The sequence below is a fragment of the Muscardinus avellanarius genome (assembly GCF_963383645.1).
Source record: "Muscardinus avellanarius genome assembly, chromosome: 9".
Taxonomy (NCBI): Eukaryota; Metazoa; Chordata; class Mammalia; order Rodentia; family Gliridae; genus Muscardinus; species Muscardinus avellanarius.
In genome coordinates this window covers 98796582-98998729 of record NC_137795.1, presented here as the reverse complement: position 1 = coordinate 98998729, position 202148 = coordinate 98796582, and the positions used below count along the sequence as shown (strand labels likewise).

Below are 202148 nucleotides of genomic sequence, written 5' to 3'. Positions count from 1 at the left end.
CAGTCTAAGTGAAGACAGCACTTTACTCCACTTAATCCTACAGAATTCTTTTAAGATGACCAAGATGTCAGGCAGTCATTGTGTCTCATCCAGAATCCAAAAGATCCTGAGTGGCCCCACAGTGGATCCTGGGTGGGGAGACAACAGCAGTGAACCTGGCTTATTGGGGTTTGTTTACAAGGCTGAGGAGCCTGCGTGGAGAAACCAAGCCCCCGGCAGCTACCCGGGCCATTTGATATAGTCCTGTTTTAGGGGGATGCAAACCCGAGAGAACTGAGGGGGAAGTCGTTCCTGTCACGAGTAATATCAGAAACTCCTGATGAGCTGGGTCTTGATGTCCTGCTGTGTCTGGGTCTTGACTGTCCCGGGCTCTGCTTTCTGAGTCGCCTACTGGCAGGCAGAATGCCAGAACCACTCAGCCCCACAAACTGGGACACCAGAATGTGCTTCTGGGTGGAAAAGATTGGCTTTCCAAGTTTATTTTGAAGTGGGAGGTAAAGATCCTCCATGACTCAAGCCACCGATCAGAACCCGAACGCATCTGTTGAGTCTGCTCAGGCAAGGGTGACTCAAGCACGTATTTTCCCTCTCTTCCAGGTATGGCCTCACATGTGCAAGCTTTCTCCCCTCACACCCTTCAATCAAGTGCCTTCTGTAGCGTGAAGAAACTGAAAGTAGAGCCGAGTTCCACCTGGGACATGACTGGGTACGGCTCCCACAGCAAAGTATACAGCCAGAGCAAGAACATCCCCCCTTCTCAGCCAGCCACCACAACCGTCAGCACCTCCTTGCCGGTCCCAAACCCAAGCCTACCTTACGAGCAGACCATCATCTTCCCAGGAAGCACCGGGCACATCGTCGTAACATCAGCAAGTAGCACTTCTGTCGCGGGGCAAGTCCTCGGCGGACCACATAACCTGATGCGTCGAAGCACCGTGAGCCTTCTGGATACCTACCAAAAATGCGGACTCAAGCGTAAGAGCGAGGAGATCGAGCACACGAGCAGCGTGCAGATCATCGAAGAGCATCCACCCATGATCCAGAACAACGCCAGCGGGGCCACCGCTGCCACTGCCACCACGTCCACTGCCACCTCCAAGAACAGCGGCTCCAACAGCGAGGGCGACTATCAGCTGGTGCAGCACGAGGTGCTGTGCTCCATGACCAACACCTACGAGGTGCTGGAGTTCCTGGGCCGAGGGACGTTCGGGCAAGTGGTCAAGTGCTGGAAGCGGGGCACCAATGAGATTGTGGCCATCAAGATCCTAAAGAACCACCCGTCGTATGCTCGGCAGGGTCAGATTGAGGTGAGCATCCTGGCCCGGCTGAGCACTGAGAGCGCCGATGACTACAACTTCGTGCGGGCCTATGAGTGCTTCCAGCACAAAAACCACACGTGCTTGGTCTTCGAGATGTTGGAGCAGAACCTCTATGACTTCCTGAAGCAGAACAAGTTCAGCCCCTTGCCCCTCAAATACATCCGCCCGGTCCTCCAGCAGGTTGCCACGGCCCTGATGAAACTCAAAAGCCTAGGTCTTATCCACGCAGACCTCAAACCGGAAAACATAATGCTGGTGGACCCATCCAGACAGCCATACAGGGTAAAGGTCATCGACTTTGGGTCAGCCAGTCACGTGTCCAAGGCCGTGTGCTCCACCTACTTGCAATCCCGATATTACAGGTAAGATCACCTGCACCGAGACAGTGGGGTGCAGAAGGCCCGGCGGCCCATGACGAGCTGTGGTGCTGGGCACTGTGGGGGGGATAGAGGGATACACCAGCCATCGCTGTCCTCAAAAGACTTTGATGCATTTGGGAAATTAGGACCTGTGCACCCTGCGGTGAGAAAGAAAAACCATCTAAGAATGAAGCCAAGTAAGATTGTTGGTCCTGATGTTCAGAGTCAGAAGAACCCCTGGGGGCTGGGATAAAGAGCAGAGAAGAGGGGTTCAGTCCTCACGGTGGGGAGGGTCCAGGCAGCCGGAGAAGAGAGCAGGCTGTACCAGCCAGAGCCACACCGATAGCAATGTGCCAACTGGCCAGATCAGAGGATTCGTGAGTACTGGGAGCTGCGAGTGAAAAGGCAGGCGGGAACCAGGTGTCGGAGTCTTAAATGCCAAACTAAGGCATCACAGCTATCGCCCTAACCTGAACCAAGCCTTGTAAACTTTGAACAAGAAAGGGTAACAGGTTGAGAGTGATGTTCTGAAAAGACTTCTTTTATATCTGTGTAGAAGAGGGCTGTAGGGAGGGGGAGACTGTAGACCAGGGGCCAGTTGGCTCGCTCCTGTAATGGAGTAATTTCAGGCTTTGAGCCTCCAGATAATGGAAGCATTATGGTACCCTTTTTGTAAGTGTAACAAAATGCATGAGGCTGGGGACGTTATAAAGAAAAGAGGTTTACTTAGCTCACAGTTCTGAAGGTTCAGGGGCACAATGCCAACATCGGTTTGACCCTGGCGAAGGTCACGTGTCAGATGGCACCACAATGGTGGGAGTGCAAGCCGGCGCAAGAGATCACGTGGCCACATAGGAAGCCAGGTTTTCAGGGCTGGCTCAGGCTTTTACAACATCTTGCTTCGAGAGCACCAACTCAGGGGTCCCTAACCTGAATCCCTCCCAACAGCAGCACCACCAGCGACCTTCCCCTCTGCCCCACCCCCTAAAGGTTCACACTTCCCAAGGTCATCACACCGAGGACCAGGCCTCCAACATACAAACCCTTGGAGACAAACTAGTCTATACCCTCAAGCATCAACTTCCCTTCTAACATGGGCCAGGCATGGTCCAGGTCCAGGGTGTAGACAGCACCCTATCACCCAGTCTCCAGTGTGCTGCTCCCACCCACTGCACATCAGTCACCTGGGGGCGTTTAAAGAGAACTGGGCTCAGATCCCAGTCCTCTCACAATGAATCCACACCCCCAGGGTGGGGCCCAGCACGAGGGGTTTTTTTTATCATCTTTCTTGGGAACCCTGGGGTGCAGCCAGGGCAGAGTCACAGCCCCAGTGCAACGGAGAAGAGAGCGCTGCTGGCTTTGGAGTCAGGAAGACAGCATTGGAGCCGGTTGGTCCCTCTGCTCACTAGGCCGTGGGACTTTGGCCGACTGCCTGACTTCTGTCGTGGACGGGGGGGAGGGCTCCTGTCCGCAGCCTCGTGGGCCTGTTGGGCCATCGTGTGCTGGACGTGGCCCAGTGCTGAGGCGGTGGCGAGCCGTGGGAGGCACGCAGCAAGGAGGTGATGGAGATGAAAGCCAGGGTCAGGTTTGTGGTGTAGGGTGGGCGGAGCCTGAGATGACGTCCAACAGTCCTGTGAAGATACAGGTTGGCGAGGACCGAAAGGCGAGCCCCATGAGGAGAAAGGACCGACGAGAGGCTGGCGCATGCACAGTGACAGCAGAGTGCTCCCCATGCGTCACGCAAGGCCACAAGGAGCCTTAGTGCCATAGCGCGCCCGTACCCGGGTCCTGGGGTGACCGTTCCCCACCCCGTGCACCCTCCTCTCTGGCTGGCACGCAAGACCCCATCCTGGCTCAGCTCCTCCACGTCCTCACCTGCGCCGGCACCTCCCTCCCTGCTCCTGGTGTGTGTGTGTGTGTGTGTGTGTGTGTGTGTGTGTGTGTGTGTGTGTGTAGGTGGAACCCAGGCTCCTGGTGTGTGTGTGTGTGTGTGTGTGTGTGTGTGTGTGTGTGTGTGTGTAGGTGGAACCCAGGCTCCTGGTGTGTGTGTGTGTGTGTGTGTGGTGTGTGTGTGTGTGTGTGTGTGTGTGTGTGTGGAACCCAGGCTCCTGGTGTGTGTGTGTGTGTGTGTGTGTGTGTGTGTGTGTGGAACCCAGGGGTGTTCTACTTCTGAGCTACTTGCCAGCCCTTTCTATTCATTTATTTTAAACAGGATCGCTCCAAATTGCCGAGGGTCTTACCAAGTTTCTGAGGCCGGCCTCGAATCTTCCATGCTCCTGTCTCAGCCTTCCAAGCACTGGGATTACAAGTGTGCACCACCAGCCCTGCCTCCTCTTACCTTGATACCGACCCAAAGGGCCAGTCTCTGCACTTGGCGCTGCTCACTCTCCTGTCCTCTAGGAGGGATTCCCCTAGTAACTGCAGCTCCTCCCGGCCTCTCCATCCGCCCTTCTCCAGTGGTTGTTCTCTTGCCGAGTTTAGATGTGTGCGCTGCTCCCTCGTCTTGGGAGTCTCCGTGGGCCTCTGCGTGCTCCTGAGGGACCCTCGGCACCCACCTCTTCACCCTCTGCTCCTGCCTCCCCTCCTGGAGCCACCTGGGCAGGTGGGCCTGGAGCTGAGGAACTGTAGCCACTGCCTTGTGTCCAGAGGGAGGGGTGGGCACAGGGTGGGTGGTCGTCTGGCCAAGCACTACTAGGCACAGATAAGCGCCTGGTCTCTCTGGACAGCGCCCTCAGGCCCTTCTTTGAGAGCCAGCTCTGTGCCCTCTGTCCTGGGCCACCAGCCCGCCGGAAGAGTGGCCACAACTGGGGCTAACTCTCCTCGCAAAACAGAGGCTACTGTGATCACTTATATTTAGGCGTGCGGACTCGGCATGCCAAGGGCTTTCTTCCCAGATCTTGGCTTGAATTTGGGGGTCACTGCAGCTGAGTCAGGGGCTACTCAGGCTTTATTATTTAGTTATCTGCATTGTTATCAGTGAAGAGAAACAAGCTCCACTGATGTTTGCAAAAAATTGAGCATGGTAAACCAGGCGTGAGAGCTCACACTTGCGTTCCCAGCACTCGGGAAGCTGAGACAGGAACGATCGCGGTTTGCCGACAGCCTCAGCTACTACTTAGTGAGGCCCTTTGCAACTCAGTGAGACCCTGTTTCAAAATGAAGAATAAAAAATAGGGCTGGGGGTATTGCTCAGAGACAGAATGCCCCTGGGTTCCATCCCCAGTACTGCCCCCCCCCCAAAAAAAATTGAGTATGGTGGCTTTTAAAAGACTTTTGAAACTACTTAACAGGGCGTGTTAAGTACATTTTGCCTCCTTAGAGCAAAACTTGATAAATCAAGAAAGCTGAATTTGAGGGGTTTTTGTTTGTTTTGTTTTTGTTTTTGACAGTACTGGAGATTGAACCCAGTGCATTCTAACATTGAGCTGTACTCCCAGCTCTTTTATATATATATATATATATATATATATATATATATATATATATATATATATATATATATATATTTTAAAATAGGTTTTTGCTAAATAGCCCCAGCAGGCCTCAAACTTGCAATCCTCCTGTCTTAGCCTCCAAGTTGCTGAGATTAGAGGTGAGCTCCACTGCATCCAGTTTGAATTAGGAATGTCTAAACATTCACCTTCTCAGGCTCCAGTGACACCCCTCTCCTGCTCCCCACCCTCCCGCCACAGACCCTGCAGGTTTCCTATGCTCAGGAAGCCTATGGGTGGCAGTGGAAGCCATTGTGAGAAGGGGGGGAGTCTGAATTCTTTTCCTGCCTCCCCCACCAGTTTCAGGCCGAAGCGGCCTTTTCACAGTGCTCCTGGAGGGTGATGAGCCTGTTTGCTGACAGGCCTGGGCCCGGCCAGCTCTCCTCCCAGCGGTCACCCCATGCCAGGCACAGGCACATCTGGGCCCTGGTCCAGTTTCCCTCCGAGGGGCCCTGCCTTTGGGAGTGATAGCACACCCCGTCCCTGAGTGGAAAGTGACCAATGCCTAAAACCTGGGTGGGTGACCTCTTTCTCTTTGTGGTCACCACGGCCTTGGGGTCCTCAGGTCTGCCTCCCCGTGCCCACAGTCAGCGTGAGGGGCGGTCATGTTTTCTGCCAGAAGCCATGTTTCATTTCCAAGTTGGTCACGAGGCTCCATTTCTCCCCACAGTCTCGCCCCTGCCCTGGAGTAGTTTGCAGCCACATAGATCATTATGAGCTTTTGAGGACAGTCTTCAGCTCTTTGTTCTCTGTTTGCCCTGGCTGTGGGGACAGCCGAGTCTAGGCCACATTTCTCAGGTTGATTTTCCTGGTTGCTTTGCCTCTGGCCAGGGGAGAGGGCTGGGAAGCTCCTTGATTGCCTGTGGTGAGGCCCACATCTGAGAAGCAGCACTTCCGTCCATCCCGAGAATGTCTGTGTGTTTAAGCTGCCTGGACAGATGTCCTCACACGCCGCAGAGCCTGTTGGCAGGGCCTGTCAGGTTGGCCTGTGTCCTACAAGGCCCATTTACCCCCAGCCGTCCCCCGCATTGAGCCTGGCAGTTAGGCACTGGGCACATCTCACTTTCCAAGGATGAACATTTACCTGCCCTTTATCATTTTAAGTGGGACTGTCTGAAGTGTTCACCCACCATCGTCCCTGCCTGGTGATGCAAAAACAACAGATAGAGGTGGCTTGCTGGGTGTGTGGCGCGTGCCTGTAACCCCACGCAGGAAGCTGAGGCAGAAGGATTGCAGATCTGAGGACGGCCTCGGCAAGGTCACGTGCCTCAGCAACTTAGTGAGACCCTGTTTCAAAGTAAGACCTGAAAAAGCCTCGGGTGTAGCTCAGACGTAGAACACCCCTGAGTTCAACCCTGAGGGCCACAAAAAATAGAAAGAAAGAACAAAAAGAAAAAGGTGGCTGGGAAAGGAGGCTGTGGCCCATAAGCAGCTCCTCCTGCTGTAGGCACCTGCCTGGCTGCGCTCAGGGCCGTGTCTCTGTTGGTGTCCACGAGGCGAGCCTGGTAGTGTGTCCTTCAGGAAACAGGGCTGCTTTTTCAATTTTGTTTTTGTGTTTGAGTCTGCTGCATGGTGTTTCCCTTCCAACTTGACCTTCAACTTGAAGGTCAGCCACAGGGTTAACCGTCAACCTCAGGGCTCCTTCAGCTTTATTGAGCAGTCACCTGGAGAGCTTGTTAGGAACAGGGCTGCTGCAGCCTCCTCCAGGGGAGGCCCCTCCTGCTCCCTCCAAGGTCCCCTCCACCCCAGGGAGAGGGGACTCAGGTCAATGCAGCTGCTGCAGGTGGCTTTGGATGCTGAGGAAGGCAGCTGCAGAGAGGGTTTCCTTAGGGGTGTCACCTTTCAGGTGTTCAACCGAGAGGAAAGGCAGGCAGTGATCCTGTTTGCTAATATTACCTCACTTCGGAGGCCCTGCCATTTCCTCAGTTAACGCCGCAGCAGTGCCATTTTTTCTCTTGTTTTTGTTGCTGCTGTTGTTTCCAGCAAGCACTAAGTTGGTGCTGGGGTATTTCCACTCTCAACAAGACTAGAAAACGAAAAACAAGACCACATATTTAACTCAGGAAAACACACAGACATGCACACGTGCGCGCGCACACACACACACACACACATAATAATTTAGCCTTTTTTGCTTCATTCTTTTGGGTAGAGACTCTTCAAGTTGGTGGACTGTAGAGAAACAGAAGTGAGCAAAACTAGTTCATGAAATCCAAAGTCAATGAAAGATTTTGCAAGATGTGTTAATAGGAATAACTAGAGAAGGAAATGGGCGGGGGAGGGGAAGTTGAGCCATGGAGATTGGAATAAAAAGGGAAGATGGGAGGTGCAGTGGGGGTGCCTGGAAGGGGCTGAAGCCCTGTTGGAAGGTAATGGTGAGGCGAGGGGGTCTGACAGTGGAGAGTTTGGGGTACAAACTTCAGGGGCTTGTGGCAGTGTTGGGAACCTTTGTAATTCCTGAGCAAATGAGTAATCTGATGATGGTAAAGATAATGTAATCAAATGGATTGCCCAAACAGATAAACAAAATAACTTGTGGGGAAACCCAGAGGCTGGGAGATAATTGTAGTTACTGAGGGATAAATAAGGGAAAAGGCCCTGGACTGTGAAGGGGAATCCCTCTCCCCTGGAGTCTGAACGTGAACACCTTCCGTGCATTGAACTTTTCCGGTACTTTGTAGAATTGACTTACAAGGAATAGTTTTATGTTTGCTCTTTCTAAGACACAGTTCTCTGGTCTTCCAGGACCTGGTTTTAAATCACCCCACTGCTATAAAGTAATAGCAGTGTAAGGAGATATGTATGCATGTATGCATATATTTATTGTGGTGCTGGAGATTGAACAGAGAGGCATTCTACTTCTGAGCTACACCCCCAGTGCTATTTTAGTTTTTACTTTGAAACAGGATCTCAATAAGTTCCTGAGGGGCCTGCTAAATTGCTGAGGCTAGCCTTGAATTTGCAATTCTCCTGTCTTAGCCTCTTAAATAATGGGATTATAGGTATGCCCAACCAAGCCCAGAGATTGACACCTTCGCTCCAGGCCTGGGCCTGCTCCAGCTACCTGTTCCACCCAGTCAACATCAGTAGAAGGTCTGCTGTGACCCGGCCATACTCTGCTCCCACTGTGACCAGGGTCTTGTCGGGGAGCAGTTCCCTCTCCTGTGCCTTGACTTGGGCCTCATGACTGCACTGGGAACCTTCACTGATCTCCCCATCAACACAGAACAGAGCGTATTCCAAAATGTCCCACTCGAGACTGGAAATATAAGTCATTCCAGGAAGAGGATTAGCTTCAAACAAGTAGCTGCAAACAAGAAGTCATTTCAAAAACTTCATAGCTGTGCAGATCACATACAAAAGTTGACTGGCTGCAAGTATGCTTGAGGAAGAGGAGTTCCAAATGCAGTTGTATCACAGGCATTAAGTTTTTAAAATTAATTTGCCTTCTGTTGCTAATAGAAACAAGAAGCGGTACTAGTTCATGCTCAGAGATGACAAGTGAAAAATACGCATTGCACTGACGACCTCGTCTGCCCAGTTATGTTTACAGGAAAGATTTTGGGGTCACAGCTCTCCTGCAGAGAAGTAATCAGTAAGTTGTTGGGGCCAGTAGGTTGTCTTCACACTTCCCTTGATCATCTCTGGGACCTTCAACTCTACAGTGAAATATTTTGAAATTAGAACTTTCTTTCAATAATGATTAATCAGTCCATACTTACCTACTGATTATTAATAAGGAGGGAATAACTGAGGTGGGACTCTGTACATGTGTTTGAGTAGATCCTGCCCGGGTGCTGCCCGAGGCACACGTGGAAGCCCAGGCATGATGCTCCTCAGGTGAGCTGAGAACTTCTGTGACAGGCGCTGACGCCTGGCTGTTGGCACAGAGATGTGGATGTGGGTTGAAAGCTACCACGTGGAGAGGGACGCACGGATGCGGGCACAGTACAGATACGCATGCGCACAAAGACAGTGGACTGGGCCTCTCCTCCGATCAAGTGAGCTGACCCAAGTGTCCTTGCAGACCGAGGGCCCGGTGCACACGTGGTGTCAGTGCCCTGGAAACTTGGCCCAGCTCTCTGCCAGTACATGTCTGTGAACCTAAAGACCCAGGGCTGCAGCCACTCTTGGGCCCAAAGGGTAGACCAGTCTTTTTCAAAGCAGGCTCTGAGGAGCCTCCCAGCCCAGAACCACCTGCACTGTGCACCACCCGGAGGAGCAGACGCTGTGGGGCGGGCGGCACAGGCCCCACACAGGCCCCGCAACACATTCTCTTTCTCTCTCTCTTCTTCCTTCCTCCCTTCTCCCTTCCCTCCTTCCTTCCCTCCCTCTCTTTCTTTTTTTTCTTCCTTTCGTCTTGTGATGCTGGAGATTGAACGACCTGGCACATGCTAGGCAAGTGGTCTCCCACTGAGCTATATCTCCAGCCCTAAGCAAATTCTTTTCTTCTTAAATCTATTTAGTTATGATTGACATACAGACAACTGTTTACATTTAACATCTGCGATTTGTCACGTTTGTAGATAAGTGGAAACGACTGCAGCCCATGCCACAAACATCCCCGTTGCCTTCAGATCCCCCTTCGTTTATAATTCTCATGGTTACTATCACCATGATCCTTTGGGAACTGCTGCTGTAGAAGGCTTGGGCTTCGGAGCCCCTCACCCCGAGTGTCCTGTGCACACCCTCAAGAGCAGAATGGGGCCTGGCCCCGTGCGGCTGACCTTCCATCTGAGAGGTCGATGCCTCTCCCAGGGTGCATTTGTTAGATGACTTGTGGTCACACCCCTTAGGCCCCAGTGGTGGTGACAGTCGAGGTACAAAAATAGTTGGTGACGAGGGGTGGGAGAGGTCACGTGACTGGCGAATTGGCAAGAAGTGGGTGATCCAGAGGAGGCCTGGGCCTGGGTGGGATGAGAAAGCAGATGCTCGGTGGAGGAGACGGTCCTGTCGGTGACTTTTGCATAATTTACAAGAGCAAAAGCACTTACAGCCAAGTAGCTCCAGTCTCTGTCACCCAGCTGGGTTTGGAGCCGTAGTCCTCCTTTGTGCATTGCACAAGTAATCTTTTGAGTTCCAAAGATGTGCCAGACACTGTATTTTGTGTGAGGTCTCAAAATACGAGTGGGAGTGCCCACAGCTATGCAGGGCCTGCCCAGCCTGTAAGTGGAGTGTGCGATTCTGGGGAGGCAGGGTGTCACCTCAGGTCGTTTTGCCGTTCTCCCCCACCTTTTGGGCCGCTGCACGCTCCGAGTCCTCAGTGCCCTTGCCTGGCAGTGGGTCTCTGCACTGCTGCCAGTGCCGACTGTGCTGCCGAGCAGGTGCCAGGCCGGCCTGGTGCTCCTTTCCGCTCTGCCCACAGGCTGCCAGGTCCAGTGTGTCTTAAGGAAGAGACTGAGGCAGGCAAACCCACGGTTTGGGGGCCATCAGATGTGTAGCCCTTGTTCCTGGACCAAGATGGAGATGGCAGTGTTATTCCTAGCTTAGATTTCCCCCAAAGCAGAGCCAGGGGCAGCAGCCTGGGCACGGGTGGTCTGCTTGGGAGGTGATACTAGGAAGAGAGATGGGGGAGTAACCGTGAGCAGTAAGTGCCTTATCAGGCTGCTGGACGCCCCGGAGTCCCATCACTCCTGAGGAGCCTGAGGAAAGCCTCCTGGAGCTGGGCGTGGGGTGGGCAGGAGCTGGGCGCTGTCTCTCGGGCCAAGGCCACCCTTGCGGGCCTTAACTCACCTGTACCCTTTGTTGGCTGAGCTCATGTGAAGACTAATCTGGTTCCGAGGCATCTCTGCAGCAGGAAAAACAGGCGAGGCTGAGCAGAGCTATTGCCGCAGGACCATGGAGTCAGGGTGGGCTGGGTCCTTGCTCCCCCCAATCCCATGAAGCTCCGGAAATGGAAAGGGGATGGGGGAATGCCCTCACTCAGGCTAAGAATTCCAGCCGAGCTCTACACTCTGGTGTTGTACCTCAGGAGTCAGCCTTGCCTCCGCTGCCCCCCGCCCCTCTAGCTGGCTAGCCTGCCTGCCAGGCGGGGGTGGGGCTGGGCTCGCAGATGGAACAGGCGCCTGAGGCCGGAAGTGCAGGTTGGTCAGAGAAGTAGAGACAGGCAGAGGACAGTTGCTTTTCTACCATGTTTTCTATATCTGTGCCAAAGAGATGTTGTAGCTCCTGCTCCCCAGGGCTCATTTGTGGAAAGAGCACAGGACTGGCCGGCTGAGCGAGCGGTGCCAGTGGCCCCACGCGACTAACTCACACGCCATGCACCGGGAACCCTCGTGTGCCCAGTCTCCTGTCCCCAAACAAGTCTTTCACGGTTGGCTAAATCTTAAGTCCATGGCGTCCCCAAGCCCTGGACTGGAGGGGCCCCAACATCCGCCTCTCGGGGAGCACCGCGCCTCGCCAGAAGTTCTCCCTCCCGGCTTTGCTTTCGCGTCGGAGATTCCAGTTTAAAACCTGAAGATAACTGACTCCGCTTCTCACGGGCCGGTACCCTGAAGTCAGCCGAGTGTCTCTTGTCCATCGTTTGCTCCTGCACAGAAAATTAGAAGTGGCGGCCCCCGCACACAGCAAGGCCCCGGCAGCTGAGGTTCACTGGAGAAGGCGCTGCTCCACGTCTGCTCTGGGCTGAAAAGTTGAACGAGTAGAGCTTTCTTAGAACAAAGCTCATCATAAAGCGCTCGCCAGTACACACCAGACACGGTAGCTGTCCTGTTTTCAGTGCCGCCGCCATTGCTGTCATTGTCATTAATTTTATCCTCAGACAGATCTGAGTGTGAATTTCCAATCGGCTTCCTATTGCTGTGTGACTAAGCAAGTTCCCTCACCTCTCTGAGGCCTATTGTTGATTTCTCTTAAGAGGGAACCATTAAAGCAGCTCACTAGGTTGTCACAGGACTGGATGAGACCAGGGCAGAAGTGCGTGTTGCCCGCCATGCCTGGCAACGCGGATGGCGGCTGTGTCAGGGTGGCGTGTCTTTTAGGTCGTGCGCCTCTGTTCACCACAGCACGTGACCTGGTCTAGCATCCTCCCTCGCTCTGTGCACGCTGCATTCCCACCATCCCCAGGCTTCATTTCCCTTCGTCTCAGTGGACACGTGGGGGCCTGGCACCATAGGGCACACGGTGGACGTGCCCCGGAATGAGCTTGTGCATGTCAGGAGCATGGGTGGCAGTGGCTTCATCCAGCATCAGGAAGGAACGAAGTTTAGCACCACAAGGCAGCACCACACGGACGGCCATCTCCAGTGACAGCCGTACTACTTATGTAGATGCTGACCAGGAAAATAAAAGTCCTGTGGCCCGAGCTTGAGGGCCAAACTGTCGGTGCCACCTCTTTGTCTTATGCTGATCCCCAGTGAAGGATTCCTAGGCCTCTTTTTGTAAATTAGAACTTACATTGGCAAATTAAAAGGCAGCAAGTGTGAACCCCAGGGTATAAATAGACCTGGCACCCAGAGAGTCAGATGATGTCGCACTTGTGAAAGTCAGGCGTCCACCCTGAGCAGCAGCGGGACGAAGGGGATGGAGCCGTCTGCGCTCCAACTGGGTGGTGGCAACCCAAGGCCACATGTGTGCTCAAACTCAACCAAGTAGCACTTAATTGAAAAATATTTTTAGAATTAAAATTTCAAATCTATTTTCCCCTAAAGACTTCGCAGAAAACTGTTGACAGTTTGCACCATAAGTCTTACCGTGCCTGGTTTCTCTCCCTGTTTTTGTTGTGTTGTGCTGTTTGGGTAGAAGATATCTCGTCCATCCTGTCACAGGATGGTCAGGAGGAGGGAGCCACCATTTCTGGAGGCTGACTGGGGACCCATGGGAACACTCTGGGGACAGTACTGAAGGCACACAGCTTCTTTCTTTCTTTTACTTTTTTATTGGTGCTTTATAGACTCACGCCATAATATGGATCATGTGGACAGTGGCATATATTCACACAGTACTTGGTGCCTTCCCTTCCCCTTTCCCTCCCTCTCAATACTGAGTGTCCAGGTTAACAATGCTGAAGGGTAGGGGAAGAGGAAGGCTGAGATTTATTAATAGAAAAGCTACTGTTTCAAAATAAAGAATAAAACAAATAGGGCTGAGCGTGGTGTAGCTAGGAGATAGAATGCCCCTGGGTTCCATCCCAAGTACTGCAAAAAGAAAACAAAAAGAAAAGAAAAAGAAAAGAAAGCTGCCTGCGACTTTGTGAATATAACACAGAGCTGCTTTACACAGATGCGCACTAGGTCAGGGGTTCTCTTGGCACTGTTAGGACAGTGACCCCTAGAGGCAGAGAAGGGTCGAACTTCCCGCTCAAGGGCCAAGACTGGAAGCCCAGAAAGAAGAGCAAGCCTGGCTGCGGCCAGGCCCCTGCCCTTGTTCTCTGTTCGGTCATACGTGGCCAGCACACTCATGTACACAGCAGTGGCGGTTTCCCCACGATGCGTTCCCGCCTGTGGCAAGCTTTCCATCTAGAGGGGACTTTCATACTTACTATGAGAAGTAACCGGGGAGAGCCCTGCTGGCCTTCTTGGGGGGCAGGGGGGGTCCACGTTCTCAGCACTAGGCCTGAGACCACACTGGGCACAGAGCCAGCTTCCTTCCTAGGCTTCCCCTCTGGCGGGGGCTTTTACTCATTTCCTTGAAAGAAACCAGAGGGCCCACAGCGTGGAGGTCATGCCCTGGTGTCCTCTGCAGCTCAGATCAGCTAAGAGGCAGGCCTTCCATGGCCTCCCCGCAGCGGAGGCTCTGTGTCTGCCTGCGGCCCTCAGCCACGCGCCCACTCGCGGCGCCCCTGCAGCAGCCCCGCTGGAGCCTGAGCCTGAGGCTTGTGCTGCGATTCTCCTCATCCCTCTGCCCACCCCACGCGGCCTGTCTACCAGCCATGCCCCGCAGGCATGCTCCCTGCCCACCCCGCATTAAACTCAGGTGCCAGATTCTCCACGGCCAGAGGAGACCTCTCCCTCCTCTCAGTATTTGGCCGACGATGCTGGACACTGGTGGGGCCGGGCTCTGCCTTCTAGGCCTGTGGGGGAGCAGGTTGATCGTATCCACCATTTACAGTGAACGTAAACGGCTTGCCGCTGCTGACCTTAGTCTAAGGAAGGGAGACGGAGACTTGGGGTGGTCTCCCAGCCTCTCACAGGCCCACATCTGGCTGGTGTGAGAGACGCTGCTCCCCGTAACACCTGGGGAGCTGCAGGGACCCATGTGACCTCCTAGCTTCATGGTCCCCCATGTCACGCATGCAGCAGAAACAAATGTATTGCTTCCAGCCATGACCTCTCTCTCCCTGGTTCTTTCTTCTCCTCTACCTCTTGTGTTCCCAAGGTTTTCCCAACCTGATCCAGGTGGGCACATCTGTAGCAGGTGTGCCAGCAAGGCTTGGACACTGGAAACACAGAAGTCTTGGCTTCCAGAACGTTGCTGGCTACTTGCTGTACTGTCACCTGGCAGGGCTTCCCCTCCAAGACATGTCCCCATGAGTCTCTCAAGTCGAGGTTGTCAGGTCCATGTTGGGTTGCTGCTGCCTCTGACAGGAGCAGAAGCTTGCAAATAGATGAGAAATGTGCCATTTTCTCCTTGTCCTAACTTTATCTTTTCCCATTCCACATCAGAGCCCTGGGTTTTGCCCCATTGCTTTGCTTTATAAGCCTGTTAGCAAATGATTTTGTACACCTACTGTGTGCATGGCTCCGCCTCAGTGGACACGAAGAAGAAGGCTGTCCTGGGCTGGGAAATGTGCTGCAGCTTCTTGGGGGCCAGGACGTTTCTTCTGAGCATACCCCATTTGCTAAGAGCTTCAGAACCCTGCAGGCCCCAAACCAACCTCCTGAGTCCTGAGCCAACCGTGCTTCTGTAGGGAAGCCTCAGGAGAGACGGGAGCTGAGGAGGAGGTCATTCATGGGCTGGTGGGGTGGGGTTGGTGACTTACCAAGGCCGGCTTCAGGGAGTAGAGTGCACCCGCACGCACAGGAAGTACCGTCCCAGAGTCGGGTGTAGCTCTGTTTGAACTAAACATAGCTTGTATTTGACCAGGCTGCGGTTATGGTGGTGACTCACAGTTTGCTGCGTGCTTCCAAGAACAGGCTCTGTATGAGCATCATCTTAACTCTGAGAGCATCTCACGCAGCCTACCGCCCCTGTTGCTCAGGGCACAGGGCCTGGCCAGGCCACCCATGTGCTAGCAGCCTTTGGAGCTGGGGGTGTAGCCTGGTGGTGGACCACTTTTCTAACACGCACAGGCCCTGGGTTTGCAAAAAAAAAAAAAAAAAAAGGAAACAAAAACAACCTCCCCCAAAACCCCACAAAAGCGCACAGCCTTCATATCCCGCTCTGTCCAGAAAGAGGGGCTTGGAGGAGCCTTGGCCACAGGGTGCAGAGCAGACAGCCTGAGCCTGGACTCACACAGCTTGGAGAGTGCGTTTCTAGGGTCCTCCCCTCCCCCACCGCGCACACGTGGGCGCCTGTCCTCTAGAGAACACCACTGTGGATTGTACTCTTGTCACGCCGGGAAGTACATGCTTCGCCTGCACGGACTCCGTGTGCGTCTCAGCACCGTCGCTCAGTTCTGTCCGTGGCCATGATGCTGTCGTCGTCGACGCCACTGGACAGAGCACCCCGCCCATGACATATACTGGTCTGTACCAGAGGCCGAGGTCTTTGTGCACTTCCTCCACAAGCATGCTGCGTACAGGGACTGCTGCTCGGAGCTGTGGCGGCCTGGGACCTGGGGCGGCCTGGCCTGGCGGCTCCCTTAGAGAGCGCAGGCCAGAGAAGCAGACGGCAGCATTCCCTAAGATCGCCCGATTGATGCCGCGCGCCATGGGCTCGGCCGTGGGAGCCGTCACCTGGTGCCCGATGCAGAGGGCCCAGCGGGGTGAGCCTGACGTGCTCACACCAACCCGCTCTTCGGTGCATCTTCCTCTGGACGAGATTCATAAATTCTGTTTAAAATAGAATTCTTGCTGTTGCCGGAGCCTGGTCACAGTCCCTGGGTAGTAAGAGGAAGTTGGCAAGGACCTCGTACATATTCGTGTTACCCCTCTCCCCAACTAGCAAGCAAAACTCATCACACTTAAATACTTTCAATTTCGTCTGCACAGCATGAGAATTGCTGGGTTTGTTTTGCTACCAAAATTGAACATTTCTAAGGAAACATGACAACATCCCCTTTCCTGACAGGTCGGAGGGGAGTTCTTATGCAGGAAATGTGCTCCCCGCAGCCCCTGGGAAATGGGACACGCAGGAAATGTGCTCCCCGCAGCCCCTGGGAAATGGGACACTGCCCTGTGCTGGCCTGGAGATTGAGGGTCCTGCTCCCAGTGTCCCCCGCTCCTGTGCGTGGACGGAGCTGCTGGGGGAGCAGCTCTGTGGTGCTCAGTGCTCTGCTGGGTCGTCGTGTTTCTTGTTTATCATACCCATTCTTCCCGGTCTTACTCTGGGTTCAGTTCTCCGTCTTCCTTCAGCCACTCCACCCCCCACACATCTCTCCCTACTTTGCTAGAAATCCTTGCTTCATTAAATCCGTATTAGATGCCTCCTTGCATCTGATGGAACCTGTGAATGTGAACCTGTTTGATAATTGTGACCTGCGTGTTAGTCATGGCAGCCAGCTAGATTGTGAACGTCCTGAGTGTCTGTTCTGTTCTGGCGATAATCATATTCTCTGTACTTGATGAAGGGGAGGGTGTTGGTGATTAGAGATTTCACCGAAGCCTGTTAAAGGAAAGTTCTCAAATCAATCCCTTAAGTCTTTTATGAGTTGCAAAGGTCAGCACTATTGAAAATCATTTCAGGAATTTTTTCATAAATTATGTTTAAAATAACTTTTTAAGGAACCCTTGTATATTGTTGGTAGACGTGTAAAATGGCATAGCCACTATGGAAAACAGCTGGCAGTTCTTCAAAAAGATTAAGCAGAGTTACCATATGATCCCCCAAATTCCATTTCTGTGTCTGTACCCCAAAGAACTGAAAACAGGTATTGTATTCTAGTACTTACAAGTGCATGTTCATAGCAACACTGTTCTCAGTTCCCGAGAAGTAAAAACGGCCCAGATATCCTTCCATGGTGACTGTATAAATAGACTGTGGGATTTTCACATCCATACACTGGAATATGATTCGTCCACAAGAAGGAGTGATGTCCTGCCCCGGGCCAAAACATCACGCTCAGTGGAGGAGGCAGGCACGGAAGGTCACATACGACAGGACATCTGAAGTGTACAGGATGGACAAGTCCACAGAGACCCGACGCAGCCTGCTGGAGGAGAGAGCGCGCTTCTGCTTACTGCCAAAGGGTCTTACTTCCAAGAGCTGAACTAAATAAAAAAGAACCAGGGTGTAGTGGTGCACACCTGCAACCCCAGTACGTGTGAGGCAGAGACTGGAGGATCACAGGTTCAAGAACAGTCTCAGCAAGTAGCGAGACTCAGCAACTTAGTGAGACTGTTGCAAAACAAAAAAAGTAAAATAGGGCTGGAGGTAGAATGCCCCTGGGTTTGATCCCCAGTATCAAAAAAAAAAAAAAAGACTAGATATAGGGGGTGATTTGCACAACACTGAATATCGGTGAACACAGTTGTTCACCTTAAAGTGGCTAATTTTACAGAAAATTAATTTTACCTCTATAAGTTAATTTTTAAGCAGAAAAAGAAAAAAAAAGTACCTTTTCAGGCTGAGAAGTTGGAGTGGGATGAGACGATGTCAGGAACTGAGATTTCGGCTCTGGGGCTTATTTGTACGTAGGGCCTAGAATGGGCAGAAATGCCAGGTCGGATGTGAGTATTGTTTAGGAGCTGATTTTTGTAATCCTCACAGAAGCAAATTACAAAGATGATGTGTACTTCTTCTGGTGCTGGGCAGAAACACGGAGGTCAGCGTCTCTGTTTCTCCTTGGCCTGAGGAGCAGAGGCACGGCTTCCTGCTGGCTGTGTTCGCAGCCAGCACCTGTGTGAAGGCCGGGGCTGGTGTCCCAGGCAGCAAGCGCCACCTGAGGAAATGGGGCCTCCGCTCAGCCAGCTGGAGTCCCGGGCCGGTCCCCTGCTCTGTGCTGCGCCCCCTGTCTTGTAAGGAGACTGGTCTCTGGCCGAGGGTTGCTGATGATATTTTAGTATCCCACCCTCCTTCCACTCATGTTCCTTTCTGTGTGCTCCCTTTAGAGGACACACAAAGTGCCTGGGTTCTCTTTGTTTTGCACCAACTGTTCCATAATCAAAAGGAACTATAGGAACTATACTTTTTTCTTCCCACCTCTGCATTGCCACATAAATAATTGTATTTCATTCTCATTGGCCTTTAGATAAGAAAAACGCATGCGTATCACCACTGTGTATTTAGACAGGCCCCCCATCAGCAAGCCAGCCAAGTTCAGGGTTCCCCATGGCTGCCCAGAACCTCCCGTGGCTCGTGTGTCCTTCCTTGGCCTGCACCCTCTGCCCCTTCGGCTCGTTCTCCCAAGTCCAAAGCATGCAGACTATGCCATCTTTCCCCCAAATCCCTAAAATATATATATGTTTTTTGCCTTTTACATTTTTTTCCTAAAATATTTCTTGCTCTTCTCAGATTCTGATTTGTCACTACTTTTTCTAGCTCATCATCCAGGAGACATTTTTGGACACGATTATAAACAAGGCCGAGCGCCATGATGGATCAGAACTAGGCTCTCCCTCAAGGAGAGTTAGACAGAAATCACTATGATCACAGTTGAGCTGTGTTCAGTGGAACAAGATTTCATTAAACCGTGTCATTGTGGCCATTTTATTCCCCAGGCATGCCTCTTCCATAATTTGGGGGTAATTTGTCTAAAATGTCTTCTGCAGGGTGTATTTTGAGACTGTTTGTAAACCTCCCTGCCCTGTGTTTTCCTCTTGAGTGTATTTTTTTTCCTCCTGGAAGTTTGTCTTGGTTTTAGCAACAAACTTCTTGTCCTGTAAATCATTCCGTAGAACAGCTCTGATTTATTTCGATTCTTGACTTTCCTCTAGCCTCTTGAAAACCTTTTTAACTACCCTTAAGTTCAAGTATACCCATCTCTGCATCATGAATACAGATTTTATTTTTCCCATGGAGCACCGATGTCAGGTAATTGGTCTGGCATTCTCGACCCGCTTCCTAATTGTGGTGCCTCCAGGAGATGGGGTGGCGAGGCCCCCAAGGCCGCCCAGCTTGCCGGTGATGAAAGGTGGCTCCGGGCAGTTCTATCTAGGCCTTCCCCTCCACTCCCAACTGCCCGCTGTGATGGTCACTTTGATGACGAAGGTGGCGGCTTCCTGAGAACCGGGCTGCAGAGAGCCTCCTCATCTAATGATAGAACACATACAGCTGCTGGCAGTGGGAGACAGTATGAATATTAATAAACTATATTTCACTTTTATTACTTTTTCATTAGGTTTGCATGGAGATGGTGTTTGTGAGTGAAGTCTATGCACAGAGCTATTGACGGGCATTTTGTTTTCTTAACAAAATGGCCAGCCTCACAGTGAGAGGCGAGGGGCGTCTGGGAGGGAGCGCTGGGAGAAACGCTGGCGGGCATCAGCCGGCCTCTCAGGTGGGGACAGCCTGCTGTCTGAGGCAGGTTCACCACGGGTTCATCGGTGTTGCAGGGCCGTTCTCGAGTGACAGCTCCTTTTTCATTGAACATCTGGTGTGACTGTTCAGCTGTAAGTGGTTCCTAGTCACGCCCATCCTGGGGTTGGCATGCCCAGCCTGGTCCTCACACTCATTCTCTCACCTGACATCTTTGCACCTAGCCGCAGCCGACGCTGCCTCCCCCATCTCTCCCGCCATAGTGTGTGTCTATTTTTGTGTGACCATGGACCCTGCTAGGTGGATGGGAATGACAGGTCCACCACGGAATGGTAGGCTCGTCCAGATCCTGGACTTGGTTCAGGGCAAGGACACGTGAGACCACCTAGACCTGTAGGGGCTTGCCATGTGGCTCCAGCGACCAGCGATGGCCACAGGCTGGGGCACGGGGGAATGGCCTGCACCTTTGCCTGCCCCAGCAGAGGACGCCCTGCTGGGATGTGTCACGATTAGTCCAAGAGACCCTTGTGGGGTGACAGGAGATATCCGCCACTGGGCTCGGTGACGGAACCCCCTCTCTTACTATATATTTGATGTCTGGGGGAACATGTGAGGACACGCATGTCTCCGACAGAGCAGAGAATGACAGAGTGTGGGAGAGTTGTGGGGATGGATTGAACTTAATACATCTATTTCATGAGCCAGGAAGATCAAATGAATTTTTGCTAACTTGAAATGTGCCTATTTCAGCCAGGTCAAAAGAGAAACCCGAGAACCTGTAAGTACTAAGTGACGGCCCACACCAACCTAGTCATTCTTGATTATTTATTGATTTGGAAAAAAAGTATTTTCCTGCTTTTTCGATTCCAGGGTTTTTCTCAGTTTAGAATTAATTACCCCAAGGAAAGGCTTTATACACGCAGAACTGGCGTGTCTTCAGGACTGGAATATCACTCCTGTGTATTCAGTTTGAGGCAAGCATTTATTGGGTGCCTACTGTATGCTGGACACTGTTCTTTTGTCCTCTAATGAATGCAAATGTATTCACCTGTGTTTACATGAGTCATGCACTATAGGAAAATAAAGATATTCTATGTGGATATGTCTTTCAAGTGACTGAAATTTATCCACCTCACACTTAAAATATTCTCAGCTGGGCACTGTAGCACACATCTGTAATCCTAGTACCTGAGAGGCTGAGGCAGGAGGATTGCATGTGTGAGGCCAGCCTCAGCAATATAGCTAGACACTGTTTTAAAATTAAAAAGGCTGTGGGGCTGTAGCTCAGTGGTAGAGCGTCCCTATGTTCAGTCCCATACCACACACACACATAAAGTTCTCGTTTTTTCTGGACAGAAATTTAGTGAGAGAGCAGCAGAGCATCCTTAGTCTTCTGCTACAAAGGAGAGGACAAAGGGAATGTCTGGGACACCTAATAAACACCTGCTAAAGGTTTTCTTTATTCCTCAAGACAGCCCTTATTATCCCATTTAGTAGAGGAGAAAATTGAGTCCCAGAAAAGCAACTCCAGTGCACCAGGACAGTGCACAGTGCTCTGGGATCGGAGCCAGAGCGGGCTCCCCCAGCTGGGCCTTTCCTCAGCCTGAGTTGTCATCAGTGAGGACATGTGATGTCTGTTGCTCTGCGCAGAAACTAAAAGGCTCCTGTGGTCTGCATTCACTGCGCTCACGAGATTCGAGCTAGCTGCCGCTCGCAAGGTGCTGTGTATGTGCCGGGAGCCTCACGCACGCTCCCTCTGCTCTTCGCTCCTTCGCTCATCTTCGTTTTGTAGATGAGATAAGCTCAAAGAGGTTTAGTAAACAGCCGCCATCCTGTGACCTTAATTGGAGAGCTGGGACTGTGCCAGAGCCGTCCAGCACCTCACAGCGGTTGGTCCCCGTTCCTCTTGGGGTCTGGGCCTCTCCCCCTTCAGTGTCGGGTCCTCATTTCTTCACGACTGCAGAATCAAGTCACCAGACTCGTTGAAGGTGTTGAAGAGAATCCTGGTGTAGGAGCCACAGGACCTGGATCCCAGCCTCAAGCAGGCACGCGGCCTCGAGCAAGCCGGGACTGCTGGATTTAAAACTGCAAGTTCCTGGCCCGCCCTCCCTTTCCTGCTGGGCTGAGCAGTTACTACGAATGTGTAAGGATCTAGATATCCTCCACATAATGTGTAGCCAAGTCATGCTAAATACATGTGCCCATAACATTTCTATGATGCAGATAGATGCTGTTGTGATTAATATCGGGGAAACATTACTTGACTACTGGGACTGGGGCATTCTGTATTTTCTCAGTTGAAAGATAATAATAGTACCGTCACTGTCATTCAGTTAACTACCCCGCACGGGTGAGGAGAGAGTCCCAGTTCCTGCTCAGAGCTGCAGGCTCCTCAGTCTGCGTTTCAGGAAAAGCACCCTGCGTGGGGTCACCGTGCAAGTCCAGGGCATGGATCACGATGCCCAGCGTGCAGAACTGGCCCACAGATCTGTCCTTCATCTTTGACCTGCAGTCAGCTCCCGGTGCCCCTCTGGAGGCAGCATGTATGAGCTTAGCCCATGAATCTAATGACACCCTTTTTTGACTTTTAGTAGTCAGAGGCCTTTTTACTGGATTTACAAGGCAGTCATTGTGCCAAATAAAAATGGGCTCCAAATGTGTGTGTGTGTGTGTGTGTGTGTGTGTGTGTGTGTGTGTGTGTATATGTATGTATATATATATATTCCTTCAAAAAAGACAGGACTGAGCTGGGCATGGTGGTGCACGCTTGTAATCCCAGTACTTGGAAGGCTGAGACAGGAGGATCGAAGGTTCATGGCCAGTCTCAGCTACTTAGTGAGGCCCTCCGCAACTTAGTGAGACTCTGTTTTAAAATAGGGCTGGGAAGCCTGGCATGGTGGCGCATGCTTATAATCCCAGCATTTGGGAGGCTGAGACCAGAGGATCACGGTTCAAGGACAGCCTCAGCTACTTAGTGAGGCCCTTTGCAACTCAGTGAGACATGGTTTCAAAATAAAGAGTTAAAAAATAGGGCTGGAGGTGTAGCTCAGAGGTAGATTGCCCCTTGGTTCCATCCCAGAGCTCAGAGGTAGAAGGAATGCCCCTGGGTTCCATCCCTAGTACCCCCCCCCAAAAAAAAATAGGGCTGGGAGTATCTTGGAGGTAGAATACCCCTGGGTTCCATCCCAAGTGCCGGAAAAAACCCAAAAAAACAAAAAAAAAAAAAAACAAGACTGTTCATAATTAGAAATTGTACCAGGTTGGCCAAATTTCTTACAGCATTGGTCCAAAACCAAACTGCGTATCTACTGTTCATGTATAGATATGCATGTTGTATCAAAAACCTCAACTTTCTTCAATTTTATTTTTAAATACATAAATTTTTAAAAATCCACTTTTTAAATATATCCTCACTTGGTAGATTTAAACCTTCCTCAACGGAGACATACATGTACCATATAGAGTATTTTATTCCCCCCCAAAAAAACAAATCTGGATATTTTCCCCAGTCGGACACAGTTCTTAACTCATTAATGTATTAATATAATTTTGTGCTTGACAGAGTACCCCCATGTATACTATTTCATTTAATCACCAGAACAGCGCCAGTTCTTTACCACTTACGCAGGTGGAAATTGAGAAGTCGACTCGTCCAGGGCCTTGAGCCAGCCGGTCCCAGCCAGCTCTCCTGACAGGCTCGCAGCCTCGTCCTCTGGTGTCTTCCCTGCTAGGCAACCCCGGGTCCGACACATCCCACGAGGTTGGCGAGGCGAAGGGTCGAGCTTTCCTTTGGCCCAGCCTCTCCTTCACGAATGGTAGCTCCCTACTGCAGCGTCAGAGCAGGGTTTAAACATCTGGGCGACGTTTCCTGCCCAGGGGCACGGGACTCAAAAGAGCAAGCCTCAGTCACATCGCGTGTCTGGTGTTGTTACCTTGTTATATTGAAAGAGAGCAGAAGTCTGTTGTCACTCTCTCCACAGACGTGCGCACTGAAATTTATTAATTATAGTGGCAAAGGGATCATCAGAGGGCTAAATTGCCAGCAACTGCCATGTTATTTGATGCTCGGCTTTGTCCGCAGCCACGCCAGATGTTTGCACAATGGAAAGGATGGCGCTGTAGGGACGTGTAAACCAGCTCTGCAGCTAACCACGAGCACAGCCAGTACCAGACTGCTAACGAGGAGGGCGGCTCTCCTTTTGTCTAAAGTGAAGGAGTTTCCCCACAGCCCCAGCACTGGGGGCCGCAAAGAGATCCAGGCAATTATCTAATCCCATTTCTTCATTACAGATGCCTGTTCAACCAATTTACATTGAATCCATACTAGGCTTCCGGCGCTTGGCCAGGTGCTGGAGACCAGCAGTTTGCAGGCCTGGGAGGCAGAGCTCGGTAGGTCAGACACCTGGCTGGTAGGGAGGCCCGCATGGTCAGGGCCTGCAGTGCTCTTGGCCCTTTGCCCTCCCCTGACTCCACGTTCAGTGCTCTTACCACTAAAGGCGGGCAGGCGCTCTCCTGTGTAGATGCGGTGTGATTCCATTTGAGACCACACGTTATGCTTGGACCGGTGGGGAGTTGTGTCCAGCAGGGATGGGCGTGCTTGACTCAGGGAGAGATCTAGTCGGGACTTGATGAGTCTGAGCTCTGAGCCCCTCCTCTGCAGCAGACAAGTATTAGGCTCCACACCAAACATAGGTAATTAGGACAGAACGATTCTACCGTCGAGGGACTTGCCATTTAGCTAATATATATCAATAATGTTGTGTGAAGATAATTCTGGGCTATTTCACAAGAAATATTTATTTTCATTCCAGATTGGATAGCAGGCAGGTTCTTTCTCATAAGCACAGTGCTGCACACCAATAATCCCAGTACCTGGGAGGCTGAGACAGGAGATTGCAGATTCCAGGCCCAGCTCAGCAACCTAGCGAGACCCTGTTTCAAAATAAAAAATCTAATAGGGCTGGGGTGTAGCTCGAGGTAGAATGACCCTGGGCCCAATTCCCAATACCACAAGAGGAAAAATAAATCAATAAAAATAAAATAGGGCTGGAGTGTACCTCAGAGGTAGAAAGTCCTGGGTTCAATCCCAAGGAACAAACACACACAGCGTAGAACACACGTGACTTCAAATGATGCCCTTGCGCTTGGCCACACCTGGCTCCCGAGCGCTTCAGGATTCTCCTGGGCACATGGACTTCTTTGTGGTGATTGAATTGGGCAGCACCATTAATACCAACAAAACGCCACTGCCTCCCTCTGATGGCACGCTGGCTTGTGCAGGTTTCCCCAGGACGGAGTGGATGCCCGCTGAAGCATTTCCCGGCCCTTGGAGGGAGCTCCGCGGCTGGACCACGCCCAGCGTTCTCTGCTCACCTCCGGGATGCAACAAGATTAACCTTTAGTGTTGGCTCTGGATCCCCAACTGGCAACTAGGAAAGCTGGATTCTGAGAGTTGCTCTCCATTGCCTTTTTAATACTGAGGATTGACTTGGAAGGTATGAACCCTTGAGAGGACTGGAAATAAGATTGTGGTGTATTTCATATGCATAAAGCCCCTGGGCGTACCCAGCACGCTTATGGGTTGATGGTCACTCTGACTCAAGTTATTCCAGGTTCTGTCCTGATGACGTTAATGTGAATGTAGGAGAATTCTTAAAATGAACATTAATATTTTTAAGTCTGCTGTTTGGATGTTGGGTGGGTGGGAGGTGGGAAGAGGGAAAGTGATTTTACGTGGGCGCTCATCTCTGGAGTTAAAAATAGTAGAGGCATATGATTGATACCCCAATACTATCCTATACCACGGTATTCAGGGAAGGATTTGATGCTAAAATTGTAGGCTGTGGATGAAAACAAAAAGGTGCTCGCCCTCTCAGACACTGACCTGTAGCTGGGATCCCACCCCCAACATACCCGTGAAAGAGAACGGACAGTAGCCGCTACTGTCCACCGGCCTCTCCTCAGGCCTTGACCTTGACCCTGACTCTAGAGGTGAGGGTGGGAAGCCAGCTCTTCCAGTCCTTCCTCTGCGCTCCAGTCTCAGGCTGCCCTCGTCTGGTTCCACTGAGCAGAGGTCAAGCTGTCCTCCACAGTCACCCCACTTAGGGGCTGCAGGAGGAGAGCGAGCGCTGGAAAGCCTAGATGTAGAAAGCGCAAGGAGATGGCAGTGGTGGGGGGCGGGGAGGAGGGAAGGTCACAGCTCCAAGCCACGAGGTCAATGAGAGCAAGGGGTGACCCGGCTGGACCCGCCAGGCCTCGTGGGGCCGTGAGAGGGACGGGCGCAAGGGCTGGCCTCCAGGCCCAGGGCCCTGGTGTATTTGCCGACCGTGGTGGCATCTTACGGTGGGTTGAGGGTGAATGAGGGTGAACTTGCCCTGCATGTACTTGGAGTCACAGCTTTGCAGAGCTTGGCTAAGAAGGACCCTAGAATCTGGTCCTCCCAGTGACTCACCCTCTCGCTGAGAAGCTATTTAATCTCATCTGGATTCCTCTTCCACCTACCTCTCCACCCATCAGCCCCCAGACTAGCTGTTTTAACATTTGTATTTATTAGACACAAATCTAAACTGTTTAAGCTGGGCTTTTGCTTAGCATAGGGCAGAAGGGCTGGTTAGCAGATCCTATACTGCTTGGAGTTTGCACATTTGGGGACCAGGCGACAGCATCCCCTCCTAGGTGCTTGCCACGTTGAACCTAGTGAGGGTTTCTGGTGGAGGACTTCGAGCACAGATAAGGTAGACTGAGGCAAAGGTTAGGGGCAGCTCACACCCTACCCTTTTTAAAAATAAAACCCCAATTATTTATAGCGGGGCACTGGGGATTGAATCCAGGGGCACTCTGCCTCTAAGTTACACCCCTGGCCCTTTTTATTTTGAAACAGGGTTTCACTAAGCTACCATTCACTGGCTTTAGACCTGCAGTCCTCCTGTCTCGGCCTCCCAAGTACTGGGATTACCGGCATGTACCACCATACCTAGCAATATTTAAATTCTCTTTTTTTTTTTTTTTTTTTTTTTTGGTGGTGCTGGGAATTGAACCTTCAGCCCAGTGTTATTTTTTATTTGGAAATAAAGCCTCTCTAAATTGCTGAGAGCATCACGATGTTCCTAAGGCTGACTTTGGAATTATAGGCATGCCTACCACGCCCAGCTCCCCCAAAAATTATTAACCTTAGATGATCTGTTTTCAGTATACATGTCTGTTTTCTTCAACAGTGTTTCCTGGATCCTAAACTCCTAGTGATGCCTGGCATAATATAGATACTCAGTAAATGTTTTATTGAAGGTAGTAAATTGGTTTACACAGTGGCAGGCGTATAGAGTTTGGGAACACTTATAAAATGTACATGATCACCCACTGCTCGATTGATTTCCAGACGGTTGGGATGCTTCTAGAAGCCCACCTCAGCTCCCGTGGCATGGCCCCAGGCCTGGGATGGTTTGGCCACAGAAGCTCTTTGGGGTGGCCAGCCCTGGCTCTCGGGGGAGGCTGTGAGGGTCACCTCCGTGGGGGGAGTACGGCCTCCATTAGTCAGGGAGAATTCCCGTAGGTGAGATGGCAGCATTTTGCCCCTCTGCTCGAGGAGGGAAAAACTTCCATTTTTACATACTCGCCATTTATGTTATAATTTTGAACTTCTCAACCCTGCTTAGAATCATTAACTGAGCTTTATAAGAGCCAATGTTCAGTTATAATTTCCTTTGTAGTAACTTTAACTCACGATCTGTTACACACTTATTTCAATAAGACTATTTGTTTAGAGTTTGAAAAACATATATATTTTACTATAGACCATTAGTTTGGAAAGGGTTAAACCAAAACTGTAGTAATACTTAAGTAGAGTTGAACCTGCCTGTCTTTGAGGTCATCGTCAACCCTCACTAAGCTGCCGTGTCCAGCCTGAGCCAGCGGGGCTGCCCAGCCCCGTGGAGCAGGAGGAATGTCTCCCCTTTCCACACTGCCAGCCCCGAGTAGCCCAAAGCAAGAGCGTTGTCGCGAAGAGCTTGAGTGACGCTGTATCCATGACATGAGTTGTTGAAAATGTTTAAAACATGGGCAGCGTGTTTAAAATATGTTTGCATATTTAGCCTTTTTAAAATATTTGTAAATGCCAGGCATGGTTTGTAAAAGCACATGCCTATAGTCTTAGCACTTAGGAGGTTGAGGCAGGAGGATTACTTGAGCCTAGGAGTCAGGAATTTGAGTCCAGCCTGGGCAATATAGTGAGACTGTCTAAAAGAAGAAGGAGAAGAAGGCAAAGACGACCCATGTTCATGGTGGCAGCATTATTCACAACAGCCAAAAGGCTGAGACCACCCACATGTCCATGGACAGATGAATGGATAAACAACACGTGACACAGGCCTGCAATGGAATACCATTCAGCTTTTAAAAAGGAGGGAATTCTGATACATGATAGCATATGGATGAACCTAGAGGACATTTTGCTAACAAAATGGCAAATAGCAGTCACAAAGGGCCAGTAGTATACAGTTCTGCTTCTGTGAGGTTTCTAGAGCAGTCTGATTCATTGAGACAAAAAGTAGAGAGCCAGGCGTGGTGACGCATGCCTATCATCCCAGTACTTGGGAGGCTGAGAAAGGAGGACCACAGGTTCCTGGCCAGCCTCAGCTACTTAGGCCCTGTTTCAAAATAAAGAATAAAAAATATATAGGGCTGGGGGTGTAGCTCAGAGGTACACTGCCCCTGAGTTCAATTCCCAGTACCCACCCCCCACCACCACACACACACCCACACCCACAAAAGTAGAGTGGTGGCTGCCCAGGGCCGGGTTAGAGGAGAATGAGGAGTTATTGTTTGCTAGGTAGCTTCCGTTTTACCAAAAATAGAGTGCATGTGAGTTCTGGAGACGGATGGTGGAGATGATTGCATGACAGTATAAATATACTTAATGCCACTGAACCATATACTTAAAAATGGTTAAAATAACAAATTTTATGTTAGATATATTTTCCCACAATAAAAAAGTGTGTGTGTGTGTGTGTGTCTTCCTCCCAAAGTTCTGAACCCGTTAAATATTCACACCTATTTTCTAAAGCATCTGCAGCCCTTTCAAACCACAGGTACCTGTTGGCATCTCTGAAATGCAGGATGATGAATCTATCTACCTATTTCATTCTGGAGAGGAAGCGGCCAGGCAGAACGGGGTGCCAAGAAGCCATTGCCAGTATATGACCCTGGTACACGGCCTCCAAGGTGGGCTAATGAGCCTCACCTCCTGGAATTCAGAGTTGGTTGTAGAACCAATGGAATCTGGCAGAAATGATGTGCATTGCTTCCATGGTTAGACCATAGAGGAGGCTGTGTCTTGGTGCGAGTGTGTGTCTTATCGGTCTCTCCATCTCTCCATCATTCTCTCAGCCCTCTGGCTCTGGCAGCCACATTGTGAACAGCCTTGTGGAGGCCCACATCGGGAGGAACTGAGGCCTCCAGCCAACAGCCTCCATCAGTGGGCTTGGAGGCTGTCTTGATTACATCTTCAAGAGATAAGTTGGCCAGACCACCCAGTCTGGCCCCTGCTGAGTCCCGGCCTACAGGTGGGGGATAATGGCTTATGTGAAGGCTTTGGTTCTGTGGCCACTGGTTATGCAGCAGGAAACAGTTACCACGGGACCGCACCGCACTATCCTCACTCACAGCACGAAGTGGCCAAAGTCCAGAGTCTGAGTTTGAAAGCCAGGCCCTTTGGGCATTGCTGAATGCTACACAAAGAGCGAGGTTTTATTCGCCAACTGGAGACTGTCCTCTTCAGTGCGTGGTGTCGCTGGCCACGCTGCTGTGTCCCCAGGAGTGAAAGCACATTCTCTTTTCCTGCAGCTGGTCTGCTTTGTCACTTCCATGAAAGGGACCGCTGCTCTGCCCCGCGCTCCTGTGAAGCTGGGGCCTCCGCTGTCCCGGAGATGCAGGGACAGGGCGGGTGAGAAGAGGCTTTGTAGAGGGTCCTGCTCACACGTGGCAGGGTCCAGCAGCCAGATGTCCTGGCCAGAGTCTTCCAGCACACTTCTGTCCCCCTCAGAGGAAAGGGGGACATGGACTCTTAGTACAGTACTTTGTTTTAGAAGGTTGCTACTGACTCTGAGACTTGGACACATTTGAAACAACCATAAACACGCACGGCACGCTCACTACATACAAGCCACAGTGCTGGGTGCTCGGAGAAGAGGAATGCTAATTCTTAGGGGAACAGGAGACACACACATTCATTACTGCCCTGCTCAGCAAAGGGCCGGGTGGGGGGCGGGCACAGCTGGGTGACTGGGGAGCTCCCACAGGAGGTGACATCCCGGCTGGGCCCCGGGAGGCAGAACTGAATCTCCCTCCTCATGCCCAACAGGACCCTTACCTCTGTTGCTTTATTGCACGCGTACATCATAGGTCTGGCTACCCTTTTCTGGGTTGGAATGGAGTTTATCTAGTTTCTGGTGCCCACGCCATGCTTGACTTATCCTAGGGCCTCCGTGATGTTTTATAAGGGAGGGAGATGGAGAGGGAGGGGTTGAGGCAGGTGACGAAACCGCAGAGGTCTAGAGTTTAAGGGCCTCGCATACCATGGGGATTGCACTAACGACAGGGAAGGGGGTCTCCTTCTAGGAGAGGAAACGGTGTGCTCTCAAATCTGCACCAGCAACGGGCAGCATTGTCTGGGCCCCAAACCCAAAGTGGCGGCAGCTGTGTGCCAGGAGCAGTGGCATCGGCGTGAGGGACAGGACCAGACCTTAAGGCCCGCTGAGCGCCCAGGCTGGGAAGGAGGGGCTCAGCCAGGCCAGTGCGGTTCCAGGAGAGGCTGCCCTGGACGCAGGCCCCGGCACTGCCGGTTCTGGACAAAGAAACCCGGAAGCTCCGGCTCGGGGAACCCGGGCCGCCTGTACCCTGCAGGGCCTGCGCTGGCCTCAGCTCCCCAGTGGGATCCCGGCTGTGCCCCGTGACTGGCCTTAGAGAGGACTCTTTCTCCCAGGGGTGCAAGGGCCTTTGTTGTGAGGCTCTTTGGCTCTCTGGCCGTATCCATGGCACCCTTATTTTTCACGGAAAGCCAGCCAGCTTGGTTTGGGCTCTCAGAGAGTGAGATGCTTTTCTTACATGGTGTTTAGTAGTCAGGGCAGGCTGTCTGCCACGGTCACCTCTTGATGGCACGCACAGATGGGGGAGGGACGGGGCGCAGCCTTTGGGCTCACCATCGCAACAGCGAGTAAGTCAGCAATCTTTCAGCTTTGCAAGGGGATTTGTGCTTCAGTTTAAATGTGGAGGTGCCTGGTGTTCTGAAAACACACCATAAAATTGCAAAATCGAGCTGGGCGTGGTGGCGCACACTTGTAATCCCAGCACTTGGGAGGCTGAAACAGGAGGATTGCGCAGGTTCAAAGCCAGCCTCAGCTACTGAGTGAGGCTCTCAGCAACTCAGTGAGACCCTGTTTCCAAATAAAGTATAAATAGGTCTGGGAATATGGCCCGGAGGTAGAAAAGCCCCTGGGTTCCACCCCCAGTACCACAAAAAAACATTTTTAAGAATTGCAAAATCGACTAATGAAAACGACGCAGGACCTGAAAAGCGGAACCACTTCCTCTGTCCTCCCCACACCTCCCACCTGTCCGGCCCCGGGCCTGACCCGGGCGGCATCATGCTTCCATACCAAAACAGGCCAAGGTGGAGAAAAAAGCTTAAGAGTGTAAAAGCCAGGTGACGTGGCAGTATGGGCCGGACTGAAGCTCCCAGGCCCTGTGGGGAGCTGCGCTGCTATCAGGACAGGTGTGTGACGAGCTCCCCAAGTGTAAGGGGAGCCCAGAATAGAGACGGGAGCATGGCTGTGTCACGTGGTGCTCGGCAGCTCCGGCCCACAGGGAGTCAGCAGCCTGCGCGCCCATCGCAGGAAGCAAACTCAGGCAGGGTGCCAGGGACCGGTGGCTGGTGGTCCCTCGCCCCATCCCTGGCAGGGGGATGGGCCTGAAACAACACACCCAGGAGGTCCTGCAGAGCCTCCTTCACCGCCTGTCACATTCCCAGAAGGCCCCAGCAAAGCCACGCAGCAGACTTCAGGGTGGGAGCACAGGCAGCGCATCTAAAGGTACACACTCCCCCAGAGCGAAAGGGTCCACCCTCTGTTGGCCAGTCTTCTCATGGGCTTTTAAAGATGACGTGCCTCCTTTGAGGCCTTTCCTCAAGCCATTTTGGACACAACCCCTAACTCCTCTGTTCCTGGAAATATTTAGGGACATACCCATGTCTGTCAAGCTCTGTGTTTTTCAAAACATCTCTGGCCCCCACAAAAGCCCTCATAGAGACTGAGACAAGAGGATCGCAGGTTTGAGGCCAGCCTTCCTAACTCAGGGAGACCCTCGGCAACTTAGTGAGACCCTGATTGTCAGTGAGCATTCTCACCGCTGTGCCCAACAGGAACAACTTGGAGAGGAAAGGTGTATTGGGGCTCATGGCTTCAGTCCGCAGGGCTGGTTCCAAAGCATCCAGGGTGGCAGTGACAGCGGGCTGTGCAGAGGGACACAGCTTTCCATCATGGGAACCGGAAGCAGAGAGAGGTGCACCCAGGGGCCCGAGGAGATAGTAGTGTCCAGTGACCCACCCATCAGATCCACTCCAGTGACTAATCCGTCAGCAGATTTGTTCTCTGATGAGATTAGACTCCTCATGATCAGTTATTTCACCTCTGAACATTTGCTAGGGGTCATTCTATATCCAAACCATAACAGCCTATTTCAAATTAAAAAAAAAAATTAGAAGGCCTGGGGATGGCCGGGCGTGGTGGCGCACGCTTGTTATCCCTGTTCTTGGGAGGCAGAGACAGGAGGATCGCGCAGGTTCGAAGCCGGCCGTGCTGGCTTAAGAGACCCTGTTTCCAAAAATAAAAAAAGTATAAAATAGGTCTGGGAGTGTAGCCCGGAGGTAGAAAGGCTTCCAGGAAGCCCAGTACCACCAAAAAAAACAAAACCAAAAACCAAACCAAAAAAAAAAAAAAAAAAAAAACAGAAGGGCTGGGGATGTAGCACAGAAGTAGAGTGGCCCGGGGCTTAATCCCCAGCACCAAAAAGGAAAAAAAATCCCAGCATTTGGGAGGCCGAGACCGGAGGATCATGGTTCATGGACAGCCTCAAGCTATGTAGTGAGGCCCTTTGCAACTCAGTGAGACCCTGTTTCAAAATAAAGAATAAAAAATAGCACTGGGAGTGGAGCTTGGAGGTAGAATGCCCCTGGGTTCAATCCCTAGTGCTGCAAAAATAAATAAATATCTCATAAATACCATTCCCTCGAAACCAAGGCGCCTTGTAAGGAAGGAGCCGAGGTCGGCAACATAAACCACATACTCGGTGCTCCCCAGGGCCACCCCGACCTCTCCTCTAGCACCTCCATGTGCCATGGCCCGCCCTGCTGGGTGCGTGGCCAGGCTGTGCGCACGGCGTGAGCCGGGGTCAGCGTGGGAAGCGGCTCACGGCAGGGTCAGGGCAGCAGCCAGGCACGCAGCCCAACACAAACAGTCCAGGGTCAGAGGCACCAGCGCCTGGGACCTGTGTCCCTGGGGTACCTTGAAACACTAAACTAATTTCTGATTAATGATTCTCGGGGAAGGGGGAGGGGAAAGTTCCTAGAGGTGGTTCTGCCCTGGAAAATTCTGGATTCTCCTTGCCTCTCCAGCCTTTGCATCCGCTCACACCAAACTCTGCTCCCCGGGGCCCTGGCTTTGGGGTGGAGAGAGCCTAATGCCCGTGTCAGAATGATTCTTGATAGAAGCACCCGAGACCTTAAATATTTATTTAAGCTAACCGTTCTCTTCTGAGAGGTTAAAACACAAATGTATTTTCGTGCAGAGCCTTCTGCTAGTCGACCTTTGAGCCTCTCCAGGTTTTTACCCCCCTGGCTCTGCAGCAGCCGGCTAGCAAACTGCCTTCTTGAGCCGAGCTGACACGGGTGCAGAAATGAAGAAATAAACAAAAAGCCATGTTAATTTCAAGCTTCAGTAAGAATACCAAAAGAAATATTAACATTTGCTGAATGACAAATAATGAAATGCCTTGGAATTTTTAATGCGCCCAGGAAGCTTTCATAAGCTCTCATGGAATGTTCTCCCCGTCAGGTACATAGCACATTTATAATCAGCAGCGTGCCGTGAAGGTGGCTTGATAGGCTGTTTAATTTGAAGATTGATACTTCCAAATGCATGGTGTTCCCAATCAATTCCTTAATCTCAATTACACTTCTCTATTTACTTGGAGTAGCCACATCTCCTTAGCCTAATCTTAATTTTCTTTTTTGGGGGGACGGGGAGGAATAGCACTGGGGATTAAACCAAAGTGTGCTCTACCACTGAGCTACATCCTCATCCCTTTTTATTATTATTATTATTATTATTATTATTATTATTATTATTATTATTTGGAGATGATAGTAGGGATTGAACCCAAGGATATTCTACCTTTGAGCCACAACCCCAATCCTATTTTTTAATTTCTATTTTGAAACAGGGTCTCACTAGATTGATGATAGTCTCACTACTTGCTGAGGCTGTCCTTGAACCTGTGATCCTCTTGTCTAAGCCTCTCAAGTACTGGCCGCCACCTCACCTGGCTTAATTTTTATTTTGAAGCAGGGTTTCACTAAGTTCCTATGAGCTGGCCTCAAATCTGCAGTCCTCCTGTCCCAGGCTCTCAAATACTGGGATTACCTGGTCTAGCCTAATCTTTGCAAGCGCTTATCCACCAAATAAAAGTCGCTTCACACCTAGGCTGGTGGCACACGCCTGTAATCCCAGTACTTGGGAGGCTAAGACAGAAGGATCACAGGCTCAAGGCCAGCCATCCTGTCTGCTTTCAAATTAAAAAAGCTAAAATCAGGCTGGGGATGTACCTCGGATAGAATGCACTGGGTTCAATCCCCAGCACCACAAAAGAAAAGTTGTTTCACCAAGCTAGAAGGACGGGCACAGGATTGTTATGTTGCTATTGTTGTTTAATGTTTGAATATGTGTATATATACACACATACTATATACACATGTGTAATGTATATGCATATGTAATATACACGTGTGTAAGTGAATATAAAGTATGTATCTCAGACTCTAGCTCCTGTTTAGTTCCAGTTTCTTATGTGCTCATTGTCTTTAGAAGTCTGTCCTTGTTCCTTAAAGTAGTATTTTCCACACTGAGAAAAATTAAAGTTCTGGAGTTTGTGGTCATGTGTCAATTAATAAGGCACCATTGATTTACACTGAATTCAGCTCAATTTAGCACGTGCCGTTTGAGTGTGTAGCACGTGCAGGGAGCTGTGGAGTATCTTCTGGCACTCCGCCTGCTCACCGGGGCCCTTGCTTCCAGGGTTTCTTTGTATTCTCTACTTTGTATTCTCTTTGTATTCTAAGGTGTCGCAGTGAAGAAGGAGAACTCGGATCTGGCTCAGTCTGCAGGGCCACTTAGGTCTTCTGCTTGGCTGGTCACCCCTCCTAGACTGTGATGGTCACACAAGATGATCATCATTCACTTTGTATGCCCAGCACTTAGTGAGTGCTTGGCTCACAGTGGGCCCTGACAAGTGCCTGGAAGAGCCGGCTGGGTAAACAGGAAGCTGGAGAGGTCAGTGAGGACTGTGAGGGGCCCGGGAATGGCAGCCAGGGACAGCCGAGCCTCAGGATTCTGGGGGCGCCGTCAGCAAACCAGGGCTTGAGGGCTCGCCACTTCCATTCCTTTTCCTATGGTCAGGGGCAACTTCCAGCATTTGTTGGCAGACATGAGTAGTTGCAACAGAAAGGAGTTGCAATAATACGACCTGCTGAGCCAAAAATATGCACCATCTATCCCTACTGAAAGGGTGTTGGACTCTGCTGTAGAGGATTGTAGCTTTTACCTTAGGGCCACGTTGTAAAGTGCCAGTGCGTCTGGGTTTTCTAATGATCAGGGACTGGCCTGATCAGATGTTTATATGAATTAGGAAAGTTAATAGGGAGCAATTCAGTGGGCTGAAGCTATGAGGAAGACCTAGGTGCAGAAAGCCATGCAGGCCATGATCGCCATCAGTTCAAAGAGCGTTGCTTTGAGTCGTATCTGAGAGTTGGCTTGGCACACTGTCCCCTGGGGTAGAAGCCCTTGCCCTTCTCCCACTTCCATCTCAGAGTTCCTCCTAGCTACTTGAAGCCCACCACCCTCTTGGATACCTTTACTTCCTCTTGTCGGTCTGTGCACACACTTGTGTAACTCACAGCATGTCGTCTGAATCTCTTTGACACTGATTTTGTAATTGTTCTCAGATCATTCATTTCTTCTTTCTCCACCATAATTCAGGCTCTGGGAGGTCAGAAGCTGGGTGCCTTCTTTTTCTGTCCCGCCTACCACTAGCCTCCGCCTAGTGATTTGTTGAGTCTCTACACATCAAAAGGAATCTTAAATGCTTACATAGATCTCCCAAAGTCATGGAGAAGCTGAGTCATGAGTTTTAATATGGAAGCCGGTCTGGATCTGGGTTCCAAGTACTCAGTGCCTGAGCCCTGGCTCCCCATTTTTCTCCTGTCGTCTGTGTGCTGATCTGTGGTCCGCCTCACTGTCAGTGCCCGAAGGCCTGGGCCCACACCCACACCTCTATGTGTTCTCAGGGTAATATTTTTAACATAACTCCCCCTTTTGGGGTGTTTGGTGATGATACAGTCACTGAGCAGGATGTGTTGTAGGAGAAAACAGACCCTATCTCATTCCATAAATTAGTCAGAATACATCAGGCTAATAGCGGTAAGCACGAGCATCTGTTGGTCCCATGCACCAACATCTCTCAACAAAGCAATTAAACCCATGTCAGTCATTTTGGTACAATAAAACTAAAATTAGACACAGCAAGACAAGAGCATTTATCCCAACATTAGTCTCAAGACTGATGGAAGTGGATGCTGAAGCATCTCAGTTCTTAGGTGGGTCAGTAGAGAGCCCAAGTGGGCGTCTGGAAGTGGAAGGAAGTGGGGCAGGAGCTCGAGCAGCAGCCTCAGGGTCACGTGTGGACCTCGTCCTCATCTTCACCGACCCCTATCAAGGGTTTGAAACGCAGAAGTTTTGGAAAGACCAATCAGGTTTTATTTAGTAATATTCATTAATGACCTAAATCAAGAGAGAATCCCCTACTTAATGGAGCGATTAATTAGCTCTGGGAATTGGAGCTGAAAACAGAAGACTAATTGATTAATATGATCACTGTGTTCATTTTTCTTCCTAACGTGGAAAGGAGCCAATAGCCGTTCCATGCCGGTTTGCTTCTTGGGGTCAGGCCCGTTCTGCCTGGAATCAGTTCCTGTCTTCCCACCTCGCTCGTCAAGTTCCCCTTTGTGCCTTCGCTCCTACCACAAAGGCAAGGCTCTCCTCTAGCACTTTCTCTTCACCACCGTGCTGCTTCAGGCTCACGCAGCCGGGTAGGTCGGGTGGAAAGGGCTCTCCTTTTTCTAAGTCACCGCTTTACTGATCAACGTTGTGCGGATTTGTGCAGATAAGCATTTAATTTTTCTTATTGCTTTATGTGTGGGATAATGAAAAAGACTTAAGACTGAAAAACAAAGAAACCTACCCTTGCTCTGCATTAGTTGTCTGAAAGCCAGCCTTGCTGAGCTAGTGAGAGGACTCCTCCAGCGCAGCTCTGAGGGCCAAGGAAGCAACCCAGGGACACCCTTGAAGCCACGCCGTGCCCCGTGCGTTGCAGTTGCTGGGGTCTTCATTATTATCGACATCATTTTTTTAGAGAGAGCTCAGTCTTCTCACATTTATATTTAGGACCTGCAAAGCAAAAATCAAGTGTTTTGGAACATCCTTTATGAATGGGCTTTGCTCTGTGTTAGACAATTTGCTGGAAATTTAAAAGTAAAATGAATGGCGGACTCCTTCAAGCTGCCTGCCACCAGTGGAGTTCGAAGGGTGGGGAAGATCCCGGGTGAAACAGTTCAGAGACTTTCAAGATAATGGGTGGGCCCCTGGCCGGCCCCGCCCCAGGAACTCTCTCTCACACAGATGGCTGTGCGGGGCCTCAGCCTCCAGGGGCCTCCCACCCCATCTTCCTCCACTCGGCCTTAAAGAAGCAGGTGCCAAGCCTGCTGCTCCGAGGAGTTGGGGGGTTGGCGGTGTGCCAGAGGCCTGGGCCTCGCTGACTTTCCCCAGAAAGCCTGGCTCCCCCACAGGGGAGAGAAAATCGGCGGACTATGAATAAGAGCAACCCAGCACTGTCAGGTCAGAGCCTGCCCCGTGAGCCTCACTCGCTGCCAGCCAGCTGCCCCTTGACTTCCCCTCCAGCTCTGCCTTCATCCTCAGTCGTGGTTGGCACCCTCCCCTCTGCGTGGGCCCCAGAGCAGGTGGGTTTCAAGTGGAATTTAGTGGCCATCTCTGCCACCCCACTTGATCATATAAAAATGTTCCAACTACTGCTTTTTAAGTCACCACAGTTCTAACCACTGGGACTTTCTGTTCTGCACAAACTTATTGCTATTAAAATGTTTGCTTTAATTGTTGCAGATGGTAAATTTTGCCTTATGGGCTTTGTTCCAACTTGCATCACTTTTTGCAAAGGAGGATACTGAATAAGTTATAAAACATTTAATCACACTGTGACAAAGAACAGTAAAAGACTAAATTCGTTATAAATATAACAGGAGTTAAAGATGAATAGTCATGCAGAAGACAACCCGTGGTGGGTAAATAAATTGTGATCTGGTTGAATGATCTTAAGTAATCACCAGAGTTACTTTTAATTATTTTTGAAGTCCTCACGTTCCGAAGTTGGCTTAAACTGACCTTTTTTTTTTTTATAGTTGTTAATGGTTAGTTGATATGATATATTTGGAACTTTTCTAGTTTTTATCATCTTAACTGGTCTTCTGTATCAAAGATTTTTTATAATTCCTTGCCAAGTTAAACAAAGGTAGCATTCAATTTTAAAATCACCAAGTCAGCAATCAGTTCTATTAATGTTCAAGCGTTGGAAAGTGGAATGTAGATTCCACGAGGGCAGGGAAATACGCAGCGGAGCGCACCTGTCTTACTCGCTGTATTACCTCCAGCATCTAAACCAGTACCCGGCACATTGTATTCACTAGATAAAAACAATGTGTGAATGAATGGATGGTAGGCATAAACCATAAGAAAGTAAGAAAACTCCAGGACAATATATTATAAAGTTAAACTTCAAGTGTATCTTTTTAAACCAGAACCATAAGCAAATGGGAGTAATTTAGAATTCTTCATGCTGCCCATCTGAACTAGAGAGCTTTCAATGCCTAGATTTTAGTCACGCCTGTTTGCAATAAATGCACTGAAATCGTGTCATTAAAACTTTATTCTCGACTGAAGTACAAGAGAGTCTAATCCATTCTGGCACACAGATCATATAAGTAGTTCCTTAATCGGCTTCAGTCTTCTGATCTACAGTCGTCACTGTTTACAGAGCCTGGCATAAAGAGCGGCACAGGGCAGTCACCATGTTAGAGAAAATGTCATGTTAGCGGTTCTTTTAAAATAAGTCTATAAAGACAAAGTTCTCTAGTGACATTTTCTATAAACCTGTCTTTGGCATAACTACTTTTTCTCTTAATTTTCCTACTTCTTGCCTTTTTCATCTTCTATTAGTGTTTGCGTTGGCATGGCGTGGCAATTTCCATTCACTGAATTCCAGTTGTAGTACTTTGTTTTCAAGTATTATAAAAATATTTTAATGTTCTCTCTATGGCAAATCATTCTTTGGGTTTGTTGTTTCAAATTAGGGGGTTTTAAAGTGTTTTTCAAATTATAATCAGAACTAGAAGATGTTTAAACTTGGCCTAAACAAATCTGTTTTGAATATTGGGACCTCAGAGGTGGCAGCCAGACTCTTTTTTTGCTGCAGTCAACAGGAATGATCAACAATTACATGATGTCTCTCTTGCCACATAGAGCTGGGCAGGGGCGTCCAGAGTCTTAATAAGGAGTGCAGATCTGGGGGACCTTCCCAACTCGGCACCCCTCCACCAGCCTTGTGAAGTGTCCACTGTCTGGAACAGCAGTCTTTTGTGAGGCTCGAGCCTTCTCCGGCTGACCTCTCAAACCAACAGAGTTGAGAATGTTGGGCTTTCATTGTATCAGTTCTCATTTGCCAAGTGTCTGAAAGCAATCCGAGAGTCATTCCAGCCAAATCCTTCCGTAGGCCTAGTGAAAAATAAATTTAATCTGCTAATCATGCTCCATTTTACTCTGTCTTGGCATCTCAGTAAACAAAAGGTTAAAATGATCGGCGGCGCAGGAAGGAAATAAAGCTCAGCCATTCCGGCTCAGGACCCAGCTGTGGGTGCTCTGGTCCTGGCTGCCCGTTAGCCCCGCGGCCCCGTGCCTGGCATCGGTCGGCCTTTTTATTTAATCAGTTCCTCTAGCACATCTGTGATGTTTGCAGACTTTTCTTCCCATTATGGTTGATATGGCTTAGCATTGTCGTAGGGTTTCGTGTGTGCACGAGTTGTAATCTGTTTGATTATTCTAGGCTTTAGTACTTTTTATTTCATCACTTCTTTTTTTCCCCTGACTGTGAATATATTATTGCTAATGAAACAATTCGGCGAGACCCAGGAATTTCCCGTGGTATTTATGTGGTCTCCTGGTCATCTCTCCGCGGGCCAGATTTCACCCCCGGAAGAACCACACTCGACAGATACATTTTTGGAGAACTTGTTTCAGTCTCATTTTCTCATTCTCAGATGAATCTGGGAAGGCTAAATTTAAAAGACTGTTTTTAAAGCTCTTTCTCAGTCTACAAGAGAACGGGCTTATTAATGTCACCTCTGTCTTTAATTATGTGCAATCACAATACAGTTATCTCCTTTCTTGGGTGTTATCTCCCCTGCCAGATCACCAGCATCTCAGAGCGAGAGATCGTGGCTTCTGTTTATTGTCCTACCTTTGAGATGACTTAGAAGCAGGCTGTGTACACAGGAACCCCCTAAACCAAGAGGATCGAGTGTGGTCCCCGGATGGAAGGAGGGCTCTGTGATCCTTCAGGAAAGGTCAATCCCTATCCACAGCGATAAGCCCTCAGTTTTTAGCTTGTAGTTGTTAGCTAAGGGGATTAACTCAAAGGAAGAGATTTTAAGACCCGCGTCATTGGTCTTGTTGTTTTTGACATGAAATTTGAATTGGTCTTTCTGTAAATTGACTACATTATATAAGGCACAGGTTAAAGTGATCCTGCCACTTGGATTCTTCCATGGTTATTTGATTATTTTCAAAACATCTTGACATTTGAAAGGCACATAGACAAAGGCCAATCATGTAAATAATTACATTTACAGGAATAAAATATAGTCATAGTCATTGACCTTTTTTTAACTTAACCATTTGGATTCAAAGCTGGATTTTGTCCTAACTAAACAGAAGAGCTAATATCGGGTTTAATATACAATTTTAACATTAACCTGTCAATTCTAGAAACTTTGAATAGCAGTTGTAACCTTTAATTAAAAAAAAGAATGACATTGAGCTCAAATAGAACTGGTTTTATTTGTTAATTTCTTCTAATCAATCTTAAAATATTTTACAGTGCTTCGGGTGAAAGATGCCCCACCAGACACTCAATTAAGTGAGAAGTAAATCATATCTCTTTTCTATAACACATCACACTAATCAGACTTACTTGGCTATTATTGAGATTATCTGACTATAATTGCACAGGATACTGTTGATTTTAATTGATGTGTATCATATGCTAGTAAGTGTTCTCTTTTCTATCACCTCAAAGATAATCCCAAGTAAAGTAGAATATATTCACTATTTATTACACATGGATTCACATTGGTCTAATGTATAAGAAAATTAACCAAAAGTATAAATGTTTTCCTGGAAATCTGGCTTTTTAAAGCAGGTCATAATTTGTTTTTTGTTTTTTTTTTATGACTATAAAAGCCATCCAGTCAGTGCTACTTTGGAGACAACAGTCACTACTTCAGGGTCCTGCAGCGGAGCTCAGGATTAGTGGCACTCTGCAGTGCTGCTAGCTGTCAAAAGGAATGGATCAGTACTTAGGAAGTTGTAGCCGGGCGTGGTGGCGCACGCTTGTAATCCCCGCGCTTTGGAGGCTGAGACAGGAGGATCGCACAGGTTTGAAGCCAGCCTCAGCTACTTAGTGAGGCTCTCAGCAACTTAATAAGACCTTGTTTCCAAATAAAGTATAAAATATAGGGCTGGGGGTGTAGCCTGGAGGTAGAAAAGCCCCTGGGTTCCACTCCCCCCAGTACCACACACACACACACACACACACACACACACACACACACACAATTAGGAAGTTGAATTTATTTATTTATTTATTTATTTATTTATTTATTTATTTATTTATTTATTTTGGTGGTACTAGGGTTCCTGGAAACCCTTCTACTTCCAGGCTACACTCCCAGACCTATTTTTATACTTTTCTATTTGGAAACAGGGTCTCTTAAGCCAGCATGGCTGGCTTTGAATCTGCACGATCCTCCTGTCTCTGCCTCCCAAGTGCGAGGATTACAAGCGTGCACCACCATGCCCAGCACTAGGAAGTTGAATTTAAAACTCTACAGTTCTTCTAAGAATCAATTTAGAAAATTATGCCCAGCGGTCATAAATATATCCTTTTACCTGATAATCTCATCCCTCAATTTATTTTTATTTTTTTGTGAATTGGGTATTGAACCCAGGGCCATTCTATCTTTGAGCTATGCCCCCAGTTCTATTTTTTGGAAATAGGGTCTTACTAAGTTGCGGAACACCTCAGTAAAGTAGCTGAGTAGCTGAGGCTGGCCTCAAACCTGCGATCTTCCAATCCTCCCGTCTCAGCCTCCCAAGTACTGGGAGCATGCCACCGCGCCCAGCTCATTCCTTAACCTTATAAATAGTTAATGTTTTAAAACTATATTATGTATATGATTATCCAACTATTGGTTCTAAAAATTGCTAAAGATAATCAGAAAAATTAGCAGTATTAATATAAATTATGAAAACAAGATAATAATAACTGATAACCTGAATTATAGATATAAAGACCAGCAAGAATAATTTTAGACTATCAAGTGACCAAAAAAAATTACAAAATTGTATTTAAAGGAAAGACTATCGGGTCAGAGTTGGAATATAGATTTTAACTTTAGTTTTTAAATATCATTTTTAAATTGTTTAACACATTTTCTGACATGTTTCTATTACATGAGTGCTTTAAAGATGGATAGAAAGATTAGTCAAGCATTGTATCTGATAGCACCAAAATAGCGTGTGTCGTGGTATCTTGGTGTCATTTCCCAAATGGCTGTGTCCATTTGCAGCGTCCTAGAAGAGTGACTGCTTTTTAAGGGTCCCCAACTTACTCCCACAAAGTCATTTACTCAGTTTGTCCTGTGGCATCTTATCTGTTTGGTTAAAATCTCAAGGAAGACAGTGTTTGCCAGGACATAAGCTGACATTTTGCCACCTGACCTTTGACTTTTAAGAGGAGCCTGCCTGGTTCCAGCGAGCCTGGGGTTTTCTGTGTTCTCATAGTGACCGCACCCGTTGTCACCGTCCCCTCCTCCTCGGGTCTCAGTGGGCCCATGCGAGCTGGGTTGCAAGTTAAGGAACAGCTTGACGTCCTAGCTCCATTTAAACAGTTTCTTTCTTTTCTTTTTAACCTGTACTCCTTTAACCTTTTCACTGAAGGAGGGAGGGCCAACACAGGTAGAGCATTGTTCTTCAAATGTGCCTGTAAAGTATTTTGAAAATGGCAGTCTCTAGAAATGTGCTTGCCGTGCCTGCTCTCCCCTCTTCTCTGATGTGCTTGTGACTGAGTGCGATCGCTAGCCCCCACAGAAATTGGCTTTGGGCCGCCAACAGTCACTGCCCAGCGCAGGCTGATTGCGTAATTGCTACGTTGGAAGCACCATCTGGATGGCTGAGTGTTCAAAAAAAAAAAAGCACTCCTCCTTACTGATCTTGAAGAGCTATTAGAAGCACACGCCTCTTAGCGACTGAACGTTCAGAAAGCTCCAGGTGAACAGGACACGTCACAGGCATCGCACTGAACGGAATGCTGGGGGGCTTGACCAAGTGAGCAGCCAGGTCAGGTTAGATGAGAGATGGCACTGGCCCCCAGGTGGGTGAGCCCGCCTGGAGGAATTAAGCACCAGGTACTTATTTAAAGGGGCGAGTTTGGTAATGTGACCAGTCTTAAAGGAAGATCCACAAATTTCTGGTAAGTGTGTAATGGAATAAAAACTTATGACTGATGCCAGGCGTGGTGGCGCACGCTTGTAATCCCCGTGCTTGGGAGGCGGAGACAGGAGGATCACACAGGTTCAAAGCCAGCCGCGCTGGCTTAAGAGACCCTGTTTCCAAATAAAAAAAATATAAAATAGGTCTGGGAGTGTAGCCCGGAAGTACAAGGGCTTCCAGGAACCCCAGTACCATCCCCCCTCAAAAAAAAAAAAAAAAAAAACTTGTGACCGAGGGATGCTATGGAGAGGTGAGTAGGTAGATGGAGGGATGGATGGACAGATGGATACAGACAGGTATGGCCAGGAGGCTAAAGGCAGGACTCCAGCCCGGAGAAGCGGGTCAGAAAATGTATAGCTGGGGCATCAGCTGAGAAAGTGGGGAAAGACACAGCAAATTCCAGGTCCTCTGCGGAAAAGGAATCTGCTGGGCTTTGTTTTAGAAAGTGTCGAGTGTAGATAAGAAGGGTAGCTAAGGGAAAGAGGCGGAAGGAATGTGAAGCCCTTGGAAGCGCCGTTGGTAGTGACAAGCAGGGGCCAAGGTGCCTAGAACAAGGTCGGCGGAAGACCGCAGAGCCGCTCACTTAGTGTGCTGTGAATACTTTATGTATGTCTGTGCAAAGTATAGAATTAGGGAGCAGCTAGGAGCAGAGATTATATTTTTGTCAACCATTTGAGCTTGGGATAAAGGCAAAAAATCAGCCCAAAGGTGGGGGAGGGGGGCCTGAATAGAAAAGGGAGAAAGAGGACCGCAGAGGAATTTAGGGCCACTCGCCCCCGGAGCAGAGGCCAACAGCGGCAGCCCCCCTTCCTCTAGGAGGGAGGTTGCCCGTGCAGTAAGAACGGAAGCCCTGTTGAGGGTTTGGGGAAGAAAAGCTATTGGAGCAGCAGAGAAGGACGGGGGCCGGCGACAACGCAGCAGTGGCTCGAGGTGAGGTTTATTCTAATGGAGGGGAAATCTGAATCTGCCTCGCCGTGCCGAGGGGCAGGCGCCATAGCAGAGTGACCAGCGCGAGGGCGAGGCCCCTGAGACCGGCTGCCCCAGGGTGCAGGCGGCCCACCTGGTTCTCACAGCAGCCTGGCTGCGGGCTCTGGCTTTGCCGGAGACCTCGGGAGGAACGAGTTTCTGAGAGCACCTGAGACTACGGGGGCAAGGATTAGGGGCTGGGCTTGAGGGGAAAGCTACCTAGAATCTGGGAAGCTTCTGGGCTGGTTCCTTCTTGTCAAATACTCCGTCTGTCTCTGGGCTGCAAAGGTTGAGAATGAGGGAAATACAAATCTCTCAAGGTTAAATTTTACCCCAGAATCTCATTGAATTTAACTTACACGTTTGTTCTGATGTCGCAGGGAACCAGTTTTTCCCCCAAGCTAGTCAGTGTGTTGTTTGGTTGGTCCCTGATGCACATAAATAGCATTCAGAGTGGCCTTACCCGCAGCTCCAGTCCACCCATCTTAAGTCTATGGTTGACACCTTCGGTTTCAAGGAATCAGCAATAGCACAATGGCCAACTGCCGCGTGGCCCATCTCAATTTCAAAAAAAAAAAAACTTTCAACATAGTTTCATATTGAGCCTCGAGTCAGTTGAGAAAGCCCGTGAGGTCTCCTAGCTAACAAATGGCAGAGCTGTCGTTCAGACCCAGGCCGTCTCCTCTGTGGGTGTAAACTCCCTCCGTAGCTGGAGAGCAGAATTTGATCTCCAGTCCAGACGTCCAACTTGTGTGGGTCCATGACTGTAAACACTGACTGTGTGAAGAAGGCCAAGGTCAGTCAAGACCAGAATTGAGAGGTAAAACACCATGGGGGAGGGCACTTGAGTGTACCTGGAAGGGTCAGTGGGAAGTTAGAACAAAAGAAAGCAAGCTTGTGGGTTGAGAAAAGTATATAGAGGACTTGGTGTGGGTTAGTAGTAGATAGAAAGGGTGCTACCCAGACCAGAGCCAGAGGCCAAGATGGCCAGTAGAAAGGTGGGATCCAGTAACAGAGAGCCCTGAAAGTCACGGAGGAACTTAAGACCCCAGGAACTAGAACCGCAGGCCGGCTTAAAGAAAGCAGTGTTTCAAGTAGCTGCAGAGAGAACAGCTGGTGTAAAGACTTGAGTGGTAAATGTGTCCTTGGTTCCCAGGGAGATTCAAATAAGGATTATTTGACAACTACAATAGCAACTGCAGAAAGATGACCAGGTTCTTACCTGGCTGTGTTGAGAAAAAGTCATGCCAGATGAATCCCATTTATTTTCTTTACAACATTCTGGAAAGAATCGATCTGGCAGGGGAGTGATAGGCAAACCCTTACCTTTGTATGGCACTTGCCTGCTAAAAGTATTCTAAATTTCAGTCAAGCACCGATAAGTACCTGGAATTTTCTAAGCAGGATGGAGAAATGCAGAGTGGAGAGCAGTGCGGTGGACTTGAGCTGAGAACCATATTCAAAGAGCATTAGAAAATTGTTGGTTCTGGAGCCAGGTTTCTTGAAGCAGGCGGCAGGCTATCTTAAGTGAGTGAACTGAATGTAGACCTAAAAGGCTTGTTTGTCAGGTTTGGGAGTTACACAACCTTTGGAAGGGTAACTAAGATCTGGATGATACAGTCAAGATTTAAAACAATCTCCGTGGAACAGAAGCATGAGCCCAGCTAACCATTATAACATTTGGTGAGAATAATACAGTCTTTGCATTTTCTGAAAATCAATTGATGAGAGAAACCTGAATTAGTTGTGGAGCATGTTAGAAGACTGGAGGAGGAAAAGCCTTTGGGGGAGGCAGTTATGTAAGGATGAGTTGTCGGTATCGGAGAGCTGTCAAAAAGATTAATATAATCTTAGGACAGAATAAGGAAAACAGAGTACAGCCTTGTGTCACTGAATGACAGGGATACTTTCTGAGAAGTGAGTCTTTAGGCAATTTCATCAGTGTGCAAACATCAGAGTGCACCTGTACAAACTCAGAAGGCTACAACACCACTAGGCTATATAATCTTATGGGACCAGCATTGTGTCTGTGGTCCATCCTTCCTGAAAGTGCACGACTATGTTTAGAGTAAGGAGGTAATACCCCATTGTATCGTGCTTGTTTACATTACTGAGGGAGCATTTTATATTCACTTTATTGTGGTGGACAGGCATACTTTGTGGTTGAGAAATCTGGGGAAGTTTGTCTACATAAAGAAGGAACTCCACAAATACGTAGCGGTTGAAGATGCCCTAGATGGTAAGTTTATCATTCATTTCTTCAGTGAATGTGCTTAGAGCCTTCTAAGATAGGCAGACTTGGACTCGGTAAACAGTTTTGTGGAGTTGCAACAGGTTTAAAAACAATTATCAGGGATTCTGAAGGAGGCATTCTTGAATGGGGTCTAGGGTGGTTGTACAGGATTTCTCCTGCCTAAGAATTATCCAGGGTGTGCTGGACCTGGCTTATACCACCTTGTAGGAGCTGGGTGTTGAATAATCTGGAATTTTACAAGCTAGAAGTTGTTATTGGTGGCTTGCAATCAACAATGGAAGTGGTATTTATACCAAGGAGGTTGGCAGACAGTATAGAAAGCCCCACCCCGCCCGGTGTCGGCCTCCCAGCATACTATCAGTAGGTCCTTACTAAAGCATGACTGTTGGAGCTGGGATTCTCTGGAATGTGGAAGGGCAGACCAGGGAAGGGAATGTCCATGTTACCTTCTTCTGTTTCCCTTCTTCAAGAGGCGTAGCTCCCCTGCTGGGGCACATAGCACTTCCTATCTCCTGCCAAGATCTGAGGCCGGTGAGTTTTTCTGTCACTGGATCTGCCAGGGAAACTCAGATATCTTCTGTTTCTTGGAATAATTCTTTCCTTGTTGTGTATCTAGATTGGCTAGCCCTCTGCCAGAGGTGCCTCCCACCCCATTCTCAGCACTAGGCTAAAAAACTGTGAATAGTGAATGAATTCTGCCATTGAGATGGGATTTGGAAATGCCTGGGCTGCTAAGAACAAGTGATTACAGGTGCAAGTTCCAACCCACAGATATAAGAAGCTCTGCAGGGCAGATGGCAATAACAGCCCAGTGGGTGGGGTCTTTGGGTTGACCTCAGAACGGCTTCTGTCCCCCTGCCACCTGGGCCCAGAACAAACAATGATTCTGCCTCAATTGTTTATCTCCTTTGTTTCTTTTTAAAGAGAGAACTTAAATGAAGTCTGAGTCATGATCACATGCAATATGCAAATGTCCTGCAGCAGACATCCAAGGCAGATTTGCTTTGACCACTCAAATTCTATTGGAGTTGGTTCTGAGACTCAGAGTAAAGGCGGGGGGGGGGGGGGCTGATTTTACTTTTTCTGAGATGCCCACTACTGTGTCCCATCTGAAATCCCAAAGGCTTTTCCATCTTCCCCAACAATGCCTTCTTCCCACTCCCTGCCCTTTTTGGTTTCCCAAGAGATAGACAATGCACTTATGACTGGTTGGTCCACAACCACATCTGAGCTTCTAAAACTGGGAAGCCCTTGCAGTGAAGTGTGTATAGCTAGTCAGTAAACTGCTTTTATTTGAAAAAAAAAAAATGATTTTTTTTTCCAAAATAGCCTGCCCAAAGGTGATTTTTGAACCGTGGAGCAACTCTGAATCTCAATATCCAAATTATAAACGAGGGAGTTGGAGTCTAGGTGTTGCGTTAGACATGTAGTTACATACGGTGACGCTGTAAACAGGCCTATTTTAGGAGATTAAACCTAAGAAAGGTTTAGTCCGCTTTTCATCACCTTGACCAAAATGCTGACAAGAACAACGTAGAGGAGGAAGGATTTATTTTGACTCAGGGTTTCAGAGGCCTCAGCCCCCGGTGGGCTGCTCCAGCGCCCTGGGCCTGGGGGGAGGCAGAGCATCACAGTGGCGGGCATGGTGCTGGAGAGCTGCCCAGGTCCTGGCAGCAGGGATGCAGAGGGTAGGAAGGGGCTGAGGAGATGAGCCCTCCAGGTGGAGTGGCCCCCTCCCGGTAGGCCACTCAGCCATCAGTTGATTGATCCACTGATGAGACCTCCTGATCCAGTCACTTCCCCATGGTGAACCTTGCTGTCCTGGGGACTGTGGGGGGAGCATCCCAAATCCAACCGATACAGTAGGCCAGATCCCCGTAAGATGGTGGAATAAGAGGGGTCGGGGAGAGGGGAGAAAGGAATGAAGGCAAACAGAAAGAGACCAAGGCATCTCAAGCCCATTTGCAAGCTGGAGGCACACCCTTTGAAGGATGGTGGGTATTATAGGCCAAGGACAGAGAACAAAGACAAAGTAGGATTGCTGCTGGGGAGGCTGTCATTGAACCACCAGAGGCCAGTCCTGGGAGCCCAGGGAAGAGTCTCTCTCTTAGATGTACAGAGCTGCCACGGTAGCCAGGGGTCACAACTGGGTCTACCAACCAGAGTGCTGACACTGGAGAATCTGCCAGAGGGATGGGTCTAAAAAGACTGCCAGGCAGGCCTGGTGGGCACGCTTGTAATCCCAGCTTTTGGGAAGGTGAAACCTAGGATCACAGTTCAAGGACAGCCTCAGCTATTTAGTGAGGCCCTCTGCAACTCAGTGAGACCCTGTTGCAAAATAAAGAATAAAAAATAGGGCTGGGGGTGTAGCTCCGAGGTAGAATGCCCCTGAGTTCCATCCACAGTACCGCAAAAATAAATAAATAAAATTAAAAATACAAATAAAAAGACTAGCCGGGCATTGGTGGCGCACACTTGTAATCCCCGCACTTGGGAGGCTGAGACAGGAGGATCGCATGGGTTCGAAGCCAACCTCAGCTACTTAGTGAGGCTCTCAGCAACTTAGTGAGGCCCTGTTTCCAAATAAAATAGAAAATAGGTCTTGGAGTATAGCCCCAAGGTAGAAAAGCCCCTGGGTTCCACCCCCAGTAACCACCAAAATAAATAAATTAATTAATTGCAAAATAAAAAGACTGCTTATGACTTGCAAGAGAAAGAATCCAACACATGGAATCGGGCCTGCTAGATCTTCAGCCGTGTGACCTGCATACCTGTGCATGCTTCCAGAGGAGAAGGTTGGATCTGAATGGCCTGGTTGTGATGCACAGTAAGGAAAAGGTTAAAGGACACTCCCGAGAAAGAAGTAGGGCAGAGAAAGAACCAGACCCAGGGGCATGCCCACAAAAGCAGCTGAGTTCATCAAGGTGGTGTGCTCTTTGGCTCAGAAAACCCCTGCAGCCCCCTTGCAGCAGAGACAGGGCCCCATTGTTTTTCATCAGCCAGTACCATCACCGCACGCGGTTGGCCTTCGTGAGAAATATGTCCGTCAGTCAACATCTGGCCTGCCCCGTCCAGGGTTCCGGGAGAGAGCTGAGCCCTACCGCCCAAGACAGCCGTTGTGTGTAACATTTGACTTTGCTCCTGGCGGCTGAGGGTTTCCAGGTCGTTTTCTATGTTCAGTGGCTTAGGTGGAGAACCCTGATGGAGGGTGGTGCAGTGACCTGGAACTGGCTTTCCAGGGCAAAATCAGCAAGCATTTCAGCAACTCCTGGGTTCTGCCTGAAGGCGACCACGGAAAGCAGCTGTAATAATGGGCACTCAGAAGTAGGAATGTACAAAACAAGGCCCCATCTCCCCCGGGAAGCTCCTCACAGCTCTGCTCTCCCCCTCAGAGCTCCATTGTTTCCTGTGTCCTCCCAGATTAAAGCCTTTATTAATAAGCCAAATGTATTCTTCCAGAAACTTTCCCCTGCCAAAACTCCTAACACTTGGCTTACAAAATAGATATATTCCAGTAGTGCTGGCATTAACATTGGTTTCTTTGAAGAAAATTTTGTTTTCACTTTTCCACTTCTCTTGGAAATTGTTCCATGAAAATAATTCCCTGGAATTGAGAATACTTGGCTCGTCATCATTTAATAGCCTGGTTGTTCTTATGTATACATCGAATGAGTGAAAGAACTAAACTTATGAATCCAGCTGGGCGTGGCGGCACACGCTTGTCCTAGCATTCGGGAGGCTGAGACCGGAGGATCGCGGTCCGCAGTCAGCCTCAGCTACTTAGTGAGGCCCTCTGCAACTCAGTGAGACCATATTTCAAAATAAAGAATAAAGCCAGACATGATGATGCACACTTGTAATCCCCGCGCTTGGGAGGCGGAGACAGGAGGATGTCTCTTAAGCCTCGCTGGCTTAAGAGACCCTGTTTCCAAATAAAAATATAAAATAGGTCTGGGAGTATAGCCCGGAGGTAGAAGGGTTCCATCCCCAGCACCACCAAAAAAACAAAAAATAAAGAAAAAATAAAAAGTAGGGCTGGGGTGTCGCTCGGAGGTCCAACACCCTTGGGTTCCATCCCCAGTACTAATATATATATATATATATATATATATATATATATATATATATATATATATATATATATATATATAACCAGTGTTTCACATATTGCTGACATACACTCGTTCTTCTCGCCCTAATATAATGCATAAGGGGATCAGGTAGGAATGGTCCTTACATATTACAGCAAACAAAACTCAGGCTGATAACATTTAGGAGTCAACCAGGAACATAAAGTAGGTTAAGTGGCAAAGTCGAACTGAGAATCCAGCTCTGTGATCCTGGTGCAGACCTCTCAAAGGGCGTCTAGAAGAATGCTGGCCAGTCCGCAGTGTGAAACAGTAAATGGACCCATCGTGTTTTGCAAGCACCTGTGTGTTGTAATGCTGCGCTCAGAGGTGGGGTGCCCCAGAGAGAGCGCCATGTTTTCTTAATCCAGAAGCTTACAACTTAATTGGAGAGACCAGATCGCTCCACCTAGTAACAGTGGCGTGCCTAGCATAACTCTTAAATCTAAAGGAAGGTGGGCCCAGGGAGAGAAGGGGCTTCTGGAATGCACCAGAAGGTTCCTAGTGGACGCATTGAAACAGACTCTTGGGCAGAGATAGGACTGGGTGAGTCCAGATGCCGGCAGGAGTGGGGGTCCATGCAAGCAGGGGAGCGTGCCAGGGGATGCAAGGTTGAAGGCAGAGTGTGTGAGTCCGTCCATACCTACCCCAAAGAAGCTGAAAGTGAGGTCTGAGAGCTCAGTGTGGGCTCTACACTGAGGACCTGGCACCAATAAAGTGAAAAATTGAACAGACAAGGTCTGAGGGGACACTTGGGCCAACACAAGCCACTCTAATAGCACAACCGTGACCTACGGTACTGAAGCCAACACAGTCTACAGGAAGCTCTGGACTGAGCTCAAAGCTGCAGGCGTCTGTCCACAGGCAGAATACAGCCTGGGGCAGCCTACAGGAGGCTGTGGGGCCACTGCTGGTGGAAGCAGGCGTCCAGCTGAGCTCGGAGGGAGTTAGAATTTGAGGAGGAAACAGAAAAGGCTTCTGGAATTAAAAAAAAAAAAAAAGCCACATGCACAGAAGGATGGAGTCAAAAGGGTGTCGCCACAGTGCACACAACTAACAGTGAAGATTCTGACCCGAGAAGAGAATGGGTTAACCTAGAGAGATGCGGCGGAATAAGGGAAGCCTGCCGTGGGGCCTCGGAAGCCACTAGAACTTGGATTGCATGTGATAGGCAAACTGGTTCTTGCGGAAGAAAGTGTCACAGTGAACGTGGTTTAAGGAACTCAAGTGTAGCGGCAAGCTGGGACTGGATGGGGAGGGGCACCTGGAGGTGGGGAAGTGAGCCAGGGAACTGGCTCAGTGATCAGTGGGGAGGAGCTAGAGACTGAGGTCCATCTCCCCAAGAACACACAAGTCCAGAGATAAGTGAAGATGTGATAGGCAGAGTATTGAGCACCTTGAGTTTAGGGCTGAAAAAAGTCACGTTCTCCTGGGAGCAGTGGAGTAGGTGAGAGGGAGAGTTCACTTCCCAGCATCTGAATAGAGGCTTGTGCTATGGTCGGTGGGGGCCAACGTACAGCCAGCCATGGTGGGTGCCTGGCAGGAACCATGTTCACTGTGGCAGGTGGGATGGGGCCCAGAGTAAGGAGCTAGCAGACAGGAGTGATGGGGGCCCTAGGGGGGAGCCAGCAAAACACTTGAAAACCCTAAGGGCTTTGGAAAAGGAGTTGAGCCTGAGAGGTGAGGGTGAGAGCCAGGGAAGGCCGGGGCCTCAACAGAAGTGGCCAGCGGGGACCTGACGTGCAGCCCCTCCGGCCTCCTCAGCTCGGGTCTCCTGGCCGTCGAACATTGTTCTGCCTTATCCTCCCCACCTCCTTCCTGGTCTCCCCGCGCAGCCTTCTCCATTCTCCTCCTCCTCCCCGCACCATCAGGAGAGGACCCTTTCTCTAAGATCACAACTCTAATACCTGGGAGTTATGTTCCTTAAAGACAAACCTGGTCACATGTCTTGAGTTGTGTTTGTGGGCTCTTTTGGAAATACGGGAGGGCTGCAAAGACGGTGTGCTGGAGCAGGGTAGAGGCGGAGCGAGCGCGAGCCAGACGGAGTGCTGTGCACACAGGAAGGATGGAGACGGGGAGAGGAGGAAGAGCAAACAAAGTAAGCGTGTTCTGAGCTAGAGCAGGGAGGCCGTGCGCAGGGGGCTGGAGTGGCTTTGGGGAGACGGCCCTTCTCGGGTTCCCACCTGCCCACACCTATAGCCACCTATAGCACAGGGAAGCCTCTTTCCTGGGGGTCCCTGTGAGGCCCCTGCTGGCATGCTCGGCACTGTGGCTTACGTCTCTGACCCAAGGAGGACGGATGTTGGCTCCATCGGCCGACTCACTCGGGTGCCTTCAGGGTCCTTGCCCCGTGCTGGTCCCTGCTCTGCATTTGTTGTAGATGCTGCCCTCCACTAGGCACAGCCATTGCCATTAACTCCGTAGCTTAACTGACTTGCTCATCGGGTCCTCCGTTCCGGGCGTAGGGCCCTAATTCCTACAGACACTTGCTAACCCAAGTGCATTCCTCCAGAGTCACAGCAGCCCTTCAGGTGGATGACCTGTTTTCCATAGCACTTTGTTGCCTGGCAACATGCAGCTGTGTGTGCTGGGAAGGTGTGTTAGTCGCCTTTTCGTTGCTGGAACAAAATACCCGCGAAAACGCCATTTACAGGAGGGAAGCTTTTCAGAGGCTGAGACAGGAAGATTGCAGGTTCCAGGCCAGTGCGTGGTAATTCAGCAAGACCCTACTTCAAAATAAAAAATAAAAAGGCTGGGGATGTAGCTAGAGGTAAAACACCCCTGAGTTCAATCCCCAAGAAGGAGGGAGGGGGAGAGAGGAAAGAAGGAAGGGTGGGTTATTTGGGCCACCGTTTCAGAGGTTTCAGTCCTCGGTTGGTCGGCTCTGTTCCTCTGGGCCTGAGGAAGGGCGGAGCACCTTGGCGGGAGGTGTGGCAGAGGAGAGCTGCTCAGCTCATGGCCGAGAGGAAGGGGCAGGGAACAAGATAGAGTCCCTAAAGCAGGACCCTCAACGACCCATTCCCTTCGCTGGGTCCCACTTCTTGCATTTTCCATCACCTCCCAATAATCTCCTAAGCTACGACTCCATGGGTTAACCAGTGGACTCACTGATGGTTGGAGGCAGAGTCCTCGTGATCCAGTCATCTCTGGGAAGCCCACCTTTCAACACTGCTGCATCGGGCACCAGGCCTTACACATGAGCCTTTGGGGACAGTCAGCTCCAAATCACAACACAGGTGTCAAGAGGCCCTGGAATCGCGGTGTTGGCAAGGACTGTAGAAATCACCCTGTTAACCTCTACTCACCAGAATCCCTTCAACAGCTTTTATTTAACATACTAATAACTTTTGTCTCAATTTAAACTATTCCCTTAAGTTAATATCAGGTGGGTGGTCCAAGAAGTTGAGAGTTAATAATACCAGGGATGTCAGGACAAACATGCTTTTTGAAACAGAATTTTGCTGGAAGTGTCAGTGTGTTGCTGCACTCTGTCCCTCCTGCCTGAGCTTTGGCTCTCGCCGAACTTGCCCTCCCATAGAGAGCTTTCTGGTGCTTTAATAGGGGAGGCCCAGTGGGACCAGATGACAAACTCCAGAAAGCCCCGAGTCCATAACAGAGCCTCCCCTCAGGAATCCATCCTTCCTAAATGCATGAGCGGGTCCAAGATGTGTTTGTAATCATGTTTAAGAACCACATTTGTGTCGCAGCAACTTTCATGTGTAGCTCGTGCTGTTAAATCTATGGGAGCATGTGCCCAATGGTCTCTGTGCCATCAGGGTCCTGGTTTCTTCAACTCCGCCCTTCAACAAGCTAGGCTCATGTACAGAGCACCGTCCCCGCGGTAACAAGTCCTGAGACAAGGCCAGGGCGTGTATCCTGCTCCCCCTTCCATTCCACCACCAGCTGAAGAAAGGAAAGAGGCTCGTCCTCGTACGAGTGGCAAAGCTTTGCTAATGCAACATAAAACGTGCAGATCGTGCCTAGTGCACGTAATCCAGGCTGCGCCTCCTGAAGCAGTAGGAGCTTATTTTCCTTGCCTTTATCACCTGTGCCTCTTGGTGGCAAAGCCTCCCCATCTGTACGTCTGCCACGGCAGACCTTGCCCGTGTGTGCAGGAAGTACGAGAGGTGTGATTTGGCCCATAAAATCTTAAACCCACCGTCCCTGTTATAGCATTTAAGTATCCTCAGCACCATGTTTTCCAGTTACTCGTGTTGAGACAAAGGCCCTTGTGTCTACACTTCCTGAGGAAACCGACCACAGGGACTGAGCCTAGGAGGCGCCGTCAGCAGCGGCGTCCTGGCCCTGGCGCCCACTGCCTCGGCCCGCCCGCTCCATTCCTCGTTTCTTGCCCATTCTCCATGTCTCCTGCCCCTGCACCTCTGCCTAGGCAGCTCGCTCCCCTGCAGGGCCCTCCTCCTCTCAGCCCTCAGGTCCACTGGGTCCTCCTGCCTCCTCCAATTCTCCTCTGTTCTCCCCAGCCCCGGAGCAGAGTGCACTGAAGTCCGCTGGGGATTGGACTCCACAAGGACAGAGACTGTCTTCCTTCTCGAAGGCCAAATAGTGCCCTGCATATAGTAGATGTTTAGTAAATACTTGCTGAGCGAAGAAAGGAACTGCCCCCCTCCTAGCAGGCATCTGACCCCCATGACACCTGCTGTTCTTTCTTTGCACCCGCATCAGAGGACGAGCTTCGTGAGGACAGAAGCCATGACTTCGTACCCCTCTCGAGCAGAATCTTGAACATACTGAAGCTCGATCCGAATCGGCAGTTGAGCTTACTCCATAGTCACTCAATACTGCAGTCAGGTTCACGGAGCCCAAGGGAAGGGGAGGGTGAGCAGATTTCTGCTCTCAGTTTTAAGAAAACCCAAGGCCCCCTCTACCCCTCAGCCCTCGCCCACTTGGGCAGGACATCCTGGAGGGCGTGATGCTGCTAACCTCATATCCCTCTTCCAGGAATCTGCAAAGGACTGTAGAGAATTATTCAAGAATCAGTTATCCAGTGGCTGTCTAGTTAATTCCTGAGTAAGCCACTCTGAAAACTGATTATTTATTTAATCCTCCTTCAAATGCAGAATTGGGAGAAGGCCAGAAGAGGAGGGTCTATTGTATCTTGTGAGGGAAGAATCCGGCAGATCTTCTTCCCTGAGTTATGGCGCCAGAGCCTTCCTTTCTTCAGCTATTATAAATTATTGTTAAAGTGCAGAGCCAAATCACAGAGTGAAAGTGAGCATTGCGCTTCCTCTGTACCGAGGTCTCACGTAAGGGAAACCTTCATAAACAAACATTGCAGGGCGCAGCATGGGATCCTCCCAGGAAAGCTCGCGCTCCAGCGTAAGAGAGTGGCCCGCGTGCCTCCCAGGTCTACGGTGCCCCTCACCTCTGGGGCAGCTGTTGGATGAACACAAGAACAGTAGGCAAAATACCCTGCCATAGAACTAAAAGCAGTTATTCTTTTAGATACTACATCTCCCCCCTACAAGTCACAACTCAAGCGCCTGCAGGGCCAGGTGGAACAGTTGGCGAGCCGGCGAGGCCAGCAGCATGCGGCACACGTGGACACCACTTGAGAGGGTAGTGCCGCTCCGCCCAAATTCACTGTTGCCATGAACAAACGGGTGCCCCCAGATCGCCTGATATTTTAATTTTCAAGAAACAGCGGAAATCCAAACATTCAGGAAGAATTACCCGAGTTGCCAATGTTAATAACTAATTCAAAAAGATGGTTTACATATTTGCAAGCCACGCCCATACTGTCTGTGCGCTGGATTCTTCTTGAGGCCTGATACTCGCAGCCTTCAGTCTCCCTTGCTGGGGTGTTTGGAAGTCCTCTCCGTGCACCGTTGTAATCGTGCCACCCAGCATGTAAAGGAGGCGTTTGAGTAACCCCCATCGGGGCAGGGAACAGCACAGGTCAGGTGTCAGGCCACTGCTCAGCTGAGGCTGGTCAGAAGAATAAGTCCTGAGCCTGCGTGGCACTGCCCTTCTCTCCACAAGGCACGCAGTTGGCCATAAGTTGTCACTGCATGACAGGTTAACTCAAAACTTAGCAGTTTACATGATGGATGTTTATTATCTCACAGTTCTGTGAGCCAGGAACATGTGAGCGGCCTGACAGGACAGCTCCAGCTCAAGGTCTTTCAGGAGGCTGCATGAGCCCTCAGCAAGGCTGCACTCACCTGAGTGCCTGACGGGGGCTGGAGCCCAGGGTTCCTCGCCCTGTGATCTCTCCAAAAGGCTACTTGAGTATCCTCACAACATGGCAGCTAGCCTCTCCTGTGGTGAATAATTCAAGACAGAGAAAGGCAGAAGATGTTTGTGTTTTATGACCTCATCTCAGAAGCCACACATCACCATTTCTGCAATCTCTTACTGGTTACACGGGCTTGTGGGAGGGGCCAACAATACCAGCAGGCTTGGATCCTGAGGCCATCTCGGAGGCTTGCCGTCAGTGCCTCGTCCACAGTAGACGCTCAGGAAACCCTCCATAAACGCAGGATCCAACACAGAGTAGTTGTTCAAAGAAACCTAAGAGAATAACACTTATGTCATAGTGATTTGTATCCCATTTACTATTATGTCCCTGAGATCAACCTCAGGAATTAAATATCCTGTTTTTATAGCCCATCTTAGAAATGTCTTCCCTGAAAGCATCTAAAATCATTTTTTACAATAAATTTTAAAGTCCTCCCCACACACCGCTTAGAGTGATGGATTCAGATGTACCATCTGCTCTAGGGGACTCGGCTACCACTCACCTGTCTGCTCCGTGGAGTGCTCGCCCATTGCTGGGATGATATTGCTTCACTAAACCTACAGTTTCTCAAAGAAAATCTTCTTGAACAAAGAACAGTAGCCCCCTTCATCATGCTAATAGCACTTGTGAAGACAAATAGCCCCAGAGCTTCCCCCGCCCCTCTGCATTGGTAGGCAAGGAGTACCAGTTAATCCGAGGAGTGGGGTTACCCTAGTTCCTGCCATGGTATCCACCCATTCATGATGCTCCCTTTCTGACCCCCAACTCAAGCAGCAGGACTAAGTGGGCGCTGCATCCATGCCTCCAAACACCCCACTTCTCAGGCTCCATGCTGCCTTGACCCCTTCCAAGCTCACTTTTAATAACCTTTTAACCAGATTTCACCTGAATAAAAACGTTTAGGGGAAGGAAAGGTGCCCCTAGGAAAACCCCTGCTGGTGGCCAATTCTTGTTTGTTTAATAAACAAAACCATAGTCTAAGAACTGAAGGTCACCGCCAGCAGCGTGCGGGGGGTCCGCTGCACCCAGGACACCTGTGCACTTACCTGGGGGGCGGGCCCTGCTCCGCCCACCGTGACAGTGGCCATGGAGCTGGGTGTGGGTAAATGGAAATGAAATGCATATTTCATAAGGCCTCGGTGGCGTGCGATCCGTGGCAGGGGGTGGTGATTACAGAATTGAGAAAGGAGGCTGCAGCGTGTAAGGAACCTTTCTAGGTTAGAGGCTGCGGTGATGGATGGCCTGCATTGTTCTCTTTCTGACCTTTTTCTGAACTTCCTTTAGAAGAACAGAGGAAATAGTTCTGCCTTTTCCCATATTGTTTTCAAATAAAGCCTTGAGATGCCAGCCCCGAGTGTTCCTGGCCTTCCACTTGGGCTGGGCTTTCTCCCGTGTGATTTGCTGCTTCCCAAAGAAAAACCCAGGCACTGATGCCTGCATTAATGGTAAACACAGAGGCTACACAAATATTTGTCCATAATGAACACAGTTCATCCGGGGAAAGAAAAAACACCCTGCGGCATCCTGCCGCTGCCCCTGCTCCACCCTCCCACTCTGCAAGGAGGCGTCCCAAAGCGGTCAGTGGTGATGCACGGGGGCTGGTAGGAGGCGGGTGCCCGTTAACTGGAGGATGGGCCATCACGGCTTCGGAGGAAAGAGAAGGGCCCTGGAGCTCAAACTTGCAGAACAGAGGCATTTTAAGCAGATGTGCGAGCACAGGCAGGGCGATGCCCACTCCCACTTAAGCTCTTGAGGCAGTCCCGGGGGCGGGGACGAGGCTGGGGCCCCTGAGCTGTGCACCATGCAGCCCTGAAGTCTCCATGGTGCCCCCTCCCCCTTGCACACCACAAATACACTTCTCTGCACTGTTGATTTCCTCTCTGAACTGTGACTCCCCAGAGAGGGCCCGTAACTGTGGGCTTTGTGATCATCCTAAGTCTGCAGGCCTCTGTGAAGTCAGGGAGCCCCATGAGGGGAGAAGGCAGGCTCTTACTGGGTCTTTCCACAGCATGAATTGCTAATGAGTCAGGCAAAACGGTTCGCTTGCCCCAAAAGTTTCTCTCGAATTGAATCTTGGGGGTATTTGGGGTTTAGGGTTTTTGTTTTTTTTTTAAAACACACTGTTTTTGAGGTTGAATAAAAGGAAACTAGACAGTCTGTGTCAGAGCCTCCGACTGGGGGCCTGGGAGCTTGCTTAGCTCCATTTACTTGATGCTGATTGAGCACCTGCTGTGTGCAGCCCAACCACTGAGCAGCACTCTGCCAAGTACCTCCTTAGGAAGCAAATGTAGGTTCTCTCTCCTGAAGGAACTTTGATCTCAGGGCATCCAGGACAGACCTAAGCGCACGCATGCGCAGCCCTACTTCACGCGACAGCCCGCCACTCCTTTCAGATGCTATCATGTAACTTTTGTTCTTTGGCAAAAAAGAAAATGGGCTCTTTACACCCATGATCACTGTCATTGTTTCAAGCATCCATTTCATTGCTTATGGGGTGTTTTTAGATGAATTTTAAAAACCTTCCTAGCTGCCTCTGCCCTCCCCAATCTCCACCTATTATTTCTTTCTTCATCTGCAGGTGCAGGCTTTCTCTTTTTACCCACCACTTCTCAGCTTATATATTTTTTTCAAAGCTACAAACTCTGTATGTCAAGTTTCTCCTATTAAAAACGGGGCCTCGTGCTGAGCGTGGCGGCGCACGCTTGTAATCCCAGCATTCGGGAGGCTGAGACAGGAGGATCGCAGTTCGTAGCCAGCCTCAACTACTTAGTGAGGGCCCTTTGCAACTCAGTGAGACCCTGTTTCAAAATAAAGAACAAAAAATAGGGCTGGGGTGTCGCTCCAAAGTAGAATACCCCTGGGCTCTATCCTCAGTTCCTCAAAAAAATAAAAATGGGGCCTCGTAGGTTTTTCTTTGGATTCCCCCACTGAAGTGTCCATCATTTGTACTTTTTCTTTCCTTAAAATTAAACAGTAAGAAAGACCACTGTTCTTCCTCAGAGTCAGCCATGCACTTTGACTTCGCGGATACCCACATACTGAGCGTTTACTGTCTTTCTGGCATAGTCCTTGGTGGTGAGAAAAAGGCAAGGAGCCGTGGCTTCTTGTGGCTCCGAGTGTGAGCGCTGGCAAGCAGTGTCCTTGCACACCCCCTCCCCATGCATGGTGCACCGAGTCTGAGCTGGACGCTGCGAGGCACCCAGAGGCCAGAACTGCAAGCTTTGTGCCCCGGGACGCTTCCCGCTGACTGTCCCCAGTGCAGACAGAACGAGGGAGAGAGCGGAACCGACAGCGACACAGTTAATGCTTAGGAACGTAGACTTGGAGGGTGCCCGTCAGGGAAGGGTTCTGCAGGAGTGAGCTTTGGGTGGAAAGCCCGCTGGCTTCAGACAGGCAGCCCAGGAGAAGCGCCTTGCCAGAGACAGCTGTGGCGGAGGCGGTGGAGGGGGCTTGGGAGTCTCCAGCTCTGGGCTCTGCCTCTCTCCCTTCCTCTTGCTCTCCACCGCTGGATTCCCAGCTGATGTGCGCCACTCCCTGACCCCACGCCCCTTAACTCACTTGGCTGGAGTCGTGCTCCGTACTCATGAGAACAAAATGAGCAGTCTAATCTCTCCTGCTGACTGTTGTTCTATTCCAAAGACCCAGAGTCCCAGCTCTTGGATTACAAAGAGGCCCTATTGTTAGGATGAAACAAATCAGTTTATGAGAAGATGGGGCAATGGCATACTTGTCTGGAGGAACAGCTTACCCCCTTGCACAGACAGAAGTGTCTTCTGTGTTCTGCTCAGTGGCTGTGGATTTCCTGGTGAGGTGTCACCTAGTGGGTTCCACCCTTCTGTCCCCATAGGGGTTGAAGGTTCAGATGGCCTCTGGATCCTGCATTTGCTACACTTCAGCGCCCCCTAGTGGGAGATGTAGACGCCAACTGGTCTTTTCTTCCATGGCCCAAACACATGAGCAAACTTGGGTTTGGTTTGGTTTGGTTTGGTTCAGTTCTGTTCTATTCTGTTCCTTTGGGACAACATAAGTGTTGGCAAGTTTTCCCTGAATAAGCCGCCCTTTGCTGGAGACCTGGGGTTTATGCCCATTTGGTTTGGCAAAATTCTCCTGTTCCTAACTCACACTGGACCAACCCACTGCGACCAGAGCGCCTGCCCATCCTGACTGTGGCGTGGCAGGGCCTAACTGGTCATGCTTAAGTCCATCCTGAGGGTGAGGACATTCACCCGAGGGTCTCCTTGCTGGTCTAGTCTTTGGGCAAAGTCAGAACACGCACTTCCTCACCTGTCTCAGCCAGCGCGCCTGCCTGCTTGGAGACAATACAGCTCCTGTTCCTGCTGGTTCACACCACACTCCATGGGCCAGGATGGCTTCTGGCTTTATTTGCAAACTTGCTTATGTAGGGTGTTCGCAGGTTTGGGCCCTTCTTTCTCAGTAATTCTCCACCCAAAGCACAGTGCAGGGAGGGAGGCCTCCCCCAGTGATGCCTGTCCTGTGGGAATATCCCCGAGGCTGCAGTGGAAACTCAGCTCTAACATGGGTTTGGCATCTTTACTCACTGGGTTCTTTTTCACAGCTCGGGTTTCTGGCTTCTGCTCTCTTAATTAGTCTAGCTCTAGTTGGTAACGCTGAGTGAGTCTGCCTTTCAAAGAAAGAGCAAGTTTCTATCGTCGGAGTCCTGTCCTTTATCCCCAACCGTCAGCCACAAAGAATGGCGTATGAGCTGGGTGTAGTGGTGCACGCCTGTAATCCCAGTGTTGGGAGGGTGAAATAGGAGTATTGCTGGTTCCAAGCCGGCTTCAGCAACTTAGCAAGAGCCTCAGCAACTTACAAGACACTGTTACAAAATTAGAAAAGGCTCAGAGGTAGAATGCCACTGGGTTCAAACTCCAGTACCAAAAAAAAAAAAGGCCAGGCGTGGTGGCGCACGCTTGTAATCCCAGCATTTGGGAGGCTGAGACAGGAGGACCACGGTTCACAGACAGCCTCAGCTACTTAGTGAGGCCCTTTGCAACTCAGTGAGACCATGTTTCAAAGTAAAGAATACAAAATTGGGCAGGGGCTGTAGCTCGGAGGTCAAATGCCTCTGGGTTCCATCCCCAGACCCGCAAAAAAAAAAAAAAAAAAAAAAAAAAAAGGGCTATGACTTAGCCTCATACCCATTTGGCCAGATATTGCTAAAAGAGGAATGGGAGTACCCCGGAGTGAACCTTCGTCTTTGGTGGAGTCGCCCACCTAAGAGTCAGGGCCCGGGGCCTGGGCGTGGAGACCCGATGCTTGTGCCTGTCCACTTACCCTGCATTGGTTGTTGAGGGCTTGCTATGAGCCAGTCGGGGCAACTGTGAAAGCCGTGGGAACGGTAACCGCTCGATCAGTCAGTTGCATGTTAGTATATTTCCTTCTTAGTATGCTTTTATCTGGGGTGGAGGGTAAACCTTGAGTCGCAGGTTCGTGTGGACGAGGCCGGCCCCTTGCCCAGCCGGACACCTCATTTTTCACCCTGTTGGTGGATCACATGTCACAGGCCCGATGGAGTGAAGCTGCTGCGTGTGCCGTTGATGCTCAGGAACTGAAGTGCCACGCCCCCTGCAAACCAGTCACAGCTGCAGCAGCTGAGGCCGGCGCGAGGTGGGGCGGGCCTTCCCAGAGCCAGCAGGCTTCCCTGGGGCTCCAAGTGCACAATTGCAACCCTCGGCTTCAGTCACAGGCCAACAACAAAGCAGGAGAGAAGCAACTGGCAAAAGGAACCATGAGGATGGCTATGGCTAAGAATGTCCGGAGCACTGGCTACTCTCGCAGCCAGCTGTCTGGTTTTTCTGGTGTTGGCCTTTGCGATCACCTGTTGGAGGTGCGTCAGGGCACAGCGCAGCTGAAGCTCAGGGTGCCCAGCAACTCAGCCCGCAGGTGTCTCGCTGTGTGTTGACTGCATGTCACCACCCACAGAGAGACGTCACGACTCATCCCTGGGCGACAGGCAGCATAACACCTGGCCAGGGACACTGCAGCCCTGGGAGGTGCTGGGGGCCCACACCAGGCTCTCTGCAGCCTCACCCCTGACATCAGGGTAAAGGAACCAAAGACCAGACTGGGAGACCAAGGCTGGGGACAGGCGAAGGGAGCACAGCACGAGTCAGCGGTGAGGATTCCGGGAATGCTGGGCAGGGTGAGTGCCTCGGAAATGAGCGACTGTGGCCTTCCTAGAAATGGCCCAAGCTGGCACTTCCTGGGAACGTTTCTCCTTGTTCCTCCTTGCTTTTTGTACTTCACCAAGCCAAGTCAGTATGGTTTAGCTGGGCCCACACCTCTGCTGTGCCTTTTTCACTTGGTTTTACATACATTGGCACATAAACGGAAGGTTTGGCATCAGACGCAGTGGTGCATATCTGAAATCCCAGTGACCTGGGAGGCTGAGGTGGGAAGATTTCAAGTTCGAGGCCAGCCTTGGCAACTTAGCAAGACCCTGTCTCAAAATGAAAAGGGCTGAGGACGTAGCTCAGTGGTAGGGCACCCTAAGTTTAATCTCCAGTAGTGAAAAAAAAAAAAATGAATGTGCTCTGGACATCTGAGAAATGGCTTCTAGTCTACACCAACACCCAGAAACCCTCAGAGATTATACTCAGATTAAGTTCCAGGAACCAATCCTTTCCTCTGGTATGTAAGCAAGAAAAGTGAGTTTTAATTTTAGCACTGCACTTACAGAGGTGGAGCAGTGCTAGCAAACAAGGAACAGCCTTAAAAATACACGTGTGTGAGCATAAATTCATAAATTTAGTACACACGCAGAATCTCTTATTCAGAGCCAAGATGTTCACTGCCAACACACATCAAGAAGACTACCACTCCCACCCTGGCATCATACTGGAAAGGGCCAGTTGAATCAAGGAAGCCAGCTTCCTCTGGGACCGTATCCAAGGGCGGCATGAGCATGACGGCAAGATCCAGACCAAACTGCGATTGTATGGCCGTCCCGTGCAGACGTGAGAAGGTGTTCCAGTGTCTTGAGCCATTCTGTTGCTGAGAGCCAGATACTCAATTACAACAGAATCACCCACCACAAGGTCCCTTTTTTTTTTTTTTTTTTTTTTTTAACGGTACTGGAGAGTGAACCCAGGGGCATTCTACCTCCCACCCCCATTCTATTCTACACCCCTAGCCTTAACTTTCTTTTTATTCTTTATTTTGAAACAAGATCTCACTAAGTTGCGGAGGGCCTCACTGAGTAGCTGAGGCTGGCCACGAACCTGCAGTCCTTCTGTCTCAACCTCCCAAGTACTGGGACCACACGCATGGGCTCCACAAGGGTCTTCAAATGATCCCCGTCAGCACAGTTTTATGGGCTGACCCTAACGGTGGCCCCAGGTAGAGCTTCGAGAACATCTCTGCCCCAGTTTGCCATGCAACCGTGAGTGTCCCTCCTGCCTCTCCTTCTGGAATCGAGGCCTGCTCTTTGCAGCGCCCTCCGCTGTGGTGTCTCTTCAGCTCGTCCCCAGGTAGAGTGCTCCGCTACAGAGTGTGGCCGAGACCTCGGGGCCCCTGCAGTTGGCTGTTCCCAGGCCAGGCCAGCTCCACACAGCTGGCACAGTGTGGCCAACTTCACCCTGTGTCTGGTTCCTGGAACCCACCCCTAGCTCTGCTTCCTCCTGCTCCTCCACCTAGCTTCCTTGCCAGAGACAAAATGACCCTTCTGAGATCTCCTGTCGGCTGTGGTGTCCTTTTCAAATCCAAGCCCCTGGTGGCCTGGGGCCTAGTGAGGCCCCTGCTGCTGTGGCAAGCTGCACTTGGCCTCTCTGGACTGCCGGGCCTGCTCTGATCCCAGCTTGTGCAGGTGCTCTGCTTGTTTTCTTGGCGGGCTGCTCTGTGGTCAGAGTATATTCTGTCCCTGAGCGGCCACCCAAGGTGCTCGCCGGCCCTTCCCCTTTGAGCTGTCTTCTGTGCAGACCTCTCTTGCTTCTGGCTCCAACTTCTCCAAACCTGCCTCCCCCTCCTCTCTACGCCTCAGACTTTTGCTGCTGTTTCTCAGGTCCGGTGTTGCTTTGATGTAATCCCCTGCCTCCACTCCAGGTCACCGGCTCAAACGGCGGCCCAGGGCTCGTGACAGCACTGCCAAGACTCCTTATTTTTGCAGTGGAAACATAAGATTTAACAACCCATCTGAAATACAATTTTACATTTTGATTGCTTCTGCCCTAGCCATACCGAGGTTACTTTCAATCTACATATATTTGTGGGAACTGGCTTTTTCACTGCAGTTCAATTCAAGTACACCTTATAATATCAGTGATTATAAAATACCACGGACAAATAGAGTATCCTGCTTCCGAGGAGTTCACGCTGCTTTATAATTCTGCTGACCATAATTTATCTTCATAAACTGCCGTAGAGACAAGAGAAAAAACGAGATTAATAATCACATCTTATAGATGATGAAATAAAAACCCAGAGAAATTGAGTAACATTTTTCCAGAAATGCTCTGCTCTCTGATTAGTGTTGCGGCTTAATTGCCCAAGCTGGGAGAGCTGTGAACCTTGCCCTTGTTCTCTAGGGGTCCCGTGGGTGTGAGTGAGCCACGGGCTCTGGGCTTCTGCCCGCCGAGGGGGTTGGGGTGGGCAAATGCCTACACCCGAATCCTGCAGCCGGGCCATGGTTGCCTCTGATGCTGTGAGCAAACAAAGGGCTGGTTCTGCCACCTGGGTCCTTGGGCCCATGGGAGCACCCTCCCGGAACTGTCCCTGGGCTGCATTCCCTAGGCATCACTAGGCATCACTCTGACCTCAAGACCCCAATCCTAGTAGGAGAGGGGCAGCACACCCCGTGGTACACGCAGCCAGCATTACTGTGGGGCCAACAGGAGGAGGAAGGAGAAGCGTTTGGAGAGGGAGTTTTTCTGAAGCCAGATGGAAGGTACGTAGTTGTTGCTTAAACAATTTGCCTAGTGTCTCAATATCTACAAAGGGAAGGAGGGTTAAAAGTGAGGAAAGGGGCTGAGAGTGTAGCTCAGTGGTGGGGCGTGTGCTTAGCATGCGAAAGGCCCTGGGAAAGGGAAAGGAATGTTCTCTATTTGATTGCCATCATATGGACTTAGACAGATGATAGGTGATTTAATATTTGTTGATGGCCTACTCAATGCCAGGCCCTGGGCAAGGTGCTTCCTATGATTCTCTGTTTAATTTCATCCTCATTCTGGTGCAAGGAGGTAGGCGTGCAGCCAGGGCCGACAGCACTCGAAAGGACCCGTGGGCACCGGGCTCCCATCTGTAGTCTCCACGCCTCTGCTGGAGGTCATCCCCCAGGTCACATGACCCCGGCTGATCTAGGAATAGCCTTTCAGTATATGCACTGTCAAGAGAGCTAGCGGAGTTAAATATCAAAGCTTGAATAATTGATGTGCTGGAAATGACAGTTGTTTTTTTCTGTTCCTATAGAAAAATAGAATTTTCAGCATCTTGTTATGGAAATGTTGGAAAGGAACAATCCCTCTCTCAGGTGCAAATTTTGTCTGACACCTCATGTACATTTAAAGGCTTTTTGATGTCCTTAAGTAGCAACCAGGAGATTCTCTAAGGCGGCTGCTCGGGAAGGCGAGGAGCAGTGGGTGGTGGATCGCTGTCAGCAGAGCCTGGGAGATCTCATGCCAGGGCTTGGGTGCCGGCAGCCCTCGCTGCTCTGCAGCCAGACAGGTGCAGCCACATGGGAGCCCAAACGTGCCGCTCAACCCCAGACCACAAAGACTGAACAGAAAGGCCGAGCAGCCTGCCTCTTGTTAGAGGGGGTGCTGCCAAGGCGATGCTGCCAGCCGGGTCGGGGGGAGACCAGGAGCTGCGCGGGGGGGGGGGGGCTGCCCTGGCACAGTCATTCCTTCTAGAAATGTGTATTGGGCACCGGCCATGCCCCCAAGCAGCGTGCTAGGCAACGGAGGACACACACCCAACTCTCCTGTACCCGGAGGCCATGCCGCCTTGCCATCCGTCAGGACATTCAGTGTGTTGTGATGGGAGCGTTGGAAAGGAACCATCCCTCTTCCTAAGTGCAGATTTTGTCTGACACTTTGTGCATGTTTAAAGTACTGTCAGTGTCCCAAAATAGTAGTGAGATTCTTTAAGATGGCTCTGTGGGGCCAGCAGGTGCTCAGGTATTAGTTATTGGCCCGATCTGGCCTTTGCATCTTCCTCACATGGTGGAGCAGCCAGAGGAAGGGGACGTATATGTTTGAGTAAAGAAGACCGGAAGGACGAAAGGAGGGAGGGCAAGACGGCTCTATCAGAAACGCATCTCATGCCTGCAGAGAAAAGGATGCACCCTTGGGGACAGGAGAAGGGCTGGGGGGCCAAAGGCAACGGGAGGGGCGGTTGCAGGAGAGGTCTGGGATGAGGACTTGACTTAGAAGCAGCCTTGGGAACGGAGCAGGATGGTGCTCCAAGAGAGAGAAGAGAGGGGCTCCAGAGGGCGTAATGACCACAGCCACAAAACAGGCCTGCACTGTCTGAGGCCTCCTCCTGACGCTGCAAGGTCGCGGCGTCACTTTCAGCTCACTGCTGCTCCTTCTTGCTATAATTCTTTTGTGAACCACCCCCAAATCAGTCTCACTCAATCCCCCGCTGCCCGCCCACCCTGCGCAGGTGCGGCGTGCGCAGGTGAGCGGGGCTGGCACACGGTGCCCTCCGTGCCTCCTCCTCCCCGGCCCGGCCCTGCCTAGGGCCCAGCCTGGGTCCTTCCAGGAAGATTTATCCTCCTCCCTGCCTTGCAACTTCATCTGAGTCACAAAATATAGCACTTATATTTAATCAAGATTAACTCAATTGACCAATAAGTACTGATGAGTGGCTGCCAAGTGCCAGGCACTACGCTGCCCTCATGGACTTGGTCAGGGAGGCAGGCAGTGAGCCGGTTATTGGGAAAGGGCCATAAAGTGCCGTTTATGGCACCGTAGATGGAGACTAACTGGTACCAGGGGACGCCTGTCTGCGGTGGTGATGACTAGGCTGGGATGTGAGGGTGGGGGAGGGGCATTTGAGAGCCACGCGAGAGAGCATCTGGGGCAGAAGCAGCAAAGTCATATGAAGACCCAGGTCCAGAGGAAACCGCAGGGACCAGAGCCTGTTGAGCCAAAAGAGGGGTTTTAATGATGAGGGAGGCCCCTGGGCCAGGGCAGGGATTGGATTTCATTCTGAGTGCACGGGACCCTCTGAAAGCTGGAACCCCATGGCCACGGAGAAGGTGGGTTGGGAAAACCTGGGCAGACTGCCCAGCTCAAGGCCCTGGGTTCAACTCCAGGGAGGGGTGGAAGGAAGAAAAAAGAGCGAGCGCACGTATGGGATAGGAAGCTTTGAGTGGGAGGGGCGGGGGCCAGAGCTGTGCCAGGAGGGGGGAGAACCCAGAGCAGGCTTGAGGTTGACCCTGGAGCTGGCCTTGTGGATGGGCTGGGTGGCAGGTGCGAAGGGAGAAAGAAGCAAAAGATCATCCCCAGGTTTCTTGCTAAGTATCTGGGGCTTATTTCCATTTAGAGAAATAAGGAGGACAGAGAAGGAATTGGTTTGGGGACAAGGGACAGAAAAGAGCCCCTTTTAAACATGTGGACTCTGCGATAACTGTGAGACATAACTCGGGAGATGCCAGGCTGTCAGACAGAAGTCTGAAGCTGAGAAAAGGATTCCAAGATGGAGACAGGAAATTGGAAATGTGAGAGGAATTGAAACCTGCGGGCGGGGTGAGGCTGCTATATCAGCTTCCTGGGGCTCCTGTAACGAGGGCCACACAGTGCCTGCCTTGAGACAGCAGGTACTCAGCTCCCATAGCTTTGAAGGACAGAAGACCAGAATCAAGGTGTTGTCAGGGACAAGCTCCCTCTGAAGGTGCCAGCGGAGGATTCTTCTTTTCCCCTTCTAACTTACAGTAGCTCCGGGCATTCTTGGCTGTGGCAGCCTGAATCCAGTCTCTGCCTCTGTCCTATCATGGTGATCTTGCTGCCATATCTGTGTCCACATTTCCCACTGATAAGAACATCAGTCCCATCGGATTAGGGTTCATTTACTCCAGTACGACCATATCTCAACTAATTAGGCCTGCCACAACCCGTTCCCACAAGAGGTCCCCTTCTGAGGTCCCAGGATTATGACTTCAGCACATCTTTTGAGGGCATTTTTCAACACTGACGGTGTTGAAAGGCAAGAACGGCAAGAGAAGAGCAGGCGGCCAGGTCTTAGCCCGCACGTAGCGGTTGGATAGAGAAGAAAAGCCAACTAAGGAAATGGACAGGCCAGCAGAGGGGCTGCAAGGACAGACCTGGCAGAGTGCAGTACCTAGGAACCAAGAGATGTTGCAGAAAGGCAGGGATGGTCACTGTGCGAAAGAAAGGTGGCTCTCGGGTCAGGAGGCCAGCCATCGAGCCAGGCAGCGCTGAGGAGGTGAGCGGTGGGGCAGAGGTCAGGGTTTGGAGTGTGAGCCTTTGCTTTTTGTTGTCGTTGGATTTTTCCTGCGTTGTGCTTTGTTTTCTAAAACAAGAACTGCTGGAGTGTGTTGTGTGCTTCTGCTAGTCATGGCTCCATGTCTGTTTAGATTTTGCATTTTTTTTATTCAGTGGTGTCGTCCCCTGCTCGAGGCTTGCCTTCCTAGCTTGAAAGGCCCTTCAGAGGCAGCATTGTGCTTGTTTCTTTTGTCCCCCAAACATCTAGCTCAGTGCTTGCACATTAGTCCTTTATGACCAAAGCAAGAAAAATATACTGCATGTCCATATCGTGGTACCATGGATGGCTGCCATTTCAGTTTCTTAGTGGACTGAGGAATTCTCACAGACCTGTTTATGTCCATTGTCAAAACCTATGTTATGTGTTTCTTGCCGAAGAACATCACCGAAGTGCCCAGGCGATAGTCCCAGTTGTTGGATTCTACCATGTACAGCACCAAGGAACAGACTAGAAAGTGAGGTGTCCGTGGGTTAGATGCAGCCTGTCTGGGGGCCGTGAGAACCGAGTAGTTAACTGGACAGGAAGGGCTGGGCAAGGGCAGGGAAGACCCTAGAGAAGCAGCCTACCTGTTCCAGAGACCCAGGCCAGAGACTGAATGTCACATACCCAACCATCAGAGCCGCGGCTGAACCCTACCATGAAGAGTTGGCGTGCTACAGCAGGCAGGGCAAACTTGACTAGAATGGGGAGCGTCTTCAGACAGCACCGCTGTCCCTGTGATTATCTCCAGATATTCCTCTCTCTTCTCAGGGATGTGGCCTTTAAATAAACGGTATCCATCTCTAGAGGCACAGCTAGAGGTGATCGGGCTATAATCGCATCCATACCTGCTGTTAGAAGTGACTCTGGGAGTCCTGGTGCTGGGCCCACTGGACTCGGGTGACCTGGGCAGGTGGTAGGATCCAGGCGGCAGGAAACAGGAGGGTGCGGCAGGGATCCCCAGCTCTTGGATGCCAGAGGGCTGCCGAGAGCAGCTTCTGTGCATTGCAGGCACCGTGAGCAACTGGACTGAAGAAGATAAGGGCCCCAGAGAGGGTGAGGAGCCGGGAGAGCGCCGGCGCCACCCCCAGTGCTGAGGTGACAGGACAACAAAAGACCCTTTAAATAGCACCAAGGCAACGTGCTCACCACTCCCAGCAGTCACGCCCCTTCTGTGTCAGTCAGTTTTCTGTCACTTTAATGAAATACCCGAGATAATTAGCTTACAAGGGAAGGGCTATTTTTGCTCATGCTTTGGAGGCTCCAGTCCTTGGTTGATCGGCCTCAGTGCCCTGGGCCCTGGTGAGGAGCACAGTACAGTGGGAGCACGTGGCCGGGCAAAATCACTTGTACCATGAGCCCGGGGACGGGGGGTAAAAAGAACGAGGAAGGGGCCAGGACCCCACAATCCCCTTCGAGGGCACGCCCCAGTAACCCAGGGCCTCCTGCTATGCCCCCGCCTCCCGAGAGCGCCACCCTAAGGACCAGGCCTTCAACACATGGGTCACTGCAGACCTCCCGATGCCAGCCCGCAGCGCTCCCTCTGCTGCCCAGGCCAACCGTGAGGTGCTGCAGAAGCCGCATCTACAGCTCCTCTGTGCATCTGGAACATCCAAACTTTGTACCAAGATATTTTAGGGGTTTGTTTGGTTTTTTAGGATACTAATTGTAAAAAAAAAAAAAAAAAAGATTACAGACCAGAGATTAGCCATAAGAGTGAAGTCAAATGGGAGAGGTGGGGTGGGGAAAATTCACTCTGAGTGTCCGAGGCTAGCAGAGGTGGCCCACACAGCACCCTTCCTTTCCCTTGTGCCAGCCAGGTGATGGGAGACCCAGGTGAAGGCAAGCCTGGCCTTTGGCTCCCTCTCCTAGCTACAGAAAGAGCAGCAGAGACGCCTCCTCCAGCATCTCTTTATCAAGTAGGAAACTTACAGAGAAGCAAAGGTTTTGCTAATGCATTTCATATCCATACAGTGCCTTGAGCCAAGGCTTCAAAAACAGGAGCTACGCTCCTGTCTCAAACTTCGAGCCTCCAAGACATACCCCTGCTGAGTCATAAAAGGCACACTCTGTGGTCTCTGGCTTTGATCACCAATTACATGTACGGTTTCCTGCATTTAGTGATATCCTTTGAAATCTCCAGCATGTGACCTTGTCTGTTGTATGAAGGGATAGTAGCTGCGACAGTGAGGAATGGGTTGTTTATAATGGAATTCCTGTTAATTCCCAGATGATGTCTTCATTAACAGGGTTCTCTGATTGATTAACTTTGTAAAAGTTAATGAAAATAAAATAATAGTGTTTCATTAGGATAGAGTGACGCAAATCCCAAGAAAAAGATCCTGGACATGGATAATGGATTAAATCCCATTATTTTGGGTGGGGGCAACTTGTTTTACATATTTCTAAAAGTAGATGTACATTTCAGAACTCCCTTTTAAAAAGCAAGCATTCTATAAGGATGTCCAGGTCTCCAGCTACAAGAGCTCACCGACCTCGTCCCTCTACGGCAGTTATCAGCTCATCTGGTTGGAGGATCACAGTGGCCCCCGGTGGCCTTCCACGGCCTCATCTGCAAGCTGTCCGCGTCCTCTAACAGAGGATCAAGCCAAAGAGCGGAAGGGCCATGGCCTCACCCGCGTCTCCTGAGAGCCCGGGCCCTCGCAGGCAGTCAGTAGTGGTAGCTCTGGCTGGGAAGACAGAATCAGAAGGAAATCAGCAGCTGCCTGCATTTCCATGCTGCTAACAGGACCTTCCTTCCACTCTTTCTCTCCAGGGCCCCCGAGATCATCCTTGGTTTACCATTTTGTGAAGCGATCGACATGTGGTCCCTAGGCTGTGTCATTGCGGAACTGTTCCTGGGGTGGCCATTATATCCAGGAGCTTCTGAGTATGATCAGGTAGGTCCAAACGACACCTGTGTTCACAGACCTCGTCCCTGTCCAGAAAGTATCCTGGATTAGCATTTTATTTATAACCCAACCTGTGGATGCCACTACAGGAGGTCTCGTCGTCTCCCAAATATTATTTCCCTATTTTTTTCTTTATTCCTCTTTCTTTCCCTATAAAACTGTCATTTCCATTTTTCTCAAAGCCACTAGCGCTCTGAGTATGCCGTATGCACAGTGACAGGAAAAGCCCTGACCTCCTTCTCGCTTTTTTCTTGCAGATTCGGTATATTTCACAAACACAGGGTTTGCCCGCTGAATATTTATTAAGTGCAGGGACAAAGACAACTAGGTTTTTCAACCGTGACACAGACTCGCCGTATCCTTTGTGGAGGCTGAAGGTAGGAGGAGCGCCCCTCCCTTCCTCAACAGGGCCCAGCGCTCCGGAAGGGGGCGCTGTCCATGACATGACAGCTTGATCCTGGGTCCCACTTTAATCTGGTCAGCAAAATGGAGGTGTGGGAGCCTTTCAAACCATCTGTGAGAGAGTCAGGGAGAGGTGTTTGAGCTGGGCCCTGCAGGACAAGGGGTTTGCATGGTGCAAAAGCCAGGGGAGGGCTCTGCAGGCGAGAGCAAAAGCCTTAGCAACCTTGTGTCATAGGCCTGAGGCCATCCGATTCCTCCTGGGCGGCAGTGGGGTGTTCCCTGCTGTACTCTGCAAGCTCTTGGGCAGTTTTACCTTAACTGAAACATATTTCCCTTTCACTTTGATCTGTGCCTAGTAATTAAAATGAATGCATTTTCCTGGGGAGGATAAAATAATAAAAGTCTTAAGTATTTTTTATCTCCATTGTAGGTGTCTCTTGCTTTGCAGGAAGGTGGGTGGTGTTGTTTTGGCAGAAGCTACAGCCAGTTCTAATACAGTTTAAAGATCATGTGCGGTCAATAGTCAGAAAAGATTGAGTGGGGAGGTTTGGGAGCTAAGCAGGGACTTTTGGGCTCCAGATGCCAGAGCTGGCATTTTGGTGCTGGTGAGGTGAGCATGGAGGTTAGGTTCAGGAGGAAGTCCTGGGGTGGAAGAGGCGAGCACAGCTTGTTCTATGTTTTATCAAGAGTCTTGTCCCAGCCAGGCAACAGTGGTGCACACCTGTAAACCCAGTACTTGGGAGGCTGAGACAGGAGGATCATAGGTTTGCAGCCAGCCTCAGCAACTCAGCCAGGCCCTCCACAATGCAGTGAGACCCTGTTTCAAAGTAAAATAGGGATATTGGTGTAGCTCAGAGGTGGGCTGTCCCTGGGTTCAATCCCCAGTACTACACAAAGAGTCTTGTCCTGCATACCCAGCTGTACCCAGGAGTTCAAACATTCCAGGTGGGCTCTTGGAGGGAGATTCTGAAGATTAATTACGTCTGATCCATAGATGAGTCCCTTGGCACCTGAAAACAGCAGTTTCCAGCCAAGCAAAAGGGCAGCGTAGCACACGGGCTCCGGTGCCACCCGCCACCTTGGCAGGTTTCTTAAGCTTTCTATTCCTCCTAAAATGGGGATAGCAGTCAGCCACTTAGCGTGCTTGTGAAGAGCATTTAATGTGCTAATGTGCTTTGAAACAGTGTCTAGCACAAAGTAAGAGCTGTGTCTAGGGGTGTATTAAATAAAATTAAATTTTAAATGTCTCAAAAAGGGTTCCGGCTTTTCCACAGTAGCACCTTTCCTTGAACTTAGAGAAGGCTGTGGGGTGCTCAGAGATGTAGCATATCTTACTCATCTTGGAATCCTCCGTGACCAATTTGGAGCAGGCCGGGCATCCCGGTGCTTATGGGGAGGAAGAAGGATGAGTTAGTGAAGGATGAGTGGGTGGGTAGCGAAAGGAATGAGTGTGCAGGTGACTTTAAGAAGAATCAGCTTCCTTCCCTACAAGATGGGAAAGAGACCCCGTCAAGGAGCTGGAGCTCAAGAGTTTGAGACTCAGTGACCAGGAGCTAAGTCACGTTACCAATCGGCTTGTGCCTCTCTTGATAGACACCAGATGACCATGAAGCAGAGACGGGCATTAAGTCAAAAGAAGCAAGAAAGTACATTTTCAACTGTCTGGATGATATGGCCCAGGTAAGCTCGGTGGTGGGTGTACTGTAAGCCTTTAAAAGCCAAGCATGGCAAGACTCTGTGTAGAGTCCACATTGCCAACTGCAGCCGCGACTTTGATCTTGAATAGTTCTGTCCCAGCTTCAACTAGAATGCCGTTTGGTTTGGGGAACATTTTTAAAACCTTACACCAGCTCCCTAAAAATAGCTCCAGTTGATTGGCTCCTGTTTGTGAAGTAGTACTGGCCACTCTCGCTGTTACTGTCACAAGAGGAATTCCAGCCCATGAATACACCTGAATTTAACATCCGTGACTCACCATCTTAGTTCCCTAGGGCTGCCGCGACGGGTAGCACAAACTGGCTGGCTTGAGACAACAGCTATTTATTTTGTCACAGCTCCTTCCGATGCTCAGAGGGCGTAATGATGGTACCTGCAGGGCCACGCTCCTTCTGGAGCCCTGAGGACCCTCTGCCACCTTCCTGCGGCTCCTGGCAGTGTTCAGCATTCTCTGCCTCTATTCTGTGTAATCCCTGCCTCCTCCACCTCCTCATGTCTCCCAGTGTCTTCTCTGTGTCTTAGTGTCCAGATCTCTTCTCTCGTGAAGACGCTCATCACTGGATTTAGGGCCCACCCCAATCCAGCATGACATCATGTTAACTTGACTGTATCTGCAAAGACCCCATTTCCAAGTAAGGCCATATTCAGCCACCAGGGAATAGGGCTCGAACATATATTTTAGGGGAGCACAGTTCAACCTACTCTACCCAATCTTTCTAGCTCACTAGCAGGAACCACAGACGCTCACCTTTGTGCCCCAGAGAAAATTCTGGAACTTCTGCTATTTTTAGCATCAAGGCTAATCTAAAATCAGGGCAACCCAAAGTGAGTTTTTCTTTAAAGCAATGAGAAATAAAGATAAGGCCCAATAAACACTTAGCACACCTCTTACTGTGGATGAGTGGAACCGAAAGTCCAGATTCTGCGTAAAGTACACTTGTCAGTTGATTAGTAGCTTAGATTGTCTGAGAAAACTGAAATTACTTTCCAGAGCATGTCTCCCAAAAAATAGAAAGTACCACAAGCCTTTTAAAGGCTATCCTAGTATAGACTTGCTCTTGGAAGAGGCAACCTGTGTTTAGATACCCTGCCTGCGTTGGCCAGAGGCGTCCACAAAGAAAGCACAGGGACGCACGTAATGCAGACCCGGCTCATGGAGCCAAGGGGGTCTGCTGCAGTGGGGGACGCTCAGCCCTCCCTTTCCCTCGAGAGGTTAAATAAGCCATTTTTCCATCTTTTTTTCTACTACTTCATTGTGATTCTTTTTTTTTTCTTTTTTAATTGTAAAACACATAGAGCATAAATTTTACCATCTTAGCCTTTTTTAAATGTACAGTTCAGTAGAATTAAGTACATTCATACTGTTATGCAACCAGTCTCCAGAACTCTTTCATCTTGTGGTTATTTTTAATGAGGTGTGATTAGAGCTGCATTTCAACATAGCCGATTAAAGCTGGAGCCGCTTACGTCCTGTCACCGAGATGCGTTTGCCACCACCGGCCACGGCAGCCCCCGCCCCCTTCCCGGAGCCTGGCCGCCTCTGCGGAGAGAGGAGCCACAGCCTGTGGGCACCAGTGGCTCGTGGGGACGCCCTCCACAGGGGGCAGAGCGCAGGCACCAGGGCCGGGAGGCAGGCTCGCAGGATCAGGGACAGGCGCAGGACGGAGAATAAGGAGAGTCAGGAGAGGCACGCCGGGACCCTTGGTCACTGCCCTCCTTGCTTGCAGGTGAACATGACAACGGATTTGGAAGGCAGTGACATGCTGGTGGAGAAGGCGGACCGGCGGGAGTTCATTGACCTGTTGAAGAAGATGCTGACCATCGATGCTGATAAGAGAATCACTCCGATCGAAACCCTGAACCACCCCTTTGTCACCATGACACACTTACTCGATTTTCCCCACAGCACACAGTAGGTGTCCTGCTTGATGCATTGCCGGGGGGGTGGGGGGGAACATGTCCTTTAAGATGCCTCTGGTAAATATCCTAGGCTCTCTGATTTCTGTTGCAGCCACCCAGCTCTGTCCTTATAGCTAAAAGCAACCACAGGTACAATATATAAACACATGCATAAGGCTGCATCCCAATAAAACATTTGTTAAAAAATATGCAGGGGCCAGGCATGGTGGCGCACGCTTGTAATCCCCGCGCTTGGGAGGCAGAGACAGGAGGATCATGCAGGTTCGAAGCCAGCCGTGCTGGCTTAAGAGACCCTGTTTCCAAATTTTAAAAAAAATATAAAAAATAGGTCTGGGAGTGTAGCCCAGAGGTAAAAGGGCTTCCAGGAACCCCAGTACCACACACACACACAAAAAAAAAAATGCAGGGACTGGCTTGGGACCCCAGGCTATGGTTTGCTCCACACCAGAAAGGAGGGTGCAGAGGAGCAGGGGCAGGGTGAATAGACTGGGGCTCTGTGCCTGAAGGGAGGTGCCCAAAGTGGGGGCACCCTGGAGGAAACCTGGATTCGGCACCAAAGGCTCCTCCCAGAACCATCCCGCAGTGGACTTAGTCCACTTCATATTTGCCTTTGTTTATCTCTGAGCAGCTGTGTGCTGGGCCAGAAGTGGGGTACAGCGGGGAGCAAGGCAGATGGGGCCCGTGCCCCTGAAGGAGAGAGGGAAGTGTTGGACGGAGATGCCCAGATCACCAGGCTGCCTCAGGAAAGGAGGGGTCTGGGCAAGGCTAGCAGAGCCTCGGGTTACAGGCCAGGAAGACCCAGAGGAAGAGGGTGGCCGAGAGCCGGCCCAGCATGGCCTGTATGGATGTCTCGGCAGGGGCAGGGAGTGAGGTGCCAGGCACAAGCCCCACACACAGAGGATTTGGGTCATTATCAGAGCAAGAGAACACTAAAGGACTTTTAGGCAGTGTGTTGGTTGGTTAGATGTGTCAAACACAGTGGTCATTATCAGAGCAAGAGAACATAAAGGACTTTTAGGCAGCAGGTTGGCTGGTTAGATGTGTCAAACACAGGTCGGTCTGCTGACACACAAGGTGTCTGGAAAAAGTGTCCACCGGGTCTCGTGGCTCAGAGGCTCTTGGTAACGTAGTGACAGCCGTTTCACTGTCACTACGGTGCAGTGGCAGAAGCAGAAAGCTGTTCAGCAGGCTGAACAAGCAAGTGCAGGGTGGAGAAACAGATCTCAGCTTTTCAAGAGGGGAGGCTGTAGCTGGGCGTGATGGCGCACCCTTGTAATCCCAGCATTCGGGAGGCTGAGACCAGAGGATCACGGTTCGAGGACAGCCTCAGCTACTTAGTGAGGCCCTCCGTAACTTAGTGAGACTCTGTTTCAAAATAAAGAATAAAAAATAGGGCTGGGGGGGGGTGTAGCTTGGAGGTCGAATGCCCCTGGGTTCCATCCCCAGACCCACATACACAAAAAAGTGGGAGGCTGTGAAAGGGAGGAGTGCAAGGGTGGACAGGGGGGTCTTTTTTAAGACCAAGGTGAGCTGAGCAAGCTTAAATACTGATGGCACCTGGTAGCAAATGCAGATTGAAAAGATGCCCCGGGTCAGGTCACTGAGACAGTAGGGGCAGGATTAGAACACAGGGAGAAGGGCCGGTGTGAGGAAAGGGCAGGGGGCACGGGGGCGCGGGTGTCGGGTGTGCTGGTTTTGTGGAGGAAAGCTGAGAGCTCCTGTCAGGCTGCTTCTGTCTCCGAAGTAGGCGGTGAGGTTCTCTGTTGAGCACGAGGCGGCTGGTGGCCTAAGGAGGATGAAAGGTTTAGGGGGCTGAGAAGATGATGTGGAAGCAAATTGTGGGACAGATACAGTAAAATTGTGGAGCGTGAGGTCAGACCTGAAGCTTGGCGGTGTCATTGGCCTCCCCAGATGAGGGCAGAGAGGGACTGGACAGTGGCTGTCACCCAAAGGGGTGGCTGCTAGAGGCTCAGCTAAAGAGCAAGGGAGTGAAGGGGAGGGGCCCACACGAACCAGGTGCCCGTCAACTCCAAGAACGGCTATCAGAACCGCCCAAAGAGCCCCACGGGAAGAGAATGTAGCCACGACCACGGTGCTTGAGTTTGTGATCGAGGAAGTGGAACAGCAAGTCCGAAGGCCCAAGGAATGGGTGGCAGGATCGAGTCAAGGTCACTGGGATGAGAAGCAGCTGAGAAGCCAGGGCGTTTGAAGAGTCAACAGTAGGGGGATGGCCTGGGAAGGAAGGCTGGGCCAGCGGCAAAGAACTCAGTGAATGAGGAAGGAAGTCTTTGGTGGGAAACGGGGATCGCTTCAGCCCTCAGCCCTCAGGTATTTGGGATATAAAAACATAAAGACACACATCCCTGAACCTCTACAGGGGAAGTAGTGTGTCCGAGAGAGCAAGAGAATCTCTAAGATCTGAAGGGAAAAAGAATGCTACGAGAAGAACCTGGAGATAAGAGAGATTTGCAAGCCAGGATTGGCCCGGCCATGACCAGAGTCAGGCTGGGCTGAGTCTCTAGCCTGGATACCTTACCCAGCCTACGAGCAGTGAGTAGGTGGTACCCATCACGGAGGCCTTCTCGATTTCAGTTCTGTTCTTAGCAGTCAGTGAAGCACGTCAAGCCGTACTGCAACCACCCAATGGCACCTCCTGAATTCAGAACCATGTCAAGCTCCAGGACAAAGGAGGAGTCTGGACCTATCCCTTCCAAGCTCTTGTGTTTTGTCTGCTCTGTTGCTGAGTGCGGCATGATTCAGTCTAGGAGGTGTTGGTCTGGACCGCCAAGAAGGGAAAGCTTGGTGATCTACTGGATAGGGCTCCCGTGGGACCAGTCTTTCTGTATTCAGGGGTAGAGAGGAATGATGGAGAAACACAGTGGATGAGAGACCAGGTAGACTGGGATGCTCTTTAGAAAGCTCCGGTTGGCCATCTTAGTAAGCTGGTGAGGCCGATGCATGGCGGCTGGTCCTTGTCCAGCTTCTGTAAGCATCAGCAGAATGCTTCACTGAGGAAAATGGGTCTAAGAAGGAAGGTCAGGTCTTTCGGCATACCTGGGCTTACCTGAGAGTACGCTGGATCCCTGAGGGTCCCCGGAACTTGACGGGAAGACCTTGGTAAACTCTGAGGTAAAAGTAAACCCTGCTGTGGACTCCCACTCTTGGAGCTGAGCCATAGATGCCTCAACATCTGGATTACTAGATGGAAGAGACCCCGACTCATTTCTCTCTACCAGGATTCTAGAGTGCAAAATCCTTTAAAGCCCAATCTTCTTATACACTAACCCAGAGTGAAAGTAGTTGCCTTGTTGTGACCATCAAAGCGCAAACCATTTCAGTTAGAAAATTCTGAAGGAGCCCGACAACCTAGCGTTGAATCATCGCAAAGCCATCAAATACTTTATGTTACAAAAAGAATACAGAGAGTGTTTATGCCATCAGCCTCCACATGAAAACACTCAGCAGTATGCTTGGGACCTGGAAGCTCTGAATCCATTGGCATCGCCAGCATTACTAGTGGTATTTTTAGCTGTTGGTAACCATGGGATATGTCTTCTTTTCTCTCTGGGGTCATCAGTCAGTGAGTGTTTATTTAGCATGCATTATGTGGCCAGTAAACATAGTCATTAGCTGAGAAAGCAGTAGGACTCTCTGAGTCATGTCTAGGTTAATTCTATGAAACTTGGAATGCATGTTTCATGGGAAGGATATGTGGGGATAGCCCACAAACACCTGCTGAGCCCAAACTATAGTATGCAGAAAGAGGAGACATTTATAATCTCAAAATAACAGAAAACTGTTATCTTATATTCCTAAATAGACATTTAAAAGTTAAATGGACTTTATCTTGAATATTAGCATTTAAAGAAAAATGAGTTTAGTGAAGACACGGAAGCGAATGAGCAGCCGTGTGCAGCCGCTAGGACACTTTCTGAAGGATGAGGGATTTTCGGGTGCTGGAATGGGGGAGGCCATCGGCGGCTTTCCTTTTCCTGGCTGCTTGTGTCTGCACCTCTCTTATACCTTTGTGATTAGGGTTTTGTTTTGATTCACCGATGCAGTAGAGGGAGAGAACGAGGGAGACAATTCTACTTCCAGTAACTGGGCAAGAGTTGGAAAAGATAACAAGAATGAAGCTAAATAGGATGTGTATGTGTGATGGCTGCCAGTATTAAAATAACCCATCTGGGGCAAATTACTTCTCTTCTCTAAACTTAACTTCACTGTAAAATAGTAACAACAATCCTACTGCTGTCTTATGGATGTCATAGGAACAAGTGAGAGATTACAAACACGTACCACTGCTCTCAACAAGTGTTAGCATTGCTATTAATTATTGGTATCATTATTGTTTAGATACTCAGTTCTGTTGAGGAGAAAGAGTAGCCCTATGGTCTTGGCTCTGGGTTTGGGGGGCTCCTTGGCCATCCCCTAGGTGGTGCAGGTGGCCATGGGCAGCTGAGAAAGGGGAGCAGGCATTGTCTCTGGGGAAGGTGCAGGCAGGTTCTCAGCTGCTATTTAATGTTCCACTCAGATTTTTCTAGTTGGTTGGTTGATTGGCTGATTGATTAGTTTGTTTGTTTTGGTGTGCCGGGGATGGAACCCAGGGGCATCCTACCTTCAAGCCACATTCCCCGGACTTATTCTTTATTCTTTATTTTGAAATAGGGTCTCACTGAGTGGCAAAGGGCCTCACTAGGTAGCAGCTGAGGCTGGCCACAAACCATGATCCTCCTGTCTTAGCCTCCCAAATGCTGGGATTACAAGCATGCTCCACCACGCCTGGCTAGTTTTTATGTTTTTGTTGTGTTTTGTCTTTTATGGGCCAGAAACCACACTGAGCGCTGAGACTGAGCAGTAAGGCGGGCAGGTCCATGGCGCGAGGGAGCCGCAGTGGGAGCGGTGGGGCTGGTGGTGAGGAACAGAGCCTCTGCCCATCCAGGACGGGGCGTGGGGGGCAGGGCATGGGAGCGTCATCCAAATACCTTGACAGTCCAGTCATACTGCACACACTACCTGGGAAGCCCGGGAGACTTGGGTCTCGCTGGTTGTCCCGGTTACTGAATTAACCGCTCTTTCCATTTCCCACCTTTCCTCCGTCACCCACTGCCCTTTCCCTTATGTCTGTCCTCTTCTGCCTCTTACATGAACAGCGTCAAATCATGCTTCCAAAACATGGAGATCTGCAAGCGTCGGGTGAACATGTATGACACGGTGAACCAGAGCAAAACCCCTTTCATCACACATGTGGCCCCCAGCACGTCCACCAACCTGACCATGACCTTTAACAACCAGCTGACCACTGTCCACAACCAGGTGAGTGGGGGCCCGCGCCCACAGGCGGGGCTGGCAGTGTGGCAGCAGGACTTGGATTTACCCCCACACCGGGTCAGGAGGCAGAGTCCCTTTGTCGTCATGTTCGACTCTCTAAGAAAGTATTTGCTCTCATGGTTATTTCTTCTGAGAAACCCAGGCACTTCTACATTGACTCCTGGCACCCTGACAGCTCCCAGGAGGGAGTCCTGAAGGGACTCCTGAGATGGCGCCCTTCCCACTTTCCTCTGCCCTGCTGTGGGGATGCAGAGGACAGAGAGCATGATCCTCTTATGCCTGACCTCCGCCAGATAAGGAATTTTAGACCTAGAAGGAACTCAGGTCCCTCCCTTCATCTTCATCTTCATCCCCCTGGGTCTACATGATCTCCTTTCCAGACAGATCAAACCTGTCCTTTCTCCAAGTGAAAGGAAAAACAGAATCCCAGCAGCTAGAACTAAAAGGGACCAGAAAAACTATGGTATTCTTCCCATAGACTCCCAACCTTTTGCAGAAAATTGACAGAATCCAACAGCTTGGTACAATGCTTGAAACACAGATGACATTCTGGAAATCATTCTTGAATGAATAATCTCCAGGTCCTCCCTCCCACTGCCCCTCGGGCCTAAGACCCTGACTCTCACGCTCAGCTCCAGCCTTACCAGTTCTTTCTACAAGAGCTAAGGCACTTATATCTGTCCCAACATCAATCTGTAATAACAATGCTTCTATGTGTATATACACACACACACACCTCCAGAGGAGAAGACTGTGTGCTACACCTCAAGTGTGGCTCCCTGCACCAGGCTGTCCACTCTGCTGAAATGTCCCCTCCTGTGCCTGAGGAGTCACTGGCCGCTGCTTTTCAGCTGCTGGCCCTATCTGTCCTGTCTTCCTGGGGCCACCTATACAGTGTATCGGTGCACTAAGGCCTAGTTTTACCCCAGCAGGTCATCTCTCCCTCTGCCCAGACTCCAGGAGGAGCCTGGAATCTGCTGCCCCCTGGGGGCCATGAGTGTTCATGGCTGTCCTTAGGGTGAAGAGCCAGTGCTCCTTCATGCTCAGAGTCAAGGAAAGGGACATTCCTGCCTTCCCCTAGCCCAGCCCTGAGGCTAAGGCATCCACAGCCAGACAGGAGCTTCCCGACGAAATGCCACCTTGTCCATTACCCCTTGAGCTTTTCCCTTCAGGCCTCATGAGACACTGATTTTAATTCCATAATCCTAAACTTGCTGTCCCCATCTGCCATTGTCCACCCCATCTGGTCCCAAAGGATCTGAGAGAGAGCGCAGGGAGGTCCCTTCTCAGATGTGAGTCAGGTCAAGGGAGTCTCCCTGGGTGTAGAGTGCAGGCCTCCATGGTCTCGGCCCTGCTATAGAGCTGTGCTTCTGGGGCTCCTGGCCACACCAGGGGAGGCTACCCCCATCTTACCTGTCACATGACAGCCAGGACGTCCACCCCAAAGAGTGTCACAAAGACTGCACACACAAAGGGCTTCTCACCAAAAAGGGAAGTTACGGAACAAGAGTAGCTCTCTTCTCCCCAGTACTGAGATATCCCAGATCTGGCTGAGAACTGAGGTCAAGCAGAAGCAGCTGGTAACTTAGTACCACACACAGGCCAGCACGCCAGTGAGGGAAAGCGTCATCCCACAAGCGAGCAGTCTGAGAACCAGGTCTCAGGTCTCCATTCTCTGGCACTGGATTCTCCTATGCCCTACTTTTGAATATATCAGGGGAAAACGTTACTCAGGATATATCTAGCTTAAGCATTAGGGCCTGCTTTCCCTTCTCTGCTAATGCTATGAGCAATAACATTACTAACGGTGACCATTTCTTATGTGCCAGACTCTCCTAAGTGTGTTATACCTCTAATCCTCCAGCAATAGTGTAAGATAAGCATTATTAATTAATATCATTCCCACTTTTTTTTTTTTTGTACTGGGGATTGAACCCAGGGGCATTCTACCTCCAAGCTACACTCTCAGCCCAATTTTATTTTTATTTGGAAACCGGGCCTCACTAGGTTGAAGAGTCTTGCTACTTGCTGAGGCTGTCCTTGAGCCTCCAATCCTTCTGTCTCAGCCTCGTAGGTGATGGAATTACAGAAGTGTGCCACCACACCCAGCTTTTGTTGCCATTTTAGAGGAGGAAACCCAGGCACAAAGCAGTTAATCTTCTTACCCAAGCCCACTTTCTCAGTTCATGCAAGACGACCTGGCCTTGGAACCCAGCAGTCTGGCATCAGTGTCTGCACTCTTGGAATACTTGCACACGCACAGCACCGTGGGGGTCCTCAAATGCCTTTGCAAGGTCTTTCTAAGTATCTGAGTTCAACAAGACCCCTCTGACCATTAGTATTTGAAGTAGCTTTCCCCATGAACTCCTTGGAGTTTCTGCCCATTTAGTTACTCAGAAGCAATAAAGTAATTTCTTGATTTTATGTTAGAAGTGGAAGGGTATTACACAGTTCCTTGCTCCCCCTAACATATATCCAGTAGACTAACCAAAGGACCTTCTCCCAAATTATCACTAATCTATAACCCATAATCCTTTGTCTCAAGAAAGCTGTCTCAATAACCAATCATCTTTCCTGTCTCAGAGAAGCTGATGCTCTCGAAACCAAAAAGGCTTCTTGACTAACTACTGTGTAAAGCTGTTCAGTTCCCCTGTTAGAAGCACAGTGGACACGGAGTCCTCACCTAGGTTCCTGGTGTGACCCCATGGATCAGCCACTTCTCTGACATTTCCATGGTATCCTACCATTTGGACCTGTTCTTTGACCAAGAATTGTAATTCGGGTCTATAGAACAGGCTCAGGCCCCTTCCTTGTGGATGTCAAATCATTTAAACATGTACTGCAGTTGCTTCCAAGAATCACGTCTCCCATTTGGAAAGCCCAGTCAGTCTCCAGAAAACCTGTTTGTGTTGTTGTTGTTGTTGTTGTTGTTGTTGTTGTTGTGGTTGTGGTTGGTTGGTTTTCTTTTTCCTCATGGTGGCCCTCTCTGTCCCCCTGGAACAGGTGATAGGCTAGTTCCCTTTCTCAGAACCAAGGAGTTTCTAACAGGGTTAGAAACTGTGTGCCTAATGCTCACACTGGGAACTGGGAACTGGGCCCATGTCAGGACACAGTGCTGTTTGTCCTTGAATCTACAAAGAGCTGGAAAATTCAACCTCTCAAGGAGCTCATGGTCTCCATGGCAAGACAGGCTGTAAGCAAAACAGATAAATCCAAGAGCAGACTAGACACACAAAGGGCCAGGGAAACCAGACTGCTCCTGGGTCAGAGGAGGGAGGGACAGCTGCAGGCAGAGAGTGCCAGCACTGGGACCAGCCCCTCTGGACACTGACTCTGCCATCAGGCAGGCTGACCAGCCCTCTGGACACTGACTGTGCCATCACGCAGGCTGACCAGCCCTCTGGACACTGACTGTGCTGTCACACAGACTGACCAGCCCCTCTGGACACTGACTGTGCCATCAGGCAGACTGACCAGCCCTCTGGACACTGACTGCCGTCACACAGACTGACCAGCGCCTCTGGACACTGACTGTGCCATCACGCAGGCTGACCAGCCCTCTGGACACTGACTGTGCCGTCACACAGACTGACCAGCCCCTCTGGACACTGACTGTGCCATCACACAGACTGACCAGCCCCTCTGGACACTGACTGTGCCATCAGGCAGACTGACCAGCCCTCTGGACACTGACTGTGCCGTCACACAGACTGACCAGCCCTCTGGACACTGACTGTGCCGTCACGCAGACTTACCAGCCCCTCTGGACACTGACTGTGCCATCAGGCAGACTGACCAGCCCCTCTGGATACTGACTGTGCCGTCAGGTAGACTGGCCAGGCCTCGGCCCGACAGCTGCACCATTTCCAGCACACATCTTCTTGCAGTAGCTGTGCTCTGCAACCATCTGAGGCCTCTGTGAACAGTACTGCCCGAGACCTGAGCAAGAGGACTCCAAGCAGGAGCCTCTGGCTGCCTGGGACCCAGGGTCCTTACGGTCCATGGAGCCGCCTCTGGATTTGTCCTCCCAAGCGTGAACTGCACCACCAGGCCCAAGGGGAGGGCTGTGAGCAGAGCTTGGGCATGTGGGCTAGAGGACTCTGTGCACCAAAGCCCCTCAAGTTTGGGCGACAGAGCTGGGGAGGAGAAAGCAGCCAGGCTGCAGCTCCCAACAGCCCCACTCCTTCACCATGTTCTTGTGCAAAAACCAAGGAATCCCAAACCCTCAACTCAGACCTGGCCCTCCTTGTTGTTAGAAGGTGTACTTGTCAAAGGTGAAACAGTCTCCTAGCTCTACTTTTAACTGCTCATTGTTTAGACATCTGGTGTGCAGGCACTCTTGTCCTCTTATCAGGAGCCCATAAATGTGGGGAATGGGCCCAAGTGTGACTGTCCCAGTGGCTCTGTGTCTCCTGTGGCTTCAGGTGTCTGCCTTTCTCTGAGACTTTCAACCGGGTTTCTGTTCCTCTCTAGTTTTGCTTTTTTTTTTTTTTTTTTTTGCTTTTTTTTATTTGCTCTTCTCTGAGTTCATTTGAGTTCATTTATTTGATTTATATCTATTTCTCCCAACACACCACCTCCCTCATTTTTTATTTTTGTTTATTTTTGTTTAATCCCCATCATTCCTTTAGGCTCCCACCTCCACCAGTGCCACTATTTCCTTAGCCAATCCCGAAGTCTCCATACTAAACTACCAATCTACACTCTACCAGCCCTCAGCGGCGTCCATGGCCGCGGTGGCCCAGCGGAGCATGCCCCTGCAGACAGGAACAGCCCAGATTTGCGCCCGGCCTGACCCCTTCCAGCAAGCTCTCATCGTGTGTCCCCCCGGCTTCCAAGGTGAGGACCTCTGGCCTGCTCCCCGCAGGGCGCCCCTCGGCTCCGGAACCTGCTGCCTTCAGGCAGGCTCTCCTGGAAGAAAGCCCTCTTGGTTGCTTTCAGTGAGAGCTCTGGTATCACTGAACTTGGCCCTATCCTACTGTGACCAACCTAGAGATAATAGGACTTGCGCTTCAGCACCAAGTCGATTTGTTGGTATTCTCCCCACCTGCCAGGGATTGGCCCTGGCAGCTGCCTCTAAGTAAGCAGGCTGTCTCAGCTCCACTGTGATGCTGATGGCTCTTGCTCTCCTCACAGGAGATATCCTCTGTGTGCTTTATCTAGAGTGAATTGCCAGTCTCTGGCAGCCAACATAGTCCCAGTTCACGTGGAGAATAAAAATCTGTCTGAAGAGAATCTCCCAGAGCCTCTTCCCCAAAATGATTTTTTTGGCCATGATCCTAGCCCTCTTCTCTTGTAGACTCTTAAGAAGCTACAGGTGACTGTGTACCTTGTCATGATTTACCTAGCTGCAAAATATATTTTTGCAAACCACACTTGTAAGCACGAGAGTGGTTGCTTCGGTTCTGTCAGTGAACTTCCAAACGGACTGAGCCATTCTCTCCCCAAGCCCTTACTGTGACGCTCAGATATAGCTCAATAATCAGAAGCCCTAGTTTTCCTGTTTTGTCAACCTAACTGTCCCACTCAGCATCACACAGACTTCTTCACTGACCTTCCAGCCTTTGAAAGCATTCAAGGTTTTGGGGGAATTTAAGTTGGAAACTGAGGGGGACACTTACCCATGTGATACCTGGCTATTGGGTACTGAGAGATGAAAGATAATTCAGCTGCCTAAGAAGGTTCTCTTTACCTAGATGTTTTATCACTCAACTAACTCCTCTCTCCCTCACCTTGTCTGGAATAGGCTTGCAGGCCTCTCCCTCGAAGCATGCTGGCTACTCGGTGAGAATGGAAAATGCCGTTCCCATTGTCACTCAAGCCCCAGGAGCTCAGCCTCTCCAGATCCAGCCCGGTCTGCTTGCCCAGGTAATTCTCCTGTGCTATTACTCATACCGCCATTGCCCGTGTTAACGTTCACAAAAGAGATCTCCACTGACACCCTTCCTGGTAATGAGTTAGGTGCTTCCAGTCGTCAGGATATATCTGTAACTTTCTAAATGATCCCCAAGTGAATTACCTTCCTAAGTATCTGCTTACAATTCCAAGAAGAAATTTAGATACAGAGAGTCTGGGGAAATTATTATTGTATCTTTGAAATGCAAATTAATCTGGGAGACCTAGGTTTTAATCCTAAATCTGCTAGTAACTCTCAATGACCTAAGGCAAGTCAGTTAACATCTCTTCGCCTCAAATTTCTTCCTTATAAAACAGAAATTATTTCTTAGAGCCAAAAGGAGCCCTGGAGATTATTCCCTCATTTTATAGTTGGAAAAAAAGACTCGCAGAAGCTGTGAGCTGGAACCTTCCTCATCTATCTAGATAGGGACTCTAATGAAGGAGAGCCCAGAGGTGAAAAATGGTTGAAAATGTTTAGAGTGCTATATAAATTTAAGGTAACAGGAGTGATGCAGTTAGAACAGTAACTAAGCCTTAGTGACACTTGAACCCTAATAGCAAACATATCAACATCACGCCAGGCACTTTACGGCTGCTAGTTTGTTTAATCCCGACAACCATAAAGTAAAATGTTTGTCTCCGTTTGGCAAATAGGAAAGCTGTCTACACCATAACTAGGCAGTGACTTCCTCAACGTCCCACAACAGTGAGGTGGCAGAACCAAGAAGCCTCATGCAAGCACCTGCCCTTTACCCACTGTGCTAATAAGTAATACTCATTTTCACTGTTGGGCATCAAGGACAGCTTGACCTAAATGCTGTTTAGAAGCAACTTTATTTTTAAGTAAAGTCGTTCCCAAAGGCTTTCCCAAAGACACTCTGGTAACTTGTTAACCAGAAGTCATTGTTTGGGTTTTCTGTTGCTTTCATTTTTATGTGCTCAAGTTACATACTTCTTTTCTGGGCTCTCTTGTCCACTGGCTTCTCCTAATATCCCATTTCTTTTGAACATCATAAAGAAAGCCTTGTTCTCATACGGCTCTTCAAAATTGTCTATTCTTGTCCCTTTCCATATACATTCTATTTCTCTTCCATAGACTTTAGCTTCAAAAACAAACAAAACACTTGGTTTATATTTATTGGACTTGCATTGAATTAATATTTACTTATATTTAAAGTCACTTTATCCATGAACATGGTATAATTTTATATTACTTTCAATAAGATTTTCTCTCATTGGAATAATTCCTAAGTATTTTACAATTTTTGTTATTAATTTTGTTTTCTAAGTTTTAATCATGGTGTTATAGGGCTATAAATGATTTTGGTCTGTTGAGCAGGCTACCTAACAGTCCTGTTTCAGTTAACGTTTTTGGATTTGCTCAGCAGATAAGCTTTTTATTTGCAAAACATAGTTTTGTTTCCTGCTTTCCAATTCTTACATCTTTTATTTATTATTCTTATATCATTGGGCTGACTAGGACCTCTAAAGCAGTGTTTAATAACAGTGGCCATATTAGACATCCAGGACGTTTACCTGACTTTAAAGAAAATTCTTCTAGCTCTTTCCCCTTAAATATTTTATTCAACTGTAAGTATTTGATAGACACTCTATCATGTTTAAATTATTTAATGAATATTGAATTGTATCAAATGATCTTTTGCCTTAATGGAATACTTGTGGTATTTGTTTCCTTAACAACAAAAAAAAACAGTTTGTAATGCTAAACTATCCTTGTATTCATAAGATAAACTTTATTTAATAATGTTGTACTTGATATGATGGTATCTTTTCTTTTTGGTGGTACTGGGGGTGGAACCCAGGGGCTTTTCTACTTCCGGGCTATACTCCCAGACCTATTTTATACTTTATTGGAAACAGGGTCTCACTAAGTTGCTGAGAGCCTCACTAAGTAACTGAGGCTGGCTTCGAACCTGTGCCATCCTCCTGTCTCAGCCTCCCAAGCTCAGGGATTACAAGCGTGCGCCACCACGCCCGGCCAATGGTATCCTTTTAATACTGGGCTCATTTTGTATATATTGTAGTTAGTATTTTTCTATCTGTATTCATAAGTTAGAAATCACATATACTTTTCTTATTTCATAGAATCTTTATCTGATATGTTTTGTTGTTGTTATTTTTTACTTTATGGGGATTGAAACCGGGGCATTCTACCTTCAAACTCTCTTCCCAGTCCATTTTTTCTAAACAGAATCTCCATAGGTTGCTGAGGTCGAGGCTGGTCTCAAACCTGCAGTCCTCCTGTCTCAGCCTCCCAAGTACTGAGATTATATGCACGCCCTCTACACCTATCAAATCTTTATCTGATCTGAGTATGAGGTTACATCAGCCTCACACAATAGGCGGGATATTGTTACCTCTTCTGTTTTCTGGAACAGTTAAGAATGATGTTAAACATTCTCTGTGTCCTCGTCCTTATGTCCAAGTTGACACTGTGCAAACGAGCACTAATATCAGCGCCTGGTGGCACACACTTGTTCTTGTTGGAAGGTGTCAATGGAGAGCCTTCTGTGTTTAAAGCTGGCCTACACCTTCCTCTCTCACCAGTCCTGTAGTTTCCTTTTGTTTGCAGAGGTCGGTAGTGGGGAGTTCAGAAAAGGCTAAGATGTGTCAAGGGAAAGAACAATAGCTTATTCCAGGGGCAAAGAGGCTTGTCCATACTCTGAGTGGAAAAATCCACACCAGTCTCCCAGTACTCCTCTTCTGTGAGTCAAAATCTATAGATTTCACGCACACTTTAAAGGGTAATGACAGACCCTTTGTTGTGTTTGCACTTAACCTGAGTAAACCAGGAACCATCTCTGAAAGAAATGATAAGAGCATCTCTTCTTAGCTAGAATAGACATTCTTCGCTGTATTTGGTAGAACCAATGGGCTCAGCACTTTGTTTCAGTCCTTTAATCCTAGCAGGGAGAGCTCTACCTTTTGCTTACTTGGAAAAAAAGTCTCTGGAGTATTGTAAATCTCCAAGTTGATTTAACCTAAATCTGTAATTGGGAAAGTGAACATAAATGTGTGTACAAGGATTTTAATTACTACAGCATTTCTAACAGGGAACTGTTGGAAGCAAGCTGAACATTCATCAGTAGGGGATTTGTTAAATCAATAGATGAGTGCCTAAAATGGAACACCATGTAGCCACTAAAAAGGACATGGGAGGCATATGTTTAGACACCCAAAGACTTCTAAGATATACTAAGTTTTTTAAATCCTGCTGTATCCAGTATCACGCTGTCTCTTGTTTGTTGATTGATTTTTCAATTTCACTCTGCTTGTAACTTACTCCATGCCAATGCATTTGCCTGTTAAGATAGAGTTCTCTCCTACATATTTTTAAATAATCCTTTCAAAAGAAAAGTTAACTTACAAAACCAGTATAGTAGACGGGTTTCTTTTTAAGCAATAATTAAACATTTAAAGTGAAACCTTCATTTTTTTCTATGAGTAAATTTGTAGGTGTCAGGCAGAAGCATTCCAAACACAATTACTTGTTTTAAATGTTTCCGAAAAGTTGGCAGCATTCTTTTCTTCTATTGAGAACCTCTTTAAAGATTTTATCTGTGGAGGTGTAGAGATGGGATCTCTGAATCCATGACTTGTGTTGATTTCATTTGCTTTGCCCTTCTCCTCGTAACATCCCTTCCTGGGAAGCGAGCCTCTGCGGGACACCCGAGGATATATGCCCGGCAGGAGGGCGTGGGAATCACATCTCTCATGTCAGTGGCCTGCACCTCTCTGGATCACCTTACAAAGAAAACATGTTTGATACTCCCTAAAGGGGGCTGTCATCCCCACCCACCCAAGCCACAATTAGCATCTTGGCCACCAAAAGAAACTGTGAACAGGTAAAGGCAGAAAGGTGAGAAGTACCTTTATCTCCTTTGTCAAGGGGCAAGATTTAAAACCCACTTTGGAGCCGGGCGTGGTGGCGCACGCTTGTAATCCCAGCGCTTGGGAGGCTGAGACAGGAGGATCGCAGGTTCACAGCCAGCCTCGGCAACTTAGTGAAGCTCTCTGCAACTTAATGAGACACTATTTCAAAATAAGGAATAAAAAATAGGACTGGGGGTAGAGCTCAGAGATAGAATGCCCCTGGGCTCAATCCTCGGCACCACAGGGAAAAAAAATTTTTTTTGACTAGCAAGGTTGTATCAGAAATTCAGAAATGCCAGATCCTTGCAGACTCCATTATCGCATTCTTCCGATTGAATCATATCCCCAGAACCTGTTGTTAGCTGGAGCTTTTTAAACCGTCAGTGCTTCTCATTCAAAACCTCCACTGCTCCACTTCAGCCACCAGTCCGTCCAACCACTGTCTTGCTGTCTGCATCAGCAATGCCGAATCCCAAATAGGGGCCACCATTTTTGTTCTCTCTCACAAAGAGAGACAGGATATGGACTAAGAATTAAATTGCCCACATCCACATACCAGCCCTGACACACACTGGCTGCGTGACTTTGGCAAAGTTCTCGTTTTCCCGAGGGCGTGTGTGTGTGGTGCTGGAGATTTAACCTTGTGCACGCTAGGCAAGTGCTCTACCACTGAACATCTCCAGCCTGAGGATGTTATTTCTGAAATTTAAATTTTATTCTCTTTAGAAGCAATACAGGTATATAATTTTTAAAAGCTAAATAAGACCACACACTTTTAATATAGTCCTCGCCTATCCCATTCTTAATTTCTATTTCCCAAAACAATAATTTTTAATTTGGCCATTCGGTCTTACTTAGTTCCATGTTCTAAATAGCATTGTGGACCGTTTATTGATTTTTTTTCCATATTTAGACTTGCCAATTGTCCTCCTATTATGAAAGATGACGACTTGGCTCTTACCCACTCCCGCCCCCAGAGCACACGGCCTCTCACCCCTGTCTCTCCCTCATTCACATGTCCTTTCTCCTAGTCCTCCATTTAATCCTGGACTTAACCACTTGGTAGTATTTACATAGTTATTATCAATATAATATAACATTATCTTTGCTTGCGCTTCATAACATTATTGTGTGTCCTTTCTTGTACAACTCCTTGTTTTCCCGGAGTTGAAGGTGGCTTCCTTTTTTCACTGCATTAGTTTTCCATGTATCTTTTATGTAGCAACAAATCCTTCTTGTGCTGTCAAATGTTTGTGTGTTTGATATGCTGGGTTTAAGCATGAGCTCAGTGTCTCTTGTTTTTCAAATTTTATGACTTCTTGATTTCTCCTTGGTCTTTTTTCCCCTGAGTGCTGGAAATGGAACCCAGGGCCTCGCTTAAGACACACTAGGCATGCATTCTACCACCTACCTACTGCCCAGCCACCTATTTGCCCTTTTAATCTGGATTTTTTTTTCTTGATAATTTCTTCTGTTTTCTCTTTCTTTGGTATAGAAATGTTATGATTCGGGTACTAATGCCCCTAAATTGGCCTTCCAATTTTCTTATTTTTTTTCCCCTTCTATTTTCTGTATATCTTCTGGCTAGGCTACCTGAGAGATTTCTAACCTTTTTTAAAACCTTCTTTTGAAGTGTTCATTTCTTTTTTCTTAGTTCTTATTCCTGAGAGTTCTTTCACTGAATATAAATATTGATATATGATCTTATTTCATGGGTATATATTTAAGTTTACATGGACATTCACTGTAGATCTTTGGAAATTGGCCTGATTTCTCTGTTGCTTTTGTTTCTCCTGAATTTCTTCTTTGTTTATTTTAGACTCTTTTATGTTGGAACCTTCCTTTAATGTCTGGTTATCCTTGGCTGTTTGTGCATATTTAAGACTGAAGCTCTAAAAAACTACTTAAAAGGGGGGATGACGCCGGGCGTGGTGGCGCACGCTTGTAATCCCCGCGCTTGGGAGGTGGAGACAGGAGGATGGCGCAGGTTCGAAGCCAGCCGCGCTGGCTTAAGAGACCCTGTTTCCAAAAATAAAAATAAGTCTGGGAGTGTAGCCCGGAGGTAAAAAGGGCTTCCAGGAACCCCAGTACCACAAAAAAAAAAAAAAAAGGTGTATGAGGGGAGGGACTATGAATGTAGGCTTCTCTGGAGACAGACAAGAGCTGTCCAAAACGCTCCCCAGAGACCCCGAACCCTCAAATGCCCATCCTCAACTGTTTTCTCTTGCAGTTCCTTCCCATTTCCCTAGGGAGGAGTACCCAGGCCCTGCTCTGGGGAGGTGTAAGCCTGTACACCGAGATCTGGGAGGTGAAGGGTTTAATAAGTCAACTTACCTGAGAATCCATCAGTCTGCTAACTCACTTGCTGACTGGCCATCTGTTAACACCTTCAAAATTTGGTACTGTTATTGTCTCTCCCCTGTTATCTTTGCCCTTATGAATCTCTATTTTTTTTATTCCTTCACTATCATTTTAATTGGGATTAGAAAGAGCAACAAAAGGATGTATCTAATTTACCATGTTTCTGGGCAAACTGTTTAACCTCTCTGTGTCTCGGTTTATTCATCTCAGAAATGGGAGGACATAATAACCCCTAACTCACAGGGCTGGTGTTAAGAAGTCAGAAGTCCATTTATGACTTAACTCTGTGCTTGGCACAGAACATGCATCAAGAAATATTAGCTCTATTCTTAGCAGTAGAAAATTATAGAATGAGGAAGTATAAAATGAAACGAGTGTGTCAATCAGTGAAAGGAGTAAAAAAAAAAAAGTAGCCTTTTATGCCATCTCTTTGAGATAAAATGTCAGTATCTATTTCAGAAAAATTTTTTTAAAAATGATGATCTTAGCTTGTTATAAAGATTTGTTTTAATGACATTAGTCAAAACTCATGCTTTTCATGAGACCTGAAATGAGTTCTAGATGACTAAGCAATAAAAATCTTACTGCCAATTAAATTGTTATTCATTGAATATTTTGAATTGACAACTTTTTAATCAGTTTATTTTTCTGCTTACCATGAATTCAGTAAACCTAAAGTACAATTAACTGTAGTTAATTGACTTGATAGAGTTGCTTCTTTCATTTTGTAAACAGATATTTATTAAGTGCTTAAGGTGTAATCCATGGTCTCTGAGCTTTCTGCCTATGTCAAGACAAATCAATAAACAAGCTTTATCAAAAAAGTATAACCGTTGGGTGTGGTGGCACACACTTGTAATCCCAGCATTCAGGAGGCTGAGACAGGAAGATCACAGTTCGCAGATAGCCTCAGCTACTTAGTGAGGCCCTTTGCAACTTAGTGAGACCCTGTTTCAAATAATGAATAAAAAATAGGGCTGTGGGTGTAGCTCGGAGGCTGATTGCCCCTGGGTGCCATCCCCAGACCTGAAAAAAAAAAAAAAAAAAAAAAAAAACTGGGCTTCATTTGTAACACAAGAATGATGGAACAGGGAGGAACAGGCTAGATCTAAAATGTGGTTATATTATTTCTATAAGCATCACTGATTTTTAAGCCATGACTCAAAACACTCTCCATTTCTAAAAGTGCTTGTTTGTATACATGAGTCCAAACACAAATGTTAAACACATGCCCAGTTTGTGGAATACCACATTAGATAAATTACCCAATGTTACTCATGCCTAGCCCGATGAGAAAAGAAAATATAACTAAGTTATCAGAAACTTAAATTCTGGACCTTCCCAAAAAGTTTTCTTTTCTTTTTTGGAACTGGAGATGGAACCCAGAGGCATTCTATCTCCAAGATATACTCCCAGTCCCCTTTTTTTATTATTTATTTTGAAACAAGGTAGGTCTCACTAAGTTTCAGAGGGCCTCACTAAGTAGCTGAGGCTGGCCATGAACCACTATCCTCCTGTGTCAACCTCCCAAGTACTGAGATTATAATCATGGACCACTAGGCCCGGCTTCCAAAAAGTATTTTAGCTTAGTGGTAGACCCTTTGGTGTCCACCTCTAGAGAGTTGTGTTCAAGCTGGAGCATTTAGTGACCAAAGGTAGGCAGAATAGTGATGGAGGCTATGAAGATACTAAAAAACAACATTCAAGGAAGAATCACAAAAGTTCATTTTAGATTTCAGCAGTACCTTCCTAACGAACCCTTATTTTTGCTTTGAGAAGTTGAGGGAATTCTCCATCAATGGAAGGTACAAGCTAAGAAGGTCACTTCATAGTCCGCTCTCATCTGTAGGGCAGCACCAAATACTTGCTGATAGTCAGAGTTGTGTAAACTTCAGATTCAGACGATAACACAAATTGAGTTGGGCATGGTTGTGTACACCTGTGAGTACAGGTTCAAGGCTAGCCTCAGCAACTTAGCGAGACCCTGTATCAAAATAAAAAGGACCAGCGGCTTAGCTCAAAGGTAGAATGCCCCTGAGTTCAGTCCCCAGTACAAAAAAGAAAGAGAGAGAGAGAGAGAGAGAGAGAGAGAGAGAGAGAGAGAGAGAGAAGTTTGCCTTTAAATGCTAATTGATACTTCAAGGTGCAGTATCAAATCAAGGTCACTAGATTGGTTGGCAGCGTCACCCCCATCAGGCCTAACTCAACTCCTTCAATTCCTGGCATGTAGTCATGTATAGAACTAGTCGACAAGCAAACGTTTAGAAACTCCAAGCATTATTCAGTAGAACAAATTCATAAATCATCAACAGGAATGAATCGCTTCCATACAGCTCGATGGTGCTGTACTTAATTCCCGTTTAGTTCGTGTACGTGAATGTCCTCGCTTAGTTTTTGAGGCCAGAGACCAGGTCTCCACATTCGCACCCATCACAGGGTCTAGCACAACCCAGGACACATCCTGCAAATCACTTGTGTGATAGACAAACGTGGTGATGGCAAGCGTCCTCTGTCCTACAGCAGGCCTGGCCCAGTGGGACCCAGCAGATCCTGCTTCCCCCGGCGTGGCAGCAGCTGACCGGAGTGGCCACCCACACGTCAGTGCAGCACGCGACTGTGATTCCCGAGACCATGGCAGGCACCCAGCAGCTGGCCGACTGGAGGTACGTGCGTGCGCAGGAGAGCTTTGGGAGGGAGCGGGTGTGCGGGAGGGAGGTCGCCACCACTGCCGCAGAGGCTCTTGCGTGGACTGTGACTACCTCGTAATGAGAGGTTGTTTCTAAATACTGTTCCAGGATTCAAGACAATCAGCTTTATTAATCTATGATCAGCTGTCATTTTCGATCCCAAACTCACCTGCATCCATTAATCACCAGCGCAATTCACCAGACTTGCCTTTGGATGACTTGGGGATTTTCTCAGAATTAAATTTCCACTCTCAGAAAACAAAGGTTTGTCACCAGTGAAAGAATGCAGAAGAGAGTCCCCAAAGCCCTAAGCAATTCTACAAAGTATTCTCAGGGTGTTTTGAGACATAGGCACCCGGAGTCTATCTGACCTCCCCAGGGAAGGCGAGACAGAATGGGGCTTATTTGAAATGGCAAACTCTGGTGTGCCTGTTGAGTGTGCCTCCTCAGTTAACAGTCACGTCTTAGAGATGACAGTCACCTCACAGACCCTAGAGGCACCCGCCGACCGCCTGGGAGCACGCTGCACCCCGGGTGTTTCCAGAACTCCTCCCATGCAACTCTCTGGCTTCCTCGCAGCCGCAGCCGGCGCTATGTCTCTTCTTGGCTATTTGTCACTTCTTCCCAACACCACCCAGTGCCCCTCTTTACCGCAGTAGAGCCCCATGGAACCCCCAAGTTGGCCCAAACTCCCTATGTCCCTATTGGGTTATTGCTCTTGTAGCACAAATATGAAGACAGGTCACTCCACCTCTACCCTCTGACAGTCTCCGCATCACCCTGGGAGCCTCCCCGTCCTCCCTCTTCTATCTAAAGGCTACTGGGAGGACAGGGCTCTCTGGAAAAGGCGGATGCTGAGGTATCAGCCCCAGCCAAGCCCCGAGTGCAGCATCCTCTGGCTTCCATCTGGCCCTGGTGAGCCTGCTAGCCATTTAGCCTTCGGGAGCCTCTGTTTCTTCTTCAGTAAAGTGGGGATGCCGAGGCTTCCCCTCGGAGGACTGGGGGATGGTTTAAATTAAGATAAAATGCAAAGCACTTGGCCTGTATTTAACATGCACCATAGCAGCGCCTGGACACGACAGGCAATAAATAAGCCTGTCATCTTCGCGTTGCCCGCTCACAGCGGTTCATGCCTTTCTTCCTTTCCCTCATTAGGAGTAGCAACCAAGTGGAAAGCTGTCTGGCCAGTTGTTGTCTTTCCCCTCCTCCCCTTTTTCTTGTGAAAGACCACATGCATGGCGTCCTTCCTTTGTCTCGCAGTATTTGTAACTCATCTAATTTCAGCAGTACTCACACACCTATTTCTGCAGATGGCCTCATTTCTCCTCCGTCTCTTCCCGTTCCTGTCTCTTACCTTGCAGTCACAAACGACATCTAAAGCCGGCACCCTTTCTTTCCCATCTCTCTCCATTCCACATGTGAGCAATAAAAAAAATTCCGTAATTGTGGCTAATAAACAAAAAAGAAGTGCCAGCACTGTTTCAAAGGAAAAGGAAAGCCACATTTCTGTAGGAAGATAACAACAACAAAAATAAAGAAGCTGAAGGCAGGCGTGGTGGTGAACATTTATAATCCCAGGACTGGGGAGGCTAAGACAGGAGGATCACACAGGTTCGCAGCCAGCCTCGGTAACCTAGTTAGGCCCTCTGCAACTTAGTGAGACCCTGTTTCAAAATAAAGATTAAAAAATAGGCTGGGTGTAGCTCAGAGGAGAATGCCCCTGGGTGCAATCCCCATTCTGGAGGAAGAGGAAGAGGAGGAGGAGGTGTATGTGGTTTTTTTTTTTTTTTTTTGGTACTGGGGGTAGAACCTAGGGGCTTTCTACCCGCCCCCCCGGCTCCCAGACCTATTTTATACTTTATTTAGAAACAAGGTCTCACTAAGTTACTGAGAGCCTCACTAAGTAGCTGAGGCTGGCTTCGAACCTGTGCGGTCCTCCTGTCTCAGCCTCCCAAGCGCTGGGATTGCAAGCGTGCGCCACCACGCCCGGCCTGAACATCAGTTTCTAAAGTCTATGTAAATGCCTAAAAGACTCTATCAAAACCTCTGCAAGTGTTCATCTGCTACTTTTTCTCCTACTCAATCTTTTCTCCATTTCTCCAGGTTGTAAAGATAAAATCTGATTACCTAAAACATCCGATTAGCCAGGCATGGTGGCACACACCTGTAATCCCAGTATCTGGGAATATGAGACAAAAAGATTATATGTTTGAAGACAGCCTCAGAAACCTAGTGAGACCTTGTTTCCAAACAAAAAATAAAATGAGCTGGGGTGGGTAGAATGCCCCTGGGTTCAATCTCTAGTAAAACACAAATACACATTCGTACCCATTCTCCCTTTCCTTTTAACTCTATTATGTGTTAAATGGGCTTTTATGGGCGAATCTCTGGATTAATCACCACTTTAGCATTTCTGTAGGGAAGCAAAACATTGGACTCCAAACGACCCCCATTATAAGAACGTTGGAATGCACCCGTTCTCAGGACGCAGGCTGCCGGTATTTCTACCAACATGTGTCTGGCTAGTATTAATTTTATTTAATACCAAACCCTATACATGTCTGGTCAACCTTCGTTAATCTAATTGTTCAGTCAGCAAGCATGTAATTAACTGATCAGCTGTTACATGCCTGCGCGTCATGCCGGCCACCAAGGGAATTCAAAAGAACATTAACACTTCCTAACGCCAGAAACACATGGCTCCCAGCGTTCAAAGTTTGTTTTTCACATTAACCACAATTTCCTCATTAATAAAACGACTACTAAAATATCCTGTCTCCCTCACAGAGCGGAAAGAACCAACTAAAGGTGCTTTGTAAATTCTAAAATTAAAATACACACATTACTTGTTCGCATAATCACCTGTTCGAGGACTTTAAAAGTTGGAAGGAACACTTCCCCCCTGTCTTAAACTTAAACTTAAACTTAAAGCCCTGAGCCTGTGTACTGGATTCCCACCCCGCAGGGCTGACAGGGCTGCAGGTGGACGAGGCTCGGCCCTCGGTGACCTCACGGCCTAGCGAGACACCAACGCGGTCAGCTTTGCGTTGGGAGGAAGCTTCGTCTTCCGTCTACGCAAAACCACTAAAGAGCTTGGTCTTCCCACCGCCCTTTCAGGAACACGCATGCCCACGGCAGCCATTACAATCCCATCATGCAGCAGCCGGCGCTATTGACTGGTCACGTGACCCTCCCAGCAGCCCAGCCCTTAAATGTGGGTGTGGCCCACGTGATGCGGCAGCAGCCAACCAGCACCACCTCCTCCCGGAAGAGTAAGCAGCATCAGTCATCCGTGAGGTAGGTGGCGTCCTAGGGGAGGGGTGCTGAAGGATGGCTGCTCGGGACTCTGGGAGTGTCCTGGAGCTGGCCCCAGGCAGCAGCGCTGGCCCTGCTCCCTGCAAGTGCAGCCCTGCCTCCTGGCGCACGCTGGTGACCGCGTGCTGGCAGTCTAAGGACCACAGCATGTTCACTGTCGAGGGTGCGTCGGCCCCTTTCCTAAGGAAAAAAATTATTCAATGATACTTACTTGTTAAAGCACAGTGAGATAATTTTATTCAAGACCATAGAATTAAGTACAAGGATGCCAAACTGGGAACTTGGCGTGGGGGGAGATTGGGCTCCGCTCTGAATACAGCGTGGGCAAGTGGGAATTTATAGTCAAGGGGCCTCGTGAGGTCAGAGGATGGAGAATGGCCAAATCAGGAGTAAGGAAGATTCTGGTTGAACAACACAACAGGATTCTTGCTGGAAGCAGGACAGGGTGATCAGCCATCCCTGGAGGATGCTGAAGGGTGGAGAACCTTGATCACATAACAGGGATCAAGGGCTCTGGTGAAACTGACCTATCAGGGCTCTTTGCTAAGACTAGATTTTACAGGGAAGTGCACAGATGGGCCTAAGAGAAGTTTCCGAGCCTGACTGGTTTGGCTGGACAAAGAATCTTTGTCATTTTCTGTTCTAGAAAGCAGCCTGCCGGGCGTGGTGGCGCACGCTTGTAATCCCCGCGCTTGGGAGGCAGAGACAGGAGGATCGCGCAGGTTCGAAGCCAGCCGCGCGCGCTGGCTTAGGAGACCCTGTTTCCAAAATGAAAATGTAAAAATAGGTCTGGAAGTGTAGCCCGGAGGTAGAAGGGCTTCCAGGAACCCCAGTACCACCAAAAAAAAAAAAAAAAAAAAAAAAAAAAAGAAAGCAGCCTTGCCTCTGAAGTTCCACTTTGGAAACTACCATTTGCCATAATAGCTTTTTCAAAGATAGTAGAGTTCAGTCCCTAGCACTGCAAAAAAGCAAAAATCAGCTTAGAGAAATGTACTTCCTTTGAAATTTGAGATCAGAAATTTATCTCATTTAGCTTCTTACCTAAATGCATAATAAGTACCATTGATTAATCCAGACACTCAGCAGTAGGACTCTAATCTTTCCCTTACTTTTTGACTTCAGTCTCAACTCATGAACATCTAAACAGTGACTACGCACTCTCTGATCACGGGTTGCCAGGGACCCTGGGAAGGAGCGTGAGGAAACTTGGGATAGCGAAAAGTTCTGTGATCTCTGGGTCATGATTGGGGTCTGTGTACATTTGACAAAACCCAGGAAGCGCTTCAGAAGGGGGTGGAGTTTGCATCAATTACACCTCAGTAAACTGACCTTTAAAAATCGAATTTCCAAAGTCAGGCATGGTGGCACACGATTGTAATCCCAGCATTCGGGAGGCTGAGACAGGAAGATCATGGTTAGCAGCCAGCCTCAACTACTTAGTGAGGCCCTCTGCAACTCAGTGAGACCCTGTTCCAAAATAAAGAATAAAAAATAGGGCAGGGGGTGTAGCTTGGAGGTAGAATGCCCCCTCGGTTCCATCCCTAGTACCCAAAAAAAAAAAAAAAAAAAAAAAAAAAAACAGATTTCCAGGCTCAACTTAAAAAAACCTAGCCAGATAGATCCAAATCGTGCCATGCAGAATTGCTCCTATACCTCTCCCCAGTGGCACTGACTTGGCAGTTGCCTATTCAGGACAAGTTGATCAAAAGAAGTCCAATATACAGAATGTCTAGCGAATTATTGTTCTGCTTTTTCACTAGATGAACACCAGAAATTGGGCCTGCCCTTTTTTTTTTTTTTTTTTTTTTTTTCCAGCACTGGGGATGGAACCCAGAACCCAGGGGCACTTTACCTCTGAGCTACACCCCCCCACACCCCTATTTTTTATTCTTTATATTTGAAACAAAGTCTCACTGAGTTGCAAAGGGCCTAAGTAGCTGAGGCTGTCTACCAACCCGATCCTCCTGTCTCCACCTTCCAAAGGCTGGGATTAAAAGTGTGCACCACCAGGCCCGGCTCCTCCTTTTTTTTTTTTTTTTTTTCTCCTAAAAAATTAATCCAGGCATGGTGGTACATGCCTATTATCCCAGTAACTCAGGAGGCTGAGGCAGGAGGATCACAAATTTGAGTCTAGCCTGGGCAACTTAGTCTCTGTTAAAAAAAAAAGAAACAAGCAAACTAGTGATGTAGCTGTGTGGTATAGCTCTTGCCTGCCATGAGCAAGGCCCTGAGTTCAACCCACAGTACCAGAAAAAAAGCAAAGAATCCAAGAGCTGATTTCCACCATGTTACCTTCAAATAAGATTCCTTATTTGGGTGGGTTTTTTTTTTTTTGTTTTGTTTTGTTTTGTTTGTTTGAGGTACTGGGGATAGAACCCAGGGGCATTCTACCTCTGAGCTACACCCCCAGGCCTATTTTTTATTCTTTATTTTTGAAACAGAGTCTCACTAAGTTGCCCAGGGCCTCACTAAGTAGCTGAGGCTGTCCGCGAACTGTGATCCTCCAGTCCCAGCCTCCCGAATGCTGGGATGCCACCGGCATTTATTTGGGTGTGTCTGACACCTCCGGGAAATGCATGTCAGACCAGGGGCAGCCCTCCAGGGTGCGTTCCTTTGCCAGCTCTGTGGCCGCGCACACATGCCATTACTAGACTGGGCAGCAATGAAAGCCACCAACTTGACCCTCCTGAGCTGTCATTCCCAGCCAGCTGGGCAGTCCCAGGGATGCTGATGGAACCCAGCCCTGAACTCAGCATCTTTGTGGCCCAGCCTGACAAGCAGGAACAGTAAGAAACCTTGCCCTGACTGGGCTGGGGAGGTGGCTCAGTAGTAGAGCGCTTGCCTACAAATCTTAGCCTGAGCTGGGCACAGTGGCGCATGTCTATAATTCTAGTACTTGGGAGGCTGAGACAGGAGGAGTGCAGGTTCAAGGCCAGCCTCAGCAACTTAGGGAAGCCCTGTTTCAAAATAAAAAAATAAAAAAAGGGCTGAAGGTGTAGCTCGGAGATAGAATGCCACAGGGTTCATTACCCAGTACCCCCCTGCAAAAGGAAAGAACTCTCGGCCTGTCCCCTGTTCAGTAAGTCCTCCCTGTCTCCTTGCCGCCCAGCTGGCCTCATGAAGGCGCCCCGCCTGTGTAGCTCAAGATCAGTACAAGTAGATTGCACGTTATGTATTTGCCCATTTTCAAGACCAGTGCCTTAGGCCAAACAAATCCAAGAGAGGAGACAGAAGGCTGTCCCTTATCAGAAGGCTGTCCCTTATCAGAAGGCTGTCCCTTCTCAGGTGGTACTACTGGGCCTGCTTTTCTTCAGCAGTGCCAAGGTAACAATGCTTTCTTTGAGAAACCCAAAAAAAGCATTCTGCATGCTGCAACCGCTGGAATAGTAAAACATAATATCATAATGTATTAGCAATAACAAATACATAGGCTTTTGAAAATTCAAACAATGGGAAAGTCTTATCAGTGAAACTTATTTCTAGTCCCCCAAAAGGAATAAGTGATGTGTCTGAAACCAGCTAGACAGAAAATTAAAGAAATCTACCTTGACTGAGTTATTTTCATTTTACTGTCATCCCTTTAGCAAGAAGCAACTCTCAGGCCGTATTGGAGCCCAAGATTTATTATCCATAGGCTTTGGTCTGTCACTGCACAGATCCTACCAAGATCGGCCCGGGTTTGATGGAGAGGGAAGAAGGTATTTTTTTCCCCTAAAGTTACCAGAAACAGCAGTGGCTAACTGAATAAGGGATTTCAGTTCAATCCAAACCAAATTAAAGGCCTCTTTTTAAACATGCCTGCACCTCTCACACGCTTCCCAATGTTTCATTACAATTCACGTAGACTGGTGAGCCTCCCAGGAGGGCTCAGGGGTCAAAATTCAGATAAATCGTTTTGTTGGGTTTTTTGTTTTTTTTTTTCCATTATCTATACACTGATACTTTAATGGCCATATCCTTTTCCCAGAGGAGGAAGGAAGGGAGGCTGGCCTTTGAGGTCACCAAGGTTAGGTCCTGTAGATGCAGAAACTCTTCAATAAATAAGCATTTTAGTTTAATAAACGGCACACAGTCATTTACGAGGAAACCAAACCTTTATGTGGCAAGCACCACCTCTCTCACCGCCCCAAAGTAGACACAAGTACCATTATGGGGTGATAAGATGAAGCCCAGGTCCTAAAGATAAGGGCCACACAGGGCCAGAGAGATAGACAGACATCCCAGCCAGGACAGCCGGCCCTACAAGCCCAGCCTTCAAGGAGCGTGTACAGGAAACCAGAGCAGAGTGCAGGCGCTGGTGCTCACTGGAGTTACCTGCGAGGTCTCTAGGAATGGCCGCTCCTGTGGTTATCGACAGCATCTAACAGGACCCGCCCTTGGACTTTCTCTGCATTGAGATTTGGCAAAGCTGGTGTCTCTCAACAGCTGTGCGCCTTGGCGGGAGTTGCCAGCCCCGACCTTCCTGAGTTTGTATGCTTTTGTTGTTGCAGAAATGTCTCCACCTGTGAGGTGTCCTCCTCCCAGGCCGTAAGCTCCCCTCAGCGGTCCAAACGCGTCAAGGAAAACACACCCCCGCGCTGCGCCATGGTGCATAGCAGCCCGGCCTGCAGCGCCTCGGTCACGTGCGGCTGGGGCGATGTGGCTTCCAGCACCACCAAGGAGCGGCAGCGGCAGACGATTGTCATCCCCGACACCCCCAGCCCCACGGTCAGCGTCATCACCATCAGCAGTGACACGGACGAGGAGGAAGAACAGAAACACGCCCCCACCAGGTGAGACAGTACAGCCTCACACCCTCAGGAAGGAGCCCGGGAGCCTCCTGTGTCCCCGCCCACGGGCAAATAGACCAGGGCCGCTGACACCTTCAGACGCGGCCACCCTGCCCTGCTGACCTCTACTTTTGATTTCGCCATGTCTTTGGGTTCTTAACTTATTTGAAGAGAATGTCAAACAGATTTGCCATAATCGCTCAAAACAAAAATAATTTTGAATCACTTTGGTCTTAAAATATAGTTGCAGGCCCTATACATTTGGGGAACGTGAGACCGTAAGCGTCAGGCTCGCAACGCCAGTGCATTTCAACCCCAGAAGCTGCAAAAGCTCTGCCTCGAGCTATTGAATCTACTCCCAGTTGGTCGGATATTTCTCTAACACTGCCTTGGCTCACTCAGAAATCGAAGTAATTGTCCAATTAATCAGAAATTTCCCTGTGTCTGATTAACCCAATCTTTCAAACTGCCAGTTGGCTCCTCACCCAGAGAGTATTACTGTTTATTCCAAAGTAGTAATAATTCATTTTACTCTCTGTGTGCTTCCTGGGGAGAGGAAAGAAATATTTATTATATTTACAAGATATTAACCCTGGCATCAGAGCCTCTTTTTCTACACTTTGTAGGTAGATTCCAACAAAGCCTCGTTTCTGCTTGGGTGCTTGGCTCAGGTGCTGCTGCCTGGTGAGCCGTGGCCTTCTGCTCCCCCAGCGACCACAGAGAACCCCAGATCCCACACCCCACCCTGCTGGCGCCTTTGCTCTGGGACTGGGGCGAGGCTGCCCGCCACTCCCAAGCCCGGCACTGTCAGTCAGTTCGCATCCCACAACTGGGTGCAGAGTCAACATTTGCAATTAGGCCCCGATGATTAATTCCTGATTGGATACAATGTAACTAATTAGTAATCACAAATCCTTTTGATTAGATAATAAATTCTCATGCTTGAAATCATTGCAAAATGTACCGATAGACTGATTAAACCATTCTCATTACAGCTGTTCCTGCTTGGGCATTCTTTCCCATCTTCTTTTGTTTTTTTCAGTACTGGGCATGGAACCTAGAGGCATGCTATACCCCCAGCCCTATATTTTTAAACAGGGCCTCACTAAGTAGCTGAGCCTAGCCATGAACCTGCGATCCTCCTGTCTCAGCCTCCCGAGTACTGGGATTGCAAGCGTGCACCATGATGCCTGGCTCCTATCTTTATAAGTTCAGTAGTTTGGGGCTTTTCATGATAGGGCTAGTGTATTTCTCATTCAGTTGTCCTCTTCCCAGTGAGTGGCTCAGAGAACATAGGGAAGCATTTCTGGTCCCATCATTTGCCAGGGACCAGAGGGAACACGGGGCAGTGAGACCAGGCACACGTGTCCAGACCATTTTTGCTATACTCCCTATGCAGTGATTCCAGGACTGGCCCTGTTTCCTTTTTAATTACATCCCCAGATTGTGTCAGCGGTCCATCCTTCCCAGGGCCTCATCCTCCCACCCAGGAACACTGCGGGCTCAGAGGCTTCTTCACCAGGAGAGGGGCTCTTCCCAGCCCCAGACACTGGCCAGGGCAGCCTGTCCACCCAGTTGTAGGGTCAGTCTTAAGAAGGGCCGAAGCTGAACAGAGTGGCGCACACTTGTAATCCTAGTACCTGGGATGCTGAGACGGGAAGATCAGAGGTTTGTGGCCAGCCCTAGCTGCTTAGTGAGGCCCTCTGTAACTTAGTGAGCCCCTGCTTCAAAATAAAGAATAAAATTAGGGCTTGGAGTGCAGCTCAGAGATAGAATGTCCTGGGGATCTATCCCCAGTACTACAAAAAAAAAAAAAGAAGAAGAAGAAGAAGAAGGAGGAGGAGGAGGAGGAGGAGGGCCAAACAACCTTGCACACATCTGGAAAAAAGCAAAAGTAATTTAAAAACCTAGCAGTCCACTAGATAAGAGAATCATCTTTTAAGTGTGTCATTCGAGCTGACCCAGACATAAGTGCTCAGAAAAGAATTAAATAGTGTGTCTGGGGATCAGGAAAAGGAGGGTGCTGTCTCCCCATCATTTGGAAAGCTGACAGTGCTGAGAGTGGACAGCCAAGCTGAAGCCCTCTCCTGCTTCCATAGCAGCCCCAGGCCACGAAAAAGAAATGAAACTGAACCGCGTGGCATCTTCTGAGGACCTTGGTGTAAATGACTGCGTGGGACTCCGGAGGGGCGGGGAGTACGGAGCAGCTGACAGGCAGGTGACCTGTGAGGACCTACCGGGGGTGGCAATAGGTTTCCTACAGTACAAAGACTGTCTGCCTACCCAAGATAATGAAGACGTTCCAGAGATACTCTAGCAAATGGGCAAGCTGCAGACCAGAGCAAACAACGAGGGTCTCAGCTGCCCACCATTGTGACGGGAAGCTTTCCGGAGATGTGATAGTAATGTTCTCCAGAGGGATAAATGGCTGCTGCCTTCGAAAATGGCTTAGAACCCAAGAAGATAGGAGAGTATATTTGAGTCTGCAGGGGATAAAAAAGAAGCCAGTAGCTGTGTTATTTATAGAGAAAGCTCTGTGTAATTGTGATCACGTTATTGTGGCTACATTTAGGAATGAGGAAAAAAGTGGGGGGAAATGTGATTACTCATTCTTAGAAATCAGAATTATCATAAAATTTAACACAGCAAATATTTATTGGCCCCACCAGTGTAAGATATTATTCTGGGAACTGCAGTTGTTACATAAATAAGGGAGACAGTCTGTCCTCGTGAGGGACGCAAGGTAATAAGCAAGGTAAGACACATACAAATCATTTTACACCAAGCAGTGTTCTCTAAGAACTAGCAAAGTACCAAGGGGATCCGGAGGGATCCTGGCCTAGGAAGCAGCAGGGAGAGGGGCTTCCTAAGGCCACCCTAAGCAGGGCAGAGTCACAGTAGAGGAGGCGGGATTGCAGATCAAGCCAAGAAGCTGATGGGCAAAGCCTCCAGGGTGGGCAGGTGGGAGGGAGCCTGTCTACGAGAAAGCAGGACACACATTAAAAAGGCTTGGGGTGGGAAGGGGGTGGTTCAGGGTCCCCCCTTAGATGAGATGTTGTGCTTTGTCAGGAGGTACTGGGGGCTGGAGGGAAAATACCAGTCCTGGGAAAACAAGCGTGCACCCCAAGTGCAGCCATACGGGGGCCACTTTGCTGCACTCCAGCTGGACAGCGTCCCACGCCCTCTGGGTTTCCATTTGAACAACAGAAACCTTCCCTCCTTAACCCTGGTCATCCTTGTCCCCAAACCAGGTTTATTCTGGGCCATGAGCATCTGGATTCTGATTTCCTAACTTCCCAGTGTCACATCATTTTTGCTACTTGGACCAATCCTAGCGTGTCTGCTCGTCCTATAACCATCCAGGCTCCTGTTTCCAGTTTCTCTATAGTCATATGAAGAATGGCCTTAATGGTGCTGCCCGTGTGAGTGTATACACACAGATAAAGAATATGTGGAGAGCCGGGCGTGGTGGGGCACGCTTGTAATCCCAGCATTTGGGAGGCTGAGACAGGAGGATCAAAGGTTGCGGCCAGCCTCAGCTACTTAGTGAGGCCCTCTGCAACTCAGTGAGATCCTGTTTCAAAGTAAAGAATAAAAAACAGGGCTGGAGGTGGAGCTCAGAGGTAGAATGCCCCTGGGTTCCATCCTAGTACTACAAAAACATAAGAAAGAAAGGAAGAATGAAAAAAAACATGGGGTTGGTGGTGTGGCTCAGAGGTAGAATGCCCCCTGGGTTCCATCCCCGGTACCACCACACACACACACACACACACACACACACACACACAAATATGTGTGTGTGTGTGTGTGTGTGTGTGTGTGTGTGTGTAATATTTGAGTGGAATATATACCCCATATTAAAACAAAAGTGTTTTCCCTCACTAATAACTTTAACTCAAGAGCTACATAATACATCAGAAAGAGACTTGCCTGGAGTCACTGGTGATCTCTTCTCACATGAAGGGCAGATTAAAAGTAATCAGAGCCACACGGGGCAGGCGTGGTGGCGCACGCTTGTAATCCCCGCGCTTGGAAGGCAGAGACAGGAGGATCGCGCAGAAGCCAGCCTCTCTGGCTTAAGAGACCCTGTTTCCAAATAAAAAATATAAAATAGGTCTGGGAGTGCAGCCCGGAGGTAGAAGGGTTCCATCCCCAGTACCACCAAAAAACAAAAAAAAAAGGTAATCAGAGCCAGATGTGGTGGCCCGTGCCTGTGACCCCAGTATCAATGTCTGAGAGGCTGAGGAGAATCGCGGGTTCGAGAACCCCAGCGACTTAGTGAGACTCCGCAACCTCGTGAGACCCTGTTTCAAAACAAAAACTTTTTTTTTTTTTTTTGGTGGTACTGGGGTTCCTGGAAGCCTTTCTACCTCCGGGCTACACTCCCAGGCCTATTTTTTTTATATTTTTTTATTTGGAAACAGGGTCTCTTAAGCCAGCACGGCTGGCTTCAAACCTGCGCGATCCTCCTGTCTCCGCCTCCCAAGCGCGGGGATTACAAGCGTGCACCACCACGCCCAGCTAAAACAAAAACTTTTAAAAAGGGACTGGGGGTATAGCTCAGAAGTAGAATGCCCCTGGTTTCAATCCCCAGTAATATACACAAACACACACATGCACACACATGCACTAATCAGATAGCTGGACACGGTGGTGCACATCTATAATTTCAGTTCTTGGGAGGCTGAGACAGGAGGATCACAGGTTCAAGGTCAGCCTCAGGAACTTAGACCCTATTTCAAACTTAAAAAAAAAAAATAGGGGTATAGCTCAGAAGTAGAGTACCCTTGGGTCCAATCCTCAGTACTGCTAAAAGAAAATAAATAAATAAAAGTCATTAGCTATATATTCTGGTTTGGGGGACTTGGAGTAGAGGGAGCCTGGTGAGAACGGCACAGTCCACCCCGTGCCCAGAGAAGACCACCATCGCCAGTCTGGCCCCAGAGTAGCCTGACCCGGGCCCTCCGTACGCACAGTGTGTTTTCCTTAAAATGAGAGTAATCGTCTTCTCTACCACATGGCCCCAGCCTGAGGACTAAAGGAGATCATATATATACATCACTTTGGACGGTAGTTGGTGTGCATCCAATAAACGTTGCCTATACGTGGTAATAGAAGAGGATTTTTTTTTTCATATATAGCATTGACTGAAGTCAGAGGAGGGAAAGAAGTCATGGAGAGTTTATTGGAGGAGATGAGTTTTGACCCTGGTCTTGAAGGATGAAATTGACTGAGATTAGCAAATAGAAATCAGAAACACATTCCGGCCCAGGACCCTGCGGGGACGGGTCGTGGGTTGCATCTGGTCCTCTGGCAGTGTTGTCTCCACTGGGGCTGATTTCTTTACTTCTTAGCTCCTTATTCCTCTCCATCATTTTAAAATGATGAAAGTCATCTATTGCCATGACAACACAATGCAGTCGTGAGCTCTTACAGCTTCGCTTCTCATTCAGAACTGATGTCTGTCAAGGCCATTTGAGCAAATAGTCCATTTCTCATTCGGCTCCTATCAGCCTCTCTCACTTCCATTAACCAGCTCGTAATGGGATTGATAAGCTATCAATAATAATTAGACACAATAGTGGAATGAGTCCCAGTAGTATCGGCACAGTATGAGCCTAAAGAATCCACCGCAGCGATCTCAAATGTGTGCGCGCTCTCAACGTGACTCATCTACCGGCTTCCCGTGGCTCTCTCATCTGCATAGTGTATTTAGGTAGAGCGAGGCGATTTCCAACAGTAACAGAGATCGGAAACAGAGCTATCACATTATGTCACCTTTCCTCCACCGGTCACATATAAGTCCAAAAAGATAGAGGTCAGCATTGAGCCATGTGGTGCCTATGTAGCTCACTAGGCAGAAGGCTACATTAAACAAAGCAATGGGGCCCAGGAAGAGGTTTTTCTGTTTTGTGCTTTGTTTCCTTTTGTGGTGCTAGAGATGGAACTCAGGGGCGTTCTACCTCCGAGCCAAACCCCCAGTCCGATTTTTTTATTCTTTATTTTGAAACAGGGTCTCACCGAGTTGCGGAGGGCCTCACTAAGCAAGTGAGGTTGGCTGCAAACCGTGATCCTCCTGTCTCAGCCTCTCAAGTGCTGGGATTAGAAGCGTGCGCCACCACACCTGGCTCCAGGAAGAGTTTATGGAGGCTGAGTGGTGCAGGCCTATAATCCCAGCTTCTTAGGAGGTTGAGACAGGAGGTTTTCGGGTTCGAAGCCAACCTGGACAACTTAGCAAGACCTGGTCTCAAAAAATAAAAAGGGCTGGGGCCTCGCTCAGTGGTAGAGGCCTTGAGTTCAAACCCTAGTACTACGATAAATAAGTAAATAAATAAGTAAGAATTGAGGGAGGTTTTGTTCCTCTGCCTTGGAGGATAACCAGCCGCGGGCAGGTGTCCTCGGCTCGTGGCAGGAGCTCTCACACCTGTCAGGTTTCCATAGAGGAGTGGCTCTGAAGCCTCGCAGGTCACCGAGGCCAGGCTGCAGCCCGCGACTCTTCAGGAGGCCCTTCAGTGAAGCTGCGCAGCTCGTGAGCTGACCCCTGTCCCTCCGGGAAGTGCCAGTTGTGAGGAAACTGTTAATCATGCTAAGCTGAGGCTTCTCTGCAATTTCCAAATTTGAGTAAACAAATGTGCCCAATTTGAGTTTTATCTGAGACCACATTACAGTTTGGCCAAAATTGGTGTTATATGCGTGTTTTGCTTATTGCTTTGTTTTTGGTGTGTGTGTGTGTGTGTGTGTGTGTGTGTGTGTGCGCGCGTGCGTGCGTGCGTGTGTGTGTGTCACTAGGGATTGAACCTAGGAGCATTCTACCTCCGAGCTACACCCTTAGACCAATTTTATTTTTTACTTGGAAACAACCCTGCTAAATTGCTGAGGCTGGCTAAAACCTCTGATCCCCCTGTCTCAGCCTCCCAAGTACTGGGATTACAGGCATTCGCTACGACGCTGGCTTGTTTTGCTTTTTTTTTTTTTTTTGTAGTATTGGGGTTCCTGGAAGCCCTTCTACCTCCGGGCTACACTCCCAGACCCATTTTTACATTTTTATTTGGAAACAGGGTCTCCTAAGCCAGCACGATGGCACTTCGAACCTGCGCAATCCTCCTGTCTCTGCCTCCCAAGCGCAGGGATTACAAGCGTGTACCACCACGCCTGGCTATATATGTATATTTTTATTTTTTTATTTATTTTTTATTTTTTAAATTTGGAAACAGGGACTCTTAAGCCAGCAAGGCTGGCTTTGAACCTGCGCGATCCTCCTGTCTCTGCCTCCCAAGCGCGGGGATTGCAGGCATCGCCACCATGCCTGGCTATATATGTATATTTTTATTTTTTATTTTTTATTTATTTTTTAAATTTGGAAACAGGGACTCTTAAGCCAGCAAGGCTGGCTTCGCACCTGCGCGATCCTCCTGTCTCCGCCTCCCAAGCGCGGGGATGACGAGCGTGCCCACCGCGCCTGGCTTGAGTTAACGCTCACTGTTCTGAACTGCTTAGGACTAAGGACGATCACATCAGCAGGAGCTGGTCTGGTCTGGGTCCACGTGCGAGGTACACTTACTACAGGAACTTGTTCTCTCTCCAAATGGCTAGTAGGCCAGACCCTATTTTAAATGTCTTTCATAATAAATCTTTAAGGGACCTCATGATGATCTTTCAGGGCTGTGAGTGATCTCCCACCCTCCCTAATAGATTTCAAAGTGGGTTGGAGCTGACTGGCTGTCACAGGTTACCCAGGCCACTGTCCAGGGTCCCCCAGTAGAGGGACAGAAGAACGAGGACTAGAACAGCAGCCCCTAGGACCCATCTGGGAGCTAGCCTCTGATTTCACATGGTCCCTTCCCACTGAGTGCACCTGCAGCAGAGCACACCCGCATCGCGTGAGATGGCCCAGAGCCCCCGTGCTCCTTAATCACACAGAAGTGGCTGGGGCCAGCGTCCTAAGTTGGGGCAGGGCCACACGGCTCCCGGCACCCCCTGGGGAACTGGAAGCTGCATGGAATGATGGCCTGGCTCCTCCCTGGACCTGGGAGCACTTTGTGACCGTGCAGGGGGAGGGGGGCTCCCTCGGTGACACGGTGTCACCATGTCTACTCCCAGGGCAGTGTTTTTCTGTGCCCCACCACCACATAAAACAGCTGCCCCAACAGGTATGGTGATGCACACCTGTAATCCCAGGACACGGAGCAGGTGCACGGCAGCCTCAGCAGCTTAGCCAGGTCCTCAGCTCCTATTGCCAAACAAAGAATACAGTAGGACTGGGGTGGGGCTTGGAGATAGCATGTCCCTGGATTTAATTCCCAGCAGAGAGAGAAGAAAGGGAAGAGGAAGCAACAGCCACAGGATTGGCTGGCCTCTTTTTAAGGCAGCTCTCCCTCCTTCCCTCTGTGTCCCCCCTACATCCCTCGGCGCTCCACCAGCCAGCCTGACTCCTCTACAATTCCTTCTCCTTGAGCTCAGGGGCCTTGTCCTGAAGGCCCACTCTCTAATTCCTGCACCAGCTCCTCCTCCTCCTCCTGGTGTCTACAGCAGGCACTGCCATCATGTGAAACCCATTGGCTTTTGTTGTTGTTGTTTCTGAATGAGCCTTGAAACTTCTTAAATCCAGATCTGATTCACCACTTTACAGTTCACCCACTTAATGTGTACAATACAGTGCGTATATTCAGGGCATATATTAATTTTTTAATTATGGCAAAATACAGAACATAAACTTTGCCACTTAACCACTTTAAGTGTACAATTCAGTAACATTATATTTGTAATGCTCTGCAACCATACGATTATCTACTTCTAAAGCATTTCTCTTACACTACCCCCAAAATTCTGTTCCCATTAGGCAATAACTCGTTTCTCTCTGCCTCCCCCCGAGCCTCTGGTCCTGTCTGGATGAATGTGACTATTCTAGATATCTCATACATGTAGACTCAGACAGTGTTTGTTCTGGTCTGTTCCACTGTTCTCAAGGTGACTTCGTATCATGGCATGTCTCAGGGCTCCATTTCACCTGTGACTGACTAGTGCTGCATGGATTTGCCCCATTCCGCTCGGCCGTTCATCTGTGGCTCTTAGGACTAACACCTCCGTGGGTATTGGCATACAAGACCTGTTTGAATTCCTGTGTTGAGTTCCTTCAAATACATGCCCAGGGATGGAATTGCTGGTCACATGGAAACTCTGTTTAGGTTTTTGAGGAGCCACGAGCATGGGCTTTCTGTCTTTAAATTGCTACAAGTGAGAGACGTGGGTCTTTATTAATTAAAATTTATCTATTTTATCGAAGTTAATGGCAAGTGCTGTAAGTATATGCAGCCGATTCATTGCTCACCTTCTCTTGAGTTCTCCACAATTATCATCGGTACGACTCATTTGACAGTTAATCAAGGAAGCCTCGGTGACATCCATTATTCTCTTTAACTGGTTATTTTAAAGCTTTTACTGTTTAACTTGTCATGTTGTTATACAGTCTCCCACTGAGATCTTCATCTTCTCGAGGGCAGAGACGTGTGCTGTCTCTTTGTTCGGGTATTCCCTGTAGCACCCAGCCCAGATCTCCAGGCTCCTGACTGATGACTTGTCGCGTCTTTCATATCAATCTCTGGCTTATGCAGAGAAGAGAAAAGAAGGGACTTTTCCAGCAAGTCCTCAGCCCAGTGGAATTCTCTTTACAAACTTATTGTCACGTAGCAAATAAGGTAGCACAGCTGATTATACAAGCTGAGCACCCCTTATCCAAAGTGCTTGGGACCAGAAATGTTTGGGATTTCAGATCTTTCTGGACTTTGAAATATTTGCATCTATATAATGAGATTTCTTGGAGATGGGAGGCAAGTGTAAACACACAATGCATCTGCGTATCCTATATACCTCTGCGCATGACCTAAAGGTATTTCATACGGTTTTTAGAGTTTTGACTGTGACCTGTGATGTGCAGTGAGCTGTGGAAGTTTCCACCTGTGGCCTGCGGCACTTTGGGCTGGGTGGGTTGTTCTTTAAATTTTCAGAGGAGCATTGTGATCGTGTGTAACAGTGAGGCTCCGCGCGGGGCCTTCATACGTTCACATAGCGTGGTTTGTCTCTTTCCTCCCCCTTACCTTCCTCTCCCGGTTCCCTTGGACTACTCGATTGGTTCTCCTATGTTCATGGGCTCGCTTTTTCTTCCATTTTTTTTCTCTCTGGCTTCCAAATACGAGAGAAAAACATGGCCCTTGACTCTCCGTGTCTGATATTTCACTTGGCATGATGTTCACCAGTTCCATCCATCTTTCTACAAATGACAGAATTTTGTTCTTTATGGCTGGGTAAGATGCCACTGTGTCTATGATCACATGTGAATTAGGGCTTCTCAGCCTGTAGTAATAAAGTAATAATGGTTGCTGTGTGTGTGTGTGTGTGTGTTACTTGGGATTGAGCCAGGGGCGTTCTAATTTTGGGCTACACCTTCAGCCCTATTTTATTTTTTATTTTGAATCAGGATCTCACTAAGTTGCTAAGGACCTCACTAAGTTGCTGAGGCTGGCCTAGAACCTGTGTTCCTCCTATCTCGGCCTCCCAAGTCCTGGGATTACAGATGCGTGCCACCACGCCCAGCTAATAGCTGCTAATATTTAAGGGATCCTTAGCACATGCACTAGTCAAAGTGCTGGTGTATTCTCCTGGGATTAGACGTGTGCCACCACGCCCAGCTAATAGCTGCTAATTTTTATGGGATCCTTAGCACGTGCACTAGTCAAAGTGCTGGTGTATTCTCACTTAGTTCTCAGAAAAAACCTGTGACGTTGGTACCATTGTTACCCACATTTTACTGACAAATCGACTGAATCTCTGAGAGGTTGAATAGCTCCAAAGCTCTGTCACCAGCACATGCTAAAGTTAGACATCTGGCCGGGCATTGTTCTCACTCACAGACCCAGTTAGGAACCTTCTGTCCTGAGCCGGAGGACAGCATGTCCAGCCTCTGCAGCAGTTGTCTAGGGCGATGTCAGTAGTGCTGGGCATTGGTAGCAGGGTTCAAGCCCTCCATGGTCTTATGCCACCAGCCCCTCCAGCTTCTAGTCATCACTTAGCTTCTGCCTGGTTGCCCCAGGCCCTTGAGCATGCCCACTTCTCCATCCACCAGTGGCAGACATCCCTCTTGGAAAGAGCCTGGCCTGGCCTGGTACTATGGCACTGGGCAAGACCTCTTGCGGGGGTCATGATAAACTTATGAAACTCTTTATATAAATACCAACTTCTTTTATCAAATTAGTTGGAAATTGACCAGCTTGCTTCAGCAGTTGTTATTTCTGAAAAATAAAAGATCAATATACCAAATTAGAATTTCCATTTTTAAAACTCTGCACAGTAAGCAATAAATCCCATATCCGTCATCCCAGCAGCCTCTACCTAAGCTGGAAGGCAGACAGGATTGATTCCCAAGTAACCACACTCACGTAAATATCTCTAAAGAAGCAGGTGCTGGCCGTAAGCCATCCCCAGCACTCCTCCCTGTCATCAGAGGAAGTTGCAGAGAGAAGACGGCAGCAGGGCTCCTGCGTGTAGCATCAGCCCTTCCACAAGGCCCAAAATGATCCCGCCACCTCCCTGACCTTGACCGGGACCGTGGGCAAGCTGCAGGGCCGCTCCCCTCAGAGCCAGCTCCCAGAGGTCCTGGGTGGCCTGGGCACAGTCGCCTCCCAGGGCAAAGAGCTGGCGGAGGGCATCAGGTTGTCCCGATCTCTCTTCTCAGCGTGTCTGATCGTGGTATTGGGTGATGTGGGGCTGGCCTCCTCAAAGCCTCACTTGGCTTCCGTCCTCCAGAGGCACCCCCGTTGTGTGGATGTTCCGGCCCCGCGCTGCTCTGCTCTGCTCAGCAGCGTCTCACGGGCCGAGCCTCAGCTGATAACCCTTTCCTCCCGACACCCTCGGCAGCTCCTTGGTTGCCTAGTTCTTGCATTCTGGTGATCCAGAGAGGGCTGCCCCCGAGGGAGCCCAGCAGCAGCCCCCTCCCCAGCCTCAGGAGCACCAGCGAGCCCAGTAGCGGCCCGCCCTCCCGTCCTCACCCTGGTTAGCCGGGTGGCACTTGGTACCCAGCCACCCTCCACTGGCCCAGGCGTGGCGGGCTCTCACCTCCCAGCCTTCCCCCAGCCCTCACGTGCCCCTTCTCCTTCACAGCACTGTCTCCAAGCAAAGGAAGAACGTCATCAGCTGCGTCACGGTCCACGACTCCCCCTACTCCGACTCCTCCAGCAACACCAGCCCCTACTCTGTGCAGCAGCGCGCCGGGCCCAACAGCACCAACACCTTTGACACCAAGGGCGGCCTGGACAGTCACTGCTCCGCCAACCCCCGGACCATCATCGTGCCCCCCCTGAAGACCCAGGCCAGCGAGGTGCTGGTGGAATGTGACAGCCTGGGGCCAGGTAAGCCGGGGCTGGGCAGGCCAGGGACATCTCTCTGGCGGGTGCTTTTTCTGTTTTCTGCTGCTAGGAGTGTGAGCACTGTGAAATTGAACGTGCCCAATGACTGCGGGTGATCCTCACCAGGGAATTTGTCCAGGCAGCCACCATGGGCGTCTGTGACATCACATCGTATGAGTAGTGTTTTCCCTTTTTATTTGGTGGCGGGACCTTGCTGCCTGCATGGTGGCTCTGCCTCAGCGAGGTTGATAAAGAGGAAGTTAAAGCCCCCGTCCCTGTCCACTGTTGGAATGGTCTTGGCTGGGAGTGTCTGGTGGTGTCCAGCACCACCCCTGCCAGGCCCTGCTGGCAGGCCCTGCGGGAAGCTCCTCCAAGTCTCGCTAGGTAAGGAGCAGGTGGGCTCCTCTGAGCCCTCCTCAGGACTCCCCTGGGGGAGAGACCAGAATAGGGTGTCTTCTTTTGGTTTTATTAAAAGAACCCCTAACCCAGCCAGGCATGGTAGCACATACCTGTAATTCCAACACTGAGACAGGAAGATCGCAGGGTTGAGGCCAGCTTTGGCAACTTAGTGACACCCTGTTTCAGAATAAAATAAAAAATGAAGCCAGGCATCATGGCTCATTCCTGTAATCTCTGAACTTGGGAGTGTGAAACAGGAGGATCACAGGTTCCAAGCCTCAGAAACTTAGTGAGACCCTGTTTGAAAAGTAGCTTGGCCAGGCATGGTGGTACACACTTGGAATCCCAGCATTCAGGAGGCTGAGATGGTAGGTTTCGCAGCTCGAGGACAGCCTCAGCTACTTAGTGAGGCCTTTCACAACTCAGTGAGACCCTGTTTCAAAAATAAAAAAGACAGCCGGGCATGGTGGTGCACGCTTGTAATCCATCCCTACATTTGGGAGGCAAAGACAGGAGGATCGCGCAGGTTCAAAGCCAGCCTCTCTGGCTTAAGAGACCCTGTTTCCAAATAAAATATAAAATAGGTCTGGGGGTATAGCCCGGAGGTAAAAGGGTTCCATCCCCAGTACCACCAAATAATAATAATAATAATAATAATAATAATAATAATAATAATAATAAATAAGACAAAAAATAGGGCTGGGGATGTAGCTCAGAGGTACAATGTCCCTGGGTTCCATCCCCGGTACCTCAAAAAAAGAAAGAGGGAGGGAGGGAAGGAAGAGGGGAAGAAAGAGGGAGAGGAAGGAAATGAAAAATGAAAATAAAAAGAACAAGGAAGGAAAGGGGAGAGGAGGGGAGGGAGGGAGGGAGGGAGGGAAGGGAGAGAGAGAACTACCATGGCACTAAGCTCTTCCTAAAGGCTGGGCTGACATGGCCGCGAGCCTGACTCCTCGACCGTTAGCCGCTCCCCCTGGTTCCTGTAGCGGCATCCACTCAGCGTCTCCCATGCCATGGCAGAGTTTGGGGACTGAGCCAGGAGAAATGTCCTGCCCGGCATCGGCCAGGCAGCGCCTCCACGAGGGCACTGTTTGGAGGAGGGGTGCAGCTGCGTGGCTCCTTTAGCTGGGAGAAGCTGGCATTCCCCAGAGGGTCCTCCTGTCTGCCACCTGAGGTTGCTGCCAGAGATGGGGGCACCCCGGTGGCCGCCCGCGTGAGACCTGGGTGCTGACGTTCAGGGTTCAGCGTGGGGTCCGTGTTGTGGTCTCGAGGGTGCCTCGAGACCTAGGTGCCCTAGGACGCCCTCCCAGAGTGCCCAGCAAAGCCCTTTGCACAGAGAGGCTCTGCTCGGAGGTTGCAGAGCCAGGAGGTGGGCAGTCACTTGGCTGAGTCAAGGGAAAAGGGAGCCCTGCTGGTGGCTCACAGGGGCAGCTTTCGGTTTCTGACTGTACCCTGGGTCCACCAGAACCTCTCCCTGCCCCCTGGCTTGGGAAGCTTTTAGAGGCAACTGGGTTTGGCGTCAGCACGGCATTGGGTCTCAGGGCCTGCTCCCCAGACGCAGGGAAGCATAATATACTAATCCCCAGGCATCCTCCCGAAGACTGGCCCCGGGGTGGCTGGGAGGGCCTGAGTGGCAGCCACCCAGCTCTGGCAGGGCTCCCCCTGCCGCGGCGGCGCTCCTTTTACTCAGGTGGGAAGGGGGCTCCCTCTGCCTTCGGGGTGGGTCCTCCTTCACCTGTCCCCAGTTCCCAGTTCCCCTCCTTTCGAGGCTGAGCCCTCGGAAGGCTCACTTCCTTCACCAGCGGTTAATCAGCTTTCCCTGGCCTGGTCTGCAAGCTTCTTAGCTCCAACTTCAGTTCTGTCGACCCTGGGTTGTCATAGAATCCATCCAATCTGGTTCAGTCAAGGGCCTGCTCTATATTTTGCGTGTTATAGTATGTACCCTCCACCCCAAGAATGACCAGATTTTACACCAGCTAACACGGGATTCCTCCCTGAGACAGGGGTAGGATTTTGGCTTGGCCCAAGATGCTCAGGCGCCCACAGAGAAAGTCTGAACGCTTGCTGCCAAGCAGCATGAGAAGCGGAGCTGACTGCACGCCTGCAGCAATCCTGGCCTCTTCGCCCTGGAGACACTTCACACGGTCCTCTTGAGCGCCCCAGCCTTGGGCGCCTTCCCGATGCGGCCGTCTAGAGCAGGGGGGTGTTTTGGCGGCTCTCTGGACCCCTGCACCGAGGCCTTTCAGTTAGCTGGCACTTATTCCATCTGGGTTTTCGCTCCTCTGTGCTAGACAAAGCTTCTGGGGAGGGCTGCTCGGCCTCTAGAGGGGCTCGCGCTCCACCCTGCCCGACCTTGCCTGCGCCTCCTGCAAGCCCGTCTGCCTGGAGCTGACGTTCACTGATGGCACAGCCGCCCAAACTGATAAAAACAGCCGCCACGGAGCTCTCCCGGCGTGCTCATCTCACGTGGCTCTTCCCTTTAGGACTCGCAGCCCATCTTGTGAGGCCTGCTGTGCTCTCCCTGCCTGTCCCTGTGTCTGTCTCATCTGAAACCCGCGCTGCCCCGCCACAGGACATGGGCCCGCCGAGGTCCCTCCCTCGCTCCGCTCTCAGCCGCCCTCTGGCCCGTTCTGTGTCGTAGTAATTCTGAGGGCAGCAAGGTTTACGGAAAATAGAAATCACAGAAACACCCCTGGCCTCCACAGAAAGGAGGCAGAGTGGCGAAAGTACTCCAGTCCCATTCCAGAAACTTAAGGAAGACAGACAGATCACTGAATACAAGACAGAGCACGTGAGGTGTTGGACCACATGCAGGACGGCGTGGCCAGGGAGTGCAGGTCCCTAGGGATTCCACGGCCTCTGCCCACCCCTGACGCCCACCCCACCCAGTGGGACAAGTGTCCGGGAGCCACGCAGCCCAGACCAGGGCTCCCCTGCTTGGTGGCCCGCCCTTCCTGGCCATTGCCTGTTTGTATCTGGAAGATGTTTTCTTCGGCCCTTAAAGAATAGAAGCCATACCTGTCCCTGATTTCTAAGCTACATAGCACAAACAACACAGTCCGCGGGATTTTTCTGCTCCTGCTGGTGTGGAAGAGCACAGAGTGTCTAGAACCTTCTCCCTCCCGCACGGCCTCGGAGCCACCTGGGAAGGCACATGGTCTGCTCCTGGGCACAGGGCTGCTGTTCCACACGGGTGTTACTGAGACTGTGGGCATGTCAGGCCAGTCCATCCCGGGGCAGAGCTGAGGTGTCGCGCCCTCGGGTGGCCACAGAGCATCTCTCTTGCTCTAATCAGGATGTGGAAGGCCCCATGGGCACCGGCCCACACTGTCCGGCAGGGCCCCCAGGCTGAGATGAGGGCAGATTGCCCCCTGAACCCTTGGGCTCCTGCCCTCGCTGGCTGGACAGTGAAGGCCTACCCAGTCCTGCACCACCCCTGCCAGCCATTAGCTCATCCCAGCAAGGCACATAGTCATGATGGCTGACGTATCACAGGAGCTCATGAATACCTGTTGGCTGGGTTCCGAAGAGGCTCCCTGGCTCCTTCTGTTTAAGCATCTAGAACTATCCTGCCTGGGCTATAGCTGCCTCACTCCTAGAGCCCCTGGCTGCTCGGGGAGTTGGCCAACAGCATCAGCACCCCCAGAGTTTGACAGAATGCAGTTTCTCTACCCCCCCACCCCCAAAGCTGCTGGGCCAGGATTGCATTTGCCAGCGTGTGGCGCCGCCTGCTGGCCAGGCGGAGTCCTTGCGCCTTTGCACAGCCTCCTTGCCCAGATGGGAGAGGGCAGCTCCCAGGGCGTTCCCTGAGTGAAGGGGTCTCATCCTGACTCCTGAGAGTTGTTCTGGCTTCTGCTGTTCATTAGGTCCCACCACAGGCATGATCGGGTCTGACCCTCACAGCCACGCAGGAGGGGCCAGGCAGGAACTCCCATACCCACCACCTCCCAGGGTACCAGGCCTGGGCCTTCAGCTCGCCCTGCCTCCCCCACACCCCTTCTCTTTGCCTGATTCCCCTGGTTTAAGGCCCTGCCCCCCCCTGCCCAGCTGCCACTCCAAAGTCAGCCCCAGACCCTGCCTGGCTCAGGGCCGGAGGCGATTGTGCCGGGCCAGCCCGACCTGGGGTGTGAGCATCTCCAGGATGCTCGAGGGCTGCTGCTGACCTCTGTCCCTCCTCCCGCCACAGTCAGTACCAGTCACCATTCATCCTCGTACAAGTCCAAGTCCTCCAGCAACGTGACCTCCACCAGCGGCCACTCTTCAGGGAGCTCGTCAGGAGCCATTGCCTACCGGCAGCAGCGGCCAGGCCCCCATTTCCAGCAACAACAGCCCCTCAACCTCAGTCAGGTAAGCCCCACCCAGGGATCACCTCCACCCCTCGTTCCTCAGTTGCAGAGGATCCTGGGGCTGACCCTCGCCCACTGGCCAGCCTGTAGGAACGCCCGCGCGACCCTCCCATGGAGAAGCCAGCACCGGTGTCCACAGAGAGCCAGCCTGCAGCGGTGGCTTATCTCATGTGACACGGTGCCCTGCCCATCAGCCAGGGTCACCAGGGTCCACCCACCGAGACCCAGCGAAGGCACGTCCTGCGGTGTAGGTGTGCCGCGGAGGCTCCGGTTCTCCATATGAAAGAGGGTGATTTGCTTAGACTAATAGGATTTCAGAGCGCACTGTTGTTGACAGTCTGTGTCTTCAGAGAACAGGCTTTGCTGGCAAGTAAGAAAGCAGTTGCCTCTCAAAAAGGGTCCTTGGGATGCTTTACGGATGTGCTGCCTCCTTTATGCATGTGTTAGCTCAGCCAGAGGAAGGCAGAGCAGGCAGCTTTTCTCAGGCCACGCTAACTTCCTCAGCATCTGAAGGGACGCGTGTTCTGTAGCTCCTGTTTCCCCTCCCCTCCTCCCCTCGAAGGGGCCTCTCTCTCACGCTGCCTCTCCACAGGCCCAGCAACACATGGCCACGGACCGCTCCGGGAGCCACCGACGGCAGCAGGCCTACATCACCCCCACTATGGCTCAGGCTCCGTACACCTTCCCGCACAACAGCCCCAGCCACGGCGCTGTCCACCCTCACCTGGCCGCCGCAGCCCACCTGCCCGCCCAGCCCCACCTCTACACCTACACAGCACCGGCTGCCCTGGGCTCCACCGGCACCGTGGCCCACCTGGTGGCCTCCCAAGGCTCGGCCCGCCACGCCGTGCAGCACACTGCCTACCCGGCCAGCATCGTCCACCAGGTCCCCGTGAGCATGGGCCCCCGGGTCCTGCCCTCACCCACCATCCACCCAAGTCAGTACCCAGCCCAGTTCGCCCACCAGACCTACATCAGCGCCTCGCCAGCCTCCACGGTCTACACTGGATACCCTCTGAGCCCTGCCAAGGTCAACCAGTACCCTTACATATAACCACTGGGGCGGGAGGAGGGCGCGGCTCTGGGCCCTGGGACAGGAGCCGGCTTTTTATACTGAAGGTGCCGCACACAAACAATGCAAATGGGGTAGGGAAGGGGGCAGGGGACGGGATGGGACGGGAGGAAGCTTGAACCAGGAAGTGGGAGGACATGGAGCCGAGAACGTTTTAAAAGGAATGGATTGAGGTGGGGGAAATCTATGCTTTTTATTTTAAAAAAGAAAAAAAAAAAAGAAAACGTCAGGAACAAAAAGAAGAGGAAAAAAAAAAAAACCACCACAGCTCACGAACCCATTCTGCACCAAACTGGAAAGGAGGAGACAGCCGCAGGAAGATTCCAGACGTGAAGGGCCCCGGTTTTTGAAGAACTTTATCTATGAACTTTTCAAAGATTATTTTCATACGGCAGCAAGTGACGCTGAAGAATTTGCTGTCAGGGACACCTGATACGGAAATCCAATAGATTTTTAATTAATTAAATGTAAGGATTAGGGATTTTTCCAGAACTCCGCAGGGTCAGCGCCCCTCCGCAGTGTCAGGCCGCAGCCTGAGGAGTCTGACGTTTGGGGCCAGGCTGGGGTTGGGGAAGCCCAGCTCCGGCTCTGTGGTCGGGAAAGATGGGGACGGCCAGGCTGTGACGACCCCCAGGAGAGGGCCGCGTTTCCTCTCTCTGAGTACTCTGGACAAATCCCTAAGCCATGATAGTCCTCAGATGTCATTAATAATGTGTGTTGCAGACTTCAGTTTTTTTTTTTTTTTCTTTTCTGAAGATTCCTTTTCTCTTTGAACCCACGCCCCCGTCACACAGCGTAGGGCTAGCGGTCGTCGAGGACACCCTGGTAGAATGTAGCACCCTGCACCCGTGTCCTACCTTGTGTTCAACTCCAGTGATACCAAGAGACTATTCCTATGTCATTGCACAAAGTGATAGAGCTTAGGCTTGTAACCAATGTGGTCCAGGCGCGTGCGCGGGCACGGGCGGCTTGCGCGCGGACTCCGCCTCCCTGCATCCCTGGGCGCCGCCTGCACAGCCCCGCAGTCTCCATTTTACATCCTTCCCTCCTAGTGCCTTACCGAACGACAGACAGACAGACGCGGTGTGAGGGCCTACTCCACTGGTACTCCAGGAAGCCCGCTGAGGCTGCCCAGACTGCGTCCCAGGCTCAGCTTTCGGTTGTAACATTCTCCTCGGGTCTTTCCCTTTTCTTTAACTGTAAAAAAAAAAAAAAATTATTTGTCATGCCCACCGTCCTTCTTGGGCTGTCTGAGAGTAGAAGGATGCCAGGGAAGCCAGCAGGGCTGCAGAGAGGGAGGCAGAGCTCGCACCGGCAGCATGGCCGGCTGCAGGCTGCTTCTACTGCGTGTTACCTGGGAGCAGTCCCCACCCCTCACTCTGCTCTGCCCCAGCTCTGCCCTGGGTGGGACTAGAGGTTTAAGGAACGTGGGCTTTGCCGGCAGCAGCCTCCAGGCCTATCTGTGGGCGGCCACCCACCTCGGCCCTCGCTCCCGCTCCCAGGAGAAGCCTGGTGTTCTCGGGCCACCCCCGCTCCTCTCTGCAGGCGCCAGGGGCTCTGCTCTGCTCCGCTCCCCCAGTGCACGGGGTCCCCGCCACTGTAGACAGCTGCCAAGCTTTGCGGCATGCTTTCCTTGGGTTGCCCAGGTCTGCCCAAGACACAGTCTTGGTCTCGGTGTGTGAGGGGCCCGGTGAGCAGAAGCTGGAGGGACACGGTGCGGGGTCCCGCACTGCACTTGCAAGTTCACTCACAGACAGTTAAGTCTCCAAAGAAATCTGCCCTGTGCCCTCTTTGCACCTTTGATCCATTCTGGAAGTTTTCTCAGGCTTTGATCGCTGCAGCGGGCCGGAGTTCTCTATTCCTAGGGAACAGCTCTGAAGCAAGTGGACACTGGAGAAGCTGCCTGGTCACAACGGGGCATGAAAGGGCAGCTCTGAGGGGCGATCCTGACACGCAGTCCTCGACCAAGCCCTCAGCGCGCTCCCAGGTGCAAAGAGCCCTTGCGGGTCAGCAGCCAGGCCTCCTCCTCACCGGACCTCCTCCCCGAAGGCCTGAGCCACCTACTGTGAAAGGGGTCTCCTAGTCAAATCCACCCTGGCTCAGTAACCAAGCCGGCACTTAGCTCTTAGCTGTGAAAGAACTCTGGAAACTTCCCTTCCCCAACCAGAAATTCTTATAAAGGAAATAGGTCCCCAACTGGAGAAGGCGCAGTGCAGGCTTTGGGACACGGCCCTGCGGGGGGCCAGGCGCCCGCTGGAGGCAGAGCGGGCAGAAGGGCTGCCGCAGGGGGCCGCGGGGAGGTCCCTGTCTTGAGACAAGGAAAAGGGTCAGTTGAGAGAGGGTGAGTGGAGCGAAGCCTTCTAAGGACACCTGAGCCAGCGCCTCGCAGCCGCGCCAGCCTGGAGAACCCGTCTGTCACGGACGTTTTGGCAGCCAGATGGCAGCAACACCCATCAGATCTTCTACCGGGTGACGCGGTATCTAGTCTTAGCTGCAAATGAGCCTCAGTTTGCCTTACTGGGTAGAACCCTGGACTCCCCAGCACAGCCCAGCTCCAGCCCTTCCTCCGTCTGGTCTTTTAAGAGAAGAAAAGACGACTCCAAACGTTCTCTCCATTTCTTTTTGTCTGCTGACGTCAAAGCCTCTCGCTCTCACTAGACCATTTCCTTTTCTCTTTCCACATCAGGAATGGAAGTTCCATGCTGCTCATAAAGTTAATATTATTATGCTGATTATTTTTGTTACTGCCATTGTAATTATGATCGTTATCATCGTGTTGGTCTTTTAGTCAGGGTTTTAAATGCACATTTATTCCAAGTATCTTTGTGTTTTCTCTTTAATATTTAAACTTATTATATCTGTGAGTATGAGTAGACTGGAGGGACAGAGAGATGTCCAGTTAATTTTGTCAGACATAAAAAAGAAAGACCCAGGAATTAGGAAAACCATTTCTGTCATCTCTATTCCACGAAGAGCCGTCAGGAAAGATGCGCCGTAGGACAGAGTGAAGAAGAATCCAGGCCGTTCTCTCCGCACAGCCCAGCGGGAACCCTGGACAACAAGGCCGCCATCCATGCTGTACTTTCCTAGGTTCCTGGTGGCTGCCTTTGGAGGCAGTTCCCGGGCTCAGGGCACAGACCCCAGGCATAGCCAGCCCTTAGACAGCTTCTCCCCTCTGCTAGCTGTGTGCACCTGTGCATCTGAACTCTAACTACACTCACATCTAACATTTAAAGCAAATAAAAGCCCTCTTCCCAGAGTTGACCCAGCACCTTTGCAAAGCACCTGCCCTTTTCCCACTGGCACCCCAGAGTGTGGCTTACATCCTCCACACAGACAGTGGTCCCCTCTCAAAGGCCATGGGGTACGCTGAAGTAAGCGTGATGGGCAGCTGGCACCTCCCCAGGACACGTCAGCCCCACTTCTCTGCCTTCCACTCGATAACCACTCTCTGTCTCTTCTATCAGCCCCTTCCCCCAGATATGCCCTCCCGAAACAGTTCTAGAGAGCGAAGGGAAGATGGCAGGTAACGCAGGCCACGTCCCCTCCAAAGTCATTGGCAAGTGGAGGGACCCAGTGGGACCTCAGAGCCACCCCGCTGGGCTCTTACTGTGCCCAGGGCCCTGTGCTGTGGGTGACAGGTACCCACACCCTGCCCACCAAACCAGAAACTCTCAGGCCCCGGATGAAGAAAGCGGTGGAGTGGCCAGCCTCCCTGAAGGGAAGCCTGCTGTGGGCAGAGGATGGACACTCAGCAAGTATCCGTGTCTGCCCCTCATCCCCACCTGACACCCCCAGCATGCCCGTTAGCATCCTTGCCAGGCCCGCCCTCCCAGCACTGAGCCCCCAACCCCTGGAGAGTCTGAACCAAAGGCTGCTGCTGTCCCCAGGACAGAGGGCAGAGCAGGTGTGTCTGGTGCATCATCTGGCCCTGGCTTGGCGCCATCCTTCCTTAGTGCAGGAAATGGCTTGGAGGGAGGGCAGGACCGAGAAGGACAGGTACAGAGAAACGTCCAATCAGAGCCTCCCGGACCTCAGCCAGCCAGCTTCTCGCCGAATTCTTACTGACCATCCAGGTGACAGTAGCCACATCTCTGCGGAGTGCCTCTAGCGATGTTTGGGCTGTTTGCACGGCAAGGGTGAGTGGCCCAGTAGCTGTGTGAGTTGGTGTTGGTGCCACGTGACCCTGTGAAGCTGGGCGGGTGGTCAGGAAACTCAGAGGAAGAGGATGGGCATGAGAGCCGTTTGTCTTCGTCCCCCTCGCCCTGGGGACTCAACCTGCCCCTGCGCCATGGTGTGAGAGGAGGTTGGGGAGCCCGGCTGCAGGGATGAGTTCCTGGACAAGGTCTTGGGAGACACTCTTGAACAAGCTCTTGGAGGATTCAGGTGGTGTGAGTGCGTGCGAGTGGGTGAGCAGAGCTAACGTTCTTGGAAACCGGAGTGAGGAGGTGAGGAGGCTTAAGGAAGTCTTACTGATGGTTCATGGTAGCAAAAGGGACGTGGGTCACACGCTCCCCAGCTCTTGCCCCGGGTTCTCGTGGCCTGGCTGAGGGCAGGGTGGGCATGTGGCATTTGCTCCCACAGGCCTGCCAAGGAGCTGCTAGGATAGAAAACTGGAAGAAGAAAATAGCTGGGGGCCCTCAACTAGCAGACTTCAACAGCAAGGTGCGGGCTCCATCCGCAGGCCCGAGCGGCGGCGCCTCTTGCCAGGACATTGTCCCACCCAGGGACTGACAGGCTTCTCTCTTCCATTTGTGTCTTTCCTTTCTGATGTGTTTTGCAGAGGTCTGAAGGGGAAGCCTCAAAATGGAGCAGGCTAGAGATGCCCTTACCAAATTGGAAAGGAAGATGAAACTGTTTTTTTCTGTAGCCAAAGAACCCTTCTCAAAGACACCTCCCCAGATGGACAAAATGGCACTCCTCTCTTTGCTTTCTGGGCAATAATGACATCACGAGTGATGTATATCCTGCTTTTTTTTTTCCCCTAATTTCATTTATTTCAAAACTGCACTCATCTTCTAAGAGAAGTAGAGTCGGATCCCTAAGCTCTGCTGCTGGGGAGCCGGAGGTCTGGCGCCCGTGTGTGGGCTCAGCTCCTGCCACCATAGGGACACAGCAAGCAGAGCTGGGGCAGTCCTCCTGTATCACGGGCTCCGGGGCACTGGACTGGCCACAGGACGGCGCCACTTGCCCACTTCAGGATCCTCACTTCTAATCTTCATAGACTGGGCACAGTCAAATCTCAGGCCACGAGAGAGGTGAAGACGGCAGAATGGGGTTTCAATGCAAAAGAAACCTAAAGGCCGGTGGGACTGTGGCTCCGTGGAATGACCCACTCAGGGGAGGTGTCTCACGTCCTGGTGGCAGCTTCTGAAAGTTCAAGGAAGAGCTAGCTCCAGGCCGGCACCACCCTTGAGACTGGGTCAGAGTTTACAGAGAAGTGACCCCCGGAGGCACCCTGCCGCAGAAGCCCAGCACAGAGGGGCTTCCTGATGCCCCCTGCTGGACTCCTTCAACTCAGACCCCTGCAGTAAAACATACTGAAGGCCTCTCTGTTCAAACTAGCAATATCCCTCAAGTAAAGACTAGCCTAGCCAGTGTCTGCTGGGCGTTTTCAGTACTCCAGCCCCCTGCCAAGCCCCTCCTGAGCGCCATCTTGTGCGTGCATCCCGGCTACTCCCCAAGGGAAGGAGAGTGCCTCCCCTTGAGGAAGTCAGAGCATGGGGCATGTGTTCAAGGAAAGAAAATAGCAGTGAGGGTCCGGAATCCCCAGGTTTCCAGTCGACTTTTTGTTAATGGGCCTTTCTTGACATATGATTTTGGTTCACTGTTTTAATTAATGGCGATTGATTGGCCTCCTGTTTCTGATTATCTATTTAATGGCGCTCGCTGTGTGCCGAACACTGTGCTAAGACTTGCTCACTCCGGGCTCACAGAGCCTCCCATGGTGGTCATGACAACCCACTGAGATTGGCAGGATTTGTCACTTCACTTATGACCCACCCGCAGCAGGGGGCGCCCGTCTAGTAAGAGGGAGGAGCCAGGGCTGGAACCTGGGTCTGCCCAGCTCAGAACTGAGTCCCCAGCCACCTGCGGTGACTGTTACCCTGCACCGTCCCCACCATGGGACTCAGCAGGTCTGTGCAGAGACGGAGTTCCCAGTGGCAGGCAGGCAGAAGGGCAGAATTAGACTGACTTTTAAGAAAAATCTCTGGGGAGTTTCTTTGGATTCCTAGAATTCCTGTCAAGCTTTCTTTTCCGCGTACCAACTAGCTTTAGTAATGCTGCTGTAACAAGCTCTTATGAGTGAAGAGGGAAAAAGAAGTGTTCTTTTCTTCTTTAAAAAAAAAATAATTTTCCTTGCTTATAGTTAATTCTAGAAAGGCAATACTAAAGGTATATATTTTTTTCAAAATGCTATTTTTTACTGCACTTGATAAATATCACAACAGCTCTGATCTCTGTAATAGATCCACTCTTCAGCTCTGGGCAGAACCAGATGCAGGATTCACACACCAAATTTGTAAATACCATGTTGTGGGTCTGGTGTCCGGGAACTTTTTTTTTTTCTTTCTGTAGAAAATGAAGAAGAAGAAGGAAAACAAGGTGACTTTTAGAAAGAGGAACAAAATTCAGTTTTCTTTCAAGAGAGACACCCTGCTCGCAATGGAAAGCAATGTTTGTACAAACTGAAGGAAAGTAAACAGCCTTGAGGAGTTGAGGAAGAAGCGTCTCTGGGCCTGGCGGGAGACTCACGGCAGTACGCACGTGCAAGAACCCAGAGAAGCTGTAGGGCCGGCTTTTGACTTTGTAAAGGAAAGTAACGCGCTATAAGGTATCTGCTGGATTGTGTGGGGTGGGCTTCTCCTTTCTTTTTTGTTTGTTTCTTTTAAAAACTTTGTTGACTGGCTCCAGGCTTGTTTGCCTAAATTCTTAGGTAGTTTACACAAGTTCTAAAACCTTTTGGAACTTTAACGCCATTGGAAGCAAACCCGACTAGTCAGAATCTGCGACCCTGGTTGGTGTCGATAGGTGTTCTAGAATTCTGACCGAGCACCTAGCACCTAAAGACTTTTTTAGAAGGTTTTAGATACATTATCTTACACAAACTGTGATCTACTGGCAATAATTACCTCAAATGTGGGCATTCATCCTGGTTTTAGCCTTTTTTGAAATCATGTAGCCAGCTCGATCTTGGGATTTCAATGCCTATGAATAATTCTATGTGGGTTGAAAATAATGAATAATGCACCCCCCCCCCGTCATGGTCACTTAAGTAAATTCTGAAAATATTCATCTTCACAACAAAAACTAAACCGAGGAAGAGATGATTCTTTGTTATGATCAAACCTGTTCAAAATGCGCGTGTGGGGCGTATTTTTAGCTACTGTAAAATGCTCTTAGCTTTCTGAGATATCAAGAGTCTCATTTTAAACCAGGAAATTAATCACTGACTGTGGATACTTAAGCATATCTCTGGCTACGTTTTATAGTTCAAGTGTTTTATAGTTTACATTTAAACTGGTACTTTTTAAAGTCAGTTTCTGTTTATAACCACCATCTTCAAACCCCAGCGATGGATCGCTTCTGTGGTTGAAGGCCGTGTCTCCAAAGGCAGGTGTGTTCTACCCCCGCGGTTGTATCGCCCAATCCGTGCGTTTCCCTCCGTGTTGTTGGTTTCCGAGTGAACTTGAGAGAATGCGAGAGGAAGTCCAGAAGGAGTGGGAGGGGGTGAGACCCAGGCCTGGACCGGAGGCGGGGCACCATGCCCTGGATCAAAGCACTCAAGTTCAAGGCCTTCTCTTTGACATCTTAGAAGAGGCAGCGAGAACTGATCCCCGTTTGCTGATTTTTGTCCTGATTTGATATTTAACTCTTATTGGATGCGCACGTACTTCCGCTCACTAGGCACTGGAAGACACTGGGATTCGGGGGTCCCTGAAGGTACAGCTGCTATTTCTGGGCCTCCAGGGATATCTCTATCAATATTTTGTAAAGGAGAACCATATGCCCCTAGGCCCACGTTCATTGGCTGGGTTTTCCATTGTATCTGCTGTCTTTTATTCACTTTCTCCTTTAAAACAAAGTCGTTGTAGAAGGACATGTGCACTTTTGACCGCTGTCAAACTGAGATGTGAAGACCGGCTGGTGGAAGGGGACTTTCGGTTCTGTTCAGAGACTGGACCGCGGAGCCCAAGGTCCTGGGGAGCAAGGGGCAGCTCGGGATGTCTGTTGAGATCGGTGTGCATGGAGAGGGACCAGTAAGGACGTGAGAAAGACTGCAGAGAGGCAGGAGCGGGGCGGGAGGGGCCCGTCCCCCGAGTCTTCTGTGGTTTGTTTTCTCTTGGGCCACCACCAACCTGTGAGGACGTCACCTGAGCAGCGATCGCGCCTCTCGCAGAGGAGACTGCAAAACCACAGAACGCCGGGCAGGGACTCCGCACAGCGGGTATCTGTAGCTTCCCAAGACCCTCATCCACAGTGCGTTCTTGTTGCTGTCTCTTGTTAGAATTGTCAATGTAGAATATTTTTCATCTCACCCCTCTTCATCACGCTCCCCCGTTCCTGTGTGTGTGTGTTTCCTTTGCACTAATTAACCAAATGAATTTTGTGTCATTGTCTTTGGGGCTTTACCCACCTTTTAAAAAACTAGAGGTATAGAAATTGCCTTTTTTTTTTTTTTTTTGAAAAGCACGTTGTATTTGAAAAAGGGCTCCGCCACTGCTCTGTGGTTTCTGCCAGTGTCTAACCTCCCCTGCACTCCCTTCCCCGCTCCCTTCGGTCAAGTCAGTGTCCCCACCTCTGCCTCTGCCCTCCCATCCCGCAGCCTCGTGCCCAGGCACCCAGGGGCCCCAGGAAGCCCAAGAGCCAGGAGGTGGCCCCAAGGCCGCCGCCTGGCCTCCAGGTCAGCCGCCATCGGGCTGAAAGGCAACGGATTTCTTACTGTTGCTTAATGCGATCGGTTCAGGTTATAAGGAAGAACTTGGTTAAGAGGAAAGGGGCCTGACTGCACCATCCTTGCCAGCTTTCTGTGACTTCAGATGGGGCAAAAGCGTACCCCCACCTTGAGAGCCGACCTCCACCTCCCTCTCCCTCCTTTCGCCCACGTGTACGCTGTTCCTTTAAAGCTTTCTTTCTCCCGCGGGTTTCCCAGGGCACAATCATCTCTGGCCTCCAAAGCATCTTTTTACCCTCTTTGCCCGAATTTTTTTTAACCAAATGAAGTAGACAAGAAAGGCATCCTTTGGGGCAGCGGAATTCCTAGTTTAGTAGAATCACTGTATAGATAGAGATGTTGATATATATGTCTGTGTATATATATCAAACCAAATTTCTGATAGGAAAAGTATAGCTTTACGAAGGAGGAGGAGGAGGAGGAGGAGGAGGAGGAGGAGGAGCCCTGTAGAGGTTGGAGCCAGCCTCGAGGTGTCCCGGCGCGTCCCTGCTCCTTCACGGGGGGCCGCTGCGTCACCCATCCGGCCCTGTCCTCCACCTCGCCAGAGCGGAGCCAGGGACCCTAAGGGTCCCGGGCATCGAGGGCGGGGATGGGTGAGGGGTGGCAGATCAGAATGACTGGAATTTTCCATCCTGTTTCGCTCTGACCACATGGATTGGGCTGCAGCCTGACACTATCACAGTTTCCAAAAATGGTATCCATTAGGATGGAAAGAGAAGAGATCCCTAGAAATGTTTACCTTCCAACTGCCCGTGAATTCAGGACACTTTGGACAGAAAGACACACTCCCCAGAATGAGGACAAGGGAGACCTGACGCCGCCCAGCCCCAGCCCGGGAGCGCGGCTCCTTCCCAGGTCTCTCTCGGGTCATCTCAGCTCAGCCTCCATAACCCTAGAGCAGCCCTGGCCCCTTGTGTTCCTTCACTGTACGGTTTCTGTAATAAAAAGTGTTAATCCATGTTAATCTGTGTGCAAATGATTGCGTGCAACAGTATTTTCTCGTGTACCTCTTTTTCCTCTGTGAACTGTCCCTCTTTTCTTCTTTTATTTATAAATGTCTACTTTTTTAAAAAAAAACAACCAGCTGTGTTGTAGACCTATATGTAACCTATTTCTTAGTCTCATATTATAGGTGTGTTATAAGAATGGATATTTTACTTGGCTTTAGAATGTTTTACAAGGAAACTAATTCTTAACTGATCGAGTCCTTGCTACTAAGATGCTTGTGTTTTTCATCATGATGTCGTGTGCTTCTAAATTAATAATCATTTTCGTTGTAGAAAAATGGAGTGAATTTATATTAGTCTTGGAAACTAATAATAGCATTGTAAATTTATGAGATGATTTTAACAGAAAAAATTATAGAAGAATATAGTTATTTTAATTGTAATATTACTAACTGTAGGGTGAGAAGGGGGGGTCCCGTCGTGGTGAACTATGTCATAGCTTGTTACTCACAGTTTCTTTTTGATCATTTTTTCGGTCTCTGAGGTGAAACGAGTTATTAATTAAAATTTGTAAACTCACATATGCATATTGTATATGTGTAGAAATGTAATCACACTTTGTCTTGGAATTACATTAAACTGTTTGGAATCACTGTACACTCTGCCTGGCATACTTATTCATCCTGGAACCACACCAGTTACAAGACCAGAGAGGTTATTGGGGTTTTTTTGGTTTTTTTTTTTTTTTTTTTTTTGGTGGTACTGGGGTTCCTGGAAGCCCTTCTACCTCTGGGCTACACTCCCAGACCTATTTTTATACTTTTTAATTTGGAAACAGGGTCTCTTAAGCCAGCCCGGCTGGCTTTGAACCTGCGCGATCCTCCTGTCTCCGCCTCCCAAGCGCGGGGATTACAAGCGTGCGCCACCACGCCCGGCTGACCAGAGAAGTTATTGTTGAAAGCAACATCTTTCTGAGGTCATTTAGCCCTTGAAAAATTATTGAATATCTTTGAAAATGTTTATAGCACAGCAACACATTTAAAATTCGCAGAGATGAGCTGGATGTGATGGCACATGCCTGTTATCCCAGTACCCTGGAGGCTGAGACTAGAAGATGACAGGTTTCAATCCAGCCTGCCCAATTTAGTGAGACCCTTAGCAAGTGAGCAAGATCCTGTTTCAAAATAAAAAATTAGCCAGGCGTGGTGACGCACGCTTGTAATCTCCGCGCTTGGGACGCAGAGACAGGAGGACCATGCGGGTTCGAAGCCAGCCGTGTTGGCTAAAGAGACCCTGTTTCCAAATAAAACAGATCTGGGAGTGTAGCCCGGAGGTAGAAGGGTTTCCAGGAACCCCAGTACCACCAAATAATAATAAATAAATAAATAATAAATAAAAATTTAAAAAATTAAAAGGAAGAGGGAACTGCCAGGCATGGTGGCACACGTTTGTAATCCCTGTGCTTGGGAGGCTGAGACAGGAGGATCACACAGGTTCAAAGCCAGCCTCAGCTACTTAGTGAGGCCCTCAGCTGTTATGGTTTCAGGGAAGATGTTATGGTTTGGGAAACTGTCCCCGGGGACTCCTGTTAGGCTCCTGGACACAATTTCCCTCAAAACACAAAAAAAGAACAAGCGTGGGTTCTTGTCCTGAGCTAAGGATAGATATGCAATAGCCCGGACTCTTGCTGAAGATTTAAAGGAGTTATATTAAAAATATAGAAATACAGAAGACAGTCACAGCCCCATGCCATTCAGGAGTGGCATGGGGGGGTTGGTTCGAACAAATTCACCGAATTCACCAAAATACAAAACATGGAACAGACTTTTTACACACATGACCTCCATCTTGTTCATACAATTCTGACGTAGTAAACCTCCCCCGACCAGGTGTCTCCTTTCACGAAGGTCAGAGGTTGACCCCCTCCTCCCATCCTAGCTAAATTATCCAATTATGTAAACCTGTTTTTAGAATGAGGATGAGGAAGTCCTAGTTCCCCTCTCCTATAGACTTGCTAATTACCTTTGCTAGGTTAATTTAATAGTTGCCTGCTTTTTTTGGCAGATACCAAGTCCTTTCATCAATTTTTGAAATATATTAATAATCAGAGCTTTCTCAAATCTTCCTAGGCCATTCCCAATACTGGTACATCAGCAACTTAGTGAGACCCTGTTTCCAAATAAAATATAAAATAGGTCTGGGAGTATAGCCCAGAGGTAGAAAGTCCCTGGGTTCTACCCCCATTACCACCAAAAAGAAAAAGAAAAAAAGAAAAAAGAAAAAGAAAAGAGCCGGGCGTGGTGGCGCACGCTTGTAATCCCCGCACTTGGGAGGCTGAGACAGGAGGATCGCGCAGGTTCGAAGCTAGCCCCGCGCGCTGGCTTAGGAGACCCTGTTTCCAAATAAAAATGCAAAAATAGGTTTGGGAGTGTAGCCCGGATGTAGAAGGGCTTCCAGGAACCCCAGTACCACCAAAAAAAAAAAAAAGAAAAAGAAAAAGAAAAGAAAGTAGGGGCTGCCAGGTGTGGTAGCGCACGCTTGTAATCCCCGCACTTGGGAGGCTGAGACAGGAGGATCGCAAGGTTCAAAGCCAGCCTCAGCTACTTAGTGAGGCTCTCAGCAATTTAGTGAGACCCTGTTTCAAAATAAAGTATAAAATAGGTCTGGGAATATAGCATGGAGGTAGAAAAGCCCCTGGGCTCCACCCCCAGTACCCCCCCCCCACACACACACACAAAAGGAAATGGGGGCTGGGAGTACTACTGGAAGGCAGAAAGCCCCTGGGTTACCTCCCCAGGAACAAACAAAAAAATAAATAAACCAATTGCAGAGATGACTGTGTAGCTGAAGAGAAGTGGCCTTGAGGGTATTTACTACCAATTTCTGTGCATCTGGGGAAGGGTCTCCTTGTGCCCCTTGGCCCCTGAAGCCCAAGTCACGGCCATCACTGCTGGGATCTGTGCCGCCCTGCCCTCCCCATAGAGCATCTCATGTTGGCCTTCTCCCCATGGGTGCCGGAGACCCCAGGCCCTCCCTCCAGCTCCCGGCTCCAGATGACCTTTTTTTTTTTTTCTTTTTTCTTTTTTTTTCTTTTTTTTTTTTTTTTGCGGCCCTGGAATGGAACCCAGAGGCATTTGACCCCTGAGCTATACCCCCTGCCCTATTTTTTATTCTTTATTGGGGGGGGGGGAGGTTGTTACTGGTGTTTTTTTTTTTTTTTATCAAAAGCTATCGCTTTAATCAGAAACCCGGCACACTGGGGGAGTGGCTGGCCGTGGGGGAAGGGATTTCTTTTATTCTTCATTTTGAAACAGAGTCTCACTAAGTTGCCTAGGGCCTCACTAAGTAGCTGTGGCTTTCTGCGAACCGTGATCCTCCGGTGTCAGCCTCCCAAATGCTGAGATTACAAGCATGCGCCACCACACCCGGCCTCTTTTTGGCTTTAATTATGCTAAAATACACATTGTATAAGATTTACCATCTTATACTTTTTTTTTTTTTTTTTTTGGCAGTATTAGGGATGGAACCCAGGGGCATTCAACCTCCGAGCTACATTCCCTATTTTTGTTAGTCTTTTTTTTTTGAAACAGGGTCTCACTGAGTTGCGAAGGGCCTCGCTAAGTAGCTGAGGCTGTCTGCGAACCGCAATCTTCTGGTCTCTGACTCCCGGATGCTGGGATTCCAAGAGTGCGCCACTCTGCCCAGCCATCTTAGCCAGTTTTCAGTGTTCAGTTTGTGACATTCATTACATTCCCACTGTGGCACAACCATCAGCACTGTTACGGCTTAAATGGTGCTGGGGGCTCTTATTCAACTAAAGTTTGGTGAACAAAAACATTAAACTAATAGGCAGCTCGGAGCAGCTTTAACAAATCTTTATTACAAAATTAGTACGAAACAGAAGAAAAAGCAGTGTGCTGGCACACAAGCTGGAGAGCCTAAAAATGGACCTCTGACCTCCCTCCTCATCCCTAGCCTTTAAATAGATTTTGTATTGGTATCTTTCTTATCAGCATTACTAAGGCAATGGGCTAGTAACTTATTTCTTAGGCAGGTGGTGCCTCTTTGTCTCCGGACAGTGCACTTACTAAGCGCAGGGGTCAATAATCTACCTGCCTTTGCCCCTCTTGTATTGGGCAATATTGGTTGCTCATCAACTGGGTGCTTCAAAGCAGCACTCAGAGCTACCTTTCCTATACCAGGCCAGGTCACAGAGGAGAGGAGGTAAACAGAGGCACTGATGCCTCTAGAACAAAGGGCAGAGAGAGGGGCCTCTGCATTGTAACAGCTGTACCCTCCCTGCCTGAGCACCTGCGCAGCACCCTGGCCCTGACTACTTTTTACATCTTTGAAATTAATACCAAAGTAATTTTCCAATACCAGCACAAGCACCATCCACTTCCAGAACTTTCTCAGCATCCCGCTCACTCCCTGGTCCCTTCCCCAACCCCGGCCACCGCCATTCTACTTCCTGTCTCTAAGAATGTGCCCATTCTTGACATTTCATGTAAGTGGAACCATACAGTATTTCCCCTTTGGGGTCTAGTTTATTTAACTTAGCATAATATTTTAAGGTCTATCTACGTTATAGTGTTTACCGGATTTCCTTCCTTTTTTTTTTCTTTGAAACAGGGCCTGGCTAAGTTGCTGTGGCAGCCTCAAACCTGCAATCCTCCTGTCCCAGTGTGGACCACCACCACGCCCAGCAATTTCCTTCCACCGAAGGCTGTCATATTCCCTTGTATGGATATATTGCATTTTGGTTGTCCTTTCATTTGTGGATGGAGACTTGGGTTGCTTCCCCCTTGTGGCTGTTGTAAGTAATGCTGCTGTCTGTGACCCTTGGGCAGGATCTTCAAGCCCCTGTTTTTATTTTTATTTATTTATTTATTTACTTATTTATTTATTTACTTATTTATGCAGTACTGGAGATGGAACCTAGGGGCATTCTACTTCCAAGATACATCCCCAGCCCTATTTTTTATTCTTTTTTTTTAAACAAGTTCTCACTAAGTTGCAGAGGGCCTAAGTAGCTGAGGCTGGCTGTAAATCTGCGATCCTCCTGTCTCTGCCTCTCGAATGCTGTGATTACAAGCATATGCCACCATGCCCGACTTTATTTTTTCTTTTTTGAAACAGGGTTTCACTAAGTTGCTGAGGGCCTCACTAAATTACTGAGGCTAACCTCAAACCTGGGGTCCTCCTAGCTCACCCTCCCAAGTACTGGGATTACAAGTGTATACCACTCTGCCTGGCATTGTGTGTGTGTGTGTGTGTGTGTGTGTGTGTGTGTGTGTGTGTGTGTGTGTTGCTGGGGACGGAACCCAGGACCTTGCACCCAGGGCCTTGTGCATGCTGGGCAAGCATCCTACCACCGAGCTATATCCCAGTCCTAACTCTCACTTTTTAATTCAATTCCAGGCTCTGTTTTTGTTTTGTTTTGTTTTGTTTTGCAGTACTGGGGATGGAACCCAGGGGTATTCTACCTTGAAGCCGCAACCCCATCCCTATTTTCTATTATTTATAATAATATAAATAATATTTGAAACAAGGTCTCACTGAGTTGCTGAAGCTGGCGGCGAACCACCATCCTCCTATCTCAGCCTCCCAAATGCTGGGATTACGAGTGTGCGCCACCATTCCTACCTCTGGAGCCTGAGCTATCTTATCTGTAGAATGGGAAGCTTTTCTGTTGCAATAAGGACTGGCCAGATATTCCCTAAACCCAAACCCATTTCTTCCTTCCTGAAGTCACAGCTCAACTGTATTTCCTAGCTCTCTTTGCAGCTAAATATGGCCAGGCCTGACCTTTAAAATGGTCATAAACAGCCGGGCGTGGTGACGCACGCTTGTAATCCCCGCGCTTGGGAGGCGGAGACAGGAGGATCGCACAGGTTCGAAGCCAGCCACGCTGGCGTAAGAGACCCTGTTTCAAAAATATAAAATAGGTCTGGGAGTGTAGCCCGGAGGTAGAAGGGCTTCCAGGAACCCTAGTACCACCAAAAAAAAAAAAAAAAAAAAATAGTCATAAACAAGCCGGGTGTGGTGGGGCACTCTTGTAATCCCAGCATTCGGGAGGCTGAGACCTGGAGGATCGTGGTTCGTGGACAGCCTCAGCTACTTAGTGAGGCCCTTTGCACTCAGTGAGACCCGGTTTCAAAATAAAGAAAAAATAGGGCAGGAGGTGGAGTCTGGAGGTCAAATGCCCCTGGGTTCCATCCCCAGACCCGCAAAATAAAATAAAATAAAACAGTCATAAACAGCCAGGCGTGGTGGCACACACTTGTAATCCCAGCAATTGTGAGGCTGAGACTGGAGGATCCTGGTTCACGAACAGCCTTAGCTACTTAATGAGGCCCTCTGCAACTCAGTGAGACCCTGTTTCAAAATAAAGAATAAAAATAGGAAATGGGGGTGTAGCTCGGAGGTCAAATGACCCTGGGTTCCATCCCCACACCTGAAAAAAAAAACCTCTTAAACAACTATCTTTCCTCTCTTCTCTCAATTTCTGGACAGATGTGGAAGATCCAGGGAGGTATTCTGAGACCCACAGAATGGAAGAAGCCTAGACCCCCGAATGATTCATGCCTCCCAGAGAGAACGACAAAGGGCACCACAAGAGTAACTGCTTCGTTATGATTGTGCCACCAAACTTTTATGTCGATTTACTATAGCAATTAAGCTTTCCTATTACAGAAATTGGCTCCCGAGAGTGAGGTACTTCTGTGACAAAAATCATCTCCCAGGCCGCACCCTCTTCTTGCCCTGCCAGGGTCACCAGAGAGGGCCAGGTGTGATGGTGCGTGCCTGTAACTCCAGTTACTTGGAAGGCAGAGGCAGGAGGATCACAGATTTGAGGCCAGTCTCAGCAACTAAGTGAGACACTCAACAACTTAGCAAGACCCTGTTTCAAGAAAAAAAAAGTCATATTGGGAGCCTGGCTTAGAGGTAGGATGTCCCAGGGTAGTTCAATCCCAGCAACACACACACACACACACACACACACACACACACAGCCCAGCCTCCACTTCATTTTGTGCCAGGGCCCAGTTGTGGGGGGGGGGCAAGGGGCATTCAGAGCCTCCACAGACCCTGCCTCTTTTCCAGATAGATCAAGGGGATAGGAAGAAGCTAGAGGACCCTTGAAAACTCTTACCCAACCCCACATGAACATCTTCCCATCTTCCCCAAGGCAGAAGAACTCATCCGGCATGGTGTTCTAGAACACTCTATTGCTTTCTAGAACACTCTAGTGCTTTCTGAGCTGTTTCCTCTGTTCCCTGTGTGCTTCTTGGATTAAGACTGTGGATGCCCCTTGTGGCCTATGGTGGGTGTGAATAAACTCATTACGCTGAATCCTAATGAGGAAGCCAGGACGTATCACGCCCCTCACAGGGCTAAGAATAACTTAGTCCTGAGGTTATAACTTAGACCTTAAATAAGGTCCTGAGGTCGTAAAATGTGTTCCTCTTTTTTTCCCCCCATTTCTGCATACCACCACCTGCCCAGAGACCCAGCCCTCAGTGGCCCCTCTGCTTCCCACCCGAGCTGTGACCTTAAAACAGATGGCAGCAGACTTCTCTGGATGCCAGTCATCTCTTTATTCCTTTAGTGATCAGTACAACAGCACCACGGGCACAGCAGGGGCCCTGCCGGAGGACCCAGGAAGGCAAAGAGGGGGCGCGGGGGGGGGGCCTCGGGCCCTGGGTGGGGCTGGCCAAGGCAGGGGTGGCTAGCCGGCCTCCTCCCCAGGAAAGGAGAGAGAAGCCACTGGGACAGGCAGGTCTGCCATGGGACCATTGGCAACCAGCCCAGCCCCAGCCTTCCCCAGAGCACCAGGGCTGCAGTGAGGAAGGAATGTTCCAGGCCAGGGAAGGGCTTGTAGGGTGGCAGCTAAGGATAGCCTTTGAGAAGGGAGTGTGTGTGTGTGTGTGTGTGTGTGTGTGTGTGTGTGTGTGTGTGTAGGGTGGAAAGATAGCTATGCTACCGAGCATATGAGATTTAACTGGTTGAGCCGCAGGACCTGCCTGGGGCCTGAGAGAGCGGACTGGACAGAGGCCCCTCCCCACTTCCACCTGGGGAGGCCGGGCTCCGCTGGAGGCTCAGCGCAGGAGCAGCTGCCTCCCGCAGCCTGGGTGGAGGGCTGCCTCCGCCCGAGCCACCTCACGTGTAGGCCATCTTGCTGCACACCCAGGGCCGGGTCATCAAGCACTCGGTCGACACCAGCCTGGTGGGTTCCACGAAGACACACTCCCCAGGGCCCGAGATGGTGAACCTGTAGCCAGGAGAGAAGAGACCAGGCATTCAGGACCACGTGCACCCCCATCGGGTGGCCTGGCCTGCGCCTGCCCCTGGCCCACCTCATCTCTGGACGCTGGCCTCCCAGGCTCTCCCTGCCAGGACTCCAGCCACCTGGAGCTGCCCTCGGACCCTTCCCCATCCTGCTCCCACATCCCCAGGGGCAGCTCTGCATTCCTTGCTGCAAGGTCCCCAGCCCAGGACCGCCCTGCTGCACCGTGGAGCAGCCTGCATCACAGCCTGCCAGGCCGTGTCTGTCCCCTCCAGTGCCCTGGGCAGAGGGCTCTCCTAACTCCTGAGGTGCCCAGTGTCCAGTGGCACAGCAGAGATGGGCTGATTGAAGTTACCTTCACTGGTCAGGGGTGGACGAGAACAGCCCCAGAACACCCCAACAGCACAGGGTGGTTGGGGCTCTGTAACCCAGAAGTTCACTGAAACCACCCACAGACCTGTGTGTGCTCTGAAGAAACCTCATCTGTTCACCCGACCTCAGACCCCTGGCATCGGGGCTCCCCCAGGAGAGGGCACCAGATGGACACAGAGAGCAAGGTCCTTGCCAGGTGGTCTTCCCCACTTCAGGGACCCCCACCCCTAGGTCTCCTGGGCTTTGAGAATAGGAAGTTTCCAGAAAGGCAGAGCAAGGGACAAAAAGTACAAGGCTTCTTGCGTGTCAGAGAAGGAAGAGACCAAAAAAAAAAAAAAAAAAAAAAGCGGAACTGAAAAGCACAGGAGAGGAGGAGAGGAGGAGAAGAGGACGGCAGCCCGGGCTGACGTGCCCGAGGGTGGCTCCAAAGGGCTCCACACCCATCCACACTAGCTCCTGCCTGTCCTTGGGACACTCAGGTTGGCAGCTATGTCCCCTCCCGCTGGCACCCCGGACCTGTTCCTCCTGCCCTGGGTCTGGCCCAGGAGCTGAGGTCCTCCCCACAAGTCCCCAGGCCTAGACTGCTCCATCTCCACTACCACCACCCCTCACCGCCACCCAGACCACCACCACCCGGGCCCAGACAGGACACAAGCTCATGTGCACCACGTGGGCCACACAGGCAACGAGGTCACGCACCCTGCACTCGTTCTCACCACCCAGAATGCCCTTCCTGGAAGAAACATGGCCACCACTGCGCAACAGGGCTCAGAGCCTTTTTTTTTTCCCGTACTGGGGATGAAACCCAGGGACATTCCACCTCCAAGCTACACCCCCTGCCCTATTTTTTATTCTTTATTTTGAAACAGGTTCTCACTAAGTTGTGGAGGGCCTCACTAAGTGGCTGAGGCTGGCCGCGAACCGTAACCCTCCTGTCTTTGCCTCCCAAAAGCTGGGATTATGAGCGCGCGCCAACACGCCCGGCCCAGATCCCCTTTCTGCCACAGTGACCACGCATGCGCGCCGCCGGACTGCCCAAGAAGTGAGGCTCCATCTCCCATCGGCCCTTGCGGGCCATGTAGACACGTGACTCGCCGCTGGCCAATGGGGACAGGATGTCCAAGGCACGCCCTCCCCGTCCTCCTTCCGTTATGGATAAAAGGGGTGAGGCGGCGCCTAATGAGCAGTCCTGGTCTCCTGTAGACTGAGCGGGGCTGGGCCTGCCTCGGGGGCTGTGCCGGCCCTGTGGACCATGGCCGCCAACCCAGGCTGGACTGACAGGGCGAAAGGAGTCAAGCCCTTGTCGCGACCGGTCTCTGCCACACCGCACACTCCCTACACCCGAGCCTTTCCGTCTCGGCAGGCTCGGCCTGGGGGGTTAGGCCTTCCCCAGTCTGAGCCCGGTGCCTTCTAGAAGGAAGCCTCAGCTCACGTGTCTGGGTCAAACGGGTCCCCGTTGACCCAGTGGAATTCGTCCCCGACTCTGCGCAGGCCAATCCAGGGCTCCCTCCGCGTGAACTTGAACATGAATTCCTGCAAAAGGAAGGCGGGAAACCTCGGGTCAGACCCGGTCTCTGGGCTGCTGCCTGTCCCACCTGTGGCCAGTCTCAGCGTGAAGGAAGCAGGCTGACATGTGGGGACCTGCTGATGCTGAGAAAGCTGCCGAGCTGCCAGGAAGCCCACGCCCCAGCCAAACCCCAAGTGACCAAGACAGTCACTAAATCTGTTTCATACTCTATTGATAAGACTGTTATGGGTGATAAGAGATCATGTCCCAATCAATAGAAAATGACAACATGGTTTTGCATTTCCTAGGTGTTTATAATTTGAATTTTTTTCTCTTTTTTTTTTGTGGTACTAGGGTTGAATGTGGGGATGTTCTACCACTGAGCTACAACTCCAGCCCTTTTTAATTTTTTATTTTGAAACAGGGTCTCACGTTACTGTGCACTAGCCTCAGACCTGTGATTGTCTGGCCTCAGCCTCCCAAGTACTGGGATTTCAGATGTGCTCACTGTGCCTGGCAATAATTCATTTTTGTTGTATTCATTCAGTACTAGAGATTGCGCCCTGGGGCATTCTACATCTAACCTCTACCCCCAGCCCTTTTTATTTTAAAACAGGGTCTCACCAAGTTACTGAATATCTAAGTTGCTGAGGCTGGCCTCAAACCTGTGATCATCCTGTCTCAGTCTCCCATAATACTAGGATGCCAAGCACATACCACCAAATCTGGCTAATAATTTGTAATTCTTCTACTTTTAAAAAAAAGTGGGTTTTTTTTTTTTTTTTGGTACTAGGGATTGAACCCAGGAGCATTCTACCTCTAAGTTACACCCCTAGCTTTTTTTTTTTTTTTTTAAATTTTAAAACAGTATCTCACTAAGTTACTACTGTCTCGCTAAGTTGATGCCGCTGGCCTCAAAATTGCAATCTTCCTATCTCAGCCTCTCAAGTACTGTGATTACAGGTATGCCCCACCATGCCCATCTTTTAATTCTTCTCCTTCACATACTGAGTTTTTAGCTTGGGCAACTAGCCTTGGGTCAAAGTAAGTGGCGTTAACAAGCCCTGAGGGACTGACTCATCTTCACACTGTGCAGGGTCTGGGTGGCCCTGAAGACATGTCACGGGGGACACTGCCTGTTTGGGCTGTGCCTCCGGGGGCACTCACCAGCTCCTTCTGGCTCTGGATCACCGCCAGGGCGGCCTCGTGGGTGTGGCAGTACTGCCTGCCCGTGTTCCAGTCTCTCGGCTCCTCAGAGAAGAAGTAGCACTTCCTGCCGTAGAGCAGCCAGTCCTCCGGGCAGGGCGCCTCGCACTTGATACAGCCCTTGGAAGCTGCAGCAGGGATGGAGGACGCTCAGCACCTGCCCGCCGCCGGCCGGCCACCACCAAGAGCCCCCAAGAGCCCTCTCCGCTTCCCACGGCCCCTCCTCCACCTGATGATGCCACAGCGTCTAGAGGCAAAAGGTCAGCAGCTACGCGTATAAGAAGCGGAGCTGGGGAGGCCAGCAGGTGCGCCCCAAGCAGGGAGGTGGCCGCAGGTTCACCCCGAGTGGGCTCTCCTGCGCCTGGTCCCTGAGGCATGGGACTTCAGGAACTTGGACTGGGTAGAGACCTGGAGGCCACACATCCTGTCTCTGCAGCCAGGGTAGGAATCGTCCTCAGTATGGACAGGGCACTCTCGCTAGCCCCTGGGGCACACGAGCTAGCAGGGCGACTCTCACCATTGCTGAACTGCTAGCGAGTTCTGTATTTTTTTTTTTAATGGTACTGGAGATTGAACCCAGGGACTTCTACTTCTGGGCTACACCCCATCGTGATTTCAATTTTCATTTGAAATGGTCTCACTAGGTTACTGAGAGTCTCGTTAGATTGCTGAGACTGGTCTTGAATCCTCCCGTCTTAGCCACCCAAGTACTAGGATTACAGATGAGCACCGCCACCAAGCCTGGCTAGCAAGTTCCTTTTATATTTTATTTTATTTTATTTTATTTTATTTTATTTTATTTGCGGGTCTGGGGATGGAACCCAGGGGCATTCGACCTCCAAGCTACACCCCCTGCCCTATTTTTTATTCTTTATTTGGAAACAGGGTCTCACTAAGTTGCAGAGGGCCTCACTAAGTAGCTGAGGCTGTCCTTGAACCATGATCCTCCAGTCTCAGACTCCCAAATGCTGGGATTATAAGCATGTGCCACCACGCCCAGTTTAAGCAAGTTTTATTTATTTATTTATTTATTTATTTATTTATTTATTTTTCGGATCTGGGGATGGAACTCAAGGGCATTTGACCTCCAAGCTACACTCCCTGCCTTGTTTTTTATTTTATTTTATTTTATTTTATTTTATTTTATTTTGGTGGTACTGGGGTTCCTGGAAGCCCTTCTACCTCTGGGCTACGCTTCCAGACCTATTTTTAAATTTTTATTTGGAAACAGGGTCTCCTAAGCCAGCGCGCGCAGCTGGCTTCGAACCTGAGTGATCCTCCTGTCTCTGCCTCCCAAGCATGGGGATTACAAACGTGCGCCACCACTTCCGGCTTTATTCTTTATTTTGAAACAGGGTGTCACTGAGTTGCAGAGGGCCTCACTAAGTAGCTGAGGCTGTCTACGAACCACAATTCTCCGGTCTCAGCCTCTCAAATGCTGGGATTACAAGTGTGTGCCACCACGCCCAGCTCAAACAAGTTCTTTTTATTTATTATTTTTATTTTTTTAAATTTTTTTGGTGGTACTGGGGGTGGAACCCAGAGGCATTCTACCTCTGGGCTATACCCCCAGACCCTTTTTATATTTTATTTGGAAACAGGGTCTCACTAAGTTGCTGAAAGCCTCACTACGTAGCTGAGGCTGGCTTCGAACCCGTGTGATCCTCCTGTCTCAGCCTCCCAAGCGCGGGGATTACAAGTGTGTGCCACCACGCTCGGCAAACAAGTTCTTTTTAAATGTTGGGTCTCAGCCTGCCTTCCTGTGACCTAGACCTACAGAGTAGTCTGGGCTCTGCCCTCTGGTGTGACCCAGAGCAGACACGGTCCATCCCATCTTCTTCCTCCAGTTTGAAGGAGAATGACAGCCTCCCCTGTGCGCTGGCCTGCCTCTGCCTCCTCCTGGAGGCGGCTGCTCCTCCTCCCGCCTGCTGCCACAGTGTCCGCAGGAGCACTGTTTTGCTGCTACCAGGACCACATGGCCCGCTAGGCGCGGCTCCAACAGCCACACAGTGACAACAGCCCTGTCTTCTGGTTACTCTGGGCAGCGAACAGGCCCCGCCCCGAGTCTGTGCAGGACCGCACTCCCAGGGAGGACCTGGAGCTCACCAGACTCTTGGGGACGCCCTTACCAAAAGGAACAGCCATCAGCTTAGCTCGCTCCCAGAGGCCTGTGTCCCAGCCAGGCCTCCGGGTGTCCAGACGTGTGTAAAACACCTCTCCAGCTCTCCAAATGCAGAGACTTCCATGTATTTCTTCCATATTCATCTCATCCACTTTGATTCCTCATTGGATTTTTTTAAAGGTAAATGTATGTGAGGGTAAAGGGGAACTAGGGATTGAACCCAGGGACAGATTCCCTCCGAGGTATACCCCCAACCCTTTATTTATTTATTTATTTACTTACTTACTTACTTATTTTGGGGTACTGGGGATGGATCTCAAGGGCATTCTTCCTCTGAGCTATACCACCAGCCCTACTTTTTATTCTTTATTTTGAAATAGGGTCTCTATGAGTTGCAAAGGGCCTCACTAAGTAGCTGAGGCTGTCCTCAAACCACAATCCTCCTGTCTCAGCCTCTCAAATGCTAGGATTACAAGCGTGCACCACCACGCCTGGCTCTTTTTTATTTTGAAGCAGGGTCTCACTATGTTGTTGAGGCTGGCCTTGAACCTGTGACCCTCCTGTTTCAGCCCCCCCAAGCAGAGGAATCCCAGGCGCCTAGCTCTGGCTCGTAAGCATGCTTTTTGTCATTGCTGTTTTCATACAAGCAAGTGGTGAAAATGTAGGGAGGGACAGAGCCAAGAACACACCCAGGGCACTCAGGGATCTCTGTGGGCCTCCCCAGGGACCTACAGCCACACGGAGCTGATTTAGTGGACACTGGCTGGGCATGCCTCTGCAGTGAGATGCAAGTCTGATTGCTACGGACTGAGACTGAGGACTGACGGCTGTATTTCAACCCCTTCTGCATAAGAATCTGTTGGGCTTTATGGAAATCATGGTAAACTGTGTCTACACACAGCCCTGACCTCCCAACCTAGCAGCAGGATACCAGGAAAGTGCTTTGATTTGTAGGCAGTAGTCTAGGCAAGTCCAGGCTGGTCCCAGAGACATTCTCCACTTTTGAACACACTTGCACCCTCTCTGACCATACAAGTCATTTGGGGGAGGGTTCAGTAGGGATTGATATCACTGGTAGACTTTCCCCACATTTTAAAGAGTCTATTCCGAGCCTGGCATGGTGGCACACGTTTGTAATCCCCGCGCTTGGGAGGCTGTGACAGGAGGATCGCACAGCTTCAAAGCCAGCCTCAGTTACTTAGTGAGGTTCTCAGCAACTTAGTGAGACCCTGTTTCCAAATAAAGTATACAATAGGTCTGGGAGTATAGCCTGGAGGTAGAAAGCCTCTGGGTTCCACCCCCCAGTACCACAAAATAAAATAAAAGCATATCCCGGGTCTGACAGCGCTTCTCCAAAATTAAAATCATTCCTGCGTGCCCTACAGAAGCCATGCCACACTTTGACGCAAATCCCTCAAGAGGAGCCAAAGTCCCTGTCCGACAACCTCACAGCCCTTTTTTTTTATGTCTTTGATCTTCCCATCCTACACGACACTATGTTTCTTAGGCCTCTGACCCTTAAAATGTTCTGTTTGCCTGTCAGGGTTCAGCATATTTCACCCCAAAACATGCCACTGTGGCATCAGGGTGATTCTGAGCTGAGGCGCCTGAGGACCAGCAGAGGCAGGAAGAGGCCTCTGCCCCTCTTCGTCTGCGGGACAAACATTTCCCTTTGTAGAAGGTACCGACACACATGTGTATGCAGAGAAACACATCTCCCATTTTAAAAATATTTTTATTTTAATTTTTGTACCAGGGATTGAACTCAGGGGCATTCTACCTCTGAGCTATACCCCCAGCCCTTTTTTTTTTTAATTCTTTTTAAACAGGGTCCCACTAAGTTGCTGAGGGTCTCACTAAGTTGCTAAGGCTGTTTTTAAACCTGAGATCCTCCAGTCTCAGCCTCCCAAGTCACAGGCATGTACCACCACGCCCATTCTAAATCAGGGAGCGAAGAACAGCTCTGATCAACAAAGCCAAAGGGTCTGCACCAAGATGAGTTTGCACTCACAGACCAGACCAAAGTAGCCTCCTCTTCTGTTACTCCTCCCATGTATTTCCTAGGCACTTCACCCAGTGTATCATCTCTTCAAATCCACACTCTCTTTACTGTTAAAAAGTTATATAAGCCACTGGGCGTGGTGGCGCACGCTTGTAATCCCAGTACTTGGGAGGCTGAGACAGGAGGATCGCAGTTCACGGCCAGCCTCAGCTACTTAGTGAGGCCCTCTACAACTCAGTGAGACCCTGCTTCAAAATAAAAAATAGGGCTGGGGGTGTAGCTCAGAGGTAGAATGCCCCTGGGTTCCATTCCCAGTACCGCAAAAAAAATAAATAAATAAACGGACAAACTAATTAAAAAATAGGGCTGGGGGGTAGCTCAGAGGTAGAATCCCCTGGGTTCGATCCCTAGTACCGAATAAGTAAACAGTCCTATATCTCCAAGCCTCCTCCTTTAAGACTCAGTGCCTGCCTCACCCAACCCAAGTTTGTTCCAAGTTTTTACAGATTTATGAAATTATCTCAGGAACATCTCTACTTTACCTGTGGGGCTTAACAAAGGGACATGCAGAGCCCATGTGTGCATGTATTATTTTAGACAAAAACCTCACCAACCCACACACTTCTTTTCAGTTTCATCCCCTGTCCCAGAATTCCTGGCCTGTCGTCAGGAACCTCTCTGTACCTCTGCAAGCATGAAGCACGCGCGTATCTGAACCGAACTGCATATGCGCTGGACTCGCATGCTCACCCAGGATGCTCATTACCACCAGGATGGCGAACAGGAGGACCGCGATCGCCCCCAGCAGGAGCCGCGTGGTGGTGTCTGAGGAGAAGAGACAGGGTCAGTACCAAGGCCGCCCGAACCTCTTGAAATCCTGCCCACCTTTCCCCTCTGTCTGATCCTTTTGAGTCTCTCCTCTTACGAAATTATTTTTGTTATCACTTAACATTTTTATTTTATAGTTATATGAAGGTTGACCTGTAGACTTTAGACTAGGGTTTTAAAAATATTTTCAAGCCGGGCGTGGTGGCACCTGCTTGTAATCCCCGTGCTTGGGAGGCGGAGACAGGAGGACCGCACTGGCTTAAGAGACCCTGTTTCAAAAATATAAAGTAGGTCTGGGAGTGTAGTCCAGAGGTAGAAGGGCTTCCAGGAACCCCAGTACCACCAAAAATATATATATAATTTTTCAAGCCGGGTGTGATGGCACATGCTTGTAATTCCAATGCTTGGGAGGCTGAGGCAGGAGGATTGCGAGTTCACAGCCAGCCTCAGCTACTTGGCGAGGCCCTCTGCAACTTCATGAGACCCTGTTTCAAAAGTAGAGAATAAAAAATAGGGCCAGGGATGTAGGTTGGAGGTAGAATGCCCCTGGGCTCAATACTCAGAACCACAAACAAATAAATAAATAATAAATAAATAATATTTTACATTATGATAAAAATGCATATAACATACAATTGGCCATCTTAACCCTTTTCATATGTTGGATAAATGGCATTAAGTACATTCCCATGCCATGTACCCATCACCATTGTCTGTTTGTAAAACTCACCTTCCTGAACAGAAACTCTGTACCCACTAAATAATACCTCCCCATACCTTTTCCCTCCCCAGCCATCATCTCTCTACATTCCAGCTCTATGACTCTGCCTGTTGGAATCATACAATATTTGTCTTTTGGTGTTTGGCTTATTGAACTTAGCAAAATGCTTTCAAGGCTTCTTTATGCTGTAGCATGCATCTGTAAGAATGTTATTCCTTTTATGGCTTAGTATTACTCCATTGTATGGATATACCACATTTTGTTTATCCATTCATCTGTTAATTGACACTTGGACTATTTCCACCTTGTGGCTATGAACATGGTGCATAAACATCTGTTTGAGTCCCTACTTTCAGTTCATTTGGGTATATGCCCAGGAATGGAATTGTTGGGTCATATGGTAATTCTCTTTCACTTTCTGAGGTACTGTCAAACTCTTTTCTGTGGTGCCTACACCATTTACACATTATTTCCACCAGCAATGTATGAGGATTCCAATTTCTCCATATCTTTACCAATACTTGTTGGTTTTAATTTTTTTAGTAGCCATTCTAGTCGGAGTGAACTCCCTTTTTTTTTCTTGGTTTGGGTTTTTATTTTTACCATCATAACCATTAAGTATACACTTGATTGCTATACATCATATCAATGGTTAGAGATTCAACATAGGAATTTGGGGAGGAAACTAATGTCCGCTCCAAAATAGCCTTCTCAAAGAAGTGGCGCCTGGAACCCTCTGACCTGCCCCAGTCTAACTAGTTGCCTTCTAAACCTGGCTGCCACCAGCAGCCAGGAGTTCTCCACCCCGCTCCTATGCCCGCTTCCTAGGCCTTTTCTCTCATGTCTTCTTTCCGTTTGGTTACTCTTTTGTCTTGATGGAGCATGTCTTCCAACAGCCATCTCAGAAAGGGTGTAGCAGGACCACCACGCTGTACAACTCCATAGAGCAAGACTTCTCGTGTTCCACGGCGAGCTGTGCCCTGGGCTGTGACCTCAGCCTGAGTGCTTATAGGTTGGAAATAATTCTTCAGAATTGTGAACATGTTCTTTTCTTTGGGGGGGAATGAGGGGGCTGGGCAGGACATTACTGGGGATCAACCCAGGGCCTTGTTCATGCTTGGCAAGTGCTCTACCACTGAGCCACAGCCACAGCCCCTTGAAAAGTCTAGATCCAATAGCCGGGCGTGGTAGCACACGCTGGTAATCCCAGCACTTGGGAGGCTGAGACAGGAGGATCATGGGTTTACAGCCAACCTCAGCAACCTAGTGAGGCCCTCAGCAACTTAGTAAGACCCTGTTTCAAAAAAAAAAAAAATAGGGCTGGGGTTGTAGCTCAAAGGTAGAACACCCCCTGGATTCAATCCCCAGCAACACACACACATACACCAAAATAAGTCTAGATCCAGTCTCACCCAGGTGTTGTTGCTGTTTGGTGGTACTATAGATTGAACTCAGGGGCATCCCATCTCTCAGCCACACCCCCAGCCTGTTTTATTTATTTATTTATTTATTTATTTATTTATTTATTGGTGGTACTGGGGTTCCTGGAAACCCTTCTACCTCCAGGCTACACTCCCAGACCTATTTTTATATTTTTATTTGGAAACAGGGTCTCTTAAGCCAGCAAGGCTGGCTTCACGAACCTGTGCAATCCTCCTGTCTTCGGCTCCCAAGCACGGGGATTGTAAGCGTGCACCACCACGCCTGGCCCCTGTTTTAGTTTTTATTTTGAAACAGGGCCTCATAAAGTTGCTTAGGGTCTTGCTAATTGGCTGAGACTAGCTTTGAACCTGTGACCCTTCTAGCTCAGACTCCCACCTATTGGGATGGCAGGCATGCACCACCGCACACAGCTTCTTCCACGATCATTTAAAATTAAATTTCTTAGTGCTCCTGTCTGGAAGCTTTCAGGATCTCTTCTTTATCACATGCAGTTGTAAATTTTCATCTCACATGGCATGCCTGGATTTGGGTCTACACTAGTAAGCAATCAGCAGACGCTTCAATCTGGAAAGGCATGTCCTTTAGCCTCAGGAAATTTTCTTTAATTATATTAATGATAACTTCCTCTCCTCCATTTTCTGCTTTTTTTCTGGGGGTCATATTACTCAAATGTCAGATCTCGGACTGATCTTCCTACAAATTTCTTTCCTCTCCTCCCCTCTTCTCTCTTCTGTTCTCTTCTCTCTCTCATTCATATCTATTTGCTAGAAGATTTTCTTAACTTTATCTTCCTACCCTTCTTCTGAGTTTTTCATTTCTGTGACTATATTGTTAATTTCCAAAGTTTTCTGATTTTGTTACTGTTGTACTAAAACATCCTATTCCATGTGTATGTGTGTACATGTGCTAGAGATTGAACCCAGGGGCATTATACTTCTGAGCTACACCCCAATTTATTTGTTTCTGTTTTGAGTACTAGGTATTTAATCCAGAGTTGTTCTACCTCTGAGCTACACCCCCAGCCTCATTTTATTTTGAAACAGTCTCACTAAATTGTTGAGGTTCTCACTAAGTTGCTGAGGCTGGACGCAAGCCTGCGATCCTCCTGTCTCAGCCTCCCGAGTACTGGGATTCCAGGTGTGCACTGCCACAGCTGGCTCTTTCTTCTTTTGATGATCTGACTGAAGTTGGCTTTGGGGGAGGGCGAGGGGAGAGTTCGCTCCTCCCGTGTGATCCGTTTCTTTCAACTGCTTACTCCTTGTTCACTTGCGTTCCTGACATAGCTGGAGATCCCGGCTATCTGTTGGTGAGGAAGGATGGCGGTAGAGCTCACCACATGCAGTTGTAAATTTTCATCTCACATGGCATGCCTGATTTGGTCTATCTTCATCTGCTCTAGTAAGCAATCAGCAGGCGCTTCCATCTAGAAAGACATGTCCTTCAGAGTCCATGGACTTCTGAGTCCATGGGCTTCTTAACTGTGGACATGGCTGAGGAGCTGACCGGGCTGCTCCTTGGGGCCCCCACTGGTAAACTTAGCTCTTTCCCTTGGCTGGGTTGGAATCCCTGAAGCGGCCCTTCTGTTCCTCCCCAGGAAGCTGGCCCGGGCTCTTCCCCAGCCCTCTGCCGCTTGTTCTGTGCTGGGCTGTCTGGAGGGCCTCGCTCCAGAGACTCCACCCTGGCTTCCTCCCAGGGCCGAGGAGAGGCTGTGCCAAGTGGGAATCCCTCTCCCCACCACCCCTCTCTCTCCCTCTCCCTCTCCCTCTCCCTCTCCCTCTCCCTCTCCCTCTCTCTCTTTCTTTTTAGCACTAGGGATTGAACCCAGGAGAATTCTTCCTCTCAGCTACACCCTCCAGCCTTATTTTATTTTTTATTTGAAAACAGGGTCTCTTGCCGGGCGTGGTGGTGCACGCTTGTGAATCCCAGCATTTGGGAGGCTGAGACTGGAGGACTGCGGTTCACAGAAAGTCTCAGCTATTTAGTGAGACCCTTTGCAACTCAATGAGACCCTGTTTCAAAAAAGAAAGAATAAAAAGTAGGGCTGGGGATGTAGCTCAGAGGTAGAATGCCACTGGATTCAATCCCTGGTACTGAAAAAAAAAAAAAAAAGGAAGGAGGGAGGGAAGGAAGGAAAAGCAAGGGGTTGGGGTATAATTCAGAGGTAGAATCCCCCTGAGTTCCATCCCAGATCCACAAAATAAATAAATAAATAGGTATGTAGGTAGATAGATAGGTAGATGATAGATAGATAGATAGATAGATAGATAGATAGATGACAAACTAAAAAATAGGGCTGGGGGTGTAGCTTGAAAGTCGAATATCTCTGGGTTCCATCCCCAGACCCGTAAATAAATAAACAAACAAATAAATAAACAAATAAGCTAACCAACTAAAAATTAGGGCTGAGGGTGTAGCTCAGAGGTATAATGCCCCTGGTTTCCATCCCCAGTACCACAAAAGAAAGAAAGAAAGAAAACAGGGTCTCACTAAGTTGCTGAGGACCTCTTGACACAGGAGAATCACGGGTTCGAGGTCAGCCACGTGCAATTTAAACCCTTTTGAAAGAACTTTCTACCCATCCTCCAGCACCATCTTCCCCTTTGCCCCGGCCTCTGAGGCCTGGGGGTCCTCGCACGCACTCAGGGGCGCCCTGCTTTCTGGACTCCGTCAGGTGGACTGGCATTAGTTGCACCCTTTGCTCCTGAGCGCCCAGCTCTGTTGCTCCTGTCTTCTCTCCTCGCTGTGCTAGTGGCCTTTACGGTGCCCTTTGCTATTACATTGGTGGGCTTCTCAGGGGGAGGCCGGGCACTTTATTCAGGCAGCCAGCTTGGCTGCAGGTCCCGTGCGGCGGCAGGGCTCCCAGGTGTCCGGGCAGGAGGCTCCTGGCCGGTGACGGCTCTCAGGTCTGCCCTGGGGGCCAGGCTCTCCCTTCACCGCCTTGCCGACCTCGGTGACAGCTCTGATACAGGCTGCTCCCCCGGAGCCACACGGCGACACCCTGGAGCGCCCGGCGTGGGTGTCCTTCTCTCCCTGCTCTCCACACCTCGCCCGCCTCCTCCCCCCTGGGGATGGGGGCCCTTTGCACGCAGAGGATGTGCCTGGGTCTGAGTCCCCACCTGCTGCTTTCTGGGTGTGTGCGTGTGGCACAGCTGCTCAGCCTGTTCACTTCTCTGTCCTCATCTTTAGGTCCTGATGGTATCTGTCTCTCTGAACCTTGTGGCAATTCAGTGTATGTTCAGCCCCCCATATCTGTGGGCTCTGCATCTACAGATTCAACCAACCATAATCTGGAATATTCAGAAAGAAAGAACTGCGTGGGCACCAAACAGATACAGCACCTGGCTCCTGGCTCCATCCCCTAGTCAGAACAGTATAACGACCTTTGCATGATCTTTATGTTGATCAGGCATTGTGAGTGACCTAGAGATGTAAAATGTACAGGAGGATGTGTGCAGGTTCCTGCAAATATTGTCCCACTTCATTTATTTACTTACTTACAGAACTGGGGTTGAACCAAGCTACAACCCCAGCCCTATTTTTTTATTCTTTATTTTGAAACAAGGTCTCACTAAGTTGCAAAAGGCCTCACTAAGTAGTTGAGGTTATCCCAGGACCTGTGATCCTCTATAAGTGTGCGCCACCATGCCTGGCTCCATTTTATTTTTTATTTTTTGGTACTAAGAATTGAACCCAGGGGCATTCTACCTCCAAGCTATAGCCCTAGCTCTTTTTATTTTATTTTCTTATGAAACAAGATCTTGCTAGGTTGCTGATGCTGACCTCGAAACTGTGATCCTCCTGTCTCAGTCTCCCAAGTACTGGGATTAAAATGGTGCCCAGCCACTGCACCATTTTATATAAGCGACTTGCATATCCGTGGATCTTGGTATCCCAAGGGGTCCTGGAAGCAGTCACCCATGGGGACTGAGGAGGGACTGTGGTGCTCAGAGCTGAGCCCAGCGTGGCGAGCACTGGGTCATGGTGAGCAATTACCATCAAGACCGTGATGATCAGCCCGGGCTCCTTGGACTAAGGACCACGTGTGAACCATTGGATTTCTTAAAATGGGGCTGGGTCATTGCCTTGCCTGCGTGTCGCAGAGCACCCACTGGAGCCTAGCCACACTGAGTGACAACACCCTCGGCCAGCCTTAACTTCCACCGAGTCTGTAGGCACCTGGAGGGAGGGGAACATGGCCACAAGTCTCCAGCATTGCTAGGGTCGAGGCACCTCTTCATCCCTTCGTGGGGGTCATTTTTCTACCTGCTGCACAGGGACAGAGAAAGGACTCACTAAGATTCCCAACGGACCGCTCACCGTCTGCTCCAGAGAACACCTGTGGGGCTGGGGTTCAATCCGAACCCACGGAGACTTGGGAGGCTACAAAAAAATGCACGAGCTGGGTGGCTTTGAAAGCAGCAGCACTCCTTCTCACCGTTCTGGGAACCAGAGGTAAAACCTGGGATAGCGGCCAGGCCCTGCTCCCTCGGACCAAAGGGAGCCTTCCTGCCCCTCCCTAGCTCCTGGTGGTTCGCTGGCTCAGGCTGAAGCTCGCTGACCTCTGCCCGGGTCGCCTCGCGGCCTTTCCCCTCTGTGTCTCTTGCTCTTAACCGCACCTGGTCATCCTGCATCAGAACCCACCCAGCTCTAGTCTGACACGACTAATCACATCTGCCAGGACTGGATTAACTAATCACATCTACTTCAGTTTGCCTCTTCTGCTGGGGACACCATCCAGCTGCCTACAGACGCCTAACTCGATGGCCATTCCCGCCACGCAAAGGCCCGTCTCCGCTGGAGTTAGAAAGCGCGGTCAGTTTAGGTTTCTAAATGTGTGTGCCCTGGCTAATATTAGAAGGAACAACTAAAACAATCTGGCTCCTAGACCCAGACCGATCCCCATCATCCTCCCCGCCACATCCCCAAAGAGGCCCGAGGCTGCCGTCTCCACCAGCCCGGCCGGCACAATCGTGACTATTAAAAATCTACCAAATGTGGAGCTCAGCCATTTTTAAATCCTTAAGAGGTTTTGCTAAATGTGTGTGGTTTTGATCAGGAAGTTGTGGGTTTATGCCTGATCAAGAAACTTTCAACATTAAAAATTCAAACTTGGTGAGCACCAAAAAATCTATAGCATGAGGTATGCGGGATCCTTGTGTCCCCTTCCCTTACCCAGGCCACCGTGCCCCACTCCCACCCAACACCAGAAATATCCCCAGCTTGAATCATCACCGGTGCTTCCAGAACCTGGCCTGGCTGGGTCACCTTGCAGACTCTCACTTGAGGCTAGGGTGGAGGGCAAGGGTCACATCCCCAGAGACAGAAGACCAAGGCGGCTCTCCAGCTTCCTTCCTTCCCCTCTCCCTCTCCCTCTCCCCCTCTCTCAATCTCTCTCTCCACTGTGGGTTGAACCCAGGGGCATTCTACCTCCAAGCTTCACTCCCAGCCCTGTTTTATTCTTTATTTTGAAACAGGGTCTCACTAAGTTGTTGAGGGACTAAGTATATGAGGCTGGCCTCAAACCTGTGATCCTGCTGTCTCAGCCACCCAAGTACCGTGATTGCACGCGTGCACCACCGCGCCCGGCATGGCTTTCTAACACTACCAGTTCTTCTAAGCAGAGTGTTCCGTCTCTCGCCTGTGTTTTCCCACAGAAAGTCATCTCACCAGCCGCCCCTGGAGGAGGCGGGCTCCTCTGAGGCACAAGGGGAGAGCGTGTCCAGCCCAGGAAGCACAATCTGATTATCTCCAATTAGCCTGGAGAGCCCGGAGTCCTTGGCCACGCAGGGAAGGGTAAGAGACCTCCGTCAGAGGCTGAGACAACCCCTCGGGGGTTTCATGTGTTAGTTAGTGCCCGCAGTACGTCCTTGAGCCCAACACCCGGCTCTTACCTAGAAAATAAACAGCCCGCCAGCCTGCGGGCCAACCCAGGAGGGGTGAGGAGTAAGTGCGTAACTGTAATGAAAGCACCCAGCAGGTGTGTGTGAGTAATCGTGGTGTCTGGGCACCTCTGGGCGCTCAGCTTGGTCAGATCTAGAAGTTTCCCCTTTTCTTTAATTTTCTTTTTATTTATTTTGCTCCTGAAGTTTGAGCCCAGGGGCATTCTACCCCTCGAGCTACAACCTCAGCTGTATTCTTTTTTAAATAGACCCTGGATAACTGGGCATGATGGTGCATGCCTAAAATCCCAGTACTTGGGAGGCTGAGACAGGAGGATCTCAGGTTTGAGGATAGCCTCAGCAAATCGGGAGACTCTCATTGACATAGCAAGACCTTGTTTCAAAATAGAAATAAAAATAAACCGGGCGTGGTGGCACATACTTGTAATCCCAGCATTTGGGAGGCTGAGACAGGAGGACCACGGTTCACAGACAGCCTCAGCTACTTAGTGAGCCCTGAGCAACTCAGTGAGACCCTGTTTCAAAATAAAGAATAAAAAATTGGGCAGGGATGTAGCTCGGAGGTCGAATGCCTCTGGGTTCCATCCCCAGACCTGCAAAAAAAGAAAGAGAAAGAAAGAAAGAAAGAAAGAAAGAAAGAAAGAAAGAAAGGAAGGAAGGAAGGAAGAAAAATAGAGCTGGGGGTGTAACTTGGAGGTAAAACATCCCGGGATTCAATCCCTAGTACCACAAAAAAATAAAATAGACCCTTGCTAAGTTGCTGAGGCTAGCCTCAAACTTGCTATCCTCCTGTCTCAGCCTCCCAAGTGCTGGGATTACAGGTATGCGCCACCACACCGGGCAAAGTCTCCCCTTTCAACACAGGTGCTTGGCGAAGCAGAGGCTGCAAAGCCCCTGGCTCTCCAGGTCCCTCATCCAATCAATGGTGTGTGGGTCCCTGGACTTCAGTTTGGGGAGTCCAGTCAGTCAAAGGACTTCAGCTGAAGGCAGTCACCCACATTCCTGGGCTCCCCCAGCCCGGCTGCAGGTGCCACATCTGGGGAGCTGGAGAGGCATTGGGTCCATGTGGCCCTGGGAGGTAGAAATCATGACTGCCTCCACAGGTGAGGAAATAGAGGCCGGAACAAGTTTGAGAACCAGCCAGCCCGTGGTGACGGAAGCGGCTGGCCCAGTTTACCAGCCACTGGCCTGGGGTCTCTGAGAGGACAGAGGTGTGCCAGGGCCTAGGGTGGCACCTGGACATGAATGTGAAGGCCAGCGCTGGACCACCTGGAGCAGACAGGTCACAGCCCATGAGCTTCCCCTCCCCACAGGAGATGGGTGCACCAAGGACACACCCCGAGACCTGCAGGGGACCAGCAATCTGGAGGGACAGACTCCAGATCGTAGCCGTCCTTAGGGAAGTCAGCGGGAGGAGATGCTGAGCACCCAGGACCAGAGGCTATAAAGGTGTGCCCGGGGAGGTGGGGCGGAACGCCGGTGGCTTGGGCAGAGCTAAGCAGAGAGCCCCTCCAGGGCCGGTGAGGGAGGCTAGAACACCGGAGGAGGGGGTCTGAGGAGGGGGCCGGACCCGGGCCAGAGCCTCCATGTCTCCACATGGGAGGCGGGGCACCTGAACTGGGCCCAAGGTCAGGGCAGGCGGCACTGGGAGAGGCCACGCCCCCCAAAGCCCCACCCACCGGGGGGTTAGGGTTAGGAGTGGGGGACCCCTCAGAAATGCTTACAAAAGAATGAAATACGGTGGCAACACCAGAAATCACTTTGGTGGGAGGGATGCTCAGGTCACGCAAACCCAGCAACTGGACCTGAGGATGCAGCCAGTGGTCCCCGGGAAGGGCCCTTCCCCTTGGGTGGGTCTCGGCCTCCTCTGGCTTCCCTCCCGCAGGGGCCCAGGGTCCTGGCAGCGCCTTCGGGCCACACCCGCCCTCCTGGGCACCCGGACCCCCTGGGCTCAGGTGCCGACCTGTGCCTTCCACCACGGCCTCCTCCGACTCACCTGGTCTCGGCCCCTCTCCATGGTCTTCCAAGGGAAAGCCCCGTGTCTACCCCTCAAGGCCTCCCTCAGACCCCAGCCGGTCTCCTGGGCAAGTCGGGGCCCACGGGGCACTCTAGGGCGCCCCTCCGCGTACTCCCAGCCCTGGGCAGCCTGCGCTCCCGGAGCGTCCTCCTCTGACACCTCCTGTGAGCGCCTCGGTCCTCCCTAAGAGCACTCCAGCCCTCCACTCCCGCGCCTTGGGTCGCTCCAGGCCGCAGTGGGAGGCAGGGCCGGCTCGGCATCACTGTGCCCAAAGGCTGCGGCCCGGCAGGTGCAGCGCGCCCAAGGTCAGGGCTCGGCTTACCCTCCAAGGCCGCCTTCCAGCTGGTGCTGCCCTCGTAGCCCGACCCCGATCGCCGCAGCAGCCCCTCGGGGCCGCGGGCCTCCGCCTCGCCGGGCGAGCGCGGCCGGGGCGCGGGCGGGGGGCGCGCGGCGGGCGGCGGCGGCCGGGCCCTGGCGGGGGGCTCCCGGGCCGGCTCCGGGGCGGGCTCCATGGGGCTCCGCCGCGCCGCGCCCGCGCTCCTGGCCGCCCGGGAGGACCAGGGCCTCGGCTCGCGGGCTGCGCTGCGCCCGGCTCCCTGCGCGCACAGCCGCTGGGGAGGAGGGAAGAGGGAGGAGGGAGGAGCGCCGAGGCCGAGGGGCCAGGAGGAGGCGCGGGGTCCTGCCGGCGCCCGCCCTGCCGCAGAGCCGGCCAGCCGCGGTCAGGCCGGGAGGACTGGGCGACAGCCAGCCCCTCCTCCCCGGCCGGCTGGCATCTGTTAAACCGGAATGGGCCCGCCTGGGGGGTGGCGCAGACTTGCAATCCCAGCACCTGGGAGGCTGAGACAGGATGACCGCAGGTTCAGCACAGCCTCAACAACTTAGCTAGCCCCTCTGGCCCCCTAGCAAGAGTTTGTTCCAAAATAAAACATAAAAAGGAGCCGGGCATGGTGACACATGCTTGTAACCCCAGCACTTAGGAGGCCGAAACCCTCAGCTACTTAGTGAGGTCATTTACAACTCAGTGAGACCCTGTTTCAAAAAGAATAGAAAATAGGGCGGGGTGGGTGTAGCTCTGAGGTAGAATGCCCCTAGGTTCCATCCCCAGTACAGTAAAAAATAAATAAATAAAATATAAAAATAAAAAGGGGTGAAGCTTAGAGGTGGAACCCCTCTGGCTCAGTCCCCAGTACAAAAAAAGGAAGGGGATAGTTTACCAGGACAATGAGGGCTGTCTTCCGGCCTCCCTGGCTGTAACTTGGTCCCCAGATTCTTTTCTTCTTTTATTTTTTGGTGGTGCTGGGGTACCTGGAAACCCTTCTACCTCCGGGCTACACTCCCAGACACCTTTTTTTAAAATATTTTTATTTGGAAACAGGGTCTCTTAAGCCAGCGAGGCTGGCTTCGAACCTGCGCCATCCTCCTGTCTCTGCCTCCCGAATAGGGATTACAAGCCTGCGCCACCACGCCTGGAGATCCCCAGATCCTTGACAAATGAGAGAAGCTTGCTGCAAGTGAGCAAGGCTGCAGCTTGAGTTAGCACTGGCTAAGCACCTACTGAGCGTCGGGGACTTTCACTAGGGTGCAGATCTCCAGGATCTCCAGGCGCTGGTGCAGCCTGAAGCTGAGGCTGGGCACTGATTCCCAGGCCAAGGCTCCCCAGAGATGAGTGGGGAGTGAAATAGGACAGGGAGGAGCCTCCGGGAAGAGGAGACCCCCCCCCCACTGTGCTCAGAGACTCCCAGCCCATTACGCTGCAGCAGCAGACACCAAGGAAAACTCTAATTTGGCGAATTTAGCACAGTCACTGAGCTGTAACCGCCCCAAATTACCATCAAGCGGAGGAGCGAGATTTCTGGACACTATAAAAATCCACTATGCAAGATTTCCCCCTTTTTTCTCATTCTGCTCCCAGACCAGCCAGCTCTGGGGCCCTCCTGGTGAACCCACCCAAAAAAAACCCATTATGTTCATCCTATCTGCACCCCCAAATTAAATCTTTCTTTGGGGGAGACAAGCACCCAGGGAAACTCGCAGCCCTGTGACAGCCTGAGCTGGCCTCTGTTTTTTCCTGGGCTGACCACAGCCTCTGGCCCTGAGCCTCCTCCCTCCTCAGTCCTGGTCCACATCTCAGTCCCTGCTCCTCGCTGCTCCTCCTGCTCCCTCCCCATGTCTGGAGAACTCTTAGGAATCCCCCCTTTAAAATCTCAGGAGATGTGGGAGCCTGGTGGCCTATGTCTGTAATCCTTGGGAGGCTAAGAGGATTGAAGATTTGAGGTCAACCTCAGTGACTTAGTGAAACTTCAACAACCTAGCGAGACCGTGTTTCAAAATCAAAAATAAAGCCGGGAGCCGGGCGTGGTGGCGTGCGCTTATAATCCCCGTGCTTGGGAGGCAGAGACAGGAGGATTGCGCAGGTTCGAAGCCAGCCGCACTGGCTTAAGAGACCCTGTTTCCAAATAAAACCTATAAAATAGGTCTGGGAGTATAGCCCGGAGGTAGACAGGCTTCCAGGAACCCCAGTACCACCAAAAAATAAAAAATAAATAAAGCCGGGCATGATGGCACACACTTGTAATCCCAGCATTCAGGAGGCTGAGACAAGAGGATCATGGTTCGTGAACAACCTCAGCTACTTAGCGAGGCCCTTCACAACTCAGTGAGACCTTGTTTCAAAAATGAAAAAGACGACTAAAAAATATGGCTGGTAGGGAGTGTGCCTCGGAGGTAGAATGCCCCTGGGTTCTATCCCCAGTACCTCAAAAAATAAATAGAGACTGGGGGTGTAGCTGAAGGTAGAACACCCCTGGGTTCAATCTCTAGTATCCCCCAAAAAATAAAACCTAAGAAGGCCTACAGTCCTCCAGCCACCTGCCAAAGTACAGCCGGTCCCATCTTTTGTCTGCCCAGAGCAGCAGCCTCCTCCTGGTCCCCCCAAACTCCACTCTTTCTCTCTCCAACCCATCCTGCCTCGCAGCACCAGCAGGAGCTGCGGAATTGCGAAGCACTCCACGCTGCCAGGCCCCCGCCTGGGTTGAGTCCAACATCTTACAAGGCTGCGAGGTCTTCAGGCCAAAGTCACGATGACAATTTTAGATAAATGTTAGATAAATTAACTTGGGTAGCAAGTGCGTGGGGTTGGGCATCCTGAGAAGGCTCTTGTGATCAATAGCTAAATAAAAAGGAGTAATATGAGCACAAGAACCAGGCGCCGGCGGAGGCCAGCCTTAGGAGCTGTCACAGACTCCAAGGCCTGGTCAGAGCAGGATGAAGCCGCCCAGAGTGCCCGCTGCCTGTGCGGCCTCTGCTGCTCCCCCCACCCCAATGCTTCCTGGGACCACTCCCAAAAAAATTCCTCCTACTCAAATTTAGGATCTGCTTCCAGGGACCTCAAGACACGGACCCTTTGGAACTGCCTCAGTTAGAGAACTTTAAAAAGGATTGCTGTGTCAAAAGAGGCGTTCAAGTTGGGCCTGGTGGCGCGCACTTGTAATTCCAGCATTCGGGAGGCTGAGACAGGAGGATCGCGGTTTGTGGCCAGCCTCAGCTGCTTAGTGAAGTCCTTTGCAACCCAGTGAGAAAGTCCTTTCTGTCTCCAGTACTGCAAATAAATAAATAAGTAAATATGTTTAAGATAATAGACACCGCAGTTCAGTTGGAACCCATCCATCCAGACCCCTCCATCCTCTGGGACTGAGAGGTGCTTATTCTTTTTTTTTTTTTTTTTTTTCAGTACTAGGGATGGAACCCAGAGGCATTCTACCTCCGAGCTACACCTCCTGCCCTATTTTTTATTTTGAAAGGGCCTCACTAAATAGCTGAGGCTATCAACGAACCGTGATCCTCCTGTCTCAGCCGCCCAAATGCTGAGATTACAGGTGTTCACCACCACGCCCAGCTCTTCTGAGAGGTACTGAAGATGGCCTGCTATGGGACCATGGGAGGCTCAGCCAGCCCCAGCGGTCCTCCCAGGACCAAGCAGGGGTGTGGACTGCTTACTGGCTGGGGACTTGGGTTTGCCCACCAGGGTGTAGCAGGTACTCACCCTCTATCGTCAAATGCCCTCACATCTGGAGCACAGCACACCTGAAATCCCCACAGGACCCCGCAGCAGTGTCAATCACTGTGACCTAGGATACCTGATCAGAATTGGGTAAGCCTAAGAGGCAGAGACCTGGGGACACTCAGACCCACCCTGGCCAGCACCACGCGTTGTTCCCAGGGTGGGCCCCATTGCTTTCTAACCAGCTGCATGTCCCTCTCTCCAGAGAGCTCCACCCCATGTAACCCTGTGCCCCGTGACTCAGTCTCCTTTAACTAGTTATGTCATAGGCATGACTCTTGGCCCACAAACCCAGAAGTTGGGGAAAAAGAGAAAAAAAGACATATTTTCTTCCTTTTTTTCTTATTTTTATTTTTATACTAGGAATTGAACCCAGTGGAATTCTACTACTGAGCTACACTCCCAGCCCTTTTTATTTTATTTTGAAACATAGTCTCACTAAATTCCTGAGTCTTGCTAAATTGCTGACGCTATCCTTGAACCTGCAATCCTCCTGTCTCAGCCTCCCAAGTATCTTGTATCTCTGTTTTTTAACTTTTTATTGGTACACTGTAGTCATACATCTGTGTGTGTGTGTGTGTGTGTGTGTGTGTGTGTGTGTGTGTGTGTGTTGCTGGGAATGGAACCCAGAGGCATTCTACCTTCAAGTGACACCCCAACCCTATTTTTATATTTTTTATTTTGAAACAGCATCGCGTTGAGTTGCAAAGGGCCTCACTAAGTAGCCGAGGCTATCCACGAACCCAGGTCCTCCTGTCTCAACCTCCCAAATGTGGGATTACAAGAAGTGTGCGCCACCATACCTGGCTTTGTAGTCATACATCTTAATGGAATTCAAGATGGTGGAGACACACATGCACATCCACTTAGCCCTCACCTAATCCCCTCCATTCCCTCCCCCTCCCTCCTCTCATGTTTGGCGTAGTGATCGACTTTGATACGTTTGTTAATGTACATCATGTGCATTAGGGCATTTCCTTCTCCCCCTCCCATCCCCTGAGGTCGCCTTATTTGCTCATCTGTAGTATCTCCTTCTTCATCTCGAGTTCCTCCTATGACCTGTTTTCTTCCTAGCTTTTGCATATTGGGGAATGCATCTGATTTCTAAATTTTGTGACTGACTAATCTCACTAATCTCACTCATTATTAGCATAACGTTTTTCAGTTCTATCCATTTCCCTGTCAGTGATGTAATTGTGTTTTTCTTTGTGGCTGAGTAAAATTCCATTGTGTACATATCCCACAGTTTGTAATCCATTCATCTGTTGATGAACATCTTGGCTGGTTCCATAGTTTGGCAATGGTGAATTGTGCAGCTATGAACATAGATACACATGGATTAGTTTTTTAGTTTTGTAGTTTGGTTTCCATTCTTTTGGATGGATACCCAGAAGTAATATTGCTGGATTATATGGAAAGTTCATTCCCATTCTTCTGAAAATCTTCCATACAGTTTTCCAAAGTGGTTACACTAATTTGCAATCCCACCAGCAATGTATTAGAGTTCGCGCTTCTCCACATCCTCACCAGCATTTGTTGTTGTTTGTGTTTTGAATGATTGCCATTCTAGTTGGAGTTAGATGAAATCTCAGGGAAGTTTTGGTTAGCATCTCTCTGATTGCTAATAATATTGAGCATTTTATGCTTTTATTGCCATTTTTATGCGTTTATTGGCCATTTGAATTTCTTCTTTTGTGAAGTGTCTATTTAGTTCCTTGCCCATTTTTTGATTGGGTTATTTGTTTTCTTAGTACTGAGTTTCTTGAGTTCTCTATATAATCTAGATATTAGTCCTCTATCAGAGGAGTAGGTGGCAAAAATCTTCTCCCATTCTGTTGGCTCTTGGTTGAGGTTCTTGATAGTTTCCTTTGCTGCACAGGAACTCTTCAGTTTAATGCAATCCCACTTATTGATTCACCTTTTAGTTTCTTGTGCCCTTGGGGTCTTGTTGAGAAAGTTTTTACTGGTGCCTATGTGTTGCAGTGTTGGACCTATGCCCTCTTCAAGGAGCCTCAAGGTCTCTAGTGCAGGGTGAAAAAGTAGGGAATATTTCTATTTTTCTGCATAGGGTTAACCAGTTTTGCCAAAACCATTTGTTAAAGAGACTTTTTTTTTCCAGTGTAAGATTTTTTACCCTTTGTCAAAAAGCAGTTGGCTGTAAGGATGCGGATTTGTTTCTGAGTCTTCTATTCTGCTCCACTGCTCTATGTATCTGTTTTTGTGCCAGTACCATGCTGTTTTTATTACTATGGCTTTGTAGTAGAGTTAAAGTCAGGTATTGTGATTCTTCCTACATGGTTTTTGTTGCTGAGAAGTACTTTGGCTATTCTGGGGTTTTTGTTGTTCCAAATGAATTTAAGGGCTGATTTTTCTATGACTGTGAGGAATGACTTTGGTAATTTAATGGATATTGGGTTGAATCTGTAGATCACTTTTGGAAGAATGGCCATTTTCATGATATTTATTCTACCTATCCATGAACATGAAAGATTTTTTCATCTTCTAAGGTCTTCTTCTATTTCTTTTTTCAATGTTCTATAATTTTTTTGTAGAGGTCTTTTACCTCCTTTGTTAAGTTTAAGCCTAAGTATTTTTTTTCTGGGATATCCTGAGTAGAAGTGTTTTATGGATTTATTTCTCAGTAGATTTATGGTTGGTATACAGAAAAGCTTCTGATTTTTTTAAGATTGATTTTGTATCCAGACACCATGCTGAATTTGTTGATTGGTTCTATAAACCTTTTGGTTGAGTTTGTTGGGTCTTCTAAGTATAGCATCATGCCATCTGTAAATAGTGAAAGTTTGAGTTCTTCTTTTCCTATTTGTACTCCTTTGATTTCCTTTTCTTGCCTTATTGCTCTGGCTAGAGTCTCAAGTACTATATTGAAGAGAAGTGGTGATAATGGACATCCTTGTCTTGTTCCTGTTTTTAGAAGGAATTCTCGCAGTTTTTTCCCATTTAATATGATGTTGGCTGTGGGTCTATTATAGATTGCCTTTATGATCTTGAAGTCTGTTCCTTCTATTCCAATTCTCTGCAGTGCTTTTAGCATAAATGGATATTGGATTTTGTCAAATGCATTTTCAGTATCTATTAAAATGATCATGTGATTTTTGTCTTTGGTTCTGTTTATGTGATGAATTACATGGATTGATTTTCATATGTTGAACCAGCCTTGCATCCCTGGGATGAACCATCCTTGGTCATGGTGTACGATTTTCTTGATGTGGTTTTGAATGCATATTGCTAGTATTTTGTTTAGCAGTTTTGCATCCAAGTTCATTAATTATATAGACCTGTAGTTTTTCTTCCTTGAGCTGTCTTTATTTGGTTTTGGTATTAATGTGATGTGGACCTCATAAAATGTATTTGGGAGAGTCCCATTTCTTTCTATTTCAAAAAATAGATTGAAGAGTATCGGGATTAGCTCTTCTATAAAGGTTTTATAAAACTCACTTGGGAAACCATCTGGTCCTGGGCTTTTCTTTGATGGTAGTCTCTTTATTGCTATTTCAATCTCTTTGACTGCTATTGGTTGGTTAAATTTTCTATATCTTTTTTACTCCATTTAGGAAGGTTGTATTTATCTGGAAAGTTGTCAATTTCTTCCAGATTTCCATTTTGTTAGAGTATAGTTTTTCAAAGTAGTTTCTTTTCTTTTTTTTTTTTTTCTTATGGGTCTGGGATAGAATCCAGAGGCATTTGACCTCTGAGCTACAACCCCTACCCAATTTTTTATTCTTTATTTTGAAACAGGGTCTTACTGAGTTGCAAAGGGCCTCACTAAGTAGCTGAGGCTGTCCGCGGACCGCGATCCTCTGGTCTTGGCCTCCCAAATGCTGGGATTACAAGTGTGTGCCACCACGTCCGGCTTTTCAAAGTAGTTTCTGATAATCCTCTGGATTTCTACACTGTCGGTGGTAATATTTCCTTTTTAATCTCTTTACAATTTGGATTGATATTCTCTCTCTCTCTCTCTCTCTCTCTCTCTCTCTCTTTCTCTTTCTCTTTCTCTCTCTCTTTCTCTCCCTCCCTCCCTCCCTCCCTCTCTCATTTTTTTGTTAAGTTGGCTAGTGGTTTATCTATCTTGTAAATTTTTTTGAGTAAACAGCTTTTGGTCTTGTTGATTTTCTGTATTTTTTTATTCTCTACTTCATTGATTTCTGCCCTAATTTTAATAATTTCCTGCCTTCTACTGGCTTTTAGGTTAGACTCTTCCTGTTTTTCAAGGGCTTTGTGGCATATCAATAGGTAATTTATTTTGTGATTTTCTTGGTTTCTTTTTTTTTTCTGCGGGTCTGGGGATGAATCCCAGGGACATTTGACCTCCAAGCTACACTCCCTACCCTATTTTTTATTCTTTATTTTGAAAGAGGGTCTCACTGAGTTGCGGAGGGCCTCACTAAGTAGAGGAGGCTGTCCATGAACCACGATCCTCCAATCTCAGCCTCCCAAATGCTGGGATTACAAGCGTGCACCACCATGCCTGGCTTCTATTCTTCTTATGTGGGCACTCAGTGCTATGAATTTTCCTCTTAATACTGCCTTCAAGGTGTCCCAGAGGTTTTGATATATTGTATCTCTATTTTCATTTGTTTCTAGAAATTTCTTTCTTGTGTGTGGTACTGGGAATGGAACCCAGGGGCATTCTACCTCTGAGCTATACCCCCAGCCCTATTTTTATTCTTTATTTTGAAACAGGGTCTCACTGAGTTGCAGAGGGCCTAAGTAGCTGAGGCTGTCTGTGAAGCACGATCCTCCTGTCTCAGCCTCCCAAATGCTGGGATTACAAGTGTGTGCCATCATATCCAGCTTTCTAGAAATTTCTTGATTTCACCCCTTATTTCTTCTATGACCCATTCTTCATTCAGAAGTGTGTGTTCAGTCTCCACATGTTTATGTCGTTTCTCTGGGTCTTCTTGTGGTTGACTTCTAGTTTCATTCCATTATGGTCTGGAAAGACACAGGGAAGTATGCCACATTTTTTGAATTTGCTTGTGCTTACTTTGTGGCCCAGGATGTGATCTATTTTGGAGAAGGTTCCATGAGCAGCTGAGAAAAATGTGAACTCTGCTGTAGTTGAGTGGAATACTCTATATGCATCTAATAGATCCATTTGGTTGATGGTGTTCTTTAGATCTGAGGAATCTTTACTGGCCTTTTGTCTAGAAAATTGGTCTAATGGTGTGATAGGGGTGTTGAAGTCTCCTAGTATTATAGTACTGGGACTTATGTGTGATTTAATGTTGCAAAGAGTTTGTTTTATGAAAGTAGCCACACCTGTGTTTGGGGCATAAATGTTGACTATCATTATTTCCCCTTGCTGGATTGTTCCCTTTGCCAGTAAAAAATGACCTGCTTTGTCTCTTCTAATAAGCTTGGGCTTGAAGTCTAACTTGTCTGACATCATAGTTGCTACTCCTGCTTGTCTTCAAGTTCCATTGGCATGGCTTACCTTGATTCAGCCATTTACTTCTAGTTTGTGACTATCTTTACTTGTAAGGTGTGTTTCTTGCAGGCAGCAGATAGATGGATTCTTGCTTTTAATCCATTTTACCACCTTATGTCTTTTTATTGGAGAATTGAGGCCATTTACGTTCAGTGTGATTATTGAGAGATAGTTTTTAATTCCTAACATATTGAAATTTAACTTTGAGGGAGTGTTTGTTCTTCTTTGCTTAGTTGTTTGCTGGGTGGAAATTTTTGTTTCTGGCATGCATTACTTATTTCTTCTTTGCAGTTAATCTCTTTGAGTATTTTCTCTAGTGCTGGTTTGGAAGACATAAATTCCTTCAGCTTCTGTTTGTCGTAGAAGGTTTTTATTTCCCTGTCTAATTTAGAGATAGTTTTGCTGGTAGGAAATTTGGCGCTGAAAGTTGTTTTCTTCAGAGTTTGGAATATGTTACTCCAGGCCCTTCTGGCTTTCATGGCTTGGTTTGGGAAGTCTGGAGTGATTCTAATTGGTTTGCCTCTGAATGTCACTTGGTCTTTCATGTTTTGTTGCCTTTAAAATTCTCTCCTTAAGCCCGGCATGGTGGCGCACGCTTGTAATCCCCACGCTTAGGAGGCTGAGACAGGAGGATCACACAGGTTCAAAGCCAGCCTCAGCTACTTAGTGAGGATCTCAGCAACTTAGTGAGACCCTGTTTCCAAATAAAGTATAAAATAGGTCTGGGAATATAGCCCAGAGGTAGAAAAGCCCCTGAATTCCACCCTCAGCACCACCAAAAAAAAAAAAAAAAATCCAGAAAAAAAATTTTAAAAAAAGGTGCTGGGGATGTAGCTCAGACACACACTTTGAGAGAAATATTTTTTATTAATTTATTTTTTAAATTGGTGCATTGTAGTCATATATCAATCACATTGGAGTACAAGACTTGAGAGGATATACAAGCACACATCATCCAATTAGCCCTCCTCCAGCCCCCATCCCATTCCCTCCCCCTCCCTCCATCCCACGCTTCTTTGGTGATTTACTTTGATACATTTGTTTATGTACCTCCTGCGTTTTAAAGAGGCTCCGTCCTCCAGTATTACATACCCTCTGATTGGTCACATTAGTTGCTTCACTATAGGGCCCTTTCTATAGCTCAACTTCTTCCTCTTGCCCTTTTCCTCCTAGTTATTGCTGATTAAGAGAAGCGTCTGATTTATATTTTCTGCGATATTTCTCTGTGCATGCTGCGTTGCAAGTACCGATCCCACTCTTGATGGTCCCAGTAGTGGCCTGGCTACTCAGTGGACTGGCTGCTCAGCGGACCTCGCTGGCTCAAGCAGCGGCCTTGCCTCATGGGAGGCCCCAGTTCTGGTCTCGCTGGCCCCTGCACCGGTCTAACCCCTAAGCTGGCTTTGGTCCCGGCCTTGGAGGCCGCAAGAGTGAACTTGCCTCACGCCAGGCTCCGATGCTGGCCATTGGCCCCTGCACCGGCCTAACCCCTTGGCAGGATTCCAATCCCGGCCTCGGAGGCCTCAGCACTGGCCTAGCCTCACGGCAGGCTCCAATGCCGGCCTTGTTGGCCCCAGCACCGGCCTAACCCCTCGGCAGGTTCCATTCCCGGGTTAGGAGGCCCCAGCACTGGCCATGTCTCACCGCAGGCTCCGATGCTGGCCTCGCCTCACGGCAGGCTCCGATGCCGGCCTTGCTGGCCCCAGCACCGGTCTAGCCCTTCGGCAGGTTGTTATCCTGGCCTCGGAGGCCCCAGTACCGGCCTTGCCTCACGGCAGGCTCCGATGCCGGCCTCGCTGGCCCCAGCACCGGCCTAACCCCTTGACAGGCTCTTATCCCGGCCTCAGAGGTCCCAGTACCAGCCTTGCCTCACGGCAGGCTCCGATGCCTGCCTCACTGGCCCCAGCACCGGCCTAACCCCTTGGCAGGCTCTTATCCTGGCCTCGGAGGCCCCAGTACCAGCCTTGCCTCAAGGCAGGCTCCAATCCCGGCCTCGGAGGCCTCAGCACTGGCCTAACCCCTCGGCCAGCTCCGATACTGGCCTCGGAGGTCCCAGCACCGGCCATGCCTCACGGCAGGCTCCAGTGCCGGCCTCACTGGCCCCAGCACCAGCCTAACCCCTCGGCCGGCTCCGATACTGGCCTCGGAGGTCCCAGCACCGGCCATGCCTCATGGCAGGCTGTGATGCCAGCCTCGCTGGCCCCAGCACCTGCCTAACCCTTCGGCAGGCTCTTATCCTGGCCTCGGAGGCCCCAGTACCAGCCTTGCCTCAAGGCAGGCTCCAATCCCAGCCTAGGAGGCCCCAGTACTGGCCTTGCCTCACGGCAGGCTCCAATGCCAGCCTCGCTGGCCCCAGCACCGGCCTAACCCCTTGACAGGCTCTTATCCCGGCCTCAGAGGTCCCAGTACCAGCCTTGCCTCACGGCAGGCTCCGATGCCTGCCTCACTGGCCCCAGCACCGGCCTAACCCCTTGGCAGGCTCTTATCCTGGCCTCGGAGGCCCCAGTACCAGCCTTGCCTCAAGGCAGGCTCCAATCCCGGCCTCGGAGGCCTCAGCACTGGCCTAACCCCTCGGCCAGCTCCGATACTGGCCTCGGAGGTCCCAGCACCGGCCACGCCTCACGGCAGGCTCCAGTGCCGGCCTCACTGGCCCCAGCACCAGCCTAACCCCTCGGCCGGCTCCGATACTGGCCTCGGAGGTCCCAGCACCGGCCATGCCTCACGGCAGGCTGTGATGCCAGCCTCACTGGCCCCAGCACCGGCCTAACCCTTCGGCAGGCTCTTATCCTGGCCTCGGAGGCCCCAGTACCAGCCTTGCCTCAAGGCAGGCTCCAATCCCAGCCTAGGAGGCCCCAGTACCGGCCTTGCCTCACGGCAGGCTCCAATGCCGGCCTCGCTGGCCCCAGCACCGGCCTAACCCTCGGCAGGCTCTTATCCCGGCCTCAGAGGTCCCAGTACCGGCCTTGTCTCATGGCAGGCTCCGATGCCGGCCTCACTGGCCCCAGCACCGGCCTAACCCCTTGGCAGGCTCTTATCCTGGCCTCGGAGGCCCCAGTACCGGCCTTGCCTCATGGCAGGCTCTGATGCCGGCCTCGCTGGCCCCAGCACCGGCATAACCCCTCAGCAGGCTCCGGTCCCATCCTCGGAGGCCCCAGCACTGGCCTTGCCTCACGGCAGGCTCCGATGCCAGCCTTGCTGGCCCCAGCACCGGCCTAACCCCTCAGCAGGTTCCTGACCCGACCTCAGAGGCCCCAGCACAAGCCTTGCCTCATGGCAGGCTCCAATGCCGGCCTCGCTGGCCCCAGCATCGGTCTAACCCCTCGGCAGGTTACAATCCTGGCCACGGAGGCCTCAGTAGTGGCCTTGCCTCACAGCAAGCTCCGATGTCGGCCACTGGCCCCGGCTCCCGCCTAACCCCTCAGCAGGTTCCGATCACTGTCTCTGTGGTTATTATTTCAAAGGTTCCAGGTGTAATGTATCAGATCTCTGCCTCCCCTGAGTATTGGCCACTGGCATTGCCACTGCCTCCACCGTTTCAAATCCTTCCCAGGCTCTTTTTCCACTCTGAATGTTGTCCAGTGTTCCTAAGCATGCGTGATGGTAGCATTCGACATCTGGTGTAATTTCTCCAAAAAAATAAAGTTGGTAAGATCCGGTTTCTGCTTCTCCTGAATACAAGTCTCCACCACCATCGCGGAGTACTCTTTCAACACCGCATTTCTCCTTGGTCTCCACTAAACTCTCTCCTTACAGGTGATGTCTGAGATTCTTAACAATATAGAGAAATAGCAGTCCTCTTTCACGGCGAATTTTTCCATAAGTTCCAGTGCATTTAGATAAGTTTTGTCTGCATCTCCAGTGTCCTGGCATCCGTAACGGCTTTCTTACCTCCTCTCCGATATTTTTCTTTATCTTTTTCTGTTCTGGGCCCGGTTTCTCCAGGGGTCTGGCGTGCTATGCGCAGTTCGGCCTGGGGCCCAGAGTCCCGCGACCCGGGCCCCATCTGGCGTGCCCCGCGCGCGACCCCTGCCCAGAACCCAGCGTCTTACTGGGCCCGGTTTCTCCAGGGGTCTGGCATGCTACTCGCAGTTCAGCCTGGGGCCCAAAGTCCCGCGACCCGGGCCCCATCTGGTGTGCCCCGCGCGCGACCCCCTCCCAGAACCCAGCGTCTTACTGGGCCCGGTTGAGAGAAACATTTTTTAAAAATCTACATAGCCAGGCGTGTTGGCGCACGCTTGTAATCCCCGCGCTTGGGAGGCTGAGACAGGAGGATCGCGCAGGTTCAAAGCCAGCCTCAGCTACTTAGTGAGGCTTTCAGCAACTTAGTGAGACCCTGTTTCCAAATAAAATATATTTAAAAAAAAAAAAGGTCTGGGAGTATAGCCCGGAGGTAGAAAGCCTCTGGGTTCCACCCCAGTACCACCAAAAAAAAAAAAAAAAAAAAAATTCTCTCTTTGACTTCTACATTGGTCAGTTTGACTATTATGTGGAGAGGTGAATCTTTTTTCTGATCTTGTCTAAAGGGGGTACTATAAGTTTCCTGTACCTGTGCATTGACCTCTTGTTATACATTTGGAAAATTTTCTGATATTATTTTTAAAAGATTGTTGCCAGGCATGGTGGCACAGCTCATAATCCCCGCGCTTGGGAGGTGGAGACAGGAGGATCGCACAGGTCCAAAGCCAGCCTTGATGGCTTAAGAGACCCTGCTTCCAAAAAAAATATATAAGGGTTCCATTCCCAGTACCACCAAAAAAAAAAAAAAAAAGATTGTTGATCCCTTTGGTTTCACCTTTGATTTCCTCTTCTATGCCAATTGTTCTTAGGTTAGCTCTTTTAAAATGGGCCCATATTTCTTCAATGTTCAATTCATGCTGTCGATTTGTTTTTTTCTAAATTATATACAATGTATTCATTTTTGGAGTGATCATCTTCTAGGAGCGAGAATCTATTCTCCATGTGGTCTAATCGATTGTTTATAGTTTGAATTGAAGCCTTCACGTCAATGGTTGTATCATTTATTTCTCTCAGACTCTCTCTAGATTCTTTTCGGAAGTCCTGTATTATTTCTACAGTTACATTCCTGATTTGGCCTTCTGGCGATCTCTGCAATCCTGTGTTGTCAGGTTCCGTCATTGTGGAGTTGTGGGAGCTCACTGCTTCCTTGTTATTCCTCCTTCTCACAATTTCAGAATTTTTGTATCTGTTGCTTTTGGTAGATTTCTCTCAATCTCTAGGTGTCGGCTGGTGTATCCAAGGGCAAGTTGTGTTGTAGTCATCAGTGAAGGTTGAGTGAGGAGGGAAGTGAAGTCGTAAAAATGCAATAATAGGGTAAGGCCATAAATAGGATCAAATAGAATGACAGCATGTGCCAAAGACCAGCTCCAGCCAATTCAGGGGTTCTCAAAGGTGGTGAGGAGTCAGTGACCTGAGGGAGTGAGAGGCAGCCTTTTCGGAGGTGTGACTCCACCATACAGAGTCAATGCTTTATTTTTATATGCTTTTACAAGGAAATATTAATTTTAACAACTTTTGGCAAAACATATCCTCAATACACCTGGATATAAACAACTTTTAGTAAAATATGTTTTTTAGTACACCTGGATACATTCTGTGCTTTATCTGAAACACTTCAACCTGCCCCAGTGAGCTCATATCCCAATACCATGGTTGAAAAAACATCTGAAATTATCCAGATTAATGTCATGCAACTCATTCTGGTTACCTAGCCACAAAAATCAATTTTATTCTAATTATTAACCTAACACTGGAGCTCTGCAAAGCACATTAAAACCCAAAGCTAAACTGAAAGTACACAAAACAAGGGGCTTTTCCATTAGAAGGAACAAAAAGATTTTAAGAGATCTTTAAGGGGCACAAAATATTTTACTTTTTTTTCCTTTTTAATATGTTCCAACTATTTAATTTATTTTTATTTATTTTTTTTATTGAACATAAGTGGTATACATTTAAACCATACTTGGTGCCCTCTCCCCCCCACCCCTGTTTTCCCTTCCCTCCTCCCACCAATGATTGTCCAGGGTAACCATGCCATATTCATAATTTTACACATATTCGGATGTAGACCCTCATTAATCAAGTTCAGTCTTCCTCCTCCCCTATCTTTCCATTCAAGCTTTCTTGTATTTCCCCTCCATTACCTGGAGTATTTCATATTTTAAAATACTAAGTGTACAATTTATTTTCTTGAGCTCTTATGATCTTTGGTCAGAAACACCAAAAAAAGGGGAGGCTCTGCCTAGCCAATCTCTCCATCACACATAATAAAATTAACTAGCCGGGCATGGTGGCGCACGCTTGTAATCCCCACGCTTGGGAGGCAGAGACAGGAGGATTGTGTAGGTTCGAAGCCAGCCGCGCTGGCGTAAGAGACCCTGTTTAAAATATATATAAATAAGTCTGGGAGTATAGCCTGGAGGTAGAAGGGCTTCCAGGAACCCCAGTACCACCAAAAAAATAATTTAAAAAAAAACTTTAATTAAACTTACCCTTAACTACTAAATGCCAAACTTACTCTTTCTACTTCTAAAATTAGCTGCTAATTTTGTCTGTTATTTTTGACCACTATGTATTCTATTAACTTATTCTGATCCAATCACCAAATCCATACTAAACTTATTCTATTTCTCTAACATACAATGCCTACATCTAATTTTCTACAATACTTAATAAGTTGTTTACCAAGAGAACTCTTTTGCTTTAGTAGGCAGGCACCAAGGAGCTCCCTGCCTACCCAACCCTCTGCAGAAATGGCAGAGTCCTGACATCAAGCCATTTTCCAGTAATATTAACTCTGTGCTTTCCATTCATCATACACTCCTATATAGGAAAGTGGAGGATTGGTTGGAGGTGGAAAAGTATTCTGATTAGCACTAGCCCCCTGAGGGGTATACCACAGTCAACCCCTAACTTATAAGCAACATATGGAAGGCCTTGCACAGTAGATATAATATGCCTAACGTTAACTTTTCCTTTAATGGCTAAAACCTAAAGTGAGTCAGGTATTGTAAGCAGAGGAGCAGAGAGCTCTTTCCTATGTAGCTCCTTGAAAGTTCTCCCACAGTCATATTCTTCTTAGTGCTGTTCTTGGCACAACTCTTAGGCCATTGTCCAGTCATATTCACATCAGTTTTCAGATTATTACAAAACAGCAATCCCCATACAAAATAATTTCCAAATTTCATTAATATTATCATTTTTATAACTAAAATCAAGAGGGATAATGGTTTTGCCAGAGTCTTCCAGCCCTGCGGAATTCTCTTCCCAGCTGCGACCCTGTCATACAGCAGGAATGGTGCTGCCTCCACCAAGTATGAGTTTGGTAAGGTAGCATAGAGTAGAGATTAGAGATAGTGAACACTTAGTAGAATTCTAGTAACCAATGTAGAGTTTTTAGCATAGTGGTATGAAGTGGATTTAATACAAGACAAAGAAAAGAAAAAATGAGAAGGAATGGAGAGAAGAGAGTAGGTATGTACAAGGGAAAAAGCTTGGGAGAGGGGTTGGGAATAGAGTAATCAAACAAGCATACACACAAAAAAACAAACAAAATAATGTACCCTACAAATTCAGCATACTGGGCCTCTGCAGTCTTTCTCTGTGCAGACACTGAGTGCCACCTTTTCTGCTGCAATCCTGGCTCTCTGAGTCTTTCTCAGTCTATGAGACGACCAGTATCAATGGGGCTGGATCTACTGTTAAGTGTAGACCACCCTCCATGCTTCCCACAGATGTGGAGTCTCGATCTCTCCCTGCCTCCATAGGTGGCAGATGCCTCTGAGACCACATTCAACATAAGAGTCTCTTTATTGCACAGTTAGGGCTTGTCTGGTCTAACTTTTCCCCATTCACCACGATCCTGTGGTTTATGGTGATCCCAGCGATCCTACTAGTTGGATCTAGTGTTAAACATAGGTCTACCCCCACACTTTGTACTGATGCAGAGCCTGAGTCTGTCTGAGGCTCTGCTATGTTCTATAGCAGACTCCATCCCAACCTTTGCCGGGTTGAACTGCAAAGACTCGGACCCAGGGAGTTTATCGTGGCTGCGTAAGTCCTGGGGGCACTGCACTGGGCACTCTCCCATGGGGACTGTGGCTTCACTTACAGTGTTGCTGAGCATAGGCCTGGATCTCTGAAGGGTATTATGAGCTCAGCTGCCACTGCTGCAAGTTGTAGCCGGTGTTTGTGCAGGATGAACTGAAGACTTACAATTCCAATGATTAGCAGCTGCTTTCTACAAGTTTTTGGTTGTTTTCCTGTTTGTATCTGGAGTTGGATACAGTGAGGGAAGATGGTACTGCCACAGCCCTGTGGCCAGGAGGTGTGCGGGATTCTTTTCTGGTGTTTTTTAATGCCACTCTGGATCTTTGGAGGGTGTGGTGAGCTTGGCCGCCACTGCTGGAAGTTGTAGCCAGTGTTTAGGCAGGAGGAACTAAAAGCTTACAATTCCAATGATCTGTCCATTTACTTCAGGTCCTTGGTTTTTTTCCTCTTTGTCTCTGGAGTCTGGTGCAGCAGACCAAGATGGTGCCACTGTGGTGCCCGGGGCCACGAGGCAGGCAGGCCTCTTATCTGCTCCCTGATCATCTTCTAGCCTTCTTTTCCTGCAGCCTTTTTTCCTTTTAAAGTTGTGGTGTTTTCTGGCTTATGTAAGAACTCTGTTTTTAAGGCAAAGGATTGGGTCTCCATCTTCCTGGAAGTTCCCAAGTATCTCTTATAGATCAACTGATTGCAACTTTAGGTCACCATCTGTCTGATGTGGAAGGAAATCCCATCTCAGTCTTTAAATTTTTTTTTCATTGGGATAAAATTTATATAATATTGATATTCACCATTTTAACCATTTTCAAGTCTACAGTTCAGTGTCCTTTAGTAAATTCACAAGGTTGTTCCACCATCACCACTATTTAATTCCAGAACATTCTCACACCCAAAAAGGAAACCATGGATCCATCAAGCAGTCACCCCCATTGACCTTCCCCCGGCTCATTACTCTATTTTCTATCTCCCTGGATTTGCCTATTCCAGACATTTCATATAAATGAAGTCTTTCCATGGGACTCCAGGGGAGGGGGGCTGAGCTCTTGGCAGAGAAAAGGCCCAGAACAGAGCATTTACAATAACAAATACAAATAAGTAATTCCCTGGAGTGCCTGTAAGTTAGTCAAGTGAAAAATGTGTGCAACCAAGACAAGGAGAAGAAACACAAAGTACTGACAATAGAAGATGTTTTATGTGGTAACACACACTTATAATCCCAGTTCTTGGGAGGCTGAGACAGGAGGATCACAGGTTCATGGCCAGCCTCAACAACTTAGTGAGGTCTTCTGCAATTTAGTGAGATCTGTTTTAAAATAATGATTATAAAATAGGGCTTGAAGCTGGGCTTGGTGGCGCATGCTTGTAATCCCTGCGTTTGGGAGGCTGAGACAGGAGGATCGCACAGGTTCGAAGCCAGCCTCAGCTACTTAGTGAGGCTCTCAGCAACTTACTGAGACCCTGTTTCCAAATAAAAGTATGAAATATGTCTGGGAGTATAGCCCTGAGGTAGAAAAGTCCCTGGGTTCCACCCCCACTACCACCAAAAAATTTTTTAAAAATAGGGCTTGAGGTGTACCTCAGAGGTAGAATGCCCCTGTGTTCAATCTCCAGTACTAAAAAAAGAAAGTGGTAATTTTTTTTTGTTTTTTTTTTCAGTACTAGGAATCTTAGCCAGGGTTTTACATGCTACACAAGCCATATGAAAAGACAGCTTCTTCAACAAATGGTGCTGGGAAAACTGGATATCTATATATAGAAGAATTAAATTAGACCCCCTCTCACCCTGCACAAATGTCAACTCAGAGTGTACCACTGACCTACATCCCCAGTTCCTTTTATTGTATTTTAAGACAAGGTCACCTAAGTTGCTCAGGTTGACCTCCAACTTGCAATCCTCCTGAGCAGCTGAGATTGCAGGTGTGTGACACCACAGCTGACTATAGACATGGTTGTATTTGGACACATTCCCCTTCACGGAGTTATTCTTGACTGTTAATCTAATTCCCAGAATCTGGGGGAATAGGGAGTTGTTGGGCAAAGAATACAAAGTTAGAGTCAGGTAGAAGGAAGGATTCTGAGATGACAGTGCCTACAGTTAGCAGTGCGTTGGAGGATGGAACGCCGTCCCGTGTTCTTAGATAGGCAGGACAAACATCAAAACGGCCACACTGCCTGAAGCCATGTGGGTTCAGTGCAATCCCCATCAAAATGCTGGTGGTGTTCTTCACAGACCAGAAGGAAAAACAGTCCTAGAATTCATATGAAATCCAGAAGACCCAGAACAGCCAAAGTGATTCTGACAACAAGACCCGCGCTGGAGGGGGCTCGCGTCAGGCTCTGCAGGCCCTGCTAGGCGCTCTGCTTCTCTTCTCTATTTCCTACTAACTTTGTAATAAAAATTACAACAACTAGAAAAATAGAACCAAGCTAGAGACATAACAATACCTGAACTCAAATTATACTACAGAGCTATAGTAACAAAAACAGCATGGTATTGACACATAGACCTATAGAATAGAAAAGAAGATATAGAAACAAATCCATAGACATATGGCCAATTGATTTTTTTTTCTTTTTGTGGTAGTGAGGATTGAACCCAGGAGCATTCTGTCTCTGAGCTACACTCCCAGCCTCCCTCTCCTCTCCTCTCCTCTCCTCTCCTCTCCTCTCCTCTTCTCTCTCTCTCTCTTTCTCTCTCTCTCTCTCTCTCTCTCTCTCTCTCTCTCTTTCTCTCTCTCTCTCTCTTGTTTTATTTATTTTGTGGGGCAGGGGTGCTGGGTATTGAACCCAGGGGCATTCTATCTTCAAACTGTACCCCCAGCTCTTTTTTGTTGTTGTTTGTTTTGAAACAGGGTCTCACCAGGTTACTGAGAATCTCAGATACATTGCTGAGGCTGTCCTCAAATGTGTAATCCTCCTATCTCAACCTCCCAAGTACTGGGATTACAGGCATACACTGTCATGCCCAGCCTACTTCTTTATTTTGAAACATGGTCTTTCTAAGTTTCTGAGAGTATGCTATGTTACTGAGGCTGCTCTCAAACCCATGATCTCAGAGGAGTGCTAATCAAAAGAGTCCAGCTAGCCAGTTGATTTTTTTTCTTTTGGCAGTACTTGGGATAGAACCCAGGGGCATTCTACCTCTGAGCTACACCCCCAGCCCTATTTTTTATTCTTTATTTTGAGACAGGGTTTCACTGAGTTGCAAAGGGCCTCACTAAGTAGCTGAACCGCGATCCTCCTGTCTCAGCCTCCCAAATGCTAGGATTACAAGCATGCACCACCACACCCAATGTAACAAGCCAAAAACATATGCTAGGGAAAAGACAGCCTCTTCAACAAATGTCAACTCAAAGTGTATCAAAGACCTAGAAATTAGATCAGAAACTATGCTATTACTACAAGAAACTATAGGACCAACTCTCAGCAGATAGGCACCAGTAGAGACTTTCTCAATAAGACCCCAAGCATTAGGAAATGAAACTGAGAATTAATTAAAGAGATGCCATTAAATTAAAAGGCTTCTTCACAGCCGGGTATGGTGGCACACACCTGTAATCCCATACTTGAGAGGCTGAGACAAGGAGGATTGCAGGTTGGAGGACAGCCTCAGCAATGTGGTAAGACCTTCAGCAACCCAGTGAGACCATTTCAAAAATTTAAAAAGTGCTGGGGTGTGCCTCAGAGGTAGAGTGCCCCTGGGTTTAACCTCCAGACACACACACACACACACACACACACACACACACACACACACACACACGCTTCTTCACAGCAAAGGAGACAGTCAAGAGACTAAAGAGGGAGTCTATAAAATGGGAGAAAATCTTTGCCAGCTACTCTTTCCAAGGAGGACTAATACTTAGAATATATTTTTTAAAACTCAAAAACGCTTAGCACTAAAAAATAACCCAATCAAAGAATGGGTAATAAACTGAGCATGGTGGCGGCACACTTGTAATCCCAGTACTTGGGAGGCAGAGACAGGAGACTCAGAGGTTCGCAGCCAGCTTCAGGTACTTAGTGAGCCCTTTGTAACTCAGTGAGACCCTGTTTCAAAATAAAGAATGACAAAAAGGGCTGAGAGTGTAGCTGGGAGATAGAATGCCCCTGGGTTCAACCCTCAGTGCAGAAAAAAAAAAAAAAGAATAGAATTGAATAGATAGTTTTCAAAAGAAGAAATACAATAGGTCAATAAAAATATGAAAAAATATTCAGTATCACTAATAATCAGAGAAATGCAGATCAAAACTTAGTGAGACACTGTTTCCAAATAAGAAAAACAAAAAAGGGCTGAGGGCATGCTCAGAGGTAGAATGCCCCTCGGTTCAATCTCCAGTAGGAGAAGAAGGAGAAGGAGGAGGAGAAGAAGGAAGGAAGGAAGGAAGGAAGGAAGGAAGGAAGGAAGGAAGAAGGAAGGAAGGAATCAATCCACAGGAGCAGCCATCTGGAGCCCTCGGGGTGCAGAGACGCCCCGACTGCTCGGGTCCCCTGAGGGCCCTGTGTCTCCCTTCCTCGGGGTTTACCTGCTTAACTCTCACATGCCTTTATTCCTTCAACTGCGAAACCGCCCCCACCCCACTGGGTGTTATAAGTGGGGTTAAAGCTGGAACTCTGCACCGTTAATGACAAGTCCCGTCCGCCAGCCCCAGCCCCTGGCACCCCATTCTACTCCTGTCTGGGAAGCTGACACAAGTGGGATCTGGGTCTGAGTCGTGTAGCGGCTGCCTTTGTGCCTGGCTGTCCCACTCGGGGCAGTGCCCTCAGGGTGGGGTGAGAGTTGCAGCCTGTGCCAGAATTCCCTCTGGGGCTGTGTCCTCCCTGCAGGATCCAGCACAGCGGCAAGGAGAGCACGTCCACCTGCCTTCAGCCCTGGGTCTCCGGTGCGCTCTCCTCCTCCACAGAAGTCTCTGACTGAGAGGCCCAGGCTTTCCCTCATCGCAGGGACACTGCCCTGGGACCGGCTCTGCAAATGAGAGGGACTAAGTTTAGCATTTCCTGATGGAGTCAAACTCTGCAGTCAAGAAGAGCTAGTTCTCGCCAGCAGATTGCCTTTCCAACAAGAAATGACGCCTTCGGTAATAATCCTGCCAAAAGCCGTGGCCTCCTGCATTAGCCCCGTCCCTGGGGGTAATAGGACCCGGCCAGAGACAGCACGCACAACCTTGCTTCAGCAGAGGAAAAAACCCAAATCCAGTGTTATAAATATTTTTCTAGAACAGTAGAAATAAACACCGATGTTCTTATGAAGGAACAAATACATCGATAGGCTATTTTCATGTAAACAGTGTGTAATTTATTTTTTTTGTGTGTGTGTGTGGTACTGGGGGTGGAACCCAGGGGCTTTTCTACCTCTGGGCTATACTCCCAGACCTATTTTATACTTTATTTGGAAATAGGGTTTCACTAAGTTGCTGAGAGCCTCACTAAGTAGTTGAGGCTGGCTTTGAATCTGTGTTATCCTCCTGTCTCAGCCTCCCAAGCGCGGGGATTACAAGTGTGCGCCACCACGCCAAGCTATTTTCCCTGGTTTGGCTTTGGAAACAATGTGTTTAAGCTTTTCAAAAGCCCACCTCATCTTTCACTCTTAACTCCTAGGTGAGAGCAACCGCCCATGGAGCCCGGACCCCGTAGTCCTGGGCAGATGTTGAGACCTGTGCCCGGCATCTGGACAAGACTGAATGAATTCACATCGAGCTTCCAAACACACGTGGAGCTGTTGTTATTATTATGTAACTTTAATTATTATTTGTGTGTGTGTGTGTGGTCCTGGGGATTGGACCCAGGGGTGTCCTGCCTCTAAGCTACCCCCACTCCCATTTTTTATTCTTAATTTTGAAACAGGGTGTCCCACTAAGTAGCTGAGGTTGATTGCGAGCCTGCAGTCTTCCTGTCTCCGCCTCCCAAGCACTGGGATTACAAACATGCGCCACCACGGTCAGCTTTAACTATCATCGTAGCAGTCACAAGCACACGAACCGCTCTGCTTCTACCACTGGATCTAGCTGGCGCCCGGGCTGCTGTGGTCATGGCCCGAGCGCCAGAGCCCCTGTTGCCGTGTGTGTCCTTTCCTTCTCTTGGGGCTCACCTCACCTCCTTGTCGTGTGTCAGGAGTGAGCTATGCCTTTAACAGAAAGGTGTTTGTGTCTTTTGACAATGTCAGAATTTATTTATTTAGCCGGGCATGGTGGCGCACACTTGTAATCCCCGTGCTTTGGAAGCAGAGACAGGAGGATTGCGCAGGTTCGAAGCCAGCCGTGCTGCCTTAAGAGACCCTGTTTCCAAATAAAAAATATGAAATAGGTCTGGGAGTGTAGTCCGGAGTTTGAAGGGCTTCCAGGAACCCCAAGACCACCGAGAGAGAGAGAGAGAGAGAGAGAGAGAGAGAGAGAGAGAGAGAGAGAAAATATATATATGTATATGTATATGTATATGTATATGTATATGTATATGTATATGTATATGTATATATATATGTATATGTATATATATATTTTTTCCAGTACTGGGGATTGAACCCAGGGGCATTCTACCTCCAAACCACACCCTCAGCCCTACTTTTATTCTTTATTTGGAAACAGGGTCTCGCTAAGTTGCAGAGGGCCTCACTAAGTAGCTGAGGCTGGCCACAAGCCTGCGATCCTCCTGTCTCTGCCTCCCAAGGACTGGGATTACAGGGGTGCACCGCCGCCCAACTTGTCAGAATTTATCCACGAACAATCTGTTCCCAAGCCGCATTGGCTGTGGTTCCCTCACGGGCTTGACCATCACAAGCCGAGCACTCACAGGTTCTTTAATCCCGATCTTGACTACTAATACCTAGAACGCTCAGCTCACACTGCCCACGGTGATATAGGTGTAGGTTGCAGAAGGGCTAAGAAAGGGTTAAGGTGGCCCCCGGGGGGAGACAGACCTTCAAGAGTCTGCAGGTGTTCAGGGGTGTGTTCAGGAGCTGTGGGAGCAGGGCCCCATCCTAGGCCAGCGCCCGAAGGCAGGCAGTCCAAGGGGCCGCGTGGAGCAGCCCAGGGGTGCCGGCTTGCGGGCAGGTGCCGCTCACTGCCCAGTGCCGGCTTCCGGCCGGTGCCGCTCACTGCCCAGTGCCAGCTTGCCGGCCGGTGCCACTCACCGACGGCCGCCAGCGCTGGGCTGCAGGCTGCTTCCTTCTGTGGCCCGGTGTCGGGGCGGCTTTTCTGACATGGGTGATTCGCAGGCAGCCGGGCTTCTGACTTGCTCTGATGAGTTCCCGGGCGGCCGTTCTTCGCAGCGCAAAGGCCTTGCTCATCAGCCTGCGCCCGGTGGTCGTGCGGGGCAGATGGCGGCGGTTCGCTTGCGGCTACCTTGTACCTGGAAGGGGTAGCCCATTCTACCCGGCACTGGGCCCAGAATGGAGCAACTCCGGGCAGGGCACAGCCTGAACACTGTTCCGTTCATCCTGGAGTAACTGTGCCCAGGACACAGCCTGCTCTCCAACCTGAGGTAGATCTCCATTCAAAACCAGCTTTCCAACTCCTATACTGGGGACAAGGAGAGAGAAGTCTGCACACCGCTCCAGATGCCCCGGGAGACTGGCATGGACTTTGGGGGGGGTCCCCTGGGAGAGCGCTCCAAGGGCCCTGGGGGCTGGGGGCGGGACAGGCCGGGCTGTCGCAAACCTCACCAGGCCTGGCAGCCCCACAGGGCTCAGCTTTTCTTTCGCACACAGTCGCCCTCTAGTGATAAGGATGTGCACTGCGTTCTGAGGAAAGACTTGGCGATGCTCTGACTTGAACCTTCTGGCTTGTTCAGGAAAGCCTGCAGGGGAGTCTGTCAGCGGAGGCCCTGCTAGGGAGCTCGGCCACTCACCACCGGGGCCCATCTCTAGGACAGGGAGATTGATCGGTGTTGAGCTTCCTGGCCGCGAGGACAAAGGTGTCTAGTGAGGGCGGCTGGGAGCACCCAGAAGACTGTGAGAAGCTCTGACTCAGGAGCCCATTATCTGCTGAAGGGGGCCAAGGAGCCCCAGAGGCTCCCTCAGTGACAGAAAGGCCTGCCCCAGCCCTCCCTGCAGGCTGAGGACACCTTTCTCCTTGCTCGCTCCTGCCCCGACACCCAGGGAGCAGCATCCAGCTGGAGACCAGCCCCCTGCTTTCCAGGCCCCCTCTCTAGTCCTCTCCCTGGAAGCCAGCAGCCCCCTGAAGGGGGACAGCCTCGCTCTGCAAAGCCTACACTTGCAAGACATGACGAGCCCCACTCCTCCAGGTGCTCCTCTATTGGGGACAAGGAGAGAGAGAAGTACCCAACAGGAACCACTCAGCAAGCAAGCTTCGGAGTGAGTGCTGGGGCTCCCTGGGCTTAGAACGTAGGGTACTTAGCACCTCTTGTCCCCAGCTTTGGGCCCTAGCTGCCGTTCTTGGGTGACAGAACCAGCCTCCCACCACGAGGGATAAGCGCATTAGTAGAAGCAGATAAAGCCAGGCATGGTGGCACACGCCTGTGGTCCCCGTAGACAGGAGGATTGCAGGTTCTAGGCCAGCCTCAGCAGCTTAGGGGGACTCTGTCTCAAAATAGAAAATAAAAAGGCTGGAGAGGTTCATCTTAGTGGTAGAGTGTCCCTGAGTTAAATCCCCAGTACCACACAAAAAACAGAAAATTAGGAGCAGATGCAAGCTGAGAACAGAGGAAGCAGTGCCTTGTTGTGTGTGTGTGTGTGTGTGTGTGTGTGTGTGTGTGTGTTTTCTTCTTTTTCTTTTCTTTCTTTTCTTTTTTTTTTTAAACTGGGGATTGAACCCAGGGGCATTCTACCTCTGAACTACACCCCTAGCCTTTTTTTGGGAACAGGTTCTTGCTAAGTTGCTGAGGCTGGCCTTGAACCTGTGATCCTCCTGTCTTGACCTCCCAAGAACTAGGATGACAGGCGTGTGCCACCATACCCAGGACAGTTTTCCAGTTCTCCTGCTCTCCCTGATGGTGATGTGAGCCCTGCGGGCTTTGCCTGCCTCTGGGGACTCCCTTTTCCTAGTGTACATAGAGGCTCAGAGAGGGGCCATCTGTGGTCCTTGGGGCATCCAGGACGCTCCTGGACAAGGCTCTGAATGGAGCCTCAGGCCAGGATCACAGCCACTGTGGCCCACTTGTCTGTCGTCCCACGAAAAGAAACTCCTTGGGGGTGCTTAATGTACTATCCTAAGAGGGGACCTTGTCCAGACCTCATGGCCCGCACCGGGGCTGCCGCTCAGGAATGATGTCAGTCCTTTTGTAGAAGCCTAGTATTAATGGGAAGGTTTGGGGCCAAAAATGTGTCCCTTCCTCAAGCCAAGCGTGACGGGCCAAGCTCATTTCTCTTGTTCCCGGAGGTCCTCAGCTCCACAAGCCCACCCAGGTCCACTTACAGCCCCCAGCACAGAGACTACGGCGGGAACTGCCCGCTCCCGTGTGCTCCATCTATAAAATCCGGCTCTACGGCATTTTTTTTTTTTTTTTTTTTTTTGGTGGTACTGGGGTTCCTGGAAGCCCTTCTACCTCCGGGATACACTCCCAGACCTATTTTTTATTTTTGGAAACAGGGTCTCTTAAGCCAGCGCTGCTGACTTCGAACCTGCGTAATCTTCCTGTCTCTGCCTCCCAAGCGCGGGGATTACAAGTGTGCGCCCCCACGCCCGGCTCTACGGCATATTTTGACGTTCAACATGGAACAGCGATGTGTTTCCAAGGTAAGAAGCAAACGTTCTTTCCTAGGGCTGGTGTTTTAAGTACCACACACTAAGCAGCTTAAACAAGGCACGTTACTGTCTCAGTCCTGGAGGCCGGAAGGCTGACATCAGGGTTGGTGAGGTTGGTTCCTTCTGAGAACCTTGAGGCCTCCGTTCTGCTCCCTCCGGGTGGATTCTGGCAATTGTTGGTGTTTCTTAGCCCGCGGACACATCACCTTGCTCCCTGCCTTCATCATCGCCAACACTCCCGTGTCGCCTCTGCGTGTAACCCTCTGTTCTAAAGACCCAGTCAGCTGGATCACTGATGACCTGCCCTGACAACCTCCCCTTAGCTAATCACGTCTGCAAAGCATCCGATCTCCCGCGAGGTCCCGTCCTGCAGTGCTGGAGGTTAGGGCTCCGACACGTGAATTTGAGATGAGGGAAGACACACAACGTAAATCATAGCAGTAAGATCCGCAGACCATATCCACTAAGACCATCACCATGCAAAACAATGGGCAGGAGCACGGGCTCAGCTTGTCAAACCCATGAGGAGGCACACTTGACCCCAGGTAGCAAATAAAATCTCTAAGGCAGACAAACAGCCATAGAGTGCCGTATGAATGTGTCCCCAGACCACAGGGAAGGGAGGTGTCCATACCCAAAACAGACCCTGAGTTCTCCTCGTGGCCATAGTAACGCAGGTCCAGAGAAGGCTGGCAGACCTGGCCAGTGCGGAGCTGTCTCATCCCTGTGAGTGGTGTCTTTGGCTTTATTCCTCATCACATCAGAAATCTCCTTAAAATTAACAATCAGCAAAAAACAAAAACAAAAAACATTTTACATCAGAAAACAAACAAAAGAAGTTAACAATCAGGCATGGTGGTGCCCACTTGTAATACCAGTACTTGAGAGGCTGAAGCAAGAGGGTCACAGGTTCGAGACCAGCCTCAGCAATGTAGCAATGGCCTCAGCCATTTAGTGAAACCATGTTTCAAAATAAAGTAGGGTTGGGAGTGTAGCTTGAAGGTAGAACACCCCCCCCACCCGGTTCAATCCCCAGGACCACATACATACACAAAATTTAACAATCACTTAAATGTCTCTTTTCAATATATCTTGCTTGCAGAAATGACATAGTCCTGGCTCAAAATCAGTTTTTATGCTGGGTGTGGTGGCACACGCTTGTAATCCCCGCGCTTGGGAGGCAGAGATGGAGGATCGCGCGGGTTCGAAGCCAGCCGTGCGCGCTGGTTTAGGAGACCCTGTTTCCAAATAAAAATGTAAAAATAGGTCTGGGAGTGTAGCCTGGAGGTAGAAGGGCTTCCAGGAACCCCAGTACCACCAAAAAAAAAGTCAGTTTTTAACTTTTGAGCACAAGGCTGGCTCTCATGTTTGGGCCTGGTGTTCAAATCTGGCCACAGAGAACAGTCCTCCATAATCCCAGTCGGGGGCTTCGATGAGACAGGTAGAAAACAGCTGTCTGCTGTGGTTTAGGTTTGGAATGTCCCCCAAAGGCTCATGTGTTAGAAGCATGGCCCCTAGTGCAGGAGGGGCTCCACAGGGGTGCGGCCTCAGGGGCCATCTGTGCTCCTGGTCCCCTCCCCTCATGCCCTCTGCTTCCGGGCACCATACGTTGGGCAGCTTTTCCTCCACCACATCCCGACATTATGATGTCCTGCCGTGGAGCCAGCCAACCATGGACTGAACCTCTGAACCCCAAACAAACTTTCCTCCTCTGAGTTGTTCTCCTCAGGTATTTGGGGCACAGTGATGAAGAGGGTGAATAAAACACCATCCAAGGGCCTGTGGAAGCTTTGTGGACAAAACTGCGTCAGGAAGCTGGCTGGTCAGCGCTTCTGCCTGTGACCTTATATTGAGTCCTTCTAGTGTTGTTCATAGATGGGCTTCAAATAATCTGTGGCCCCCTAAAACTGGAAAATGTTGGAAATATGTATTTTACTAGGGAGAAGTTTTGAAATTCTCACTGGCACCTCAAACCTTTGCGCAAACCAATTAGGAACTATTTTCCTAAAACCCCATTCCCCACAATTTTTGGGAGTGGGAGTACTGGGAATTGAACCCAGGGGCATCCTACCTCATTCCCAGCCCTTTTTTTTTTTTTTTTCAGTTTGGTTTTGAAACCCAGGGGCATTCTACCTCCAAGCTACACCCCCTGCCCTATTTTTTATTCTTTATTTTGAAACCGGGTCTCACTGAGTTGCAGAGGGCCTCACTAAGTAGCTGAGGCTGTCCGCGAACCGTGATCCTCTGGTCTCAGCCTCCCGAATGCTGGGATACAAGCGTGCGCCACCACGCCCGGCTCCCCAGCCCTTTTTATTTTTTATTTTGGAACCAGGTCTCATGTCACTTCATTGCTGAGGTTGGCCTTGAACCTGAGATTCTCCTGTCTCAGCCTTCCAAGTACTGGGGTTACAGGCATATGTCACGATGCCCCAGACCCCCCACAAATCTTTATGGTAAAACAATAACCTCAATTTCCCTACAAAGTATAAAACGTCTATCATTAAACTGGAATTATTAGTAGTGAGAGCAAAACCTTTAAATGAGACCCTGATCAATCTTCCACACTGGGCCTTGAGATTCCTGTCAGTGGTCTCATATATGACTTTATAATTTTTTTCTGTGTGGTCCTGGGGATGGAACCCAGGGGCATTTGACCTCTAAGCTACACCCCCTGCCCTATTTTATATTTTTATTTTGAAACAGAGTCTCACTAAGATGCAGAGGGCCTCACTAAGTAGCTGAGGCTGTCCGCTAACTGGGATCCTCCAGTCTCAGCCTTTCAAATGCTGGGATGACAAGCGTGCACCACCATGCCCGGCTTGGATTTATAATTTTGAAAGTGTAATCTATGCTATTGTGACCACAAAATGGCATAAGATGTGTCCCCTGGGACCTGGAACCTCTGGGGAATCTCCAGCGACAGAAATGTAATGCCTTCATGGATGCCATGGACTCAGTCCCTCTCTCCCAGAGGCTTACGCACTTCAGCCAGTGGTGGCAGAGTAGTCAAAGTGTTGACAATTAGAGCAATACTAGTTCAATTCTTCCTTCCCCCTCTCTTTCTCATTCTCCCATTTATCTGAACCTCCTCCACCACTCTACCATTAAAATAGTTCTACCACTTAAAACACAGCCAAGGATAACTTTACCTCCAGGAAAACTAAGCAGGTATTTTGGGCCATGTATTTGTGGCAACATAATCTGGATAATATTCATGATACTTCCAGTAGAAAAAGTTTGCAGTTCACAGTATTAAAAGGACAGCCAAGCTGGGCGTGGTGGCGCACGCTTGTCATCCCCACACTTGGGAGGCAGAGACAGGAGGATCGTGCAGGTTCCAAGCCAGCCGTGCTGGCTTAAGAGACCCTGTTTCCAAATAAAAAGTATAAAATAGGTCTGGGAGTGTAGCCCGGAGGCAGAAGGGTTTCCAGGAACCCCAGTACACCCAAAAAAAAAAAAAAAAAAAAAAAAGGACAGCCAAGCTGGGCGTGGTGGCACACGCTTATAATCCCAGCATTTGGGAGACTGAGACAGGAGGATCACGCTTCACAGAAGGCCTCAGCTATCTCGGTGAGGTCATTTGCAATTCAGTGAGACCCTGTTTCAAAATAAATAATAAAAAATAAGGCTGTGGGTATAGCTCTGAGGTAGTATGCCCTGGATTCTATCTCCAGTATCACACACACACACACACACACACACACACACACACGCACACACACACACACGCACACACACACACACGCACGCACACAGGACAGCCAGACCCGGATGTGGTGGTACACCCTTGTAATCCCAGTGTTTGGGAGGCTGAGACAGGAAGATCCAGGTTTATGGACAGCCTTAGCTACTTAGTGAGGCCCTTTACAACTTAGACCCTGTTTCAAAATAAAAAATTAAAAAATAGGGCTGGGGTGTGGCTTGGAGGTAGAATGCCCCTGGGTTCCATCCCCAGTACTGCAATAAATAAATAAACAAACAAACAAACAAACAAACAGCCAGTTGTTGTTGTTTTTTTTTCAGGTTCCAGGGTTCTGGCATGGGTGTGCCCGGTGAGTCACAGTGCTCCTGTAAGAACCTTCTCCGTTCCACCTGGGCAAGTCCTCGAGTGTCTGGGGCCCTTCAGTATTTGGGACAGGTCTCAGGAAGTAGGCCCGCCTTCCTTAGGTGTCCTGCGCCCCCCAGGGCTGTGTGCTGCCCCCAGCCTGCCATCTGATCTTGTACCCCGTCTCTGTAGAGCAGCCCAACTGCCAGGGAGGACCAATCATCTAGAGCCAGAATCTGGAGATCTCCTTCCGCAATCTCTGTCCTCACTGAACTCTGGCCCCACTGGGCCTAGAGCAGGTCCTTGCTTGGGTCTTGCAGGAAAACCCCACATCTTTCTCTGCAGTCTGGTCACCCAGAGGGGACCGGGCACAGATCCTGAGGAGGGGCCCTTGACTAAGCTGTAGACTATGGGGCCCAGCGGGTGCGTGCACCTAGTGCCTGCTGGGAACGACACCCCTGGACTTGGGCGGCTCCTCACCCCTCATCCCTTCAGAAGAGACGCCCAGCGCAGGGCGGGAAGAGTCTGGTTTAAAATTAGCCACCTAGGGGTTCAATCCCCAGCACCCAAGCTAACTATAGTAATTAATTAATTAAGTCATTGACTTTCCTATGGATGCATTACCTCCTACCCTGCAAAAAAAGAGACATTTTCTGCTTCTTCCTCTTAAGAGGGCAGTTAAACTTTCTGCCCTAAAAGTGGAAATGTGCCCAGCTCCAGGGGCAAGTTGAGTGTTTAGTTTTTAGAAGCCTGGACTCATAAAGTAATAACGCCGGAGGGTTGAGCTAGAGGAAGATCCATGAGCTGGCCTTCGCAGCGTAGCCCGTGGAGCAGGCTGGGTATGGCCGGGTGAGTGTGTCCTGAGTGTCCCGGGAGGTGACAGGCCCCCAGACCGAGCAGGGCGGTGAGTGGCCTTCTGTGGGCTCTGCAAGGGCAGGTGTCCGTGGGGCTGTCAGTGTCCTCACGTGAAGGGGGGAGGGGGCCATGAGCCTCGGGCAGGCTCTCATCTGCAGAACCACGGGAGCCAGTGGCAACCAATGGCAGCTCTCCTCCGCAGACTAAAGGGCTCTGCTGACCTGAGTCTGCGGCAGGGGAAGGAGCCGGGATACAGGAACCAAGGGGACTGGCACCTGGCCGAGCTTCAGAGAGAAGACCTGGGAAGGTCCGTGTGGGGCATGGGGCAGCGGCCCTGCGTCAGAGCTCAGGAGGCCAGCACCTGCACGTGGGTGAGAAGCACCCCGACACTCCACTGGCTCCGCCCACGCTGGTGCAGGCCCTTGGCAGCAGGTGCAGGGGGTGGCAGGGCCCATCTCAGGGAACCAGAGTTCCTGGTGTTTCTCCATCTCTGCCAGTGCTGGGAAACATGCAAATTCTTGCATTTGCGAAACCAGGTCTTAATCCCACACCACCACCACCCCTGCTCCCTCAAGACGATCACTCCTGTTTATATAAATAATTACCGCCTTTGTCCTGGAACACATCTTCTCTCCAGCTGTTCATGTATTTGTTTGTTTGTTTTTGTTTTTGTTTTGCAGTACTGGGGATGAAACCCAGGGGCATTCTACCTCCGAGCTACACCCCCAGCCCTATATTTTAGTCTTTTCTTTTTTTTTTTTTTTTTTTTTTTGGCGGTATTGGGAATGGAACCCAGGGGGATTCTACCTCCGAGCTACACCCTCAGTCCTATTTTTTTAGTCTTTGTATTTTTAAACAGGGTCTCACTGAGTTGCAAAAGGCTTTACTAAGTAGCTGAGGCTGTCCACAAACCACGATCCTCCTGTCTCAGCCTCCCAAATGCTGGGATTACAAGCTGCGCCACCATGTCTGGCGGCTGTTCATGTATTTAATTGGACTACGGTTTTCCATGTTAGTCCTGGCGTCCTGGAGATGCACTCCAAGCCCTTTTCACAGACCTGAGATTTTTAAGGCCCCAGGTGACTTGACTCTGGGGCCAGAAAATCTCATCCACAGAGCTGGTCAAGTCCAGAGGAGAAGAGGGTAGCTGGAGCCCCAGCCTACTGGGAAAAGTCCTCTACAGCCTGCCACATGAGGAGGGTTCTGCTTCTTCTGTACCCATAGTCCCCAGCCCAACCGCACGCCTTCTCTTCCCCTGGGTCTCCTGGTCCTCCTATCTGCCACAATCCCGTCTTCCCAAGCGTTGAACCTCCGAAAGAGTAATCATCCACCCAGGCTGCAGGGATTAACTGCCCCAGACAGCGCTGAGCAGAGCTGTCCATTCACACCATTGGTCGTGGTCCCAAAGGACTGCATTTTACACATTTTACAGAGGGTTCCCGGGGGTGGGGCTCCCACCAAGGGAGGATGCTCGGGTGCCGATGAGTCAGGGAGACGTTTTTTCCTGCTGTGCGCTGGCTCTTCCCCAGGCCTCCTGCACAACCCCGTGCTGCCTGGCCTACACCCCCGCGGGAAAGCTGCCTTTGTTCCTCCTCCGGAGCCACAGTCTTCCTTCTCCACCCAGCTTGGCCCAGCCTCGCTGACTGAGGCCTGAGTGCCTTCTGGCTCCCAGTTGAGAGTGAAAGTCTCAGAGAAGAGAGGTCAGGGGTGTGTGCTGCTGGAGGAATTTGAAAGTGAGACCTGCACTGGGCGTGGTGATTCACACCCATAATCCCAGTTCTAGGGAAGCCAAGACTGCAGGAATGCAGGTTCGAGGACAGCCTCAGCAACATCATGAGGCGCAGCAACCTAGGGAGACCCTGTTTCAAAAATAAAAAGCGGCTGGGCGTGGTATCGCATGCTTGTAATCCCAGTATTGGGAAGGCTGAGGCAGGAGGATCGTAGGTTCGAGGACAGCCTCAGCAAGCAGTGAGACTTATCAACCTACTGAGACCCTGTTTCAAAATAAAAGAATAAAATAGAGCTGGGGGCTATAGCTCAGAGGCAGAATGAGCCTGAGTCCAATCCTCAGTACCACCAAAATTAAATAAGTAAATATAATAAGGGATGGGGTGTAGCAAGGAGATAGAATGCCCCTGGGTTCAATTTGTTGTACTATAAAAAATTAAATATATAAAACAAAATAAAAAGAAGTGGGAGTGTAGCTCAAAGGTAGAATGCCCCTGGGTTCAATTTGTGGAACCATAAAATATGTATGTATATTTTACATCATATAAAATGAAAAGAGCTGAGGGACCAGGCATGGTGGCGCACGCTTGTAATCCCAGCATTTGGGAGGCTGAGACAGGAGGATCGCGATTCGCAGACAGCCCCAGCTACTTAGCGTATCAGTATTGGGAATGGCCTAGGAAGATTTGAGAAAGCTATGATTATTAATATACTTCAAAAATTGCGTGAGGGGCAAATCTGTGCAAGGATTCAGTTTCTGCCTAAAAGCAGGCAACTATTCCAATGTAAATTAACCTAGTTAAAAGTAATTAACAAGTCACTAGGAGAGGAGAACTAAAGACAGGTCTACATGATAATCTAGGGAGGATGGAGCAGGGTTTGACCTTGTCCTTCATGAAAGGAGACACCTTGCCACACCTGGCTGGGGGAGGTACCTTACAGGTACATTTACTACATCAGGATTATGTGAACAAGATGGAGGTCATGGATATAAAAATGTCAAGTCCATGTGTGATCCCTTTGGTGTATTCATTCGAGTCACCTCTCCATGCCACTCTGGCATGGGGCTGTATTTCTATCTTTTTTTTTTTTTTTTTTTTTTTTTTGGTGGTACTAGGGTTCCTGGAAGCCCTTCTACCTCCGGGCTACACTCCCAGACCTATTTTATATTTTATTTGGAAACAGGGTCTCTTAAACCAGCAAGGCTGGCTCTGAACCAGTGCGATCCTCCTGTCTCCGCCTTCCAAGCGCGGGGATTACAAGCGTGCACCACCACGCCCGGCTTTGTATTTTTATGTTTCTAATAAACTTTTGTAAATCTTCAGCAACTGTCCAAGCTATGCATATTTATTCTTAGTTTAGGACAAGAACCCGCAGTTTTGTTTTGTTTTTTCTGTTTTTGGTCATTTTGGGTTTTGTTGTGTTTTGAGGGAAATTGTGTCCGGGACCCTAATAGGGGTGTCCGGGAACAGTTTCCCCACAAACATATTCTCCCAAACTGTAACACTTAGTGAGGCCCTTTGCAACTCATTGAGACCCTGTTCCAAAATAAAAAATAAAAAATAGGACTGGGAGTGTAGCTTGGAGGTAGAATGTCCCTGGGTTCCATCCCCAGTACCACAACAAAAATAGAAAAAAACAAAAGCTGAGGGTGTAGCTTAGAGGTAGAATGCCCCTAAGTTTCATCATCAGTGCCAAAAAAGAAAAGAGAATGAAAGTGAAGTGTAGTCTGCCGTGGGTCAGCACCTCCATCTGCCCAGCCGGTGCCCGGCAGGGGCCAGAGCAGCCAGCCTGGGGCGCCCAGAGGCAGCAGAGGAGAGAGCAGATGATGCAGCAGATGTGTCCAAAGCCAGAGACGCCGATGTCACGTCAGCTTCCCCCTTAGGAGTCTTGACCGCTCTGAATCTCTTTCCTCACCTGTACAAAGGAGGGGTTTTAGGGTTGTCTGTCTGTTTTCTGTTATCATAACAAAAAGCCTGACATCTGGCAATTTTTTTTTTTTTTTTTTTTTTTGGCGGTACTGAAGAAGGAACCCAGGAGCATTGTACCTCCGAGCTACACATACAGCCCTATTTTTCTTTTTAGTCTTTTTATTTTTGAAACAGGGTCTCACTGAGTTGCAGAGGGCCTCACTAAGTAGCTGAGGCTGTCCGTGAACCGTGCTCCTCAGCCTCAGCCTCCCTAATGCTGGGATGACAAGCGTGCGCCACCACGCCTGGCTGACACCTGGCAATTTGCAAAGGAGGCATTTGGCTCTCAGTTCTGGAAGCTGGGAAGTCCAGGAGCCTGGCGCTGACCCTGCCCAGCATCAGGGAGGGAGGGCGTCTTGCTGGGTCATAACGTGGCAGAAGACAGTGCATCGTGACGGAGCAAGCGCTCCAGAGAGCGCGCTGAACAGCAGGCTGTCCGTGATAACCCAAAGCCAGTGCGCGGCTAGTCCACCCCGGGCAGAGCCCTCATGACCAGTCATGACCTTTGGGAGCAAAGGTCTCACCTCCAAATACCATGAACATCGGAATTGGGGGATTAGGTTTTGCACACGTGAATTTGGAGGATGCATTCAAGCCATCGCAAGGGCCTTACAACGAGTAAGTGAACGGAACGGCTGGGTCTAATGCATGGTCTTGATGGGGATCTGGTTTAATTTTTTTTTTTTTTTTTTTTTTTTTTTGGTGGTACTGGGGTTCCTGGAAACCCTTCTACCTCTGGGCTACACTCCCTGACCTATTTTATACTTTTTCTTTGGAAACAGGGTCTCTTAAGCCAGCGCAACTGACTTTGAACCTGCGCGACCCTGCTGTCTCAGCCTCCCAAGCGCGGCAGGGATTACAAGCGTGCGCCACCACGCCCGGCTTGGTTTAAATTTTTAAAAAATTTGAGCAATTTAACCCAGATCACCATCAACAGATGAATGGATAGCAAAACTGTGGGAAATACACACAATGGAATTCTATTCAGCCATAAAGAAGAACAAAATTATATCATTTGCAAGAAGATGGAAAGCCCTGGAGAACATCATGTTAAGTGAGATCAGCCAAGCACAGAAGGAGAAGGTACACATGTTTCCTCTAATATGCCCAAACTAGGAAACACAGAGGATACCAGTGGGACTCCAGATATTGGAGGGGAAATACTAGCTAAGTTTTAATGGAAAGATAGGAGAAAGGCCGATCTTGATTAATGAGGGTCTACACCTGAACATGTGTAAAATTATGAATAAGACATGGTTAACCTGGACAACCATTGGTGGGAGGGGGGAAGAGAAAACGGGGGCGGGGGGGGGGAGAGGGCACCAAATATAGTGTAAATGTATACTATTTATGTTCAATTAAAAAATTGTTAAAAAAAAATTTGAGCAATTTAACGCTGGGCATGGTGGCATACGCTTGTAATCCCAGCGCTTGGGAGGCTGAGACAGGAGGATCACACAGGTTTGAAGCCAGCCTCAGCTACTTAGTGAGGCTTTCAGCAACTTAGTGAGACCCTGTTTCCAAATAAAATATAAAATAGGTCTGGGAGTATAGCCTGGAGGTAGAAAGCCCCTGGGTTCCACCCCCAGTACCACCAAAAAAAAAAAAAAAAAATTGAGCAATTTATATTGGTCTCTAGAAAATAAGCCAGGCGTGGTGGCGCATGCTTGTAATCCCAGCATTTAGGAGGCTGAGACAGGAGGATTATACAGGCTCAAAGCCAGCCTCAGCTACTTAGTGAGGCCCTTTGCAACTCAGTGAGACCCTGTTTCAAAAATAAAGAATAAAAAATAGGGCTGGGGGTGTCACCCGGAGGTAGAACACCCCTGGTTCCATCCCCAGTACCACAAAAAAAAAAAAAGAAAGAAAGAAGAAAGAAAGAAGAAAATAAAACCATGTAGTATAGTGCTGTTGTGTCTCTGGTGTGAGAATGGCACTACACTGGCATAGGAGAAGGCCTGGACGCCCGGGGATGTGTGCTAAAGCACCGAAGGGGGAAGTTCTACTCAGGACACTGAGGCAAGAGGACTGAGGTGCAAGGCCAGCCTGGCCGACTTGTGAGATCATGTCTCAGAATAAAAAGTAAAACATAAAAGCCGGGCGTGGTGGTGCACACCTGTGATCCCAGGATTTGGGAGGCTGGGACAGGAGGATCGCAGCAAATAGTGAGACTCTCATCAACCCAGTGAGACCTTTTTTTCCAAAAATAAAAATAAAATAGGGCTAGGGGTGTAGCTTGGACACCTTTGGGTTCAATCTCCAGTACAATAATAATAATAATAATAATAATAATAATAATAATAATAATATGGAACCAGGCCTGATGACACAGGCCTAGATAAGACCTTCAGCAACTTAGCAATACCCTTCAAAAAAAAAAAAAAATAGGGCTTGGGAGGGAGAGGTGTATAGCTTAGAGGTAGAATGCCCTGGGTTCTTTCCCCAGGATCACCAAAAAAAAAAAAAAAAAAAGAAAGAAAAAAAAGAAAGGAAGGAAGGAAGAAAGAAAGAAAAAAAAAGAAAAATTTTTACTAGACTATGGGGGGGTGGCATCAGCCCAGGGCTGGCTGTGCCAGGTGCTGATCTGGGGACACAGCAAGAATTTCTAAACCGGGCGTGGTGGCGCGCGCTTGTCATCCCAGCATTCGGGAGGCTGAGACCAGAGGATCGCAGTTCGTGGACAGCCTCAGCTACTTAGTGAGCCCCTCCACAACTTAGTGAGACCCTGTTTCAAATTAAAGAATAAAAAATAGGGCAGGGGGTATAGCTCGGAGGTCAAATGCCTCTGGGTTCTATCTCTAGACCCGCAAAAAAAAAAATAATAATAATAATAATAATTTCTAGAGGGCCAGAGGCAAGCTTGAATGATAAAACATGCGTGTGAATTCGTGGGCTGCAGACAGCACTCAGTACTATGCAGAAGGCTGAGGCGCCCAGGCAGGGGTGGGTGGTTACATGGCTTGGGTGCCCTGAGCCCCTGAGCAGTGGGATATGGCTGGGGAGGGCCCTCTCCTGTGTGCCCCGGGCCCCTAGAAGGGCCAGGACGGCATGGGGGACACATGGGCTCCTCTCTGGGAATCAGCCAGGCTGGACTTGTGCTCCTACCCTTCATTATGCTCAGGCAGGGCAGATACCATCAGCACCGTGACCAGGGAGCTCCCTGCGGCTGGGCAGGAGTGGCCAGGCTTCCTGCTGGGCCGCTTCCTGGAATCTGCCCACGATTTGCAACTGGCATTAGAGGACTTCTTCATGGTGTAGCCCTTCACCTGGGCACTGTGTCAGTGTAAAACACGTCCCAGGAACACCACTGATGGATGAAAAGACATTCAACCTCATTGATAACAGAAGGAATGCAATAAGAATTCATTATTTTTGCCCATCAGCTAGGCAAATGCGAAGAAGACTGGTGCCAGGGAGCAGGGGCCTGGCAGGGGTAGGTAAGTGCGAGGACGTCCACTCCACACCGCAGGGGCGGACGCGCTGGGGCTTCCCCCCAACCACCCATCACTTTTGTGTGTGTGTGTGTGTGTGTGTGGCACTGGGGATGGAACCCAGAGGCTTTCTACCTCTGGGCTATACTCCCAGTCCTATTTTATATTTTATTTTTGAAACAGGGTCTCACTAAATTGCTGAAAGCCTCACTAAGTAGCTGGGGCTGGCTTCGAACTTGCGTGATCCTCCTGTCTCAGCCTCCCAAGTACAGGGATTACAAGCGTGCATCACCACACCCGGCTTCCAGACCTATTTTCTATTTTATTTGGAAACAGGGTCTCACTAAATTGCTGAAAGCCTCACTAAGTAGCTGAGGATGGCTTCAAACCTGCATGATCCTCCTGTCTCAGCCTCCCAAGCGCAGGGATTACAAGTGTGCACCACCACGCCCAGCTTTCCCCATCACTTTTGAAACTACCACCGCCTTGGGCTCAGCAACTGCATTTAACACTCTATTGTAAAATTCCAGAAGTGTGCTTTGGGGTGTGTGTGTGTGTGTGTGTGTGTGTGTGTGTGTGTGTGTGTGTTACTGGGGATGGAACCCGGGGCATTCTACTTCTGAGCTACACCCTCAGCCCTATTTATTATTCTTTATTTTTATTTATTTATATTTGGTGGTACTGGGGTTCCTGGAAACCCTTCTACCTCCAGACTACACTCCCAGACACCTACTTTTTATATTTTATTTGAAAACAGTCTCTTAAGCCAGCGCGGCTGGCTTCGAACTTGCGTGATCCTCCTGTCTCCACCTCCCAAGCACGGGGATTACAAGCGTGTGCCACCAGGTCAGGCTACCCCTTTTTATTTCTTATTTTGAAACAGTCTTTCTAAGTTGCTGAGATGGGCCTCGAACCTACGATCTTCTCAGCCTCCCAAGTCCTGGGATTGCAGGCATGCACTATCATGCCTGGCTAGGGATCTTTTTTTGTTTTATGGTACTGGGGATTGAACCAGGGTTCTACCTCTGAGCTACACCCCCAGCCCTATTTTATTATTTTGAAACACAGTCTCAATAAGTTGCCAAGGGTCTTAACTAAATTGTTGAGGCTGGCTGTGAACCTGCAATCCTCCTGTCTCAGCCTCCCAAGTACTGGGATTACAGATGTGTGCCACCACCCGGCTCTAGAGATGTGTTTTGAAACAATATACAAAGATGGCCATTAAGTTCTGTCTATAACATGTGTAGCACTGTAGTAATTAGGTCAGCCACGCGAAAAAAACTCAACACCCGTTAACAGGAGACTTTTTAAACTAATATTCATAGGTACTCAATAGGTGTGAAGTTTTGAAAATAAAGATACATGTAGATACAATAATAGTATAGGTTAGTTTAATATATAGCAGTACTGGGGATGAAACCCAGGGGGAGTCTACCTCGGAGCTACACCCCAGCATGATATTTTTATTCTTTATATTGAAACAATCTCACTGAGTTTCAAAAGGCCTCACTAAGTAGCTGAGGCTGTCTGCCAACCAGTCTGCCTGTCTCAGCCTCCCAAATGCTGGGATTACAAGCATGCGCCACCACGCTCGGCTAAGTGTAAATATTTTTAAAAACCCAGAAGTCTAGATGTCAAAATGTCAATAATGAAGATCTCTGAAGTGTGAAATACTGAGGTATTTGGTTCTCTGCATTCTGCATTTCTGCAGTATTTTCATTTTATGTCACAAGCACGTATTGCATGGCAAGCAAAAAACAGGTTTTTGCTTGTTTTTTTTTTTTTTGGTATTAGAGATGGAACCCAGAAGCATTCTGCCTTGGAGATACACACCAGCTGTGTGTGTGTGTGTGTGTGTGTGTGTGTGTGTGTGTGTGTGTGTGTGTCTGGGGGTAGAACCCAGGGGCTTTTCTACCTCTGGGCTACACTCCCAGACCTATTTAATACTTTATTTGGAAACAGGGTCTCACTAAGTTGCTGAGAGCCTCACTAAGTAGCTGAGGCTGGCTTCGAACCTGTGCGATCCTCCTGACTCAACCTCCCCAGCGCTGGGATTACAAGTGTACACCACCACGCCCAGCTTACACCCCCAGCCCTTTTTTATTATTATTTATTTATTTTTATTTTTTGGTGGTACTGGGGTTCCTGGAAGCCCTTCTACCTCCGGGCTACACTCCCAGACCTATTTTTACATTTTTTTATTTGGAAACAGGGTCTCCTAAGCCAGCACACGTGGCTGGCTTCGAACCTGCGCGATCCTCCTGTCTCTGCCTCCCAAGCGCGGGGATTACAAGCGTGCGCCACCACGCCCGGCAGAAAACAGTATTTTAAATGGAGGAAAAGTGAAAGAGGAGGGAGGAATGAATCACATTTGTCCCTTTTGGCCAGCTAACATCTGATCGCCCTCCCACTAAAACATTTGGGCGATTCACCGCAGAGATTGGAAGTGGCTTTCTGTGCCCGGGCCGGGATGGCCATGCTGTGGACGAGACACGGAATCAGCGCCAGAGCCTAGTTCTCATCCCAGAGGAGCCTGCGGAAATCTGCAGTGGGGCCTGGGTTTTCTGCCACTTGCAATTATGTCATATCTGATATACTAATGTAAAGCCAAAACGGGGGGTTATAGAGCACATACTTAGCTTCTCATAAACCTACAGAATTAGACAAGCCTGACAAAGGGCTGAAACCAAGCATACTCTGGGGATCTGGGCCACTGGGAGTTCTGAGAGGGGGAGGGGCTGGCCAGGGCCATGTGTCCAGTGCACCCAACTCCTGCTGCCTGCTCTGTCTGCCCCACACAGCTGCCAGCATCATGGCCACCTCCTGACCTCTCAGGGCCAGGGCCCGTCACCGACACCCCAAGTGCACTGTGTCCCACAGATCAAATTTAGGATGAATTTAGGATGCCTGGGGCACCTCTGAGTCAGAAGCCAAACCACACACAGTCAGTGGTGGCCAGGAAGCCAGGCCTTGGGGTGCCCCCCGACCCCGTGGGGTCCAGGGACTCAAAGTAACACGTTGTATTTTCTATGCTGATGGCTCTGAAGGCCCTTGATTTTTTTTTTTTTTTTTTTTTTTGGTGGTGGTACTGGGGATGGAACCTAATGGCATTCTATCTCCAAACTACACCCCCAGCAGCCCTATTTTATTTTATTTTTTTCGGTACTGGGAATGGAAC

At 49.6% G+C, this 202148-nt stretch overlaps 2 protein-coding genes across 4 annotated transcripts; one reads left to right on the top strand and one right to left on the bottom strand.

The window, feature by feature from the left end:
• Window positions 1-599: 599 nt before the first annotated feature.
• HIPK2 (homeodomain interacting protein kinase 2) lies at window positions 600-123344 on the top strand (the record flags this gene model as incomplete). Of its 3 annotated transcripts, none has more annotated exons than XM_080700915.1 (14): window positions 600-1681; window positions 72719-72842; window positions 73112-73231; window positions 74850-74936; window positions 76700-76884; window positions 82046-82208; window positions 86936-87062; window positions 87970-88091; window positions 96900-97039; window positions 100181-100360; window positions 104869-105150; window positions 117301-117548; window positions 122131-122291; window positions 122883-123344. In XM_080700915.1, 14 exons carry the CDS (start codon window positions 600-602, stop codon window positions 123342-123344), a joined length of 3483 nt encoding a protein of 1160 aa, XP_080557041.1. The 3 variants fall into 3 exon arrangements, with proteins under 3 accessions (XP_080557041.1, XP_080557042.1, XP_080557040.1); XM_080700916.1 differs by having other exon boundaries at window positions 96897-97039; XM_080700914.1 differs by having other exon boundaries at window positions 86855-87062; window positions 96897-97039.
• An 18084-nt stretch (window positions 123345-141428) lies between these two features.
• Window positions 141429-184440, bottom strand: CLEC2L (C-type lectin domain family 2 member L; the record flags this gene model as incomplete). Its single annotated transcript, XM_080701244.1, has 7 exons — window positions 141429-141540; window positions 143360-143460; window positions 144602-144768; window positions 149515-149589; window positions 159996-160284; window positions 184081-184117; window positions 184370-184440. The coding sequence occupies 7 exons, from the start codon at window positions 184438-184440 to the stop codon at window positions 141429-141431; spliced, it is 852 nt and encodes a 283-aa protein (XP_080557370.1).
• Window positions 184441-202148: the final 17708 nt, after the last annotated feature.